Raw genomic sequence first — 288,358 nt, 5'->3', positions numbered from 1 at the left:
CAAGCTAAAAACAATTTTAGACAACACAGAAATAAGATGTGTCTCTCGCAAGGCTCCAACTTTGGCAAATATCCTGCCACCAAGTCTCTGTATTACTGACAGAGAGCGAAATAAAAAAACTACGATGGGTAACTTGGAGCCCCAAGGGATTAAATAAACGACGGGATATAAATTGTTTTATCTGAATCCAAATTCAGTTGAGTTTTTTGTTTCCCTTGAATTTATGATTCGCCTTGCCCTTTCTTTTGATCCCTCTGGGGGAATGCTTGAGTGCAAGTGTTTTTCTGCTATGGTGCTATTTTGCTCTCTGATTGGACAGGAAATGTCATGTGATTTTATCATTGTGTATAGAAATGATCTTGTAAAAGACATTATTTAGCCTATGATTAGGGACTAGTGTAGTCCGAAACGCGTCAATGTCTTTGATCTCATGTTTCCAATAGTCAAACAATAAACCATACGTTTTTAATGGAGGTGCGGTCGACATTTTTCTAAATTTAATTCATGCAACATTATCTGTGACCAGCACTCTGATACAAAAAAATAATGCACAATATTTCTAGCTACTTCTTTAGTTAAGCTTTAGTTCTCCTTTAAAGGAGAACTAAACCTCAACAAACACTGTGCTAGAAAACTACACATTTGGGCTTCTGTACCAGCCCAAGGCAACCACAGCCCTTTAGCAGTAAAGATCTGTGTCTCCAAAGATGCCCCAGTAGCTCCCCATCTTCTTTTCTGCTGATTCACTGCACATGCTCTGTGCTGCTGTCACTTACTGAGCTTAGGGACCCACTCACAATATACAGATGGACTTTAGTCCCACCAGCGCAGGCTGGTAGCCTTTGGCTATAAAATTAGTATTCCTATTCGAATCATAGAACGATTTAGGAGTATAATGTGGCAATGGACCCCTAGGGGTTAGCAAGGGTGCTGAGTTTCAATCCATCATTCATTCACATCCAAATCAAAGTCTAACTCATTTGAATCTTGGAGAACTAATCAGCTTGGCATTACTACAATGGCTGAAACGTTTACTTTCAACTATGCAAAACCGGTACAGCTCAGCCTACCTCTCTGACCAATGACGTGGCAGCATTGCAGCGCAAAATGTTTTGTAACGCAGGGTACTTTTTCTGTGATTCCATTATTTTCAATATTTTCCTGGACAATGGCTGGTACCTGAGCTACTTTATATAAAACTGGCATTTTCCTGTTTTAAACCAGAGGAGAACTAAATCCTAAAAAAATCGAAATGATTGGAAATGCTGTAGTTTATATGCTGAACACGCTGTACTATAATAACCCACTATTCATAGTTGTCCTTTTATTTTAAGGTCCCAATCAGGAACCATAAGATCATACTGGTACTTTTTGTCTGGTACATATAGAGTTAAATCAAAGAAAGGAATATACTGTAAATCTTTTCTTAAAACAATCAGCTGTACAAGTTATCTGAATTCGATTTTCTCCTAATAAGTTCTGGAGCCCTGTAAATGTGCCCAAAATTGCAAGAATAGGCCTGACCTCATTTCAACTTCTAAGAGCTTCCAAAATCTTATTGCTTGGGTGTGGGTGTGCGAGGGGAAAACTGCTTAGCTTGCACCTTCTTCCAAATTGAAGGCTCCGAAATTATGCGGGCTGCTGAGTAGTTTCCAATACTTCATGTGGCCGGCGCCTTATATTTAACAGATCATTTGCGTATCACATCATGAAAACATGTTCTCTGCTTTATTCCGAACCTCATCTTGGTGCAACAAGTGCTTTTCAGATTTGGTCTATATGCCCCCAAAGGCTTAGGAAAGCTCATAGAGATTAAGGTTTTGAAGTCGCTGATGGCTTCTCTGCCTTATAAGGTATATCCCGTCTGGGGATCTTACTGGGTGGCCAGGACAGAAACAAGAACTGTATATTCAGTACATACCAAAGCTCAGGTCAGCTGTTGTTACTACTACCCCTCCAATGCACCCCATACTAATCACTGTGTCTGCTTCAAACTGAAAAAAAGTCAGGAGAAATATAAGAACTTTAGGCAGTTGTACACCGGCTGATAAAAGATGCTAATTTGACCCCTCCAGAGCAAATAGGCAACTTATTTGCCCAATTAGATACATGTGTTGGACAGAGACATGTTCAGTTCATGACCTTGCCATCAATCAGATGCCAGTGTGTATGGGCAGCTTTATTGTAATTGTGCAGCAGTTCAGTAGCCGTATAAAAGTTATGATCTAGGAGTTTAAAGATCCCCACAGGAGCTCCCCATCTTCTGAACTTGTTAGTCCATCTTTTGTGTGCCACTGGCACTGCACATGCTCAGTGGGCTCTGGGTTGCTGTTGAAAAGCTATTTTTAGGGTTAATAGTAAAACATTAAAATGTTAGTAAATGTTAGCTCATGTATGTCCACAAAGTTCAAGTTCCATGTTTTTCCAATAATGTAGCGTTTTTTATTGTGGCGGATGGTGCCATTTTTGGTATTCTGCTTGAAAGTGATATGTGGGCCTGATTCTTTAGATACAAGTGTGCCTATTGACATGGAGCACTGAATGGAACCCTGGAACTGCCCCCTGGTCAAGAAATTGCAATAGCTTCAGGGTTCCTCTGCATCAGTAGGTGCAACTAAGGGAACTCTGTAACTATCACCTGCTCTAGCAGTTGCAATAGCTCCAGGGTTCCTCTGTGTCAATAGGTGCAACTGAGGGAACTCTAGAACTACCAACTGGTCCAGAAGTTGCAGTAGCTCCAGGGTTCCTTTGCGTCAATAGGCGCAACTGAGGGAACCCTACAACTACCACCTGGTCCAGAAGTTGCAGTAGCTCCAGGGTTCCTCTGCGTCAATAGGTGCTACTGAGGGAACCCTAGAACTACCACCTGGTCCAGAAGTTGCAGTAGCTCCAGGGTTCTTCTGCGTCAATAGGTACAACTGAGGGACCCTAGAACTACCACCTGGTCCAGAAGTTGCAGTAGCTCCAGGGTTCCTCTGTGTCAGTAGGTGCAACTGAGGGAACCCTGGAACTACTACCAGGTCCAGAAGTTGCAGTTGCAGTAGCTCCAGGGTTCCTTTGTATTAGTAGATACAACTGAGAAAAATCTGGAACTACCACCTAGTCCAGAAGTTTCAATAGCTCCAGGGTTCTTCTGCGTCAGGAGGCACAACTGAGGGAACCCTGGAACTACCACCTGGTCCAGAAGTTGCAGTAGCTCCAGGGTTCCTCTGTGTAATTAGGTGCAACTGAGGGAACCCTAGAACTACTACCGTGTCCAGAAGTTGCAGTAGCTACAGGGTTCCTTTGTATTAGTAAACACAACTGAGAAAAACCTGGAACTACAACCTGGTCCAGAAGTTGCAGTAGCTCCAGGGTTCCTCTGTGTCAGTAGGCTCAACTGAGCAAACCCTGGAACTATTACCGGGTCCAGAAGTTGCAGTAGCTCCAGAGACATTGCAGTTGCAGTAGCTCCAGGGTTCCTTTGTATTAGTAGACACAACTGAGAAAAATCTGGAACTACCACCTAGTCCAGAAGTTTCAATAGCTCCAGGGTTCTTCTGCGTCAGTAGGCACAACTGAGGGAACCCTGGAACTATCACCTGGTCCAGAAGTTGCAGTAGCTCCAGAGAAAAACCTGGAACTACCACTTGGTCCAGAAGTTGCAGTAGCTCCATGGTTCCTCTGCATTAGTAAGCAAAACTGAGCAAACCATGGAACTACCACCTGGTCCAGAAATTACAGTGATGACCAGGGTTCCTCTGCATCAATAGGAGCAACTGCACTCAATTCAGACAGAAGGCACTGAGTGAAGTCAAGCACTCAAATATTCAAATAACTGCAGGAACTATTTGTGCACTGGAATGCACTGATTGCTATGCTGCCCTTTAATGTGAATCTGAATGAATTACTAGATTTGAATTGTGCACAAATACAATTGGTCTAAAATAATGGCAGACTGCTATAGGAAGGGGAGGATGTTCCCTACCATTCTTCATTGCATTCCAAAGTTTAGCATGTCCAGCCTTACTCTTAGTTGAGCTTTAGTTCTCCTTCAAACCCTTTAGTTTCATAGATTACAGGGGCAAGTAAAATTGACAAAGCAGAAGCAGGACCGGAACTAGGGTAGAGTAGGCACATACCAAGGATGAAAAGCTGGAGGGGGCACCAGGCATGAACCTTCTCTGCCTCCTACCCCTAGTCCGGTCCCCTCTCTCCACTCTCATGCCGGATGTTACCTGGCTGAGAAGGACCTCCTATCCGTGTGTATGCACGAGTGCCTATTCGCACATATGTATGCAAGCATCAGCATGTGAGAGGCGGCTGACTGGCCAGGTTGCCTAGGGCAGTAGTCATCTCAGGTGAAAGATCATGGTTGGAACTGTTTTGGCAGAATTCAGCTGAACACAATGCAATTCTTCACCCCAATCTAAAGAGTTAAAGAAGAAAACGAATATACTTGTTGATTTAGTTGGGAAAGTCATTTTTATCATCATTAATTAGTCCTTTGCAGAGCAGGAAGCTCACGTTGGACAATGGATTTATTCAATACAAATTAACTTAACCTTGTCAGGTAAATTATTGCTTGAAGGTTATCATTGCTGTTCTTGTTCCTGTGTTTGAATTCAACGTTAGGAACCCATCACAGAATTAAAAGAATTTGCTCTGACTAGTTATTCATTACTAAAAGTAATGAATATTAAGGGTTGTACGTAAAAATACTGTTTCCCTCTAGCTTTTCAGGAGCTTTTACTGGTTAGAAGTTTCCATTGTCTTCGGCTGGTTGTCCTTGTCATTTCTTTTATACACCCCTGTTATCCTCAAATTGGGTTATCATATATATAATATATACCTTATAAGAAGGGGGTGTCTGCCCTACCAGCCTATCAGCAACCCCTGTAATTCTTGCTAAAAATTAATTAGCAAAGAATTGTTTAGAACAACATTACATTATGTAGCATTATGGTTTGCTCTTAATGGAACCAGAGTACCATTGCATTGAGTGCAGTGAGAGGTGTTCTGATTTGTATGTGGGGGAAACCAAACAGCACAGAAGTGTCAGCTCCTCAGGTCAGGACGTGTTTTTGAATGTATTAACATGATTTTTTGCAGGGAATAAAATGCACAAATAAATGTTTTAAGTGAGAAGCTGTGCATATTTCTAATTCATATGCAGGACTCAGCTGTGTACCTACATCTGAAAGAAAAAGGACACACATTTATAGACTGCAACGTCCAGATTCTAGACCGGGAGATCGACTGGTTCAAAAGAGAAGCCATATATGTAAAAACTGGAAAACCAAGTTTGAATAGCGGCGGGGGAGAGGTGGGGGTTTTGCTATATCTATTGTCATTTAATAACACCTCAAAGCCCCAATCTTGCTGATTGACCATGTTGGCCATAGCTTGGAGATGTAGCAATGAGCTTTTCCCTCAAGTTCTTTCCTATATAAATCATTGGCGGACATATAACAGTGTCCTGTGCACCACCACATTCAGTGTGCCATAATCCATAGGCATAGAAATAGTTTGCACTTTTAAATTAGCCACTATTATTTGAACGGCATCTCTTTTGACTTTCATTCTCTCAGATAATGATTATTCCTGCTCTTTACTTTTTGTGTTTTCTGTTTCCTCTCTTCTTCCTCTTCCCTTGGTTTTGTTTGGGCTCATTTGCTTTCAGAGCACCATTGTTCTTATTATCAACTTCTTCTTCTTCTTTCTTTTAATGAGCTCTATTTTTTTTTCAGTCTTTTCAGTAGGTACTTCCTTCCCTTGGTTCTCTTCCTGTTTTTCAGTGTCTCTTTCTTACAGTCTTCTTTCATACTCTGTATACTGACTCCTAAAACAAGGTCAAAAAGTGTAATTAACTCTCTCAAACCATGGAGTCACTAAACTAAAAAGGGGAAGGTTTCCTTCCATGGAAACCCATAGCACCCAATCACTTAAGGCAGTGCTGTACAACTTCTGTGGTACCGAGGGCCAACATTTTACTGGCCTATGTGGTGGAGGAAGTCAGTGTTGACCACGCCCCTTTTAAACCACACCCTCTGTAAACCACACCCATGTTATCACAAGAACTTTTACTATCATATCCACATCAATGGTGGTAGCACACCAAAAAACCAAATGATTGGTACTCATAGCAGGGAAATCCCTCATCACTCATATGTGAAAAATTGAAGCAGCATTGCAAGCAGAGAATGGCACACGCAGTGACACAGTGCTGGTGCCCCATTAGCATTTTGAATAAGGTGTGAACAGGCAGGGTCGGACTGGCCCGGCGGGAAACCGGGAAAAAACCCGGTGGGCCCCGACCCATCATGGGCCCCCGCCGGGCCAGACCCCCCCGATCATTGTATTAAAAAAACGGAGCGCAGCACTAAATGTGCGTGGGCGCCTGCGGTGCTCCGCCTGAGCTCCTGTACCGAGCCTACTACGTATAAATTTATAGATTCAATTATATAATAATTTATAAATTAAAGGAGTGAGCACACAGCACGGCACAGCAAGGGAGCAGGGGTGTCCGAGGGGCCCCTGGACCCCCAGTCCGACACTGTGAACAGGTGAACAATGTGGGTAGTTTCAGTCTGGATCTCAGGTGTGAACAGTACAGGGCTTTAGGGGAGTGAACAATAGAGGTGTCACAGGTGTGAACAATACAGGGGATTAGTCTGAATTTGAGGTTTAAACAATGCAGGGGCCAGTTAATCTCTGTAGTGATACCTTTTAAATCTTACATATGGTCAACAGACACAACATGTGGGGGGCCACAGAAGGGGGACCGCCAGTTGGACAGCCATGACTTAAGGTATGAAGATCCAAATTACTGACAGATCCCATATTCAGAAAAGCCCCAGGTCCCAAGATAACAGGTCCCATACCTGTACTTTTATAAGTCTCTGCGGTTAAAGGATAAGGAAAGATGAAATCACTATGGCCAGTGATTGTATTCACTTACCTGATACCCTGGGCTGGGGTATAAATACCTAACTTTGGCCAGCGGTTGGACCTTTTCTTCTCCTTTAATGATGAACAATCCCTATGCTATGGAATATGCTTACTCTATATGCTTACTTCTATTAATAAAGGACAGATAATAATAGATATCATGATTACTTATACATAATTAAAGATGACAAAAATACGTCAGCACAAGGTTTTCATTAAAAAGACATTTTTAAGGCCTTGTGCACTTGTGTTTTGATGTAGAGGTATGGGATCCATTATCCATAAACCTGTTATCCAAATTGCAGAAAAGGCTGTCTCCCATAGACTCCATTTCATTCAAAGAATTTACACATTTTTTTACATAAATTTCTTTTTTTTCCTCTGTAATAATGAAACAGAATCTTGATCCCAACTAAGATATAATTAATCCTTATTAGAGGCAAAACAATGAAATTTATCAGAGCACAAGTCACATGACTTGGGGCAGCTGGGAAATTGACAATATGTCTAGCTCCATGTCAGATTTCAAAATTGAATATAAAAAAATCTGTTTGCTCTTTTGAGAAATGGATTTCAGTGCAGAATTCTGCTGGAGCAGCACTATTAACTGATGTGTTTTGAAAAAATGTTTTTTTCCCATGACAGTATCCCCACCTTTTCCCCTTCCACTGGATCCCCTGCGACTGTGGGGTCTGCGTATTATATAGTTACACCACTGTATCTGACGTACTGTGAGACACAAGGAGTTGCCATGCCGATACTGTGTGTCCCAATGCTTTTGTCCCTGTTGAGCTAAATGCTATTTATGAGCAGTTCTTTCAGTTCCTTTTGCAAAACAATTTGCATTGGTTAGCGTTTAATAAGCGCTGAGTTAATTACTGTCTGACGGAATAATAACATTAGGGATAAATGTTCCTTCCGTGTGGTTATTGATTAACTAACTTGCCCGTCCGTATATTTATGCGCCATCCACCGCCCTCCCCGTGTTTAATCAATACTATTGATTAACATTCTGCACAGGGTAATGGTTTACTTGTCTTGTATCTACAAACGTCTCACTCTCACCAATCATTGTCTTATTATCTTGCAGTGGAATCTTAGAGCCCAGGGCTGGGATAGAATTGCCATCCAGTAGTAACATGCAAATGATTATTTAGCAATCTAATGATTAATGATGCCCCAGCAGGCATTGGGAAGTCCAATTCAGGGCAGTCAGGGGCACAAATGCCCCCCCTACAGAGTTTCCAGGTTTGGTATTCCCTTACTGTGCTGGTTGTTTTCATTTCCCAGTGAGTTCCAACCAGAGACCGTGGGTGTTTTGATAAACAGGAGAAACATAGTAACATAGTAACATAGTAACATAGTAAGTAAGGTTGAAAAAAGACACATGTCCATCGAGTTCAACCTTTTTTTTTTTTTTTTTTTTGTTTATTAACTACCTATCTGCCAGTTGATCCAGAGGAAGGCAAAAAAAACCCATCTGAAGCCTCTCCAATTTGCCTTAGAGGGGGAAAAATTCCTTCCTGACTCCAAAATGGCAATCGGACTAGTCCCTGGATCAACTTGGACTATGAGCTATTTCCCATAACCCTGTATTCCCTTACTTGCTAAAAAGCCATCCAACCCCTTCTTAAAGCTATCTAATGTATCAGCCTGTACAACTGATTCAGGGAGAGAATTCCACATCTTCACAGCTCTCACTGTAAAAAACCCCTTCCGAATATTTAGGCGGAACCTCTTTTCTTCTAATCGGAATGGGTGACCTTGTGTCAGCTGGAAAGACCTACTGGTAAATAAAGCATTAGAGAGATTATTATATGATCCCCTTATATATTTATACATAGTCATCATATCACCCCTTAAACGCCTCTTCTCCAGCGTGAACATCCCCAATTTGGCCAGTCTTTCCTCATAGCTAAGATTTTCAATACCTTTTACCAGCTTAGTTGCCCTTCTCTGTACCCTCTCTAATACAATAATGTCCTGTTTGAGTGATGGAGACCAAAACTGTACGGCATATTCTAGATGGGGCCTTACAAGTGCTCTATACAGTGGAAGAATGACCCCCTCCTCCTGTGACTCTATGCCCCATTTAATACAGCTCAAGACCTTATTTGCCCTTGATGCTGCTGACTGGCATTGCTTGCTACAGCCAAGTTTATCATCTACAAGGACTCCAAGGTCCTTTTCCATAATGGATTTGCCTAGTGCAGTCTCATTAAGGGTATAAGTGGCTTGGATATTTTTACATCCCAGGTGCAGGACTTTACATTTATCAACATTGAATCTCATTTGCCACTTAGCTGCCCAGATTGCCAGTTTGTCAAGATCATGTTGCAAGTGCCACATCCTGGATGGAATTAATTGGGCTGATAGTTTTGTGTCATCTGCAAACACTGATACATTACTTACAACACCCTCCCCTAAGTCATTAATGAACAAGTTAAATAAAAGTGGACCCAATACTGAGCCCTGGGGGACCCCACTTAGAACCTTACTCCAAGTAGAGAATGTCCCATTAACAACCACCCTCTGTACCCGATCCTGTAGCCAGTTTCCTATCCATGTGCAAACGACTTCATTAAGACCAACAGACCTTAGTTTAGAAAGCAGTCGTTTGTGGGGCACAGTATCAAACGCTTTGGCAAAATCCAAATAGATCACATCTACTGCCCCCCTCACTGTCCAGAATCTTACTTACCACATCATAAAATGCAATCAAATTCGTCTGACATGACCTATCCTTCATAAAGCCATGCTGATTGTTGCTCATAATGCCATTCATTAGGACAAAATTTTGAATGTGATCCCTTAACAAGCCTTCAAATAATTTGCCCACCACAGATGTCAAGCTTACTGGCCTATAATTGCCAGGCTGAGATCGTAATCCCTTTTTAAATATTGGAATAACATCAGCTTTTCTCCAATCCATAGGCACCATACCAGATGACAGTGAATCTGAGAAAATCAGAAATAAGGGCTGGTCTAAAACTGAACTAAGCTCTCTTAGAACCCGGGGGTGTATGCCATCAGGCCCTGGAGCCTTGTTTACATTAATTTGTATTAAAGCTTTTTGAATCATATCCTGAGTCAGCCACTGACTAGATTGAGCTGGATCATTCGTGCAGTTATTAAGTGAGCCTGTGAACTCTGACTCCTCTATTGTATACACTGAAGAAAACAACTGATTTAACACATTTGCCTTATCTGTATCTGTTACAACCATACTGGTACCATTATTTAATGGAGCAACACTCTCAACCTGCATCTTTTTACTATTAATATATTTAAAAAACTTTTTAGGGTTAGTTTTCACCTCCACCGCAATTAACTCTTCATTTCTTTTCTTAGCCTTCCGGATTGCTGATTTACAACATTTATTACAGTGTTTATATTCATTAAATGCAGCTTCTGTCCCTACAGATTTGTAGTTTTTAAATGCCTTTCTCTTCTTTCCCATTAACATCTTTACCTCTGTATTAAGCCACACAGGATGATTCTTAGAGCTTCTACGTTTAGTCCTTAAGGGAATAAATTGAGAACAGTAATGATTTAATATCATTTTAAAGGACAACCATTTCTGTTCTGTGTTTTTAGCTGAAAACCTAATGCCCCAATCAATGCTCTGTAGGGCAGCCCTCAAGGCACTAAAATTAGCTTTGGCAAAATTCATGGTTTTTGTTGCCCCAGTATATTTTTGTTTTTTGCACCAGACATTAAAGGATATAACATTATGGTCACTATTACCCAGGGGTTCAATGACTTGCACATTTGCTATAAGTTCTGGGTCATTTGAGATCACTAAATCAAGAATAGCATTTTTTCTGGTAGGCTCCTCAACAACCTGTGCTAAAAAATTGTCGTGCAATAAGTTTATAAACTTGTTCCCATTAACTGATCTAGCAGTACCGTTGCTCCAGTCAATATCTGGGTAATTGAAATCCCCCATTATCATTACTTTACCTAAACTAGCAGCCTTTTCTATTTGCATTAGGAGCTTTGTCTCTTCCTCCTCACTTACATTAGGGGGTCTATAGCATACTCCTACAATTAATTTGCTGGATTCTTTACAATTGGTGAAGAATTCCACCCATACGACTTCTGGCCCCTCATTTTCTAACACAACCTCCTCCTTTATATGAGCTTTTAAATCCTGCCTAACATACAGACATACCCCTCCTCCTTTTCTATTGCCTCTGTCCCTCCGAAACAAAGTATAGCCACTGATATTTACTGCCCAGTCATGCGACTCATTCAACCATGTTTCGGCCACACCAATCACATCATATTTTCCTTCCATCACCAGCAGCTCCAGCTCTCCAAACGATTGGCCGAAGCTCTCTCAAGACGCATCCTTTTAATAAACTGGAAAAGGACCAGGGCGTAACCAGTTTTGGAACAGATGTTCCTCAGGGATTTTATTAATAAAAAATTTTGTACCTTTAGTGGAGACTTCTCATTTTCTTGTGGTGTCCCATATAGAGGTATGAGGTTTAACGTCTTTGTTTGTCAGCAGTGAGTACAAGATAAGGAGAACTTTGGGCTGCTTGTAGGAGAATCTGTCTTCCTATATTTTAATCTTTCTTCCCTATTAATACCATTGGCACCAGCACCATTAAAATACAAGTCAGGTAGTAACCCTAGCTCGGCCCTATAAGACCAGACCATGCCCCCTGCTTTGCCCCCTGCTTTGCCACAGCAAGGCACACAGTTGGGTTGACCATCGGAGGGCCCCATACAGAGGAACAACATTGAAAGGGGGTTTGCACAGAGAATGATCAACTGGTGGAGGCCCAAAGTAGCAAACAACCTTGCAAAATGCTGGATCAGCAGATGCTCAGCATTTGGCACACAAAGTTTCGTTAGTGGTTGTTCCACACAATGTTGTCAATGGACCTGCACTCCTTGTCAGTTAGGGGATTTGGCGCAAGTCAGGCAGGGGATTTTGCTTTGTTCCCTCCAATACATATGCACAATGACAAAATAATGTGGTTTTGTTGTATCATAATAACAAAAACGTTATTTAGGGCTACAATTGGATACCACAGAGGGGTGTCTTCCTCAGGACTAAAGCACACCCCTAGTGTGTTGACATACTATACATCTATCCGTCTGTCTGTCTATGTATTGATCTATGTATGGCAGCAGACATATCTATACAGGCAATTGTAGGAGTTCATTTGAGTTTTGCCCTGGGACAGAACTAGCTCGGAGTTGGCGCTGGCTGTCACTAGGATGACACACGTATGAAACGAGTAAGAGACCATTAAGCAAACACAGACACCTATTCAGTGCTACGTGTCTCGGCTGTGTGCAGTGTCGGACTGGCCCACCGGGAAAACAGGTGTCAGTGGATCCTCTTGCTTCTAATCATTTACTCTATTTCATGGTCATTCCCTATTTCTTTATGGGAAAAAATGCTTAATGATGAAAGAATATAGTAAGTAGATATTAAAGACTAGGAGAATAAAGAGGTTGAGTGAGGAGAGGAGGAATAATAGTTTGGAAAGTCGGCCCATGGTCTAAGATTTTCTGGTGGGCCCCTGGCATCCCAGTCTAACACTGGCTGTGTGAAGAACTTTTGTGCATGATTGGAAGTACCTCATGCTGCAATGAAATCTGTCAGCAATACTGGAAATAAGGGTGAAGAGAAGCTTTAGGTTTGTGGCAAAGCCTTTTGTGTAATAAGTGTGTCCTGCCAACTATGTTGTGCTGCGAGCCAGACACAAAACAGCTGCTGGTGGAGACCAAGATAACCAGTACGTGCATCCTGAGTATACACTGCAGATCATACACACTAGTTGTATTAAATATGGCGGCCTTATACAGTCCAATATTTGGTTACCCAACCAAGAATTGTGGTACTGCCCAAATCTTCTAGGTAGGACTGATATGTTTGTTTGGACAGACATGAAAGGAAGCTCTTCTCTGTTCTGGATTTACCAGTGCCGCATGCTGAGGAGTAGTAGATGAAATTTCCAGCCTGGATAGACTAACTGGCGCCTGGTGGGACTGCGGGATAGTCGGCTGAAACTGCCTCTTCTCTGATGCCCAAAAAAGATGGAAACCTTAAAGCTCCACACGCCTATAACTCATCTGTATTCTGCTATTTTGCGCCTAACAGTCTGCAATCCATTTAGCCAATAAGGGATACTGGTAATCACAAGGAATTGATTTTCCTGAGGATGAAATTTTAACTGCCATATTGCCCGCTGCAATCTGGGGCTTAGGATCTTGGGTATCTAGAAATGCAACATTCTGCCTTGTTCCAATGTTATTAGTGAAGGATGTTTTTTTTTATGCAGGTGAGTTCCAAGAAAACCCATGGCACCTAATCTTTCTAAGAAACACGAAATGAAATATATCCTACACACACCGAGGTGACCGAGGGAAAAGGGAACAAAGTTAGCAAATGTTTTGCCTGTTTAGTTGGGAGAATATTGAAACAGTGGGAACATTTTGTCATATTATGTAAATTGTCTTAATATCTTCTTCACTCTATCGAGTTTGCCTTGAGCTACAGAACTACCCTGCATAATGAAAGCCTAGTGGTGTCACAATGTTAATTGAAAACATGCAGTAACGTGCCGCTGTCAGGACGGAGTAGTTTGGCTGGGTTTGAAATACAGGTAAAGACAAGAGAAAGAGTAATAGTGAACCTTTACACAACAGCTAGTCAATAAGCATCACTCACAAGCCACCTTCTCACATACCCACCTTCTCACATACCTACCTTCTCACATACTCACCTTCTCACATACTCACCTTCTCACATACTCACCTTCTCACAAGCCACCTTCTCACATACCCACCTTCTCACATACTCACCTTCTCACAAGCCACCTTTTCACATACCCACCTTCTCACATACCCACCTTCTCACATACTCACCTTCTCACATACTCACCTTCTCACAAGCCACCTTCTCACATACCCACCTTCTCACATACCCACCTTCTCACATACTCACCTTCTCACATACTCACCTTCTCACAAGCCACCTTCTCACAAGCCACCTTCTCACATACCCACCTTCTCACATACCCACCTTCTCACATACCCACCTCCTCACATTCCCACCTTCTCACAAGCCACCTTCTCACATACCCAGGGGCGATCCTGGCCCCTCAGCCGCCCAAGGCAACAGCAGTTGCTGCGGCCCCCCCCCTCCCCTGGGCGCTTACCTTTTTGCGCCTGAGGGGGTCCACCAGGGCAGCAGAGTGGGCCAGTGCACTAGCGCAGAGAGCCTAACTGGGCATTTTTGCCGCCCCTGGTACCTAATGGGGCGCTGCCACCTGAGGCGACAGTCTCAAGTTGCCGCATTGGCAAAGCGCCCCTGCACATACCCACCTGTGCTACTGCCAGACAGGGCTGAAGTTAGGTGTGCCATATCTTTGCTCTACAGAAACTCTACTGTATATTGTGCAAGGCACCCACTACTCTTCAGCTTTGGTGTTGCAAGAAAATTTCCCTCCCAGTGGCACTGCCACCCTGAAGTTGTTGCACTAGGCACGGGCCTACCACTTTACTTCTAGACCTGCCTGTGGAACTAGTGGAGTAACTAGGCAAGGTCGGGCCTAGGTGCAGGATTTGATTCACATTCCAGTACAGGTAAGGCCATCCGTTATCAGGAAACCCGTTATCCAGAAAGCTCTGAGTTACAGAAAGGCCATCACCCTAAGGGGCAGATTTACTAATGGGCGAAGACATATATATGACCTATATGTACCCACCCTATTAAAATTGACCTAAGCTTAAGAGTACTAATGAAGTTTCCCTCTGCAGAATTGAACGCTAGCGAAAGATCGCTATGAGATGGCTGACGAATTAATGCTAGCAAAACTTCGCCAGTGTTTGACTGCTGAAATGCAACTTCACATTTTAGTAAATTAGCGTAGTGCCAACAAATTTGCACCAGATGACCTGGCGTGAAGTGGGTTTATTTTTGGGTTTATTTAATGTTTACATGATTTTCTAGTAGACTTAAGGTATGAAGATCCAAATTACAGAAAGATGTGTAAAACCCCAGGCCCCGAGCATTCTGGATAACAGGTCCCACACCTGTACTGGTTTTCTTTTAAACCAGCCCTTGCAGTCCCCACCAACCCAGGCCGGCTCTCCATTTCCTGCTCTGATCCCGGACTTCCGGGATTCCTCCCCCACCTTTCCTCAATCGCGACAGCAAGGTTGGCGCAAGTAAAGGTATCCAGTGCACTGGAAGGGGCAAGGGGAGATGTAGGCTTGAAGCAAGTTTAGCAACTGGGGTAGAGGGGCCAGGGGGCCTTGAGGTGACATCTCCATGGGCCCCAGACACCCCAGTCCAACACTAATCTCCTGTTAAAGGAGAACTATCTTGAAAATACAAATTTAGTATAAGCTTCATCATGCTGAAATAAGACATTGTCTAAATTCTGACCTGTTTCTGAGATAATCAAGTTACTCTTTACTCATCCCTCAGCATCTGTCTTTCTTCTTTCTCTTTTCATGCAGTCTGATTTGACAGTTAGATCTAATACAGCCTTTTGGAGGGGAGGGGGTTCCTTTTGCCTAGATTGAAGATTAAAACTCACTATTTTAAAGTCACCGGAAATCCTGTCTCTCTATATGCAGGATTTGGGCCAATGTCAGTTATTTTGTTAGATTTGTTTTGTGCTGGAATCAGTTATTTGAGTGAGCTTTAATACTCGGGCTTGAAAAGGGTGTCCTCCTTAAAAATCTAACTGTCATCAAAATTAAACTCCCAACTCCTAAATGAAGACAGAATGCTGAGGATGGATATTAAGATAAACTTGATTATGTAGTTTCTGGTCTAGTGAGTTGGGAGCATTATGTGGCATCAGTGGCTGCATAGTCATCCAGACGAGGCCAAAAAGTTCCACTCTATAACAGGGATAGCTACTAAGCTCTTTATATACCCTTACAACAACTTTGACAAATATAGACCTGGTTATGTTCCTTTCCTACGCCGCCATCAGCCCCACTCCCAAAAACATGAGAATAAATCATGATGTCCATTCTCTTTCGTTCCAATATATTAGATAGCTGCTAAAGCAATACTCAGAACATGTAACAACGAATGGCTGTCACAGGAGTCTCCTTTCTGCTCAAATAACACTGACCACTTAAGATGTAACATAGAATTTCCTCTAAAGAAAGCAGTTTGGTTAATAGATCTGTATGTTTTTCCATAGAACGTTAATTAATCACACATACCAGTGATATGTTTCTTGACCTCCTAGAAGACCCGATCTGTTTTTGGGATGTTTTTCTAAGTAAGTAAGCATGGAGCTATCACTGTTTCACAAGCCAGCCACTTCCTCGGCTATAAATTGTGCTATAAAGGAGTTTTATGCTTAATGGACCTTATATTGGAGAGATAAAGTGGTCTGGCTGACTCCGTAGTTGACTAGGATTTCTCATTTTTTTAGGCAGAATGTAAATCAATTTTATCATTACAATGGCGATGTTTTAAAGGTCTACTGTACTTTCCATTTATAGGGTTATGTAAGGAATGCTGGGCCCTGATTGTATTAGTTACAGGCAGTAAAGAGTATCCTTGTTGCATATTTATCAAAGGGTGGTCAAAATATTAAATATTTTTTACTCGAGAGCATTTGGTAGCCCCTATGTGGACTTGCAGCCTACAGGAGGCTTTGTTTGGCGGTAAACCAGGTTTTTATGCAACCAAAACTTGCCTCTAAACCTGGAATTAAAAAATAAGCTCCTGCTTTGGGGCCATTGGGAGGAACATCAAAGAGGTTAGTGAGCAACATGTTGCTTGTGAACCACTGGTTGGGGACCACTGATCTAGGAGAACAAGTAGGCATTCTCCCCAAATCTCACCTTAACTGGCCTTCAGGCTGAGCCCCCCTTGCCAGTTATCCAAGATCCCTCCAAAGGGGACTATCCCCACAGTTTGGGAACCACTGATCTACAATAGGGATGATATAAGGAAGGGAGTCATGTATGAACAGTAATTTTCCCCCATTACAGGTATGGTACCTGTTATCCAGAATGCTCGGGACCTGGAGTTTTCCAGATAATGGAGCTTTCTGTAATTTGGATCTTCATACCTTACGTCTACTAGAAAATCATGTAAACTTTAAATAAACCTCATAGGCTGGTTTTGCTTCCAATAAGGATTAATTATATCTTAGTTTAGGTAAAAGGCACTGTTTTAGTATTACAGAGAAAATGGAAATTATTTAAAAAAAAATAAATAGATTATTTAGGAGTCTAGCTTTTCCATAATTCTGAGTTTTCTAGATAATGGGTTTCTGGATAACGGATCCCATACCAGTTCTTATATCCACCAAATCAGTTTTTGATGACGTTTAAATCAAGATTAGCAGGTTTCATCTTTGCCCCACTTTTTGCCCTCACCATTGGGATTTTCACATTTCAAAGATGGAACAGAATATTTATTGTTATGAATGTGTCTTGTGGGATCAATACAGCTCACAAAGGCAATCTAAAAACAACTTAACCCACATAATGCCAAGGGTGGAACACTGTTATGGATGGTGACGGTTCTCCATTTTAGTGCTGTAGGCTGAAGGCAAACATAATGTGTATGTTGAGCAAATATGAGAAATGTATTATAAAAAGTCAGCGCATCGCTCATTCTGAATGTGGGGAAGAATTTGTTTGATAAACAGAAATCCGTTTGCTTTGGCACCACTTGTTGATTCTATCTTGACTGCTCGTATTTGAGTACATATTACACATGGCAGGATTCTTCTAATGATGTGATTGTGGAGCTCTTCCAAAGAATAGGTTCCATGCAGAGCACCAGAAAAAAGTTTATATGAGGTGCCCCTACTATCTAGAAGTATTTTGTCTTTAATGTTCAGTTATATTGGGTGACACATTGATATAGTTTTAGCCTTATTGTGTTCCCAAGGGTTTTCGCAAACTTTTTTCTATGTAGCGAGCATTGGAATTTCTCTATATTAAGCAGAATTCAGTAGGAACGGCACCCCAATGGTTATAGAATGTAGAGGCAAATACCATATATCTATAAAAGCACAGGCATTCAAGACCTTTCAACAATCCTGGATACGTATGTTGGGAGTCATGTATTTATATCTTCTGATATGGCATGGCAGAGGATATGTGTCAGGGGCCTCTCGGCCCGCAGCAGAGAAGTCCGGACCAAGGAGGAAGCCTCAGGTTAATGGAGGTAACCAGAAAGGGATCAGGAGCAAACATAGTCAATTTCAGGCAATAGTTCAATAGGCCGGCAGAGAAGGAGCAAAGTCAAAGTTCGGGCAGGGTCAAAAAGTCCAGGAATCAGGATACAAGGAATTCAACAAACAAATCCTATAATCGGCTATTGAACCCCTGACCTATTTTGAATTTTCTCGCCGGACGCATGATGGTGCCGCTATCTTGGAAGCAATGCAGACAGAGACTGGAGTGCCATTGGGCGCTCCTGATGATATGATCATGATGTGAAAGGACGTGGTTGGGGCATAAGAAGGGGTAAAGTGGCATAACTAGCATACCCCATTATTGGGGGTGAGGTGGTACCGGACATTCATGGAGTCTGCTGCATGTTTCCAGCTCCCCCACTGTCTGCAAAACAAGTGAGTGAGCTTAGCAGCGAGGGGAGGTCATCAGGCAGCTAAAGGAACTGAGCTGCTCCCACCCCCCAAAATTGGGGCCCAGAAAAGTTTTTTGGACACCCAGTCTCCAAACAGTATATGACAAGGTGGTTATGGTTCAACTTTAGGCATGGCTATAAATTTCCCAGATATGATCCCAGAAGGTCGATATCTCTGGTACCCCTTTTTGCTAAACACAATATGGTGGGAACAGCCATCTAAGTATGTACAGAGAGATACCATAATCCTAATGGAACACTGTAGGAAATATTGACCTGTTAAATGATGGCAGACTCTGCTTGTAACAATATGTCAATAGGGAGAAGAGGTGGAAGTCTGGCCATGCCAATGAGGCAGATTTACTAAAGGGCGAAGTGGCCATCGCTTGTGAAAATTCACCAGAAATCCCATCTGCAGGGACATTGCCAATAAACTAACAGGTGTAGAGGACAATTCGCTAGTGGAAGAGACAGTCGCTAGTGCAGTTTCGCACCCTTTTCACCATGTGAATTTTTGCTCAGGCTAACGATTGTTACTCCGCAAATTCACTAAAGTGAGAATTTTATAGAACATTACCTCTTTCGCCAGAGTTTCCTTCGCCAACTTAGACCTGGCGAACTGATAAGATGAAGCCACATCCTCCTCAATCTTATGTCAGTGACATCATATCCTGTATGCCGGAAAGTCATAAAAGTTCTAAAAAAACGCTGTAGTTTTTTTTCCATATTTTAAAGCGGGATTGTCTTCAAAAGTCTTAACTATTAAAGATTTTTGCGTTAACTTTTTTTCCCCAACCATTTGAGGGGCATGTCGCATTTGTTTTAGGGTGGGCTCATGTCTAGGGCATTAGAGGATCTCTTTTATCTTTATTTTGCTTCCTTAGACATGTGTAATAATAAGTGGCCACTTCAAGCATTTGCACAACATCTCTAATAAAGACATATATGTGACCTATATGTACCCGCCCTATTAAAATTGACCTAAGCGAAGTTTCACTAGGCAGAAATGAATGTTAGCAAAAGTTCCCAATGATATGCTTGAGCTGACGAATTAACGCTAGCGAAACTTCTTCAGCGTTCGGCTACAGAGACGCAACTTTGCATTTTAGTGAATTAGCGTAGTGGTAGCGAATTTGTGCCTGAAGAAGTGGCATGAAGTGTGCTGGAGCCTTTGCAGGAAAAAATTTGCCCTTTAGTGGATCTGTCCCAATGAGTTGGTGCAGAGACCTTGATCTTGAGGGGGGTGATGGGTGAATAGAGCAACAGTCCTGGTTCCCTGGTACCAAACGCAAACTTTTACAACAGAGTATGAACCAGGGAAAAGTTGTACAAATGTTGCTCTGACTAATAAGTGTCTCAGTGTTGCATAATATCGACCAAAGCCTCCAGTACAAGAAACAGGTCTTCTTCTGTGAGTATGTGGAATCTCTTCCCCCTGCTGAGTCTCAGGAGGAGATGGAGGGAGCGATGGAAGTGGCAGTTCCAAACACATGGACTCTCCAGCTGGGGATGGAGACTTGGAACAGGACACTGATTCATGCTACTCACAGCGCTGCGGCCTGTAGTTCACACTATGTACTTGGGTCAATCCTCAAGGAGACAATCAGCATCAGTGAGAATTCTCTTGCACGTATTCTGCTTTCCTGCCATTTCCTGCTAATAAAACCTGATCGTAGAACTTGCAGGGAAAGACTGTGATTACTTTAGCCCTTAAATACATATAAAACAATTCTCTTTCTCCCCCTAAGTAAAGTAAATCATTCCTCTCTCTCTGTGTGTGTGTTAATGTAGCCTTAAGGTGGCCATAGATGCACCGATAATATCATATGAAACAAATTTTCGTACGTTATTTGGTGTGTATGGTGGGACAAGAGCAGACTGATACCAGCAGAAGACTTGGATATCGGTCGGCTCATCAATTGGGCTGATAGGAAAATTTTGATCAGAAGCCTTTGAAGGCAACCGAACATCAGCCATTGTTAGTGCTGAATCGTTAGATACAGGTAGAATTTAATTGTTTCTATATGTATATACAACGATTCAGCTCTACACGTGTGTATTGAAGTGAACGATCTTTCCTGGATCGTAATTGTAAGGTCTATGGCCACCTTTAGAATCAGCTGGATGGGACTAGAAACATGGGGTGGCCCATCTTGCTATCACCCCTGTCCTCAGGCTTTTACTGAGGGACACAATGCCAGTTTTAAGGTAGGGCGGCATCGGAATTTTAGGTACAAGTACAATGGACATACTATACATATTATATTTATGTAACAGCTGTTAAACTGTTAAATCTGGCTGTTTGTTGGACTACACGTCCCAACTGCCAAAGGGAATCCAACCCACTAGGTCCACAACCCAAATGACAGCAGAAGACCTTTGATTTTCTCCTCCATTTTTCCATACAAGACAAGGTCCAATCAGGTGCATCTTCCTGGACAACAGCTAGAATTCTGCACCACATCTTGACAACATCATAAGGCTCTACAGTGCCTGAACACCCTTCAATATGATTATAATTTATACATCTGCAAATCTTGCCCAATTGTAGTTCTCTGTATTCTGAATTCCACATGCTTAAGTGCAAATAAATGTCATTAGAATGTACAGGTGGCAGTTATCAAGTTTAAAGTTTGTTCTGGCTCTAACACGTGTAAAGGACTGAATCTTGGAGATTTTGAATTTTGAATCTGAGCACATACACTGGAAACATCCTTTTTTTTGTTTTGTTACCTTCCTCCCATGGAAACCTGATATTTAGGAATCTTTGTGAAATTTTATTACCTCTTTTCCCATCGCTGCTGTTTGGTGTTCCGATTGTGAAAGAAACAAGGATACATTATGTTGTACAAGTGTCTTACCTACATGCATAATTGAACTTCAACATCGAATTTATTGTTTTTTCCAGGAAATATGTAGCGCCAGCTAAACGGTATGAGAAAAAAAACTTTGGCTCAAAGAGCAATAAACCTGGTAACAAATTGCTACGACAGTAGAGAGGCAATGGAATTTTTTCAGTTACTTTATCATTACGGCTAATTTATCAGGGGTACATGCAGTGCTAGATGATGCTCAAGGCAAGTGTTACTTACTGGCCAGTCTGGTGCCTGAGCATACAGCTCTATGGCCAGCCTGGGCCAGAACTAGGGGTAGGCAGAAGAGTGTCTAGGGCACAACATTAGGGTGGGTACTACATAGGCATGTTCCTCTGCTGCCTAGGCTCATTTTTAGATGGTGATGTGATAGTGGCAACAGTGGTGGGAAATGTTGTGGTGGAAGACTGGGAGAGTTGCCAAGTTGAGTTGAGGGCAGACATGCTGGGCAGCAATACCAGCAGCAAGGGGTGGGCAGAAGGACAGGCCATATTGAGGGCCATTGTCGGACTGGGGGATCTGGGGCCCACCAAGGCTGCTGTCTCGAGGCCCCCCTCCAACCTCTGATTTCTACATTTTACCTTTCAATAAAACGTAAAGTAGGAAAAGTGCTTATTATACCATAACAAGGGAAAATATTATTATTATTATTATAAATGATTATCTTTTTTTAAGATTAGGAAGAGAGTAGGAAGCCACTACTGTACCTCTTTTATGGCTCTAATGATTTGTTGAAATCCATGTCTTACATTTCGCTTGAAAGGGACAATGAATTATGGGTCTCGCAAGAAAGGGCCTACAATTAAAGTAGACATTATGCCATGTTATTAATACAACTATATCAGATGTTACATGCACTCTCTGAAAATCACAATTGTCTCTGTGTCTTGTAAGTCATTGGGGCAGCCACCACGGGAAACATAACCATGTGCAATGCCAATCAGACTTACGTGACTGAGCACTAGCGGAACTGAAAGTCAACATGAATCCAGGCTCTGTATTGAGAACAGTGCTCAATTTTACAGCAAACAAGTGTACTACGTCCTTTATAATACCTGCTCGTTTAAATAAAGCCTTAATAAATATATATTTTTTTAATGCAGCGATAAGTAAACCTTGATAAGAGAAGAGGAGAAGATGTCCTATTCCTTGGTAATAATGTAGAAAGAAGCAGTGGAAAAAGTGTAGAGAATATGTCCATGGATACTGAAAAGCTGACTTTGGGGGAAATTCCCTAAAGGGCCACTTCGTCAGACATTAATTCGCAGCGCATACGCTAATTCATCAAAATGCGAAGTTACGTCTAAGCAGACAACGGCGGCAAAGTTTCGCGAGCAAGAATTCGTGAGCTCCAGCATTACACAGTGAACTTTCGCTACCATTCAATTCCGCCGATCTAAACATTCGTTAACACACTTACCCTTAGGTCAATTTAAATAGGTACATATAGGTCATATATATATTTCCTAATTAGAGATGTTGGTGCAAATGCTTGAAGTGGCCACTTATTATTACACATGTCCAAGGAAGCAAAATAAAGACAAAAGAGATCATATAATGTCCTAGACATGAGCCCACCCTAAAACAAATGTGACATGCCCCTCAAATGGTTAAAAAAAAATATATTTAACAGTCACAACTTTAAAACATAATCCCACTATAAAATGTGAAAAAACGCCAGCTTTTTGTCTTTTTTTTTATGACTTTAGGGCAAACAGGATATGATGTCACTGACATAAGATTGAGGAGGATGTAGCTTCATCTTATCAGGAAAATTTGCACTTTTGTGAATTTGCAGAGTAACGATCGTTCGCCTGGTGAAAAGGCACGAAACTTCGTTAGCAATGTACTCTTTCACTAGCGAATAGTCCTCTATGACTGTTAGTAAATTGGCGATGTCACTGTAGATTGGATTTCTGGCAAAATTTTCTCCAGCGACGGACACTTCGCCCTTTAGTAAATTTGCCCCTTTGGGAGAACTCAGAAAAGCCATCTTTGATAGAAGCCAAAGAAGGGTGCAATGAGAAGTATTTGGTAGATTGAAGAGAGAGGCCAAGTCTGAGACCATTGTAGAATGCAGAGAACTTGGCCTTTTTAGGATGCAGAGATATTTCTGGTAGAATGTAGAAAAGCTGACCTTTGTAGAATGCAGAAAAGGTGACCTTAACAGAATTCAGACGAAAGAAATCCCCTGTAGAAGACGGATAAAGTGACATTAGCACAATACTGAGATTTCTTGGACAGAATGCAGATCGGTCCTTGGTACTATAAATATATGATACAATATGTAATTTTCAACACAAATGTTATTACCCACAATACAGTGTGTTTTTTCCCCAGAGGTGCTGCAATTTGCTTCCCATGTATATAGTTTTGTATATCACACACATCTTCCTGTATATTTGTGTTGAAATGGCCTCACTTCCAGCGCTAATACGTGAGCATCCAATTCACGTGGCACAAGTCACTTGCAACAAAACTCGATAAGGGATCCCTGGAATTAGCAGCTTGTCCAGTCTGGCAGTAGTTCCAGTTTGTTAGGGTCTGTTTGTACACTTACGTACTATTCATCAGATCAGACCAGACAGAAGCAAGAAGTCAAAGGTTGCTCAGATGCAATTACATTCAATGCACAATCAATATTGCATCCAAAAATAGAATTTGGTACTTGACTTGTGTTTGCTTTCCTAAATAAGCCCCAGCGACTAATTATACTCAATAATCTATACTCTATACTCAATACTTATACACCAACCCATTAATGGTTGTTAGGGTCATTATAACATGTGCTCAGGCACAAAAGTCCACAAAGGCAATGGTATTAGGAGGCAAGCAGGCGGGTTAGGATGAGACCCCCTTTACATCATGCAATCAGAAAATGGGAGGTGATGAATAGCACTCTAATGTGTGTAGTTAAAGGGATTCTGTCATGATTTTTATGATGTAGTTTTTATTTCTAAATTACACTGTTTACACTGCAAATAATTCACTCTACAATATAACATTTCATTCCTGAACCAGCAAGTGTATTTATTTTAGTTGTAATATTGGTGTGTTGGTGCATCTCAGGTCATTTTGCCTGATCATGTGCTTTCAGAAAGAGCCAGCACTTTAGGATGGAACTGCTTTCTGGCAGGCTGTTGTTTCTCCTACTCAATGTAACTGAATGTGTCTCAGTGGGACCTGGATTTTACTATTGAGTGCTGTTCTTAGATCTACCAGGCAGCTGTTATCTTGTGTTAGGGAGCTGTTATCTGGTTACCTTCCCAACGTTCTGTTGTTAGCAGTATCGGACTGGCCCACCGAGATACCAGGAAAACTCCCGGTGTGCCCAGGTGTTAGTGGGCCCTTTTGCTTCTTACCATTTGGCCAATTTCATGGCCATTCCATATTTCTTTATGCGAAAAATATCCAAAATAATGGATATCACTCCAACTTGCAGTACAGCAGTAAAGAGTGACTAAAGTTTATCAGAGCACAAGTCACGTGACTGGGGACAGCTGGGAAACTGACAATATGTCTAGCCCCATATCATATTTCCATTGAGAAATGGATTTCAGTGCAGAATTCTGCTGGAGCAGCACTATTAACTGATGTGTTTTGAAAAAAATGTTTTTCCCCATCACAGTATCCCTTTAAATGCTTTTCAGCCCCAATCTCGCTGCCTTTATACTGAAAGCATCTTGGTGCTTGATGGCAAAAAGGGTTATTGGCAGTGGCGTAACTAGATATTAATGATCCCCGTAGCAAATTATTTTTCAGGCCCCAAAAATGTCTAGAGGTTCACTTGTTTTACCATTATTTATTAAAATTGTATATGAATTAGGGCTTCATGGGCCCCTCATAACTACTAGGCCCATCTGCAGCCGCAGGGTCTGCTTCCTCTGTAGTTATGCCCATGCCCCCTGGACACCCTACGTTGATGTAAAGGTAAGTGAAGGGGACAACATCGTGAAAACTGCCTCAGACGGCTTTGGGGCTTAAATTGCGCCTGTGGCCATTGCTTAAGACACACCCACATCCTAAAGCTGGCCATAGACGTGCAGATTTACCTTCACATCGGACGACCAATCATTTGGTGCCATCTCCTGACCTGCCATTAACCATTCAGATCAAATAAAGTAGTAAAAGAACAGATCAGCCGATGTTCTGCCCCTGACAGCAATCGTACGATATTTATGTCTGACAAAAGCTGGTGACAGTCTCCCACTGAAAATCGTACGATCGGCAAATACACGCAGAGATATTATCGGCAGCCGACAGAAATGTTCTAACCTGTCCGATCGTCTGACATCCGAAAATGTCTGTACACTCCACACACTGCCCGAAAATCGTACGAAACTGAGATTCGTATGATTAGATCTTTGCATGTATGGCCAGCTTAAAGGAAAACTATACCCCGCAAACAATGTAGGTCTCTCTTGAAAGATATTGCATTAAAACAGCTCATATGTAAAACCCTACTTCATGTAAATAAACCATTTTCATAATAATATACTTTTCTAGTAGTATGTGCCATTGGGTAATCATAAATAGAAAATTGCCATTTTAAAAAATAAGGGCCACCCCCTGGGATCGTAGGATTCACAGAGCATACAAACATACCAACAACCATACTTGTTAGGTCACATGAGCCAATTAACAGACAGAGTTGTGTCTCTTGCTTCAACACTTCTTCCTGTTACAGTTAGAGCTGCAGTATTTCTAGTCAGGTGATCTCTTCCTGTTACAGTTAGAGCTGCAGTATTTCTGGTCAGGTGATCTCTTCCTGTTACAGTTAGAGCTGCAGTATTTCTGGTCAGGTGATCTCTTTCTGTTACAGTTAGAGCTGCAGTATTTCTGGTCAGGTGATCTCTGAGGCAGCACACAGACCATCACAAAATGGTGGCTCAAGGTAAGAGATGTAAAAGGGCAATATTTACTTATATATATTCCAGTTTGGTAAGATTTTTTAACATGCCACTTAATATGATATAAATCTGTTGCTTAAAGGGATCCTGTCATCAGAAAGCATGTTTTTTTCAAAACGCATCAGTTAATAGTGCTGCTCCAGCAGAATTCTGCACTGAAATTTATTTCTAAAAAGAGCAAACAGATTTTTTTATATTCAATTTTGAAATCTGACATGGGGCTAGACATTTTGTCAATTTCCCAGCTGCCCCTGGTCATGTGACTTGTGCCTGCACTTTAGGAGAGAAATGCTTTCTGGCAGACTGCTGTTTTTCCTTCTCAATGTAACTGAATGTGTCTCAGTGGGACATGGGTTTTTACTATTGAGTGTTGTTCTTAGATCTACCAGGCAGCTGTTATCTTGTGTTAGGGAGCTGCTATCTGGTTACCTTCCCATTGTTCTTTTGTTTGGCTGCTGGGGGGGAAAGGGAGGGGGTGATATCACTCCAACTTGCAGTACAGCAGTAAAGAGTGATTGAAGTTTATCAGAGCACAAGTCACATGACTTGGGGCAGCTGGGAAATTGACAATATGTCTAGCCCCATGTCAGATTTCAAAATTGAATATAAAAAAATCTGTTTGCTCTTTTGAGAAATGGATTTCAGTGCAGAATTCTGCTGGAGCAGCACTATTAACTGATTCATTTTGGAAAAAAAAACATTTTTCCCATGACAGTATCCCTTTAAGTGTTCATTTTGGGGGTATAGTTTTCCTTTAAGACTGGGACAAAATCCAGTCTCCACTCCCCAAAACACAACTGACACTGACTCTTCCTTCCAAGCAGCACCGTGGGGTATTTTACTCTTAATTAACCAAAATTGAAACATCTCTCAGCTTCCTTTTCAGTGATCTAAATGCCTTCGCTAGCGCCTCACATTTTGACTCTGTTGCCTGGTATGTCGTTTGGCCAGCCGCCCATTCTCACACCCAGACCTGCTGTCAGGACTTGCTTTACTGCTCCGAGAGTCACATAACCTTGCTTAAATAAACCATTATAAATATAATACACTGACTTCTACGGATAAAAGGAATCAAACGGGGGGTCACCAAGGTAATCTATGTGCTCAATTTAACAAAAACAGGAGAATTACCAGGCTGATATCATCCCCTTGATTCGGCCCTTTTTCTGACTCATGAACAAGAGAACTGGTTGTGTTTTCACTTTTTTGTCACCTGCATTTGTAACAGTATCTTTCAAAGCCTACTGGAGAGCCGCCCCACTTTCCTGTGAATTCAACTTCCTGACCTCCGTCCTGACCTGTGAGATAATTAGGATAATCTTTCAAAGGATATAAGAGAAAGCCAGTTTGTAACTTGTTTTTGTAATTACTTTCCCTGAAAGAGAAAGGTATTATTATCCTTTATTTATATAGCACCAACATATTTTGTGTACAGTGATTATAGATCCCTTGCATCAATCCCTGCCGCAGTGGAGCTTACAATCTATGTCCTTTATTGCATTAACACTCACTAGGGTCAATTTTATCAGGAGCCAATTAACTAGTCTGTATGTTTTTGGAGCGTGGGAGAATTTTAAGTACCTGGAGTAACCCATGCAGACACAGGGGGATCATATAAACCCCATCTAGATGAAATCTAACCTTGGACAAAATTTGCTGTTGGTCTTCTTTCTTTTTTTAAAAGCTGGGAGCAGGAAATTGGGGTCACAGCACGGGTAAAACCCTAGCCAGACCCGGCCACCTCCCGCCCGCGCCAGCCTGAGCCAGACTTTCAGGTTCCTTTTATAGACCTGCGCCGCTGGAACTTGGAAGTCGGAAGCCGGCAGTGTAAGGTGGTGGGTGGGGAGAGCAGGAGGAAGAGCTCGATCCGGAACGCCCACCACCCGCAAATGAAGGTGCGAGGTCGGCCGGAGCCTGACCGACCCCACATCACCTGGCCGGCCAGCACATCACTAATCCACATATATAATTTAAAAAGCCTTTATCATGGCTGGAATCTCAGCCGTGAGATGCTTTGAGATTTAGGGTTGCCACCTTTTCTGGAAAAAAAATACCGGCCTTCCTATATATATTTATCTTTTTTTACTATTAATAACATTGGGATCAACCATCATTTTTACCGGCCATGCGACCAGGTGAAAACCCTACTGAGATTCCAGCCATGATGGTGCCGTGACTCCAATTTCCAGTGTACAAGCCAGTTGAGGTGGTCAACTTTACACGGGAACCTGGTTATTCATCTTTAAAGTAAGTCTGTTGCTGACAAATTGCGATTTTTAAACAGGGGTGGGAGCTGCCATAGTTTATTGCACTGGGAGACTTACATCTTGAAATTCTTCTCCTGCTGTACCAATTATGGTCACTAGGGGAACTCTTACAGTTGTTGCCTATGGATTTTTAAGGTTTACATTAAATAAATTTAAAAAAAAAAAAAGATTTCCCAAGCCCAAGCAGACCAATCAATGAAATCAGAGACACGATGAGACAAGGATCTTCAGTGTAAGGTTTTCCAGCTGATGGGGGATGCTGGGAGTTTTAGTCAATGTGGAAAACATCATTAATATCTCATTGCACTAGTCCTGCCCGGGCACGCACAATGATTTTAACAAGTGCTGCTCAGATAATGAACCTGTTTATGCAAATCTCTTGCTAAACCAGAGTGTCAATCATCCTATAGTCTCATCTCTGTCTGTGCCAACTAAATGATGTAAGGATTTATGAGCACAAGGGCAAGTGCAAAAGAGCTAGAAGGAATGGCAATTAGTGATGGGTGAATTTGCGCGGTTTTGCTCTGCTGAAAATTGCGAGAATTTAGGGAAACTGTGAAAAATTCGCGAAACGGCACCGGCGTCTCGTTTTTGACAGCGGCGTCCGTTTTTGACGCCGTCAGTTTTTGGCGAAAATGCGCTGGCTTCAGTTTTTGACGCAGGAATTTTCACCAGTGAATTTTCACGGCCGTTTCACGAATTTATTCGCCGGCGGTGAATCGCGCAAATTCAATGCGAATTTGCACCTGGCGAATAAATTCGCCCATCACTAATGCCAATGCGTTCAGTGCTCTGATGAATTGAGTGCAATTGCACGCCACATGTTAAGTGCAAGGGAACTTAAAGGGGTTGTTCACCTTTAATTTAACTTTTAGTATATGTAGTGATATTCTGAGACTATTTGCGATTTTCATTTTTTATTATTTGTGGTTTTTGAGTTATTTGGCTTCTTATTCAGCAGCTCTCCAGTTTGCAATTTCAGCAATCTAATCGCTAGAGTCCAAATCTAATCGCTAGAGTCCAAATTCCCCTAGCAACCATGCACTGATTTGAATAAGAGACTGGAATATGAATAGGAGAGGCCTGAATAGAGAGATGAGTAATAAAAAGTAGCAATAACAACACACTTGTAGCCTTACAGAGCATTTGCTTTTAGATGGGGTCGGTGACCCCCATTTGAAAGTGGGATGGAGTCAGAAGAAGAAGGCAAATAAATTAAAAACAATAAAAAATAAATAATGAAGACCAATTGAAAAGTTGATTAGAATTGGCCATTCTAGAACATACTAAAAGTTAAATTTAAAGACTTGCAATCTGCATTGAAGAGACATTACCTTTGGGGTTCCCTTTGCCTACACTCCAACTCACCTGTATTTTTCAGAAGTCACCCTTACTTAAACTCCCCTCATCTGGTCACCCTCAATAAAACATCCATTATTTGCTGTTAGCAATTTGTACCCAAAACCTAACTTAAGCTCCCCATAGACGCGACGATTCTTCTTGCCGAACGACCAATTTTAGGGAAGTCCGACCAATCCTTCGACATTATCGTGCGGTTAGTGGGATTCGAACGATCGTACATCTTACAATTTTTCGGCCGACATCTGTCAGGAAATTGATCGGCCAGGTTAAAAAATCTTTGTCGGTCCCAGTGCAATCTATCTATGTTTGCAGGGCCAAGAAGGCAGCTCCCCTTTGTTTTCCTGGCAAATTGGTCTTTTTAGTTGATGGTCAATTCGTACGATCGTTCTGAGAAAATCGTGGTCTCACGATCAGGATCTGATCTTTTAAAAATCTCAACATCTAAGGCCAGCTTTACCTGCTCCATTGAAATGCATAGAACCATCACCCAATAGCCATCTAAAGCAGTAGAGCAGGGAGGTGGGTGGAACAGGGGAGTGGCCAGAAGAGGGGGAAGGGCAGGCGGAAGTGACACCTTTCCTGCTAAAAAAGAAACCACAAGTTGCAAATTGAGCAGGATTTAGGAAATCCAGTCCTATTCCTGCCATTTGATTTATAAAAACAATACAGGTATGGGAACTGTTGTCTGGATGCTTATTATCCAGAAAGCTCCAAATTACGGGCAGGTTGTCTCCCATAGACTCTTTTATAATCAAATAACTCCATTTTTTAAAAAGTATTTCCTTTTTCTGTGTAATAATAAAACAGTCGCTTGTACTTGATCCCAACTAAGATATAATTAATCCATATTGGAAGCAAAACCAGATTATTGGGTTTATTTAATATTTATATTATTTTTAAGTAGTCTTAAGGCCAAATTACAGGGAGAACAAAGTAGAAATCTCTTCCTAAATTATCTTATCCCATGGGCTCCTATACAACCAGACAAATTTGTCGATGGGGTCTTTATAAGAACATCATATACAGTACAGGTATGGGATCCATTATCCGGAAACCCATTATCTAGAAAGTTTTGAATTACGGAAAGGCCATCTCCCGTAGACTCCATTTTAACCAAATAATCAAAGTTTTTTTAAAATTATTTCCTTTTTCTCTGTAATAATAAAACAGTAGCTTGTACTTGATCCCAACTAAGATATAATGAATCCTTATTGGAAGCAAAACCAGCCTATTGGCTTTATTTCATGTTTATATGATTTTCTAGTAGACTTAAGGTATGAAGATCCAAATTACGGAAAGATGTTATCCAGAAAACCCCAGGTCCCGAGCATTCTGGATAACAGGTCCCATATCTGTACTGTTCTCAGGCAAAGCAAGCAATGTGACACCTCCCACTCGTGCTTAAATGCATATTGTTTGTCGCCTTATATTTCAGTTTACTCTGGGATTATAACTATAAGAGTCTACAGAGACTTTTGATTTGAAGCTGACTTAATGGATAGTTTTTTTGTGCGTCAACCTCTTTCTACCCATGTCTTCTTACCCCCCTGCCATAAATAGCGCTGACCAATCTAAACAACTGTAAGGAGCAATTACATTTTTCATGATATCATGTTATAAGGCATCAATAATGAAAGGACAGCGGTGAAATATAAACTTCTAATTACAAAAGCGCTCGTCCGCTCCCACAATGTGTTCTGGATAACCCAAGATACTTTCTTGATATGAGCTGCAGCCTCAATTAGAAATGGCACGAGTCCTCTTAGCAAATACAATGTGCATTACTTATTGCCTATTCCCTTACCACTAATTACAACGTGCGACCACTAATTGGTGTGCAGTTAGCAGTAATTATTCCGAGGGCTCCTTAATTATTTTTTTACAATGCAAGTCTTTATGTGGGATATTCTCTGAATCCCTTCCAGGGAAAATAATCGTTTTGGTGTCGTTACCAGTTACTGTGGTTCATAAATCACTACTGGGAGAGAAAGGGAGGGCAGCCATGAAATAATAAGTGGATATTCTATAAAGAGTATGGGCCCTTGACTTCCATGAGGTTCATTCAGGGGTGGATCCAGTTGGTTCTGTCGAATAACACAATATTAGTCTGTAACTCTGTTATTGAACAGGTCCTCTTTGTTCTCAGGAGAAGAAAACAATTGAGGTTATTTTCCCTTACAGTCTCCAAGTCCAGTTGCTAATGGGAAACTTCTGTGGCTTCCAGACTTTTCATTAGCCCATTGCTTATGCCTGGTGCCATCTACACAGCAGATTAACGATGTAACTTTACTTTAATAATCACAATGAGCCCAATCATTCTTTCAATTAGAGAAGAAAAATATACACACATAAGTATCTCTGTCTCATTCCTTTCTCTATGCACCGAATCCAGGAGTAGGTTCGGGATTCAGCCAAGATTCTGCCTTTTTCAGCAGGATTCGGAATCGGCTGAATCCTTCTGCCTGGCTGAACTGAATCTGAATCCTAATTTGCATATGGAAATTAGGGGCGGGGCGGGAAATCACATGGTTTTTTGTCACAAAACAAGGAATTACATTTTTTCCCCTTTCAACCCCTAGTTTGCATATGCAAATTAGGATTCGGGTTCGGTGCATCCCTACTAGGAATGTACAATAGTTAAGATTTAAGGTGGCCATACATGGACAGGTTTAAACTGCCACTTCAGATCCTATGAGGGCCTCCCTAACCAATATCTGGCCAAAAATCAGTCAGATGTTGATAGGCCATGTTTTCCATCCAATCGAGGATGGGATGCCTATTCCGATTATTGTAATCCGATCATTTGACTTTATGGTTGGACGATCGAATTAGCCTGATATCTCCCACCTTTTATGGGCATATGGGGGGTGAAGAGCCTTGACTACCTTTAGAGTAAAATGACCCCAGTTTGCCGCCTAGGGTATATAATCCTAGCTTTCCTCCTAGGTTATAGTGACCAGTCTATTTTTGGTGGCTTGTTAAATTTCATTACAATTCTACTTTGGTAATACTAAATGATTTTGCCATATGGTGCTAATGCTTTTACATTGGCGACTACTTATCTCCTATATCACACATTCAGGGGATGATAAAGCCTTTCAAAGACATCAATGGAGTCCAGGGCTTTCTGGAGGACATAAATATATCTTGCAGTGCCATGTGGGCTCTAGACTAAATAATAACCCTATTTAAGGCTTTAAAGTTGTGCCAGCACAATCAGTCACCCAAATGGGGTAAATATCGCCCTTTAGGGCAGGGGCACACGGGCAGATTCGGGGAGATTTAGTCACCTGGTGACTAATCGCCTCTTCTTTGGGGCGACAATCTTCCCAAACTGCCTTCTATAATGAGAAAACGCCAGCGCAATGGCGCTTCAATTTCTGAAGTCGCCTGAAATTGCCTCACGAGGAAACTTTGGGCATTTTCGGGATTTGAATAGCTGCAAGTGCATTGCGCTGGCGTTTTCTCATTATAGCAGGTGGAAGGCAGTTTGGGAAGATTGTCACCCGAAGAAGAGGCGATTAGTCACCAGGTGACTAAATCCCCCCGAATCTGCCCGTGTGCCCCTGCCCTAAAGGGCTATATTTACCCCATTTGGGTGACTGATTTCATTTATATATTTAACAGGAGGAAGGCAGGGGGAAGGCAGTTCGATGAGATTCTTCCCCCAAAGAAGAGGCGATTAATCTCCCCGAATCTGCCCATGTGCCCCTGCCCATAGGTACTGTAGATACAAGTTTCAGTTAATATAATTTTTTTTGTGTTAATTATTAATCTCCAGTGTTGACAGCAGTATTAACCTTGTGGGTTAGATCAGAAGTCAGGTAGTGACAAAAGTAGTGGTATCATGGAGGCCCTACCTTCCAGTTATCCAACAATAACTGTTTGTACAGCACCAGCAATTAAGATTCACAGTGCATTAGAAACCTAATGTAGAATATTACATTGTGACATGCAAAAGTTTAATTGCAAATTTGTTCTTTTTGCAAATTGTATTACCCCAAACAATTCTTTCTAGAGCCAAACTATCCTTTACTACGATAGGAAGCCGAGGCCTGATATTGAAATATATCATTACTAGGTGGTTGGGCATCAAGAGACATGGACATCTAGATGTCATCTTCCTACTCAAATAGAAATCATTGAGTTAAGTAAATGAAATAAGAATTCTATGCAGACTGTTGTACAAACAGGGACTGGCAGATTGGATTTCCAAACAATAACTAGTTTGCTTTTCATTTACTATGGAATCTGCAATAATAGAACATTATTTAGAAAGTTCAGTTAGTTCATCACTTTCTCTGAAAAAAAATCTGAAATGAATCTACCTTAACTATAATTAAATATGATTTTTATACCTTTTTTGCCTATCATTGGCTTTAGTTATTTTTTGTATAGTCTTGAGCGCTCTGCCCGGTGTAATGTTGGTTCATCTTGGAAACATTCCAAGTGCACATTTCAGCCACATCACTGGGTTTGATGGCTCTTTCCATCTGTCTGTTGTGCCTAATCTTCTCCAGACCTGTCATGTCATATACCGTTTAATTAACTCTTTTAGCCTGTAAATTATTGCCCATCAAATTCAAGTTTTAGGGTTAGTACTAGGGATGCAACGGATCCACTATTTTGGATTCGGCCGAACCTCCGAATCCTTTGCGAAAGATTCGGCTGCATACTGAACCAAATCCTAATTTGCATATGTAAATTAGGGATGGGAAGGGTAAAACATTTTTAACTTCCTTGTTTTGTCACCTGATTTCCCTCCCTGCCCCTAATTTGCATGTGCAAATTAGGGTTTGAATTCGGTTCGGGCAGGCAGAAGGATTTGGCCGAATCCGAATCCTGCGAAAAAAGGCTGAATCCTGGCCGAATCCCGAACCAAATCCTGGATTCGATGCATCCCTAGTTAGTACACAGGTTATAAATCTCAGCAGTCAGAAAAAGGTTTGAAGAAGTAGTGAAAAAAAGCAAAACTGTGTTCTAGAGAAATGCAATAAAGTCCTGATTTCATTTATACATTTAATTCCTGTAGTCTAAAAACTTCTGGAAATATTTCCATCAAGGGTTTTTTGTTTATTCTCAATTATCCCTTGACTTGACAGGGAATGGCTGGTAAATAAGCACTTTGTTTTCTTCCAAATCCACCAGGATGAAGATATGGTTGTTTGTTTGTAAATTTGGAATATTATGTTCCTTTTAGCTCTGCTCGGCCCCCTCTGTGAACAGATCGTGCCTCTCACGCTGATTCCTCATTACAGATCAACGTTGCCACTCTTGGATTTGGCTTATTAGCAAATGAGGGATGTGCCCCTTGCCACTAATGGCTCCTGGAATTGTTAATCCCTTAAATGAATGCAGGCAATGTTACATTTCAAACACTGCACAAAGGCTCCTATTTGTAACCTGCTCCTTTTTCATTATGTTCCTTAAAGGGATTCTGTCATTGGAAAACATGTTTTTTTCAAAATGCATCAGTTAATAGTGCTACTCCAGCAGAATTCTGCACTGAAATCCATTTCTCAAAAGAGCAAACAGATTTTTTTATATTCAATTTTGAAATCTGACATGGGGCTAGACATTTTGTCAATTTCCCAGCTGCCCCTGGTCATGTGACTTGTGCCTGCACTTTAGGACAGAAATGCTTTCTGGCAGGCTGCTGTTTTTCCTTCTCAATGTAACTGAATGTGTCTCAGTGGGACCTGGATTTTACTATTTAGTGTTGTTCTTAGATCTACCAGGCAATTGTTATCTTGTGTTAGGGAGCTGTTATCTGGTTACCTTCCCATTGTCCTGTTGTTTGGCTGCTGGGGGAAAAAAGGGAGGGGGTGATATTACTCCAACTTGCAGTATAGCAGTAAAGAGTGATTGAAGTTTATCAGAGCACAAGTCACATGACTTGGGGCAGCTGGGAAATTGACAATATGTCTAGCCCCATGTCAGATTTCAAAATTGAATATAAAAAAATCTGTTTGCTCTTTTGAGAAATGGATTTCAGTGCAGAATTCTGCTGGAGCAGCACTATTAACTGATTCATTTTGAAAAAACATTTTTTTCCCATGAAAGTATCCCTTTAAACGTTTGACCTAAAGGTTTCCTTTTCCTTAAAGGAATAGGGTAATAGAAACGTAAAACGTTTTACCATTAACGTGTTCGTTCATATACTACGTTCTATAGGAATAATTGTTGGGGGTGCCACAGAACTCTCCAACAAAGAATCTGGCCCCCTTGGGGGTGGGGAGAGGACAAATTAAAGGGGTTGTTTGCCTTCCTGCTTCAGAAAGGCAAAAAAAGTGAAAAACTAAATTTTAAATGTCAATATTATAAAAATGACTACAAATAGCTACAAATAGAACATAGTAAGCAACTGAAAAAAGTCTTTATTTCTAGGGAACAACTTAAGTGAAAAAAGTTGTGGAAAGTGAACCACCCCTATTAAATTCACCGCCGGCGAAATGTCGCAGACGCCCATAAAGTCTATGGACGTCAAAAAAATGTTGTTGCGCGTCTTTTTTTTTTTTTTTGACGCACAACACCATACAAGTCTATGGGCGTCATTTTTGTGGCGGAAACAAGGCGAAAAAATTCGCCCATCCCTAGACATAAGACGAGAAATTGCACAGAAATATTTTTTTCACCTTATACTTGTCTGATGAGCCCTGTGGAGTATTTCACAAGCAACTCATTTGCTGGGAAGTCACAGGTAAATGTCAAATTAGTAGTGATGATGAGCGAATCTGTCCTATTTTTCTTTGCCAAAAAAAATCACAATACTGTCAAAAAATTTGTGAAAAAAAAACGGGGAAACATATTTTTTTTTACACGCAACAATTTTTCTCGCTCCAAGTCAATAGCCATTTTTTCTTATGGTGACTTTTTTGTCCTAATGTATTAAAGTCAATTGGCGTTTTTTCTTATGGGCATTTTTCTGCAGCAAATTTTTCCACTGCAAATTTTTGCCACAGTTTCGAAAAAAAAAAATCCGCACATGGTGGAATTCCCAAATGTCGGCGCGAATCCATGGCTGGCGGATAAATTTATAAATTTGCTGATCACTAAAAATGAGCCTGTCGTGCCGGCCAGCCTACAGTATCTGCTCGGTTTTACAAGAGCAAGTGAGTGACCTATGAGAGATACTCAACGCTTTTGAATTCCATTGCTTTCTGGAATTCCATAACACGCCTATGTGGAAATCCAGAAGTGCTGTAGTAAATGGGAAGTCGTTAAGTAGACTCTTGAATCACTGTTCCCTTTAGGATCAAACTCTAAATGATCACCAAGCATTAAAGCCCCCCATACACGTGCCGATAAAAGCTGACGACAGACCAAGTGGGTAGCTTATCGGCCCCTGTAGTAGTGCCCCCCGACGGGCTATCTCAATCAATTTCTGGCTGAAAGTTGGGCAGATGCCGATCGGGCAGGTTAGAAATCCCATCGGATCTTTTAGTTGATGTGGTCCCGCTATCCGACCACCCGTTTGGCCTCCGTTCTGATCTGATCGTCGGGCCCTAGGGTCCACCATCGGAACAGCCCAATATCGCCCACTTCAATGTGGGCATATTGGGGAGAGATCTGCTCGTTTGGCAACATCTCCAAATGAGCGGATCTCTACGTCTATGGCCACCTTAATGCTGGTCCGACCAATGAATGGAACGTCTCTAAAACAGGCCATGATAGTAGAAATAATGAAAAAGAAATCCCATAGTCAGCTGTATGCAAACCAAGATTCCAGGGTGTTTTAAACAGCCTTGTAACATAAGTAGCTATTTTTAACTAGCCGGCCCACGGTAGGTTTTATTGCTGTTCTCCTTGTCATTTTTGCTTAGGCGCTTAGCTTGCTGTCAGACATACTGACTCCACTTAATAAACTCACTTACAGCCCAGCATTCTTATAGTAATAGAATGAGCGGCACATACATTCGGTACAATGGACTTGCTGTGGTCAACAGTTTGTTTGGCAGGAGAGTTTTCCCTGGCAATCAGAAACATAAATTACACTGTACTTCTCTAGAAAGAATGGCCCTGTAAAAAGATTACCTTTCATGAAACAAATCAAAGCTGCTCTTTTCAAAGCCCCATTTTGTTCAGGCCTGGAGCGTTGATTAAATCAAGCACATTCGTTCGGCAACATTGTGGCTCTATCACCGAACTATATATTTGTTTACAGTTAATTAAAAACTGCAAACAAATACATGAGTCAAAAGTAGTGAGGATTGCAAAAACAATGTTTTGTGCTTATTGTTAATAGACATGTAATGGGAATAGCTCTGTATCAAGGACTCTCAAAGAGCCATAAGGTGGGACATAGGAAGAAGGAGACCATTCTGCTCTGTCACTACATATACTTGAAAATAAAATGGGATAGCAGCTTACATACCTTACACATACATACTTTATACAGAGCACAATATACATTACATTAAAGAAGAAGGAAAGCTACCAAAGCAGTTTATTGCCAATTGATTAGCCCCAACAATGCAAGCTATAACACTATATTTATTCTGCAGAATGCTTTACCATACTTGAGTAAACAACTCTCTCTCTGTTTGTTTAGAAAAGCAGATGCCATATCAGCTTGGTGCTCACTTATAGCTCTGGGCTCAGATTACAGCAGGGAGGGGAGGAGGGAGAGAGGAGCAAACTGAGCATGCTCAAGCCCTAGCCCTGGAGGTTTAAGCTGAAAACAGTTAGTCTGATACAGAAGCCCATGTGTACACAATAGAAGGAAAGAAATGTGCTGTTTCTTTTGACAGAGGACTCAGAGCAGCATTACTTTGTGGGTTTACTGGTATATTTATATAGACCTTTCTGATAAAACTTAATTCATGTTTGCCTTTCCTTCTCCTTGAAACGGTATAGCTGGGAGCACTATAGCTGATTTAACATTTAGTGCAGGGGTCAGCAACCTTTACTATCAAAAGAGCCATTTTGCCCCCTCTTCCACTAAAGAAAAATAGTCTGGAGCCGCAAAACATAACACCGCTTATAAACTTTTAAAAAAGTTTTAACCTTTTTTTAATTTTAACTGTTGCAACAAAAGTGCAATGTGTAGGCCTACTTTGAAATAAATTAAACACCGAATAGCTAGTGTTCTCATCTGTTTAAAGGCGAGACGGCCATAGACATCATTAAAATATGCGTCACATCCACGTCTATACCCCTCGCACCTGCTGCAGCTGGAATCTGGAGGCTTCTCTCTTGTCTTGAGTGTGCGACCGTAGTAAGGACCATGATGAATCATCTTGCTGCGGCTCGGTCTTGCCTGGGATGTCTATACAACCCCTGCACCTGCTGGTGGCTTCTTGAGCCTCCTGCAGATGCAAGAGCTCTATAGACGACATGACAGGAAAAGCCGCAAGACTGAGCCGCAGCAAGCAGGATGAAGAGCCGCATGAGGCTCCGGAGCCGCGGGTTGCCTACCCCTGATTTAGTGGAACTGTGTAGGGAAAGAGCATCAGTCTGGCCTGCCAGGGTCTTTCCAACTCTCCCAGGACCTATAGACACCTTTGTCATGTAACACTTACTGTACTATTGTTAGTTGATATTGTGTTCTCTGGTGGGATCTACGAGGCCTTGTCAAACACTAGATCACTAAGCCAGTATCCACTGGAATCTGAAGTTTGTATTCTGTTCTGTACTTATTTGGATGTGAGGTAATTGCAAGAGCTATATATATATATATAACTTCCAGACGAGTATCCGCACTCCAAGGTCAATCTTAATAGAAGCAGGGGTGCACGGTAAATCTTGTATACACCAATAGTTTCCAAACCAGCACTCCCTTTTATGTAAAACGAATAATCTTTTATTGTTGCATCATTATCCAACGTTTCGGACCTTGAAAAAGGTCCCAACAGAGACCGAAACGTTGGATAATGATGCAACAATGAAAGATGATTTGTTTTACATAAAAGGGAGTGCTGGTTTGGAAACTATTGGTGTATACAAGATTTACTGTGCACCCCTGCTTCTATTAAGATATATATATGAGGCTTAATAATAAAACATTTTTTGTTTTTTCACTAAAACCCTGTGAGTGCCGCAATCCTTTTTCACTGCTTATTTCCCATGCTGGCACCCAGGTATTAATTTTGTCTACGGAGTGCACCATTTCTTTGGTTACATATATATATATATATATATATATATATATATATATATATATATAACATGCACTCACCAGTAATGTAACTGGAGGGGGGCGGTGCTGGATGTGCATCCTGGCCCCCCACCCCCTTCTGTATCAGATTATCTTCCCCCGAAATTGGCCGATGCCGCCGGAAATCGGCAGCGCGCAAGCTGCCGGGGGGCCCTGAGGTGGTGCGGGCCCTGGCCCAATTGCACCCCCTGCTCCCCCGGTAGTTCCGCCACTGGCACTCACCAAACAAAAACACAGCATGCCACACTCAATAGGCTTAGATTTTTTTCTTATATACAGTATATATATATATATATATATATATATATATATATATATATATATATATATATATATCCTAAGTAACAAACTGCTTACAAGAACTACAAGTTTTATGATATTTATTAAAGAAAACTAAAAATGCAGGGACATAGAGAAAAAAACAAAGTCATTGAGGCAGGCCAAGGGCCAGGGCTGGCAGCAAAGAATGATGCCTGTATAACAGGCCAGATGTCAAGGGACGGCCACAAACATACAGTGTCTGAAAACAGGCCAAGTTCAAAACCGGGAGGTCAGATAATGGGAACAAGGACAGGAACAGGACTTACAGGAACATAGTTACATGTTAAGTTAGGTTGAAAAAAGACACACGTCCATCAATTTCAACCTTTTAACTAAATATATAACTAACTGCTACTTGATCCAGAGGAAGGCAAAAAAAAAAACATCTGAAGCCTCTCCAATTTGCCTCAGAAGGGGAAAAAAAAGACAAGGCTTGGTGTAGGCAGATTGGCCACTGATCCAGCACCAGAGTGTCATGGAATCGGGCTTAAATATCCCTTTAATGAGCTATTGCCCCAGCTGGACAGTAGGCATTGACCAGGACATATTGACAGGAGGGGAAAAGCCATTATATTCTATTAGGGGGAGGCTGAAGCCAGGCTGCCTCCTTTGGCTCAAACAGGAGGAGCAGTGGCCAGTATGTAACAGGTCCCTGGTTTGAAAACAGTGAGTTCCTGACAACAGGTTTTGCAGATCCAGCTTTCCCTTGGTGTCCCTACCTAAAACTACATGGTGGAACTTCAATATGTGTGGTGCTCACCTTGTTTGGAGGCTTCTAAAGAAAGCTTGGTGCAGAGAGATAGGCAAAGGTGGGAGCTAGAAGATTGACATTGCCTGGGTGGAAAAACTCCAGATGACCAGTAGAACACACTGCACCAGTTAAAACATGTGTGTTGCCAGTGATCTGAGCTAATATCTAAAATAGTTTAGCAAACACAAGGAAAGTCTTACAACACAACAAATCTTATAAAATAAAGGCAAATGGGTAACTGCACTTTTACAGTTTACAGTTCATCTGTGTTAGTAAATCAGTCACTTTGTATGTATAAATGTATAAAAGCAATGAGACAGGAAAGTATATTCAGTATAAAATAAGATCATGTGGAATGAAAAATAATATTATCCATTTTTGTTTAAATGTAAGACTTGAACTGGAAATTTCCAAAAACATTTAGCATTGGTCAAGGAAATTCTTTGTATCGTGTCTATTCAGCCGAGTGGTAGCAGTTCCCCCGCTCACAAAGGAACAACACATTAAATGTACCTACTGTGTAAGCCATAAATAAGATGCCCTTATTCCTTGGCTCAGCACCGAATGAGCAGCCTTCCTCTGACCCGACTGAAGGAAAGTCAACAACATCTTTCTGGGACATGGTTTCCGGGCCGGACAATTTAATCGTTAATGAATCTTTGTGTTGCCTTCTAAGCAGCATTATGTGTGGCCATGAGCCCCAGGCTGCATACAAAGGCAATTCTAAAGTTTTCCTGTAGAAAGGCAAATTAAATAGCCACAGCTTGAATCAATGTGTACTATCTCCTAGAACCATTGGTGTATGCAACATAGAGGCCCAGCACATTGGCTGAAAGAAGGGGTGCAAAGTACAAATAAGGCAATCCACCATGTTTTTGCACTTTGCACCCTGCATCTTTCCTATATGAATTGCATCAAATTTCTACATTTCATTTAAAGGGGTTGTTCACCTTCAGACACTTTTTTCAGTTCAGTTGGTTTCAGATAGATCACAAGAAATAAAGAGTTTTTCCAATTACTTTCTATTTTCTATGTGTGACTGTGTATCTAACATTGAAGCGTAAAGTTTCATTTTTCACCTTCTAAAGCAGCTCTGGGAAGGGGGGGGGTCGCCGACCCTGTAAACTGTTCTAAATTGATACATTTAGTTGATACATTTCTTATCTTTGTCCCTGCTGAGCAGAATCCCCGAGTTTCATTAAAGGCAGCTGTTAGAATTGATACAATAGTTGTTAATACTCCACAGATACTGCTGAGAAATGTATCAACTAAATGTATCAACTAAATGGAGCAAATTGTAACAGTTCAGAATCTGCTCCTCTTCAGACAAACATTAAACTTTCAACTTCAATTTTGGAAAAACAGTAAAGTATAAAAAAAATGGAAAGCAATTAAAAAAAAGTCTGAAAATAACTGAACTGAAAAAGGTGTTTGGAAGGTGAACAACCCATTTAAGAGTACAGAGACCTAAGGTCCTTCCAAATGACCCATATAATCTATTTAAACAAACACAACCATACATTAATGTAGATTAATGATGTGCAGCTTTTTCATTATTGATGACCTGATTTGGGTCACAAAGTAGTGTAGTTGGTGTGGGTGGGTGGAGGGTCTTGCTTTTGGTATTGCCAGACCTCCTTGTTGGTGACATCAGTGGCAGGCCCCCTCTGTGACATCACAAGTGGGTTTAGATTCAGTTTTAAGTATGGCTCCTCAGGCTCAGATGTGTTCCCTAAGAGTTGGTTAGGGTCGGATTTAGGTCATAGTTTTTGTAACCTGTTAATCATTAAACACATTTTGTCATGGTATAGTTTTTACTTCTAAATTCAACTATATAACATTTAATTCCTAACCCAAGTGTATTTTTTTTAGTTGTAATATTGGTGTGTAGGTGCATCTCAGGTCATTTTGCCTGGTCATGTGATTTCAGAAAGAGCCAGCACTTTAGGATAGAACTGCTTTCTGGCAGGCTGCTGTTTCTCCTACTCAATGTAACTGAATGTGTCTCAGTGGGACCTGGATTTTACTATTGAGTGTTGTTCTTAAATCTACCAGGCAGCTGTTATCTTGTGTTAGGGAGCTGCTATCTGGTTACCTTCCCATTGTTCTGTTGTTTGGCTGCTGGGAGGGAAGGGAGGGGGTGATATCACTCCAACTTGCAGTACAGCAGTAAAGAGAGACTGAAGTTTATCAGAGCACAAGTCACATGACTGGGGCAGCTGGGAAACTGACAATATGTCTAGCCCCATGTCAGATTTCAAAATTAAATATAAAAAAAAAGTTTGCTCTTTTGAAAAATGGATTTTAGTGCAGAATTCTGCTGGAGCAGCACTATTAACTGATGCGTTTTGAAAAAAACATGTTTTCCCATGACAGTATCCCTTTAATGCACGCATGTGTTGTGTTAAATGCAAACCGAGGGTCTTGTTATGACATGGTGCTATAAGGACTTTTTAAACATAGGTCCATAAAAATTGTATCTGAGAGCTATGCTGGGGGCTGCTACCCTATCCAGTCAAGTTGCAGAACAGCACAAGAAAAGAATGCAGAAAGATGGCTGACCCACTGCACAGCAAGCAATCTGAATGTAGAAGCCCCCTGTATAGTGAATATTGGAATTATTGGAAAAGAACCCAAGACATGCTAAGGAGGAGCCCTTGTGAACAGGATTCATGACGTGCACCTGCAAATAAAAGTGAGCTGAAGAGTGTTAGTGATGGGTGAATTTTTTTTTATTTTTACGCTGGCGACAATTCTGATGGCTGCGACAATTAAAGGCACCTATTGACTTTAATGTGCATCAAATTGTCGTCGGTGTCGAAATTGTCACCGGCGTCAAAGTTGTCGCCGTTGTCAGAATTTGTGTTTCACTAATTTTTAGCCATTTCGCGAACTTTTCAGTGAAGCGTAATGGAAGAAATTCTCCCATCACTAGTAAGTGTGGTTTGATTGGAATCGTTAAGAGAACCCAAGAGCACAGCAGAAGCTGTCAATACTATGTTCTTCCATTCAGCATCAGCCAGTAATTAGGAAATCTTGTCTTTATTCCTGTGCCCAACAGCCATTTCTATCCATTCCCCAATCTCATTATATGATACCTACATTCCTGTTAACACCCAAGTGATCAGTAATAAAATCTCAGCCCCATACAAGCGGCGCGTGGCTTTCGGTGTGTTATTACTGGCTCAAGGCGACATGTACGAAACTGATAACACACCGTTGATATCACTCAATTAGGAACGCCAATTTGTAAAACCATCCCCTTTGTTGAAATACATTCACGCTGGAGAAGAAACAGTACTTTGTTTATTGTTGGAGAACATAAATGCCTGCAGCTTTCAATGGGGAAACCACAGAATTATTAGCCCAGACACTTTCAGCTGCTCCCCTATGGCTGGCGGCCAACGTTCCCCCGGCAGGTGTTTAATACCAGTAGATAATGACACAGAGAAATGATCACACTGACGCACTGGCACCTTTTCTTGTACTTTACACTTCAGTTAAAGTGCCACTTAGTGATTAGAGCACATAACATCCTTCTCCTATACTTGGAGCACATAACACCCCTTCCTTAGCCGTTCTAGGGGCGCCTGTTGAGTTGGCTGGGAATTCTGGTCTTTGGCACATCTCACTGTAACAGCAATACAGGTTGAGTTAATAATATAAACAATAAAAATATTTAGAAATACTTATAAATATAGTTCATGTGGTATTGCTTCCTTGCAGTTCTGGGGTCCTGGTTTTGATTCCAGCCTGGGCACTATGTGACTTTACAGCCCTCTACGTTTGCTCATGACCTAGACTGACGGATCTCATACATCTACTGTATGTACTTAGCACAGTTCAAGAATAAGGCTACCACATAGTGTGCAAAAAGAACTTTGCTTCTCTATTTATTTACTGTATGCTTTTACATATGGGTGGGAACTGCCATATTGCTTCTTATAGAGCAGTGGTGTCCAGACTAATGCAGTATAGTCTCCCATTGAGGTATAAAAGTTGGTGTTGTTCAATTAATAGTGTTAAAAATTAGGGATGCACCGAATCCACTATTTTGGATTTGGCCGAACCAGCCAGAATCCTTCACGAAAGATTCGCCCGAATATCGAACCCGAAAACTAATTTACATATGCAAATTAGGGGTGGAAAACATTTTTTACTTCCCTGTTTTGTGAAAAAAAGTCATACGATGTCCCTCACCCAATCCTAATTTGCATATGCAAATTAGGATTAGGATTCGGTTCAGATGGGCAGAAGGATTTGGCCAAATCCCGCTGAAAAAGACTGAATCCTGTCCGAATCCCGAACTGAATCCTGGATTTGGTGCTTCCCGATTAAAAATACCAAATATTAAAACATTGGAGTATCTGCCATTCAGCAATGGTTCCAATATTATCTAGAACAGCAAATAAGTGATTGCCCCAAATCCCAAATGACCTTCAAGCTCAGCTTTATGGAGACAAAATAGGAATTATTTTAATTCTTACTCTAACTGACTTTTAGGCTGGGCCTCCTTCCATGGCCCTGAGCCTCCCTAGGGGAGTAACCCTGCCTTAGACAGTAGAGGATGAGGGTTTAGCTTTATGTGTGCTCAGAACATTCCTTCTCTATATGTTCATATTTATACTTAGGAGTGGGTTCTGCCATATTGTTTCTGTTAAACAGAACAGAAGAGTTTATAGCTTTTAAATGTGTGCAGAACATTCATTTTCTGCATATTTGTATTACTACACATCTTTGCTGCCATACTGCTTCCACTAGACCAGTGATCCCCAACCAGTGGCTTGTAAGCAACATGATGCTCACCAACTGCTTGGATGTTGCTCCCAGTGGCCCTAAACCCTTTATTGCCCCTAAAAGCAGGGTCTTATTTTTTAATCTCTGGCTTGGTGGAAAGTTTATGTTGTATAAAAACCACCTGTGGGCTGCCAGTACATAGAGGGGCTACCAATAGCCAATCACAGCCCATATTTGGCACCCACAGGAACTTTTTGATACTTTTGTTGGTCTCCAACTTTTTTTTTACATTTGAATGTGGTACACTGGGATACTATTTTTATGGTGTCGTTTTTCTTTTGAAATTACTCTGTTTACACAGCAAATAATTCACTCTACAATATACATTTTTATTCCTGAACCAACAAGTATATATTTTTCTAGCTGTAATATTGGTGTGTAGGTGCATCTTGAGTCATTTTGCCTGGTCATGTGCTTTCAGAAAGAGCCAGCACTCAGCTTTCTGGCAGGCTGTTGTTTCTCCTACTCAATGTAACTGAATGTGTTGCAGTGGGACCTGGATTTTACTATTGAGTGCTGTTCTTAGATCTACCAGGCAGCTGTTATCTTGTGTTAGGGAGCTGCTATCTGGTTACCTTCCCATTGTTCTTTTGTTAGACTGTTGGGGGGAAGGGAGGGGGTGATATCACTCCAACTTGCAGTACAGCAGTAAAGAGGGACTGAAGTTTATCAGAGCACAAGTCACATGACTGGGGGCACCTGGGAAACTGAGAATATGTCTAGCACATTGTCAAATTGAAATTGTTTGAAACACGGATTTCAGTGCAGAATTCTAATGAAGCAGCAATATTAACTGATGCGTTTTGAAAAAAACATGTTTTCCCATGACAGTATCCCTTTAATTATTCATGATACTTTAGCATTGGCAGGATCTTCCCATTTTGGTAGAACCACATGAACCAAATCCGTTAATCGTAAATACACACGTGATTTGCAATGCTTTTATGGTTGTTGGCTGACCTAACCTAACGTTACACAGTGGCTTATCAGATCCATTTGGGAGCCACATGGGGCGAATGTGTTGTCTGCACTCTGGCACTTTCAGCTCATAAAGCTCAGCCTGTCTGTTCCAATACCCTTAAAAGTCCAGATTGTAATTGCAATTTCCTCTTGTGTTGAAGAGAATAAATATTTAGAAAGGAAAAAAAACTTTTGGGGCCAGTGCTAAGGTTGTTTCATAGGCATCAAGTACAGGAATAATGTGCAGTTACATTCAGGCAATGCTATAAAATGAAACCTTGCAGATATGTGCTGCCTTCACCCACCAAGATCTAGGAGGACAACTGAAATATCAACTCTGTCAGCCAGAAAATAGCCAATTGTTGTACCTTGTCTGCCCATTCAGGGCTTAATTCACTGGCTGTATACTTGCCCGTCTTCAAGTTATAAGACCAATGGACCTGAGGGCCAAATGGACAAATATGGAGGAGCTCATGATATTGTCCAGAATCTGCAGGACTTGAAGAGGAGATACAGCTATTCCTTCTTTCTCATCTTCTTATGTTTATTCATCTGCTCACATGGTGCATAGGAAGATGGTATTTTCAGTTTGGGCATATCAAGTGCTATTCAATTGGATGAAAGGATGCTCTGTAGAAAATTGGGTATTATCATTGAATTCTGAGCATTAGTGATGGGCGAATTTCTCCCGTTTCGCTACTCCGGGAAATTTCGCAAATGTATTCGCCGGCGTAGAAACACGGAAATTCACTGAGAATTCGCACCTGGCGAAAAAATTCGCCCATCACTACTGGCATGCACTGGCAGCTTAAATCCTTAAAATTGCTTTGTACTTGTCTTTGGAACTATAACTTGCTCTGTCTTTTACTGAAATAGTCTCCACTTCTTCCAGGAGGCTATTCAGTGTATTTACTTTACTATTTTTGCGTCCTCTCACTTTTCCTCCTTTCTGAATTCCGTTAATTCCCTTGTATATTTAATTGTTTATATGATATTAGAATTCTCCCTTATCTTTTCTAAGACAGGCATGCTAAGAACCTAACATCTTTTGTGAAATACAGTAACTTGTTATTTAGGCCATAAATAATAGTATATCAGTGGGATCAGCATAACCTCCCTCTTTATTCTGCTAAGGCCTCTTCTTCAATAGCTGGCTGCATGAGGGCATGACCCAACCAGGGGCGGATTAATGCCTAGGCTACCCTAGGTTATAGCCTAGGGGCCCATTAGTGGTAGGGGCCCATGGGTTTTTAATTTTTTTTTTAAATTTTATTTAAAAAAATTCACCGGGTCTGGGCCCCCCCCAGGCTTGCTGACTGGGACTCTGGCTCACAGCGTCTCTCTGTGTCACAGGGTGCAAGTGCACAGACTCGCCGGGCTGACATCTTCATTTGGAAGAGCCGGTGCTCACCAGTTACGTCATTGGTGTGAGATGACAAAAACCCGCGGCTACTTAAGCGTGTTGAGCTCTCGCACACACTCGGTCAGACGCAGGCAGAGCAGACACGCAATCTGACTGTCTGTCTTCTTCGTGACTCCACTGTCACTCACCATCATCACTCCTCTTACCTTTTTTTTTACCAAGAAGCTGCTGCCCAAATTCAAGTTGCCTATTACTGGCTCCATTGTGCTGGAACTTGTCTCAGTCCCAGGCAGCTAGCCTAGCTAGAAATGTTTGTAGCCTGCAGACAGTGAAATAATTTTTGTAGCCTGCAGACAGTGAAATCATTTCTGCAGACTGAATTAATTTTTGTTATTTTTGTTTCTCCTCGTAAATACGCTAGCGTCATGTGCCATTGCCTAAGCTTGAAACTGCTAGCATATTTACATGGCGGTTGGGTTTTTTTAAAAAAACGGTGGCACGTAACGCCGAAATAAAGTCCAACCCTAGAAGGGGGCACTGAGGAAAGTGTAGCCTAGGGGCCTCACACGTCCTTAATCCACCACTGGACCCAACAATCTACAGTTAAGATATGTTTATTGTCTAAAGTACGCTCTAATAATAATGCCCTGTAAGTTGAACAGTCTTCATCTTCTACTAAAGTAAAACCATGACATTGAGATCCTTCAATAATTCCCACAAAGACATTGGGATAATATGTTAATGGAGGTAGAATGGAGGTAGAAGGGAGGTTCTGTATCATAGGAAATAATTATACATTCATGTTACTATAGGTGGAAAAATCTGTTCTTGTTTCCCTTTGCTAATGTCCCCAATTGAGTACACAGCAATCAAAGTTTTTTTTTTTGGGGGGGGGATACCCCAGATGGTGGTTAGGTGGTTATGCCACAAGGGAGCTCAGAGGTCAGGGAATAGTTTCCAGATATCATTCCCTTTGGTGCCCCTCATAAAAACATCCTATATAAAGAGGCAGATTTACTAAAGGGCGAAGTGGCTAACGCTAGCGACTTTTCACAGGGACATCGCCAATTCTCTAGCAAAAGGGACCGTCGCTAGCGTTCATTCGCACTCGCACCAGGCGACTTTTCGCTACGGGGAACGACCGTTACTCCACAAATTTACTAAAGTGCGGATTTTACTGAACGTTACCTCTTTTGCCAGAGTTGCCTTCGCCACCTCAGACCAGGCGAACTGCTAAAACTAGCGAGATCTTCCTCAACCTTCAGTCACTTACATCATATCCTGTGCGCCGAAAATGCATTAAAGTTCAAAAAACGCTGGTGACTTTTCCTTTTTTTAAATGGCCTGCAAAAGTCTTAACTTAATTTTTTGGGTAAGTGGTTTTCTCCAGACATTTTATAAGATATGGAACATTAATTTTACAGTGGGCTCATGTGTAGGGCATTATATTAACTCTCTTGTCTTTATTAAGGTTCCCTGGACATGTGTAATAAAAAGTGGTAACTTCAAGCATTTGCACCAACATTTATAATGAAGACGTCCATACTACTTTAAAGTTCCCGACGTATTCAAATTGACCTAAGCGCAAGATCACTAGCGAAGTTTCGCTAGGCACAAATGAATGTTAGTGCAACTTCGCTATGAAATGCTCGCACAGCCGAAGTAACGCCAGTGAAAAGTCGCCAGCGTTCGACGCCCGGGACAAAACGTCACATTTTTGTGAATCAGCATATTCATAGCGTATTTGCGCGTGGCGAAGTGGTGCGGCGGGTGCGAAGCTGACGCTGACGAAAATTCGCCCGTTAGTGAATCTGCCCCAAAGTCTCTTCATCCCATGATGACCAGCGTTACAGGAACAGTCCTTGTACCAACTTTTGGTTGGGCTCCTTTCGCTGGTGGAATGATAAAGAAATAGTAAAATAAAAGTATATCAGCCATAGTATCACCCTAACTGGCCTTGAGGCTGAGCCATTCGGGGGGCAGCCCAACAGTATCCCTTGAATTAAAGGGGAACTATCGCAAAAATGAAAATTTAATATAAGCTTCATCATACTGAAATAAGAAACATTCTAAATACAATTAATTAAATATTCTGTACCGTAAATAATCAAGTTCATCTTCACTGTCCCTCTCTCAGCATCTTCATTCTGTCTTCATGCAGCAGTTGGGTGTCAGATATTCATTGACAGTTAGATCCAATATATCTTATAGGGGGGCTCCTGTTGCCTAGAAGATGTATTAGAGCTCACTCTATTAAATTCACCAGACATCATGTCTCTCTACATGCAGGATTTGTGCAAAAGGCAGTTATTTTGTTAGATTTTGTTTGTACTGAAATCAGTTATTTGAGTGAGTTCTAATACATCTTCTAGGCAAAAGGAGTCCCCCCCCTATAAGATATATTGGATCTAACTGTCAATGAATATCTGACACCCAACTGCTGCATGAAGACAGAATGAAGAGAAACAGATGCTGAGAGAGGAATAGTGAACATTAACTTGATTATAGTTCCCCTTTAAGGACATGATTTAAAGACTGTGATACTCAGTCGTGTGGTTTATGCTATGCTAGTTATGTAGGCTGCCTTTATTCCCCATTTGTTGTATTATATGTGCATTATACTCCATCAATATAAAAGTTATTATTTATAACTTGTCTATTCTGCATTTTCACCTGAAAAAAAAAGCTGATATTTCATGGCAAAACAGTGAAAACCAATATATTGACCTACAGTCAAAAGGGCGAAGGAAAGATGAATGATACCGGTAGAGTTTGTCTTGTATACCATGGTTTGTCTTGTATTCGGGTGTTACTGTTGTAAAATATAATGAAAAGGGAAATCCAAGTCGCACTTCTTTTTCCCAGTGCTGAAAACCAGCGACATTTCATAACACATTGAATAGATGTAGCAACACTGTTTAAATTAATTCATCCTAAAGATTTCTTTCAGTATGGCCCCAGTATTTATTGACTTCATTCGATATCGAGTGACTTTGGCTGCGCATTATTAAGCAACAGTAAATCAATGCACATGAGAGCGGCATAGTAATGTGAAAAGCCCCCATTGTGACAACAGACCAGACACATTCCGGCTCTCGCATGGACAAGCCGTACTGTTTGCTTTATATGTACGTGGGGAGCTGAATTTACATCTTTAAAGCTGATTAAGTACAGAATTGTGAAATTTCGGAGCTGCTCACCATGGGCAGCCGGTGTTTCCATTGTAAACTGAAAGTGTATCCCAAAATAAGCAAAACTTAATTAGCTGAAAGTGAAGAAAAACTCTGGTGTTTCCTTACACAATTCCTTTGTCTCTCTGCACTTGAAGTCTTCTCGTTTTTATAATGGCAGCCGATTTTATTGCCTCTTGGCAGGGGGACAGCGCAGGAAGTTATTTTAACTAAATTGATTTTTTTTTCACTACTGTTAGTTGCTCAGGGACCAGCAGGCAAAGGAAGTAAAGCTATTATCAACATATCCAACATTTATATGTCACCTATTTGAGTTAGGAACTCTAGTTTGGCCACCTAAATGCCTGTTGTACTGTAGCTTAAAGGGATCCTGTCATGGGAAAACATGTTTTTTTCAAAACACAACAGTTAATAGTGCTGCTCCAGCAGAATTCTGCACTGAAATCCATTTTTTAAAAGAGCAAACAGATTTTTTTTATATTTAACTTTGAAATCTGACATGGGACTAGACTAATTGTCAGTTTCCCAGCTGCCTCCAGTCATGTAACTTGTGCTCTGATAAACTTCAGTCACTCTTTATTGCTGTACTGCAAGTTGGAGTGATGTCATCCTCACTTTCCCCAATAAGCAGCCTAACAACAGAACAATGGGAAGGTAACCAGATAGCAGCTCCCTAACACAAGATAACAGCTGCCTGGTAGATCTAAGAACAACACTTAATAGTAAAATCCAGGTCCCACTGAGACTGATTCAGTTACATTGAGTAGGAGAAATAACAGCCTGCCAGAAAGCAGTTCCAGCCTAAAGTGCAGGCATAAGTCACATGACTGGGGCAGCTAGGAAACTGAAAAAATGTCTAGCCCCATGTCAGATTTCAAAAATGAATATAAAAAAAAAATCTGTGTGCTCTTTCGAGAAATGGATTTCAGTGCAGAATTCTGCTGGAGCAGCACTATTAACTGATGTGTTTTGGAAAAAACATGTTTTTCCATGACAGTATACCTTTAATCTGGCATGGACTACATTGTAGACTCCTTACATTTAAAGCTCAACCGTTGCACAAATTAAAGAACAAGTTTAAAAGTTTCTATGCACTGGCTGACTCTCTATGGCAGGCATGTCCAAAATCCGTCCCACAGGCCAATTGCGGCCTGTTTTCAAATTTACACCGGCCCACAGCCTCCGTCATGAAATTAATAGTAATGCGGCATGCTAGCACAGTGCAATCAGGAATCACGTAGCCATATCAGTAATATTTGGGCACATTGGTGCAGAGCCAGGCCACACCGGGCAGGCGCCCTAGGCAACCTGGCTGGATGCGGTGCCAGCTGAGTGTGTGCAGGCACGAGTTGACGCAGGCGCGCATGCTTGAGCTGACGCAGGCGCGCAAAGCACAGAAGTGCCAGTAGGCGTGCGAGGAAGTGCAGGAAGATGGGCCGGACATGGGGTAGCCGACAGAGCAGGTACGTGCCTGGAGTCTCCCCAGCTCTGCGCCCTAGGCACTGCCTACTCTGCCTACCCCTAGTTCCAGCCCTGTATTAGTGAAATGATCTGCCATGTGGTCTATACTGCTGCCTGTATGGTGAAGATGTTGGCAATAGACACGTACTGGCACATAGTGACACGCTGCTCCCAACACACTGCCATTTAGTGTATAACTTGCATTTATATTATTTTTAGGGATGCACCGAATCCAGGATTCGGTTCGGGATTCGGTTCGGGATTCGGCCAGGATTCGGCCTTTTTCAGCAGGATTCGGATTCGGCCGAATCCTTCTGCCCGGCCTAACCGAACCCGAACCCTAATTTACATATGCAAATTAGGGGCAGGGAGGGAAATCGCGTGACTTTTTGTCACAAAACAAGGAAGTAAAAAATGTTTTCCCCTTCCCACCCCTAATTTACATATGCAAATTAGGGTTCGGATTCGGTTCGGTATTCGGCCGAATCCTTCACCAAGGATTCGGGGGTTCGGCCGAATCCAAAATAGTGGATTCGGTGCATCCCTAATTATTTTTGCCAAAGTGCATAACCTGCATTTATCAACATTGAACCTCATTTTCCAGTTTGCTGCCCAGTTTTCCAGTTTAGACAAATCACTGTGCAAAGTGGCAGCATCCTGCATGGAACCTATAGTTCTGCACAATTTAGTCTCATCTGCAAAAACAGTACTTTCAATGGCCACCTCCAGGTCATTAATAAACAAGTTGAAAAGCAAGGGACCTAGTACAGAGCCCTGCGGTACTCCACTAACAACACTGGTCCAATTAGAAAATGTTCCATTTACCACCACTCTTTGTAGTCTATCTTTTAGCCAGTTCTCTATCCAGGTACAAATACTATGTTCCAGGCCAACATTCCTTCAGCAGATTCTGCTTCTTCTTCTTCATTGATTCAAGGCGGCCTCCACCCCCTTGCCTGTAATGAATACAGTGCTGCTGAACTGACAGCACTGTATTCATAGGGACAGTCCCAGGTCTTTATGCACTGATTTCTCCCTTTTATAAATGACACTGTTTACACTGCAAATAATTTACTCTACAATATAAAATTTCATTCCTGAACCAGCAAGTGTATTTAGTTGTAATATTGGTGTGTAGGTGCATCTCAGGTCATTTTGCCTGGTCATGTGCTTTCAGAAAGAGCCAGCACTTTAGGATGGAACTGCTTTCTGGCAGGCTGTTGTTTCTCCTACTCAATGTAACTGAATGTGTCTCAGTGGGACCTGGATTTTACTATTGAGTGCTGTTCTTAGATCTACCAGGCAGCTGTTATCTTGTGTTAGGGAGCTGTTATCTGGTTACCTTCCCATTGTTCTGTTGTTAGGCTGCTGGGGAGAAAGGGAGGGGGTGATTTCACTCCAACTTGCAGTACAGCAGTAAAGAGTGACTGAAGTTTATCAGAGCACAAGTCACATGACCAGGGGCAGCTGGGAAACTGACAATATGTCTAGCCCCATGTCAGATTTCAAAATTAAATATAAATAAAACTGTTTGCTCTTTTAAGAAATGGATTTCAGTGCAGAATTCTACTGGAGCAGCACTATTAACTGCCTTTTGAAAAAAACATGTTTTCCCATGACAGTATCCCTTTAAAATAAATAGAATATCAATGCTGTACCTGTTATCTTTCTTTGGAAATGAAGGTCAATAAAAAATTTTAAATTAAAAAAAAAATAAAATAAATAGAATAATTTTTTTAAAAGGGTTGGACAATGTGCACATTCGGCCAGGATTCGGCCTTTTTCAGCAGAATTCGGCGAATCCTTCTACCTGGCCGAACCAAATCCAAATCCTCATTTGCATATGTAAATTAGGGGTGGGAGGGAAATCTCGTGACTTTTTGTCACAAAACAATGAAGTAAAAAATGTTTTTTCTGGCCTCTGTGCTTCAGTGGCTGCGGCCAAAAAAACTGGGCAAACAATGCCTACAAGGTCAACGTCGTTGACCTTGTAGGCATTGTTTGCCCAGTTTTTTTGGCCGCAGCCACTGAAGCACAGAGGCCAGAAAAAATATGCCATATAAATGCTGAAAATAGTCATTTTTTGCCATACGTTGACTCAACGTATATGGCAAAAAATGACTATTTTCAGCATTTATATGGCATATTTTTTCTGGGAACTGTGCTTCAGTGGCTGCGACCAAAAAAACTGGGCAAACAATGCCTACAAGGTCAACGTCGTTGACCTTGTAGGCATTGTTTGCCCAGTTTTTTTGGCCGCAGCCACTGAAGCACAGAGGCCAGAAAAAATATGCCATATAAATGCTGAAAATAGTCATTTTTTTGGTCGCAGCCACTGAAGCACAGTTGCCAGAAAAATTATGCCATATAAATGCTGAAAATATGCATTTTTTTGGTTGCAGCCACTGAAGCACAGAGGCCAGAAAAATTATGCCATATAAATGCAGAAAATATGCATTTTTTTGGACGCAGCCACTGAAGCACAGTTGCCAGAAAAAATATGCCATATAAATGCTGAAAATAGTCATTTTTTGCCATACGTTGACCTTGTAGACATTGTTTGCCCAGTTTTTTTGGTTGCAGCCACTGAAGCACAGAGGCCAGAAAAAATTAAACCAGTAGGGTTTGCACCCTAGTTTGTAACGGTGGCGGAGGGAGGAGGAGGACGCTAAAGGACAGCTGTGTGTGGAGTCATGAGGCTTGAAGAGAAGGACAGCTGCATAGAAGTCAGAACAAGTCTTCCGGCGTGCAGTAACCCTCCGAGATCCACCCCTCATTCATTTTAATAAAGGTCAGGTAATCGACACTTTTGTGACCTAGGCGAGTTCTCTTCTCAGTTACAATCCCTCCTGCTGCACTGAAGGTCCTTTCTGAGAGCACACTTGAGGCTGGGCAAGACAAGAGGTTCATGGCAAATTGTGACAGCTCTGGCCACAGATCAAGCCTGCGCACCCAGTAGTCCAGGGGTTCATCGCTCCTCAGAGTGTCGATATCTGCAGTTAATGCCAGGTAGTCCGCTACCTGCCGGTCGAGGCGTTCTTTGAGGGTGGATCCAGAAGGGTTGTGGCGCTGCCTTGGACAGAAAAACATTTGCATGTCTGACGTTACAGACTGGCCAAAGGGCTTTGTCCTTGCAGGTGTGCTCGTGGCAGGATTACTGGCACCTCTGCCCCTGGAATGTTGATGAGTTCCTGAAGTGACATCACCCTTAAAAGCATTGTACAACATGTTTTGCAGGCTGGTTTGTAAATGCCGCATCTTTTCGGACTTGTGGTATGTTGGTAACATTTCTGACACTTTATGCTTGTACCGAGGGTCTAGTAGCGTTGCGACCCAGTACAGGTCCTTCTCCTTAAGCCTCTTGATACGGGGGTCCTTCAACAGGCATGACAGCATGAAAGACCCCATTCTCACAAGGTTGGATGCAGAGCTATCCATCTCCGCTTCCTCATTATCAAGGACTGCATCATCCACGGTCTCCTCCCCCCAGCCACGTACAAGACCAGGGGTCCCCAAAAGGTCACCACTAGCCCCCTGGGAAGCCTGCTCCTGTTGGTCCTCCTCCTCCTCCTCCACAAAGCCACCTTCCTCCTCTGACTCCACTTCTGGCACCTCTCCCTGCGTTGCAGCAGGTGCCTGGGTTCGTTCTGGTGATTCCGACCAGAAATCGTGCGCTTCCAGCTCCTCGTCACGCTGGTCTACAGCCTCATCTGTCACTCGTCGCACGGCACGCTCCAGGAATAAAGCGAAGGGTATTAGGTCGCTGATGGTGCCTTCGGTGCGACTGACCATATTTGTCACCTCTTCAAAAGGTCGCATGAGCCTGCAGGCATCGCGCATAAGCACCCAGTAACGGGGGAAAAAAATCCCCAGCTGTGCAGATCCAGTCCTACCACCCAGTTCAAAAAGGTACTCGTTGACGGCCCTTTGTTGTTGCAGCAGACGTTCCAACATAAGGAGCGTTGAATTCCAGCGAGTCTGGCTGTCAGAAATCAAACGCCTGACTGGCATGTTGTAGCGCTGCTGAATGTCAGCAAGGCGTGCCATGGCTGTGTAGGAACGTCTGAAATGGGCCGACACCTTTCTGGACTGGGTGAGAACGTCCTGGAATCCTGGGTACTTGGAGACAAAACGTTGGACTATTAAATTTAACACATGTGCCATGCAGGGCACATGTGTTAAATTGCCTAGTCTCAACGCTGCCAACAGATTGCTTCCATTGTCACACACCACTTTTCCGATCTGCAGTTGGTGTGGGGTCAGCCACCGATCGGCCTGTGACTGCAGAGATGACAGGAGTACAGATCCGGTATGGTTTTTGCTTTCCAGGCACGTCATCCCCAAGACAGCGTGACAACTAGAGATGTCGCGAACTGTTCGCCGGCGAACTTGTTCGCGCGAACATCGGGTGTTCGCGCTCGCCGGAAGTTCGCGAACGTCGCGCGACGTTCGCCATTTTGGGTTCGCCATTGTTGGCGCTTTTTTTTGCCCTCTCACCCCAGACCAGCAGGTACATGGCAGCCAATCAGGAAGCTCTCCCCTGGACCACTCCCCTTCCCTATAAAAACCGAAGCCCTGCAGCGTTTTTTCACTCTGCCTGTGTGTGCTGAAGAGATAGTGTAGGGAGAGAGCTGCTGCCTGTTAGTGATTTCAGGGACAGTTGAAAGTTTGCTGGCTAGTAATCGTTTTGATACTGCTCTGTTATTGGAGGGACAGAAGTCTGCAGGGGTTTGAGGGACATTTAAGCTTAGGTAGCTTTGCTGGCTAGTAATCTACCTTCTACTGCAGTGCTCTGTATGTAGCTGCAGTGGGCAGCTGTCCTGCTTCTGATCTCATCTGCTGACTGCTGCAATAACAGTAGTCCTTGTAAGGACTGCTTTTATTTATTTTTTTGTTGTTTTACTACTACTACTACTACTACTACTATAAGAGCCCAGTGCTATTAGTCTAGCAGTGTTGGGGAGTGGGACTGGTGTGCTAATCTGCTGCTCCTAGTAGTTCAGCAGCACCAACTTTAATTTTTTTTTTTTAATATTCATTTTTTTTTATTTTACTTTTTTTTATTTTACTACCGCTGTAGTAGTGTATAAGTTGACCTTTTAGGCATTATTTGCCCTGTAGGCATTATTTGCACAGTGTTTTCTTCAACCCGCCATCTAGCTGTGTGACCTTGTTCACATTCTGTCTAAATATCCATAATATTACCGTCTCCAGAAAAAACACCGGAGTGACTTTTTTCAAGCAGCCATAATATATTTTACGTAATCCGTATCCACCGCTGTAGTAGTGTATACGTTGACCTTGTAGGCATTATTTGCACAGTGTTTTCTTCAACCCGCCACCTAGCTGTGTGACCTTGTTCACATTCTGTCTAAATATCCATAATATTACCGTCTCCAGAAAAAACACCGGAGTGACTTTTTTCAAGCAGCCATAATATATTTTACGTAATCCGTATCCACCGCTGTAGTAGTGTATACGTTGACCTTGTAGGCATTATTTGCACAGTGTTTTCTTCAACCCGCCATCTAGCTGTGTGACCTTGTTCACATTCTGTCTAAATATCCATAATATTACCGTCTCCAGAAAAAACACCGGAGTGACTTTTTTCAAGCAGCCATAATATATTTTACGTAATCCGTATCCACCGCTGTAGTAGTGTATACGTTGACCTTGTAGGCATTATTTGCACAGTGTTTTCTTCAACCCGCCATCTAGCTGTGTGACCTTGTTCACATTCTGTCTAAATATCCATAATATTACCGTCTCCAGAAAAAACACCGGAGTCACTTTTTTCAAGCAGCATTCATATATTTTACGTAATCCGTATCCACCGCTGTAGTAGTGTATACGTTGACCTTGTAGGCATTATTTGCACAGTGTTTTCTTCAACCCGCCATCGAGCTGTGTGAGCTTGTTCACATTTTGTCTAAATATTGATAATATTATCGTCTCTAGAAAAACCACTTGAGTTACTTTTTTTCAAGCAGCATTCATATATTTTACGTAATCCGTATCCACCGCTGTAGTAGTGTATACGTTGACCTTGTAGGCATTATTTGCACACTGTTTTCTTCAACCCGCCATCGAGCTGTGTGACCTTGTTCCATTCTGTCTAAATATCCATAATATTACCGTCTCCAGAAAAAACACCGGAGTCACTTTTTTCAAGCAGCATTCATATATTTTACGTAATCCGTATCCACCGCTGTAGTAGTGTATACGTTGGCCTTGTAGGCATTATTTGCACACTGTTTTCTTCAACCCGCCATCGAGCTGTGTGAGCTTGTTCACATTTTGTCTAAATATTGATAATATTATCGTCTCTAGAAAAACCACTTGAGTTACTTTTTTTCAAGCAGCATTCATATATTTTACGTAATCCGTATCCACCGCTGTAGTAGTGTATACGTTGACCTTGTAGGCATTATTTGCACACTGTTTTCTTCAACCCGCCATCGAGCTGTGTGACCTTGTTCCATTCTGTCTAAATATCCATAATATTACCGTCTCCAGAAAAAACACCGGAGTCACTTTTTTCAAGCAGCATTCATATATTTTACGTAATCCGTATCCACCGCTGTAGTAGTGTATACGTTGGCCTTGTAGGCATTATTTGCACACTGTTTTCTTCAACCCGCCATCGAGCTGTGTGACCTTGTTCCCATTCTGTCTAAATATCCATAATATTACCGTCTCCAGAAAAAAACACCGGAGTCACTTTTTTCAAGCAGCATTCATATATTTTACGTAATCCGTATCCACCGCTGTAGTAGTGTATACGTTGGCCTTGTAGGCATTATTTGCACACTGTTTTCTTCAACCCGCCATCGAGCTGTGTGACCTTGTTCCCATTCTGTCTAAATATCCATAATATTACCGTCTCCAGAAAAAACACCGGAGTCACTTTTTTCAAGCAGCATTCATATATTTTACGTAATCCGTATCCACCGCTGTAGTAGTGTATACGTTGACCTTGTAGGCATTATTTGCACACTGTTTTCTTCAACCCGCCATCGAGCTGTGTGACCTTGTTCACATTTTGTCTAAATATTGATAATATTATCGTCTCTAGAAAAACCACTTGAGTTACTTTTTTTCAAGCAGCATTCATATATTTTACGTAATCCGTATCCACCGCTGTAGTAGTGTATACGTTGACCTTGTAGGCATTATTTGCACACTGTTTTCTTCAACCCGCCATCGAGCTGTGTGACCTTGTTCACATTTTGTCTAAATATTGATAATATTATCGTCTCTAGAAAACCACTTGAGTTACTTTTTTTCAAGCAGCATTCATATATTTTACGTAATCCGTATCCACCGCTGTAGTAGTGTATACGTTGACCTTGTAGGCATTATTTGCACACTGTTTTCTTCAACCCGCCATCGAGCTGTGTGACCTTGTTCCCATTCTGTCTAAATATCCATAATATTACCGTCTCCAGAAAAAACACCGGAGTCACTTTTTTCAAGCAGCATTCATATATTTTACGTAATCCGTATCCACCGCTGTAGTAGTGTATACGTTGGCCTTGTAGGCATTATTTGCACACTGTTTTCTTCAACCCGCCATCGAGCTGTGTGAGCTTGTTCACATTTTGTCTAAATATTGATAATATTATCGTCTCTAGAAAAACCACTTGAGTTACTTTTTTCAAGCAGCATTCATATATTTTACGTAATCCGTATCCACCGCTGTAGTAGTGTATACGTTGACCTTGTAGGCATTATTTGCACACTGTTTTCTTCAACCCGCCATCGAGCTGTGTGACCTTGTTCCCATTCTGTCTAAATATCCATAATATTACCGTCTCCAGAAAAAACACCGGAGTCACTTTTTTCAAGCAGCATTCATATATTTTACGTAATCCGTATCCACCGCTGTAGTAGTGTATACGTTGACCTTGTAGGCATTATTTGCACACTGTTTTCTTCAACCCGCCATCGAGCTGTGTGACCTTGTTCACATTTTGTCTAAATATTGATAATATTATCGTCTCTAGAAAAACCACTTGAGTTACTTTTTTTCAAGCAGCATTCATATATTTTACGTAATCCGTATCCACCGCTGTAGTAGTGTATACGTTGACTTTGTAGGCATTATTTGCACAGTGTTTTCTTCAACCCGCCATCTAGCTGTGTGTATTATCGTTTCCAGAAAAACCAACTGAGTTTTTGTTGTTGTTGTTGTTTTTTTTAAAAATAATGCCAGGCAAAGGCAGGCCGCCACGCAGAGGCCGTGCTAGGGGCCGTGCTGCTATGCAATCCTGTGGCCCTAGCAAATTGCCCAGTTTTAAAAAGCCAATGACCCTGAACTCCCAAAATGCTGAAGAGGTAGTTGACTGGCTTACACAGCACACCCCATCCTCTACCGTTTCTAACTTTACCACAACATCCTCCTCATCCTCCACTGCTATGGCCACCCCACGTAACACTTCCTCCACCACCGGTGCCCCTTCTTCACTGGGGTCAGAGGAGTTATTTTCCAATGAGTTTCTTGAACTGAGTAATGCGCAACCATTATTGCCAGAAGAAGATGAAGGAGATGAGGACCTTACACCAGATTTAATTCTGGCAGAGAACACGATAGAGATGGACATAATGAGTGATGAGGAGGAGGTCCCCGCTGCTGCTTCCTTCTGTGATGTGTCAGAAGAAATTGATGCATCTGAGGAGAATGATGATGAGGAGATTGATGTTTTGTGGGTGCCTAGTAGAAGAGAGCAAGAGGAGGGTAGTTCAGATGGAGAGACGGAGAGTCAGAGAGGCAGTAGGAGAATAAGACTTAGAAGAAGCAGGGAGGACAGCCCGCAGGGATCAGCAGGGCAACAACATGTATCGGCACCTGTGTTCAGCCGGCCAACGCACCCGCCATTGCCGCCAATACCGCCAACTCCGCCAACTTCTACTGTTACCGCCAGATCGCACACTTCCAAAAAGTCAGCAGTGTGGGATTTTTTTAATGTGTGTGCCTCTGACAAAAGCATTGTAATTTGCAATGAGTGCAGTCAGAAACTGAGCCTTGGTAAGCCCAACAGCCACATAGGTACAACTTCTATGCGAAGGCACATGAGCGGCAAGCACAAAGCACTTTGGGAGCAACACCTCAAAGGCAACAGGCAAACTAAAAGCCACACTCCTTCTGGTCCAGCATCTTACTGCTCTACCTCTGCTCTCCTTGACCCGTCTGAACCACCCTCCACTCCGCCTTCCACCTTGACCACCTGTTCCCATTCCCAGTCATCTGCCACCAGCCAAGTTTCTGTGAAGGCCATGTTTGAGCGTAAGAAGCCAATGTCTGACTGTCACCCCCTTGCCCGGCGTCTGACAGCTGGCTTGTCTGCACTCTTAGCCCGCCAGCTTTTACCATACCAGCTGGTGGACTCTGAGGCCTTCCGCAAATTTGTAGCAATTGGGACACCGCAGTGGAAGGTACCCAGCCGCAATTTTTTTCTAAAAAGGGAATACCACACCTGTACCAACATGTGCAGAGCCAAGTTACCGCATCTCTGTCACTTAGTGTTGGGCCAAAGGTCCATATGACTACTGACGCATGGTCCTCCAAGCATGGTCAGGGCAGGTATGTCACCTACACTGCCCACTGGGTGAACTTGGTAATGGCTGGGAAGCAGGGAATGGGTAGCTCAACAACAACAGTGGAGTTGGTGTCACCGCCACGGATTGCACGCGGTTCTGCCACACACTCTACTCCTCCATCGCTCTCTACCTCGTCTTCTTCTTCTTCTTACTCTGCTGCTGGGTCCTCCTTCTCCTCCTCCACACCTGTGCACCCCCAGCTCCCCCTAGGCTATTCGACGTGCCAGGTACGCCGTTGTCACGCTGTCTTGGGGATGACGTGCCTGGAAAGCAAAAACCATACCGGATCTGTACTCCTGTCATCTCTGCAGTCACAGGCCGATCGGTGGCTGACCCCACACCAACTGCAGATCGGAAAAGTGGTGTGTGACAATGGAAGCAATCTGTTGGCAGCGTTGAGACTAGGCAATTTAACACATGTGCCCTGCATGGCACATGTGTTAAATTTAATAGTCCAACGTTTTGTCTCCAAGTACCCAGGATTCCAGGACGTTCTCACCCAGTCCAGAAAGGTGTCGGCCCATTTCAGACGTTCCTACACAGCCATGGCACGCCTTGCTGACATTCAGCAGCGCTACAACATGCCAGTCAGGCGTTTGATTTCTGACAGCCAGACTCGCTGGAATTCAACGCTCCTTATGTTGGAACGTCTGCTGCAACAACAAAGGGCCGTCAACGAGTACCTTTTTGAACTGGGTGGTAGGACTGGATCTGCACAGCTGGGGATTTTTTTCCCCCGTTACTGGGTGCTTATGCGCGATGCCTGCAGGCTCATGCGACCTTTTGAAGAGGTGACAAATATGGTCAGTCGCACCGAAGGCACCATCAGCGACCTAATACCCTTCGCTTTCTTCCTGGAGCGTGCCGTGCGACGAGTGACAGATGAGGCTGTAGACCAGCGTGACGAGGAGCTGGAAGCGCACGATTTCTGGTCGGAATCACCAGAACGAACCCAGGCACCTGCTGCAACGCAGGGAGAGGTGCCAGAAGTGGAGTCAGAGGAGGAAGGTGGCTTTGTGGAGGAGGAGGAGGAGGACCAACAGGAGCAGGCTTCCCAGGGGGCTAGTGGTGACCTTTTGGGGACCCCTGGTCTTGTACGTGGCTGGGGGAGGAGACCGTGGATGATGCAGTCCTTGATAATGAGGAAGCGGAGATGGATAGCTCTGCATCCAACCTTGTGAGAATGGGGTCTTTCATGCTGTCATGCCTGTTGAAGGACCCCGTATCAAGAGGCTTAAGGAGAAGGACCTGTACTGGGTCGCAACGCTACTAGACCCTCGGTACAAGCATAAAGTGTCAGAAATGTTACCAACATACCACAAGTCCGAAAAGATGCGGCATTTACAAACCAGCCTGCAAAACATGTTGTACAATGCTTTTAAGGGTGATGTCACTTCAGGAACTCATCAACATTCCAGGGGCAGAGGTGCCAGTAATCCTGCCACGAGCACACCTGCAAGGACAAAGCCCTTTGGCCAGTCTGTAACGTCAGACATGCAAATGTTTTTCTGTCCAAGGCAGCGCCACAACCCTTCTGGATCCACCCTCAAAGAACGCCTCGACCGGCAGGTAGCGGACTACCTGGCATTAACTGCAGATATCGACACTCTGAGGAGCGATGAACCCCTGGACTACTGGGTGCGCAGGCTTGATCTGTGGCCAGAGCTGTCACAATTTGCCATGAACCTCTTGTCTTGCCCAGCCTCAAGTGTGCTCTCAGAAAGGACCTTCAGTGCAGCAGGAGGGATTGTAACTGAGAAGAGAACTCGCCTAGGTCACAAAAGTGTCGATTACCTGACCTTTATTAAAATGAATGAGGGGTGGATCTCGGAGGGTTACTGCACGCCGGAAGACTTGTTCTGACTTCTATGCAGCTGTCCTTCTCTTCAAGCCTCATGACTCCACACACAGCTGTCCTTTAGCGTCCTCCTCCTCCCTCCGCCACCGTTACAAACTAGGGTGCAAACCCTACTGGTTTAATTTTTTCTGGCCTCTGTGCTTCAGTGGCTGCAACCAAAAAAACTGGGCAAACAATGTCTACAAGGTCAACGTATGGCAAAAAATGACTATTTTCAGCATTTATATGGCATATTTTTTCTGGCAACTGTGCTTCAGTGGCTGCATCCAAAAAAATGCATATTTTCTGCATTTATATGGCATAATTTTTCTGGCCTCTGTGCTTCAGTGGCTGCAACCAAAAAAATGCATATTTTCTGCATTTATATGGCATAATTTTTCTGGCCTCTGTGCTTCAGTGGCTGCAACCAAAAAAATTTATATTTTCAGCATTTATATGGCATAATTTTTCTGGCAACTGTGCTTCAGTGGCTGCGACCAAAAAAATGACTATTTTCAGCATTTATATGGCATATTTTTTCTGGCCTCTGTGCTTCAGTGGCTGCGGCCAAAAAAACTGGGCAAACAATGCCTACAAGGTCAACGACGTTGACCTTGTAGGCATTGTTTGCCCAGTTTTTTTGGCCGCAGCCACTGAAGCACAGAGGCCAGAAAAAATATGCCATATAAATGCTGAAAATAGTCATTTTTTGCCATACGTTGACTCAACGTATATGGCAAAAAATGACTATTTTCAGCATTTATATGGCATATTTTTTCTGGCAACTGTGCTTCAGTGGCTGCGACCAAAAAAATGCATATTTTCTGCATTTATATGGCATAATTTTTCTGGCCTCTGTGCTTCAGTGGCTGCAACCAAAAAAATTTATATTTTCAGCATTTATATGGCATAATTTTTCTGTCAACTGTGCTTCAGTGGCTGCGACCAAAAAATGCATGTTTTCTGCATTTATATGGCATAATTTTTCTGGCCTCTGTGCTTCAGTGGCTGCAACCAAAAAAGTTTATATTTTCAGCATTTATATGGCATAATTTTTCTGTCAACTGTGCTTCAGTGGCTGCGACCAAAAAAATGCATATTTTCTGCATTTATATGGCATAATTTTTCTGGCCTCTGTGCTTCAGTGGCTGCAACCAAAAAATTTATATTTTCAGCATTTATATGGCATAATTTTTCTGGCAACTGTGCTTCAGTGGCTGCGTCCAAAAAACTGGGCAAACAATGTCTACAAGGTCAACGTATGGCGAAAAATGACTATTTTCAGCATTTATATGGCATATTTTTTCTGGCAACTGTGCTTCAGTGGCTGCGTCCAAAAAAACTGGGCAAACAATGCCTACAAGGTCAACGTATGGCAGTTGTTTAAAGAGAACAGCAGATTACTAGCCAGCAAAGCTACCTAAGCTAAAATGTCCCTCAAATCCCTGCAGACTTCTGTCCCTCCAATACAGAGCAGTATCAAGCAGATTACTAGCCAGCAAACTTACTATCATCTGTCCCTGAAATCACTAACAGCTCTCCCCCTACACTATCTCTTCCAAGCACACACAGGCAGATTTTTCAGATACATTTTTGCCCTTGATCCCCCTCTGGCATGCCACTGTCCAGGTCGTTGCACCCTTTAAACAACTTTAAAATCATTTTTCTGGCCAGAAATGTCTTTTCTAGATGTTAAAGTTCGCCTTCCCATTGAAGTCTATGGGGTTCGCGAACCGTTCGCGAACCGCTCGCGTTTTTGCGCAAGTTCGCGAATATGTTCGCGAACTTTTTTTCCGACGTTCGCTACATCCCTAGTGACAACGGCGTACCTGGCACGTCGAATAGCCTAGGGGGAGCTGGGGGTGCACAGGTGTGGAGGAGGAGAAGGAGGACCCAGCAGCAGAGTAAGAAGAAGAAGAAGACGAGGTAGAGAGCGATGGAGGAGTAGAGGTGGTGGCAGAACCGCGTGCAATCCGTGGCGGTGACACCAACTCCACTGTTGTTGTTGAGCTACCCATTCCCTGCTTCCCAGCCATTACCAAGTTCACCCAGTGGGCAGTGTAGGTGACATACCTGCCCTGACCATGCTTGGAGGACCATGCGTCAGTAGTCATATGGACCTTTGGCCCAACACTAAGTGACAGAGATGCGGTAACTTGGCTCTGCACATGTTGGTACAGGTGTGGTATTCCCTTTTTAGAAAAAAAATTGCGGCTGGGTACCTTCCACTGCGGTGTCCCAATTGCTACAAATTTGCGGAAGGCCTCAGAGTCCACCAGCTGGTATGGTAAAAGCTGGCGGGCTAAGAGTGCAGACAAGCCAGCTGTCAGACGCCGGGCAAGGAGGTGACAGTCAGACATTGGCTTCTTACGCTCAAACATGGCCTTCACAGAAACTTGGCTGGTGGCAGATGACTGGGAATGGGAACAGGTGGTCAAGGTGGAAGGCGGAGTGGAGGGTGGTTCAGACGGGTCAAGGAGAGCAGAGGTAGAGCAGTAAGATGCTGGACCAGAAGGAGTGTGGCTTTTAGTTTGCCTGTTGCCTTTGAGGTGTTGCTCCCAAAGTGCTTTGTGCTTGCCGCTCATGTGCCTTCGCATAGAAGTTGTACCTATGTGGCTGTTGGGCTTACCAAGGCTCAGTTTCTGACTGCACTCATTGCAAATTACAATGCTTTTGTCAGAGGCACACACATTAAAAAAATCCCACACTGCTGACTTTTTGGAAGTGTGCGATCTGGCGGTAACAGTAGAAGTTGGCGGCATTGGCGGCAATGGCGGGTGCGTTGGCCGGCTGAACACAGGTGCCGATACATGTTGTTGCCCTACTGATCCCTGCGGGCTGTCCTCCCTGCTTCTTCTAAGTCTTATTCTCCTACTGCCTCTCTGACTCTCCGTCTCTCCATCTGAACTACCCTCCTCTTGCTCTCTTCTACTAGGCACCCACAAAACATCAATCTCCTCATCATCATTCTCCTCAGATGCATCAATTTCTTCTGACACATCACAGAAGGAAGCAGCAGCGGGGACCTCCTCCTCATCACTCATTATGTCCATCTCTGTCGTGTTCTCTGCCAGAATTAAATCTGGTGTAAGGTCCTCATCTCCTTCATCTTCTTCTGGCAATAATGGTTGCGCATTACTCAGTTCAAGAAACTCATGGGAAATAACTCCTCTGACCCCAGTGAAGAAGGGGCACCGGTGGTGGAGGAAGTGTTACGTGGGGTGGCCATAGCAGTGGAGGATGAGGAGGATGTTGTGGTAAAGTTAGAAACGGTAGAGGATGGGGTGTGCTGTGTAAGCCAGTCAACTACCTCTTCAGCATTTTGGGAGTTCAGGGTCATTGGCTTTTTAAAACTGGGCAATTTGCTAGGGCCACAGGATTGCATAGCAGCACGGCCCTAGCACGGCCTCTGCGTGGCGGCCTGCCTTTGCCTGGCATTATTTTTTAAAAAACAACAACAACAACAAAAACTCAGTTGGTTTTTCTGGAAACGATAATACACACAGCTAGATGGCGGGTTGAAGAAAACAGTGTGCAAATAATGCCTACAAGGTCAACGTATACACTACTACAGCGGTGGATACGGATTACGTAAAATATATTATGGCTGCTTGAAAAAAGTCACTCCGGTGTTTTTTCTGGAGACGGTAATATTATGGATATTTAGACAGAATGTGAACAAGGTCACACAGCTAGATGGCGGGTTGAAGAAAACACTGTGCAAATAATGCCTACAAGGTCAACGTATACACTACTACAGCGGTGGATACGGATTACGTAAAATATATTATGGCTGCTTGAAAAAAGTCACTCCGGTGTTTTTTCTGGAGACGGTAATATTATGGATATTTAGACAGAATGTGAACAAGGTCACACAGCTAGATGGCGGGTTGAAGAAAACACTGTGCAAATAATGCCTACAAGGTCAACGTATACACTACTACAGCGGTGGATACGGATTACGTAAAATATATTATGGCTGCTTGAAAAAAGTCACTCCGGTGTTTTTTCTGGAGACGGTAATATTATGGATATTTAGACAGAATGTGAACAAGGTCACACAGCTAGATGGCGGGTTGAAGAAAACACTGTGCAAATAATGCCTACAAGGTCAACGTATACACTACTACAGCGGTGGATACGGATTACGTAAAATATATTATGGCTGCTTGAAAAAAGTCACTCCGGTGTTTTTTCTGGAGACGGTAATATTATGGATATTTAGACAGAATGTGAACAAGGTCACACAGCTAGATGGCGGGTTGAAGAAAACACTGTGCAAATAATGCCTACAAGGTCAACGTATACACTACTACAGCGGTGGATACGGATTACGTAAAATATATTATGGCTGCTTGAAAAAAGTCACTCCGGTGTTTTTTCTGGAGACGGTAATATTATGGATATTTAGACAGAATGTGAACAAGGTCACACAGCTAGATGGCGGGTTGAAGAAAACACTGTGCAAATAATGCCTACAAGGTCAACGTATACACTACTACAGCGGTGGATACGGATTACGTAAAATATATTATGGCTGCTTGAAAAAAGTCACTTCGGTGTTTTTTCTGGAGACGGTAATATTATGGATATTTAGACAGAATGTGAACAAGGTCACACAGCTAGATGGCGGGTTGAAGAAAACACTGTGCAAATAATGCCTACAAGGTCAACGTATACACTACTACAGCGGTGGATACGGATTACGTAAAATATATTATGGCTGCTTGAAAAAAGTCACTCCGGTGTTTTTTCTGGAGACGGTAATATTATGGATATTTAGACAGAATGTGAACAAGGTCACACAGCTAGATGGCGGGTTGAAGAAAACACTGTGCAAATAATGCCTACAAGGTCAACGTATACACTACTACAGCGGTGGATACGGATTACGTAAAATATATTATGGCTGCTTGAAAAAAGTCACTCCGGTGTTTTTTCTGGAGACGGTAATATTATGGATATTTAGACAGAATGTGAACAAGGTCACACAGCTAGATGGCGGGTTGAAGAAAACACTGTGCAAATAATGCCTACAGGGCAAATAATGCCTAAAAGGTCAACTTATACACTACTACAGCGGTAGTAAAATAAAAAAAAGTAAAATAAAAAAAAAATGAATATTAAAAAAAAAAATTAAAGTTGGTGCTGCTGAACTACTAGGAGCAGCAGATTAGCACACCAGTCCCACTCCCCAACACTGCTAGACTAATAGCACTGGGCTCTTATAGTAGTAGTAGTAGTAGTAGTAGTAGTAAAACAACAAAAAAATAAATAAAAGCAGTCCTTACAAGGACTACTGTTATTGCAGCAGTCAGCAGATGAGATCAGAAGCAGGACAGCTGCCCACTGCAGCTACATACAGAGCACTGCAGTAGAAGGTAGATTACTAGCCAGCAAAGCTACCTAAGCTAAAATGTCCCTCAAACCCCTGCAGACTTCTGTCCCTCCAATAACAGAGCAGTATCAAAACGATTACTAGCCAGCAAACTTTCAACTGTCCCTGAAATCACTAACAGGCAGCAGCTCTCTCCCTACACTATCTCTTCAGCACACACAGGCAGAGTGAAAAAACGCTGCAGGGCTTCGGTTTTTATAGGGAAGGGGAGTGGTCCAGGGGAGAGCTTCCTGATTGGCTGCCATGTACCTGCTGGTCTGGGGTGAGAGGGCAAAAAAAAGCGCCAACAATGGCGAACCCAAAATGGCGAACGTCGCGCGACGTTCGCGAACTTCCGGCGAGCGCGAACACCCGATGTTCGCGCGAACAAGTTCGCCGGCGAACAGTTCGCGACATCTCTACCAGCTTTCATGATCTCTTTAGTTGGCATCTAGGGGAATTCCTATCATCCCTAGTCCCAACACTTTGTCCCTACTTCTGGGCTATTATTACCTGGGATCCTAATCCCTCTAATGTCTCCTTGTCTGAGCTTTGAGCTGCTCAACTACCTAAACTATCTATCACTCCTAAAGTGATCTATGCAGAGTATGCTAATCTATTTACTAGGGCCAATGCTCCTAGGTTCACAATGACCATTCCCTTCCTGCCTGCTTGATTGGGCTAAAGTAATGGACCCAGACCGCATGGTTCCCAAGACCTTCATACTACAGCACAGTGCCATCTAGTGTACACTGTGAGAACTACAGGGGTTACATAAGCACAAGGTCCCCATCAGAACCTACTTAGGCATTCATTTTACTAAGGATGTGCCTGTCAATTATGTGTAAGGGTGTCTAAATTTTCACATCCCTACATATGTATATGAGCAATGTCTTGTCTATCGCTGAGCATCTCTCTTCCAACAAACAATTAGCCACGTTCTTGATCAATTCTAATGGGTGTCTACTCTAGTCATTGTTTCCAATTGTAAATTAAATTACCTTCTGCATCAAGACAATAGATGAGAATAGATTAATAGGCATTGCTGACTTAGGCAACTTCCAATAGGAACCATGTCAGACGGATGTAGATTAAAAGGATCGAACCACAGACAAATTCATTTGTGAGCTCATATAATTTGGATTCATTTGGTTCCATCACACTCTGGAAGTAAGGGAAGTTCATGTTTTGAATGTTACAAGTTTGTCATTTTAATGATAATTAATAAAATGAAGTCCAGTTCTTATTGTGGAGCTCAACAAACATCAAACCCTGGGGTGATAGAACAGCATAGACCTGGGGTCTGCTGGAAATGGCATGAGAATGAATCAGTAACAGGTCCAGTAATGCCCCGTATACCCCATATGCATTTATATAGTATATAAATCTGGCTCCTTGGGGGCACTGTAGAAGGAATAATCTGGATAAATGCAGCAGGGGATTGTACAGAGAGGAACAGTGTGCGGGAAGTGGAAGTCATGGGAGAATTAACGGGAAGCAGTCTTTCTTTGGTGGGAATGAGGAGTATGGGGGTAGAATTAGTGGAATGAGGAGTGGGGGGAGTTATAGAAAATTCACAGAGGTATAAAAGTAATTTATTGTTTATTAGTAACTCACTAATATGCATGTAAAGACTGCATTACTTTTGCAAGCCCCTGTCTCCGATCAAACTTGCAGAACGTTTATTTTGTACCTCATTACTATTGAATAAGGAGAAAAATGTCCCGAGAGCTTCCTCTACATTCTCTCTAAATTCTAATTTATTATCCAACCCTTGATAAATCGGTCACATGATGTCCTTTGCAAGAAATATTTCTTTTAATATGCTACAACACAGGTTCATTCTGCACCTCCACTGACTGTCCCTAACCTTGGCCTAGTGTTGCCTTTTGTAATGTCAGATCTGTTCTAAGGGATGGTTTTACTGTGCATTGGGCCAGAGTTTTTATCATTTCACTCAAGTAGAAAGTGTTCTAGAACAGTTCTCCCTATATCCCCATTCTAACCTCCCTAATTACATTTGGTTGAAAGATTTAATTTTGTTTTCCATAACTGGCTCAATGCGGTGCCATCTGTGCACAAGGCAACAGCCACGTCATACTTTCATAGAGATGCCCACAAGGTCATCTCCAAACCCATCATGGCACCTGCAGAGGAAAGTCCTTAGAAACAAACAACAGTGGGCCAATTTGATAGGCAAACATTCACCCTCAAAATATTCAGAGGTCAATTGGAAAATAAATAACTGCACAATATAACGGCATTCACAACCTCTGCTTTCCTTTACAGTTACAGTACATGTAATATCTCATATCTCATATCTGAGGGAGTTAAAGAATTAACAGTGACTCTGGGCTCAAGGCAGTGTACTCTATAAACACATTTTTCTTTAAATCCCTGATAAAACATCATAGAGAATCTCTGCCTGGGTATCACATTGTAGCCAATAAGAACTAGATTAGTTATTATTATTATTATTATTATTATTATTTCTGTAGTGTGTCTTAAATCTGATATACTGAAAGTTCAAATGCAGAATATTGTTAAAGCATAGGAAAAAGCAAACAACTGCCAATTTGACCAGAGTTGCTAAACTTGAATCACTGGTCTAGGTAGTACTCATTAGAAAAGTAGCAGTTCTATCTTGCCTTCTCTCCATGATTAAAAGCAGTACCAACTGCAGGGATGGTAGCGGAGATGCACAAGCACAGAGCCAACAGTTCTGCATTGGACAATAAGATTGGGCAGTCATGATTGAGCCATCACATCTCCAAAGATGTGTTTTTTCTAGATGTTTTTTTCTAGTGAACAGGTCACTTGGAACACCAGGCTTTGACACTCTCAAGATTAGTAGGCTTTCCTAGTTCTTTAAAACAGTAATGTTTATGGAGGAACCAATAGCGCCTGCGATGGCTCAGGAACCCATAACAATCCATTGAAGGCCCTCAACTTGGACGGTAATGCATTAAAACATTCACAAGAGAAGATCAACCTGGAGCCAACCTCTAGACCAAGTTGCAGACTTTCAGAGCATTAGAACATTCACAGGTCTAGACCAGCCTGTACAAAATAAGACTATAAGAACATTTTACAAATAAAAAGTAGCAAATTTGTCAGAACACTCAAAATATTTGCAATGGAAGTACCTTTTCTTGCCATAATTGCTGTTAATTATATACAGCACATTAATTAAGGGACAACGAATCCCTGCCCTATGCAGCTCCATATCTTAGTTGCCTGAGCCATACAGACATTAGGCTATCAGACATCCTTCATGCTTGGTCTTTTTATGACACAAAATGATACCCTCGTTTTACAGGAGATTTTTACACTGTAGGTCTCGCATTTCAATGAGTAGGCCCCTGTGTGTAATAATAACATAATAAATATCCTGAAAAAACGCAGTCCCATAGACATTCGATCCCAGGCCATAAATGTCAATGACCACAGTTACTCCTACATGTATATAAATGACATAATGTTCATATAACTGTCTCTTCTTGAGCAACCCTCAGGTTCTATCTGTGAAGAAATACGATCTCATGTAGCATCATGGAGCCATAAAGGCAGCAGATGTTGCTTTGTGGACTGTCATGATGTCCTTGAGTGAGTCTGATGAATCCCACCTGGACAGTCAGCAAAGCATTGAATTTTGAGATTTTGGTACATGGCCCCCCCCCTGGCCTACCCAGATAGTAAACAAATGAATCATTAGCTGGTTAATCTGCAGTGATATACTGTGAGTCTGGAGCCTGGTTCCAGTCATGTATGCAAGAAAAAAATAAAAAAACTACTGTACCAAGGGCTAACAGATTTTATCACAATAAATGTCTGCAGCACCTAGTAACACAAGTACAGTTATTGGATCCTTTATCAGGAATTTATCCTATTATCCAGAAAGCTCCGAATTACGGGAAGGCCATCTTAATCCTTATTGGAGTCAAATCTTATTGGGTTTAGGGCAGAGACACACGCTCAGATTCGGGCAGATTTGTCGCCGGCTAATAATCTCCTCTAGTGATGGGCGAATTTTTCCCATGTCGCTTCACGGAAAAATGCGAGAATTTCCTGCAAAATTCGCGAAAAAACGTGAAATCGGAAAATGTTCACGAAGAAATCATGAAATTCGAACGTTTTCACGAAAAAAATCATGCAAATCGAACGTTTTCACAAAGAATCCAAGTAATTCGAACATTTTCACGAGAAATTTGAAAGTTTTCACTAAAATGTAACAATTTGAGCGTTTTCACTGAAAAAAATGGTGCAATTCGAAAGCAATTCGAAAGCAATTCGAAAGTTTTCACCAAAAAATCGAGCAATTCAAAAGTTTTCACAGAAAAAACAAGCAATTCAAACGGTTTCACAAAAAAATTGGAAATTGAAGCCGGCGAAACGTGGAAATTCGCTGCGAATTCGTGCTAGGCGAATTTATTCGCCCATCACTACTCTCCTCTTCTTCGGGGCGACTAATCTCCCCGAAGTGCCTTCCCGTTGGCTAGAATGTAAATCTAACTGATGGGATTTACATTCTAGCCGACGGGAAGGCGGTTTGGGGAGATTAGTTGCGCAGCAGGCTCTTATTTTTCAATTCCTCTCTTGGAAGCAAGTTTTGGTTGAAAAAAACCATGTGCCAAACAGAGGCTCCTGTAAAATGCCAATCCACATAGGGCTACCAGATTATTGGCTACCAGACAATAATTTCCTTTATTTGGCACCACCAGGAGCTTTTCTCATGTGTGTGTTGCTCCCCAACTGTTTACATTTTAATGTGGCTCACGTGTAAAAAACATTTGGGTACCCCTGTCTTATGGTTAGTGGTGTGTTAAAACTATCTGATATGGGTAGTGAACCATACTGGGCCCCTCTGATTTACAGGACTATGTCAGAAGGATGGAGCCTATCTTACCAATATCACTTGTTCTGATAAAATATCACAGCAATACTGCCTCTAATAAAAAATAAAGTTACTATACACTAGTTTTCCTACAAATGTTTTGTAAAAAATGTTGCCAGGGGAATAAATACAGAGGAGACCGTGCGACTGCAGGGGGGCCCAAGAGTTAAATGGGCCCCATGAGGCCATAATTCATATACAATTGCAGTTAATATTGGTAAAATATGTTTTGGGGACCCAGTAAAATTTAGTTAAGCCATTGCATATTGCCACATAATATTGTCGAGTGGCAGCTGCCATATTGTTTCTCAGCAACCAATTCAGTTCCTTCTTCCATCTATAGGAACAAAATGCAGAATGATTGCTTAGATTTTTCAAGTTATATATTTGGAGATGTGAAAATGCCCTCGGGGTGTCGCTTCAGGGCTTATGACCACAACCCAACTGTGAGAAAAGGGTCAGACTGGGCCGGTGGAACACCAGAAAAAAATCCTGTGGGTCCTGGCCAGGCCCAGACCGGCAATCTGTGGGTTCTGGCAAATGCCAGAGGGGCTGCTATAAGGTGCCATAGAAAGTCATTGGGCCTCTGTGTACCTGAAATGCCAGGGCCTATTTCTCAGTCAGAACCTGGTCCTGACCCTCATGGGCCCTGCCAAGCCGAAAGGGAAAAGTACAAGGTACACGTGGGGGGGGGGGCAGTGTCGGACTGAGATGGCATGGGCCAACCAGAAAATTTTAGGCTGAGGGCCCACTTTCCAAACTTTTATAAATCCTCACTCAACCTTTTTATTCTCCTAGTCTCGTTTCTCTAAATACTATTCTTCCATTATTAAGCCTCTTTGTTCCCATAAAGAAATATGAAATGACCATGAAATAGGCCAAATGGTTGGAAGTCAGAGGCCCACTGACACCTGGGCCTACTGGGAGTTTTTCTTGGTATCCCAGTGGGCCAGTCCGACATTGGTCGGGTGGGGGAGTCAAGGTGTGGAGGACCTTATGGCCGGGGGTCTGGGGCGACCCCTGAGGTGGCAGCCCAGTGGGCTGCAAATCCCCCACTCCGATGCTGTATGAGACCTAAGGGGACTACACAGAATAAAATTGTCCAAATATATCTATGATCTAGGATACAGGGGCCAAAGTATATAAGTGGGTGAAAAAGGTTGGATTTAGCAGCTATGGCAATGTAGCTTTGGAGCAGGGCCGGAACCAGGGGTAGGCAGAAGAGGCACATGCCTAGGGCGCAACAATGTGGGGCCACCAAGCACGTACCTCTTCTTTCAGCCTAACCCTGGGCCGGACCCTTCCTCTCCTATTAGCAGTCTCCAGCGCGCTTCTGGCGTGCTGTCGTCCCCCTCCATGAAATTAAATATTGGGCCGGCATGCGCAGTGCCGGACACACACACATGCGCAGTCCAGGCTGTGCCAGCAAGGAGGCGAAGCGGCCAGCTGGGTTGCCTTGGGTGCCCGGCTGGCTTGGCCCGGGCCTGTTTTGGAGGCAATATTTAGGGACACAACTACCAAAACTTGCACCAAGGTATAGGTCTTAAAGGTGGCTATACACGGGCAGATTAAAGCTTCTGATACTGGTCCTTTAGACCGATTCGGCAGCTTATCTGCTCATGTCTGGGGGCTCCCGATGGGTCCTCCCGATCTATATCTGGCCAAAAATCGGGCAGTTAACGATTGGTCACTCAAGTTTTCCTTGAGTTTCACCTCAGAAATGCCGCCCATAGACTTCAATGGGTAAAAAAAAAATTTGATGTGCAGCTATGTGCCTAGGGCGCAACGAAGTGTGGCCACCAAGCACGTATCTCTTCTTTCAGCCTAACCCTGGGCCAGACCCTTCCTCTCCTACTAGCAGTCTCCGTGCGACAAAAAGAAAAATGGACGCCTATAGACTTCAATGCATTTTAGTGAATTTTCAACATTTCGTGAATTTTTGGCTAATGGCCAGAAAGAACTTTATTCTTCAGAAAAAGCAAAACAAGCTGCATATAACCAGATGCTATGTGGATCCCATTAGAAACTGGGATGTAAAAAAAAAACTTTTGACCTATTGAGAGACCTCATGTTCCTCAGCGTCCAGCTGATATATAACAGCTATATGCCTGGGAGTTTGAAATTTTGAATATAAATTATAGTTGTCTTTTAAGTCAATAAAATAAAAAATTATATATATATATATATATCCATAATAAAAGATTTGAAATAAAGAAAAAAAATACAACCCTCTAATCCCAGACAATGGTACGTCATACGATTTTCCGTGTCTTTGCCAAGTCATATGTCATTACCTAAATAAAAGCATCCATGTCAGTACCTCTGGAACAGGAAAAGCAATATACAGTCCTATGAGAAAAGACAGTATAATAGACCTTCAGAAAGAGCAGACCTGATTAATGACATTCCAGGCTTTTGCCTAAACTCATTTTACTAGGTAAGTCTCTTGTTTAATGAAATCTTCATTCCACTGTTAACTAAGATCTAGACATTCAAGTATACAATCGCATGTAAGTAACTAGAAAATGGCCTGAAATGTGCTTGAAGAGAGCAAATCCTTGGGGCAGCAAAATGAGCCATTAAAATCTTCACACTGAGAATGAACATCTGGTACCAAGTTATCGATCACTTAATCTGCATAATTGCATAAGACATAAGAAGGAAGAGATCGATCTGTGGTGCTCACTAGAATAACCTCCGGATCAGTACAGTTTTCTGCTGATAGGAACATCGACCTGGGGTTTCAGGTAAGTACAAACATTCACTTGGGGTTACCTAACTTTTTGCACCCCCAAGTGAACTCAGCCTTTCCTTCTCCTTTAAGACCAGAATCATCATGGGGCCAATCATAGCACTTAGAATGTTCCTATAGCTAGACCAGGAATCCCCAACCTTTTGAAACCGTGAGCAACATTCAGAAGTAAAAGGAGTTGGGGAGCAACACAAGTATAAAAAAATGTTCTTGGGGTGCCAATAAGGGCTGTGATTGGCCATTTAGTTGCCCCTATGTGGATTGTCAACCTACATTGAGGCTCTATTTAACAGTATATCTGTTTTTTATGCCGAAACTTACCTCCAAGCCAAGAATTCAAAAATAAGCTCCTGCTTTTAGACCACTGGGAGCAACATCCAAGGGGTTGGAGAGCAACGTGTTGCTCATGAGCTACTGGTTGGGGATCACTAAGCTAGACAATCCTGTATCTAATTAATGCTTTAGCATGTTTACAGTTTAAAAATGAAGTTAGCAACATCTAGACTAGACAATAAACATCAGTATAGACTGTTGCCACCTTTCTAAACTAAGGATTACCTCTACTAGATCTGTCATGGGTAACTCCAAACTCAGATGAGTTTTGAAGGCTCTACTCAATGAAAAGGTCTGAAGCCCTTGACAGCATGTTTGCTGTTGTAAGCCGGGAAAAAATACACAACAGCTGTACCATGGGACCATAACGTTTTCAGCTGAATTATATACAGAACACTTACTTCGGTGACATATGTTTGAACTGAGAGATAAATTACAAATACAGTCACTTTCCATTGCTTTAACAAGGAAGATGATGTCAGGATAGAAGCAAGGGAATACAGTTCAATGCTATTAGTGAAATGTGTACACGTTATTAACAAGTACGGGGGGGGGGGGGACTGCGGCTTTGGGGGTGAAATGTGGCAAATATATTCATTTTGCTTAGTGATCAGTCATGTTTGCTGAAAGGTAGTGTCATGGAAAACAGAAATACAAAGGGATTTATAAATATATATGTATAAAAACATGGTGCCTCCCAGAGACTATTATCCCACTGTTACTATAGGCACCATCTCTCCCTACTATACCTGCTATCCCACAGTCACACTCCCTTCCCAGAGACTATTATCCACTGTTACTATAGGCACCATCTCTCCCTACTATACCTGCTATCCCACAGTCACACTCCCTTCCCAGAGACTATTATCCACTGTTACTATAGGCACCGTCTCTCCCTACTATACCTGCTATCCCACAGTCACACTCCCTCCCAGAGACTATTATCCACTGTTACTATAGGCACCATCTCTCCCTACTATACCTGCTATCCCACAGTCACACTCCCTTCCCAGAGACTATTATCCACTGTTACTATAGGCACCATCTCTCCCTACTATACCTGCTATCCCACAGTCACACTCCCTTCCCAGAGACTATTATCCACTGTTACTATAGACACCATCTCTCCCTACTATACCTGCTATCCCACAGTCACACTCCCTTCCCAGAGACTATTATCCACTGTTACTATAGGCACCATCTCTCCCTACTATACCTGCTATCCCACAGTCACACTCCCTTCCCAGAGACTATTATCCACTGTTACTATAGGCACCATCTCTCCCTACTATACCTGCTATCCTACAGTCACACTCCCTTCCCAGAGACTATTATCCACTGTTACTATAGACACCATCTCTCCCTACTATACCTGCTATCCCACAGTCACACTCCCTTCCCAGAGACTATTATCCACTGTTACTATAGGCACCATCTCTCCCTACTATACCTGCTATCCCACAGTCATACTCCCTTCCCAGAGACTATTATCCACTGTTACTATAGGCACCATCTCTCCCTACTATACCTGCTATCCTACAGTCACACTCCCTTTCCAGAGACTATTATCCACTGTTACTATAGACACCATCTCTCCCTACTATACCTGCTATCCCACAGTCACACTCCCTTCCCAGAGACTATTATCCACTGTTACTATAGGCACCATCTCTCCCTACTATACCTGCTATCCCACAGTCACACTCCCTTCCCAGAGACTATTATCCACTGTTACTATAGGCACCATCTCTCCCTACTATACCTGCTATCCCACACTCACACTCCCTTCCCAGAGACTATTATCCACTGTTACTATAGAAACCATCCCTCCCTACTATACCTGCTATCCCACAGTCACACTCCCTTCCCAGAGACTATTATCCCACTGTTACTATAGGCACCATCTCTCCCTACTATACCTGCTATCCCACAGTCACAGTCCCTTCCCAGAGACTATTATCCACTGTTACTATAGACACCATCTCTCCCTACTATACCTGCTATCCCACAGTCATACTCCCTTCCCAGAGACTATTATCCACTGTTACTATAGGCACCATCTCTCCCTACTATACCTGCTATCCTACAGTCACACTCCCTTTCCAGAGACTATTATCCACTGTTACTATAGACACCATCTCTCCCTACTATACCTGCTATCCCACAGTCACACTCCCTTCCCAGAGACTATTATCCACTGTTACTATAGGCACCATCTCTCCCTACTATACCTGCTATCCCACAGTCACACTCCCTTCCCAGAGACTATTATCCACTGTTACTATAGGCACCATCTCTCCCTACTATACCTGCTATCCCACACTCACACTCCCTTCCCAGAGACTATTATCCACTGTTACTATAGAAACCATCCCTCCCTACTATACCTGCTATCCCACAGTCACACTCCCTTCCCAGAGACTATTATCCCACTGTTACTATAGGCACCATCTCTCCCTACTATACCTGCTATCCCACAGTCACAGTCCCTTCCCAGAGACTATTATCCACTGTTACTATAGACACCATCTCTCCCTACTATACCTGCTATCCCACAGTCACACTCCCTTCCCAGAGACTATTATCAACTGTTACTATAGACACCATCTCTCCCTACTATACCTGCTACCCCACATCCCACAGTCACAGTCCCTTCCCAGAGACTATTATCCACTGTTACTATAGACACCATCTCTCCCTACTATACCTGCTATCCCACAGTCACACTCCCTTCCCAGAGACTATTATCAACTGTTACTATAGACACCATCTCTCCCTACTATACCTGCTATACACAGTCACACTCCCTTCCCAGAGACTATTATCCACAGTTACTATAGGCACCATCTCTCCCTACTATACCTACTATCCCACAGTCACACTCCCTTCCCAGAGACTATTATCCCACTGTTACTATAGGCACCATCTCTCCCTACTATACCTGCTATCCCACAGTCACACTCCCTTCCCAGAGACTATTATCCACTGTTACTATAGACACCATCTCTCCCTACTATACCTGCTATCCCACAGTCACACTCCCTTCCCAGAGACTATTATCCCACTGTTACTATAGACACCATCTCTCCCTACTATACCTGCTATCCCACAGTCACACTCCCTTCCCAGAGACTATTATCCACTGTTACTATAGACACCATCTCTCCCTACTATACCTGCTATCCCACAGTCACACTCCCTTCCCAGAGACTATTATCCACTGTTACTATAGGCACCATCTCTCCCTACTATACCTGCTACCCCACAGCCACAGTCCCTTCCCAGAGACTATTATTCTGGATTAAAGTTGGAATAAAAAATGCATTTTTAAAATGCATCTACTTGACAAGGAACAAGCTTTTCTCTGATCTAGTGGCTGAACTATCTCAGAAGGATCTATGGGACTTATATTGCCCCTTATTGCCTAGAGTAGGTAGCGTTTGCAGCTGTGCCAGGGCCTTTCTGGATTCAGTTTATGATTGAATGCATTGAGAAACTCTTCATTGGCTCTGTTTGCAAACATCGTCAAAGCAAATCCCTAACACAAACTCTCTGCGACCTGTTTATTGCCTCCATCCTGTTGACATGTCTCTTATATTGGCTGCAAGCTTAGTGCACAAGTAACAGCTGAAAGACGTTGCTTTTATTATCAGTTAGGGAGAACATCTGTCTCACACTGTTGCTTTGTTGGGCTTAGGAGCCAGTGCTTACAGGGAAATAATCTATTTTGGAATTTGCTGGAGGAGAATTAAAACATCTCCTTTAGTAAGCACAGTACATAATGGGGGCAGGAAAGTCTTTGGGGGGTGCAAATAAGGTTATTTGTCTATGATATTCTCATATGGTTGTGTCCTAGATCAGAAAGGTTGGAGATAGCAGATATAGTAGGGCAAGATGGTCACTCCTGACCAAATTGGCAGCTTATTAAACCATGTAGAATCATGACTGGTCTCCTCTATCAAGCACTGAAAGGACTGCTTGGAAAATCCTGTTGGGCAAGGACTGTACTGAGTTTTTTCATTGAGTCTGCTCTGTATAGGTTACTATACCCACTACTAGTGGGTCCGCTTGATTGTCAGACCACTTGGCTGACCAAATCAAGCAAAATTCCACTGCTTGGTGACATGGCAAGGTCTCAGTTATGAGGAAAACTGGTCAAGTTGGAATTGTTTTACGCCTAAGAAGAGGCAATTAAGGGATGATGTGATCACTATGGATAAATATATAAGAGGACCATATGAGTAGGTCCTTCCAGCAGACATGAGGGCTTCCATTCCAATCAGAAGAACAGAGGTACCACCTTAGCGCAGAGATACACGCTCAGATTCGGGAGATTTAGTCGCCCGGCGATAAATCGGCTCTTCTTCAGGGCGAGTAATCTTCTCGAACTGCCTCCCACCAGCTAGAATTTAAATCGCTGGCAGGATGGCATTTGGAGCACTTCGTTTTCTGAAGTTGCCCGAAGTTTCCTCGTGAGGCAACTTCGGGCGACTTTGAAAAAGAAAGCGCACTGATTGGCATCCAGGCGACAATTTACATTCTACCCGACGGGAGGCAGTTCGCGGAGATTAGTCATCCCGAAGAAGAGGAAATTTTTTTCGCGGGGCGACTACTCTCCTGAAGCTGAGTGTGTCTCTGCCCTTAAGATGCAAAAAGAGTTTTTTTTACAGTGAGAACTTTGAAATTGTAGAATTCTCTACCTAAGATGGCTGTACAGGGAAAATACATTCAATAATGCATTTTACTATCAACTGCTGCTCCACATCACAGAAAAACCGCTAATCTAGAAACCTCCCATTACAAAGTGTTTTAGAGGGGGGACCCAAATTTGTATATACACTGTTGGAATGATTGATGGAACCAAGGTGCTGGCTGATATACACAGCATTGAGGCCTCGGCAGGAACACTATGAGAGCTACAGAATTCAGTGCATGGTGGGACATGTTCCTCTCCCCCTGTGGATAAACGGGAAGCTTTATACATATATTTTTTAAGACCTTTGAGGTTTACACAAAGCACAATAATCTGTATAAAGCTCTGTTGAGATATGGGTTCCTAAAAGGTTTTGGCTGTGGATTATGATTTATTGTGAGTGAGTCACTTCAATCTTCAGAACAGACACCCCCTATAATCCCCACCAAACATGTTCTACAGAGCTCTGTCCCTTGATGGAACTGGAATTATTTTGATAGATTTCCATTTAAAATGCCTTGTGCTGTATAGGATGTGCTATCCAGAATGCTCAGGTCTTGGGGTTTTTTTGGATAAGGGGACTTTCGGAATTGGGATCAAAATGAAGCCTTCTTAAAAAAAAATATTCAAACATTAAATAAAACCAATAGGATTGATTTGTCTCCAATAAAGATTCATTAAAGCCTAGTTGGGATCAAGTACAAGGTACTATTTTATTATTATAATGAAAAAGGAAATTAGAATTATTTGATTAAAGTGGAGTCTATGGGATATGGCTAGTGATGGGCGAATTCGCTGCAAATTCCTGGCGTTTCATGGGAAATTCGCAAATTTTTCAGCGAAGCGTAACGCCCCAAATTCGCCCATCACTAGATATGGCCTTCTTGTAATGCTGAGCTTTCTAGATAACGAGTTTCCAGATAAGGGATCCCATACCAGCCAATAAAGCTTCTGATCTTGTCTTTTAGCATCTCAGGCAAATGACAGAGCAGCTGTTTGAGGCTGTAAAAATGTTACAGGTATGAGATCCGGAAACCCGTTATCCAGAAAGCTCTGAATTACAGAAAGGCCGTCTCCCATAGACTTCATTTTATCCAAATAAAAAAAAATTTGTTTTCTTTTATCTCTGTAATAATAAAACAGTCGCTTGTACTTGATCCCAACTAAGATATAATTAATCCCTGTTGGAGGCAAAACCAGCCTATTGGGTTTATTTAATGTTTACATTATTCTCTAGTAGACTTAAGGTATAAAGATTTATTATTTGGATAACAGGTCTCATACCCGAACTAAAATGTTTAATTTTTTATTTTCCTCTGTATTTCTTCAAGGGGTGGTTCGCCATTACGTTATTCTATTCTTAGCAACTTTTCACTTGGTCTTTTTTTTTTTAAATAGTATTTGAATTGTTTGTATTCCTCCTCTGCCTATTTACAGATTTAATATGAGGGTCACTGACTGCAGCAGCCAAAAATAACCAATTGCTCTGGGAGGCTAAAATGTTTTTGTGACTTTTATCCATTATTACATTCCAATTCACCAATTCATCTTCCAGTCTCTTATTCAAACCACTGCCTGGTAGCTAGGGTAAATTGCATACTAGCAACCAAATAGCTGCTGAAATTCCAAGCTAGAGAGCTGCTGGAAAAAAAAGCTAAATAATTCTAAAACCATAAAAATAAAAAAATTAAGTTTAAATGAAAAGGTGGAAAATGAATATGCACAGTTACCTTTATTTATTTATATATTTATAAATAAATAAATATAATAAAATATATATTTATAAATACCTTTATTTATTTGTATATATTTAAATTCAAGCTTTTACATACTGTATTCACTTTTATATGAAGATTCTAAATTCTGCCACTTAATAAACTATTGTATCTTAAATTAGGTTGTCAACGTTGATTTCTTGAGGTCAGAATGAAACATGAAGAAGTACATGGCAGGAAAATGGAGATAAGAGGGACACAAAATGTTGCATTATGGGTAAAAAAATCCCATCCACAGGGACATCGCCAATTCACTAACAGGTGCAGACGATGATTCGTCAATTTGCCACCTCAGACCAGGCGAAGTGCTGAAACGAAGCTACGTCAGTGACATCATATCCTGTACCCCGGGAAGTCATAAAAAGTTTAAAAAACACAGGCGACTTTTTTATTTTTAAAGCGGGATTGCCTTCGAAATTCCGAACTATTAAAGATTTTTATGTGAACATTTTATTTAACACATTTGATGGGCATGCCACATATATTTTAGGGTGGGCTCATGTCTAGGACATTAGAGGAACTTCTATGTCTTTATTTTGCTTTCTTCGACATTTGTAATAAAAAGTGGCCACTTCAATCATTTACAACAAAATCTCTGAAAAAGATGTGTATACGACTTTCATGCGCTTCCCCATGTCAAATTGACCTAAGCGTAAGAATACCAGCGAATTTTCGCTAGGCGCAAAGGAACGCTAGCCAATCTTCGCTTTGAAATGCTCGCACTGAAAAAGCAATAAGTATATAAGGGGGCTAGGGAAAAGTCACCAGCGTTTTGCACCCAGGACGCATTTTAGTGAATTAGCGCAGTGGTAACGAATTTGCGCCTGGCAAGTGTGTGAAGCGGTCGCTGGCGACAATTTGCCCTTTAGTGAATCTGCCCCTTTTTGTGGAACCAGCTGTCGGTATTGTGTTTAAAAAAGTAGAAAGGACAAATAAAGTGGGAAATAAATAAGGAAGGAGACGTGAAACCAAATGTGTGGAAAAATTAAGGGAAATACAGGTATGGGACCTGTTATCCAGAATGCTTGGGACCTGGGGTTTTCCGGATAACGGATCTTTTTGTAATTTGGGTCTTCATGCCTTAAGTCTACTAGAAATAATAAATAAATAAATCAATAAGGATTAATTATATCTTAGTTTGGATCAAGTACAAGCAACTGTTTTATTATTACAGAGAAAAAGGAAATAGTATTTAAAAATGTGGATTATTTGGATAAAATGGAGTCTATGGGAGACAGCCATTCCATAATTCGGAGCTTTCTGGATATCGGGTTTCCGGATAAGGGATCCTATAAATGTATAAGAGAAGAAGAAAAGGTGGACAGAACAGAAGAAGAAAGTCACCAAGGAAGGAAAGAGAGAATGGAATTAGGTGGAAGAAATGCATAGACTGAGTTGATATTCATGGAGATAGAGAGATGAAGAAAAGAGGAAAAATAGAAAAAAAATGGGCACGTGGCAAGTAAGAGAATAGAAGGTGACTAGTAAAACCTTATGGGAGAAAAGAAGAAGAGGCAGGAAAAATAATGTGAAAGGAGAGAGAAGGTGAAGGAGAGATGTTTATCTGTAGAAAATGGGCAGAAAGAGGTGGTCAGGAAACAAGAGGTAACAAAACATGAGCATAAAGAACATATCAAGAAAGAAGTCCTTGGCATTCGGTTGGGTTCACAACACCCCACTACAACAGGGCTGGGAAAACGAATGGAAAAATACAATAGATATTGCCAGAACTACACAGCTTTAGTTAGCTCCAAACCTGATTAATTCAGCATGAGCTAAAATAACAGAAACCTTGATCATTGATTTTACTCTTCCATGATTCCAGACGACATGTCACCATGGCTGGGACAATCAATAGTTTGCACATTCCAGGAATATTATTATAACCTTCAGCTTATGAAAGAAGAAACAAAAATCAGCTCTCACTGGTTCACATGAACGCTGTTTGCAATACTAATCTGTTTTGTGTACGCCATTGTCCGGCAGCGCCCACGAGTCAGCAAATGTCTGTAGAACATGACCCAACCCAACGCTTTGCCCTCTTTGTTCTGTAAATCCCTGGCAGAGAAAATGTATAAAAAGCAGATCTGGAAAAAGATAACACCGAGCTCTTCCTGCAAATATCTGATTATTCATTACTCTTGATTAATAATACTCACAGTGCTAGACAGGTAAACTGGGTGTTTTGCATTGTGTGCCATGTCTACTGTATATCGTGCCCGTTTCTTTAATTTGGAATTACTTTAATTAAATATGCAGTACTTTTCAATAGAAGCTTACACCTACAGAATGATGGCCATTGACTCTTTAGTGCATGTAGGAATGATCATGTACTGGACTTGCAAATCTCATTGGAGTCCTTGACTGGCCCAATGCACATACATTGGGTCAGTGGTGGTCATGCAATTTCTCTTATTAAAATGGTTGTGTATAAGGCAAGGAGAGTTAACCTCCTACACCTACTAACGTTCCTCTAGCAGCACACTTGGAGGCACATGTCAATCAAATGAGCTTTTATGAAGGAGCCTCTACATTCCAGATATTTGCTTTTTACATGAGCTTACCACCAGCCACATGCCATATTTTCTTTTTTGATTACGTTTTTGCATTTTGATTTTTGCAGTGTTGCAAATATCGCACTACTTTTGAGGCACATGGGGTCTTTCTCTGTCGGTTTCAAAAGTATATAAAATACCAGGAATATTAGAATGTTTTAAATGAGAAGTTCAACTTGTGGCCCAGTAGTGGTTGTTGGATTTACACTGCCAGCAATATGTGGAAGGCAAATTCAGCTGTTGAACCTTCAGCTCTTGCGTGCCTTACAATCAACCTTCAACTTCATGTTGGAAACATAAGTATCCTACAAGAGATTTCTAGTCTTCATGGGTGATCTTCAGACATGGAGGCAATGAAATGTCCCTGTGTTGAACGTCTTGTTGACATGCCTCAGAGCTCAGGCCCGGATTTGTGGGAAGGCCACCTAGGCCCGGGCCTAGGGCAGCAGGATTTTAGGGGTGTGGCATGCTGCCCAACCACACCCACATTGGTTCAAAAACACTGGGGATGCACTGGAGATCAGGGCCGCCATCAGGGGGGGACAGGGGTGACAAGTGTCCTGGGCCCGGGAATGAAGGGGGGGCGCGGCAGTGCTGCAGTTTTGAAAGAGCCGTGCCCCCCTTGCGAGCGCCAAAGATTTACGGCCAGCCGAACAGCCAAAAATGCGGAAGTGCCGAAAAGCCGAACAGCCGAACTCCCGAAGCCAAGAAAATAGCCGAAGTCGAAGTCCCGAAGCAGCGAAAAGACCAGAAGTCACAAAGCTGAAATTTAAGTCCTAAAGCGGCGAAAAGACCCGATGTCACGAAAACAGCCAAAACTGAAGTCCTGAAGCGGCGAAAAGACCCAAAGTCATGAAAGGAGGCAAAGTTGAAGTCCTAAAGCCATGAGTTCAATTCTACTGAACACCAATTTGTGTTTTTTGATGATAAAAATTTGCACGAATAAAGGGGAGGGGACAGGGGTGACAAACAGCAGAGGGCCTAGGGGTGCCCACTATGTAAATCTGGCCCTGTCATGGAGGTTTGTTCTAGAAGGATTAATGCTAACTTTTTCCGCCGTGACTCTGAAGAAAGAATTTGCATGAATGAAATATTACAAGTAGACATTAGGGGAAAGATTAAGCAGTCTACAATTGATCCCTTTTCATTTCCACAAGTGGGATCTAGGGATCAGTCCCAGGACCTGAAAGCTTTCCTGACCCACTTGCCAGCTTCTAGTGTTTCGGTTTGGTCTAGTGCTTTTTCTCCCAGGGTATGAGAGCTGCCATTTCTATGGAATTATTTACCTGACAGTTATCGAATTTGGCACTGGGCAAGTCATGAAGCAATAGCCAAACCTTGGCTTGAATTACATGTCTGAGGCTGTAAATAAATCTCACCATTGGCCCTTCCATACATGTACATAGGGGGGCCGATTCACTAACTTCGAGTGAAGGATTCGAAGTAAAAAAACGTCGAATTTTTGTGCTCCTCGACTATCGAGTAGAATGATTCGAATAGATTGAGCGCAAAAACGCTGCGACTATTCGCCATTCGATAGTCAAAGTACTGGACCGAGCACAAAAACGCTGCGACTATTCGCCCATTCGATAGCCAAAGTACTGTCTCTTTTAAAAATACTTCGACTGCCTACTTCGCCACCTAAAACCTACCGAATTGCTTTAAAAGCCTATGGGAAAGTCCCATAGGCTTGTTTTCCAAGTTTTTGGTAGAATAAAAAAGCATTCGATCGAATGAAAATCCTTCGAGCGAATATTCGATCGAGCGCCTATTCGCCTGGCGAATATTCGCCAGCGCGTAAATTTGCCCGAATTGCCTATTCGATTCTATTAGATTCTATTCCCCAGTCGAATTTCAAGGGATTTAACCCCTCAAAATTCGACCCTTGATGAATTTGCCCCTAAAATTTCAATACAACATGGCTGGAACAGAGAAATACAGCACAAGCAGAAATCTTCTGCTTGTTCAGATACAGTATTTCCAGATAAAAATTACGCTTTCACTCGGCTAGTGGAGGGTTTGTGTCCCGTCAGGCTCAATTTCCAAGCCCCAAGGCGAATGCACTAAAATAGTGAACAAAGCATTCTCAAACAGATCTCACAGGAGGCAGAAATACTGAATCTACACCAGGCCATGAATAAATAAATTAACATTAACAAGGAGTATTGTAGACTGTTTTAGCCGTTCAGTAGATGGAGGCCTAATTTCATTCCTCTAATGAATGAGAAGTGTGAGGTCTCCTTTGGCATTTTGATGGTCAAACAGGCAGGGGTTGCTCACATGGAGCCCACACCTAAACAAATCACAAAGAAGACGTCTCTCTTGTAATATTTTCCAACATAAAGAGGGTTTTGTGATTGTAACTGGAGCTCAGCTCGCTGCAGGGCAAAGAGCATAAGGTACAGACTGTCTCTGAGAAATTTTCAGCATCTCCCTGTGGTCGGAGTTTGGTGAGAATCCTGAAAAGAAGCCAAAGGAATATGTTACTTCTCTGTCAATCTCAGAAATAAATTGCACTTTTTTTAGCTCTACAAGTTCAAAATGATAAATATTTCTTTATGGGTATCTTTAGGTGATATTTTGCTTCGCGAGTCAACCTAACAACTTGCACTGAATATGCTTTGTCACTAGAATAAGTGAATATGGGATAAAGGTAGTTACTTGCTAAAAATACATGTTAATGTGAGAAGGGAAATCTCCCTCGAAATAGTAAAATATTACTGAGATCCCAAAATATCTATTGTATTTCATCAATTTTAATTTAATTTAATCTCTTTTTGCCTAAAACAATTTCTCCAGCATTCCATATTCATTTGTGGAGTTTCATTGACCTTTTGGGTAAAAAGTCTGCAAATGCGTTAAAACTGGCTTGAATGAAATAAGAGTTTGAAATATAAAGGTGTCAAAAATGTTTTCGGCAAAGCAGCAGTGGTTTTAAACGGGAACATCTGGCCAAAACGGGCGTTTTTCTATCGGCAGTAAGTCTGAAACTTAAATTCTATTCTAACCTTAATTTTAAGGAAATTATAACGAGCATTAATTAAGATAAGATACGATTTGCTTTTAAAAATAATTATTAGAAAAAATGAGGTGTTAGTACGATGTTTTGGCCAAAATAAGTAAGCACACGTGCCAAGTCAAGGGCCGTCATTGTACGTGAGTCCTATACTACATTCTAAGTTCAAAGTGCATTTAAAATTAGTGTTGGGCAAATAAATTCGGCAGGCGTGAATTTGCAGCGAATTTCCAAGGTACGCTGTCGGCAAATAAATTTACGAAACTGCAGCGTAAATTCGCCGGTGAAAAATCCACCGTGGCAAAAAAAATTTGTGCGCCCGTCAGAATAGTCGCGCACATAAACATTGTCGCGCTTCAAAATTATTTAGACGCCCAGTGACTTTAATGCATTTGGCAAAAATAGGCACGCGTATAACAATTGTTGCGGGAGTCTAAATTGACGCACGTCGAAATAATTTTGACTCCCATTGACTTCAATGCGTTTCGTGAATTTTTCAGGACAACTTCGCCCATCACTATTTAAAATCAAGTCCCCCAGCAAACAATGTGACTGAGTAGTAAGACCATGGGTGCACTTACCCTTATCAGGAGCTATAGGGGCAAATTCACTAAGATTCATAGTTGCGCCAGGCGTAACTTCGCCGCACTTTGCCACACTTCGCCAGGCGTAGTTTCGCCAGCGCTCCGTATATTCACTAAAATCCAAAGTTGCGCTCAGGGGTAGTGTAAGGTTGCGAGTTGTGCTAGCGTTGATTCGCTAAGCAAATGGTTAATTTGCATACGGCGCCAAATTCAAATTTCAATGGAGGAATATGTAGCAGCACTACAAATGCCTGGGAAACCTTCAAAACATCAAATAAATTTTTTTTTTGCCCTACACATGTGCCCACTGCATAGTTAAGTTGCAGGAGGGGAGCCCCAAAAATTTTTTCAAACTTTTTCAGTCTATCACCCATAATATAGAAAAAACGCCAGCGTTTTTTGGGACTTAGAAAAATTTTTTAACTTTTTTTGAAGAAATCCCTATCTACTCTATTGCGCTTCACCTGGTCTGAGGTGGCGAAGGAAGTCTAGCGTAAAAGGTAGCGTTCAGTACAATGCGCGCGTTAGTGAATTTGCATAGTTACGTCCGTTGTGCAAATTTGCCAGGGTGTGAAGTTACGCTAGTGAAGTTACGCCAGCGTCCGTTAGTGAATTTGCAAAGTAACGAAAATGGCCAACGCTAGCGAATTGACGCTAGCGTTAGGCGCTTCGGCGCATAGTGAATTTGCCCCATAGTAAGAACGCAGTGAGTTTTTAAGCCCTAGCCAATTAAAATCCACCTTTAAATAAGTCCCTGTTTTAAAGGCTGAATGGCAGTTATAGGCAATGTTTGACTACAATTTGTACACGAAACAAAAAAAACCGCCAGCACTCGGTCTAACCCAGGCTGTGGCATTGACCAGCTGCTAGAAACACCCTTGTGCCAACGCTCGGTCTAACCCACAATCTGGAGCTGACCAGCTGCTGTAAACAAAGAAAAGCCAATATTTGTACACAAAGAGACAGAGAAAAATTGCCAGTGCATGGTTTGCCTTTCAAAAGAATTATTACAAAAAATGAGGTGTTAGTACCACACTTTGACCAAAAAATGTAAGCTCATGTGCCACGTCAATGCCCCTCATCGTATGTGGGTCCTACACAATTCATTAGCATTCTAGGTTTGTAGTACATTTAAAATCAAATCCCCCAGCAAACAGTGTGACTGAGTAGTAAGACCTGTGTGACTTACCCTTAGCTCAGACGCTCTAGTGAGAAAGCAAAGAGCTTTTAAGCCCTTGACCCCAAAGTGTAGTACTAACACCTCATTTTATGTATCAATTATTTTTAAAGCCAAACAGTGTGCTTGCAATTTTTCTTTCTTCTTTTTGTGTACAGATATTGGCATTACATTAGGGGGCCCATTTGCCAAGCTCGGGTGAATGAATAGAGGGGAAAAAAAGCTCGAATTTCGAGTAGTTTTTTGTACTCCTCGACTATCGAATTGGCGTAAAGTCGAATGATTCGAATAGATTGAGCGCAAAAACGCTGCGACTATTCGCCATTCGATAGTCGAAGTACTGGATCGAGCACAAAAACGCTGCGACTATTCGCCCATTCGATAGTAAAAATACTTCGACTGCCTACTTCGCCACCTAAAACCTACCGAATTGCTATTAAAGCCTATGGGAAAGTCCCATAGGCTTGTTTTCCAAGTTTTTGATCGAATAAAAAGGCATTCGATCGAATGAAAATCCTTCGAGCGAATATTCGATCGAGCGCCTATTCGTCTGGCGAATATTCGTCAATTCGACTATTCGCCAGCGCGTAAATTCGCCCGAATTGCCTATTCGATTCTATTCCCCAGTCGAATTTCGAGGGATTTAACCCCTCGAAATTCCACCCTTGATACATCTGCCCCTAAGATAGTAAAATATCAATTAAATGGCATTGCTTTTATTCCATTTAGGTTACTTCAATAATATTTCATATAAGAAGAAGATATTAAGCCATTTTGTTACTCGTTTCTAGGCATACAGCTAATCCAAAAGATTTGGTTCAGGTTTGGCCAAATCCCAGTATTTAAAGGATTCAGAATTGGCCAAGGAAAGGTTTCGTACACTTGGGGGTGGCAAATGTTAGGCACCCCAAGTGATTGTATTGACTTACCTGAAACCCCGGGCTGTGCTCCTATCAGCAGAAAACTGCACCGGCCCGGGGTTATACCAGTGAGCACCATGGAGCGATATTCTTCTGTCTTCTTCTTTCTTTACGTGGCTGCGCATGTGCAGTAGAGCGAAAAAGCCGAACTTTAACCAAAAAGTCACTTATTCGTTCAACTGCGCATGCGTCTGCCCCGGGAAATTTGTAAATTTGTAAAAAATCATTTTTATTTATATATAAATACATATAATGTCATATTTAAATAAATATAAATAAAACGTCTGGATTGTTTCAATCAAATAGGTTGAAAAAAATTGCTGAAATTACTTAATATACCATGAAGTAATTAAAAATTAGGGATGCACCGAATCCAGGATTTGGTTCAGGATTCAACTCTTTTCGGATTCGGCCGAATCCTTGTGCCTGGCCGAACCAAATTAGTTGATTAGGGGAGGAAGGGAAATCACGTGACTTTTCGTCACAAAACAAGGAAGTAAAAACAATTTTTTCCACGTTTTCTTTCCCTGCCCCTAATTTACATATGCACATTAGGTTTTGAATTCGGTTTGGCTTTTTCGAAGGATTCTGGGATTCGGCTGAACCCCAAATAGTGGATTCGGTGCATCCCTTTAAAAAATGATCAGAACTGAAATAACTAAAAAAAATCCACATTTTTATAAAAGATACTAAAATCTCGAAAACAATTTTGTGAACGTGATCTATGCTACAGAGCATTCAGTTCCTATGCTGGGGATAATGTAGGAGAAAACACATATTCTGGGTCTTCTTGGACTAAAACCAATAAACGCGAGTGTCAATAAAGCGACGATAAACATATGGAAAATGGCTGCTTTTGAACGCAGTGAGCCGAGTTGTACCGCTGGGATTCGTCCTTGTATTTTCTTAAAAATATATTGAAGGTATGAAAAGTATCAGTTTTAGAATGTATAAACACTTCTCAGACCTACTGTGTGTTTATGGTTGAGCTGTTACCATTTATAACATATGTCCCTGGCCTGGCGGTGTGTCCGCATTCCTCAATGGACTCTGTAGAATGTAAGTACATGCTGATCCCTGACCTTTTTGTCATCGCCCAGACCAAAACCAATAAGGGAATATGACTCTGATGGGATCATTTGCCAGTTCTAAACCAAACAAACAGATGGGCTGCTGTATAAACACAATGACGCCAAACAAACCTGCATTTATTTCATTTCTCCCTCCGAATAAAAACAAGCCCTATGAAAAGTGCCTCTTTAAGACTTGTTTTCCTTTAAATGTCAGTGGAAAAGCTGAGCAGCTGCAGATACGGAGGGGAAGGCCGTGCTTCTTGGTGCGAAGAAATAATTAAGAGCTTGTTTGGGCGAGCATTTAATTATTTAATGGGTTGGTGGCCAAAACAAAGACCTCCTCAAAAGAGGAGACTTTCTTATTTGGTCAGAGCTGGAATGTTCTGGTGAGGCCACAATTGTGTGACAGACATGTTATTTTTAAAGGGGACATAAAGTCTAAAATAGAATAAGGCTAGAAATGCTGTATTTTGTATACTAAACATAAACACAAACTTACTGCACCACAAGCCTAATCAAACAAATGATTTATGCTTTCAAAGTTGGCCACAGGGGGTCACCATCTTGTAACTTTGTTAAACATCTTTGCAAGACTAAGACTGTGCACATGCTCAGTGTGGTCTGGGCTGCTTAGGGATCATCATAAATTATCAAAACAGCACAAGTCAAATAATATCTGCCAGAAGCCGATACAACAAGACTGATTAATAATCAGAATATACAGACTGCACTGGGTCCTGTGTTGTCATGTAATCTAATGTGGATTTTATAGTTTTTGTATTGTTTAATACAAACTTTCTCCAACTCTGCAGAACCAGTGGCTGCAGCAAAATAATCTTCCAAATAGAATCCCAGTTTATCTGTTTAAGTCTGGCTCAATGATCTTTGTCCCTTCAGCTGGAGTTGGAAACAGTAAAGGGAACGTAAAGGCAAAAATAAAATCCAATACAAATCTCTACACAGTCGCCGACTGCTCTACAGGGAAACAAACAAAGCTGCTTGAGTTCTGCATGGCTGGGAAGTAAGGCGGGGGCTCCCCCTGCTGTACATAAGTATGATTGTTTCCCTGCTCAGCAGTTAGGGACCGTCTGACAATTCCTATCCACAGCAGTAAATGAAGGGAGAATTTCACTGCATACAGTCAGGTTTCTTATAAAAACAGTACACATTTTTTAACTAAAGTATATTTGAGATAGGTTTCTTCTTCATTAAAGAAAGTAAAAATGGGATTTTATTTTATTGCCTTTATGTGCCCTTTAAGGTGCAAGAGGCAAGATTTAAACAAGTTATACATTAAAACACAAATTGCCTTCACCTGCTCAGTGTTAACACTTTACTGGATTCTGTTAGGGGTGTAGTTATTTTAATTTCATTCTTGAGAATTAAATGCACCTCCATGGATTCACGAGGCTGACCAATGTTTGCTAAGATTTTTATACTTTATTAGGGTTGCTTTCTTTACTGTGACTTCTTACCAGGCCATGACATCAAAGGGTAGGGCGATAATGTTGCAGGGGAGATGCCATGACATTGGGAGGTGGAGAGTGAATGATCCAGTGGAATGAGGAGGGTACAGGGGTATTTAAATGCAAATAAGGTACAAAACTGGGCAGGGAGAAAGGAAGTTACCACCAATTATATTGTAACACCAATCCCGGCCTTAGTAGGTGATTTGACACTACAAACCTTAAGGAAGTTATCAAAATCCAAAAATTTTTTAGAATTTTCTGAAAACGACTCCGACCAAATCCGCATTAATTGTTTCCCCTATATTTATCAATACATTTTCCTGAGAATTTCTTGTGCTGGAAAAAACTGGTGAAAAAATCAAAATACTGCGACTTTTTCGATTTGACGATGATGCAGATGATGCAGAGAGAGATATTCTGAGACAATTTGCAACTGGTTTTCATTTTTATTTTTGTTCAGCAGCTCTCCAATTTTCAGTTGGAGAGCTGAAAATTGGAAAAAAAAACTTCGAAATTCGACCCTCGAATTGAAATCCTTCGACTTCGAATATCGAAGTCGAAGGATTTTTAGCGTATTCGATCGATCGAATAGAAATCATTTGATTGAACGAGTAAATAGTTTGAATCAAATGATTAGAATGATTTTTTAGCGATCGATCGAAAGATTTCTATTCAATCAAAAAAACTTAGAAAAGTGCTGTGGAAGGTCCCCATAGGCTAAAATTGCACTTTGGTAGCTTTCATTTGGCAAAGTATGAAGTCGAAGTTTTTTTTTAAAGAGACAGGACTTCGATTATCGAATGGTCGAATATTCAAATGATTTTTACTTTGAATCGAAGTCGAAGTAAATTCGAAGTCGTAGTATCCTATTCGATGGTCGAAGTATCCAAAAAATTACTTCGAAATTCGAACTTTTTTAACTTCGAAAATTCACTCGAGCTTAGTAAATCTGCCCCTAAATGTGTGGCCTTATAGAGCATTTGTTTCTTAGATGGGACCCCCATTTGAAAGCTGGAAAGAGTCAGAAGAAGGAGACAAATAATTCAAAAATGATCAAAAAGAAAACAATGAAGATCAACTGAAAAGATGCTTAGAATTAGCCATACAATAACATACTAAAAATGAATTTAAAGGTGAAGCACTCCTTTAAATCAAATGATTTTCTTATTTGGCCAATGCTCTGGTGCCTCACTAATATCCACCAGTAAAATAGCAGCACGTGGACCCTCAAAATTGAGGCTCATTTATACATAATAAGGCACTGATGTTTCGGTTAACTTATCCATGCTCAGGAAGCTTTGTGCAACACCAGCTTTACTCAGTCACTTACTATTTACATTGGATATTACAAACTTGTTTTACAACTTGTTTGTTGCAGGGCCATGACATTATTTGAGGAAGGATAATTCAAAAAGTCACCACGTCCCTGCTGAAATACAGTGTCACCCAGTGGCTGAAACTTTAACTGAAAACACGCTCACATTAATTATGTCATTAATGTAATGAGTATTAATATCATCTGTATTGCTTGTGTGAAAGAATAAAATTCTGTGTATGCAGATTCCCCCCCAGGAGCCCCACTGCCTTGGATGGATTCTGTTCTCAAGCTAGCCTTGGTTATTATCACCTTGACCTTGAGGAAGAACCATCTCATTGGTTATTTCAGCAGCTCTTTATTTTTCTGTGCTGTGAAGAGATAGCGCTAAGCAGGGCCGGAACTAGGGGTAGGCAGAGAAGGCACATGCCTAGGGCGCAAAGCTGGAGGGGTGCCAGGCACGCACCTTCTCTGCCTCTGCTATCCCCCTAGTCCGGTCCCTGTTCTGGCCGCGTATAAGCGTTTGCGCGAAAAACCGGAAGTGCGCATGCACACTCGTATTTTCTTCGCGCATGCGCACTCGGGTATTGGGCGCTTTACCGGGCCAGGCTGCCTGGGGCGCCTGCCCGGGTTGGCCCGGCACTGGCGCTAAGCTCTTGCAATTAGGGATGCACCGAATCCACTTTTTTGGATTCGGCCGAACCCCCGAATCCTTCACGAAAGATTCGGCCGAATACCGAACCGAATCCGAACCCTAATTTGCATATGCAAATTAGGGGTGGGAAGGGGAAAACATTTTTTACTTCCTTGTTTTCTGACAAAAAGTCACGCAATTTCCCTCCCGCCCCTAATTTGCATATGCAAATTAGGATTCGGATTCGGTTCGGCCAGGCATAAGGATTCGGCCGAATCCGAATCCTGCTGAAAAAGGCAGAATCCTGGCCGAATCCCGAACCGAATCCTGGATTCGGTGCATCCCTACTTGCAATAGTAACGTCCTTTATAAGTTTTCTGTCGAACATTCTTTCGAAGAGGGACATGAAGCACACCAATACTTCGGCTCTTGCCTTTAAAACATTTATTGCATAAAAGTGCTGGTGATTTTTCATATTTGAAAGTGTTTGCAGATAAAGGTCCGTGAAGCGTGAACTCACCTTAAGGTCAGTCAGGTCAAGCCTTCAACTTTACTCCTAACTCACTTAGCTGTTGCTATTATTATTAGCACACATATATTTATATAACCCACCAACATATTCCACAGCCGGGGCCGGAACTAGGGGTAGGCAGAGTAGGCACGTGCCTAGGGGCAAGGCTTGGGGGGCACCCAGCATGTACCTTCAACTGCTGCCCACCCTAGTCTAGTCTGGAGCCCTGTTCTTTTTGAGTATACGCGTGCCTGTTAGGGGAGGGTGGCGTGCGCTATAATGCGACTATCAGCGCTCATGCGTCGTGATGTGGCTGTGAATATGCATTCGCAGTGATGCTGCTGCCAGTCTGGCCCAGCCCTGTCCACAGCACTGTACAATAACCTGAGCTGCAAATTAAATGTTAAATGTTTTCACGATTTCTTTCAGATTTTTCCATCCGATTTTCGAACTTTTTTCGGAATTTTCACCCGGGGTATTGCATGAAACCCAGCGCACATCAAAAATGAATTGGGACTTCCACCATTGACTTATATGCAACTTCGGCAGGTCTGAGATGCCAGATTTTACGATTCTGACTTTTTCATCCTCGGGGTTTAATAAATTCCAAAAAATTTGTGATTTTTTTTAAAAGTCAGATTTTATAAAAAAAAAATTTCATGATTTTTGCATTCTGAGTTTAGTAAATAACCCCCTATATGTATATGTTTATATTAAATGTACTGTATATATGTTTGTATATTAAACTAATAAAGCATTACATAAAAATATATCTTCTTCCTCTTATTATTATAATTATTATTATTATTATTAACATGTACTTTTAGAGCGCCAACATATTGGGCATCGCTGTAAAATGGATGTGTTTATACTAAGAAGCCAAGAATGCACCTACAGTAGAGGCAACCGGGATTGTTAAACTGACACATAAGAACGTGCCGGTATCCCGATGTTCTTTACAGCAGGAGATGTATATGGGTCTCACCCTGCCCAACCTTCATGAATACAGTGCTGCACTCTGATCTATGGGAGGTATTCATTTGCTCCAGGCACTGACCCGTGCCCAGGATATAATTCTAGGAAATAATATTGCATTGTAGTAGAAGAACATCGAGCATATTTGCTCCTTTGCCCTCCTGGTAAATAATCCATCCTACATATAACCTAGAAACACGTGATTGCTGCACACAGCAGCATTTATTATCTACTTTTTTGTAGAACCCTTGGAGTGAAAGCTCCAAGGGTTCCAGCAGAATACGGAAGCTGCAGAAATGGACTTTACGAGCTATTGGTTTGCACACAAGGCTAGAATAAAGCTCCCGTATCTGTTCAACCAGCTGGGTAATAACATGACAATAAAACGAATATAAATATATAATATAAATAAAAGCTCACGTTACACTGCTCTGTACATGGGCATTTTACTTCAACTTCAATATTTTTGCATTCAGATAATAGTCTCTATCATTCTGAGGTTTTATGATCCACCTAATGTTCCAGCTTCCAGATGATACACAAATTGGCTTTAGATGGCCCTATTCACTGTATGTGTTTTGCAGAAGAATAAAAGGTTTCAATAGTAATCCAATAAAATTGGCCCTGTTAAAGGTTAATTAAACCTTTAAAACAAGTGAATGTAAAATTGATGAGAGTGCTGTTCCAAGCTCTTTTGTCTTTTGCATCCATTATTTATTTGCTTTTTATTCCAAGATATTAAGGGATACATGTACTGTTAATGTGAATGAATTATGTTATAACAGCGCCACCTGCTGGTCAGTTTCCCACCAGTCTGACCACCAAGTAGTCAAGGAAGTTGTCAGGAGAAAGAAAGAGGCTGCTCTGATGTTCTTCTGTTTAGGAACAATTTGAGAAAGGTTTCTAATTTTTTTCCTAAGCAGAAGAACATCAGAGCAGCCTCTTTCTTTCTCCTGACAACTTCCTTGACTACTTAGGTGCATCCATATAATTAGAAAAGTGCTTAGAATAGCCCTCTAGTCAATTTTACATGTACTTATTTTAAAGGTTTACTTTACTAAACCACTGGAACCAAGCTGAGTTATAGTTAGTTGATGTGAATCTTTTATGGCAGAGACAGATACAATTGTCAGCTCTCCCTGGACCCTTTATTTCAGCAAAGTGAGAAGCAGCACATCCCTGAGCATCTTCACATACAGTCAATAGTCACCTGGACACATGGCTTTTCTATTTATTCAGCAGCTCTGATTTCTCCCAATAGGCACTCATGTAACCTAGATCTTATTTTTGGATTCATTTTTCTATAAGAAAGTGCTGATGTAGGAAATTATAAGCAGAATGGGACACAGGTTATCTTTTCATACAGAATATAATTGCATTGAATGATCTCAGCAGCTGCCCATTTTTTTCTCAGTCAGTACCTTATACTTGATGGGAACTAAGCTACATAAATCTTGTTTGGAGCAAAACGAGTTCTGTTGCATTCATTTCCGTCTTTTAATTTATTTTTTTTAGCCTTAAGATATGGCGATTAAAACTACAGAAAGATCCCTTATCCAGAATTAGGGATGCACCGAATCCAGGATTCGGTTCGGGATTCGGCCAGGATTCGGCCTTTTTCAGCAGGATTCAGATTCGGCCGAATCCTTCTGCCTGGCTGAACCAAATCCTAATCCTAATTTGCGTATGCAAATCAGGGGCGGGGAGGGAAATCACGTGACTTTTTGTCACAAAACAAGGAAGTAAAAAATGTTTTCCTCTTCCCACCCCTAATTTGCATATAGAAATTAGGATTCGGATTCGGTTTTCCGCCGAATCTTTCATGAAGGATTCGGGGGTTCGGCAGAATCCAAAATAGTGGATTCGGTGCATCCGTATCCAGAATACCCCAAAATATCCAGAATATCTGTTTATTGACATTGGAGGCAACCATCACCGGTGATGTCGCCCATAGCCACCGATCAGCAATTAGATTTGAAAGGTGACCTACAAGTTATAAAACAAAAGAAAAGATCTGATTGGATGCTATGAGCAACATCACCGGTGATGCTTATCTCCAAGGTCAATAAATACGTCCCGCATTGTTATTATTCCTGTTGGGTGCCAGTTAACCGAAGAGAAAAAGATGGCGCCCATGAACTCCGATGCCTTGAATCTGCACCAAGGGGTAAGCTAAGAGTTAGGGGCATTTACCAAAGGTACTACCTAGGCTGGGGGGAGCACGGAGGGGGTTCTATGTAGGGTAGGGGAGTAGGGGTTTTTATTAGCAAGGGTTTGGTTCTCCTTTAAAGATATTGCAATATATGGACACACAATCCCTGTTTTGTCGAAAGGGTAAAGCATTTTTAGTAGCTTAAGGCACAAAATGTTTCATTGTCCTTAATATACTGATAATGGGTTCACAGCACTAGCGATGGGCGAATAAATTTGGCAGACTTGAATCTGTGGCGATTGCCTGCGTTTCGCAGCAATCAAATTAATTCGTGAAACTGCGGCGGCAATTCGCCAGTGACAAAACAAAATTGACGCGTGTCAAAATTGGTCGGACGCCCATTGACTTTAATGCATTTGGACCAAATAGTCGTGCATATAAAAATTGACGCTCACGTCAAAATTGAGGCGCATCAAAATAATGTGAGGCCCATTGACTTCAATGCGTTTCGTGAATTTTTTGCCATTTTGCGAACTTCACGGTAAATTTGCGAATTGTTCGGCAAAGCGAAACTGCACAGATTCGCCCATCACTACACAGCCCCTCTTGTGTTTGTCTATATGAATTTTGTGGTCACAGCCGCATTGCAGCCCCGTTTGATGGTTCAAAAATTAGCGGTGAGCACAACTTTCCTCAAAGGCCGTAAAAGAGAAACAGAAATGAAGAAAAGTTACTTCCAATCTATTAAACAGTAGCAACTAATCTGCAGATGCAATTTCCAGGTCTGCAGACATCTGTCAAGAGTCAAGAGTGAGTTTATTGTCATTTCATCCATATACGTTTGTACACTACACAGTGGAACTAAACAACGTTCCTCTAGGACCCTGGTGCTACACACAACATAGATGTACCGGACAACAGACAAAAAGTGCAAGTGCAAAAATATGCAACTCCTGCAAGACAGGACAGCACAGTGCAGGGACAGGACAAAACAGTGCACACTCAGCAGATGTAATATGTTCAGTAAATAAACATCAGACATGATGGGTGTATCATTGTGATATGACAGTAGTAAGAACATGATAAAGTGCACATGTGCTCATAGAGAACAACTGTATCCAATGGCTATTTATTTATACAATGCTGTACAGTGGCTGTGTAACGTTGTGGTATATAGTAAGGTCAGATGGAGTGTGTGAGAGAGATCTGTCTGGTCCTTGAGTATTCAAAGTATTCTGATTGGTTGCTCTGGGTTGCCATGGTGAAAACCCCATTGTGTGAAAACGTCAATGAAACTTTTTGTATTCTTTTTATTTAGGAACCTTCCCTGTGCAAGAAGACACCAAGAAAAAGGAAGATACCATTGATAAAGAAAGAGAGAATAAAAGAAAGGAAGTAGTTGCTGATACAGATAAAGAAAGTAAGTACAAACTAAATCTGGCCGATTTTCGGACCATGTGTGGAGAGTCCCGACATTTTTCGTCCGGCGGAGATCGGTCGTTTGGTCGATCGGACAGGTTAGAAAATTTCTGTCGCCTGCCGATAATATCTCTGCGTGTATTGCCGATCGTATGATTTTCAGTGGGAGACTGTCACCAGCTTTGGCAAGACTTTGATTGATCAAAATTCCTTGTATCCAAAAGATAGCTGTCCCAAAGGCTTGCTTTTCCGTAAAAAATTCCTTTATTTAAATTATCATTAAAAATATTTGGTTACATTCAGTCCCCCCAGGCCCACCTTACGCGTTTCGCACCTTCCGGCGCTTAGTCATAGGTGTATGACTATACACCTATGACTAAGCGCCGGAAGGTGCGAAACGCGTAAGGTGGGCCTGGGGGGACTGAATGTAACCAAATATTTTTAATGATAATTTAAATAAAGGAATTTTTTACGGAAAAGCAAGCCTTTGGGACAGCTATCTTTTGGATACAAGGAATTTTGATATATGTGTCGCCTGTGAACTGGGGCGAGTACCTAAGGCTTCACCAAATGTAAATCAGAGGCGGATTCCCAATTTTGATATATAGAAGACTTTGATTGACTCAGGTCAGGAGATGGGAAAGTCCTTTGATTGACTCAGGTCAGGAGATGGGAAAGTCCTTTGATTGACTCAGGTCGGGAGATGGGAAAGTCCGATCGTACGATGATTCGTACGATCGGATCTTTGCGTCTATGGCCATCTTAAGTGAATTGCTGAAAACTTGGTTGCTGGATGGGAGCTGAGAGAAGGACTGCATGTGATAGATATAAAGTCATGCTCATCATCTTTCCCTACTAAACCTGATATCTTCCACTTTTCCTAACCAAAATCACAACCCACAATGTGCAGGGCTTACTACACAGCTCTGTTTAAAGAACCAGTAACATCAAATTTTTTTTAGGAGGGGCAACGGAGCCCTGGAGAATGTCCACAAGGTGCTTATCCCTGAGGCCGGAAAGGACCCGCTTCCCTCCTCTACCTACCTGCACCTCTGCAACTTGCTGGACATGGTGGTGGGCGCAGCCGATGAGCAGCAACAGAGGAAAAGGAGCACCATGGCTCGGACTTGCAGGGGGGTGCCCTGCAGAGGAGGCCAGAGGAATAACACAAAGCCGAGCGCTGTCATTTCGAAGAGGTCTCTTCTCTCAGCCCACTTGCTCCTGTGCTGCTGCTGCTTGGAGTGGCCCGACCAATGGCTAGTTGGTGTGACCATGCCTCGGAGCTGCATCTGTCCCGCTTCACATGAGGTAGTAGCTAGTGCAAGCTGATCCCCAGGGGAGCCGTGAGTGCAGACGGCAGCCCTGCCTGCTCTTCAGTGTTCAGAGTTTTTGGCGGAAACTCAGCGCAGACCAAAATATCTTCAAATTTGAAATGGGACCTTTGCCATTGTCTTCTACTGGACTCGACAGCTTGGAGATGGAGTATTTTCAGATTCCAACTTTTAGCAGCATTGGGGTATAATAAATCATGAATGGTGCTCTCTTGCAGAACTGTGATGCACAGGACACCCTTATAGTAGAAGGAAAGTTTTCTTGCACTTGGGGCTGACAAATATTAGGCACCACTTCCATCTTTCTCTTTTTTCGCGCAGCTGTGCATGCGCAGTAGAGCGAAAAGCCAACTTTAACTAAAAAGTCGGCTATTTCGTTCTACTGCGCATGCATCTGCCGCGGGAAATTTGAAGAAAGCGGAGGATGGAAGAAGATCGCTCCATGGTGCTCACTGGTATAACCATGGGCCGGTGCATTTTTCTGCTTATAGGAGCACCGACCCGGGGTTTCAGGTAAGTGAATACAATCACTTGGGGGTACCTAACATTTGGCACCCCCAAGTGCAAAAAGACTTTCCTTCTCCTTTAATTGCCTGTCAATGGTTCTTATTGAAAAAGACGTGACAGGCGGGAATTGCTCAGATATACAAACTATATGGACATTTAAATGCCACAGACATAAGCACAAGAGCACTACTCTTAGAGCACTACCAAAGAATTTGCCCCCAAAGTCATTCCACCAGCATAAAATGTAGAGTGAGGTTCTCAGAGCTGTTTTTGTGGAGAAAGATGGTAAGGGCAGGTCTCCTCTATGCCCTGTGTCCCCTAACTAATTGCAGACTCAGGTCTTTGTCAGTAAATGTTCTCTTACCTGAGTGGCCCAATACTCTTTCTAGGAGTTATGTCCAGTAATGAACTAGAATGAACCAATCAACCAATTGAGCAAACCGCTGGTGGGCGCCAAGCGGGTGTGGCCCCTGGTGCAGTCACACCCTTTGCACCCCTGGTAGTTCCGCCACGGGTTATGTCCTAATATAAGGCTGGACTGCAATGTTCTAAAAGCAAGAACATACTGTAGATGCAGCAAATATCTGTAGGCACAAGCAAGAAAGCAAGCAAAAAAAATGCTTTATAAACATCACAAAACAATTTTGTACATTTGTGGACAGTGCTCCTTTAAATTCACATTTGAAATCTAAACACGCAGCCGATAGAGAAAAATCAGGTGCTTCCACCAAACAATCGGCTTGATTCAAATGCAGCGCAGACGTGTTTCGGTGGCTGGATTCCAGATTTCACAGCTATTTAAAACTGTTCTTGTATGGCCGATACTTGTCTTAGAATTCAGTACAACTTAATTCATTTGCCTCTTTCTTTACATAAACACCCCTTTAACCCCCTCCCTTCATTTTCTTGATTGGCATCACTAGGGAGACGGGAATGCGAGGCAAAAACTTGCAGCTTCTTCCCAGGGGGAGGCTTGAACCGGTGTCCTCTGTCCCCATTTCCCATTCTCCTGGCTGTACTTTCTCTTTACTATAGACTTACTCAATTGGAATTTAAATGCCCTGTTATTGTGTTGCTCAGAAAATGTGAAAAACCCCTAATTTCACTGTAAATTCATCAGCTCTGCATATAAAAAGGAATGAAGTGATGGTCAGAAGAATTATGTCATCTGCAACTACTATGATACAGGTATGGGATCTGTGTTTCGGAAACCCATTATGCAGAAAGCACCGAATTATGGAAAGGCCGTTTCCCATAGACTCCATTTTATCCAAAATTTTCAAAATGATTTCCTTTTTCTCTGTAATAATAAAACATTAGCTTGTACATGATCCCAATTAGATATAATTAATCCGTATTGGAAGCAAAACCAACTTTTTGGGCTTATTTAGGGAGTCATTTATCAAAATCAGATTTTTTTAAAAAAAATTTCAATAAAAAAAGTCATCTTGTTTATATAAACTATAGTAGTACTTATGTGTTATCTAATGTGTATCTTGTGCTTGAATGGCTGCTCCCATGGCTACACAGCAGCTTGTTTATATAAACTATAGTAGTACTTATCTGTTATCTACTGTGTATCCTGTGCTTGAATGGCTGCCCCCATGGCTACACAGCAGCTTGTTTATATAAACTATAGTAGTACTTATCTGTTATCTACTGTGTATCCTGTGCTTGAATGGCTGCCCCCATGGCTACAGCAGATTGTTTATATAAACTATAGTAGTACTTATCTGTTATCTACTTTGTATCCTGTGCTTGAATGGCTGCCCCCATGGCTACACAGCAGCTTGTTTATATAAACTATAGTAGTACTTATCTGTTATCTACTGTGTATCCTGTGCTTGAATGACTGTCCCCATGGCTACACAACAGCTTGTTTATATAAACTATAGTAGTACTTATCTGTTATCTACTGCGTATCCTGTGCTTGAATGGAACACTGTTATTTAAAGGAGAAAGAAAGGCTAATATCAAGTAAGATTTATCAGAAAGGTCTATATAAATACACCAGTAAACCCTCAAAGTAATGCTGCTGTAATCTGAGCCCAGAGCTATAAGTGAGTAGGGAGAGACAGGCAGGAAGTGATGTCACACTAAGCTAATATGGCAGCTGCTATCCTAAACAAAGAGAGTTTCTAGAGTTATTTACTCAGGTATGGTAAAGCATTCTGCAGAATAACTATAGTCTTATAGCTTGGGGAGTCATTTATCAAAATCAGATTTTTTTAAAAAAAAATTTCAATAAAAAAAGTCATCTTGTTTATATAAACTATAGTAGTACTTATGTGTTATCTAATGTGTATCTTGTGCTTGAATGGCTGCTCCCATGGCTACACAGCAGCTTGTTTATATAAACTATAGTAGTACTTATCTGTTATCTACTGTGTATCCTGTGCTTGAATGGCTGCCCCCATGGCTACACAGCAGCTTGTTTATATAAACTATAGTAGTACTTATCTGTTATCTACTGTGTATCCTGTGCTTGAATGGCTGCCCCCATGGCTACAGCAGATTGTTTATATAAACTATAGTAGTACTTATCTGTTATCTACTTTGTATCCTGTGCTTGAATGGCTGCCCCCATGGCTACACAGCAGCTTGTTTATATAAACTATAGTAGTACTTATCTGTTATCTACTGTGTATCCTGTGCTTGAATGACTGTCCCCATGGCTACACAACAGCTTGTTTATATAAACTATAGTAGTACTTATCTGTTATCTACTGCGTATCCTGTGCTTGAATGGAACACTGTTATTTAAAGGAGAAAGAAAGGCTAATATCAAGTAAGATTTATCAGAAAGGTCTATATAAATACACCAGTAAACCCTCAAAGTAATGCTGCTGTAATCTGAGCCCAGAGCTATAAGTGAGTAGGGAGAGACAGGCAGGAAGTGATGTCACACTAAGCTAATATGGCAGCTGCTATCCTAAACAAAGAGAGTTTCTAGAGTTATTTACTCAGGTATGGTAAAGCATTCTGCAGAATAACTATAGTCTTATAGCTTGGGGAGTCATTTATCAAAATCAGATTTTTTTAAAAAAAAATTTCAATAAAAAAAGTCATCTTGTTTATATAAACTATAGTAGTACTTATGTGTTATCTAATGTGTATCTTGTGCTTGAATGGCTGCTCCCATGGCTACACAGCAGCTTGTTTATATAAACTATAGTAGTACTTATCTGTTATCTACTGTGTATCCTGTGCTTGAATGGCTGCCCCCATGGCTACACAGCAGCTTGTTTATATAAACTATAGTAGTACTTATCTGTTATCTACTGTGTATCCTGTGCTTGAATGGCTGCCCCCATGGCTACAGCAGATTGTTTATATAAACTATAGTAGTACTTATCTGTTATCTACTTTGTATCCTGTGCTTGAATGGCTGCCCCCATGGCTACACAGCAGCTTGTTTATATAAACTATAGTAGTACTTATCTGTTATCTACTGTGTATCCTGTGCTTGAATGACTGTCCCCATGGCTACACAACAGCTTGTTTATATAAACTATAGTAGTACTTATCTGTTATCTACTGTGTATCCTGTGCTTGAATGACTGTCCCCATGGCTACACAACAGCTTGTTTATATAAACTATAGTAGTACTTATCTGTTATCTACTGCGTATCCTGTGCTTGAATGGAACACTGTTATTTAAAGGAGAAAGAAAGGCTAATATCAAGTAAGATTTATCAGAAAGGTCTATATAAATACACCAGTAAACCCTCAAAGTAATGCTGCTGTAATCTGAGCCCAGAGCTATAAGTGAGTAGGGAGAGACAGGCAGGAAGTGATGTCACACTAAGCTAATATGGCAGCTGCTATCCTAAACAAAGAGAGTTTCTAGAGTTATTTACTCAGGTATGGTAAAGCATTCTGCAGAATAACTATAGTCTTATAGCTTGCACTATTGTGCCTAATCTATTGGCAATAAACTGCTTTGGTTGCTTTCCTTCTCCTTTAAGTGTCAGTTGACCACAGCCTTCCTTATCTCCTACCATATCCATCCCATTGGATTATAATCCACATTATAAGAAATTGACAGGAAGTATGGGTTTGTAGACCACGGGGAAACGATTTTCTGTATAGGTTTAATCCAGGCAAGGGACAACACCTTTTTAAAAAAACGCCTTTACAAAAAACATACAAAAAATTACCATCACAAGAGCAATGGCACATGGGTTTAATGAGAGTACTTTTCCAACTACACAAGGCATGGTTAGTAAACTACTTGTAATTTCCCCTCCATTACCCAGATAATACAGATACACTAGAGGGTGATGTGATTAAAACACTCACTGATGTGTTTCCCAGCAGGGTCCAAGTGATTACCATTTTGGTCAATGGTGGGGCAATTGTGTATAAAAGACCCACTTAGAACTAGGAGGTACTTTTTTTTTTACCAGTGAGCCACATTAAAATGTAAAAAAAAGTTGGGAAGAAACACAAGCATGAAAAATCCCTGGGGTTGTAAATTAAGGGCTGTGATTGGATATTGGTAGCCCCTATGTGGACTGGCAGCCTACAGGAGGTTCTGTTTGGCAGTACACCTGGTTTTTATGCAACTAAAACTTGCCTCTTAGCCTGGAATTCATAAATTAGCACCTGAGCAACATCCAAGGGTTGGTGAACCCTTATGAGAAGGTAAGTAGAGACCTCGATTCTGGGATGGCAGTGGATGTGATTTACTAAGACTTTGCTAAAGCATTTGATACAGTGTCACACAAAAGGTTACTGGTTAAATTAAGGAATGTTGGCTTGGAACATAGTATTTGTACCTGGATAGAGAACTGGCTAAAAGATAGACTACAAAGAGTGGTGGTAAATGGAACATATTCTAATTGGACCAGTGTTGTTAGTGGAGTACCGCAGGGCTCTGTACTAGGTCCCTTGCTTTTCAACTTGTTTATTAATGACCTGGAGGTGGGCATTGAAAGTACTGTTTCTATTTGTGCAGATGATACTAAATTGTGCAGAACTATAGGTTCCATGCAGGATGCTGCCACTTTGCACAGTGATTTGTCTAAACTGGAAAACTGGGCAGCAAACTGGAAAATGAGGTTCAATGTTGATAAATGCAGGTTATGCACTTTGGCAAAAATAATATAAATGCAAGTTATACACTAAATGGCAGTGTGTTGGGAGTTTCCTTATATGAGAAGGATCTAGGGGTCTTTGTAGATAACACGTTGTCTAATTCTGGGCAGTGTCATTCTGTGGCTACTAAAGCAAATAAAGTTCTGTCTTGCATAAAAAAGGGCATTAACTCAAGGGATGAAACATAATTGTGTCTCTTTATAGGTCCCTGGTGAGGCCTCATCTGGAGTATGGGGGCAGTTTTGGACTCCAGTCCTTAAGAGGGATATAAATGAGCTGGAGAGAGTGCAGAGACTAAGTGCAACTAAACTGGTTAGAGGGAGGGAAGAGTTAAATTATGAGGGGAGACTGACAAGGTTGGGGTTGTTTTCTCTGGAAAAAAGGCGCTTGTGAGGGGACATGATTACACTTTACAAGTACATTAGAGGACATTATAGACAAATAGCAGGGGACCTTTTTACCCATAAAGTGGATCACCGTACCAGAGGCCTCCCCTTTAGACTAGAAGAAAAGAACTTTCATTTGAAGCAACGTAGGTGGTTCTTCACAGTCAGGACAGTGAGGTTGTGGAATGCACTGCCGGGTGATGTTGTGATGCTGATTCAGTTAATGACTATAAGAGGGACTTGGATGATTTCTTGGACAGACATAATATCAAAGGCTATTGTGATACTAAACTCTATAGTTAGTATAGATATGGGTATATAGAATTTAATTAAAAGTAGGGAGGGGTGTATGTATGGGGCTGAGTTTTCATTTGGAGGGGTTGAACTTGATGGACTTTGTCTTTTTTCAACTAAATTTAACTATGTAACGATGTAACAACATCTTGCTCCCAACCGAGTGGTTGGGGATCACTGCCCTAGAAGATGGGTTCGGAGCTTCACAGAACAATAACTGAACTGGGGGAATTCCTAAGTCAGTTGACGTTGCTATTTACTGCCATTAGTTTGGAAGGGAGTTGGTCCTATTGTGCTGCTGAAATTGCCTTTTGGTGCAATAAATGTATGAGATGTCAGAAATGAGCCTGTTTTGCATTCAAGTGAGTAGCTCTATAACCAGGGATATTGACTTGATTAAAGGTTTGCGGTTATTGGGTGATGAGTCTAGAATTCCTTTTTTCATGATTTAATTTCCGCAGTGTCGATACTGAACAGATTATGTGTATATGTCTCTATCCAGCAGAGAATAACAATGTGTCCCATCAAATAATCTTGGGGTTCCAAACAGAGTAGAATCCTAGACATAGTGGTGACCCACACACAGTCGACAGTTGCAGGAGTAAGACTAGAGGCTTCATATGAGTCAAATGCTGGTCACGTTCATAAAACAATATTCTTTATTCCTATTGATCTTATTCTGGTTCTGAATCTAATTCACTAAACTCAAAGTGGTTTGTATGTGTTTGTTGGCTCTTTTATCCACACGCTGTCCCTGTACATCTCAGTGGGTTTGATCCTTGCTGCACGTAGTGGCAACCAGACTTTAGCCTAAGCAGACCCTTGGACATATCTTGTGTCATCCTGTTTTGTTCAATCTACAATGATAGAGATGATTCCCATTCATTTGAATAGAAATGAGGTGACAATGTTACCCTTCCCTAATAATCCCCTGATTGTTAAAGATGGTCCGGCTGTCACTATTCCTATAATTGGAAATTCTTTGGAGCAGGCACTCCACCAGTAGGGATGTAGCGAACTGTTCGCCGGCGAACTTGTTCGCGCGAACTTCGACCGTTCGCGTCCGCCGAATGTTCGCGAACGTCGCGCGACGTTCACATTTTGAGTTCGCGTTCGATTCGAATACAAAGCGTTCGACCATTCGACCATTCGAATTCCTTCGACCGCTAAAAAACGAACGATTTCCATTCGTTCGAACGATTGTAAGCATTCGATCGAATGAAAAGCATTCGATCGAATGCTTCGATCGTTCGATTCGAATGAAAATCGTTCGATCGAACGATTAAAATCCTTCGATCGTTCGAATCGAACGATTTTAGCGGGTGTTCGAAGTTCGCGAACTGTTCGCGAACGTTCGCATTTTTTGCCGGTGTTCACGAACGGCAATTGGTTTAAAGTGAAAAAAGAGTTTTACAGGCTTACGCGTTTCGTGTTATAAACACGTAATCATACTCCTATGTAATTATTGCCATCATCACTGAAATTTCTTAATTCTTTTAATAACCTGCCTTTGATAAAGCTTGGAGTTGGCAAGCGAAACGCGCGTCAAGCACAATTTTTAATTTTAGATCTGCTAGGCAGGGCGCCGGTATTTTGCCATAATGGGGAAATCGGTGGTTGGGAGGGCACTTGATTGGGAGCAGGGACGGTGGGGGGATCTTAAATGAGTGATTCAAATGGGGCACTGGACCACTGCTAGACACCACCACAACTGCCTACATTTAATGGTGCCCTCATTGCTCGAATATAGAAACTGCCACACTTCAGGCTAGCTGCTTACTACATATACACCAGTGTTTTTTCTATAATGCTACTGCCTATGTTAGTTTTAATTCATCTGGAAATACTTACTTTAAAACAATCCAATAAAAGTTAAGTTTTATGGTTATACAGTATAGAGGCATCGGATTATTTTGGTGGGAGGTGCTAATTATATGGGTCGTTCTTATTTCCTCTTTCACTATTGACTTATCGATAGGGTGGAAGGTGCTGACACTATCCAACTTCTTTTTTTTTTAAATAGCCTCATGGGCTAATGGGTAGGATATAAATAATTGTAAATTGCCATAACGACACGTGTAGCTCAGATATTGTCAATGTTTTTATTGTACTGCGTGGCCTGAAGGCCACTTTAATTAAGATCTGCAAAAACATCAATTTCAGTGATTTTTATTCAATAAGCGCAGTATGAAAATGGCTGTTGGGTCCCAGGATGCCCATAGAAAAACTCAAAATGATACTCTTTATATATGGAATATGATATTTAGGTATGGGATCTGTTATCCACAAACCATTACACCATTGTGTAGACTCAGGTATTCCATAGTTAAGGAAGATCCAACTGAACGGCTGGTATTCAGGGATGTTGATATCCAAGGTGACGGTAAACACATTAGGAATCAGATACTCGTGTGTAAATATGTATGGGATAGCTTTGGTTTTCATATTCAACATCTTCCAGGGTTCCTGCTACTGATGGCGAATTTGTTCCAAAAAATTTGAAGTCAATGGGCATCAAAATTATTTTGAGACGTCTCAATTTTGACGGCCACAACAATTTTTATACATACACCTATTTTGTTCAAATGCATTAAAGTCATTGGCCGTCCGAATAATTGAGATGCGCAATTTTTATGCACGCACCTATTCTGATACATGCCCACATTTTTTTGATGCAGCGGATTTTTCGCAGACGAAGTTTCACGATCGGCACCCTAAATCCAGAACCAATGCTAAGCACCCTGGTCTTGGCTCTTGTTTCTGCCTAAAACAGCCGCCTTTTCACCTCAGGAGGAGCTCTCGGCTAATCGAATGCCGCCAGGTCTTATAAAGAGAGGTGCCAAGCTAAGGGTTCTGGACGAACAGGGGGGCACAATAGTAAAGCAAAGTCTTTTTGGGCAGAAGGTCACAATACAAGGAGTAGACAGATTGCGTAGTCAAATCAGGCAGGGTCGGTGCAGGCAGAATTCAAACGGAGTCGGACAGGCAAGGCTCAAAGCCGGGATATCAGTCAACAGGGGCGTAACTACAGAGGAAGCAGACCCTGTGGCTGCAGGGGGGCACAGGAGGTATAGGGGGCCTATGAGGCCCTAATCAATGAGAAATGTCAATATATATTGGTAAAAGAGGACAACCTCTGGAAATGTTGGGGGCCCTAAAATTAATTTGCTTTGGGGCCCAGTAGCATCTAGTTACTCCACTGTCAGTCAAGAAGAGTCAAGACAGGCACGGGTCGGATCACAGAGAGTAGAATAGTCGGTTACCAGGCAGGGGTTAGAATCACAGAAGTCAGCTTAGTCAGGCAGGTAGGGGTCAGAAACAGGTATCAGATATCAAGAACACAAGAAATTGCACCCAGGAACTCACAGAGATAAACCTATAACGGGCAATGAACAAATACAAATTGTTTCTTTAAATATGTTTCAATTTCACGCCATTGCGCGCTGGCGTCATCACGAGTGCGACTGTGCCTATAAATTAGGAGGATGCGCGCCATGCATGTATAATGACCCGGCACATAGGAAGAAGAAGGACGGTGTGGCGGGCATCCCTGACGCACCACTAGACCACCAGGGTGGTAAGTTGTTACACGAAGTTTCTCAACAGTCTCGCAAATTTATTCGCTGGTGGCGAAATGCAGAAATTTGCAGCGAATTCGCGCCTGCCAAATGTATTCACCCGTCACTAGTTCCTGCCCAAAGCTTTGTATGGCTGTGAAAGCAAGTGCCTTAGGGCTGTGTGAGGCTCAGAGCAGCAAGGGGCTTAGGGGTTTGTCATTCTTGTCATAATCCATGGGCCCTGCTTGCCTCTGAAATCTGGGAAAGTGGCTTTGCCATTTCTCCCCCTCTGGGATTTGCTTTGAGTGTAATGTGAAGACAATTTATATGCTTTACTGGGTTGTGTTCTGTTGCAGGGACCTGTAGCGCAGGCTGGAATGTTTTGACTGTTCTGTACTAAGCAGCTCTTGACCTTGCATAGTTTTGACTTAGTCATATAGAGCTATTGTATTTACAAAAAAAAAGATGGATAAAGCTCCCAGGGCTCTGCTTCTGATCACCCGTTTGTGGTGAGCCCCTTAAATAAACACTGCTCTCCGTATCCTCGTGCTTCATAAATGAAAGAAAACCTGCAAAAGTGCGTAACACAAATAAAAGCCCAGTTTGTATTTATAGCTGTATTTTAGCAAGTTTTCATGCCGGCCAATAGTTACTATAAATATGTCAAGGATATAAAAATATCCTTAGTACGATGTTACACTGGGCGACTAATATGTAGCAACTAAACACACTAAAGTCTCCCATACATGAATCGGCCAGATCTCGATTGGGCAGGTTAAAAAATCCTGTTGGATTGCGGCTGCATTTGTGGTATATTTAGTCCCGAGATCCGACCACCCGTTTCAGATGCATTATGATCCGATCTTTGGGCCAAACAAGAGGATCTCTACGTCTATGGCCACCTGTAGAAACTGACAGTGGCTGTGAATGCTACTGGCTGGACTCTTTTTATAACAACCAGTGTCGGACTGGGATACTAAGAGAGGATGTTAGACTTGTGATGGGCGAATAAATTTGCCAGGCACGAACTTGAAACGAATTTCCATGTTTCGGAGCAGGTGAAAAAATTAGCAAAACTGAAAAAAAAGAGAATTTGGCGGAGAAAAAATTGGGGTGCGTTTCAAAATATTCGCACGCATAAACATTGTTGCGCTTCAAAATTATTCGGACGCCCATTGGCACACGTATAACAATTGTCACCGCAAAATAATTTTGATTTTAATCCATTTCGTTAATTTTTCGCATTGTCACGAATTTCAGTGGAAATTAACTAATTTTTAGGCGAAGCAAAACGGTACTAATTCGCCTATCACTATGTTAGACCACTGGCCCACTTTCCAAACCAATTTTCCTCCACTTTTCATTCATCTTTTTTACAAACACTCATTTATCCCCCCCCCATATCTTTTACCCTTTCTCTTATACAGAAATATAAAGAGATGGGGAATGGCCACAGTAGAGTAGAGGTGCGAAGTGTGGCAGATCCTTCGCTGGTGAAAATTCGCCCCATTGTGACCTTATTATAATGCCTTGTGGCTAGTATCAGCATCAGTATGTATCTATTCTGGAGGCATAAGTTTATTAATCATCATAGTGTTGGTGTTATGGACCTTCTTGGTCCTACTAAAGTACAAGTATCCTCCTCTGTTATTAAAGGTCTTTAGGAACCATGGTTGACCATTGACTGAAGCCATACGAGAACCATGAACGGGCATTAACCATGACTCCTGATTGTCCTGTAACAAAGGAACTGCATTTTAATATTAAATGTCATGAAACAATAATGTTGGGGGAACTCCATGCCTACAGCCCATTCTGTGCTAATAAGAAGAGAAAGTTGAAGGTTGGTAAAAGTTGGAACTATAGGGCCTTAATCTGAATATCTCCACAGGCAGGAAACTTCCAGGACATCATCAGAACATAACTATTAAGATATTAAGCACTCATTTCTCCTTTCTAAAGTGTGTTGTGTCTGTCTGATCTTGTAGGTTTTGAGATGATACTTCCCTACATTCATTTAGACTTCTGCCATTACAGATTCTTTTTCATTGAAAATGTGTCCAGCCGGTCCTCATTTTAATGGCCCTGCTCTTTGAAGACTCAGTTTAGAGAATTTTGAAAGTCAGGCTGCATGGGGGGCATGATCCAACTTCTGGTATGAAATTTTTGCTATTTTATCTGTATCTAATGGTAACCAAGGAAACAGAAGGTACAGTTCTTCTTAATAGAGTGTTTTCTCATTGATAATTGTAGTCAATTTGATGTTGGAAACAGGATTTATAGAAATATTATTCAATGGTTGTCAGTAAAGATGGGATTCAATTTCACATCACTACTTTTGTCCTAGATTCTGGTGGTTTGTGTTCTTAGGACTGATGTTATTTTATTGTTTCTATTCTCCATTGAGCAGCAGGTTATAGATACAATAAAAATCACCTTAAGGGTCAGGGCACACAGGCATATTCGGGGAGATTAGTCGCTTGGCAACAAATCTCCTCTTCTTCGAGGTGACTAATTTCTCCGAACTGCCTCCCCTGCCTTCCCGCCGGCAAAAATGTAAATCGCGGACGGGATGGCACTCGGTGCAATTTGTTTTAAGAAGTCTCCCGAAATTGCCTCATGAGGAAACTTCAGGCGTCTTCGGACAATGAATCGCGCCGAGTGCCATCCCGCTGGCGATTTACATTTTAGCTGGTGGGAAGGCAGGGGAGGCAGGGGAGGCAGTTCGGGGAGATTAGTTGCCCGAAGAAGAGGGAAGACAGGGGAGACAGTTCGGGGGAAATTGCTTCTCCATCAGCAATAACTGAAATCACAGAAGGTAACACCAACACATCGCTTTGTTCTACCAAGACATTTAAAATTGCCTCGGGAGGGAACTTTGGCCGACTTAGCGATGTGTAGGTTTTATACCCCACGATTTCAGTTATTGCTGGCGGAGAACCATTTTCACGAGCTTTGTCAGCCACAGCCCGAAGGAGACCATATGTGATCCAATAAAAGCTGGTGTCCAGACTTAGTCAACAACTTATTGCCAGTATATGGGACCCACGAAAAGGCCTAAGCAATTTTGGATATGTATCAATCGGGCAGGTTTAAATATCCCTTCAGATGAGGAGCACATCAGCATGTTGATGTGGTCCTCATCCAATGAATCTCCTAATACCACACTAATATGATCCGATCATTATCCCTAGAGGCACAAGTGGGTGTCCAAATCAAGACCCATCATGATGTTGTGTGCCTTCAAACACTTCCACAATGCTGCATATCCTAATGATACCTAGTGGCAGATTTATTAAGGATCGAATCGAAAATTTGAATTCTCACATTTTTTTTATAGTCAAAACTGTCAAATTTGATTAGGAAATTATCCAAACTCGAAGTTGATTTTCACGATTTATACACTGGCCCTTTAAGTATTCTAATTAGACTATTCGCTGACTAAAACCTGCCGAATTACTGTATAAGTCAATGGGAGAGATCCAGGGATCAATTTGGAGTTGTTTGTAGCCTTCCTGACATTCAAGTTTTTTTCGGAGTCATTTAAATTCGTCCAAGTTTTACAAATTAGATTTTTAATAAATTTCCCCAAGTCCTATTTTAGATTAATCCAAATTTATGGGAGTTTTGACCCTTGATAAATGTTGTAAAATACCTGCCATGCTGTTACCAGCCCTATGTTGCATTAAGCACCCAGCACTGCTAATTTGCACAATTGTTTTTTATTTTAATACATTAATGAACACAAATTTGGCTTGAGAATGAGCCACAATAATACCAGTTTTGGGAAAACTCACAGAACCTGCATATATTATTAGTGTTCAGAGGACTGTCTGTTGCAAATGCAGACCCTGTCTCATACAATCATTCCCATCAAAAAGCAATTCTGCATGGTTGCTTAGGATCCGTAGGAGCCTGGGAAAGTGCACCCAGCATTATAGGCAATGCAGACAGTGCTGATTAATGTTGGCTCCTTCACCAACAGCAAACAGTCCTATTTACATTTAATTACTACACTGCTTTTTCTGTAGTCAAGAGTTAGATGCCTCTGCCTTCAACAACTCCAGTCCGACTTTCCTTATCACCAAGTTGACTTGTCTGTGACATGAAGGTTCACTTTACTCGCCTTCAGAAACTTAATTAAAAAGTTGAAAAGGGCTTTGCTGGTTCATTTCTTGAAACTCCCACCTTAAAATCTGTCACTGGCAGTTATCTCATCCTTAGAAACGTAATTGTGGGAACACTTTCAGCTAGAATGGACGTGGCAAGGCAGGCAGACATGGCAGTAAATATACTTTGAAAGCAAAGATTCCCAAATTGGCAAATAATTAATTGAAAATAAAATAGAATAAGGCTAGAAATGCTGTATTTTGTATACTAAACATAAACATGAACTTACTGCACCACAAGCCTAATCAAACAAATAATTTATGCTTTCAAAGTTGGCAACAGGGGGTCACCATCTTGTAACTCTGTTAAACATCTTCTCAAGACCAAGACTGTGCACATGCTCAGTGTGGTCTGGGCTGCTTAGGGATCGTCATAAATGATCAAAACAGCACAAGTCAAGCGGATACAGCAAGACTGATTAATAATCAGAATATACAGACTGCACTGGGTCCTGTCTTGTCATGTAATCTAATGTGGATTTTATAGTTTTTGTATTGTTTAATACAAACTTTCTCCAACTCTGCAGAACCAGTGGCTGCAGCAGCATAATCCTCCAAATAGAATCCCAGTTTATCTGTTTAAATCTGGCTCCATGATCTTTGTCCCTGCAGCTGGAGTTGGAAACAGTAAAGGGGATGTAAAGGCAAAAATAAAATCCAATACAAATCTCTACACAGTCGCCGACTGCTCTACAGGGAAACAAACAAAGCTGCTTGAGTTTTGCATGGCTGGGAAGTAAGGTGGGGGCTCCCCCTGCTGTTCATAAGTATGATTGTTTCCCTGCAGAGCAGTTAGGGACCGTCTGACAATTCCAATCCACAGCAGTGAAGGCAAAAAAGTGGGGAGCACTCACTCACACCTCACTGTATACCAACCAAGCCGTCTGTGCTGACACGTGTGTATGCCTCCGGAAGACACTGGTAAGAGCTGTATCCACAGCAGTAAATGAAGGGAGATTTTCACCTGCAGTCAGGTTTCTTATAAAAACTGTAGACATTTTTTAGAATTTCAACTAGATTATCACAGTAAACATTGATGTCTTCCTTTATGTCATATAACCATAGTCATTGTTTTGTAGACCACCGTATTTTCATGGGGAGGCCCTTAGGCTTCTCACTTTCTCTCCCTTTACCTGTCCACTAAGTTGCACTTTATTCAAACCAACATATTTTTAGCAGCAGTGCAGGGAGGCCCTCAGGTGTCTCACTTTCTTCCTGATAACTAGGGATGCAGCTAATCCAGGATTCGGTTCAGGATTCTGCCTTTTTCAGAAGGATTCAGATTCAGCTGAATCCTTCTGCCTCGCCGAACCGAATCCTAATTTGCATATGCAAATTAGGGACGGGGAGGGAAATCACATGACTTTTTGTAGCAAAACTAGAAAGTAAAAAATGCTTTCCCCTTCCCACCCCTTGTTTGCGTATGTAAATTAGGATTCTGATTCGGTTCAGTATTCGGCTGAATCTTTCACATCTATCAGCCGAATCCAAAATAGTGGATTCTGTGCACCCCGAGTAATAACCATCCCCTAACTAATGCATCATTCAGACGCAAGTTCCACCCACCACTGCTGTTCTCTTGTGCAAGGTTCAGTGTACAGCCAGACAATAGGCATACTTTTTTTTTTAAATGAGCACTAATGGAGCATGCTCAGTGTCGGACTGGGCCGGCGGGACACTGGGAAAAAACCCGATGGACCCCGGCCCTTGTGACCCCCGCTGTCCCAGACCTGGTCCTTGCGTGGAAGCCAGAATTGGCTTCCAACCTCCCACCTTGGCCGGAGGGGGATTGCCACTTGGGAAGGGGGGCCAGGGTGCTCTTTGTGTCTGGGCCCCCCAGTCAACAATGGGCAGGCTTTTGCTCCCCTATATTGTAGGGAGAGCAGATCATACAGCCCTTATTCTGCATGGCAGCTCTCCTTTAAGTTCATCCCTGAAGCACTAAATTGTACTTGTCCCTGTTGAAAGGATGAGTTGGCCTCCCTATTTACCTACATGTCACAAAATAGAGCACAATGTTTTCTTATTTATAGAAGTCATTTAGCAAGAGTAGCTTTTCTTTTAATCCCCCCGCTCCTGAAACAGCTTCCAATTCTTTGACGGCAGCAGCCTGGTCCCTGCCGAGTTTATTTGAGTGCTATTAGATTGTTCCAGTTGATTGATGATGCTGATGTAGAACAAGGGTAATTAGCAACACCTTAGGATGTGATTTCATTGCTTGGAATGACTTCTGTGTGCCATTGATATGCACTGCATCATTCCACTCTCTACTATTAAGCCTCTTCCACGTCGTTTGGCTCCCAGGAAGAGCATGAAGAGCTGGATAACGTCCTTGTGTTGCGCTCGGATCGATTGCTCGCCAAGACAAAGCACGGTGACAGGCAGGATGATTCACAAGATGAAGAGTTCATTAGAAATGTTCTCAAGGTAAAACACAATAGTCTACCTTGCACTTCTTAACTCATTGTTTGACATCTAAATCATGCCTGGCTGAATTGCCGTTGTTCTAACCCAAAAGATGAACTTAAACGAGATGCCTTGTGGTTGAATCTACAATCATGAAAAAAGAAGATCTCTTTGCTTAGTTTTCATATATATCAATGGATATATAGTAAATTGTCTGCCTGAAAGACATACTTGGGAAGATGTTTGTGTTTGGCGATGTAGAATATGTGGGGGGAAAATGGCAACTGATTGGTCAAGACCACAATGGCCATAGACAAAGTTCTCATCTGACACAAATTTACTTGCCTTCTCTATTAATATTTAAAGCCCCAACAGATATTGGTCAGGAAGGCCATCTTTCTGGCTTTATACAAAATCTGCTCCTTGTGTGGCCAGCTTTAGTGTCAGATTTAAACAAGATCCACAATACATTTGTACTTAGGCACCCAAACTGCTTAGTTCATAAGATAACAACAAATTGGACATGGCTTAAATTTCTGATTTTAATAAGACTCTATATTGGTCTATAACGATGAATTCTAGTACAATGTGCAAACTGCAATTTAAGTTTTTTACCCACAATACAGCTTTTCTGGTTTGCGCAAGGCTGGTGTGGCTGTTGACCCACTGTGGAAACCCTGATGCTAGCATTAGGTCCAGGGTGGTGGCAGCTACATGGTTCTCCATTAGGTGCAGTTGTGCAAGTTCTCCAGTAGGTGCAGTTGTGCAAGTTCTCCAGTAGGTGCAGTTGTGCAAGTTCTCCAGTAGGTGCAGTTGTGCAAGTTATCCAGTAGGTGCAGTTGTGCAAGTTATCCAGTAGGTGCAGTTGTGCAAGTTCTCCAGTAGGTGCAGTTGTGCAAGTTCTCCAGTAGGTGCAGTTGTGCGTTATTTGTCAGAAGGGGCAAGAAGGGAACCATGGAAAAGTACAGGAACCCTACGGACTAAATTATCTAAATACATTTTATCAATATGCGCTCTCTGTTTTTAATTATTTTAGATCACCCACACATAAATTAACTTTCTTTTTTCCATTCATAAAATTTGTTCAACACAACTGAAAACTGCCATGCATACACAGTCACTAATTTTTGGGCTGAAGGTAGTCACTGAGTTACTTTATATTCCCTCTAATGTCTTCTTGCCAGGATTATGTTGCTGATGCATAGCCTATTGTGTACCCACAACATGCATAAGGGTTTCATGGAGGTATTCTGCCACCTGAGCTTTAACAAGGCCCAATCCTTAGTGCTTAGCAGTGTATCTAGAGCAGCGCCGTTTCTGGGGAAGGAGCCGCCTGAGGCGGCTCCTGCAATGCCGCCCCCCGCACCGACTTACCTGTCGGCGAGGGGAGGCAGGAACACGATTGCGGAGAATGCAATTGCGCTCTCTCGCAATAGCGCAGCCGAATTTCCTGTTTAAAAAATGGAAATTCGGCTCTTAAAGGTGCAGGAGCGGCTTTTTGCCGCCCCTGGAATCCTGTCTGGCGCTGCCGCCTGAGGCGAGCGTCTCAGCTCGCCTCATTGGAGGAGCGCCCCTGATCTAGAGGGATCACTTTCTTAATATAGGGCACCCAATATTGGGCAAACTTCTGCTCAGGAAGTCTTGGTTCTATATCTTTTGCCCTGTGGGAGGGCAGTTACTCCACTGGAGCAGGAATCTTTTGACCAGTTTCGATCCATAGTTTTTATATTGGTAGGGAGCACACTTCCTCTTTGATCCCCTCCTAGTACCAGGGGTGGATATGCAGGGAGCCTGGAGCTTAAGCCTCAGCATCAAGTTTTGAGCCCTAAGGAGACCAGCAACCTTAGAGAAGTCAGGAACCCTGGGAATTAAATCAAGGCACTTATGGAAGATGAAAAGTGTAGTAAGACATGCCAGCTTAACATGAGCCGCATCCACTACACCTGTAAGTGTTGTGGCGTTAGAACTCCTAGGTGACAATTGCCTACTCCATAAGATAAGACACTTATGGAAGATAAGAAGTAGAGTAAAGGTGGCCATAGACGCTACAATAGTATCGTACAAAACAAATTGTCATACGATATTCGGTGCATGTGCGGTGGGAGATCAGCCAACAGATATTGGCAGAAGCCTTGGATTTTACTCGGCTTGTTGATTTGGCTTGCTGGAAAATTTTGATCAGGCGCCCTTGAAGGCCCTTGTTAGTGCTGAATCGTCAGATACAGGTAGAATTCTATTGTTTCTCCCTGTATATCTGATGATTCATCTCTATGCGTGTGTATTGAAACGAACAATCGTTCTTGGAAAGATTTTTTCCAGGAAAGATCGTAAGAGTAACATCTATGGCCACATTAAAGGTCATACACAGGGAAATCCGCTCTCTCCAATATGCCCGCTCTCCCCAATATGCCCACATAGAGGCGTATCAGGCTGATCTCCGTGTATGGGATCACAAGCAGTCCATAAGGGTGGTCGAATCGCGGGACCGCATCAACTGACAGATGCGGCCACCACCCTACGGGATTTTTTAATCTGCCTGATCAAGATCTGGCCGACTTTTGGGCAGATATCAATCGGGAAGCCCGTTGGAGGGCCCCACACACAGACCAATAAGTTGCCGACTCGGCCTGTCGGCAGCTTTTATTGGCTCGTGTATGGGGCCTTAAGACATGCCAGCTTAACATGAGCCGCATCCACTACACCGGTAAGTGTTCTGGTGTTAGAACTCCTAGTTGACAACTGCCTGTTCCATAAGATAAGACACTTATGGAAGATGAGAAGTAGAATAAGACATGCCAGCTTAACATGCGCCGCATCCACTACACAGGGAAGTGGTGTGGCATTAGAACTTCATTTGCGGCACTTAAGAATAAATAAATCACCTTTTTTTGGTGAAGAACCATTGGCATATTTTTACATAAGATTTATATATGTTGACCGTAATGTTCAGTAGAAAGCAACCTTTTATCCAATAACTTGTGATGGCCCAGCTGAGAGAGAGGGTCACAACTTAGGGTTCTCCTGGTCTGCAGCTGTGAGAAAAGAAAGGAAATCGTTTAAACCCCCCCCAACCATTCTACCCATTGAACTTTCTGGTTAGAATTAGGTTCCTAGAGTTGCTAAAGATAAATAGCAGCATAGATAAAATAGATAATAGTATGCTCAATCTCTAGAGCTACAGTCTCAACACAACAAATACATGTTCCTTAGACAGGTGATCATAATACTGATTCACAACAATTCTTGATTCAAAAGTAAGTTTTGTATCTAGAAGGAATCAAAATGAAACATCACAAACGAATACTTTTTTTACGGTCCCGATCACCCAAGATATGTAAATAGAAGACTAGACTGTGTACAACCTCGGTCTCCAAAACACAGACACTGAACATTTAACAAGTATAACTCAGAGCCGGAAAAATTGTATATAAATTGTCAAGGAACATTAGAGAGAATTAGAGCTCCGACGCATCTGTAAAAGTACAAAGAATAGCGAAAGCCGAATGTTGGGAAAGCGCTGTATATCTGTTGGGTTTTATGAGGATCATATCTTAGAATAAGTACGCTTGTTAACAATGCCTTTACAGCAGCCATTATTCTCCACCAGAATGACTCAATGGTTTTTTAATGTTCCAGTAAATATTATTTATCCTTCTGGGTAGATGACATACATTGGAGGCTAACATGATGCCAACTGGGCTAAAGGGAAACTATAGCAAAATAAAAGCTTCTGCATGGCACAAGGGGATTTTGTAACATTCACAGATAATAGAAAAAGATATTGTCCCTATTATTATTGTCACATGCTCGCATTCAAGACTTTGCAAGGGCTGCACCCCTCCTCTGGAACTCTCTAACACGTTCTGTCCGACTTTCTCCCAACCTTTCTGCTTTCAAGAAATCTCTTAAAACGCACTTTCGAGAAGCCTCCCCTCACTCTGCTTAACTACCAAACGCAACACCACATACAGTACCACATTTCTCACCCACTTAATTCAATCTTGCCCGCTCCCACACCTTGTGTATTACTCCCTTCCCTTTAGAGTGTAAGCTCTTTCTGCATAGGGCCTTCCTCACGTTGATTGTGATGTATGTAACTCCATATGTTCTATGTATAGAATTCATGTGATTTAGTTGTATAATCACATTTACTTTACAGTGCTACGCAATATGTTGGCGCTATATAAATACATGTTAATAATAATAATAATAATAATAATAATACCTTCGGATTTCTATTTGAAGAGCAGCAGCTTAAATGCCTCTTTCCAGCATCTGTATAACTATTTATGGAGCTTTCTTTTAGGATTTATACACATGGGAATCTATGGTTCTGTACCCACGGGAAAGGATTCACTGCAAGAAAAGCTGGAGAGGAAGACATAGAAATACATGACATGTTAGATGTATAGCATCTCTGTGTGCAAAGCCTAAGAACTAGTGTTGGGCAAATCTGACCCATTTTGCTTCACCAAAAATTTGTGAAACGGCAAAAAATTTGCCAAAAGCATTAAAGTCAATGGGTGGTTTTCTGGGCAAAACACTCCAGAATATTTTTGTCATCCCTACTTAGGACACATAACTTTGCAGTTATTCAGTTCATGGGCAATAAAATACTACTACAATATCAACTGACCTCAAAATAAAACCCACACTGAAACCCTGTCCCTCTTATCTCAACATCTTCCTACAGAGACAAAGATGATGTCCTCATTGAGAGGTAACAACTTTCTGATTTATTAATAAATATATAAACAGGGCCTGTTTACATAGCAGGTGCCCCTAGGCCACTGTTGTTTGTCGCCCAGTTTCCCTACCTTTAATTCAATCAAATGTTCATCATCAGGACCAGAGCAATGAGGATTGTTGTACAGAAAATTTTAAAAACTCAAAAAATCATATCTCCTGCGCCTCCCCGGTGTTTCTGAACCAATGTGGGTGTGGTTGGGCAGCATGCCGCCCGCTAAAATCCTGCTTCTCTAGGCCCAAGCCTTGGTGACCTCTCCACAAATCAAGGCCTGTGTATAAATCAATATAAAGACTATAATAAAGTGCAACGTTAAACAACATAACATTAGAATTAGGGATGCACCGAATCCAGGATTCGGTTCGGGATTCGGCCAGGATTCAGCCTTTTTCAGCAGGATTCGGATTCGGCCGAATCCTTCTGCCCGGCCAAACCGAATCTGAATCCTAATTTGCATATGCAAATTAGTGGTGGGAAGGGAAATTGTGTGACTTTTCGTCACAAAACAAGGAACTAAAATTATTTTTTCCTTCCCATCCATATGCAAATTAGGGTTAGGATTCGGTATTCGGCCAAATCCTTCACAAAGGATTTGGGGGTTCGTAACACTCTCAAGGGCAGGGTATGTTTCAGGCATTTGAGTTGTGCTGTAGTGTAGATAACAGGTATATTTATGTGCACAATTGAGAGATCACAGAAGGTTCTGGTTGGTTTGGGTTCCCCAGCTGTAACACAGGTACAGAATATTAGGGGGAGATGTGCTTCAAGGCTGAGAGATCAAATGCAGCTGTTTGGTGGTTGCTTGTTTCACACGCGGCACATCCAGCCTCCCTGCTAGTGCCAAGGGTTCTCCTACACAGTCAACGATCAGCAAATTAAAAGATTAGCAAAGGAATGTATTAACAGGTCACTATAAATCTGTCAGTTTAAAGTAATAGACTTAAACCCTAAGAGCTGGCATTTATACAGCATGAAAAACAAACATTTGCAACACTCCGTCATGTTTGCACATGTAAACACAGGCAAGGTGTGGGCTTCTTAAATGCAGGGCCACCACCATGGGCATGCACTGCAGAGGGACCCCATTACACATTAAAGGGCATGTAAAGACAAAAAAATAAAATCCCATTTTTACTTTCTTTAATGTAAAAGAAACCTATCTCCAATCTAGTTTAATTAAAAAATGAGTACCGTTTTTATAAGAAACCTGACTGTATGCAGTGAAATTCTCCCTTCATTTACTGCTGTGGATAGGAATTGTCAGACGGTCCCTAACTGCTCTGCAGGGAAACAATCATACTTATGAACAGCAGGGGGAGCCCCCGCCTTACTTCCCAGCCATGCAGAACTCAAGCAGCTTTGTTTGTTTCCCTGTAGAGCAGTCGGCGACTGTGTAGAGATTTGTATTGGATTTTGTTTTTGCCTTTACATCCCCTTTACTGTTTCCAACTCCAGCTGCAGGGACAAAGATCATGGAGCCAGATTTAAACAGATAAACTGCGATTCTGTTTGGAGGATTATTTTGTTGCAGCCACTGGTTCTGCAGAGTTGGAGAAAGTTTGTATCAAACAATACAAAAACTATAAAATCTACATTAGATTAAATGTCAACACAGGGCCCAGTGCAGTCTGTATATTCTGATTATTAATCAGTCTTGTTGTATCGGCTTCTGGCAGATATTATTTGACTTGTGCTATTTTGATAATTTATGACGATCCCTAAGCAGCCCAGACCACACTGAGCATGTGCACAGTCCTGGTCTTGCATAGATGTTTAACAAAGTTACAAGATGGTGACCCCCTGTAGCCAACTTTGAAAGCATAAATCATTTGTTTGATTAGGCTTGTGGTGCAGTAAGTTCACGTTTATGTTTAGTATACAAAGTACAGCATTTCTAGCCTTATTCTATTTTAGACTTTACTTCCCCTTTAAAGTGCAGGTTGCAATGGGAGCATGACTCACATGAAGGTGGGTAGGATTTTTGCAGATTGTTTTAGTATAGTGGGACATGTAAGGGACATGGTCATCCATCCGCAGCTCAGTTTTTTCATTGGACCCCATTCTACATGTTTGCAGGGCCCTGGTAGCTTAATCGTATAAAGCCCATTATTTCTGATGGCGGCTCTGCTTCACCATTTCGAGGGAGTGGAAAAGAATATGAATTAGGGGCCCCTGTAATTGTCAATGTCAGATATACAGTATAGGAATCCCTTTCATTTCTGCACTCTTCATCCTGAACTTCAGTCAAAGTTAAAGGCTCAACAGGAACAGTAATTGATTAGTGATGGGCGAATTTGCGCCGTTTCGCCGAAAAATTTTCGAATTTTGTGCGAAATTCGCGAAACTGCGAAAAATTCGCGAAACGGCGCCGTTTTTGACGCAGGCGCCCGTTTTTGATGCGCAAATTTTCGCGGGCGTATCGCGAATTTATTCGCTGGCGGCAAATCGCGCAAATTCGCGCCTGCCGAATAAATTCGCCCATTACTATAATTGATCAAGTCAATGAAGGTATGTAATTTATTCACAATGACATTACATTACATTGTGTTTCTGTAACTACTTTTTTGTGTGTCAGCTTTTCCCGCACAGAATACCTTGGAGTAAAGAGGTGTTTCTTGCAGCAACTTTTTGCACATAAAATTTTGGAGTATATGGGTGTTTTGTGAAATATTTGTCACCACTGAAATATACAATTTCCCACACAAATTTTTACCTAAAACTAGGGCCAAATGGGGACCAAAATGAGCAAGCTGAAATACACTGGATGATTTCAGCCCTATCTCGGGCAGTAGCCTCCTCTTGTTAAAATGAACACTTCACAGAAATCTGCGGTGTCTGTTTGTGCCGCTTCTGATTCAACACTTCTGAATGCAGGAGAGAGAGGAGGCTACTGGCTAAGGTAGGCATCTAGCTCATTTTGGCCCCGTGTGGCCCTCAATTTGTGTGGGAAATTGGGTATTTCAGTGGTAACAAATATTTTTGTGAAACCACAGAAAGATGTTCACCATTGCTTATCACTGCTGATGGTTTCTGATGACCTCTTAGAGGCAGAGACACACGCTCAGATTTCAGGGAGAGTAGTCGCCCGGCGACAAATCTCCTCTTCTTTGGCGCGATTAATCTCCTTGAACTGCTTTCCTGCCGGCTAGAATGCAAATTGCCGGTAGGATGGCACTCAGAGTGCTTCGTTTTCTGAAGTCGCATGGAGTTTCCTCGTGAGGCAACTTCGGACGACTTCGGAAAACGATGCGCATTCGAGTGCCATCCCACCGGCGATTTACATTCTAGCCAGTGGGAAGGCAGGGGAGGTAGTTTGGGGAGATTAGTTGCCCCGAAGAAGAGGAGATTTGTTGCTGGACGACTAATCTCCCCAAATCTGAGCGTGTGTCTCTGCCCTTAGTTTAGCTTCTCGACAGCAGGCCAGAGCCCAATTAAGGAGCTGCTGCCATGAGGAGAGTGGAGGTGGCAGTTTCTTTGTCTGTTTGTTCTTAGTCTGTTTTAAAATCTGAATTTCAGCTCTTCTAGTACAAAGAGAGCAACTGTGCCTTTAAACTGGCATTGCAGCACCCCTTGACCCACTCAAATGCTAAAAGTTAACCTTTATCATGTTATAGACTTGGCGATTCTAAACAACTTTTCAATTGGCCTTCATGAGTTTTTATAGTTTTAGAATTATTGCCCTCTTTCAGCCTTTAAATTGGAGTTTGCTGACCCTAATACTACTTCTTACTACTCATCTTCCTATTGCTTTTGGCAGTGCTATCTAATGTAAGATTTGTTCCACAAGGGAATGTGTGACTTGCACCCTGTGTTAAGTGCACTGCCAAAAAGGTGCTGATAGAAATATCTTTGTGAGTCTCTCATTCAAACCAATGCCTGGTTGTCTAGGGTAATTTGGACCCTAGCATCCAAGTAACCAAGAAATTCTGAACTAGAGAGCTTCTCAATGAAAACCTAAATAACTCAAATTGTGTCAGTATAAATCATGCTAAAAGTTAATTTGACCCCTTTAAGCGAGAGGGGTGGCACAGGGGCTAGAATCTCCCCAGCACACTGAGCATGTGCAGAGTCACTGACACATAAAAGATGGCTTAACAAGGTCAGAAGATAGGGAGCTGCTCTGGACAACTCTGAAGGCCTGGATCATTACTGTTATAGGGCAGTGTCGGACTGGCCCACAGGGATACCAGGAATAGGGATGTCGCGGACTGTTCGCCGGCGAACTTGTTCGCGCAAACATTGGCTGTTCGCGTCCGCCGCAAGTTCGCGAACGTCGCGCGACGTTCGCCAATAGGCGGTCGCGTCAAAATCGTTCGACCATTCGACCATTCGATCGCTAAAATCGAACGATTAAAATCCTTCGATCGTTCGAATCGAACGATTTTCAGATGTTCGAAGTTCGCGAACTGTTCGCGAACTGTTCGCAATTTTTGCCGGTGTTCGCGAACGGCGTTCGCGAACACATTATCGGCGGTTCGCTACATCCCTAACCAGGAAAACTCCCGGTGGGCCCAGGTGTCAGTGGCCCCTCATGCTGCTAAACATTTGGCCTATTTCATGGCCATTCCCTATTTCTATGAGAACAAAGAGGCTAAATAGATGGAATAATTGATTATAGTATAAAGAAAATAGACTAAGAGAATAGAGGTTGATTGAGGAGATGAAGAATATTAGTACTGAGAGTGGGCCCCTGGCCTAAGTTTTTTGGGTGGGCCCCTGGTGTCCCAGTCCGACACTGGCCGAACCTCTGGGCTGGTACTGTAAGTTCTGTATATAAAATACAGCATTTTCTCGCATTTTTAGGCTAGAGCTCTCCTTTAAGCCCATGGAGGTCCTATAATTTATCACTAGTCTAATGTGCAGGCACGTTGCCTGTATGACCAACTCTTATTCTAACTGCACTGAGCAGCCGAGTGAGACTGCTTTAATAAAAAGGAATTAGGAATATTTTCATCACATTTTCATTTTCATTTTACTGAAGTGGCAGAACCCCATTGAGTGCCCAGAATATGTCCAAACCCTTGTGCCATTTCCAGAATGCCATAGAACAGAGCGGCAGAGAGATATTTGCAGTTTCACCTTGGGTGGCTGATACTGAGCGCTACACAGGGCCCTTCTTTCTAAGCGTCAGGATTTTCAGCTGCTGGGCAATAAAAAGTTTAGTGCCGTTGGCAGCCCCTCGGCTGGACGAATCAGCCTGCGGATAATTAGGTGATATTCCGCTCATTGCAGCTCTGCACAATGTGTTTGCTGGGACCTTTTCTGGGGGATCACAAGGAACAACCTAAACAGTAAAACTTACGGTAAAACAGTTTGGGGACTCCAAGTAACTGGCGAATTTCTAGAACATTCCACCAACAGCCAAAACATGTTTTTTTTCCAGCCATGTGCTTATTTTCATTTGTGAAATTCTCAGTTTCACTCATATTAAAAACTCTAGTTTCTAAAATTGTCAACCCCCAGTGAATTAAATCACCTAGGGGGTTATGTAATAAAAGGCACTAAGTTTGCCCAGGGGCAGAAACCCATAGCAACCAATCAGCAGGCAGCATTTGCTGATCACCTGTTTAAAAGCAAACATCCCATTGGTTGCTAACTTGCTATGGGTTACTGCTCTTGGGCAAACTTAGTGCCTTTACTACATACAGGGGTAAGTGCTCCTTTTTGGAAGAAAGAAAAAGAAAAATCAATTCTAGGGCACTTCCCAACCCGAAAAGGTTGGGCGGGTTTGGGCTGACCTTGCGTGCTTCTTCACGGGTACCGGGCAGGTGAGGGTTGAGCTCTTCTCCTGCTCTCCCCACCCGCCACCATCAAATGCCGGCTTCTGACTTCCCGGTTCGTCTTTTATAGACGCTGCGCCTGCTTGCCCCGCCCCTTTGGTGACATCATCGGCGGCGCGGGTCTATAAAAGCAATCCGGAAGCGCGGAAATCCAAACCCGCACATCACTAGACCACAGGAGAGGCAACTTATACAATAAAGTTGCCCTCACAACAGCAAAGCAGGTACTGACTACAATTGACAACAAGTCAGAATTTACTATGGGTCGAATCCTATTGATGCCCCTTTGGTTCTTCTCATTGTTTTGTGTCTTGCATGCTTACCGATAAGTAGGAGTTAATTATCCAGGGGGATTTACGGTGAAGAAGAATCTGATCTAATACCTTCTCTTACACCCTAAATTTCTTTGAAAACTAAAAACCAAGAAGGCAGAGTTAAATATTAAAAGTAAAATTAACTTGGCCTTTAATTGAATAGAAGTATTGAAAGCAGGTTAAGATGATATACCTCTATTTACATACCTCCCATAACTGATGACATCACTAGTCACCGTTTATAAGGATATAATATACAAAAGCCACGAATATCCTGTAAATTATATCCTTATAAATGGTGAGTTCTGATGTCATCAGTTATAAACGGTGAGTTCTGATGTCATTTCTGTCACATGACTCACTGAAACTTGTGTATTATAATAAATAAAGTACCCCCAGTTGTAAAATATGAGGATATTAGAATTTAGCTTCTGCCTCGTGCTTTTATATGGTCATGAAACTCCTCGGTAACTTATAATATCCTTATATTTTACAAGAGGGGGTACTTTATTCACTATATAATCTAAAGTCTGGTAATTTCCCTATGGGAACAGACTGTAAATTATATCCTTATAAATGGCGCGTTCTGACACCGCCGAACGCCGACGAGCCCAAATTGGACGCCGGCGCACCCGCTTTGGACACCGCCGACCCCCCTCCCAACATTTCACACAAAATGCAGATTATAATGCATAATGTACCCCCTTCTGAAATTTATAAAGATATTAGAAGTCACCTCGGAGTTATGTGACCTGTATAAAGCTTTTATATGGTCACATAACTCCTCGGTGACATAATATCTTTATAAATTACAGTAGGGGGTACATTATCCACTATATAATACACAAAAGCCATGAATATCCTGTAAATTATATCCTTATAAACGGTGAGTTCTGATGTCATCAGTTATAAATGGTGAGTTCTGATGTCATTTCTGTCACATGACTCATTGAAATTTGTGTATTATAATAAATAAAGTACCCCCAGTTGTAAAATATGAGGATATTAGAAGTTACCTCGGAGTTCCATGACCTGTATAAAAACACTCGGCCTTCGGCCTCGTGTTTTTATATGGTCATGAAACTCCTCGGTAACTTATAATATCCTTATATTTTACAAAAGGGGGTACTTTATTCACTATATAAACGGTTCATCAGTTATAAACGGTGAGTAGTGATGTCATTTTTCTCACATGACTCACTAAAACTTGTGTATTATAATAAATAAAGTAACCCTTGTAGGAAAATATGAGGATATTAGAAGTTACCTCGGAGTTCCATGACCTGTATAAAAACACTCGGCCTTCGGCCTCGTACTTTTATATGGTCATGAAACTCCTCTGGTAACTTATAATATCCTTATATTTTACAATAAGGGGAACTTTATTCACTATATAATTTACAGGATATTCATGGCTTTTGTGTATTATATTTATATATATATATATATACCTGAGGAAGGCTCTAGTATCAGAGCCGAAACGTTGTAATAAACTTTTTTCTTTTTTATCCATACAAGTCCTGTGTGTGCGGTTTTTCCAATACTCGTTTGTACACATTATTCTTAACCTGCACCCAGGCAGTTGGCCTTTATTGTATGAGTGCTCCAGTCCGAGGAGGATTATATATATATATATATATATATATATATATATATATATATATATATATACAGTCACTTCAAGCATCTCACTACAACGACAACCCAGCAGAACAGACACTTCTGTAATGAGACAATAAGGCACTTTATTCAAGGAAGCACAATAGAAACTGAATATTTTAGTGTTAAAAGCCTTGTTTTGCTCTTGGTGCTGGTTGCTATAGGTTACAGGGCTGACAGTTATAATTTCCCAGTATTCTGCAGTCCATAATTGTATATATACAGTATATATGCAAAGCCTAGGCTAGATCTGGCAGCTCGCTCACATTTTTATAATTCATTTATCCAAGTATACACGGGAACAGGATGGCAAAACCAGATTTTTGGCACCAGGTTTCAGCTTTGCAAATAAATAGACGTTTTGGTGCATTTCTACAAATATTTTTCCTTTTTGCTCTCCCTGCCTGGAATAATTTTCAAGAGTGATTGAAACCTGAGGAGGCTGATATGTCTCCTTCCCTGGCACCGCTTGTGCACTTGAGGTTTGGACAAACTTAATAACAGAATTAAGAAGCCAATCTGAGTGCTTGTGTTGGACGGGACGGCTCGTTAGTAAACTCTGCAAAATTTCCTTTCGCATGCACTTTTTTTAGCTGGGCTTCCCGACATCCTCACATTCATAGTGAGTTTATGCACGGACTGAATAGAAGCGCTGAAACATCTCCTTGTACAGAAAATGCTGCTGAGAATATTGTCCCAAAAAATAGCTTTTCCATCAGTATGCAGGTATCTGAGACATGGCAGTGCTGGCATTACAAGTGATTTTCTTTTTCATAATTATTTGGGCCTATATTAGAGAGCTGCAGTGATGGGTGAATTTCTCCAGTTTCGATTCGCTGGGAAAATTAGCAAATTTCCCACAAAATTTATGAAACGGCTAAAAAATTCGCCAGTGATTGAAATTGACGCCCGTGTCCAATTTTGTGTCAATTTTGATGCTGGCGTTAAAGTCTATGGGTGTCCTAAAAGTGTTGACGCGCAGCTAATTTGACAAGAGAGAATTTTTGGACGCGCGTCCAAATTTTTTTGACGCAGGCAAATTTTCGTGGGAAATTCGTGAATTGCAGAAATTCTAACAGGCAAATTTATTCGCCCATCACTAGAGAGCTGCATTCTGCACCTCAACACTCAAGTTAAGGGACAGGTCTGGGGGAAGGCTAAACCTTCATGAATAAAGAGCTGCCAAAAGCAGACAGCACTATATTCACGGGGCAAAGACAGGTCTCTGTTCTCTGTTTCAAAACCCAGAGGTTCCAATGCTTCTACCTGCAGGGTGAAAGTGCAAAAAACATTGCAAATTGCACCTTTCTTTTGCACTTTGCACTCCCACCTGCCCTTCAGACAACAAATAATCTTTTTTTAGTTTTTGTTTTATTGATTAAAGAAGAATTCTTAATTAAAGAATTATTAACATGTATTTATATAGCGCCAACATATTGCGTAGCACTGTGTATAGAATGTATTCATTAAAGGGATACTGTCATGGGAAAAAATTTTTTTTTCAAAATGAATCGGTTAATAGTGCTGCTCCAGTGCAGAATTCTGCACTGAAATCCATTTCTCAAAAGAGCAAACAGATTTTTTTATATTCAATTTTGAATCTGACATGGGGCTAGACATATTGTCAATTTCTCAGCTGCCCCAAGTCATGTGACTTGTGCTCTGATAAACTTCAATCACTCTTTACTGCTGTACTGCAAGTTGGAGTGATATCACCCCCTCCCTTTCCCCCCAGCAGCCAAACAAAAGAACAATGGGAAGGTAACCAGATAACAGCTCCCTAACACAAGATAACAGCTGCCTGGTAGATCTAAGAACAACACTCAATAGTAAAAACCCATGTCTCACTGAGACACATTCAGTTACATTGAGAAGGAAAAACAGCAGCCTGCCAGAAAGCATTTCTCTCCTAAAGTGCAGGCACAAGTCACATGACCAGGGCAGCTGGGAAATTGACAAAATGTCTAGCCCCATGTCAGATTTCAAAATTGAATATAAAAAAATCTGTTTGCTCTTTTGAGAAATAGATTTCAGTGCAGAATTCTGCTGGAGCAGCACTATTAACTGATGTGTTTTGAAAAAAACATGTTTTCCGATGACAGGATCCCTTTAAAGAAGAATTCTAATTTAAAGAAGAATAATGATTGCCTTTTTAATAATACAACAGTACCTTCTATTGGTTCCAAACTAAGATGTCAAAACAACTTTGATGTCATGTTTTTTTTTAAATAACCAATAATATACGAGACACTGGTCCTGTACCTGTACTAGTGGCCACTTTAATACATTAGTGTCAAGTCTACACGATGCACCAAAAAACTCTCTTGAAGAATACTGATAGTGTTTATTGCTGATTATTTTTATGCAGATATTGCACATTTAGCACATTACTATATATATGGCATAAATAAGAAATTGCTGATGCTGACCTAGCTTCTTCAGTACTTTCCCATATATATATATATATATATATATATATATATATATATATATATATATATATATATATATATATATATATATATATATATATATATATATATATATATATATGTATAATACAATGTCATTGTACATGATGTTCATACAGTTACATGGAATTTTTACCTTCCTGTTCAGGTTAAAATTTCTAAGGAAACAATTCTTCTGTTTTCTTTGCAGTATTCACTTTCGCATGCGCTGACACTGACTTTCCCTCTCTCACCAGCACTAAATCACAGACCCTTTGTTAACACCTCATGAATGGGGATTTTATTTTTCTTAATAAAACATACCAGTTGAATTACATAATATGAGGCATTAAGGGCTCAGCATAGTGTTACTCAGGTGAAACAGAGTATTAAGTAGAATATTTTATTCACACCTTTCCCTTGCAGATGCAGCTATAGAGGGAACAATTTTTATTATTATTATTAGAATGAATTTCTATTCATTCTCTAGCTCCCTGCAACTGGAAAGATGTTTAAATCTTCTGTGTGCTCAAACGGAAATTCACTTAGGGGCACATTTACTTAGCTCGAGTTAAGGATTAGAATGAAAAATACTTGGAATTTCGAAGGGTTTTTTTTGGCTACTTCGACCATCGAATTGGCTACTTCGACCTTCGACTAAGACTTCGAATCGAACGATTCAAACTAAAAATCGTTCCACTATTCGACCATTCGATAGTCGAAGTACTGTCTCTTTAAAAAATACTTTGACTACCTACTTCGCCACCTAAAACCTACCGAGCACCAATGTTAGCCTATGGGGACCTTCCCCATAAGCTTTCTAAGCTTTTTTTGATCAAAGGAAAATCGTTCGATCGATGGATTAAAATCCTTTGATCTAAGCATTTGCGGTAAATCCTTCGACTTCGATATTCGAAGGATTTTACTTCAAGGGTCGTATATCGAGGGTTAGTTAACCCTCGATATTCGACCAGTAGTAAATGTGCCCCAAAGTGTAAGAAAAAAAACGGAGCCAGGTTATTGTACAAAACACGATTTTCATTGAGAATGTGATTTTTCTTTCCTCGCCACATAAAGAGAGACTGTCATCGTACAATTAACAGCTGTTAATAGAATTTATATTTTGTTCACAAGCTTTATGAACTGTGGTATTTCTATTAAATAAGTTGTTCAAATGTCATGTATTTGTATAGTGTTAAAGTTCAGTGCTTCTGTTTACTTCTCCTCAGTTAAGCTTTCTTGTCTTTTTCACTCTTATGACTTCAGCGTCAGGCATTTCCAAGCAACAGCAACAGAGTCAAAGGAGAACTAAAGCTGGAGAAAGAAGTAGGCTATAAATGGTATATTTTATATTTTGTGCTTCTGTACCAGCCCAAGGCAACCACAGCCCTTTAGCAGTAAAGATCTGTGTCTCCAAAGATGCCCCAGTAGCTCCCCATCTTTTTTTCTGCTGATTCACTGCTCATGCTCTGAGCTGATGTCTATTACATTAGCTCAGAGACCCACTCATTATATACTATGAATATACAATTAATGATACAAGACTAATTGGTAATTTGTTTAGAATGACTTGCATGACAGGAAAGAAACAGTGCAGAATTGATTAATAAATCTGATCTCTGACAAATTATGTTTTAATTCTTTTACATGACCCCTTATCTCAACTTCTCAACATCAGCCCAGAGAATACTGAGCATGTGCAGTGCCACTGACTCACAAATGATGGCTTAACAAGAACAGAAGATGGGGAACATTTTTTTAAAGTTCTTTAAAATAAGTCAAAGAACTTAGACATCCCAGCAAACTTCACCCAATCATTGGCAACAATCCCCTTAAGACAATTTTGTTTGGAGCAATGCCATATTTTTTTCAATTCAGTTGTCTGTTTTCATAGAGTTTAGCACCAGGCTACACTGCCCCCTTTCACACAGCTATTGAGCTTGGCACAATTGTAGGAAGAGAGGTATAGGAAGAGAGGTAGCAGTAGAGTAGGCAGGATTTGGACTGAAGAAAATGTATCACCTAGGAAACCAGACACTATGAATTCTATTAGATGGATGTTTGCCAGGAGGTGGACATTAATGGTCAATAATGGTGTGAGCTGTCTATGTGATGCACGTAAGGTCATTCAGTCTTGCAATGTGGAAGGAATTCAGGCCAAAGCTTCTTATTGAGGTGCTGGAAAATATGTAGACCCAAGAAGAGATGAAAAGTGACGCTGGTAACGATTCGCCGATGTTACCGCTTTCAGGCACTTTGCCAATTTACTAATGGGCGCAGGCGTAACTTCACTAGGGAAAGAGACAGACGCTATTGCTCATTTGCACTCTATCGCCAGGCGAATTTCCGCTCTGGCGAATTGATGTTACTCCAAATTCACTAAGATGCGGATTTTACTGAACTTTACCTCTTTCGCCAGACTCACCTTCTCCAGCTCAGACCAGGCAAAGTGCATTGGAGTTCATAGATCTTCCTCTTCTGTCACTTACATCATATTTTTAGTGGAAAGAGTTTCTAAGTCCCAAAAAACTATGGCGTCTGTACTTTTTTAAGAGTGATAACCTGCAAAAGTACTTAAATTTTTTTTTCGGTAACCGGGTTCCTCCCTACATTTTCTAACCTATAAACTATACAGTGGGCTCATGTGTAGGGCAATATAACAACTCTATTGTCTTTATTAAGGTTCCCTTTGCTTGTGTAATGTAATGTATTTGCTGCAACATATACGTCCATTCAACTTTATCATTTCCCGCTGTATACAAATTAGCCTGAGCGAAGACCTCTAACAAAGTTGCGCTAAGCATAATTGAACACTTACGCATCTTCGCTTTGCCAAAGTAACGCTAGTGAAAATTAGACAGCGTTCGGTGCCCTGGACGCAACTTCACATTTTAGTAAATTAGCGTTGTCTGAGCGAATTTTCGCCTGCCGAAGTGTTGTGATGGCTGCAAAGCTGTCGCTGGCGAATCTTCGCCGCTTAGTAAATTTAACCCGAAGAGCCTAGCCTTTATTTTAAACGAGCCCTTTCAGCTGAACATCATTCACGTACGGGGTTTCCTTGCCCTTTAAATAAAACAGCCCAGCCCTGCGATCTTCTCTTTCTCAATGTCTCTTTAATTTTTCCAAAGATCTGGTAACGTTTCAGGAAGGTAGAACCCATATCCAAATTACGCTATGTTAGGACAAATTGTTCTCAGACGAAGTCCCAAAACAGGACCCTTTTAAGAGACTTGTGAACTAAATGACATTAAACATATAACATCTGAGCCTCTATAACTACATAAAATAAAAAATAACACAGCTTTATTACAGCTTGTCTAAAAAAAAGAAACCACTATAATAATGTGCTGACACTATCTCCAACTTCCGCACATAATGCCGAGCCGACTGCCCCCAGTTACTGTCCTCTGATAGAATTCCTCCCAACGCCGAAGCACAAAGCTAGAAGCCATTATGTAACCCGGCTAATTCAATTTAAAATTCAGTTACTTACATAAGGAATGCAAATGTAATTGAATAAATATTTTGAGGCTGTGCTTTGCCTCGGAATAAATTACGCCCAATCCCCTTATTGCAAAATGTCAAAACTGAGATCGGTGTTTGAATCCTTAATTCAGCGTTTTATTGATTCTTAGCTTGTCTTTGGAGGAGCTGATTGTTTATGTGGGATTTAATGATAATTATGCACAGTTACAGCTGCGCTTCATGACTCCAATCTAAATGCTAAAATCTGCAAAAGGGATTTGGGTCAAGAGAAGAGCCGGAGAGGAGATAGGGCGGGGAAATCTGGTACCTCCCGCATGTTGTGAATGAGACAAGTGCAACTTTATAATTGGAAATAACACACAAACAAATTAATTTAATAAGAAATGATAATTGCATACCTCCCAACATTTTGGAAATAGAAAGAGGGACAAAATGTTTTGACCATCCACATTTGTGTGGCCACACCCCCTAATTACCATGTTCAATTTCTGTGGTTTTTATGTGTTATTACAGTTTTGCTAATGAAGGTGAATTGCCCTATAAGTTGCAGGTCACAGTTTCCCCAAGAGACCTGCTTATCTTAAATTGTTACAATTGTTTCTTTGCTTGTCTTAAATTGTTACAATTGTTTCTTTGCTGATCTTAAATTGTTACAAATGTATCTAAGTGCACCTGACACATATTCTGGGCTCTCAGCCAAAAGACAGTTCGGTTTTAGAAACGTTCTATATTTTTCTGGCTGTTCAGTGCAGGAGATCAAAGAGAAAGTTGGGACATTTCAGTAACAATCTGGGACTGTAGGTTGAGCTGTCAAAATCTAGACTATCCCGTGAAAAACGGGACAGTTGGGAGGTATGCAACTGATAATTATCTGTGGCGTTTACAGAACAAATTGGTGCACAAATTGCACATAACATGCAGAAAAAACATACAGTCAGTATTGCATATGCCAATATATATTGAAACTCTGCTGATTATAATGTAGGGCTGCTAGTAATACCTGAACCCATTGTTCAGTAAAATATGTCTGAATTATTGAAATCACCGCTATAGTGTAGGGGTTATTAGTGGGTCATTTACTTATTCCATGGATGAAAGTAAAAGAACTCTGCATGTGCTCCTTACCACTCATTTGCACAGCATTTGGGTGACGGCTCTGCCATATTGCTGCACTTTGCATTCCCAACCCAACCAACTTGGATGACTATGGGCCAGGGCAGAAACAAGTCTAGAAATGTTATCGCCAGTATTGATAAGCGCATTTTTCACGAGGCATGGATTTGCAGCAAAATGTGTAAATTTGTTCACAAAACTGCGGCAAAGATTGCCAAGACAAAATTGTCGAAGGGACAAAAAAGTCGAAAAGAAGAAACGCCCATTGACTTTAATGCACTTGGACAAAAAAGTCGCTGAGACAACAAAGTCGCTGAGCCAAAAAGTCACCACAAGAGAAACTCCCATTGGCATTAATAAATTTGGAGTGAGAAAAAAAATGTCGCTTTTAAAAAAAAAAAAAGAAAAATTTACGCCTATTGACCAAGGAATTTTTCTCTTTTAACCAAATTGTTTTGCCTAACGAGACAGATTCACTCATCACTAATCAGTGGAGTTTCACCATTGCCTTGACAACACTATTGAGCGAAATGCGAGTTGCCACGTATTTTAAAATACTATTGGAAATTTTAAACCAATTTCTTAATTCTGGATTTTTAGGTTAATTGAACAAATTGTGGGTGGTTGTGGTTCAAGCTCGTTCAAGCCTCTCTTTTTCTCAATCTCTCCTTCTCTCATAAGCATCCTGTGTTTTTTTTTTTTAGAATAGTTAGTCCTCTGTAACAGAGGAAAGCTTAAAAAACGAGACCACAGTCCCAGGTATAGCGGATTCCTCCATCGTGTGGTGTCCCATAGATAACAAATGAGATGAGATGGTTTCTTGGGAAAACGCCACCATCTATTAATTTCATTTTCTTAACTTTCAAATGAACTGAGCTGTATGAGATGGGAATTTAAGGGTTATGTATTACTGATCAATTTATCAACACAAGCCACTTTAAATTTAAGTATTTAATCCCAATGGATTATTCATTTATTGAATCATATGCACTTTAGATACCTCAACTAATCGAAGGAGGTTAATTAATTGCACTAATTCATTGTGGGTTGTTCATTCTCACTAGCACCAGCTATTATTTAATTAAGGATTTAAGTCCAAATAATTGCTTAAACAATTGATCACTTGCACTTGAGATACCTCTATTGGTTTAAGAAGGTTTAATTAATTGCACTAAGTCATTGTTGATTAAATTTTTGTAACATAGAGAACCATTGGTTGTTTGTTGTGGTGACATCATTAATAAATATAGTAGATTCAATTTGTAACTGAGAATTTAATAATACAGCACCAATAAATGTGCACTTTAATCCTAACAAGGGATCAATAATTCTAACTAATTGGTTAATAAGAGGTACCTTTTCTATCCTTGATATACAAAAGAGGAGTTTCACGTGTGTAAGCATCCCACTGAAGTGATGTGCGGCACTCCTGGGTATTTATAGACCCGCGCCCACCATGAAATCACAGAAGAGGCGGGGCACAAAGGCGCTCCTATAAATTATTAAATGGAGGCACAAGCGGGGCATTGTAAGGTCACAGATGGGTGGGTACATGGCAAAGTTCAACTCACTACCCCACTGGCTCAAACCCTGTGGGCCCCACAAGTTTCTGGTTGTTCCACACACCACTACTCTGCATCTGCTAATGGATTTAAAATCTGGAACAAGGAGCAGAGTGCAGCCCTATTGGCAGCTCTTAAACAGTGGTGTAAATATAGAGAAAGCAGACCCTGCAATCACAGGGGGGCCCGTGGAACAGGGGGGCCCAGACTGTAGGGTCTGTTTCCTGTATAGCTAATAAAAAGAAACAACCTCCCCAGCTGCTCTCTCTTACCGGCGAGGAAGGAGGAAACAAGTTGGGCGGGAGTGGGCGGAGAGTGGGTGGGGCAGAGGCAGGAAGTGAACGGGAGGATGGGGATCGGAGTGCGCTGGGTCCCTCTGAAGATTTTTTTGCATAACCTTATGCCTACCATAATACTCTAACTTGCACATCTGAAAGGGACACCTATATGCCACCCATTAAGAAAACAGGACTGCCAATAACAGGCAATGCTGTGTTCAAGAAAGAAAGGCAAAGAACTTGCACTTAGGGTGCCAGTTGTAAAAACAGAAGTGCGAAATCCATGTCAATTTGCATCTGTGTTTCCGATATTTCCTGCACTTTGATGATCCCAATATATTCCCACTCCTTTCTGTCTTCATAAAATGAAAATCAGTGTTTGTTTAGCACCACCTGAAATGCAAGAGTATCACTGGATTTATAAGCAAACAGCATCATTTACTGTATCTCAGAAATCACAAGCAAAGAGCTCCTATTATCCCTTTAAATGTTGCAACATGTTTGGTTAAAGCCTGAATAGTTAAAATCAGGGCAGTACAGTGGGACAATAGAAATCTAATGCTGCATGAATTTACCATCATCCCAGCCTGGTTACAATTTGATGTCTTTGTCCAACCCACAACAAAATGGGGATATACTTAAAGACTGCAATTACTATAAAACAAATATCTCCTTCTCTTCCAAAGCGCAATATTTCTGTTGTGATTAGAGATGGAGGCATTCCCAGAATGTCGCTGTACAGTATCAAGTTCAGATAGATCTGTGGTTATCAAAAACACAGGCACAATGGTAAGATCTAAATTATATAGTGCGGGCAGTAAATGAAAACAAAAAAGCATTAGTTGCATCTATGAACTTTCCAAAATAGTTGCTGGCTGGGTTTTTAATTTTTAATAATTATAGTAGAAATGCTGGCTTTGCAAAAACTGGTTAAGGCTATACAGAAACAACACACCCCTTGCTAAAAGTTTATCTACATGCCTCTAGGAAGTTAAGAACCTGAAAATGAAGGACTGAAGGGCAAATTCTTGAATTGTAAACGACTTTTTTGTCATTTGAACCTCTCTTTGTGAAGACACAATGGTGGATTTAGTCTGGGACAGTCCATGGTTTAAACCTACGGCTTTGTGTGTCTTAGTAAAGATGCAAGGGTGAATTGGGTCTGGAACACTACACGGTTTGAACATCTGTCTTTGTGATGGCACAAGGGTGGATTGAACCTGATGAACAGAGGTTCAAACCATAGACTGTCCCAGACTCAGTCCATTCTTGTGCCTTCACAAAGGTGGAGTGGGTCTGAGTAAGTTCACAGTTTGAACCTCTGTGCTTCTTCTGTATGTCGGGTCAGGTAGTCCCACTCTAGGGTCCTATCTTCTTCTGTTTGTTGGCTCAGGTAGTCTCGCTCCAGCGTCCTATCTTCTTCTGCATGTTGGATCAGGTAGTCTTGCTCTAGTGTCATATCTTCTTCTGTATGTTGAGTCAGGTAGTCTTGCTCCAGGGTCATATCTTCTTCTGTGTGTTGAGTCGGGTAGTCTTGCTCCAGGATCCTATCTTCTTCTGTGTGTTGGGTCAGGTAGTCTTGCTCCAGGGTCCTATCTTCTTCTGTGTGTTGAGTCAGGTAGTCTTGCTCCAGGATCCTATCTTCTTCTGTATGTTGGGTCAGCTAGTCTTGCTCCAGGGTCCTATTTTCTTCTGTGTTTTGGGTCAGCTAGCCATGCCCCAGGATCCTATCTTCTTTTGTGTGTTGGGTCAGGTAGTCTTGATCCAGGGTCCTATCTTCTTATGTATGTTGGGTCAGGTAGTCTTGCTGCAGGATCCTATCTTCTTCTGTGTGTTGGGTCAGGAAGTCTTGACCAGGGTCCTATCTTCTTCTATGTATTGGGTTAGGTAGTCTTGTTAGAGGATCCTATCTTCTTCTGTATGTTGGCTTAGGTAGTCTTGCTCCAGAATCACATCTTCTTCTGAATGTTGGGTCAGGAAGTCTTGCTCCAAAGTCCTATCTTCTACTGTGTATTGAGTAAGTTAGTCTTGCTCCAGGATCCTATCTTCTTCTGTGTGTTGGGTCAGGCAGTCTTGATCCCAGGTCCTAAATTCTTGTGTGTGTTGGGTCAGGTAGTCTTGCCCCAGGATCATATCTTCTTCTGTGTGTTGTATCGCGTAGTCTTGTTCCCTGGTCCTATCATCTTTGAGACGTTACAAAGGAGGGTGAGGTTTGTTATTTTGTAAACTCTACACATTTTGGGGATGGGTCAAAAGCATGGGTGGTCCTTGAAATGGTTCAAAAAATTAAAAAGTTATAAATATACAGTATCATACTATTAGAAAAGTCTACATTTATTTGAACAGGTTCTTTATGTATTTATAGCCAGCTGGGGAATCAGGTTCTCTCTCACACTGGCCTTGTCTGTTTCTTTGTGATTTGCCACAATGGCTGTCATTACCATGTAGAGTAACAGAAAGTTAAGTAAAGTATTATTCCATTGATTTTCACACTTTTCCAAGGAGATGCATTCCTGCACATTTATGTTGTCATTGCTAATTGTATAGTTGGTCTTTTTTTATTTAGACTTTAGGTTGAGACTTGAAGGGCCACCATCTGTGCAGGTATTCACTGTATTCTCACATGCATATAAGTCATTGAAACAATGAATGGCTTCTTTTGCTGCCAGAATACAGTAAGTTCTGCAGGTATGTCTGTATGATATCATAAAGCTTTTGTCAAAACAATCTTTAAGTGAATGTTAAATTTCCGTAATCCTGGAGCTTTATTATTAACAGCAATTGTAACTATTAGCAGCAAATAAATTTCCTGAAATTCCAAAATGTTCTGAAGGTATGGCTAACATTGGCTAAATTGCTGGAGGCGCATTTTGAGCCTAAACGCCCCCCGACATGATAATAATAATGACTTGACGCATTTATCAAAGCAGAGAGATTTGTCAGGTCATAGGAATGTTTTGTTGTCTTTGAGCAGTTGGATCCATTCATTTTCAATAAATTAATGACAATTTTCAAGAATACCGCTAGTAAAAAAATGACTGATTATTAATGTTAGCTCCAATGTATCTGAAAATCCATAAGACAATAATACAAGTTAGAATAGCATATATGTACCGGGAAATCATGTGATCTAATGATGGATAGTGGGATACATGTTTTGAAAGGTTTCTGGATATTGAAGTACTTCTTAACAAAAGAAGCTTCATGATTTTAATATATCTCTAATAAAGTGATGGTTTTAATGTCTCACTAGGGCTCGGTGTTTGAAGACGATTTAATTTCCCACAATCCACTTCTCCAACCGTGTGACTAATGGTACAGATTTTGCCACAGCAGCCAGACTTTATATACCAATACCATAATCTACTTCTCCAACCACTGAACTAATGGTAGAGATATTCTCCTCGGCACCTGAGGAAGGGGTTGGTCCCGAAAGCTTGTGCTTCAGTTTCTGCAATAAAATGTGATAAAGGCAATTGCTAGAACAAGTTGTGTGTTTCTTCCACTATATATAACCTGGATGGTATATTTGGACTGGAAGCAGTCTGGAAGGTGAATGATTGTAATTAGAGATATTCTCCTCATCAGCCACATGGGATTTTAATGTCGCCCCTATATGCCTACTTGCAATAGAAACCCTGTCTGCCATCAACCTTACATATATGGGCAGGTTTAAGCTCAGACCGAGTCGAGAGCTTAACTGCCCCTGTGTGGGCCCATTAGACAGCCCATCTGATAGATATCTGGCCAGACGTGTATCCATTAGTGTCATGGCATAGAGTGACTGAAACAAGACTTTATTGCCACTTGTTCAGGTTAATGGAAGGAAGTTGTAGTCAAAAAGACCTTGACATACCACAGCAGGGGTCTAATTTTGACCCTAGTATCTCTTGGTCCACAATAAGACTTAAATAACAGACCTAAATTCTAATACACATCTTAAGGTGGCCATAAATGTTACAATTACGATCTTTCCTGGAAAAGATGTTTCCAAGAAAGATTGTTTGTTTCAATACACACGTTTAGAGCTGAATCGTCAGATATACAGAAACAATAGAATTCTACCTCTATCTGATGATTCAGCACTAACAATGGGTGATGTTCAGGTGCCTGAAAATTTTCCGGCCAGCCCGATCAACGAGCCAACAGATATCCAAGTCTTCTTCTGATTTCGGTCAGCTCGTTTCCCACCATATACACACTGAATATCATACAAAAAAAAAAAAATTCGACTGTTTTATTGGTGCGTCTAAGGCCACCTTTATTCTCCAGATACAACATCTTACTTTTCCCTTCTTTGGAGCCAGACCGTACATTGTATGAGTGTTTGAATTCCCTCTAAGGTATGCCTTGGCAACTTTACCTAGCAAACCTTCCAAATGTTTATTTAATGGTTTGTGTATGTAGATGGATTTGTTCAGTCACACTATTAAGGAGCTGATCTCTGCCAGTAAGATGTAAACCACAACATTTCAGGTTAGTGATGAATGTTGACGTATCACACATAGATTTTAAGGAATCCTACGCAAGGATTACTGTACCTATCCAGTAAAACAGATTTTTTTTATTATATTACAGAGTCATGGTATATATTTAGGTTGCACTGTAGATAATTCCTTTGATTTTTTTATGGTTGAGATGTAGAAAAGGGCAAATGGCAACGGTTTCTTTGTGATAAGGCGCAGGGCTTGCCCTTTGGTTTTTAACCTTAACGTAAATCATGGTAACTTCCCTGTAACAGTCAAAGAGACTTCTCGCTGCTAAAGATTTGTCAATATACATTTTTGGGGTGGCATACCGCCTTTTTTTATAGGGTTCAGGGCAAGAGGAGAAGAGGAATTCCAGAGATGATTGTGGTAAGTGGTGGTGGCAGCAGGTAGCACTGGTCTGAGGTGAGTGGTGAGAGGTGGTCTGGCATAGGATTTTTAATCTAGCCCAGGATGTGGAACATATCAAAGTGTAACCTAGAGTTATTAACATTAAACCAAATGTGCTGTGGCACAAGTCTCTAGCACTTATAAGGTTTAAAAACTTCCTACAATCAGGGCTGGTCCTATCAAATGTGGGGCCCAATTGGGACCATGTTGGCGGGGCCCCTAGACAAAGTGTTGCTGGCTACTGACACACCAAATATTTAGGAAAATAAGGGCATACAGGCACAAAATAGAAAGGAAAGGGGCAGACAAGGTAACATAATAGGGGCACACAGGGTAAGAGAGAGAGGGAGGAAATAGGAGAGTGGACTGGGCCAATTAGTTTGGGGCTGGGCCGATTCAGCTTGGGAGCAGGCTTGGTTGGATTGGGGGCAGGCAGGGCCTATCAAGGTTGGAGGAAAGCTGGGCCTATGAGAGTTGGGGGCAGGCTAGACCTATGGATTTGGGGATGGGCTGGACTCTCAAAGTTGGGGGCAGGCCAGGCAGCATCATGTGCTGAGGGAAATATTATCTGTGCTGCCCTGTGGTGCGGGGCCCCCCAGAGGTGCGGGGCCCAATTGGCCTAAGGCCGGCCCTGCCTACAATGGAGATGTATTAAGTCTTGTGCTGGACCTCAGCCCACTCTCTTCTCTCAGTAGTTGAGGAATGCGTTGAAGGTCTGGCTGTCCTGTGCTTGTGTCAGTCCCATTTAATACAGGTACCCCCCAGGGCCGGACTGGGAGTAAAAATCAACCCTGGCAAAAAAAATCAAAGCAGCCCACTTCAGGTATGGGATCTGTTATCCAGAAACCCATTATCCAGAAATCTTCGAACTAAGATATAATTAGTCCTTATTGGAAGCAAATTAAGCCTATTGGCTTTATTGTTTACATGATTTTCTAGTAGACTTAAGGTAAGAAGATCTAAATTACAGAAAGATCCATTATCCAGAATACCCCAGGTCCTAAGCATTCTGTATAATAAGTCCCATACCTGTATAAATGTGTGACATTGGCGGCCAGCCCCCCCACACACACACACATTGGTGGTCAGGGCCCCCTGATAAAAGGTAAAAAAAAATTGGTGGCCCCCCAGTGAAAAGACCATTGGTGGCTAGCTCCCTCGAAGTTAAAATGAACATTGGTGGCCATCCCCTCAAGTTAAAAAAAAAAATTGATGACCAGGGCCCCTCTAGTGGTCAGGACAAAACAATCATTGGTGTTCAATGGAAACTTACCATTAAAATTTGACTGCCAGTCTTCTTCCTTTTTTCCTGCGAAGCAGCTTCTTCGTCTCCTCTGTTTTTTCGCTCTCACTTGGTTTTCGGCTTCAGTTCGGCTTTTCTGCATCAGTTCAGCTTCAGTTTGGCTTTTCTTCTTTGACTTGCGTTGAGCTTTTCGGCTTCGACTCCCACTAGGCTTGGAGAATCTCACCAGTGAACCGTAATTTTTAGTAGTAACTTTATCATTAACTTAAAGGAGCAAGTAGTAAAAAAAATTACACAAACAATGTGTAAGACTCTTTTCTTGTATTCGTGACAGTCTCTGCTTCCTTTCTGGCAAATAGCAGCAGTCATGTCTTGATTTATAGCAAGGATTCCAGATATAAACATGTGACGTAAATGCTTGTCTGCTTTAAAATATTTTAATAGGTTTATTTTGGATTCATAATTCTGTTAATATTTTTTTGAAGGTATAAAAATCTTTGGTAAACAACGAATAGTTGCAATTATACAGTCCCAGACTACCATATTTTTAACAAATATACCTTAACACTCTAATGCCATTGACTGTCACACAATTTGTAGTCCACAGGTTACTTTCTGTCACCCTATACCCAAAACTAGCGTCAATCTCCCGGTCACGGCTCACTCTTCTGCCTTTAGCAGCTGCTTTTGGCTTTGGGAGGAGCTCTCACCTACTGAGATGCCTTCAGGACAGGGAGGCCCATTTATCAAAAGTCGAATTCATGTGTATTTCTTTTAATCGTATTCGATTTGTATTTGATTCATACAAAGTTTTTCTACTGAAAAAAAACCTTGGATGTCATAAATGTCTCAATGGACCTCTGCCATTGACTTGTATATGAATTCGGCAGGTTTTAGGTGGTGAATATTCGAATTAGGACTGTTTCCATGGCCGAGTTGTGATAAATCTCACATTCAAATTCAAAAAGTATTTAATGTGTGAATTTTGACACTCACAAATTTTAATTCAAATTCAAATTTACTATTTGGTCCATGATGAATCTGCCCCTTAGTGTGAGAGGAGCAAGACGAGAGTTGCATATGCAAATTAGGGGTGGGAAGGGGGAAATGTTTTACTTTCTTGTTTTCTGACAACATGTGATTTCCCTCCCTGTCCCTAATTTGCATATGCAAATTAGGGTTCGGATTCGGTTCGGCCTGGCAGAAGGATTCGGCCGAATCCGAATCCTGCTGCAAAAGACCGAATCCTGGACGAATCCCGAACCGAATCCTGGATTAGGTGCATCCCTACTTGATGCTGATTTTCACTGATCCTTGCAGGAGAATCAAGAAAGACTAAAGGTGGCCAAACACGCACCGATATTATTGTACAAATTAAATTTTTGTACAATATTCGGTGCATTTATGGTGGGAGATGAGCTGACCAATATCGGCAGAAGATTTGGATATCAGTCAGCCCAGAGGAAAATTTTGATGGGTTCCTTTGAAGGCACCCCTCATTGGTAGTGATAGGAAAATATATTCGGCAGGTGTGGATTTGCTGCAAATTTACGCACTTCACCACCTGCAAATTTTTTCGCAAAACTTTGCCATGAAAAAATTTTCTGCAACATAAAAAGTTGCGCGCCTAAAAAATTTGCGCGTAAAAATTATTTTGAGGCCCATTGACTTTAATGCATTTGGACAAAAAAAGTTGGTTGTGTAAAATTTGCTGCGTCAATTTCTCTATTTTTTTTCCATTTTCTAAATTTTTTAGGAGTTTCGCAAACATTTTGGAGAAGCGAAACGGGACAGATTCGATCATCAATAGTCACCAGCCTCTGTTAATGCTGATTTGTCAGATAGAGATAGAATTCTATTGTTTCTCCCTGTATATCTTACGACTCAGCTCTACACGTGTGTATTGAAACTAACGATCTTTCTAAGATCTTTGTAGCGTATATGGCCATCTTAAGGGGTTAATGTAATAAAAGGCATTATGTTTGCTCAGGAGCAGTGACCCATAGTAGATACAATATACTGGTCACCTGTTTAAAAACAAATATGGTATTGGTTGCTGTGGGTTACTGCTCTAAATGATTTCTGCTGAAGTTGGATTGGTACTGAAATAGTTGTTGTGGTTGTAATAGTGGTACAATGTAACTGAAGTCCCATCATTTCAACATATTTGACGAGATTATCACTTGGTGATACAATGCCCACAAATTAGTCTATAAAAACTTGACAACCACTTTATCCTCCTATAGGTTTATGTATTGTAGCCAATGCAGACCTCAAGGTTTTTCCTACAGATAAAGTAATCTCTTGTTCTATAAAACAATAGCGGTACTGCTTTTGTCTTTGGACTATTTGGTCAAGCAAATCCAGTATGAGAGCTGAAACTTAATAACTGTATGATGAAAATTCCAGCATTGTAATCTGCCCTAATTTTGCTCAATGAACTTCCGGGAACTGGCATTAGCTAATAAGCCAGGTTGCTGCTAAACATCTGGAGATCATCACTGAGAATTTTCATTTAGAATGCCGTTCATTCTGCACAAGAGTTCATAGAGCAGGCTTCTTGGACCTCGCGTCTGCGAAAAAGATAATTATGTCAAGTATGTGACTGTAAAGAAACCTTGAATGTTGGAAAAGAAAGTAATAGGAGCCACAAGGTGAGTAACATTTCATGCACAGGTAAAAAGAGGGCCATATGTAGATATGAAGCTCAATAAATATTGTGTTTTTTGGACTGTTTTAATTCAAGCAGATGTTTGCTTTTTATGATAATAATTAGTGATGGCCGAATTTATTCGCCAGGCGCGAATTCGCGGCAAATTTGCGCGATTGGCCGACAGAGAATAAATTTGCGAAAATTCGCCGGCGTCAAAAAAAATTTCCGCCGGCATCGAAAAAGAAACGCCTGCCGGCATCAAAAATGGCACTGGCGTCAAAAAAAGGGCGCCGGCGTCAAAAACGCAAATGCGCCCATCACTAATAATAATTAATAAAATTATAGATACAGTATGTGAAAACCTTTTATGAGCTATTCAGCAACAATTCCAGAGTATCTGGGGGGCAAGTATTGATCCTTAATCTCCCACTGACATTCAATTTGAAGCATCTTACAGAGAATATAAGCATTCTCCCCAAATATGACCCAAACCAACCTTCAATCTTGTACGCCCAATAAGGAGGCAGTACCATAGTTTTGGAAGCACAATTTTTGATGGCCACCGATAGGGATGGGCGAATTTTACCCGTTTTTTTGGCCAAAAGTTCGCCACCGGCGAATTGTCCTCAACGCCCATTAAAGTCTATGGGTGTCAAAAAAATTTTGTTGAGCTTTTTTTTGTTTTTGCCTCACGTCACCATTCAAGTCTATTGGCGTCATTATCACGGCGAAACAAGTTGAAAAAATTCGCCTCTTCCCTAGCCACAGATGAAAGAAGGCAGAGCTGTTACACTTGCTACAGGCCTGTGATCCCCAACCAGTGGTTTGCAAGCGACATGTTGCTCAGCAACTCTTAAGGTGGTCATACATGATAAGATCCGCTAGTTTGGCTACCTCTTTCCCCGAAATGCCCACCAATGGCAGTAGGGCCAGAACTTGAGGTAGGCAGAAGAGGCACGTGCCTAGGGTGCAAAGCAGAGGGGCGCCAGGTACATACCTCTTATGACCCATTCGAGTTGTGAGTACATTTTAATTCATTCGAGGTAACAAAAATTCACATAGCTTCGAAATTCAATCTTTGATAAATCTGCCCCTAAGAGTTACTAGACCTTCAGCAGCTTTTATTAGTCCTCTAATTGTTTCTTACAATGCAATGTTATAAAAGTTGGTATAAAATCATAGTACTGGCCACCTGTATATATAATTATGGAATGTCCCAAGCTCACCAAGTCACATTGGGGTAATGTTAGCAGATACAGTAGAATTGATAAGGGTTGGTGTCATGTCTTGCCCACAAAACAAGCCGATTGATGTACTTGTTGGTTTCTCTAGGAGAAGCCATGGCTTGGTGATGACGCTACAATATACATCATTGCGATTGGATGATGCCGTTTATAGGGGGAGGGAAAATGGGCACCTGGGAACTAAATCTTCTAATGTGCCAGCTGGGAAGACCTCACACTGTTCTTTTAATTGTAACAGGATTGTGTGTGAGTGTGAACTTCTCGGCTCTGTGTTTTCTCTCAGAGGCTATTTGCCTTATAGCTGACATGTTTATAAGCGTTAACTGTTCTCTAAAGAAATATGTCAGACCCAATTGCCCGGAGTGAAGAAAATGGGCCACTTGCCAAAAGCAGTATTATTTGTGCCAAGCCGGGCTGGTATTGGTGCTGGAGGGGCCCAGGCCTAAATCCCCTGCTGTCAGGCCCCTTTTGTATAACTTGCACCTCTGCAATCTTTATTTACTACATAACCCTGTATATCCAGTTGTAGAGCAACAATGGACTGTACCGTCTGATGTAAAGGGCCAATGACATCATTGTACCTTACTATACACTTACTTACTGTACCACGGCTGCTGCCTCTTCCCTTGACAACAAATGGGGCTCATTTATTAGTAATGGGCAGTAACCCATAGCAACTAGCTGTATGTAAAATAAAGAGAGCAAATGATTCATTGGTTGATGTGGGTTACAGGCAGCAGCCCCAGAATTGCCCCTGTAAATGACCCCCAGTTGTCTCCAAACTTTATTACCTGTGACCCACATTCAAATGTAAACACAAGCATGAAAAAAGTCCCTGGAAACATCAAATGAGGGCTTGATTGGGTAATTGGTAGCCCCTATGTGGACTGGCAGCCTACAGAACGTTCTATTTGGCAGTACACCTGGTTTTTATGCAATTAAAACTTGCCTCCAAGCCTGAGATTAAAAAATAAACACCTGCTTTGAGGCCACTGGAAGCAACATCCAAGGGGTTGGTGGGCATCATGTAACTCACGAGCCATTGATTGGGAATCACTGCTGTCGAGTAGAGGACAATAGATGTAGGTTGTATGTGTGTTAAATGGGGTTTATTTCCTTTCTGCATACAATAAAGCTAGCTGTGACTTTTGGAGGATACAGATATAGAAATACAGATATTCCTGATTAGAAATAACATGTGAGAATGGATCTTACAATTAGTAACGCTCTTCAGGGTTCATTTCCATAGTGAATTGCCTTAACATTACTTAGTAGGGCCTCAGGCCCAACCTGCAGTGACAATGAACTTCACTTTAACAAGAGGCCGTCACCTTTTGGATATATAACATTTAGCAGCTGTCGGTGATCCTCACCAGGGTTTAATAACATCGTATTTACTTTATGAAGAAAAGACGTTTAGAATATTGCCCTGTAAAACTCAATCCCACGTCTCCTGTCACTGACATGGTATGATAACACACCAGTTTACAAGTGCACATTGAGGCTCAGGGATATTATTTTATGGTGACAATGCACTTTTATACATTGCGCTACATAAAACAGGAATGTCCAACCAAGCTTGTTGCTGATCTACAGCTCCAAGCATCCCCTAACAGCCTACAATTCGTGAATTTTAAGTAAAAATGGCAAATATTTTTGGTAGTTATGAAAAGTTTACTTTAGAGCTGGGATCACCAAACTTTTGAACCCGTGAGCAGCATTCAGAAGAAAAAGTTGGGGAGCAACACTAGCATGAAAAATGTTCTTGGGGTGCCAAATAAGTGCTGTGATTTTCCATTTGATAGCCCCTATGTGAATTGTCAACCTACATTGAGGCTCTGTTTGGTAGTAAACATGGTTTTTATGCAACTAAAACTTGCCTCTAACCCTGGAATTCAAAAATAAGCTCTTGCTTTGAGGCCACTGGGAGCAACATTCAAGCGGTTGGAGAGCAACATGTTACTCATGAGCTACTGGTTGGGGATCACTGCTTTAGAGGTAAGACTTACAGAATGCAGAATACTAAAAAACGCCTTTGAACACTATATACTGTTTGATAGTACAAAGACTGGCCACTTCCCCCATGAATACATCACTCATTAGACAACACTTTACTGATGAAGTACGGGGGACAGAGCTGTCATTAGAAATCACGGCGCCTTGTACAACAACATTTTCTAGGACCCCTGGTCCCCACCCCAGATCCCACCGACACCACACCACGGTTAAAAGACCACACAGACATCAGCGCTAAAAACAATAAACAAACAAGTTATGAAAAAGCCATTGATGGTCAGGATCCCCCATAAGTTAAAAAAAAAACCAAAATGTTGGGGCCAGGTCCCCCCATAAAAGTTTTTTTTTTTTTTTAAAAAAAACATTGGTGCCAGGCCCCCCGCCTTACAAGTAAAAGGAAACATTGGGGCCTCAGAGAATATTTTTTAAAAAACATTGGTGGCAGGGGCGTATAGAGTATTAAAATAATACATTGATGGCCAGGGGGTTAATAAAATAAAATAAAACACATCAGTGTTCAGTAGAACTGAACTTGTGGCTTCATGAATTCAGCTTTGGGGCTTTTCACGGCTTCGGGACTTCGACTTCTGCTCCTTTCGTGGCTTTGGGCCTTTTCACAGCTTGAACTTTTCGGGATTTTGACTCTTCAGTACTTCGACTCTTCAGGACTGTGGCTCTTCGGGACTTTGGCGGTTCGTGACTTCGGTGGTTCGGCATGGCTTCGGTGTTGTTAAGGTGGGCCTGGCTATTTCCAAAAGTGCAGCGCAGCTGGGCCGCCCTTTAGGCCCGGGCCGGTACAACAGTACCCCCTATGCCCCCCTGATGGGGGGGGGAAGCACTTAGGTGTCAACCTACCCCCTGACTTGTGCATAATTCAAATACGTAAGTTAAGGAGCGGCAGATAATGCAGGTCATGTTGGGGCCCTAGTCTGTAAGGACTAGGTTGAGCTGCACCCCCTGATACACAATCTTGATAAAGGGCTGGTTATGCCCAAAACGTTGCTTCACTTGTTGCACAAATAAATTAAATTTTCACTGAACCGGAGAGCTGCTGCTGAAATATGTTTTGACATCCCCTGATACTGCTCCCTGAACTAAGCAACATATTTTAAATCCACAAAAATTCCCCAATCTGGTTTGTTGGGAAGAGTCCGACCAGATACAGTTAGTATTTCTGCATAAGGGTTTCATAAATGACTTCCAGTTTATTTGCAATGGAAATGAGACAAATGTTTTACATAGGGTCGTAGAGTGCTTTGGAGCTGAGATTGAGTCTTGGGTACCCACAGATGTAGATTTCAGGCTGTTCACATGAGAATATGGTAAATCCATATGGAAATTATCTTTTAAAGACTGATTTGTGGCATCTGTGACTTCTTTTTAAAGGTGTAAAAATATTGGGAAAGAAGGCACACACCCTTAAAATTACATAACATGCAAATAACCCGAAAAGGATAAAATAATGAAGGGCACAAATAATGAAAATGCCTTTTCTTTTTCATTATTTGTGCCCCTGAGGAAGACCACTATGGTCGAAATGTGTTGGGCTCTCCATTTATTTTGTAATTTTTGTAATTTTGGTTAACCCCTCTTTTTTTCTTCTGTAATAAATATTTTTTTGTTAATTGAGTGTGCAATCCTTTTGAGGTTGAGGCTATTACTGAAGTGATGAGTGTTGCATAGTTGTTAAATCATAGGAGCCTCAAAAATGTTTATTGGCAATGGGATAAAGAGAGTCTGTCCTAGATAATGAAATCTAGAGAGGCCTTAATACAAGGTGGGATTGACTCAAAGAGGGAATAGAAAAATGAAAACATGTCCGGCAACAGAAAATGCACATTAGACAATTCAACATGGTCATTGTAACAATGCAGAATCGCCCCATTGTATACAGGTAATCTCTTACCCAGTTCATACATTAGCTGGTCAAGCAGATAGAAAGTGGTTCCCAGTTTTTACTACTTATTCTCAAGGCAAGGCCCCATTGTGACCTGCACTCTCTGCTGCTCCTTAACTTACTTGTCTGAATAATGCACATGTTATGGACACCCACATGCCTCCCCCATGAAGTAGCTTTCACATAACAGATGTGATCTATCTAGTCAAGGTATTGATAAAGGACCAAATCCCCAGATGTTTTGTGTCACCTCCTCACATGTCAGAATACAATATAACTGGATTTGCTCTGAAGACAGCCAGAGGGGCTCCATTATATAAGTGTAAGATTCCAGGTGACTGATACCAATACATCAAAAGCTGTAGGGCCTTCAGTCCTGTGGTCCTTGGGCAATTGCCCCTTTTGTTAATGTATTGAAATGTCCCATACAGAGCTGCATTAGTGGTTATCCCTTGGGATATAGGTCTGGTACCAGAACCGTTTTGACGAGTGTCCTTATGAATTTCACTTGAGATCTGAAGGTTGGAAAATGAGGGTTTTTGTTGCATTGCAGTGCTTTGTCTTCTTCATTTGGTGCCTGTCTAGGAAAGTGTCTTTGCTGGTCCTTAGGAGGCTCTGTCTAGTTATTGCATTTCTACAACTTGTCCTATTTCATGATAAAGTAGATGTTTTGAAACTTAGGTTCAAGGCACCACCTTGGTGAAAAAGTTGCAATCATATCAAATCACCCTGCTGAAAAGTTCCAGGAAGCATCCAACTACACATAACACATTATCTCGCCTTCAAGTCATCCTCCTATCCCTGTCATCTACTGCTTTGGGGCCCACCCCTAGACAGTTTTCCACATAGTAAACTACAAATATGGTTCTCTAAATGCCGGTAGTTATCTGAATAAGGAAAGCATGTTGCAATTAGCACCTGGGACAGCAAGTATTCATCCAAAATGTTATCTTTTGCGACAATTCCTATGGGCTGTAATTATTAGTTGGATGGACGATTGCCTTTCCACTATTTTTAACAGCTAACTAAAGGTGGCCATAGACGCATAGATAATATCGTACGAAACTAATTTTCGTCCGATATTCGTTGCATGTATGGTGGAAAAAGAGCCGACCGATATTGGCAGAAGACTTGGATATCGGTCGGCTCGTCAATTGTTTGGACGGAAAATTTTGATCGGTTGCCTTTGAAGGGACCCAAACATCGCCCATTGTTAGTGCTGAATCGTCAGGTACAGGTAGAATTCTATTGTTTCTTCCCGTATATCTACCTGTATATCTGACGATTCAGCTCTACACGTGTGTATTGAAACGAACAATCTTTCTTGGAAAGATTTTTTCCAAGAGAGATCGTAATTGTTACGTCTATGGCCACCTTTATGGTGTACTATTTATTTGTAGAGAGCTCCCGACGGTCTTCATCTTGATATATTATGACTCAGGGCTCTAAATTTTGTGACAGTGATAAGATTTACAGGTGATTGTGAAGGTCAGTCTAATTCATCTTCATTTCTCCCTATCCAAGCTGTAGTGTTGCTTTATGGTTAAGGCTAAAAGATATTAAGGATTGACCTTGAGAGATGAGGAACTTACCTGCACAAGACTTTCTATGCCTGTTTATTGCTGACTTTTATTAAAGGATGTTAAGAACCAGCTCTATCCTCCCAGCTCCGTACAAAAAAAAGGAGCTTTAAAACAAACAAAGTATAAAAAGAAGATTAGCCGCAAACTTTACCTACCAGCTGAACATGATTTAGAGTTGCTGGAGTTTTTTTATGTCTTTTGCACCATAAAAGTTGTGAGATGAGTTCAGTTTATGGTCACAGAAGAAAAGATGGAAATAGTAGCGTATGTTGGTGGAAAGGTGTGATACAAAGTGAGCTTTTTATATCATCATTCCCTGGTCTGTGGTTAGAGCAATGTCTGGATTAGATTGTTAGTGTTGAATAACAGACATAAACTTTGCTAAACTTTGTATAATTTTATGCTAATTTACAAATGAATTTAATTCATCTTAATGGATTCTATTTCATTCTTATAGCAGCCAAACACAAACTTTACTGAAATGTATTTAATCTGTGATTGAAACCACTGATTGACAGAAGTGAAATTCACAATTCATTCCATTGTTGTTAGATTTAGAGAAATGACTTTGTGCCAAGGACCATCTGAAAAGTTTCCGAATGGGAATGGACAACAGGAGACACACCTGTATAACAAAGTAACATAAGCTGATCATTAAAAGTAGAGATTGAAGGCAGATGAGATCAGGAAGGCAGTTGTCTGTTGGGAAACTATTACAGCTGGTCGAAGACTTGCAGTTCAACGCTGGGGAACATCAGAGCAGTATGGGCCACCTCCACCAAGGATAGAGAAGCATGATTTTAAAGAAACCAGTAAATAGAGAATGGATACAATGTTATGAAGATGCCTGCTAGTCTAAAAAATAGTCCTGTTTCAGAGATATTAATCATACTTTTGCTGATAACATTTAATAGGTTGGGACCATACCAACTACTGTATATAGTCACGCCTCAGCCATTCATTAGCCCACTTAGTCACACCATTGGTTACTGACAGGGGAATTCATAGAAAAATACAGACTGAAGTCAAGCATTTTGGGCAGCCTTTTCATCATCTCCACCATCCACATTCAAGGTGTCTGACTAAGTGCTCACAGGAGTGGGAGTGGCCTGGATGTGGGACATACAGTAGTAAGAAGGAGGAAGGTCCATTGGCATTGGGTTCATGGGAGGCTAGGGTTGCCATCCAGATGGTAAAATACCAGCCCGGGCTGGGGCCGGTATTATAAATTTACTGGCAATATACTCGCATGTACATTTGTACTAACCTGTCATCTGAGACCAACCCACCTCCAATCTGCCCCAACCCGCCTCCTATTGCCTCTCCCAATTTCCCCTCTAGCCCACCTTACTCACTGTTTCCCCTTGTATGTGGTCCAGGTGTGACATTAGGTATCCTAAACCCAGAAAAAACCCAAGGTCCCGGTCACAGCTCACTGTTCCGCCTTTCGCTTCGGGAGGAGCTTTTGGATGCCGCCAGGTCTTATAGTGAGAGGACCAGGGAGAGAGTTCTGGGCAAGCAATGGAAGCGTACGTACAAAAGGAATGGAGAATAGGCGTGTGGTCAAAGGACAGGCTGAGTCAATACCAAATCAGGCAGTGCAGTACAAAATCGAGAGGTGGGAGCATAGTCGAGGTCACAGGCCGGGACAGAATACCAAAATAGCAGTTTCAAGACAGGATCCGAGAATGGTCAAAGCACAGGCAAGGGTCAGGACAGGCAGCAAACAAGACTTGGTCAGGGTCAGGCAGGGTCAAGAACAGGCCAGAAAACAGAGATCGCACCAGGAACTATTGGAATAGACCTACATTGGCAAAGAGCTAGTGAGCACCGGCCCTTTAAATATTTGAAATTCGTGCCAATTCGCGATGATGTCACGTGCAGCGGCCCATCAACACGGAAGTGCCCACGAGGGAGCATGCATCCACACGCAGGGAAGAAAACCGCGGCGGGCATCTCCGTTGCACCCCCGCTAGACCACCAGGTACTTTCCTCATACCAGGAAGTTGTGCCTCTGCCCTATGAATGCCACAACCCCGCCCCTGATGTAATGGATCCGCCCACTCATGGACTGAATGAGAAGTGACTGAATCTTGGCTGCCCTGGTCATGACTGGCCAAATGTACGAGACCAATAAAGGAAAGCCTTCTGGTACAGGATTAGTACAGGTATGGGATCCAGAAACCTGTTATCCAGAAAGCTCTGAATTACGGAAATGCCGTTTACCTTAGACTCCATTTTATACAAATAATCCACATTTTTAAAAATGATTTCCTTTTTCCCTGTAATAATAAAACAGTAGCTTGTGCTGAATCCCAACTAAGATATAATTAATCCTTAATGGAGGCAAAACCAGCCTATTGGGTTTATTTAATGTTTATATGATTTTCTAGTAGACTTAAGTTATGAAGATCCAAATTATGGAAAGATCCCTTATCCAGAAAAGCTCAGGTCCTGAGCATTCTGGATAACAGATCCCATACCTGTATACATAAAGCCATTATTAATGGTATTCAATTTATTCCCTCAAAATATTTATATTTCCATCCACCCTCTGAGCTTAATTAGCTCCTCCTTCGTATCACCCTCCTTGCCCTATCCATAGTCCTCCATGGGGGTCACAATAAGCCTGGGTTTCAATTCTTTTCTATTCTGTTAACTTTTATTTGCTTCCTTAGAATATGCCATTTGCCATTTCACAAACTATGAGTAACGGGCAATACAAGCCAGACCAGAAATTGTCATTTATACTTTAAGCTGGAATTTTGTTGTTGGAGCTGGCTCATAGGAAAAACCTGAAACAATGTAATTTAAACCACCTTCATTCTCACAATGCCAGTCTATTCCCAGTACAATAGTACATTGTAAGATAAAGAGCATAAATATGCCATGTTTGCTTGGTAAGATTCATATCTCACTTGTGTAGGAAAAGTAAATTACTCTTCAGTTATTCTTCATTGTTGGACACAAAGCCTACACTGAAGGAAGCCTGATGGGCCCAACTCATTGAAGTAATTCATTGCCGTGACTCATGTCACACAAACACTAACCAGAATGCAATGCGTGATTAAAGGGGAAGCTATAACTAACGCCAAGCTGGACTGGACACATATGAAAGGGAATTTCTCAGCCACAAATATGAACACAGGTAACTACTAGGATCAAATAAACTCTTATGGGACCACAGTATGTGGTATGTCGGTAGCACCTCATGATAAGCTCCCTTTCACCAAAACAAGTGGTGACGTTGGGTGTTTTTTTTCCCCATGCATTTAAAAAAAATGTATCCTCATAATACTTAAGGTAATATATGAAAATGTAAGGTTGGAACCATAGCCTGGGGAATCCTTATTCTGAGTTAAGCTGGCCATAGACGCAAAGATCCGATCGTACGAATCAACGTACGATCGGACTTTCCCATCCCCCGACCTGTCACTAACCATTCAGATAAAAGTCTTTACCATTCCGATCAAATAAGAACAGATCACCCAATGTTCTGCCCCTGACAGCAATCGTACGATACTTATGTCTGACAACACTAGTGACAGTCTCCCTCTGAAAATCGTACGATCGGCAATACACGCAGAGATATTATCGGCAGGCGACAGAAATTTTCTAACCTGTCCGATCGACCAAACGACCGATCTCCGACGGACGAAAAATGTCGGGACTCTCCACACACGGTGCGAAAATCGTACGAATCCATGATTCGTACGATCGGATCTTTGCGTCTATGGCCAGCTTTAGAGGTAAAACGTGTCCACTTTGTAACAATCATTGTCAGATCATGGGTGACTAATATAATCTCTTATCTAGTAACCTGCTATCCAGAAAGCAAAGAATCAGGGTTGGACTGTGTCATATGGCGCCCACCGGGTCTGCGACTTCAAGGTCCCACGTTTTGAACACAAGGGCCTTCTCTTGGTGTCTACACTGCCCCCTCCCTCTGCACTTTGTACCTTTAAAATCCTCAACTTTGCTCATGTGATCGAGGAAGAAGAATTGGTTCAGTAGGACCATTTGAAAATGATTTCCTTTTTCTCTGTCATAATAAAATAGTAGCTTGTACTTGATGGTGGCTAAATGACATTAATCATTATTGGTGGCAAAAAAATCTTATTGGAATTTCTAGATCCAGAAAACCCCAGGTCCAAAGCATTCTGGCTAATAGTTCCTATACTTTAGCCAGTAGTAAATATATATTCAATTAACATTCGGTACCATTATACAGGTGGGCACATATTAAGCAGCACAAAACACAAAATATGTAAAGAACTTTCAGTAGATTGGTGAGGTGTGAAGGTGGGTAGGACCGTGTAGGACCCTCCAGATAAGGGAGGAGTGACTTACTGTAGCCTAAATACACTGAAGATACTGCACCAGGAATTAATGATGTGAGGGTCAAGAAAAACTCAACCTGCACCTGAGCCTGCCTGCACCCACCTTCTGCCCTCTATTTATAGACCCATGTGACCTGCCCTGCTGATGATGTCACAAAAGGGGCGGGGTGTGGTGTGCGCGCCTATAAAACAGGAAGTGGAAGCCGGCAGTGGGAAGTGACATGTGGGTATCGGGCCGGCTTGCACATCACTACTGGGAATCATTTCTTTTATATGGGTCAGGGGATATAAAGTAGTGTATAGTGATACTGATATAGTTTACAAAAACCTAGATAGATAGATCTATAGATGGACAGATAATAGATAGATAGATAGATAGATAGATAGATAGATAGATAGATTCATAGATAGATAGATAGATAATAGATAGATAGATAGATAGATAGATAGATAGATAGATAATAGATAGATAGATGATAGATAGATAGATAGATAGATAGATAGATAGATAGATAGATAGATAGAAAGATAGATAGATAGATAGATAGATAGATAGAGAAAGATAGAACTTGTTTATATAAACTATAGTAGTACTTATCTGTTATCTACTGTGTATCCTGTGCTTGAATGGCTGCCCCCATGGCTACACGGCAGCTTGTTTATATAAACTATAGTAGTACTTATCTGTTATCTACTGTGTATCCTGTGCTTGAATGGCTGCCCCCATGGCTACACAGCAGCTTGTTTATATAAACTATAGTAGTACTTATCTGTTATCTACTGTGTATCCTGTGCTTGAATGGCTGCCCCCATGGCTACACAGCAGCTTGTTTATATAAACTATAGTAGTATTATCTGTTATCTATAGCTATACCAGAACTGGAGCTTGTTAGTCTGAGAATACACCCAGCCTTAAACCCATATACACTCTCCATGTGCCAAAGCCTTCTAATAACCAGAGCATCCCTGCAACCTGCATGTTGTAATTCCCCCGCATTCTGCACCCCATAAATAAGTTATACTTTCCCAGCATCCTGCACCCCATAAATATAAAGCCTCCACCACCTGAGACATCAGGCAATACCACTGTAGATGCAGTACAATCAAGAACAAATAAATATTCCTTTATGTGCGAGATTTGTCCAGGGCGTATACTCGAACACGTAATCTCAATTGCGCATAAAGAAACAAGAAGATTTCTTCACTTATTTTAAGTTGTGAAAAAAATCCAAATGAGTGAGAGACTGATCAGCAGCAAAACATGTTCAACAAACCTGGACACGCTCTTATTAGCCTCAATAGCCCAGCGCTTATCTCTTTCACATTCAATGGACAGAACGGTGTTTGCTTAAACCTTATTGGACAGATGAGTGACTTGTTCTGAGATATTCCCAGGGGGGGGGTATGTTTTATTATCAAGTCGCCTTTATACAAAGTACAAGCATTAAAAAAAATTAAGCGCAGCCAACACATGTGGTTGGATGTTCCTCTTCTCCCTCACAATGGCCACAAAATAATAACATATAAATATATAGATATAGTAGTGAGAGGATAGTGTGAAACAATTATGTTGACTGCCGGCTGAAACTTTTCGGAAATGCTCTAATTTACTGTCTCTGTCTGAGTGACTTCATGCCATTTTTCATCCTAACGTATTTATGCTAATAGAAGCACAATGAACCCCACCAAGCTTAATAAAGTTCCCAGCACTCACTGGGGGTGGAACAACTTATTAGAAGGATCACACTGTTTTACGGAAGATGGATTACACTGCTTTTTTAAATAATACCGAAAATAAAATATTTCAAACACAAGGAATTACCTTCTCTTTAATCATTATAGAACATTATGTATTAGTCTGTTAAGGATTTAGCAAAACAGGGATTTGGCAAAATTTGGACCCTTACAGGTAGCCTGAAGCCTTGTGCCTTTATATGGTCATGGAACCCCTCAGTAACTTCTAATATCCTTATCATTTACAGTAGGGGGTACATTATCCCTTATAATACATGAGTGATACTCAGAGTTCCCTGTATAACCCAGCCTGCAGCCTTGTGCCTAAATATGGTCACAGAACAACTCCTCAGTGACTTCTAATATCCTTATCATTTACAGTAGGGGGTACATTATCCCTTATAATACATGAGTGATACTCATAGTTCCCTGTATAACTCAGCCTGCAGCCTTGTGCCTTCATATGGTCACAGAACAACCCCTCAGTGACTTCTAATATCCTTATCATTTACAGTAGGGGGTACATTATCCCTTATAATACATGAGTGATACTCAGAGTTCCCTGTATAACTCAGCCTGCAGCCTTGTGCCTTTATATGGGCACAGAATAGCCCCTCAGTGACTTCTAATATCCTTATCATTTACAGTAGGGGGTACATTATCCCTTTTAATACATGAGTGATACTCAGAGTTCCCTGTATAACTCAGGCTGCAGCCTTGTGCCTTTATATGGTCACAGAACAACCCCTCAGTGACTTCTAATATCCTTATCATTTACAGTAGGGGGTACATTATCCCTTATAATACATGAGTGATACTCAGAGTTCCTGTATAACTCAGCCTGCAGCCTTGTGCCTTTATATGGTCACAGAACAACCCCTCAGTGACTTCTAATATCCTTATCCTTTACAGTAGGGGGTACATTATCCCTTATAATACATGAGTGATACTTAGAGTTCCCTGTATAACTCAGCCTGCAGCCTTGTGCCTTTATATGGTCACAGAACAACCCCTCAGTGACTTCTAATATCCTTATCATTTACAGTAGGGGGTACCCTTATAATACATGAGTGATACTCAGAGTTCCCTGTATAACTCAGCCTGCAGCCTTGTGCCTTTATATGGTCACAGAACAACCCCTCAGTGACTTCTAATATCCTTATCATTTACAGTTGGGGGTACATTATCCCTTATAATACAGGAGTGATACTCAGAGTTCCCTGTATAACTCAGCCTGCAGCCTTGTGCCTTTATATGGTCACAGAACAACCCCTCAGTGACTTCTAATATCCTTATCATTTACAGTAGGGGGTACATTATCCCTTATAATACATGAGTGATACTCAGAGTTCCCTGTATAACTCAGCCTGCAGCCTTGTGCCTTTATATGGTCACAGAACAACCCCTCAGTGACTTCTAATATCCTTATCATTTACAGTAGGGGGTACATTATCCCTTATAATACAGGAGTGATACTCAGAGTTCCCTGTATAACTCAGCCTGCAGCCTTGTGCCTTTATATGGTCACAGAACCCCTCAGTGACTTCTAATATCCTTATCATTTACTGTAGGGGGTACATTATCCCTTATAATACACGACAAGTATTCTATGAATATTAAACGTGTCACATTCCATTCATTTGCAGATGTCTATGTGTTTGCTGTAAAATCTGCTTTCATTCAGAATTCAGAATTGTCCTTTGTACAGTCCCTTTAACACTTTAGTCATTGCAAAGAATCCCTTGAACTTGGCCCTGGAGAGAGTAAAACATTTTGCCGTTGCTTCCACACAAACATTGGAGCCCATAATAATGTGCCAGTTCCACAGAGGTTGTGGGTCGGCTTGAGCTCGAGGAGCAGCACAGATGGGAACAGGAATGTGGCTCTTTAATTCCTGGCAGGGGCTATTCATGATTATCAGGGCCCAATTAAACTAAGCAGTTTATTAAACAATACATTTGGCATAATTAGTTTAATTAGATTTCCCTGGGTAAGCTGGTGCTGAACATTCAGCCAGAGCCGTTGAAGAATGGACTTCACTTCTGCAGCAATCTTTGCCCAAGCTCATTAGAAAAAGCTTATAGGGACTTAGAGATTTAAGGAAATTGGGGAAGAAAAGGTGACTAATGAAGGCAGAATGCGAGGGACAGAAGAATAAGAAGCAGTATTTGTGGCAAACAAGTGCCATAGAGCTGAGGGTGGCTGCAATCAAGGCATTCTGGAAAAGGGCTGGATGTAAGTGTGAAACCTTAATACACAAGGTATGGGGAACTTAAACAGTTGTAGTTTATTGCTGTGACTCCTTCATAACAGGTAGACAGCGGCACAACCTTTTCTCCTCACCTCTCCCTGACAAAGACTGCTGTCCCTTCCCCTAGCACTGCCAGAATGGCCACTGTATTTCCTATTCCTGTTTGCTTTATTCACTTTTCAGTATCAACTTATGACTCACTGCCACCTAGTGGCCAAACTAATTATACATTTCCCCCTCTTACAAGTGTTTGGGTGCCCCTCTAGGCAATGTAATGTAGGAAAGGGCAGCTGAATAAAACGTTACACTTCAATGTTAGAAAAATGATCACAAATAGAAAATAGAAAGTCAATGGAAAAAAAAACTTTCTTTCTGGAAACCAAACGTAACTGAAAAAAGTCTTTAAAGGGGAAGTAAAGTCTAAAATAGAATAAGGCTAGAAATGATTTATGCTTTCAAAGTTGGCCACAGGGGGTCACTTTGTTAAACATCTTTGCAAGACCAAGACTGTGCACATGCTCAGTGTGCTCTGGGCTGCTTAGGGATCGTCATAAATTATCAAAACAGCACAAGTCAAATAATATCTGTCAGAAGCCGATACAGCAAGACTGATTAATAATCAGAATATACAGACTGCACTGGGTCCTGTGTTGTCATGTAATCTAATGTGGATTTTATAGTTTTTGTATTGTTTAATACAAACTTTCTCCAACTCTGCAGAACCAGTGGCTGCAGCAAAATAATCCTCCAAACAGAATCGCAGTTTATCTGTTTAAATCTGGCTCCATGATCTTTGTCCCTGCAGCTGGAGTTGGAAACAGTAAAGGGGATGTAAAGGCAAAAATAAAATCCAATACAAATCTCTACACAGTCGCCGACTGCTCTACAGGGAAACAAACAAAGCTGCTTGAGTTCTGCATGGCTGGGAAGTAAGGCGGGGGCTCCCCCTGCTGTTCATAAGTATGATTGTTTCCCTGCAGAGCAGTTACGGACCGTCTGACAATTCCTATCCACAGCAGTAAATGAAGGGAGAATTTCACTGCATACAGTCAGGTTTCTTATAAAAACGGTACACATATTTTAATTAAAGTATATTGGAGATAGGTTTCTTTTTCATTAAAGAAAGTAAAAATGGGATTTTATTTTTTTGCCTTTACATGCCCTTTAAAAAGTAGTCACCCGTTTTATAGGTTTTACTTGTCCTTTAATCTTTAGCTATCATTATCCTTAACCATTCCCTCATACAATTCCAAGCCATTAACTATTCTGATTTTATTTCATTATGCAGATTAAGAGATTCACGGGCATTTGATTTTTCTTCCAGCAGCAGAAGAATTTTTATGTGCAAATAGGCTTTCTATGGACAAACGGCTGTGAGAGCAGAAAGCTTCATTCAGTACCATTATTTGGGAGCAGGGCTTTCAGGCCTCCCCTGCACTTGTCGGTAATAGGGAGTCGCAAGGAAACATTCTGCCACTTCATTTGGAAAACAGGAAACCAGGAAGAAAAGCATGGAGTGCGGAGCCCAAGCCCCAGAATGAATGACACAGAGAAGAAAAAGCACACGTTCCTAATTGCTCATTAGAACCAATGTTCTTTGTATATTTCTTTCTCCCCTCCTATGTCTTCATTCTAAAGCATTCGCACAAGACTCTGCCATTGTTCCTTAGACAGCTCTAGGCTGGTACCAAATGAACTCATTGATTTCAGCTATGTGCCGCTGAATAGAGCTCCCAAGGTACATCTGCACATTTCTCCGGGAGGGAAGGGATTAATATTTGATACCTTCCACACAAAGTTTCTTTTCTCATGTAAAACTCATTCCTCATTTTCATTCCTGCAAATTCTCAGCTCAAGTGCGGCTCTTTCTTCTAGATATCTGCTTTACACTTTGGAAAAGGTCAGGCCGCCCTGCCAAAATAGGAGATAGACAAGCAGTATGGCAGCAAAATATACATTATGTGAAGAAACCCTCACTGCCATATACTCACTGCCATATATTACACACAGGGTCCAGCCAACTGGGAGTCCTGGAAAACCCGGCCAGCCAAAAATGCCCCCTGTGTATGCACACACATGCAAGTGGGAATATGTACCCGCATGGCTGGTACCAGAGGAAAGGGAGAGGACATTGTGGGCAAGAGGAGGGCATAGGTAGGGGTGTAGGGTTGCCACCTGTCTGGATTCGCCCAGACAACCCGGTTTTTGCAAGGGCTGTTCAGGTGAAAACTGCCTGTCCGGATTTCCAAATTAGGAAATCCGAACAGAACATTGAAGTAAATGGCATGACAATCAGCCACACCACAAGTCCTGCCCCTGATATCATCAGCCCGGCCCCTATGGCACAGGTCCTGCCTCTTATGTCACCCACCCTGGCCCTCAACATCACCCACCCTGCCCCTCAACATCACCCACCCTGGTCCTCAACACAACCCACCCTGGCCCTCAACATCACCCACCCTGGCCCTCAACATCACCCACCCTGCCCCTCAACATCACCCACCCTGGCCCTCAACATCGCCCACCCTGGCCCTCAACGTCACCTGCCCCCGGCTCACAGTTGGGAAAACAGAAAGGTGGCAACCCTATAGGGGTTGGAGGAGAGAGGGTCAGAGGGAAGGGAAGGGAGAGCATCAGAGGGGACTGAACACAGACTAGGGGTAGGAAGAAGACCCTTTAATGGTGCCCCCCATCATTGCACCCTAGGCAGGCAGCTCTTGTTTTCATCTGCAAAATAAATAGGATTTGACCTTCATAAATGATTAAATCTGTGTATCTTTGACTTCACCTAATTATTTATTTTTCCATTTAGCAGCTTTCCAGTTAGCTGGAGTCCAGTTTAGCCTAGAAGCCAGGTAGCAGCTTGAATGAGAAACTTAAAGGGGATGTTCAACTTCCAACAACTAGTTGTTTTCAGATAGATCAATAGAAATAACAACGTTTTCCAATTACTTTCTATTTTCTATGTGTTGCCGTTTTTCTAATATTGAAGTGTAAAGTGTCATTTTCAACTTCTAAAGCAACGCTGGGAGGGGGGGTCGCCGACCCTGTGAACTGTTCTAAATTGATACATTTAGTTGATACATTTCTTATCTTTGTCCCTGCTGAGCAGAATCCCTGAGTTTCATTACAGGCAGCTGTTAGAATTGATACAATAATTGCTAATACTCCAGAGATGCTGCTGAGAAATGGATCAACTAAATGTTGAAAAATTGTAGCAGTTTAGTGTCTGCACCTGAATTACTGAGCTGCCTGACTCAAACACCAGAGACAGGAACGTTTAACTTTAAACTTAGATTTTGGAAAAACAGTAAAAAATAAATAATGGAAAGTAATTGAAAAAATTTATGGGAAAACAACTGAACTGAAAAAATTTTTTGAAAGTGAACAACCCCTTTAATAGAAAGTAGCAAAAATAATGCATCTCACAATAAGCTGATTTGCCCATTAGTGTTTCCACCAAGAAAGTTGGCTTGATGATTGGCGTTTATATGAAGAAAGCTAATTTATTCACTGCTTTGCTTTGTGATGACATCACTGGTACTGCTTTGTTTGGTGATGATGTCACTGGTACTGCTTTGTTTGGTAATGATGTCAATGGTGATGATGTCACTGGTACCGCTTTGTTTGGTAATGATGTCAATGGTGATGATGTCACTGGTACTGCTTTGTTTAGTGATGATGTCACTGCTACTGCTTTGTTTAGTGATGATGTCACAGATACTACTTTGTTCCGAGGCTGTAAAATAATAATTAGTATTTTAGGGAAGGATCATTAAGCATGCTTGGTGCTCTCATATACAGAAAGCTGTAATTAGTACAGCAAATACAACAAAATCAATTCCCTTATACTGCTTGAAAAAACAAATAAAAATGTTTTAAATATTTTTAAATCTTAAATATTTGAACACTAATTTTCTCAACTTAGCAGTAGACCCTTCTACCATTGATTTTGTCCCTTTAAAATCCTAAAAACTACACATTAAAAAATACAGTACATTAAAAGCTAATGTATGTGTCTTGGAATTAATGTTAATGGAGAATTAAAGTTGGAGAAAGCCATGAAATATTCACTCATCAAACACAACTTTAAATAATGACTTTTGCTGACAAAACACACATTAGACAGAATTTCCTTTGTGCAAAGCCTATAATGTGTAGAAAAGGCATTTTGCATGGTTTTCCACAAATATTGTGATGTGTTTAACAAATGCACTGCAACTGCAACACTGCAACCTTTTCATTTCCTTGTATGACTTTATGCCAATATTCCTCTCGTTTAAGGGGACTGGGAGGATTGGAGAAAAGGCATAGCTCTGGCAGCCAATGAAGACTCAGTACTCTCGGGGTTTATAGTGTTGTGGAAATTCAATTACCGGAGATCACTTGACGTAAACGACAACTTTTGTTTTTGACACAATCTCCACAGATTGTGAATTCACAAAGTGTCAGAACCCCGAACAAAGGGATCACAGGGTTTGAATAGACTTTTAAAAGGGAAGTTACCGGTGTAATCAAAGTTAACTGCTGTTACAGCCAAGCAGGTGGATCTGCCCTTAAGGCCAGGGTGACAATCCAAGAATCCATCCAAGTCTGGGGGTTTCACAGGAGAATTTGCATACACAGAATATTGTTGTTTCTCAGTAGTGAGGGCAATATACACTCTTTACACCACTAGAAACTGCAGAGGAAAAGTCTTCATGTCTTCAGAAAACTCACCCTGTGTAACATGGTCAATAGAAGTCTTATCAGTAGCACAAATATATACATTTACCCTATCCAAATCTCTAACTGATGTTCAAGTTGAGCTCCTCCCTACTGCTTTGGTCCAAAGGAGTTTCATTTACTTGTTTTGGTCTTTACTACAAAGCTGAACATATGAACCTCCTTCCTCCTAAAACAAAAAAGCTATAGTTACAATTACATATATATATATTGCTACATACTATATTTGAATTGCAGTAACCATTGAACAAAGAATGGCAGAACCTTCACTTTAATCATAGGAAATCTATTTAAATATACTATTTTCAGAATAGATGTAACTACCCTTTGGCTGTTACAGTGTCCAACTGTCAATACAGACCAGATGGCACTCATTATGTGGCATGATCAGGGCCAAGTGGGTGTGGCCTAAATGTGGATGATTTTTCTGTCAGAAATGAAGGGGTTAAGCAACACTATATTAATCATTCATGTCTTGTTTACTGATCCAGTTTCTTGTGTATTCGCCCCGTTTCTGAAGCACTGACCTGGTTTACATGCCGTAACTATTTTCCCAGCTGGCCTGGCATCATTTCCAAGCTAACCAATCCAAATGACCATTGTGCTGTATTTCCCTGTGAGCATTTCCTTATTTGCATTAAGTGCTTGGAAAATTCCAATTTTAAGAAAATAATGATTAGGTTATTCAGCTTGTGCACCACAAGTTTTTGTAAGAAAACTTTCTGCCGCATATCTACACATGCAGATATCTGTTAATTCTTTCAATCTAACTATTTCTGCATTGATGTTACTGGCATGTCTGGAGTTAAAGGAGAAGGAAAGCTACCGAAGCAGTTTATTGCCAATAGATTAGCCAAGCTATGAGAGTATTTATTCTGCAGAATGCTTTACTACACCTGAGTAAATAGCTCTAGAAGCTCTCTGTTTGTTTAGGATATCAGCTGCCATATTAGCTTGTTGTGACATCACTTCCTGCCTGAGTCTCTCCCTGTTCACTTATAGCTCTGGGCTCAGATTACAGCAGGGAGGGGAGGAGGGAGTGAGAGAGGAGCAAACTGAGCATGCTCAAGCCCAAGCCCTGGAGGTTTCAGCTGAAAACAGGAAGTTTGATACAGAAGCCCATGAGTACACAATAGAAGGAAAGAAATGACCCTCAGCATTACTTTGAGGGTTTACTAGTGTATTTACATTATACAGAACTTTTTGATAAAGCTTACTTAATTTTAGCCTTTCCTTCTCCTTTAATGATGTGCTCATTGGCCATTTCTACAGCAATTATACTGGCATGTCTTTGGGTTAATATGTTGGTTTTTCATTATCTGTAGTAATTATACTGGCATGTTTGTGTGGCCTAGGCAACCCGTCCAATGACTTTGCTCCACCCCCCACGCTAGTGTGAATGCACGCACATAATGACAACACAGAGTGGGGTCAGAGAGACGAGGGAACATCAGGTAGCATTGAGGAGTGGGCAGTACTAGGGACTCGGGGGTCTGGTGTAGGGATATGCAGGAAAGAGGTACATACCTAGTGTCCTGCCCTAGACACACCTCTTCTGCCTTGTAGTGATGGATGAATTGGACCCATTTCACTTCTCCAAAGATTTTTGAAAATTCGCCATGATGCATCGAAGACTATGGGAGTCAAATTGAAAAAGCCCATAGTTCAAGCCCTGCTGTAACAACCTGCCTGGAGTTGAACTAATGAGCTGGTGTTTTCATGCAGTCTGTATTACTGCTACACTATATGAGCAGACAGCTAACGTCCTGGTTCACTGCTATCCCTGTAATCAGTGATCAGTGTAAGCCATTAATCTGACTATATAACCCCATGCTAGTGATGTGCTGGTTGGGTTTTTCCCGAGCCGCACCCGAGCCGCACCCACCCTTCCTGCACCAGTGCCCGCCCGAGCCCGACTTCCGGCTTCCCTTTCTAGACACGCGTCACCCTGGCCCGCCGATGACATCACAAAAGGGGCGGGGCGAGCAGGCTCGCGGCTATAAAGCCGGAAGACGGCAGTTGAAGATGGCGGGCGGGGAGAGCAGGAGGAAGAGCTCGACCCGAACCTGCCTGCCACCCACAAATATGGGTGCCAGGTCAGCCCGAACCTGACTGACTCGCAGGTAAACCCGCAGGTTGCGTGGGTCCAGTGGGTATCAGGCCGGCCCGCATATCACTACCTGCTACTCATTGCCCAACGTAGGTCTATTTTAGATAGTAGCACAAAAGAGAAAAAGATTAACCCTTAAAGTTGCACCACCCCATCTTTAAATCCGAGGACTCAAGGAACAATAAAACTTAACTTTTAATAAATAAATTAAAACCGTAAGTCCAGAGGAGCGTTTAAAATAAGGTTAGGGACAGGGAGGCAAAGAACCCGAATTCAAATGGGCAAAAAAGTACACAGCATACAGTGGGTGTTTGGGATGTCAAAGAGTAACCCACGAGCCTACAAATGTAAATACTGGTAAGTCACATACAATCATTTAATCAGCCATAAGTCGGGGTAAACCTTGTATGATGGCTTTTAGGCCTTAAAATATCCACCACCCCTTCACCCTCAAGCACACCCTCCCATAGCCAAAGAGAGAGAAGCCAGTGTATTATGGCTGTATGTCGATTAACCCTGAATTAAATCAGGTAAATTAAATACATAAACTGCCAACCCTGGCATGCGAGTGCTGGTAGGCAGCAGAGTTCAGTTAATAAGCCATAGACTGAGATAGGGATTAACACAAAGCGCAATCAGGCTTGGTGCACCACCCCTTCACCCTCAAGCGCCCCCTCCCCTTTTCCAAAGTTAGCAACCAAAGTAGCCGTATTCAATTAGTTTTAGATTTGAATGGAGGTAAAGATTCTATCCCAGCCACAAAATCACCGTCGAGAACCCACCCCTTCACCCACAGAGCTTCCCACCCGTTTCTGCTGTGAAGCGGTAGCCCAAAGATAAACAACCAAAGTAGCCGTATTCAATTAGTTTTAGATTTAAAGGTTAATCTTTTTCTCTTTTGTGCTACTATTTATCCATATAACCCTGCACACCATTTGTCTGTTTCTCTTTGATTTAGGGGTGGTGCTCCCTTATTCAGGCTTACTCACATTCCTATTTTAGATAGTTCCTGGGTGCAACTCTTGCTTGATTTACTGTTCTTTGACCCTTGCCTTTCCTTGACCATTCCTGTCTGCTGCCTGAACTGACTATTGCCTGATTAATGACTACACTTCTGGATTCTGATTCTGTACTGCGTTGACTGTTTGGGTATTGCCCCACGACTTTGCTTACTCGTCCCCCATTCCCCAACAAGTTCCAGTTCCTTTGCCAGAACTATTGCCTTGGTTCTTTCCCTTTAAGACCTGGTGGAGACTCCTCCCAACGTGAAAGGCGGCTGTTATAGGCAGAAGTGTGAGCCGTGACTGGAACCTGGGCGTTTATTCTGGGATTCCAAATGTGACACCTGCCTTTGGGGGTTAATAAAGGTTGTTTATTACAGATGACTTTGAGCCCTCCCCCCCAGTAAAATGTTCTCATGATGGCTGCCCTCCAAATCTCTACAGAATATCTCCATTTAAACACAGATATTCTCTCACCGGGAGAGAGAGGGGAAGGTAGTACAGGTTGTTTAGGCCACTGACTTTACAATAAAGTCTGGTCACTTATCTCTCAAGCTGTATTTAATGGTCATTTAAACTGCATTTAATTATATTTAATGAACATCTGTGTTCGCTGTATCCATTAGCCATTATGGTGCCATAAAACGACACACTTTCATGAATCACATTAAACTCTGCTAATTAGATCTTTAGCTTTTATATCCCTGATGTTCTGGATAAACAGAAAGTTATGGTACCAGTTGGCCTTGCTTTAAAAGTTATTACAACACAATACACAGCAATTTTTTTAAAAAATTAAAAAATTCTGGGTGTATATATCTGGGTACCTGGGCCTGGGCCTTCCAACCATAGCGATTTTTAAAATGCCTACAAAATAAAATGCTGCAACTCACTCCAAGAACGGGAAACAGTAATGAATCTGTATACAGGAATGGGATCCATTATCCAAAAACCCATTATCCAGGAAGCTCCAAATTATGGGAGGGACTGGAAAAAGTCAAAATCCAAAAATCCGGCATCTCAGACCTACCAAGGTTGAATACACTGTAAGTCAGTGGGAGAGGTCCCTATCCTATTTGGGAGTTTCTGTGGTCAGCGCTGCAAATAGCCCAAAAATCTGACTTTTCTGAATATTTCTGACTTTTCGTGCAAAAATCCAAAAAATTTGAGCTGTTCGATTTTTTTGTGTTTGTCCCCGATCTGATTAAATCATGATTTTTAAATAATAAATAAGGTATACTGGTAATTGTGGATTTGGTGGAGTTTGGTCAGACTTTTTTTTAAAGGAACAGAACCGTCAAAAAATAAAAGTGTTTTAAAGTAATGAAAATATAATGCAGTGTTGCCATGCACTGGTAAAAATAAAATTATTGTTTATATACATAAGCTGCTATGTAGCCATGGGGGCAGCCATTCAAAGGAGAAAAGGCTCAGGTTACACAGCAGATAGCAGATAAGCTTTGTCTGACTAATGGAGTTATCTTTTATCCATTAGTTATCCTGAGCCATATAGCCGTTTTTTTAATTTCCGCAATTGCTACACAGCAGCTTGTTTATATGAACTATAGTAGTGTTTCTGAAGCAAACACATCAGTTTTACCAGTGCAGGGCAACACTACATGATATTTTCATTACTTTAAAACACTTACATTTTTTGGTGTTGCTGTTCCTTTAATAAAATACGCCCTAAAAGTATGGAGATCCAAATTACAGAAAAATCCCTTATCCAGAAAACCCAATTCCCCCATCATTCTGGGTAACAGGTCCCATACCTGTATTTGTTTTGATGCCCTATGTGTCCTGCTCTAAAATCCACTGCCTTTGTAATTGGATTTTAATAAGAGCGACTTGCCCTTAAATCATATAAATAATGACAGGGGGGTTTTACACAGTTTTGTTGCAGTGTAAGGGTAGGGTCACACTAATCGCCTCTTCTTTGGGGTGATTTATCTCCCCAAACTGCTTCCCCCTGTCTTCCGCCTGCTAGAATGAAAAAACGAAAAATTATCTGCGGCATGGCACTCGCAGCGCTTCATTTTCTGAAGACGCCTCAAAGTTGCCTCACAAGGAAACTGCGGGCGACTTCGGAAAACGAAGAGCCGCAAGTGCCATGCTGCAGGCGATTTTTCATTCTAGCAGGTGGAAGACAGGGGGAAGCAGTTCGGGGAGATTAGTTGCCCCACAGAAAAGGCGATTAGTCTCCGGCGACTAAATCTCCCCGAATCTCCCAGTGTGACCTTAACAGTGAGTAGGAGAGCCGCTATATAGAGGGAGTCACAGAGGTTACCTGGGCCGTGGAGCTGATAATAAGTTTGTTTATCTCCTGCAGACAAGCTCAAGTGGAACGGCCGTGACAATGAATGGATGTTTAGGGAAAGTGTCTGGCAAAGAGCTCGATGCAATGTAAACAACTGTCTCTGCTCTTTAGATCCGCCAGCGGCCAATGAAAGCCCTTGTCAACTCACACATTTTGGGCAACAGTTTTTTGTTTGTAAACAGAGACCTGAGCACTTTATTTGGATCGGAGGCGCAGGTTTAGAAAGTGGCAGCCCTTACCCCGTCAACAGAATGTTTTGGAGGTTAGAAAAGAAAGATGGGAAACAAAAATGTTGCTCTTATTTTATTAAATGTTTTTTAAATGTATTTTTATTTAAAATACTGTAAGTCAGTGGCATAACTAGATGTTACTGGGCCCCACAGCAAAATAATTTGAGGGGCCCCCAAACTAGGGTTGTCACCTGTTCGGTTTTAACCAGAACAGTTTTTTTTTTTTTAAGGTCTGTTCAGGTCTGAACTTTATGTTTGGTTTTCAGCCTTATGAAACCCGAACAATAATCTGGCGATACATGAAAAGCAAAAACTAAGATACTCACCTCAACATGACTTAGTTACTATCAAGTGCAGTTCATTTCTTATTATTACAGATACAAAAATCAATCACAAATAAGAATGTTTTTTTCTAAATTAGCATTGCTGTATTTTTTGAGCTTTCTGAATGACTGATTTCTGTATAATAGATCTCTTACCTGTAATTAAAGGATTGGGCTTAATCATCAAGCAGAATATAGCTGATAGGGTTGCTACCTGTGTGGTTTTGAACTGGGCATCAACACTTTAAAACATTGAGAATACTGGATAGAAATCCAGCTAGTTACATCTAAGTGATGCAATACCTTGCCCTGGTGTCATAACTCCACCCACATCATTGTGCCCACCTCTGATGTCATCATGCCTGTTCCTACATCACTGCCCCACCCCCAATGTCATCAGCAAAGGTGGCAACCCTACCCCAAACTCTCCAGAGGTTGTCCTGTTTTACCAATATATATTAAAATTATGAATTAATTAGGGCCTCATGGGGCCCCCTATACCTCCTGTCCCCCCTGCAGCCACAGGATCTGCTTCTTCTGTAGTTACACCCCTGCTGTAAGTAAAATATTATGGCCCAGTTCAGTTACATTCTATGCTACATTTGTGTCCAGGGCTGCCGTTAGAAATCACGGGGCCCCATACAACAAAATTTTAGGGGCCCCTGTGCCCCGCCCATCCCAGCCCCCAAGCCCCACCCCTAGACCCTGCCCACTCCACATCACAGTTAAAAGACCACACAGACGTCAGTGTTAAAAAAGGTAACCCCCCCACACACAAGTTATAAAAAGCTATTGGGGACCAGGGCCCCCTGTAAGTTAAAAAAAAACAGTGGCACCAGGGCCCCCCATAAAAGTTTTTTAAAAACATTGGTGCCAAGACCCCCCCTTACAAGTTAAAAAAAACTGGGACCCCAAAGAATATTTTTTTAAAAAAACATTGGCGCCAGGGCCTCCCTTACAAGTTAAAAAAAATTGAGGCCCCAAAGAACAATGTTTCTGTGACAAAGTCTAATGTCACACGTATAAGATTAGAGTTCAATTTCTGCTCAGCTTCTCAACAGCTGCTCAAAAGCGATGGGCAAATTTGTCCCGTTTCGCTGAAAAATTTGCAAATTTACAGTGAAATTCACATAAGGGCAAAAAATTTGCAAGACGCATTGAAGTCAATGGGAGTCAAAATAATTCTGACGCTCGTAAATTTCGATGCCCGTGACAATTTGTACATGCGTGACTATTTTATCCAAATACATTAAAAAATTTTGACACCGCGGATTTCTCGTCAGCTATTTTTTGCCGCAGTTTCACAAATTCATTCGCTGCCAGAGAAACTCAGAAATTTGCCGCAAATTTGCGCCTGGCAAATTTAATCGCCCATCAATACTGCTCAAAGTCTGCTGAGCATGTGAGCTGACACTTCTTACAAAATACAAGATGAGGATCTCGCCTGTGACAGCTTTGTGTTTCCTGGTTATCAGTCATTGATCCAAGAGCTTGCACTCTGTAAGCCTGGGCCAGTTCAGGTGCTCATTCTCCTGTTTGATTATCACCACTAGGTACATCAGCTCTGCTCTATACACGGGTGCACCTGCCATGAAATACAGTATGACAAAAAATATGAGTTTTCCCAAAAAGTAAACAACAAAAAAGTTGAAAATGCATTTATTACGACATGGAAGAGCTAGCCTAACACGTTTGGTGCCCTATGGGGCACTTACTCATAGGAGAAAACCTTGATACAGGTGATATTGCCAGAAAGTTACTATGGATGCCAAAAAAACTTGTTTATATAAACTATAGTAGTACTTATCTGTTGTCTACTGTGTATCCTGTGCTTGAATGGCTGCCCCCATGGCTACACAGCAGCTTGTTTATATAAACTATAGCAGTACTTATCTGTTATCTTCTGTGTATCCGGTGCTTGAATTGCTGCCCCCATGGCTACACAGCAGCTTGTTTATATAAACTATAGTAGTACTTATCTGTTATCTACTGTGTGTCCTGTGCTTGAATGGCTGCCCCCATGGCTACACAGCAGCTTGTTTATATAAACTATAGTAGTACTTATCTGTTATCTTCTGTGTATCCTGTGCTTGAATTGCTGCCCCCATGGCTACACAGCAGCTTGTTTATATAAACTATAGTAGTACTTATCTGTTATCTACTGTGTATCCTGTGCTTGAATGGCTGCCCCCATGGCTACACAGCAGCTTGTTTATATAAACTATAGTAGTACTTATCTGTTATCTACTGTGTGTCCTGTGCTTGAATGGCTGCCCCCATGGCTACACAGCAGCTTGTTTATATAAACTATAGTAGTACTTATCTGTTATCTACTGTGTATCCTGTGCTTGAATGACTGCCCCCATGGCTACACAGCAGCTTGTTTATATAAACTATAGTAGTACTTATCTGTTATCTACTGTGTATCCTGTGCTTGAATGGCTGCCCCCATGGCTACACAGCAGATTGTTTTATATCAACTATAGTAGAGTTTCTGAAGCAAACAGATCAGTTTTACCAGTGCAGGGCAACCCTGCATTATATTTTTAGAACTTTAAAACACTTTTATTTTTGATGTTACTGTTCCTTCAAATTTAAAAGAGAACTAAAAAGATATTTTTATATATATTGAAATTAATGCACCAGCCTACAGGTTCAGCATCTCTATAACAGTAATGATCCAGGACTTCAAATTTGTCCACAGGAGCTTGCCATCTTGGATTTTATTAGGGGTGTCAGTGATACTGCAAGTGCTCAGGACAGTTGAAGAACAGCCAAGCTTAAGGGCTCTTACACATTGATGCTTTTTCTGCATTTTTGTCTGTATTCGATGCTTGTTTTAACACAGGTTCAAAGGATAATTAAAGCTTAACTAAAGAATTTGGCTACAAATGTTGTACATGATGTTTTGTGCTTCTGTACCAGCCCAAGGCAACCACAGCCCTTTAGCAGTAAAGATCTGTGTCTCCAAAGATGCCCCAGTAGCTCCCCATCTTCTTTTCTGCTGATTCACTGCACATGCTCTGTGCTGCTGTCACTTACTGAGCTTAGGGACCCACTCACAATATACAGTACATATAGAATAGAAATGTCACAATATAAGGCTGATTAGTAATTAATAGAGATAATTACTACATGGCAGCACAGAAACCAGTGCAATTAGCATCAGAATTGAATAATCAGCAAACCTGTAGCATCAGCTTATATTACAGCCAGGGAAGCTCATTTTCTGCTGGATAATTAGTGACGAGCCCTAAGCTTAGCTTCTCAACAGCCAATCAGAGCCCACTGAGCATGTGAGTGTCACAGACACTTTCCAAGATGGTGACCCCCTGTGACAAGTTTGAAGTCCTGGATCATTGCTGCTATTGACAAGCTCAAACTTTAGCCTCGTGCAATAAGTTCACTATATAAAATATGCCATTTTTAGCCACATTAATTTTTAGGGTTTGGTTATCCTTTAAGAGCAGCTAAAAGCATTTGCTAAACGGATTCCATTATATTCTGCCTGGCTGTAGTCCTGAGCATTCCGAGTTGATTTTTACTCCATTTGCGTTTCGTTTTCTTCGTGTTCAATAGAGGGTTGTGTTTGGAACAAACAAAAATGCATAACCCTACATATTGTTATTGTTACTTTCTGTTCAGGCCTCTTCTATTCATCTTCCAGCCTCTCATACTACTGCATGGTTGCTAGGCAAATTGGACCCCAGCAACCAGATAGCTGCTGAAATTCCAAACAGGAGAGCTGTCAAAAAAGCGAAATAATTTAAAAAGAAAAACCACAAAAAACAAGTTCAATTAAAATATCTTGTCCACATCATTTGAAAAGGTGAACTCGCTCTTCTGTACAGAATCTGCAGTATCTGAGCAGCTTAAAACTGAATTCTCATGCTAAAATCGGGGCATTGATTAGAACATACAAACGACTTTTTCCCCCTTTCATCTCCATACGAAGCTCAGAATGAATTTTTAACTGCTCGTGAAAAATTGATTCCGCTTGGCTAATGTGAATAATTATGAAGCTATCACTGCCGGAACCTCACGGAAATAATAATAAAACGTTAATCTTTCTGTCACCGGGAAAGTTGTCTCTCCCATTAGTCTGTAATGTCTGCTAAACGGCATTCTCCATGGGATTGAAAGAATTTCTATTATTTCCTATATGTTTCCTCAAAGGTCAGCGCGTCTTTTTGGAAGGAAGTGGTTGTCTTTGCTGGATCCTTTATATTCAGTTTTGTCGTCGATTTCCCGATAAATGGACGAAATAAATTGACTTTTAACTGACTGCAAATTTGGGCCTTCCGCTAAAGGCTTGTATAAGCAGTGTTACTATTTAGAGTCAATTGTTTAATCGTGGTCATTAACTGCTAACAAATGGGGTCTGTTCCAAGAGGGAGGACAGAGTTGAATTTGCAGCTGTAGAAGGAAGCCGTTTGGGGGAGCAGGGGCTCCAGAGGGCCCAGACTGTACCAGCCCAGAGGTTCAAAATCCCTATATTAAAAATGCAAAATTGTATATAAGTGGGATCACTTACCGGTTACAGCTCAGCTCCAACGTGCTGCACATAAACTGTGATCCCAAACAGCCAATTTAAGCAAAAAGTTCAATTAGGAACAGAGCACCAGGGGAGCCGATATTAGTTGATTAAAAGATGAAGTTTATTACAAAATCATTAAAAATCATGAATCGCATGACTCGGACATATCGTAGGCTTCACGCTTGCCGGGGGTCGTGTTACTTGTTAGCGAGGAAGAGTCTCGTTCATTATCGGAATTAACCAGACAAACCGCTCCACCAACTAAGAACGGCCACGCACCACCAACCACGTAACTAGTTCCTATTTGAACTTTTCGCTATATTAAAAATGATCTAGGCCATCATACTTATCTACAGCAGCTCCCCATCTTCTTGTTAGTCATCTTGTTTGTGTCAGTGGCCCTGCACATGCTCAGTGAGCTCTGGGCTGTTGGTGAGACCCAGTCTACATTAACCTGTTCTTCTTAGCTGTGTCCAGTCCAAGACTGAGAAGCGACTTTAAGACCCAAGCCCACCCCATTAGCTGACATCAGAGAAAGTGTTAGAATTTGAGGTCTCTAGAAACATTACCAAGTATAAAGGCAAACGTTCCGGAGCAAAGCCTAAACATTCAAGTTATGTTAGGTGCGGCTGGGCAATGATAACCTGCACCCAATGCGAGGCCCATTTTTTTAAATGAACGTGCCTAAAGCCTTGTAAGATACAGTACATATAAGTTGCTGGGACATTTCTAAAACTTGTGTATTAATGTAAAATAGTCTTCAAAGCAACAAGAAAGCGCCAGATGTGGGACGAAAAACAAAATAATGACATTTATGGGGCAATTTGCTCCTTAAGGATAATTACTTATTTAATAACACTTCTAAAGTGTAATAATTGTTGCCTATTCTTCTATAAAGGTTTTCCCTTGCAGAGAAGGATTTGGGATTAAGACCAGGAGAGGATTTGTTGACTCCTTTAATCTTGTCAGGGACATAGAGTTGCACCGGGAGTCGGCTCCTGTGTTGCTCTAACACAAAGGCTCATGTCACCCACAGGCTTTCTGGCTAAATCAGATTTGGGAGGAAAATAAGTAATTTTGTATGAATACTGAGCTGTGCCTTGTTCCTGTGAGATGTTCCCTGGGCAATAAAGTATTGGTGGGGATTAGAACAAGAACTGTTTTATGAGTGGAAGCATGGCACCTATGGAATTAAGTTATTTCTATGTGCATTTTGCCAAACTGACATGGGAAGTAAATAAAATCTGGGTTTAGGTAAGGGCAGAGAAGGCTTCCATCAATCTGAGAGGGTGTCTTGGCCAGAAAAGTAGTAACAAAATGGGCAGCAAGGTGGCTTAGTTATATTGATACATGGGTTGAAGAAATGTGACCCTAACCCTAATAGTCTCTGGGAAGGGAGTGTGACTGTGGGATAGCAGGTATAGTAGGGAGAGATGGTGTCTATAGTAACAGTGGATAATAGTCTCTGGGAAGGGAGTGTGACTGTGGGATAGCCGGTATAGTAGGGAGAGATGGTGCCTATAGTAACAGTGGATAATAGTCTCTGGGAAGGGAGTGTGACTGTGGGATAGCAGGTATAGTAGGGAGAGATGGTGCCTATAGTAACAGTGGATAATAGTCTCTGGGAAGGGAGTGTGACTGTGGGATAGCCGGTATAGTAGGGAGAGATGGTGCCTATAGTAACAGTGGATAATAGTCTCTGGGAAGGGAGTGTGACTGTGGGATAGCAGGTATAGTAGGGAGAGATGGTGCCTATAGTAACAGTGGATAACAGTCTCTGGGAAGGGAGTGTGACTGTGGGATAGCAGGTATAGTAGGGAGAGATGGTGTCTATAGTAACAGTGGATAATAGTCTCTGGGAAGGGAGTGTGACTGTGGGATAGCAGGTACAGTAGGGAGAGATGGTGCCTATAGTAACAGTGGGATAATAGTCTCTGGGAAGGGAGTGTGACTGTGGGACAGCAGGTATAGTAGGGAGAGATGGTGCCTATAGTAACAGTGGGATAATAGTCTCTGGGAAGGGAGTGTGACTGTGGGATAGCAGGTATAGTAGGGAGAGATGGTGCCTATAGTAACAGTGGGATAATAGTTTCTGGGAAGGGAGTGTGACTGTGGGATAGCAGGTATAGTAGGGAGAGATGGTGCCTATAGTAACAGTGGATAATAGTCTCTGGAGAGGGAGTGTGACTGTGGGATAGCAGGTATAGTAGGGAGAGATGGTGCCTATAGTAACAGTGGATAATAGTCTCTGGGAAGGGAGTGTGACTGTGGGATAGCAGGTATAGTAGGGAGAGATGGTGGATATAGTAACAGTGGATAATAGTCTCTGGGAAAGGGAGTGTGACTGTGGGATAGCAGGTATAGTAGGGAGAGATGGTGCCTATAGTAACAGTGGATAACAGTCTCTGGAAGGGAGTGTGACTGTGGATAGCAGGTATAGTAGGGAGAGATGGTGTCTATAGTAACAGTGGATAATAGTCTCTGGGAAGGGAGTGTGACTGTGGGATAGCAGGTATAGTAGGGAGAGATGGTGCCTATAGTAACAGTGGATAATAGTCTCTGGGAAGGGAGTGTGACTGTGGGAATAGCAGGTATAGTAGGGCAGAGATGGTGCCTATAGTAACAGTGGATTAATAGTCTCTGGGAAGGGAGTGTGACTGTGGGATAGCAGGTATAGTAGGCGAGAGATGGTGCCTATAGTAACAGTGGGATAATAGTCTCTGGGAAGGGAGTGTGACTGTGGGGTAGCAGGTATAGTAAGGGAGAGATGGTTGCTATAGTAACAGTGGATAATAGTCTCTGGGAAGGGCGTGTGACTGTGGGATAGCAGGTATAGTAGGTGAGAGATGGTGTCTATAGTAACAGTGATATTAAGTCTCTGGAAGGGAGTGTGACTGTGGGATAGCAGGTATAGTAAGGGAGAGATGGTGTCTATAGTAACAGTGGATAATAGTCTCTGGAAGGGAGTGTGACTGTGGGATAGCAGGTATAGTAGGGAGAAGATGGTGGCCTATAGTAACAGTGGATAATAGTCTCTGGGAAGGAGTGTGACTGTGGGATAGCAGGTATAGTAGGGAGAGATGGTGCCTATAGTAAACAGTGGATAATAGTCTCTGGAAGGGAGTGTGACTGTGGGATAGCAGGTATAGTAGGCGAGAAGATGGTGCCTATAGTAACAGTGGATAATAGTCTCTGGGAAGGGAGTGTGACTGTGGGATAGCAGGTATAGTAGGGAGAGATGGTGCCTATAGTAACAGTGGGATAATAGTCTCTGGGAAGGGAGTGTGACTGTGGGATAGCAGGTATAGTAGGGGAGAGATGGTGCCTATAGTAAACAGTGGATAATAGTCTCTGGGAAGGGAGTGTGACTGTGGGATAGCAGGTATAGTAGGGAGAGATGGTGCCTATAGTAACAGTGGATAATAGTCTCTGGAAGGGAGTGTGACTGTGGGATAGCAGGCATAGTAGGGAGAGATGGTGCCTATAGTAACAGTGGGATAATAGTCTCTGGGAAGGGAGTGTGACTGTGGGATAGCAGGTATAGTAGGGAGAGATGGTGCCTATAGTAACAGTGGATAATAGTCTCTGGAAGGGAGTGTGACTGTGGGATAGCAGGTATAGTAGGGAGAGATGGTGCCTATAGTAACAGTGGATAATAGTCTCTGGGAAGGGAGTGTGACTGTGGGATAGCAGGTATAGTAGGGAGAGATGGTGCCTATAGTAACAGTGGATAATAGTCTCTGGGAAGGGGAGTGTGACTGTGGGATAGCAGGTATAGTAGGGAGAGATGGTGCCTATTAGTAACAGTGGATAATTGTCTCTGGGAAGGGAGTGTGACTGGGGAATAGCAGGTATCAGTAGGGAGAGATGGTGCCTATAGTAACAGTGGGATAATAGTCTCTGGGAAGGGAGTGTGACTGTGGGATAGCAGGTATAGTAAGGGAGAGATGGTGCCTATAGTAACAGTGGATAATAGTCCTCTGGTAAAGGAGTGTGACTGTGGGATAGCAGGTATCAGTAGGGAGAGATGGTGTCTATAGTAACAGTGGGATAATAGTCTCTGGGAAGGGAGTGTGACTGTGGATAAGCAGTATAGTAGGGAGAGATGGTGCCTATAGTAACAGTGGATAATAGTCTCTGGGAAGGGAGTTGTGACTGTGGGATAGCAGGTATAGTAGAGAGAGATGGTGCCTATAGTAACAGTGGATAATAGTCTCTGGGAAAGGAGTGTGACTGTGGGATAGCAGGTATAGTAGGGAGAGATGGTGTCTATAGTAACAGTGGATAATAGTCTCTGGGAAGGGAGTGTGACTGTGGGATAGCAGGTATAGTAGGGAGAGATGGTGCCTATAGTAACAGTGGATAATAGTCTCTGGGAAGGGAGTGTGACTGTGGGATAACAGGCATAGTAGGGAGAGATGGTGCCTACAGTAACAGTGGGATAATAGTCTCTGGGAAGGGAGTGTGACTGTGGGATAGCAGGTATAGTAGGGAGAGATGGTGCCTATAGTAATAGTGGGATAATAGTCTCTGGGAAGGGAGTGTGACTGTGGGATAGCTGGTATAGTAGGCAGAGATGGTGTCTATAGTAACAGTGGATAATAGTCTCTGGGAAGGGAGTGTGACTGTGGGATAGCAGGTATAGTAGGGAGAGATGGTGCCTATAGTAACAGTGGATAATAGTCTCTGGGAAGGGAGTGTGACTGTGGGATAGCAGGTATAGTAGGGAGAGATGGTGCCTATAGTAACAGTGGATAATAGTCTCTGGGAAGGGAGTGTGACTGTGGGATAGCAGGTATAGTAGGGAGAGATGGTGCCTATAGTAACAGTGGATAATAGTCTCTGGGAAGGGAGTGTGACTGTGGGATAGCAGGTATAGTAGGGAGAGATGGTGCCTATAGTAACAGTGGATAATTGTCTCTGGGAAGGGAGTGTGACTGGGGAATAGCAGGTATAGTAGGGAGAGATGGTGCCTATAGTAACAGTGGGATAATAGTCTCTGGGAAGGGAGTGTGACTGTGGGATAGCAGGTATAGTAGGGAGAGATGGTGCCTATAGTAACAGTGGATAATAGTCTCTGGTAAAGGAGTGTGACTGTGGGATAGCAGGTATAGTAGGGAGAGATGGTGTCTATAGTAGCAGTGGGATAATAGTCTCTGGGAAGGGAGTGTGACTGTGGGATAGCAGGTATAGTAGGGAGAGATGGTGCCTATAGTAACAGTGGATAATAGTCTCTGGGAAGGGAGTGTGACTGTGGGATAGCAGGTATAGTAGAGAGAGATGGTGCCTATAGTAACAGTGGATAATAGTCTCTGGGAAAGGAGTGTGACTGTGGGATAGCAGGTATAGTAGGGAGAGATGGTGTCTATAGTAACAGTGGATAATAGTCTCTGGGAAGGGAGTGTGACTGTGGGACAGCAGGTATAGTAGGGAGAGATGGTGCCTATAGTAACAGTGGATAACAGTCTCTGGGAAGGGAGTGTGACTGTGGGATAGCAGGTATAGTAGGGAGAGATGGTGTCTATAGTAACAGTGGATAATAGTCTCTGGGAATGGAGTGTGACTGTGGGACAGCAGGTATAGTAGGGAGAGATGGTGTCTATAGTAACAGTGGATAATAGTCTCTGGGAAGGGAGTGTGACTGTGGGATAGCAGGTATAGTAGGGAGAGATGGTGCCTATAGTAACAGTGGGATAATAGTCTCTGGGAAGGGAGTGTGACTGTGGGACAGCACGTATAGTAGGGAGAGATGGTGCCTATAATAACAGTGGGATAATAGTCTCTGGGAAGGGAGTGTGACTGTGGGATAGCAGGTATAGTAGGGAGAGATGGTGCCTATAGTAACAGTGGGATAATAGTTTCTGGGAAGGGAGTGTGACTGTGGGATAGCAGGTATAGTAGGGAGAGATGGTGCCTATAGTAACAGTGGATAATAGTCTCTGGGAAGGGAGTGTGACTGTGGGATAGCAGGTATAGTAGGGAGAGATGGTGCCTATAGTAACAGTGGATAATAGTCTCTGGGAAGGGAGTGTGACTGTGGGATAACAGGCATAGTAGGGAGAGACGGTGCCTATAGTAACAGTGGGATAATAGTCTCTGGGAAGGGAGTGTGACTGTGGGATAGCAGGTTTAGTAGGGAGAGATGGTGCCTATATTAACAGTGGGATAATAGTCTCTGGGAAGGTAGTGTGACTGTGGGATAGCAGGTATAGTAGGCAGAGATGGTGTCTATAGTAACAGTGGATAATAGTCTCTGGGAAGGGAGTGTGACTGTGGGATAGCAGGTATAGTAGGGAGAGATGGTGCCTATAGTAACAGTGGATAATAGTCTCTGGGAAGGGAGTGTGACTGTGGGATAGCAGGTATAGTAGGGAGAGATGGTGCCTATAGTAACAGTGGATAATAGTCTCTGGGAAGGGAGTGTGACTGTGGGATAGCAGGTATAGTAGGGAGAGATGGTGCCTATAGTAACAGTGGATAATAGTCTCTGGGAAGGGAGTGTGACTGTGGGATAGCAGGTATAGTAGGGAGAGATGGTGTCTATAGTAACAGTGGATAATTGTCTCTGGGAAGGGAGTGTGACTGGGGGATAGCAGGTATAGTAGGGAGAGATGGTGCCTATAGTAACAGTGGATAATAGTCTCTGGGAAGGGAGTGTGACTGTGGGATAGCAGGTATAGTAGGGAGAGATGGTGTCTATAGTAACAGTGGGATAATAGTCTCTGGGAAGGGAGTGTGACTGTGGGATAGCAGGTATAGTAGGGAGAGATGGTGTCTATAGTAACAGTGGGATAATAGTCTCTGGGAAGGGAGTGTGACTGTGGGATAGCAGGTATAGTAGGGAGAGATGGTGTCTATAGTAACAGTGGATAATAGTCTCTGGGAAGGGAGTGTGACTGTGGGATAGCAGGTATAGTATGGAGAGATGGTGCCTATAGTAACAGTGGGATAATAGTCTCTGGGAAGGGAGTGTGACTGTGGGATAGCAGGTATAGTAGGGAGAGATGGTGTCTATAGTAACAGTGGATAATTGTCTCTGGGAAGGGAGTGTGACTGGGGGATAGCAGGTATAGTAGGGAGAGATGGTGCCTATAGTAACAGTGGATAATAGTCTCTGGGAAGGGAGTGTGACTGTGGGATAACAGGCATAGTAGGGAGAGACGGTGCCTATAGTAACAGTGGGATAATAGTCTCTGGGAAGGGAGTGTGACTGTGGGATAGCAGGTATAGTAGGGAGAGATGGTGCCTATAGTAACAGTGGGATAATAGTCTCTGGGAAGGGAGTGTGACTGTGGGATAGCAGCAGGCCCGGACTGAGAATTAAAATAGGCCCTGGCATTTCAGGTACACCGAGGCCCAATCAGCCCACACAGAGGCCCAAACAGCCCCCACCAGCCCACTAAATACTGACTTTCTATGGCACCTTAAAGCAGCCCCTCTGGTATTTGCCAGAACCCACAGATTGCCAGTCCGGGCCTGGATAGCAGGTATAGTAGGCAGAGATGGTGTCTATAGTAACAGTGGATAATAGTCTCTGGGAAGGGAGTGTGACTGTGGGATAGCAGGTATAGTAGGGAGAGATGGTGCCTATAGTAACAGTGGATAATAGTCTCTGGGAAGGGAGTGTGACTGTGGGATAGCAGGTATAGTAGGGAGAGATGGTGCCTATAGTAACAGTGGATAATAGTCTCTGGGAAGGGAGTGTGACTGTGGGATAGCAGGTATAGTAGGGAGAGATGGTGCCTATAGTAACAGTGGGATAATAGTCTCTGGGAAGGGAGTGTGACTGTGGGATAGCAGGTATAGTAGGGAGAGATGGTGTCTATAGTAACAGTGGATAATAGTCTCTGGGAAGGGAGTGTGACTGTGGGATAGCAGGTATAGTAGGGAGAGATGGTGCCTATAGTAACAGTGGATAATAGTCTCTGGGAAGGGAGTGTGACTGTGGGATAGCAGGTATAGTAGGGAGAGATGGTGTCTATAGTAACAGTGGGATAATAGTCTCTGGGAAGGGAGTGTGACTGTGGGATAGCAGGTATAGTAGGGAGAGATGGTGCCTATAGTAACAGTGGGATAATAGTCTCTGGGAAGGGAGTGTGACTGTGGGATAGTAGGTATAGTAGGGAGAGATGGTGTCTATAGTAACAGTGGATAATAGTCTCTGGGAAGGGAGTGTGACTGTGGGATAGCAGGTATAGTATGGAGAGATGGTGTCTATAGTAACAGTGGGATAATAGTCTCTGGGGAGGGAGTGTGACTGGGGGATAGCAGGTATAGTAGGGAGAGATGGTGCCTATAGTAACAGTGGATAATAGTCTCTGGGAAGGGAGTGTGACTGTGGGATAGCAGGTATAGTAGGGAGAGATGGTGCCTATAGTAACAGTGGATAATAGTCTCTGGGAAGGGAGTGTGACTGTGGGATAGCAGGTATAGTAGGGAGAGATGGTGTCTATAGTAACAGTGGATAATAGTCTCTGGGAAGGGAGTGTGACTGTGGGATAGCAGGTATAGTAGGGAGAGATGGTGTCTATAGTAACAGTGGAAAATAGTCTCTGGGAAGGGAGTGTGACTGTGGGATAGCAGGTATAGTAGGGAGAGATGGTGCCTATAGTAACAGTGGATAATAGTCTCTGGGAAGGGAGTGTGACTGTGGGATAGCAGGTATAGTAGGGAGAGATGGTGTCTATAGTAACAGTGGATAATAGTCTCTGGGAAGGGAGTGTGACTGTGGGATAGCAGGTATAGAAGGGAGAGATGGTGCCTATAGTAACAGTGGATAATAGTCTCTGGGAAGGGAGTGTGACTGTGGGATAGCAGGTATAGTAGGGAGAGATGGTGTCTATAGTAACAGTGGATAATTGTCTCTGGGAAGGGAGTGTGACTGGGGGATAGCAGGTATAGTAGGGAGAGATTGTGCCTATAGTAACAGTGGGATAATAGTCTCTGGGAAGGGAGTGTGACTGGGGGATAGCAGGTATAGTAGGGAGAGATATAATAAAAATTATATTTCTCTGTTCTGTCTCAGTAACAAGCATGTAAAAGATTTAAGAGAAGCCGAAGAAGAGCTGCGCTGCCTCCAAGTTGTGGTACAAGGTAAAAATTATGACATTGTCCTTTGTTGTTGACACTTCCACCCTATAAATATCTGAAATAGGTTCATATGGATAAAAAAAGACACTGTCCCTATAAAATAACATTATCCAGGGCTAATAGGAAAGAATTTCTTGAAAAAAGATTAAGGAATGCTTTTCAGCACACAATGTCATTTCCACTTGTAGATTTATTTAAGGGAATTGTACAACATAGGAGAACTAGGCAGGTGATAAGGAAACAATAAAACTATAATTTACCTTTTAGACAGTTACAAAAAACACATCCTATTGATGGAAATCTTCTTTACCTCTAATAACTCCTAGCAACCAATGAGAAGATTTTTTGAAAGAAGGCATCTGATTGGTTGCTATGCGTTGCCATATAGCAAACTTTGAGAACCTTGTTGGAGTTTATTGAAGTGTTTAACTCTTACTTTTTAGGAGTCAAACTACAGATGAGAGAAGGAGAGAAGATATTCCTAATAAAAAAATAGAAAACAAAGCGAAGGAAGTACCTGTATCTACTATAAGAGACTTTAAGAGATGGATTTCCAGGTTTTAACCCTGAAATTCGGCTTCTCTAGTGCAGAGAGCGATATTGCGCACAATACACTAGCGATGTTGCCCCCATTTGACCCGCTCCAATTTTTTTGACCTCAACAGGTGAAAGTTAGAGTTCACCATTTAATAAACATCAAAATAAACATTCCATAAGAATAAATAGAAAGTGGGTGAATTTATCTCCCTCTATCTTACTACACCTGAAGGACTACATGTGACATTGATAAATACTCTTGTAGAAATGAATGGAAAGTGGCAGAATTTCACTTTAGAGGACTGTGGTGATCTCCAATTTCACTCTTTGATAAATATACCCCTTAAACTCTTGTCATTTGGCCTTACTAAATTACAGCCAATTCTACAGGAGATTAGACATTAGTGCTTGTCATATGGAACACTGAATGGAGAGTTTGCTAAACAATTTTATGTTTTAGGTGTCAAGGAAATCATAAAACCAGAATTGGTAGAGGAAATAAATGAACATGAGGAAACAGAAGAAATGAGAACTGATAATAAGAACCAAGAAGCTCAGAAAGCAAATAAGACCAAACAAACACAAGGGAAGAAGAAGAGAAGTAACAGGAAACCCAAAAAGTAAAGAGAAAAAGAATCATTTGGACCTGGGGGAATAAAAGCCAAACGTTGAAAGAGCCGCCATTCACAATACAGAATGGAATCACAGCAGCCCTTTGCTGAGCAACTTCCAGACTATTTCTAAATCTATAGATTAGGGCACACGTGGGGGGTTATTTACTAAACTCTGAACGCAAAAATCACAAAAAATTTTTTTTTTTTAAATCAGACTTTTAAAAAATTATGAATTTTTCAGAATTTATTAAACCCATGGAGGATGGAAAAGTCAGAATCTGAAAATCTGGCATCTCAGACCTGTTGAGGCTGCATTTAAGTCAATGGGAGAAGTCCCAATGATTTTTTGATGTGCGCTGGGTTTCGTGCAATTTTAGGGCAAAAATCTGAATTTTCAGCTGAAAAATAAAATAAAAAAAAAAAACGTGAAAATCGGGTTCAAAATCCGAAAAAATTGTGAAAATCTGATTTTTTCCCCCTATAGCAAATTTTCAGGAAAGTGTAATGATAAATAAGTGGAAATAAACCAGAGTGGATTTAATCGGAGTTTGTAGCAGAAAATACTGAGATCAATTAGGACTTTGATAAATGACCCCCATGATGTTTGGCTGCTGTGTTGCTCTTATTAAATTAAAGGCAGCGAGTCACAATTATATCGCTATAGAATTACCACCAAGTGGTGATTTTATCAGATAGATAAATATAAATAAATATTGCATACCTATTTTTTTTTACAAAAATAGATATGCAGTATGTAATATGTATATAATACATATTATTCATTATTTTTGTATCAGATAATAATCTAATAATAATAAAGTTTCAAATTATAAAAAAAATACCACCTCTTTGTATGAACTTTTTTTCAGTACTATATCAAGAGATGTCTAGAGAGTAAAGATAAAGCTCTGGCTTAAAAGGCCACATGCTGAAAACAACATGGGAGTTGCCCATTGATGACTCAGTATTATTGCTAAACCTATTTAGTTTGAGGCTTATATCCAGAGAGCTGATTGACTGGCGTGATGCTCTGTCGGGATTTGGCTGTGGAGCTGCATAAATTGCTATGGTAAAATGTAGCTTAAGGGTAAGGTCACACTGGGTGTTTTGGGGAGATTTGGTCGCCTGGCGACTAATCGCCTCGTCTTTGAGGAGACCAATCTCCCCAAATGCCTTCCCTGACTCTGCATCAGCTAAAATGAAAAAACACCGGCACTAATCACACGCGGCGATTCGTTTTCCGAAGTCGTCCGAAATTTCCGAGGCAACTTCGGGCAACTTCGGAAAACGAAACGCCACATGTTATTAGCGCCGGCATTTTTTCATTTTAGCAGGCGCAGAGTCAGGGAAGGCGTTTGGGGAGATTGGTCGCCGCAAAGAAGAGGTGATTAGTCGCCAGGCGACCAAATCTCCCCAAAACACCCAGTGTGACCTTACCCTAAAGAGAGTTTCTCTTTCCAAAATTTTCCAATAAAAATTGGTAAAATCAATGAAAAACTCTAATACAAAACCTCTCCATCTAAAAACTAGTGAGGTCATGAAGAAGTCAACTGGAGGGGTCCTGTCTTACAAAAATGGGGATTTCACGGTATTTGTATTCTTATTCGGATTTGTTTCACGTTTTTCCTCGTTCTTGCTTTTTATATATAGAACTTTTTAATAAATAAGTAGACACTTGTGCTTTTTTAAAATGGGAGTTAGGAAACTCATATTGGGTTTCTGAGAAGAAGAATTCATTAAAGGAAAAAACATAAAAGGGGTTATTTATTATTTATTTTTTGCTAAAAATGTTTTAATTTTTAGTGGGAAAAAAAACCCTCAAATTTTTCAGGGTTTGTTAAAGCCCAGTGTTGCAAAAAGTCTGAATCTGAAAATTCAGCATCTGAACCTGCCCAGGTTTTCTATAAGTCAATGGGAGAGGTCCCTATCCTGTTTGGAAGTTTCTGTGGTCTGTTAGCCCAAAAATCTAACTATTTAGGGCAAAAATCTGAAAGATTCAGAATTTTTGAGCAAAAGCACAAAAATACGTGCAATTTGGAAAATAAATCTGGAAAAATCATACGATTCAAATTTCGCTTGATTTTATTGAATTTTTCCCTGATCTGATTATTAATAATAAATATCCAATTTATTATTAAATAATGTCAAATCGAGGAATCTAGTTTGGTCGAACATTTTTTTAATAAAAAAACTCGAATTTTGATAAATAAGGCCCAAAAAAGTCACCAGAAAATACTTGGCAGGTAAAAGCTGGTGAGGTTGTACAGACGTCAGTGGGAATTTCCTCTAACAACTTTATTTATTTTCCCAGTTTATTTTTTCTTAAGATAGCATTCGAGAGAAAAAAATGTTGCAGGCGTTTTGATCCCCACAAACTCAAATTCTGAGAAATCTGATATACTGTATGTTTTTTCTCCTTTGATCTGAAACTGCTACACATTTTGCTTCAAAAAGTGTAGATTATAATAAAAGAACAATTCTCAGCACTAGATTATTATGAAAAATGTCAGAATTTTTCTGAGCAATAACTTCAGCAATACTGAATTTTAGAAATAAAGGTTAATGCACCACAACAAAAAGAGGGTATTTCCTACTTTAGGGGTTACATATCTTTAGACCATTGAAAAAAAAAACCCACAGATCATCAAATGATTTTTTTCCCTTTCTTGACACATACACACTCTATTTGGGCTGCTGCAAACTAAACATTTATGAAATGTGAAATGCTCCTCTCTGATCTTCAAATACACAAGAATAGCTGGATGCATAGATCATTGGCTGTTTGATGTTAGGCCTGATCTTCTTTGAAAATGGTGCAGCAGAAGAGACTCGCCAATTAAACATTCATTAAGGAGGGTCCATTCAAGTTATGAGCAAGGAGTTGACTACACATTGACAGGGAGGCTACTGTTACAATCCGACTTTTGGTGGGGGACAAGTTGGTGCAGGAACACATTTGGTCATGTGGTTTGTAAAATTCAGCTTTACTGCACAGACATCTGGACAAAAAATGGCACCTCAGTTTGGTCTGATTATCCTGAGATCTAACTGGATTTCAGACATTATGTCCAGACAAAAAAAAAGTCATATCAGAGCTCAGTTTTGCTGTTTTGTTTGTATTAGTTTCTTCATGCGCCTACTAGTGATGGGTGAATTTGTCCCATTTCGCTTTGTGCGAAATTCACAAATAACAGTCAAAAAATCTGCAATTCTGTACCAGCCCAAGGCAAACTCAGCCCTTTAGCAGTAAAGATCTGTGTCTCCAAAGATGCCCCAGTAGCTCCCCATCTTCTTTTCTGCTGATTCACTGCACATGCTCTGTGCTGCTGTCACTTACTGAGCTTAGGGAGCCACTCACAATATACAGTACACATAGAATAGAAATGTCACAATATAAGGCTGATTAGTAATTAATACAGATAATTAGTACATGGCAGCACAGAAACCAGTGCAATTAGCATCAGAATTTAATAATCAGCAAACCTGTGCATCAGCTTATATTACAGCCAGGGAAGCTCATTTTCTGCTGGATAATTAGTGACGAGCCCTAAGCTTAGCTTCTCAACAGCCAATCAGAGCCCACTGAGCATGTGAGTGTCACAGACACTTTCCAAGATGGTGACCCCCTGTGACAAGTTTGAAGTCCTGGATCATTGCTGCTATTGACAAGCTCAAACATTAGCCTCATGCAATAAGTTCACTATATAAAATATGCCATTTTTAGCCTTATTAATTTTTAGGGTTTAGTTGTCCTTTAAAGAACCCTTTACATACAACTCATGGCCCAACGTAAGGTCTATTTTCATAGTTCCTGGGTGGATTTCTAAGTGTTCTGATCTGTTCCTGACCCTGCCTGTCCCTGACTTTGTCTAGTCCGCTGCCTGTCCTGACCTTTGCCTGTGTACTGATCATTCTCTAGGATCCTGCTTTGTACTGCTTTATTGGTGTGTTTGATTCGGCCTGTGACCTTGACTATTCTCTCGTCTCTGAATCTGTACTGCTTCTCCTGACCAAGCTCCTTGTCCTCCATTCCAGTTACAATGTTCGGTTCCCTTGCCTGCCCAGAACTCTCTCCCTGGTCCTCTCTTGTTCAGACCTGGTGACACCCGAGTATCGGAAGGCTCCTCCCAAAGCGAAAAAGGTGGTTGTTATAGGTGGAAGAGTGAGCCATGACCGGGACCTTGGCGCTAGTTCTGGGTTTGGGGCTCCATTCATAACAAAAATTTTATACTGTTGCGTGCAGTCACATGACAAGAGTTTGTGTGATTTTAAAGCCTTATTTACCTGCATATTTGCATTTGTTAGTACAGGAGACTTCCATATTGATTGCTCCAATAAGTAAACGAAAAAAAAAAATTTAAATTGTTACTAAATAAAAAATGTCCATGAAAAATAGCAGTGCTTTATTTGCCACGCAACAGATTTCCAACGAAACATCATTTCGATATGGAAAGCCCCTGTTCTTATCAAGAAAATATACAAATTTTCCGGGGAACCTATTAAACCTTTAAGTGGTATAAATAGTCGCAAAAATTCAGAATTAAATTATGCAAGTAAAATTCATGAAGGGACAATGAATATTTTCTTTTTCAAATTTTGAGCTTTTTATGGACCTGCTTGTAGGCAGTGTGGTTCTTATCACAAAATAACGACTTTCCCTGCAAGACATTTAATGCACTGCACAAAGTGCTGCCTTTTGTCCCCTGATGGATGAAACAATAAATACCTTTGTAGGTTCCCAGAGCTCCAATTTAATAAACAGTAATTGCTGCAAATGGAAGATTGTTCATATATGTTTTTTTTTCCATTGACGCATTTTATTAAATACATCCAACATACTCTTTAATGATGGTTATAATGTTCCACTGAAGTTGGTACCTGTAGCAACCGTTGTGTGTTATGGAACAATATCATATGAAACTTCTTTTGGTTGCTCTTCTGTCAAGGCCTGAAGCCCCTGGTTAGAGACAGGGGTGATCCTGCCCAATTTGCCCCCCGAGGCGGCCTTTGTTTTTGCCGCCCCCCCCTGCCTCTCACCTTCAGCGCCAGACGGGTCCGATTGTGCTCTCTGAAAACCGGAAATTCGGCTCTTAGTTACCAGGACCGCCTGAGGCGAGTGCCTCAACTCGCCTCATTGACGGAGCCCCCCTGGTTGTAGAAATCCATTTTCTTTCCCTAAAACCAACATCCCGGGGAAATTCAATTTTCTAACATAACATGCAGCCCATCTGAATATTCCCATTTGAATTCTTCATGAAAGTACGTTTCCTGTAAACATTTTTCTCAACTGTCCGAAACAGACAACCATTTTATTGATCTTTCCAAATGAATTCGATTCGGCCTTACGCCGGACAGATGAGCTGTAAGCGACACCAACATGTAAGATATTGTGATAGTAACAGAGCTACTCAGAGGAAGGGAAGTAACTTGTAACACTGGTGTTCGGTAACACCCTTTAGTCTTGGTACAAGGACAATTGATGGTGGTATTTGATAATTCTTTTCAGACTATGTGAAGTGGAGAGCTTTCAAGGTAATCAGCGTACAATTAAAATGGAAGCTAAATTTGGCCCTCCAAGTTATTTCTTTTTACCAAGAGGGTAACTAAGGGTGGCAGAGTAGTTAGACTTCTGCCTTGCTTTGCTGGGTGTACAGTCAAGGCAGGGAGAGGAGTATATATGTTCTCATGGTTTCTCATGGTGGGTTTCCTCCTACTCTCCAGAAATAAACAGGCAGATTAATTCTGCACAGTTGGATGGATGTTGGTAGTTACAGTTTATATATATATAGTTATATTCATCTTGTCCTGTTCTACTCCCCATTCTCTTGCTCTCTTCTTCTATTAAGGCCTGAAGCTCCTGGTTATAGAAATCCATTTTCTTTCCCTGAAACCAACATACTATTACTGCATCCAGGGAAAATTCAATTTTCTAACATGGTTATATAAATATGAAGTTGTTACTAGCTGTGATTGGAGTAACTGTCTTCGCTTATCGGTCTTTTGGCTAAGATCAAGTATAGTACTGGGCCTTTTGGCTAGGTGCCCCTTCTTATGATCCTATGTGAAGAAGAAGAAACACTTGGTCCTCTGGCTGGCTAAGATCAAGTGTTGTACCACTCGGCCTTTTGGCTGGGTATCCGTTCTTGTTATTTTATTTGAAGACGGAGACACACTTAGTCCTCTGGTCTAGGCCGGCAAGAGGAAGCTTGATGAAAGTGGAGGGGTGCTTGATTCACTTTTGTGGGTCTTGCACAATGCACATGCACTTCTTGCTTAATCTTGCTTCACTTTCCTAACCCCGGCCGTCAGCAGGGGGGGAGTTCTTTTTTCCACATTGTACCCGCACACTTCAGCACCTTTTTTGTTTTTGATGTGGACACCACTGGATGGGTGTCATAGTCCCTTTGGCTGGACCCCAGGCCATGACTTATGCCCTGGGGGAAGCTTTGGCAGAACCCAGGGTAGACGGGAGTCCCCCTAGCCGCAAGGCAAAGGGGAGTCCAAACGGCCTTAAACCTCTTTGGGGGGGGTGGGGATGGGGGGGGCTCACCCTAGCTTCAGCAAAGGTGGACCCACCTGCTCATGCTGTTCCTTTGGGGACACTTGGGCATCTGAGCCCATGCCTTTGTGTAGGACTTGGAAAGCATGATTCAATATTACTTACGTGCTAAGGGATGGGGTGGCCTGATGTTCTTGTGGTGGATAAGGGTTGGACTGTCTGTGGATGCTGGGAGTGGAAGCAGAGGCCACAGACTGGACATGTATGCTAAAAATATATTGTTGATAAGTTGTCTGCCTAAGGGGCCCATAAAAATGTTATCCTTTGTACAGAAGTCAAATAGAAAGACGGAAAGTCCATATATCACAGTATAAATTTGTATAAAAATGCACCAATATAGAGATAGAGAGATAGATGATAGAGAGAGAGAGAGAGAGAGAGAGAGAGAGAGAGAGAGATTAGTGATGGGTTAATTTGTCCCATTTCACTTTGCCAAAAATTTGTGAATTTCCTGCGAAATTTGAGAAATGGCGAAAAATTTTGATTTTAAGAGAGAGAGAGAGAGAGAGAGATAGATTATAGATAGATAATGTCTGGTCTTACTGGTCCGAATGACAATAGCTCAAGGACTAGATTAATGAATCAACAAAGCCACCATGAAAGGTTGTGTCCCCCTCACAGGAACCAGTGTATAAAGCACACAACTACCTTAAACCACTTGGGAAAAGAGATCTGTCAGTCACTGCTTTACTTCATAGTGTTTGTTTTTTTAGTTTCCAGGGGCCGAATAATGACTGGCAGCTGGAATTCCCAAGAGGTTCCACAGCAGCTGGAGTCTTTCATTTCCACATAACGTTCATGGCCAAGTGGTCTAATGGTTTTCCCAGCTTTAGCTTTATATATACAATGGAAAGTGTGAGGCCTACTGTGGGTCCTTTATCTGTGCCATGTTTACATGTAGTGAAATGTCTCCTTCTGACCACGTCAAGTAAAGCTTTCTCCCTGTAAAGAATATTCCATTCAAGCCTTGTCACTAGAAGTTATTCCAGGCAAAGTGTGATTTCTGCCAGGTCGACATTAGAAAAGATTAAAGTAAAAAAGCAAAGAGCGCGTGGGAGTTTAGTATCACAATGCCAAATCACACACATCTCTGCATAAAATCTCCTCTCTTTTTGATCGACTCTTTCATTACTTTATACAGTAAATGCCTTGATATTATTGACAAGTTTTTGGACAGAGATTATGGTAATAACACCGTACAACTTGTCAGCTAATTCTGGGGCATTTCAAAAATCAATGTACATTATAGAGCTGCCCTTTTAAAGAGAAACTGAATGTGGGTCTATAAGGAATTTCACAAAATATTCTCTATTAGGGACTTACTGAATGAAAATGTTCAGTGATTTCCAGACGGGCTTTTTGTAATGATCTTCGAAGTCCACGTAGATGGGTTTTCACGCTGAGGGATATACAATTCGTATAACAGAGTTAAGACAGCAAAAAACAACAAATATTTGCAAGATTTAAAGGAAAAGAGTGATCTTTTTCACAGTTCCTTATCATTATAGCACGAAAAATCTGTGCATAGACTCTCTATGGTTCAAGACACACACAGATGAGTGTTGTAACACTTTGGTCACTGCACTGAATATTAACAATATTGCACTAGGTTCTGTTATTTGTTATTTTCCATAGTCTGTGGCGCAGATCCATAATTGTATCTTGATTTCACACTGAAAGGCCTACTTATAATAATCCAAGATTGTGTCAAGAAATATATAAAATTTTTCCAAATTTGAGTTTTCCAAACCATTTAGAGAAAATATGTTTTGTCCCAAGTTACACTTTCCTATAGGTGGCCATTATCAGGGTCGGACTGGGGGGGCCCAGGGCCCACCGCGGTTGCTACGTTGGGGCCCCCACACACCCCCCGGGCCCCCATACAACCCTGGGCCCCCACCACCTCAGGCCTCCCCCAAGCCCCAACCACAACCGACCCCAGCCTGGCCACGCCTACCTTTTTTCCAAGGCCAGGAGAGAGGTCGGGGGCTGCGCCAACATAAGGTCTGGGCCAGCAGGGCCCACAAGTGCTGGGGGCCCACCAGGTTTTTTCCCGGTGTCCCGCCGGTCCAGTCAGACCTTGCCCATTATAAGACAATAGGGGTCATTTATTCAACCCACAGTACTAAAGGACAAAAGAGAACATCCTTAGTGCCCATACCCGTGCCCTGGGGAAGCTTGTACCTTATGGCAAGCGGTAAGGACAGGACTCGTCTGAGCATCTTGAAGCCCAGGACAGGGCCCTGTTGTAGACTTAGCCTCTTGCCACTCCCTAACTTGAATGAAACGCAAGTTAAGGTGCAGAATGGGTCGTATTTATGGGTCACCCCCACCCACCCCTCACTAACTGAGTTATGCATTCTCTTAGGGGTTTATTTATCAAGCTCTGAATTTCCGAAATTAGAATAATTCGTAGTTTTCGGAGCTAAAAAAAATTTTTAGAATTTTTCGGAATTTATTAAAGTCCGATAGTCTGAAAAGTCTAAATCCAAAAATTCAGCATCTCAAAGCTCTCAAGGTCCTGTATAGGTCAATGGGGAAGATCCTAGTGTCTGCGCTGCTGTCCGTACCGATATCCGATGATTTTGTGAATTTTGGACCAAAAAGTCAGAAAAATTCATAGCATTTGTGGAAAAATTCGGACTTTTCAAGCAAAGGTCCAATGTTATCGAATTTTTGCCAGAACCTATTTTTGGACTTTTCTAATGATAAATAAGGTCCATTCAGGCAATCAGAGTTGGTCAGATTTCTAATTCGGACCTTGATGAATAACCCGCTTAAATTATCCCAGTGTAATTAATATGTTGGTAATTTTTCCAATAGACATTTTAGAAAAATGCTAGAAAACCTGCTACAGTTTTGCCATAGATTAAAATAATATATAGCAGATCATAGGCAAACTGTCACGGCTGGCACCCAATACCAGAACAAGTGCCAAGGACCCTGGTCTCGGCTCGGCTTCACCAGTAGTTTGACCACCTTTGGGCTTCGGGAGGAGCCCTCAGCTTAATTGGGTGCCACCTGGACTTAAAGAGGGGTACAAGGTGAGGTGTTCTGGCTGGCAAAAGGGCACGACCAGATAGCAAGAGTCTTTGGGCAGAAGGTCAAGGACAAGGCGTCTGGTGGAAACGGAACAGACCAGATCAGGACAGGCAGATAACAGAATTGTCAGGCAGGCAAGGGGTCAAAACCAGATAATCAGACAGACTGGATAAGGCAGAAGGATGGTCGGACAGGATGGGTCGAGGCAGGCGGATATCAGAATCGTCAGGCAGGCAAGGGTCGAACCGGGTTGTCAATCAAGGGGTTAAGCAGGAAGAGTTGTCGTAGGCAGGCAAGGGTCAGGATACAGAATGCAGAGTAGTCAGGAACAGGCAGGGTCAAACACGGGTAATCAGTCAGGATAGCAAATTCAGGAACATGTAGCACTATGCTCAGGAAAACACAGGATATGATCCTATAACGGGCACTGGCTACAGGTCTGAATGGGCCTTAACTAGAGATCCAATTATATTCGCGCCAGGGCCTTTAAGAGACGCGCAGGCGCGCCACGCACGCCACGCACGCCCTAGGAATCCAAGATGACGCCGGCAAGGGCAGGACAGGAGCGGCACAGCGGGCGTCCACGCCAAGGATGCGGCATGGATCCCGCTGCCCACTAGACTACCAGGGTAGGTTTCTTACACAAACATTTTTAGGCAACAAAAAAACTGAGGGGAATATGAAAAAAATGCTTTAGTAAAATGATGGAAAATCATAAATGAGGGGGTTAAAAAAATGCCAAGTGAGAGAAAATGTTCAATTTAGAGGAATAGTAATTGCTTTGACACTCCCTGATTTAGGTGGAGGAACTTCACTTCCTTTAAATTGTTCCTACTACAGGTATGGGACCTGTTATCCAGAATGCTCGGGACCTGGGTTATTCCGGATAATGGATCCTTCAGTAATTTGGATCTTCATACCTTAAAGGGGAAATAAAGTCTAAAATAGAATAAGGCTAGAATTTCTGTATTTTGTAAACTAAACATAAACTTACTGCACCACAAGCCTAATCAAACAAGCATCAAAGTTGGCCACAGGGGGTCACCATCTTGTAACTTTGTTAAACATCTTTGCAAGACTAAGACTGTGCACATGCTCAGTGTGGTCTGGGCTGCTTAGGGATCATCATAAATGATCAAAACAGCACAAGTCAAATAATATCTGCAAGAAGCTGATACACAAGACTGATTAATAATCAGAATATACAGACTGCACTGGGTCATGTGTTGTCATGTAATCTAATGTGGATTTTATAGTTTTTGTATTGTTTAATACAAACTTTCTCCAACTCTGCAGAACCAGTGGCTGCAGCAAAATAATCCTCCAATGAGAATTACAGTTTATCTGTTTAAATAACAGATCCCATACCTGTACTTGTAGAAAAGGACTTTCACATTAGCAATTAGCAAATTCACATATTTAACTTTAATCTACCTTTTACTTGCCCCCCTTCAGTGAAATAAACAAGCATTTCTATTGCCCAATGCTTAGAGCATTGGGCAAATAGAAATGAAGGAAAGAAGAAAGGTCTGCTTAATACGGCTCACAAATGTTTTTCCTGCTGTGCATGCCAATGGGATATTTACTGCTCCCTATAAAAGCAAAATATACTATACTATATACAGCCCTCCGTGCAGAAGTATTGTATTCATTCTGTCTCCTCATCCCAAAAGTTATTGTGAGCATGTTTACATGTCAGAAATTTATGTGGGGTTTTCTTTTATTTGCCAGTCCTTCAGAATATTTTATTTACCCTGGCCAAACACAGTAACAGCCATTTTTATGTTTTGCCAGTTTTACGTCTATTCACCCTACAGTGTAAAGTCAGCAGTTCAGCTTCACACCGTTTGTCACCATCCAACCTCTCTAAATCTCTGTGATGTTCCTGCAGCCTCAGGAGAGAGCAAAAGGGAAAGAGATAGTAGGATGATTCCTGTATTTTCCCTCTTTTATTCATCTTATTTAATACGGAACACTCAATTAGTAGTGATGTGTAGATTTCTCTCCAGTTTTCTAAAAAAATGCTGTTACCATTGAAACATTCTCAGGACTTATTTACTTTGCTTTTATTTTCTTAGTATATTAGTCCTTAGTGCCTTTTGCTGTCACTTGTTTACCTCTACAAAGCACTCCCTCCTAGTACAGTGATCCCCAACCAGTGGCTCACGGGCAACTTGTGTAAGGGCAGGGGCACATAAAGCTACTGGGGGAGATTAGTCGCCCATCGACAAATTGCATCTTCTTCGGGCACTAATCTCCCTGAACTGCCTCCTCGCCGGCTAGAATCTAAAACAACGGCGGATTGGTACTCGAAGCGCTTCATTTTCCGAAGTCACCCGAAGACGCCCGAAGTCGCCAATAAAGTGATTTGTCGCTGGGTGACTAATCTTCCCCAGTAGCTTTGTGTGCTCCTGCCCTAATGTAGAGTATCCCAAAACCTAGAACTAACACTAGGGCCCCATTAACGGCTCACACTTCAGCCTATAACCACCACCTTTCACTTCAGGAGGAGCCCTCCGATATTTGGATGCCACCAGTTCTTAAAGTGAGAGGACCAAGGGGTAAGTTCTGAGTAGACAAATGAACCAAATGTATACTAGAAGGACGGGGAACAGGAAACGTAGTCAAAGTTCAGGCCGAGTCAGTACAAAATCAGGAATCAGAGATCTAGTCAGGGTCACATGCCGGGGTGAGAACCAACAATAGCATGGTACAGTAACAGGATCCAAGAGAGAAGTCAATAACGGGCAGAGATCAGGACAGACAGCAGACTAGGAATGGTCAGTAACAGGCAGGGTCACTAACAGGCAAGACAGCTAGAAATCACACCCAGAAACTATGAAGATAGGCTTCCAAAGGACAATGAATGTTTGGATGAAGCCCCTTTAAATATTTTAAATTTGTGCCAAGCGGAATGACATCGCACGTGGCGTGCACTTCAAAAGCGATGACGTGTGCAACATCTTCAAACAACAGCAGCACACAAAATAGGAGGCGGTGTCCATCTCCGCTGTCCCACTAGAAAACCAGGTACTCTCACAACATGTTGCTCACCAACCCCTTGGATGTTGCTCTCAGTGGCCTCAAAGCAGGTGCTTATTTTTGAATTCCAGGCTCGGAGGCAAGTTCTGGTTGTATAAAAACCAGGTGTACTGTCAAGGAGAGCCTTCAGTGGTCTGAACATCCACAAAGGGGCTACCAAAAGCCAATCACAGCCCTTATTTGTCATATCCAGGGACTTTATTCATTTATTCATGCTTGTTTTGCTCCTCAACTCTTTTTATATTTGATTGTGGCTCACAAGTAAAAAAGGTTGGGGACCCCTGCTCTAGAGTCAGGACCAAGGAGGAAGATGGTGTGCAAGCTGACAGGAGAAGTCCAATAAGCAGTACACAAAGGGTTAAGCAGATCAAGGTCCAAGGCAAGAAGGTCCGGGCAGACACGAACCAGAATCAATCAGAAGGGTCAGGAACCAAGGGTCAGTCAGTAGAATAATTATAGGGAGAAACTCACAGAAGTCACACCTATATTTGGGCCTGGTCTGTGATCTATTTACTAAACTAGGTTTTGCGGCCTTTCATCGGGCAAATTTTTGCTCAGACGAACGATTGTTACTCCGCAAATTCACTAGTGTGTTAATTTTCCACTACGTTACCCATTTCGCCAGAGTTTCCTTCGCCATATTAAACCTACCAAACCGATAAGATGAAGCTACATCCTCCTCAATCTTATGTCAGTGACATCATATCCTGTATGCTGAAAAGTCATAACAAAAGTTTTCATATTTTAAAGTAGGATTATGTTTAAAAGTTGTAACTGTTAAATATATTTAAAAACACCCCCGTTGGGGACTTAACTCACTAGAATGCCATGGAAACTTACAGACGACCTGCCTAGAAGATAATGAGCATGTCTAATACCACAAGCTGTGCAAATTGAAATAAACATACATTCTTGTCTTGACATTTCCATTAGACAAGCCCAAGCGGAATATAAATTAATGATATTACAGTGTCCCTTTAATATTTGATCTGATAAATAAAAGAGAAGTTGTTGCTTCTTCCCCAATGGCATTTAGTGGCTGTGATTGTGGTTATTTACATTTCATCTCCCATTCTCATAAATCCCATGCAATTTCTAGGAATTGTAAAATTTCTGTGTGCTGCATCTATACGCGCATACATAACATGTTACTTCAGGGTTACCATAGGAACACCTGATAATTGAGCTGAATGTCAAATGCACTGACATTATATTATGGTATGGTGCATGTGTGCTGCCTCAACTTCTAGTTTCCAATAATATTTAAGTTTATGTATGTCTTATATTTCTTGGCCTTTAGATGAAGTTGCCAACTGGCTAATGACTGTGTGTGCGGTTATTCTCTCACTGTATGTGTCATGTGTATAGCACAATTCAACGGGAATTATCCCTGTAGGGGGTCCTCTAAGAGGAGCATCCTTTGACAACTTATAGAGTTTTTCTTTATTTCAATGGATTTAAAATGCTCTTCTAGTAACTTGGCACCTTTACTGGCTGACATCATTGGTCTTGGAATCCTGTGAAATGTGATGTGGCAAAAGCCAAGGGAAAGCTAAGGTGGAGTGCCAAGCAGAACCAGAACAATAGTTGGGAGGCAAAGGCACCTGCCTAGTGTGTGGCTACAGTATTTTTGGAAAAAGGATGCAATACCAAGATGTTAATGGGGCATGCAAAGCAGACATTATTTAAGGGGATCATCATAAGACCAACTTCTTGTTTCTCCTCACCATCCTGTTTCAGATGGTCTGCGTCCTCCATTAATTCTTTCAGACAGGGGTAATGTTGTGGTGGAACCATGACATGGGGGGGAGGAGATGGTTACCCTTGCCTTGGGTCTCAAAGCTTCTTGGGCCGACTCAAAGTTCAAGTTCTAATTATCCACTAGGTTTAAATGCCAAGCTCTTAAGGAGGCCCAGCTGAGGGCAAATACCTTTGTCTCGCCTCCTATCAAACCCAGGTTTTCTCTCTCTTTTTCTCCAATCACAGTACAGCCCAGTTCATTCCCTGGCCTTCAGTTTCTTGTCCCTTCCATCTCTGTCCATCCTGCCTGTTTCCATTTTATCTCCAGTATATCTTTAATGGTTCTCTGATGTCTTTATTGATTACGTCAGCCCATCTCTTTCTAGTTCTCCAACTTCCATATTCCTTGTGAGTATTCTGTTTGGGGTCCTTTGCTCATCCATTATAAGCACATGTCCTGACCCACTGTAGCCGTTGGACCCTAATATACTCTGTTAGTGGTGAGTCTTTATATAGCTGATATACCTGAGTTCTACACATACTCCAATAGTATCGCTGCGGAGCGCCGTCCAAAGCAGTCACGGAGTCAGGCGTTTCATTATCAAGATGTTGGCTTTATTAAGCGCATTAAAAGTACAGTGGAGGGGGATTACAACTAACTAGTTGTAATCCCCCTCCACTGTACTTTTAATGCGCTTAATAAAGCCAACATCTTGATAATGAAACGCCTGACTCCGTGACTGCTTTGGACGGCGCTCCGCAGCGATACTATTGGAGTATGTGTTAAGCCGGCTAGAAGGAGCCAGATGTATCGCGAGAGCTGCGACTCAGCAGGAGCCGGCGTACCACGGGTGAGCTCCGCCATTAACCGCATCGTTTCTGTGTTTATACCTGAGTTCTACTCCTATAGTTCCAAAGTTCACCAGTCTTCTGCTAGTTTATCATACTGGGCATCTGCCACTGTCCATAAGCAATGGGAGATTTCCTTAGAGTATTTGTTTTCTGCTTCAAAGACTTTGATGTGTGGGCAACCAGTGCTTGTGTTGAGCCCTCTCTGTTCCCTTACACAGTGATGTCATTACATTATGACAACACATGACTAATACAGTTTGTATGCTCTGACATCATCGGTTTTAGAAGGACACCGTTCTATCCCAAATGAATGGTGAGTCTACAGTCTTTACTGAGAGAGATGGATTATAAGCACTATGAAGCCTTCAAACAACTAAACAATTTAGTATCATGAAAAACTGAGAACCAGTGAGTAAAACTCCCACTCATTAATAATGTTATTGATTGGTTCCCCTTCTCAGTCTGCCTGTGACATAGATAAACTGGACTTTTAATGTCCTGTGTTATGAAAACAAAATATTTCTGTAGCGTTAATTTATAAAAAAAAAACACTTTCCAGAGAACGGCTTGCTGGAGCTGTCACAACCCGCTGAGGACCGACAGCTGGAACCAAATCCTAGTTTTCAGGCATTATTCAAATAGGCTTTAAAGGAGAAGTAAAGTTAGTTTTATAGCATAGGGTGTTTGCAGATGCCCCTTCGCCAGTTGTACTGTCCAGACTTCCAAATAAGCCCAAGCTCCCCAATACCCAAGGGGATAGTTTGCCTCTGGGGGCAATTGATTGATCACTATTCTCCAATAGTCCATCACTATACTCCAGCCTAAGGATCATGCCACCTCCAGTTTAGTGTGACTGGCACAACAGGACAGTATTACTGACATGTTCTTATAGATTTGCATGGGCACGTGTCTGTAATGTTTTAAGGTATTGTATGTAAGTACATAATATTGATTTAACAGAGACTTGAGATAAATCTGTGAATTAATGCATAGCTTTTCCATAGGAGGCATTTCTGGTTTTAAGACCCCAAACACATTGCTGGGAAGGGGTTTGTTACAGTGAGAGCTGTGAAGATGTGGAATTGTCTCCCTGAATCAGTGGTACAGGCTGATACATTAGATAGGTATAAGAAGGGGTTGGATGGTGTTTAGCAAGTGAGGGAATACAGGGATATGGGAGATAGCTCATAGTACAAGTTCATCCAGGGACTGGTCCCATTGCATCTTGGAGTCAGGAAGGAATTTTTCCCCCTCTGAGGCAAATTGGAGAGGCTTTAGATGGGGTTTTTTGTCTTCCTCTGGATCAACTGGCAGTTAGGCAGGTTATATAAAAGCTTAAAAGGTTGAGCTTGATGGACGTGTGCAGTGCTTGAATTGGAGTGAAGAAAGTGGAGGGATGTTCTGTGTGGCGAGCGTAACGTGGCGTGCTAAAACAAGCCCCTCACATAACCATAAGCCCCACCCATTGTTATAATAAACCTCACACACCAATACTTTCTGGTTTCACCCACTTTAATGCAAAACCATTTTGCTATTTCCTTCTAATGTACAGTTTGATGCCCAGTATGCATAGAATTACCTAAGGATGTGACCCGCAGGGCCCCAAAATGAAAATTGTGCATTTGACTTTTCTTGGCTGCCAATTCAACTCCTGCAAACACAACACTTTGCCTGTGTATTATGTGTCATAACATAACACACCCACATCATATTCTATATTACCCATGATTATTTTGTATATATCATATCTACCCTTAATCTGCAGCTGTTTAATCTTCATTTTCTCTTTTTATTTCCTCTGTTTTCTTCTTCTCTCCTTTTTGCTATAATATAATCCTCCACCTTCTTTATCTGTTTAACACTTCACTATATCTTCTCTATTTCACTCCTTTTCTCTTCTATATTTTTAGCTATATTTCATTTTACCTCTGTATTTTATTTGCATGTAGAAGTGGAGAGGAGCAAAAGAAAATTGCGGGATTCAAAACTCCTGCATCCACACTGAGGGGATATTATTTCACAAAAATAAAGAAGTGAAGGGATGGCATCCTTGTGTATCCCTCCCCAATTCCAGCACTGGACATGTGTCTTTTTCAACCTAACTTACTATGTTACTATGTAACTGTTTATTGCTGCCAAAAACTAACGGCAAGTTCTGTGACTTTTCTCTTATCCGTACCATTAACTGTAGGCAGTGTTGAAGAGAGGGAAGATTTTTTTATATTCAATTTTGAAATCTGACATGGGGCTAGACATATTGTCAATTTCCCAGCTGCCCCTGGTCATGTGACTTGTGCTCTGATAAACTTCAATCACTCTTTACTGCTGTACTGCAAGTTAGAGTGATATCACCCCCGCCCTCCCCCCCCCAGCAGCCTAACAATAGAACAATGGGAAAGTAGCAAGATAGCAGCTCCCTAACACAAGATAACAATTCCCTGGAAGATCTAAGAACAGCACTTAATAGTAGAAGCCAAGAGACTGATTCAGTTACATTAAGTAGGAGAAATAACAGTCTGCCAGAAAGTAGTTCCATCCTAAAGTGCAGGCACAAGTCACATGACTGGGGCAGCTGGGAAACTGACAAAATGTCTAGCCCCATGTCAGATTTCAAAATTGAATATAAAAAAATCTGTTTGCTTTTTTGAGAAATGGTTTTCATTGCAGAATTCTGCTGGAGTAGCACTATTAACTGATGTGTTTTGGAAAAAACATGTTTTTCCATGACACTATCCCTTTAAGGGCAGAGACACATGCTCAGATTCATGAAGATTAGTCTCCTCTTCTTTGGGGCGACTAACCTCCCCGAACTGCCTTCCCCTGTCTTACCGCCAGCTAGAATAAAAATCGCCCGAAGAAGAGGAGATTTGTCGCCGGCCGATTAATCTCTCTGAATCTGACCCAAGGGTTTATATTCTGGTGCCATGAAAGTACAGGGAAATAACATGAGTTCCCAAGGACTTGTTATGGATATTGAACCTTAGTGCCTGCTAATTACAGAACTGTGCCATAAGAATGGAACCTTTTCTTCCAAACAGCTATAAAACTACATAAAACTATACTCACTAGTGGTGAATAAATTAGCCAGGCACAAATTCGTGGCAAATTTCCGTGTTTCGCGCCGGCAAATAAATTAGCGAAACTGCAGCAAAAAAATTTGGACGCGCGTCGGAAAAGTCCCTCGCGTCAAAACTGTCATGCGACAACATTATTCAGATGCCCATTGACTTTAACGTGGGTGTCAAAATTGGAGTTTCACAAGTTTTTTGCCACTTTTTAACGTTGGAAATTTGAACATTTTTCTGCAAATCAAAATGGGGCAAATTCACCCATCACTGATACTCACACATCACCGGGTAGAAGCGACAATGTCCTCCAGATTCACAACACCACTACTTTAACTATAGGCAGATATTTGACTGAGTCCAAGAAGGCTAAAAAAGAGCGAAATTTTTTTTGAGGATGCCCACCATCCCCCAAAATTTGTTAAGTGTGGGGCACTTGTGTAGGGCATTAGAACACCTGTTTAAACTTTTATCCCTGGGCTTGTGTAGTGTTCTGTATACGCTGCAACATACACGTCCATTCAAATTTAAATTTGGCGCCGTATGCAAATTAGCCATCGCTAGCGCAACTTCGATTAGCCTGACGAATTAACGCTAGCGCAACTTCGCTACCTTTCGCCTCCTGAGTGCAACTTCGGATTTTAGCGAATTAGCGGCGGCCTGACGAAAATTCGCCAGGCCAAGTGCGGCGAAGGCTGCGCTAGCGCAACTCCGCAGGTTAATGAATTTGCCCCTTAGTGTTTTGCAGTAGTCCTTGCTAAATTCTCCGTGAGGCTTAAATTAAAATAAATAATATATAATTTTTTTTTAGATGAAATGAAAATGTGGCTGTGAACGTTTTAGCTTCCCTGAAATTAACATCAAAAAACTGTCAGAGAAAATTGGCTTGCTGATTAGAGACATCATAGAACAAAACATCGAAGAGTGTCCGTTACATTGTTCTACTTTCCCTGTGTTCTTAATTACTTCTGTACTCTCTACTCAAGGCAAGATAATGTCCGTGCAAACATGAAAGCAATTAATACTCCCCCAGCGACATCCACTTGCAGCAGAGAAAGACTCCAATAATATCATTCAGATTTAAATTTATTATTTCTTCCACTATTTATTTTAGCTGAAAATACAAAAACATTGAGAGTAGCCCTGTATTTGGACTTCATTACTCCTTACAACCCAGCATGCACTTGCCTGTATTCTGTGACATTCGAAAGGATTGTCTAACTGATTTGTTTAGCAGGGAAAACCTTCTTCTCTAAGGGGGTTATTTATCAAAGTCCGAATTTATCTCAATATTTCCTACTACAATCTCCGATCAAATCCGCTCAGGTTTTTACGCTTATTTATTATTACATTTTCCCGAAAATTTGGTTTGCAGGAAAAAATCAGGTTTTCACGGTTTTTTTTTGATTTTTCATCCGAAATTCAAAATTTTTTCAGATTTTTCACCCAACAATTCAGACTTTTGCCCGAAAACTTCGGGGTATTGCCCAAACCAATCGCACATTACAAAATCATTGCGACTTCTCCCATTAACTTATATGCAACCTTGACAGGTCTGAGATGCCGGATTTTCGGATTCTGACTTTTCCATCCTCGGGGTTTAATCAATTCCGAAAAATTCGTGATTTTTTGGCCCCCAGCAAATTCAGTTTAGAGCCCCAAAACAAAGTTCACTGGAATTCGGCACAATTGCACCCACAATTGCACACAGTTGCATTAATTTTGGCAAATTGGACACAATTGCAACAAATGCAGTGCAAGTACATTGTCATCTTGTGACCACTATAAGATTTTCCCAATCTTATTTTCTCTTAGGTCATGCAAATTGTGAAATAGAGCCATAAGGGTCTTTAAAAAAATTTGGGGGATGTGGAAGGGGATGGTTTGAAATAAGTATAAAAAAGCAAGGGAGTGTGTGCAGTAAAACAATGTTTATATGACCAAACAATGTAAAACCAAGGTCTGTCCCATTCCTGTAGATCCTTCTGAATACATTTAAGGAGGGAATAGATATTATGCAATTCACATTTATCTGTATTACATGAACTTTTAAGGCCTAGATATGCGAAATACCTGTTTTCATTAGTAGAACTACTAGGGGAGCAATCACACCAGAGACTGTCGGCAGTTGTTGTGCCCGTGTATCTGCCAAGAAGATTGATTCTGGAGGGAGGTAGGGGCTCGTCTGCCTGGCACTGGTTAATTACATTGCTGCCTGTCTTCTACTGTAAATGCAACAGATGGTTTCATTTGGCATAGATGATTTGGTGTCAGAGATATATTTAGTAAGCTAGATTTCTGATGTTCAGATTGATAACCAAGCCTTATTCATCCAATTTGTTCAGGAGGTTAAGAAGAGTCATGCTGTGATTGGTTAAGAAAAATAGCATATAATCCATGTGTGCCACGTTGTGTGATAGAAGTCCAAGGTGTGGATGTCAGTAATGTCGGTTTTTATCTTCTGTACAGAAATAGTTTCTGTGTAATGATAAATAGTAGAGGGGATAAAGGGCAACCTTGACTGGTCCCGTTGCTAATGTAGAAGGGGTTTGGTGGATTGTTTCTACATATGCCTATATATAGTTTTAGGATTATATTTGGTCGCTTCCAGTATCCTTATATTTAACAGCCATTGGGACATTATACTTTAATAAAACATACCTTAATGAAAAAGGTATAATTAATATTTCAATGTTGGACTCACAGTAGAAACAATATAGAGGTTGTCATGTAACAGTATATGATTAAAGGATAAAAGTATATATGATAAATGCAAACATTATGTACTCGTTATGGGTTTGGGGAGATATAGGTGAGTCATTTTATTAATTAGTTTTGTAGGACTGATCACTGCTCTATGTAGGGGCTTGACTTGGGACATGGCTTGGTAAGTGATCAGGTTCACACATGTCATTCTTTGATTTTCACTACTGTTTGATTTGTAACTAGCTGTAAGAACTTACGCATGCGTCCTGTTCGGCGCAGGCGCGGTAATGCGCGCCGGTGCGTGACGCGGACGCCGGTCGCAGACGCGGAGGCGACGGTCGCGGGCGCAGGGACGTAGGCGGAAACGCCTGTGACGGATGTGCTGGCGTCAGTTCCGCGACGTCAGCACGAAGACGCTAGTTTGGCGCCAAAAGATATGTATTTAAACCAGGTCCAGACTAACATGCATTGCCTGGTTATTAGGTTATTTTACTGAAACCCTAGCATCTCTTACTATTTGAATTTCCTGTTGTGACCCTGCCTGAACCTGGACTACGATTTCTGCTGCCTGTCTCGACTCTTCTGCCTGTCTTATCGTTGCGAACCTCGCTGCCTGCCTTTGACCTCGGACTTCCTGACTACGACCTTGCCTAATCCTCTGTACCGCGTTTGATAGTCTCATTGGCTACTCTCCACAACCCTGCTCCCTGTTCCATTCCAGGTGGGTAGTGGTTGTGTGAGGCGCTTGTGAGTTCGAAATCTTCAGCTCCAGCTCCTTCTCCGCCTGGATCACACCGGTAAACCTGACACTAGCTGTCTGCAATAAACAATGTGACTTTGTGTATGGAAATTGAATATGAAGATAAGTTTGCTTGGATATTTGTAGATGCATCTTCCATTGGGATAATGGCACACAGGGCAGTGTTGTAAAGAGGTCTTGGGTCAACTGAGAGTGGTAACATGTGGGCAATGCCATGTCTGTTTCCCACTGGATGGCAGCAACAGTCAAAATGTCGTGAGCCTTATGAATTTCCATAGGAATAGTTTGCATTGTCAGGAAGCTATGGAGTAATTGGTCAGCACTCACCCAAACCAAAATTTTATCGAAATGGTGCACGTGCAGGGTTGTCCACTCCAACCGGATAAACAATACGTAAATAGAATCACAGCACCATCCAAAGCGTATTTTTTCTTAAAAAGCCTTTATTGCATTCTCTGGCTTGGATCTCGAATGAACAACGTTTCAGGCATATGTGGCCCTTTGTCAAGTTGTCAGGAAGCTAGCCAGAAATATGAAGGTCTAAAACAGAAGCTTTGATTTAGTTTAATATTTTTACTAGAGCGGATTCTAGAGGCAACAGAGCAGGATTACAGGCTGACTCCATTCATATAACAGACAGCTGTATGGAGGGCTAACTCGTCTCTGTCTCAGATCTGAGCTCAGTTGGGGAAAGGAGGAAGCCTGGGAGTCCTTGTGAATTAATCCCTTTTTGGCACAAGATAAAACTTGGGCTTCAAACTCTAAAATGTCTTAACTTGACTTAAAAAGTAGTTTTTTTCAGTTAGCTGAGAACCTGCCTTCCTGACTGTTTTATTTACTGCATTGTATAAAAGAACCTATTTCTCTCGCAGAGGAAGAGTAATGTTCAAGGCTCGGGGGGACTGGGAAATAATAATTGTCCATTTAAATCACTTTATACAATGGAGACGCTTTGTTGTCTGTGAAAGAGAAGAAAAGAGTAAACACTAAAGGATCGACCAACAATTTATCGTCTCTCACACCTTATTGTTTGACTGTTCCATCTCTGTGTTACATGGTGTTTCTCAGACTGCAGGGCCAGCCTTATTTGCTTGAAATTCTAGGCCTGAGAGGGCTCCTTGTTTCCCCTATATGTCTCCTTTGTGTACTAGAAATAGTAGCCCAACCCATTTTCTCTTAATTTCTAGGATAAAATCTTGAATTCCAGCTCTATATGGAAGGGGGTAACTTTTTTTTATGCAGTGGTTTCCATATTGTAAGGCTGCTACAGTATGAAGTTCAAAGCATTGACAAGGGGACTCAGCTTGGAGGCCAGTTAGGATGGAATTAAAATATGCATAACGATATGACAGAACCCGTTGTGACCTTGTTTTGAGCAAAGGAAGTCCCAAGCAAATCTTAAACTGGAGAGGTGGACCTTCCCTTAAAATCTGAAGTCCTTTGATATAATCTAATATAGCCACAATAGACCTGCAAGTCTAATTATCATTTCTGCAGAGATGTAAATGAATAAGGCCTGAAGTTGACAATTTTATGTCTTGGTGAAAATATCTTGAAGAAGCTCAAGATCTTCCAATGTAAAGTCTTGCTTTTAACAATAAAATGTATGTGCAATGTTTAATGTGGGGTTTATGAAGGAGCATGGCCTCATCTCAAAGCACACACAAAATGAACATTCAATCAACAAAAAAAGGGTAATGTCATAACAGTCACAACATTTGCAGTAAGTCTTCTAACTTAAATGAGCCAATCAGATGTTTGCTGTGATACAAATCAGTTAATACAGCCTGCTGCTTGGTTGCTAGGTGTTACTAGACCTGGAGTCAATGTTGGGAAGGAATGGAAGCTGCATCCTTTACATTTTATCATTGGATGGTCATAGAGTGAAACAGACTTGCAAGCAAGAAGGTCTGAGGTACTTTGATAAAACCATCGGTCAGAGCAAAGGCAATATCTGAATAATTATGTCATTACTGAATGTGTTTGTTCCTCCTGTAGTCTCCCTAGGGTTAGTATTGAATGAAAGGTTTGCACACTGATCTTCACAAACCCACATATAACTTGGACCTCAGTGATTCATAAGAATATCATTAATAACATTAACTGCTTTATTGTTGTTACCCACAAGCAGGGTGGAGGTGCTCCATGACTTCACTAAGGTGATCTCCATACCTTCCACTTTGGCTCCTGGCACCAACTGCCCTCCTCCTGCTGTAGGAATACGTGGGAAAACTCCAAATATATTATCAATAAAACGACATACTGTTTGGCATCAAACATTCCCCTCCCTACTCTGAGCCCCACCAAATCTCATTATACAGACTGCTGGGGTGGGTGGCTTCTTTGAAACATGTATAGGTTGTGCAATGGATCATTAATAAGGCCTATTATCTATTATGCCAAGCCAATGAATCAGCTTGTTAGTACCCTCGAACCAGAATTGGATATAAATTTGCCTACAACTCCAGCTTCCTAAGCAAGAGTCATAAATTAGACTCATTGAATAACTTGGTGGCACATAGGGTTCTCCAAATAATAACCCTACTCACCATCAATTTATATTATATTCTTTGGAATTTTACATCCGTGGAACATTTAACTACCATGATCCGTTAGCAACCTAATGCAATGACAAAAACTGACATGTTTTTATCTGTACATAATGTAAAATTTGAAATCTTTAAATGATCTTAAGTGGTCTATTTTGGGAAAAATTTCCAGCTAGAGAGACATGAAAGCACCAGCACACGTTTTGCCACAAACAGCCTGCTTTGCATCACATTCGGTGGCCATAGCAACTGAGAATGTTTTGCAGAACAATGCTGTTTTTTTCTGCTGAAACGATGTGGCTTCATTCTTGTTTATGAGGAACGCAGCTCTTCTTGTAAAGGGTGTCTGAGTACATAAGCTGAGGCCCCACTAATATTTCACTGCAGGAGGAGCTGAACAGCTAAACACTTTGATAAAAGACCAATTCATTTTGAACTGTCCTTTAGTTTCTGTTAAACTAGTTCCCAGAGTTGGAGAGTTGAGTTGACATAGATGGGAAGATGGAAAGATCTTCCTTCACCCATATAAAATTATAGGTCTATAAAAACATGGGCATAATATAAGGGGAGAGGTGCTACAGAAATGAGAAAAAGGTAGATAACAGGGAGAGGTAAACCGATATGATACTAACAAACAAGTTGGGCTATCCGGCACTCAAGGAAATCCACAGTGCCATAATTATAAAAGTAAAAACTGTATCTTTATTGTTTAAAGTTAAGCTATACACATCTCCATAGCCCCTACACATTTCATGCCCAACAGGCACTTCTTCATGGGCATGTGTATATCTTAACTTTAAATTATAAAGATGCTGTTTTTACTTTTATTTTTTAGTTTTGGCCCTGTGGATTTCCTTGAGTGCCGGATAGCCCAACTTGTTCTTTTTGTATCATATCATAATACATCACAATACAACCAGGCGTATATCCAAAATGTTACTCCCCAGGTTTCATCTATCTTCATTATTTAAATATTTAAATATATACAGTAGAGCAGTGATCCCCAACCAGTAGCTCGTGAGCAACATGTTGCTCACCAACCCCTTGGATGTTGCTCCCAGTGGCCTCAAAGCAGGTGCTTATTTTTGAATTCCAGGCTCGGAGGCAAGTTTTGATTGCATAAAAACCAGATGTACTGTCAAACAGAGCCTCTTGTAGGCTACCAGTCCATATAGGGGCTACCAAACAGCCAATCAAAGCTCTTATTTGACATCCCCAAGAAGCATTTCAAGTTTTTGCTGCTCTCCTACTCTTTTTTACATTTTACAAAAGGTTGGGGACCCCTGGTCTAAGGCATTGATCCCCAACCAGTGGCTCGTGAGCAACATTTTGCTCACCCACCCCTTGGATTTTGCTTCCAGTGGCTTGTTTTTGAATTCTTTGCTAGGAGGCAAGTTAGACTGTTCTTTAGACTGCCAGTGCACATAGGGGCTACTAAATAGCCAATCACAGTCCTTATTTGGAGCCCCATATGAACTTTTTTTTATGCAGGTGTTGCGCCCCAACTCTTTTTACAATTGAATGTGGTTTGATTTGCTCATCAAAATGATAATGAATTATATAGCAACCTCTCTTCCGAAGTATGAAGAGGGAGAATATATATAATAAATATATAAAATGACCTACCCCTTCAGCACTGACCCCTCACACCTTTTTCCTAACTGTGATACTATTAGGGATGTAGCGAACTGTTCGCCCGCGAACTAGTTCGCGCGAACTTCGACCGTTCGCGTCCGCCGAATGTTCGCGAACGTTTGGGAACGTTCGCAGTTTGAGTTCGCGTTCGATCGTTCGACCATTCGAATTCCTTCGACCGCTAAAAATCGAGCGATTTCCATTCGTTCGAACGATTGTAAGCATTCGATCCAATGAAAAGCATTCGATCTAATGGCTTCGATCGTTCGATTTGAATGAAAATCCTTCGATCGAACGATTAAAATCCTTCGATCGTTCCAATCGAACGATTTTAGCGGTGTTCGAAGTTCGCGAACTGTTCGCGAACGTTCGCATTTTTTGCCGGTGTTCGCGAACGGCGTTCGCGAACACCAAATCGGCAGTTCGCTACATCCCTAGATACTATGTATGAGTACAATGATATACTGTATATGACAATACAACTCATTAGATATTAGGGCTTAATTATAACTGCAGTCACCACTGTGGACACACAAAAATGGATCCAACTTGTTGCACACATCAACACCATTCATTAAAGGCTGTTGCATACAAAGTCACTGCTTGTATTGGTAGTTTATAAAGAAATGCAATAGAATTTTTTTTGTCCTTGAATAGATTCTATTTGAATCTGATTTTGGTCCCGTGCCATGAAAGTGACCCCGTTGACAAGCAAATATTGGCTTCTGTGCCTAAATTGCTTCTCCTGAAGGCAAGAGGTACAGTATATCTTATACATTCCCAGACTTACTGTATATAAAGGTATGGGACCTGTTATCCAGAATGCTCGGGACCTGGGGTTGTCCGGATAATGGATCTTTCTGTCATTTGGATCTTCATACCTTAAGTCTACTAGAAAGTCATGTAAACATCTAGTGGGTTATTTATCAAAACCCGAAAAGTTCTCACTATTTTTCTCATCAGAGTGACTAGGGATGGGCAAATAAATTTGCGCGTCAAAAGAATTTGAGTATAATAGTCGCATGCATAAAAATTGTTGCTTGTCAAAATTATTCAGACGCCCATTGACTTTAATGCATTTGGACAATATAAAAATTGGTGTAGGCATCTAAATTGACGTGCGTCAAAATTATTTGACTTCAATGCATTTCACGAAATTTTCCAGTCAACGGGACAAATTTGCCCATCACTAGTACTGACTATCTAATTTTTTCCTGTGTGAAAAAAGTCACAATAAAATTGTAAAATAATCGGAATCCTATGAATTTTTCAGATTTTGCTTTGACTGCCAACGATTTTTTCATAAAATTGCCAAAAGCTGGAGTTGGAGTTAAAGAGTTAAGGGCAGAGACACACGGTCAGATTCGGGCAGTTTACTCACCCAGCAACAAATCTCCTCTTCTTCGGGCGACTAATCTCCTCGAACTGCCTCACGAGGAAACTTCAGGCGACTTCGGAAAATGAAGCGCTCCGAGTGCCATCCAGCTGGTGATTTACATTCTAGTCGCCGGGCGACTAATCTCACTTAATCTGACCGTGTGTCTCTGCCCTAAATAAATCCAATAGGCTGGTTCTGCTGCCAATAAGGATTAATTATATCTTCGTTTGGATCAAGTACAAGCGACTGTTTTATTATTAAAAATAAATAAAATCAATTTTAAACATTTGGATCATTTGATTATAATGGAGTCTATGGGAGATGGCCTTCTGTAGTTTGGAGCTTTCTGGATAACAGATCCCATACCTGTATATTCTTGCAAACAATCATTTATCTGAGACAGAGCCTGTTGTATGTTGATATAATTTTCATGTAATACGTGGAGCTCAGTAGATAAGCGGGTCTCTCAGTTTGTAAATACACAGGGAACAACTGCTTCTCATTAAAAAGATCAGAAACGAGTTTTACAAGTGGGATGGCAAAAGACTAAAGCTGGCCATAGACGCACAGATCTTATCGTACGAATCGAGGATTCGTACAATTTTCGGATCGTGTGTGGAGAGTGCCGAAATCTTCGTCCGGCAGAGATCGGTCGTTTGGTCAATCGGACAGGTTTGATTTGGACCTAACCGTCCCGCCGGAGCCCATTTCACATCGTAATCGGATCGTTCGCCCATAAGGCCGAACTTTCAGATTACCCCCGATATAGCCATGCTCGTTAATGGCATATCGGGGAAAGATCCGCTCGTTTGGCGATGTCGCCAAATGAGCGGATCTTTGAGTCTTAAGGATGACTCCAACCACATCCCAGATAAACTCTAAGTAAAGGTGGCCATACACAGGCCGATAAAAGCTGCCGACAGACCGAGTCGGCAGCTTATTGGCCCATGTATGGGGCCCCCCGACGGGCTTCACCGATCGAGATCTAGCCGAAAGTCGGCCAGATCTCGATCAGATGGGACTAAAAATCCCGTTGGATCGCATCCGCATCTGTTCGTTGATGCGGTCCCGCGATCCGACCGCCCGTTCCCATTCGTTAGGATCTGAACGTTGGGCCCTAGGGCCCGCGATCGGATCAGCCCGATATTGCCCACCTCAAAGTGGGCATATCGGAGAGAGATCTGCTTGTTTGGCGACATCGCCAAACGAGCGGATCTCTCTGTGTATGGCCACCTTTAGCCGCAGATAAGACAGTAGAAGCAACATGGAGTAAAGGATTGTGGTAAAGGATTCTTGGACATGAAGTTCCTCTACTTTATAGAGAATTTTTGTACCACCCACTATGGAAAGCAGAGGGACTGAAATTCCCAGAATCCATCACTCCACAATGGAACAAGATGAGAGAGGGGTTGTATTGTAAAGGGATGACTATAAGGAGAAGTTGGGTGGGCTATAAGGCAACAAACCTACTTATAATTACTGTCTCGTAAGGTGGCCATAGACTTAAAGATCCGCTCGTTTGGCGACATCGCCAAATGAGTGGATCTTTCCCCGATATGCCACTAAACTGCGTGGCTATATCGGGGGTAATTCAAGCGTTCGGCCGTATGGCCGAACGATCGAATTACGATGCGCCAAACGGCTCCGACGGGTCGGTCGGGTAAAAATCCAACCTTCCCGATCGATATCGTGGCCAGATATCGATCGGGAAGACCTGTCGGAAGCCCCCATACACGGGCAGATAAGCTGTCAAATCGGTCCAAACGACCAATATCGGCAGCTTTATCTGCCCGTGTATGGCCACCTTAAGTTTTCTAATTTTTATCTACACCCCCCCCAAGGAATTCTATATGATATTAAAGGGGTCAGGACAAATGTCAATGTGTAGACATCATGGCTGTTGGTTTTCTTCCTCCTTCTGTTTCCCCTGACTGATGGTGTTTTTCACTTCAAGTGCCTTCCCCTTTGAAAAACGAGTCCCCTGCTACCTTACAATACCCAGTGTGCTTGTACCAAGCAGGACAGTAAGTCACTAACTGGGATCAACTGCTTTAGCCATGGCCAACTGTTATACTGTTTTCTACCCAACAATTCTCTTATAATCTCCGAGTGACCAGAGGTGATCCTTTATCCCAGGCCGGGGCTGCACTGAGCTGTGATAATTACAGACGTGCATCTGCCAATTGAGCTGTGACTGTGCAGGGGGCCTAACACCCAGAGGTATCGCCACTTGCACAGGGAGCACACTTAAAGGAGAAGGAAAGCTAACAAAGCAGTTTATTGCCAATAGATTAGCCACAATAGTGCAAGCTATAACACTATATTTATTCTGCAGAATGCTTTACCATACCTGAGTAAACAGCTCTAGAAGCTCTCTCTGTTTGTTTTGGATCGCAGCTGCCATATTAGCTTGGTGTGACATCACTTCCTGCCTGACTCTCTCCCTACTCACTCATAGCTCTGGGCTCAGATTACAGCAGGGAGGGGAGGAGGGAGAGAGGAGCAAACTGAGCATGCTCAAGCCCAAGCCCTGGAGGTTTAAGCTGAAAACAGGAAGTCTGATACAGAAGCCCATGAGTATACAATAGAAGGAAAGAAATGTGGTGTTTCTTTTGACAGAGGACTCAGAGCAACATTACTTTGAGGGTTTACTGGTGTATTTATATAGACCTTTCTGATAAAGCCTACTTAATATTATTATTTCCTTCTCCTTTAAAAAAATATAATAATTTTTGAGTGATACCGACACAATTCCTGCTCCATTGTCACCTTCACCTGTGCGAAAGCATTTGTTTTCAATATACACCATGTGCCTCATTTACCTTATTTTGGTACATATCAATGTGTGATGCCAAATTTCTCATATTTCCAATTTAAATGGAAAGGGAATGCCATTGCCTCCATTGTCCCATTGCATTTAAGAGCTGCATTTCCATTGGCCCAGCAGGGTTGTCACACTCCTGAACGTGTCATTTTATTTGTGTTTCTCATGTAGGAAACAAATCTCGTGTTTTGATTACAATCAGTCTGTTTTCTCATTTGCAATTTCATTGAGTAGTGGGATTAGACCTTTTCCCTCCAGGCCCCCCAGCAAAAAATATTAGGAGGGGCAGAGTTTGCATTGCAAATCCTCCCCTGCCCAAGTCCCTGCTCCTGCACAGGTAGGAGAGTGTCGGGTGTAGGGATATTCTTACTGTCATGGGAAAATGTGTTTTTCTTAAAAACACATCAGTTAATAGTGCTGCTCCAGCAGAATTCTGCACTGAAATCCGTTTCTCAAAAGAGCAAATCTGACATGGGGCTAGACATATTGTCAGTTTCCCAGGTGCCCCCAGTCATGTGACTTGTGCTCTTCAGTCACTCTTTACTGCTGTACTGCAAATTGGAGTGGTATCACCTCCTCCCTTCCCCCTCCCCAGCAGCCTAACAACAGAACAATGGGAAGGTAACCAGATAACAGCTCCCTAACACAAGATAACAGCTGCCTGGTAGATCTAAGAACAACACTCAATAGTAAAACCCCATGTCTCACTGAGACACATTCAGTTACATTGAGAAGGAGAAACAGCAGCCTGCCAGAAAGCAATTCCATCCTAAAGTGCTGGCTCTTTCTGAAATCACATGACCAGGCAAAATGACCTGAGATGCACCTACACACCAATATTACAACTAAAAAATACACTTGCTGGTTCAGGAATGAAAATTTATATTTTAGAGTGAATTATTTGCAGTGTAAACAGTGTCATTGATAAATAAAAATGACACCATAAAAATAAACTTTTTTTCCTTTTTCTGTGCGATAATTTTGCCAATAGTGTATTCCAGACATTCTATGAAATGTTGATTGTCTACTTTTCCAAATGTGTTTTAACAATCATGAAAGCTCATTTACTGAGACCCCTGAATCTGAGTTCAAGAGCAATATCGGGTACAAGTATGTTTCTGAGCAGCGTCAACTTGTGTTCCATTATGTGATTTGTAGACAGAAAGCACAGGTACAGCACTGAACAAATGAGAGCAAAGTATATATGCGAGGATGGTAGCAAAAGAGCTGGGATGGAGAAGAAGAGATTTTTTGATATCTGAGATAAAGAGATAAGAATGCCATATTATCACAAAACACATATATTACAAATCAGCATTTCTTTGCTTCCCAGTCTTGGCATTGCCATCCTAGAGAGTGGCTTTGGCACTAGATTAACATATATCCATATTAGCAGGTCTTTCCGTTGACACTGACGATGACATTCAGTCTAAGGCCATATCAGTACGACAGTAAAGATCACAATTATTTCAGCTAAATGACAGACTGCCGTTAGATCACTAGACTTGTTGTAAATTGCAAATGGTGTTTAAAAGAAAATAGTAGGTTGCTGTATAATGTGGCCTAGTTATTTTCATATTACAATTATTGATTTGGGAATCACGAGCTGTTTGGAAGACCAGGAGGGTTTATCACATACAGGGCAGGGTGCAAAACATTGGCACAATCTTTCTGTGGTTTCTACCCTGCCCTGCAATTTAAAGAGTTGCCACAGGTTTATGTTCTCCAAAACAGAGCATGGAGACCTGTGTTTTCCCAATGATTACATGCCTGCATTTGACAACAATTTATTCATGAGGGGTAGGTGAGAGGAGGCACATATGCTTCCCAATGTCCGGCCCCTTACCCATCCCCTATCTGTCATTCAGAAGAACAAATTAGAGAGTGGGGTCGGCACAGGCTAAAATGAAGCTCTTTACATAGGGCAGGAGGAAAGGACAGGGTTGATTTGAACTTGCTAACTCTGTACACTGCAAGATGGCAGCCAGACTCCAGAAGAGAAGAGCTCTTTGAAGGGGAATGAATTTGCTTCCCTCTGTCCTCTGTAAATGACCCTCTAGGGCTAAAATATGGGATTATAATATATAGGAAGAACAAGTGAGCATTTATTGTTTGTATATATATCTGCACCCTTATTAAATACAACCTTACGTTAAGAAAGAACAATGTGTAGTTGAGTCACTAGATTCTTAAGTATGGAGATCTTGGATTGATTCTTGAATAAAAAAATGCTGGACACAACACTTCCCTGGGGCCACTGGTTAGGGAAACACTGGTTTCTGCCACCATTTTGCCCTACAATATCTACTGTCCGCTAGTTTTCCAATGTATAGACCTATACCCATCCCGTTCAAACATCGACTCATACTCCAATAATTCCTTTTTTTTGCCAGTATGAGAGATTTTGCTTTAAGGTCAACCTATTGTTTTTTGCAGGGTTTTTTTGTACTTTCCATAGAAAATGAATAGCAGATGCTAGAAACTGAAGAGGCCAGTACACCACAATGTAGACAAACAAATCTCCCACTTCAGTCCTCATTACCACATTCCCGTTGCTACTTCACTTTTCTAAAGTTTCAAGTCTCCCAGTGCTTTTAAGCACTGAGGTACTTCAACAACCCAGGATAGAAGGCTTCATGGTGGAGCAACAAAGGTGTGTCGTTTTCAAAAACTCTGATTGGAAAACAACGGTGTCTTTTCATTTATTCAAAATATTTTTTCGCACGATCCAGTGATGCTTTCTTTGCCTTCCAACTACTTAGCCACTCATAGGCACACAATTATGTATTTGCTGCACAACTCCAGTGGTCTTGCTTCTTAACAAAGAAACACCAGAATGAGCTGTGCTATTTTTTTCTTATTTGTGTCGGACCATTGCGCTTAAAAACGTCTTCTCTATTTGAACAGAGTAGCAAGGAAAATGTAATGTGCACAGAGAAGGGGGTGTACGCTCACTCGAACACTAAAGTTGTTTGCTCAGAAACACTCCGAAATCCAGATTAACTTCTCTGCACAAAAAAGTTCAAGTGAGGTCCTGAGACAGTCTCCTGAGAAGATTTGCCAAAAAAAAAAAAAAATAATAAAAGATGTTCATGTGACAATGGGAAAATAGCTGGAGTTAAAAAAAAAAACCCCAATGGAACATTGAGGGGATTCATAAGGACACCTTCTCACACGTCATTCTCTATTTTAAGCTTCCCCGTTCTTCTTGTTCATTCCAAATGTAATTGACTTAACTCGATAGAATACCAGGTAGTTAATAGGTTCTAATAAAGTTCACAGGAATGAGCATTTCCCACAAATGCATCCAAAAAAATTAGTTAGAGAGCTTTGTTATTTCCACCAAAGCTCCTTTTTTTCTCTCAGAGCCTTGAGACTCCTTGGGTGTCAGGAGGTCCCCATTCTGGCACAGAAGTAATTTCAAATTAAATACTAATTAGCAAGAGAAAGCAAAGCTGCAAACATATCAGAGAGAGGCATCAAAGTAACCATGTATGGATATAAAAAGTATGCACGGGCTTTGTATGGCTTTTGTTTTAGATAAAAGCAAGAGTTTCTCCATTTCTGAGATGAAGGTTGAAACTTGGTTAGGTCAACCAAGCATTCTGCCTTCATTGATGATAATTTGGAAACCAGAGAGTGTGCAGTTTTATTAGGGCCCTTGGATGATCTTACCTTAATGGTAGAGATATCGTTAGGGGCTCTACACATAGCAACAGCAGAGAAACAGGAGTAGGTACTGTAGGAAAAAAGAGAGAATGTTGGGTTGCTGAGACATGATAGTAGGACAGTAGGACACCATGGCAGCAGCAGGCCAAGATAATAGTAGTAACACTTTTATCAGTTTTTTACAAACCTGCAACCCTTCATTTGTTTTTAGAGTACAGCCCTCGGAACCCATTGACAGGTGAAACTCCACCCACGTTTGTGGCATACTAAAGCAATAAAGAATGCAGGATTACTACACTTCACTTTTGTCAACAGCAAGTCAGGGCAAATGGTCTTTATTTATTTATATTTAATGCATAGTGCTGTACATGCCCACTGTACCAACCCAGTGTGGTCCAATTGAAGAGCCAAGGAGATGTGTAACTCTGCCATATAACTTGTATTATATTTCTCTGTTTACGTTATTAAGTTTGCAGAAGTAACCCGCAGCAACTAATCAGATGTTTGCTTTCAACATGAGACCTGGTACAGGTATGGGACCTGTTATCCAACATGTTCAAAACCTGGGGTTTAATGGAACATTAGTCTTTCCATAATTTAGATCTCCATACCTTAAGTCAACTTAAAGCACTGCGTATCTTGAAAGCGCTATATAAATAAATGATGATGATGATAACTAAATATCACATAAATATGAATTAAACCCAATAAGATTTTTTTTTCGCCTCCAAAAATAATGAATTATATCTTCGTTGAGATAACATACAAGGTACTGCTTTAATATTACAGCAACAAAATCAGAATTTATTTGATTGAAATTGAGTCTATGGTAGATGGCCTTCAGAGCTTTCTTGATAAATTGTTTCTGGATAATGGATCCCATGCCTGTAATCATGGCCACTTTTTATCATTTCACTCCTATAGAATCTACCGTTAGTACTAAACCCGGGATCGCTCTCAGCCACAAAGTGTGGCCATGAAACACGACCTTTTTAAGCTCTTATACATCATTTAACCCTACTCTCCTTCGAAGACCAACCATTGCCAGTGTCAGGCTGAGTCTCCAAAGACTTACCTGGTATCCAATTAGATGCAGTGCAAATGCAATGAGGATTTACCAGAATAGCTAATCTCATTTAGGAAGCCATAAACAAGTACTAGTAGTCATGTGCCGATTATACATCAGTGATCCCCAACCAGTAGCTCGTGAGTAACATGTTGCTCACCAATCTGTTTGATGTTGCTCCCAGTTGCCTCAAAGCAGGTGCTTATTTTTGAATTCCAGGCTTGAAGGCACATTTTGGTTGTATAAAAACCAGGTGTACTTCCAAACAGAGATTCCTGTAGGCTACCAGTCCACATAGGGGGCTACCAAATGCCAATCATATCCTTTATTTGGCATCCCCTAGGCTTTCATGCTTTTTTCATGCTTGTGTTGCTCCCTGACTCTTTTTACATTTGAATGTGACTTATGGATAAAAAAGTTTGGGGACCCCTGTTATACATGGACCACTCCCACACATTCCTGTGCACTGATATCTAGATGCTGCTAAGTAATTAGCTCTACAGACAGTAATACTCTTCTGTGTCCTAATACATTGCCTTGTATTGTATTGCTCTCTGCCCTACAACTAGGCTGTGCACTGTTACCCCCTCTGTGGAGGAATGTGCACTAATATTCTTCTCAGTCAGTAACAGTGGCCTCCCTGTGCAGTATTACCCTCTCACTATGTATTAATATATCTCAGTCTTTAAAGGACAAGGAAATGCTTCACCTCCATCCCTCTTCCCTGTATTGTATCGCTAACCTTATGTTCAAAAGTTTTGCTTGTGTCTCCTGCAGTCAGCATTCAAATGTTGCTCTGTTCCCCCTCCAGCGCAGCCGCCATTTTAGTTAAGCAATGTCATACAAATGGAGCATATGCCAAGCTTCTACCTCCCTCTGAGCACAGATAATTCTCTTGTCTGCTGGTGGCAGAAGAGCAAACAGTTTCGTTTATATTCAATTTTTGAAATCTGACATGGAGCTAGACATATTGTCAATTTCCCAACTGCCCCAAGTCATGTGACTTGAGCTCTGATAAACTTAAATCACTCTTTACTGCTGTACTGCAAGTTGGAGTGATATCGACCCTCCCTTCCCCCCCCCCCAGCAGCCAAACAAAAGAACAATGGGAAGGTAACCAGATAGCAGCTCCCTAACACAAGATAACAGCTGCCTGGTAGATCTAAGAACAACACTCAATAGTAAAATCCAGGTCCCACTGAGACACATTCAGTTACATTGAGAAGAAAAAACAACAGCCTGCCAGAAAGCATTTCTCTCCTAAAGTGCAGGCACAAGTCACATGACCAGGGGCAGCTGGGAAATTGACAAAATATCTAGCCCCATGTCAGATTTCAAAATTAAATATAAAAAAATTTGTTTGCTCTTTTGAGAAATGGATTTCAGTGCAGAATTCTGCTGGAGTAGCACTATTAACTGATACGTTTTGAAAAAAACAAGTTTTCTGATGACAAAATCCCTTTAAGCTTGATCCCAATGTTCTTAATATGCAGAAAAATATATGTAACGCTTTCTTGGCCTAATCTGCCAATTAGGAGTTAAGGGTGACCAGCTAGGTAGTGAGCATGGGTTACATTGCGAATCTTCACCCAGGGCAGAGCCTTCGCCAAATGGAAGCTTCCCCTGTAGTGTAGTTGAACTACAACTCACAGGCATATAAGTGCAAATAGAATAATGGATGCCAGGAGGTTCTTTAAAAAAGGTAAAACAGGAGCACAGATTTATTATGCCAGAGGCAAATGACCACAGGTTTACTTACAAATATACTGAGGACACAGCAGGTGGAATCACTTTGGACAGTACAAGGTTCACAGTCAAACAGGTGCGACTCCCAAAAGATATTGCAGATAGGTGTACATCAATTCCCAGTTTAACCGACGTTGCCAGTGAGGGGATCGGGATCGATCAGGTAGGATACAGGTAGTCCTTTGCTCACCTAGATGCCTATCAACTGAGTTCCCTGCTCTAAAGGCAAACAGGCCTTGTGGGAAGCTACTCCCTACTACAATCCTCGTTGGAGCGACAACTGCTCTTTCTGCTACACCTCTCTGTCTTTCTCTCCTAGAGAGACTATAACAAGATCTTACTATCTTAGCTGGTCCTCGTTCACGGGGTTACCTGGTCCCGACTTAGCACCAAAGGTATCAGGTCCCTCTGGGGTAAATGCTTACTGGGGCCTATGGTGATCCCAGGCTCAATGGGGATTCACCTAGCAGCAGCACCAGGAGCCAAAGAGGAAGAGGACACTCCCTGCCAAACACTATATAGCAGTGTGGCAGGGGAGTGTCATTACACTCTTTGTCCAATAGGTGTGGGTGTTACACTTTACCAGTTACAAGGGCTTGGCCCAATAACAAGGGAAAAGAGAACTACATACAAAAGGTAGGGGATTAACTCTATAGGGATAGGATATCCTATAGGTCCCTACATATAGGAAGGCCAGTATTTTTTTCATGAAAAGGTGGCAACCCTACTAGTATATGGCTTCCAAGTTGAGTGACTTAGGAGGACTACAATATAGGATTGAGGTATAGCTTTCCAGATACCCAATATTGAGTTTAGACTTTTCTTGTCCTTTAGGAATATCCCTTAGTGTAAATATTACCCCTCATTATGTAGCATTGCATCTCTATTGTGCAGAAGTTCTCCTCTGTACAGTATTACCCCAACTATGTATAATTCTGCCTCTGTTCTGTGTTACCCCTTTTTCCATTTCCATTACTGTAATATTTAGGGAAGGATCTGCCGGTTTGGTGTCCTCGCCAAATGAGTGGATCTTATAGTGTGACATGTTACCCCTCTCTAGGTAGTAATATCCTTATAGGCAGTAATATCCTTATTATATCCTTATTTTCACAGCAACACCCCTCGCTGTGCATCTGTGCTTTATTACTTCTTTGCCTGTGTTCTGTGTTACCCCCTCTCTGCATTTAGTGATCACTTGATATTAGTAATACTTGATACACCTGGTTGGTAAAACTTTCCAGTGGCTACAATATGGGGCAAATGTATTTGATTCAAATGATTTTTTTAATTGAACCCACATTTTTGAAATTTGAAATGAAAAAAATTCAGCCACTAAAACCTGTTAAAAAAAAATCAGTGGGCCCCATTTACTTATTTAGGCAATGTGCAAAAAAAAAATCTGTCCCTGTTCCCCACAGTGCAGCCCAACACAATTTCTCGACACCAGTGGAACATAGCTGTAGACTTACCTGATCCTTGATCTCCCACAATTATGGATGAGCCCAAAAAATGAGTACTTATGGGTGTAATGAGCAAAGGGATCCCTGCTATAAGTAAATGGGACCCCATAACCTAAACCAATCCTATTGCCTTCTTGCTCCACATTCTGAGAGCTGCTCCAGCCTGGATTTATAGGAAAGAGTCAAAGGACTACACTTGTGTCATGTAACACCATATAAATCTGCATTTACTAACTCCTTTTGTTTCAGCACAAGCAGCCATTCACTCGAACATCTGCCCTTCGCCGTTTCGCTGCTGAAACTTCTGAAATCCCAAGCTGTTCATTCCTCCAGGTAATAAATCAAGAGCTCAATATTTATGAATTCAGAAAATTCTGAATTAACGTCTTGTTGCTGTACATTATTCCAAAAAAGTAGCATTATGAATTAGAAAAATAAAAAATGTAAAAAAAATAACCTGAGACGTCAAGCTGATTAATGGCTCCTGTGACCACACATGGTGGCTGCTGCTGGAGTTAAATATTTGGTGGGCTGCCTAGGAGGAACTGGGACAGGGAGAGGGGTAATTAGCGCTGCTGGGACTTCACTGTAGCCTTTTGTATGGTAGGGAAAATACTGGCTAATAATGAGGATATTAGGGGTGGGCATCACAAAACAAACTGCTATAATCAGAGTCCCCCACCCCTCGTTTCATAGCAAGTAATAAAATAAATTAGGCAGATGTCAAATAGCTTGATTGTTCGGAAAATAAGGTCCCCATTGAGTGTTGTACGGATGAGAAGAAGAGGGTGAACAGGGGATTCTCAAAACATGGAACTGATATTTCAGTGGTAGAGTTTATAGACAGGGATGGGCAGTCTCATAATGGTACCTATGGCAATAAATAACTACTAGGAATGATACAAAACTGGTTTAGTTCCCAATTGTCTCTTTTGGTCTCCAAGTTCAATAGAATCGATAAACGGTTCAATACTCACTTTTGCACGCAAACAACTGGGCACATCCCTAGAAGACTATAGGTCCCAAAGGCAGAGGTGCTTTCTAATATCTTCCTAATATCCTCGTATTTAACATTTGTTATAATAGACACATTTCAGTGAGTCATCTGACCCAAATGACATCACTAAGCACCAGTTATAACTGATGGCATCACAAGCAGCATTAATAAGGGTATAAGAGTCATGAATGGTGCCTTGTGATGTCATCAGTTATAATTAAAGCTTATGAGTGCGCTCTATTTAGAATTAATGGCACAAATAAATACAACAATAATATATTCACAAACAAGGACGATTTTCCCGTAGACACTTTGGGTGTAAAAAAACAAAAAAAATGTTGACGATTATTTTTTTTACACAATCAACTGCTTCTGGAAAAACTTACAACAATTGTGACCTTATGCTATCATGGTTTTTGATCAATTGTTAAATAAATTCAGGTGTAAAACCCTTGATGAAAAGTTGAAGAATGCTTTATTAAATAGTTTCTACATTTTCCTAAATTGGATTGTTAGAAGAAAGCAGAAAACATGGGGAGAACTCGTACGGACAACTCATAGACTTTATGGTTGGATTTAAACTCTGTTAATGAAAAAGGTCCCTCAACAAAGTTCACTTGACTCACCAAGTACTAGAAGAGGACCAGTTGCACTGGCCGGAGCCTTCAGCTAGGGGAGCAGAGCAAATCATATTGATGGTAGTCAAAGAGCAGTCTCTCACCCAGGCCTGTAAAATCCAATAGTCGTTTATTTAGGTACACATGAAGGTATTTTAGTAAAAAACTAGAATCCATGATTGGACCTTATTTATTATTAAAAAAGTAAGATTTATTCGGATCGGGGGAAAAATCGAGCCAAAATCAAAATCATACGATTTTTTTGTAGTTTAATCACCAATCGCTTTATTTTTTATTGTATTTTTGCCCAAAAAGTCTGAAATAGTCCACAGAAATTTCCAAAAAGGATAGGGACATCTCCCATTGACATATACAACCTTGGTGGGTCTGGGATGCAGCATTTTTTGGATTCTGACTTCTTACATCCTCATGGTATAATACCGTAAATCTCGAAAAATGTTACTGTTTTTTTCCCACTAAAAATTCGGATATTATAGTCAAAAAAAACCTTGAATTTTTAGCGTTTTTGGCATTCAGCTTGTGATAAATAACCCCCTAAATCATAGGAAAACGAAACGCATAAGGCTACCTTCATGTGTGCCTAAATGAACTACTATTGGGGTATACTCACCTGTTTGTGAGACTGCTCTTTGGGTGCCTGCTCTACATCAATATGGATTTGAACTCTAGCCTGAAGCAACGAGAACAAGCAATACTAGAATGTACCAAGACTGGGGCTACCTATATGTCCTGAGACATGTCCGCTATACATGTTTCAAAGTTACAATATGGCTGCTTTTCAGACTTAACTGCAACTTTTTTTTTTTTTGGAAAAAGTTGACGCTGGGGGTTAAAATGTCAATTTGCTTTCGAATTCTGATTTTCTACGATTTTCGACAGCTTCTTTTTTTTTTTAGTTTTTTTTAAAAAGAAAAATGTATCTACGTAGCCGCTGTAGCACTATGTCCATCACTGTATTTGTTTCCATGCAAATATTTGTAGTACAAATTAAGGAGAGTTGAGGGAATCCAGAAGCCCAGGGAGAATGGCAGGTTACACCACAATCAGACTCCATAGATCTAAATATCTACAAGACTGCAGCCAGCTCCCCTACATCAGCCATTCACACAAGCCGTCTATTAAATATTTAAGGCCCCACCTACTAATGAGTCAGAATGTATATGTATATATCTATAGAGTGAGAGAAAGATTTATGAGCTGCATTGCAGAACTTGTGATAGATTCCATTTTCTGCATTTAAATTAGTATTTCCCTTAAGAAAAGCTATGGACGTACCTACGCATTGAGATTTCATGTCCCCCTGAAACACAACCAGCCTTTTATGAGACTCTGCTTATATCACGTAGCAAACAAATGGTTCATTTATACCGGTGGAGCTCAGTCGCATACAATGTACAGTAGTTGACCTCTGAAATGTCAAGCAGTGAGTCTTTAGTGATACATTCAATGGTGCAGTACAGAAGGCGCATGTAAATTTGAAGTCCTTAAGTTTCTCTTTAAAGGTAGTGGTCACGACAGCTACACAAAGACCATTTTTCATCTTTTTTTTCTTCTAGTGGAAAGTGACACAAAAGGTTTCCCTTCATATTCGTCACTTCAGCCTTTAATTTTTTCTACTTCTCACCAACATATATAGGGTTTGTCTTTTGGAGCCCCCCAATGGTAATCACTCAACGTTCTTCACTTACTAAACAAGAGTGTGAAGTCATTAGAATCTTTGTCAGAATTGTATCAAAATCTCACTGGAAATAAAATACAAAAAAATGGCATTGGACTTTGGTTCTGTTACTTCTTTACACTGCAACTGCTCTGAATGGTTATAGATTGGTCTACACAAGAATGCTGTCATTGGCTTCAGGTCAGTCTGGTGCCTCTGAGCAAACTAGTGGTCTGTCCAGTTAAAAGATGACCCATCATAGAACACTACAGTGATGTTCAACCTTATGCTGAGGTCAAAGGAGGAGTCGGCAAGAGATCTAGGCAGAAGATGGAAAGTCCAAAGTGTTCCACTAATCAGGTGGCAGACCAAGATCAAGTTCAGGAAACACAAGTTCACAATTTAGAAGTCAGGCTGCTGGTCAATATACAGATATAAGTGATGTCTAGAAGTCAAACAAGAAGCAATGAAAAATCAGGTTCAGTGTTAACTAGTAGAGAATATCAGTTTGGCTGCTCTTTCTAGAATGTGCCTGAGACATAAGCCGACTGAAAGGAGAACTAAAGCTTAACTAAAGAAGTAGCTAGAAATGTTCTACATGATGTTTTGTGCTTCTGTACCAGCCCAAGGCAACCACAGCCCTTTAGCAGTAAAGATCTGTGTCTCCAAAGATGCCCCAGTAGCTCCCCATCTTCTTTTCTGCTGATTCACTGCACATGCTCTGTGCTGCTGTCACTTACTGAGCTTAGGGAGCCACTCACAATATACAGTACACATAGAATAGAAATGTCACAATATAAGGCTGATTAGTAATTAATACACATAATTACTACATGGCAGCACAGAAACCAGTGCAATTAGCATCAGAATTTAATAATCAGCAAACCTGTAGCATCAGCTTATATTACAGCCAGGGAAGCTCATTTTCTGCTGGATAATTAGTGACGAGCCCTAAGCTTAGCTTCTCAACAGCCAATCAGAGCCCACTGAGCATGTGAGTGTCACAGACACTTTCCAAGATGGTGACCCCCTGTGACAAGTTTGAAGTCCTGGGTCATTAATACTATAGAGATGTTGAAGCTTTAAGCTGGTTCAATAAGTTCAGTAAATAAAATATAGCATTTTTAGCCACATTCATTTTTAGGGTTTAGTTCTCCTTTAAGAACACCACATGGCTACATTAATATCTGAATGAGCATGAACAATTGCTGGTGCTCATAACCTGCACATGGAACATTGAGCTGCCATTTTGAAGAAGCTACAGTTGAACCAGTAATGAATAGCTGGTATTGTCACTGGTTCTTACTTCCAAGCAGGCGACACAGACACAGGAAAATCCCCTCTTTCTTATTAAACCTCAAACCGTCCATCACTTTGTGGTCTGATGACCTCAGCAAAGACTTGAAAATTGGTGTGATATTTTGCAGGTCCCGTCGCTGTATGCAGACGCCAAAATTATAAAGTGTCTTCCATATTTAAGAAGAGTGTGTTAGTAAATTCCAAAGACAAATACGGGTTTATCTTGTCTCCCCGCCTCAAATACTAAACATAGCGCCAGTGTGAAATATATATATTTAGTCATAGCTCAATATTCCATTTACAGACTGATGGTTGTGAGGTTTCCAGCAAACACTGGTAGAGAATTTACTGTAAAAGTATTTACAGAGAGTCAATTGTTTTCAGGGAATCATCTTTACACTACGCAACATCTTTACCCCTAGTGGACTATACAGTAAGTAAGTGAATTTCATACCATAAAATGTATGTGATTTACACACACAACACTGTAGTCTCCTCATAACATCTAGGGGCCGATTCACTAACTTCGAGTGAAGGATTCGAAGGTAAAAAACTTCGAATTTCGAAGTTTTTTTTGGGCTACTTCGACCATCGAATGGGCTACTTCGACCTTCGACTACGACTTCGAATCGAAGGATTCGTAGAAAAAATCGCTCGACTATTCGACCATTCGACCATTCGATAGTCGAAGTACTGTCTCTTTAAGAAAAACTTCGACCCCCTAGTTCGCCATCTAAAAGCTACCGAAGTCAATGTTAGCCTATGGGGAAGGTCCCCATAGGCTTGCCTAACTTTGTTTGATCGAAGGATATTCCTTCGATCGTTGGATTAAAATCCTTCGAATCGAACGATTCGAAGGATTTTATTGTTCGATCGAAGGAATTATCCTTCGATCGTTCGATCGAACTATCTGCGCTAAATCCTAGTCGAATATCGAGGGTTAATTAACCCTCAATATTCGACCCTTAGTGAATCGTCCCCCTACTGTTTAACAGTTAGGGGCAAATTTATCAAGGGTTGAATAGTAAATTTGAATTCACATTTTCGAGTGTCAAAATTCACAAATCTGAATTTTAACTCCCCTATTCGAATGTAAATTCAAATGTGAGATTTATCACACCATGGAAATAGTCTGAATTCGAATATTCGCCACCTAAAATCTGTCGAGTTCATGTACAAGTCAATGGCTGAGGTCTGTTGAGCCATTTGGAGATTTTAATAGCCTTCCTGACATTCGAGTTTTTTTTCAGGAGAAAAACTAGATTCGTATGAATCAAATATGAATACGATCCGAATTTTCGGGTTGGAACCATTCGAGCGAATATTAGACATTCAAGTTTTTTATTAAATAACTTCTAGGGATGCACCTAATCCACTATTTTGGATTTGGTTGAACCTCCGAATGCTTCACGAAAGATTCTGCCAAATAACGAACCGAATTCGAATCCTAATTTCCATAAGCAAATTAGGGGTGGGAAGGGGAAAACATTTTTTACTTCCTTGTTTTATGACAAAAAGTCACACAAATTCCCTCCCCACACCTAGTTTGCATATGCAAATTAGGATTCGGATTCAGTTCGGTGGGGCAGAAGGATTCGGCCGAATCCTAATCCTGCTGAAAAAGGCCCAACCCCGAACCGAATCCTGGATTCAGTGAATCCCTAATAACTTTCCAGTCGAATTTTGTGAGTATATTCGAATTAAAAAGAAATTCACATGAATTCGAAATTCGACCTTTGATAAATGGGCCTCCCCATACCATTCTTTAGACTATTTTCTCAAAGAGCTGATCTTGTTCTTTAATGGAATGTAAATAGTGATGGGCGAATTTGCCCGTTTCGCCGCCGGCAAATACATTTGCGAATGTGCCGTGAAAATTCGCCGGTGGCGAAAAACTTTGACGCCGGCATCAAAGTTTTTTCAACACCGGCGCCATCAAAAACGGGACAAATTTTTTTTTATTATAATAGATCTTGGGATGGCCACTTTTTGCAGCCTTATATCCGACGCTTACTTTTCGAGCGTAGGAGTGGGTCGAGGGGGGGGGGCAATTGCACTCTCTGCACTAGAAGAGCAGAAATTCTGATTTAAAAATCTGCCTCCATAAGACCTAAAACCTTCCGGGCCCAAGACAATGCTCCCCCCTGTCCCCCTACAGGTAAAACGGACTAATGAAAGCTTCTTTGCAGTGATTCCCTCAAGACATTGCAGGGTAGTAGCCAGCCCTGTTATCCAACATAGGTCACTTCATGAGCAATATTGTTCTACTACTGTGAGACGCGCCGGGAGATTTCCAAAGTCCCTTACCTCCAGGCGCCTCTCTCCTAGGTTGTTGGTGTGCAGGCGCGCACTTCCGGGTCCGCGTCTAGAATGACAATGTTGCTTGACGCCAAGAGTCAAGATGGCACCATAGGCGCTGGAATTGAATTTTCATCGCTAAAACTCCTTTAAAAGCCCAATCTTCCATTTTGATGGTGCCCAAGTTTCAGTTATCTGTTCCTGCTGAAGCGTTTTGATTCTGATTTGGATTTCTGGTTTTGACTGAATTGTGACTATATTTCCTGCTGCCTGCCTTCACCCCTTTGCCTGATTTTGACTGTGTCTTCTCCAAATCCCTGCCGGTACCTCGCTTACGAACTTGACTCTAGTTACGCACTTCCTTGCTGGTTTCCGCAGCAGAAAGCCCGGGGCCCCCAAAAGGGCGTCGGTGAACACCGGGATCCACAGGGTCCACCTATGCATCTGAAGGTACCCATCACTGTGCAAGGTTCCCGATAACGTGAACATTACAACTACTCTTCAACCGAGAAGAAAAGGGCATCTGGGCAATGTACATGGAGCCATATTTTATTATATCACAGGTTGCATCTGATTCTCTTTATAAGCCTAACATTGTGGCTTTCACCTCTTACCATCCCAATTCAGTCTGTTGGTCAAATAAAGATGGCCATATGACTTTATGTATGATGGCCTACAGCTCCTCTTCTGTTCCTGCTGTTCCAATTGTTAATGCTCTTTGCATGAATGATAGTAACAATAGAAAAGAGGATATATATATATATATATATATATATATATATATATATATATATATATATATATAAAATTGAGCATAGGACTGGCCAGATATGGGATGACTTTGACGTAGTTGTTCAGCTTAAATATATTGCAATATATGGACAAACAATCCCTGTGTTGTTTAAAGGGTAAGGCATTAGCAGTATGCACAAAATGTCTCTGTCTTAAATATATTGATAATGGGTTGAGTGCTGAGGAATCTTGTATTTGACTATATGTATTTTGTGGTCACAGCCTCATTGCACCCCCGCCTAATGGTTTTAAAAATAGTGGTGAGCACAACTTTCCCTTGTTTGTTATGGTTATACAGGAGCAGTGACCAGCTCTATGTTGTAGCTCCCACCCTTCCCAGCTATAGTCAGGTGATCCCACTGGTGTCTAATAAAAGGGCAGCCAAGTTTGGGAGTTTTACTTTGAAAGCAGCAAGTTAAGTTGCAGGTAAAACCAAGTCCCTTTGTAAAATGTATAATGAAGCAATAGAATTCTTAATGAATCAGATGAAAATTGAGCATAGGACTGGCCAGATATGGGATGACTTTGACGTAGTTGTTCAGCTTAAATATATTGCAATATATGGACAAACAATCCCTGTTTTGTTTAAAGGGTAAGGCATTTTTTAGTAGCAGTAGCACAAAATGTCTCTGTCTTAAATATATTGATAATGGGTTGAGTGCAGAGGACTCTTGTATTTGACTATATGTATATATATATATATATAAATATGTGGCACCTTGTTTGCCCATCAATAGAAAGGTGCCCATATCATGTGTGGTCCCTTGAACACTCTCCACTCTGCTCAGTTGGCCCCTATGTGGCATATTTTGAGGGTTCACCACCTATAGATCTTTGAACACAACTTTCCTAGAAATGTGCTGATAAACTAGAACTGGAATGCATCACATTTGATTTTAAAGGGAATTCTTTCTATTTAAGAACAGAGACAAAGGAAAAGCGCTAGATATAGTAGCAACATAAAGGTACAAGGTTTATAGGCTTGATTTTATAAGGTTTAACTGGGAGAACCTGTGTTTAATTTTCTCGTAAAACAGTGGCTTTCCCTGAAAAATAAAATGTTCCATTGCTTATTTCTTTTTCCAAAAACGGTGTGAGTAGCAGATGACTAATCCATAGAGTTTAGTGCAGTCAGCTCACACACATATATCTTGCTGATGAGGAAGGGAGCTCATATTTTAGGCACTAAGCATGTGATTACGTGAGTACATTTTAATCTAATCCAATGAGTTTTCCTGTTTTGCCATTTGAACTCATTTATGGAGATTTGAAGTACCATAAGGCCCTTTGTAACAAATAAAAGGCTCTTTGTAGAATATCCTTTACCCGGGAACTTAAATGTTCCACCTAAGCAAAGTTACAAGTATCCAGCCACAGTTAACGTGTGTGCTCCATAATGAAGAATGTTACGTTGAAGTCATTTTGTCAGTAACATTAAGGGGCCGATTCACTAAGGGTCGAATTTCGAAGTAAAAAATACTTCGAAATTCGACCCTCGAATTGAAATCCTTCGACTTCGAATATCGAAGTCGAAGGATTTAGCGCTAAACGTTCGTTCGATCGATCGAAGGATTTTTTGTTCGATCGAACGATTAAATCCTTCGAATCGAACGATTCGAAGGATTTTAATCCAACGATCGAAGGAAAATCCTTCGATCAAAAAAAGTTAGCCAAGCCTATGGGGACCTTCCCCATAGGCTAACATTGACTTCGGTAGCTTTTATCTGCCGAAGTAGGGGGTCGAAGTTTTTTTTAAAGGGAAAGTACTTCGACTGTCGAATGGTCGAATAGTCGAACAATTTTTACTTCGAATCCTTCGATTCGAAGTCGTAGTCGTAGTCGAAGGTCGAAGTAGCCCATTCGATGGTCGAATCCTTCACTCGAAATTAGTGAATCGGCCCCTAAGTCATAGGCTATCCATCAAGTTCTCATGCACAAATGAAACACACCAATGCCAAATTGATAGTTTCTGGCTTATAATATAGCTTTCAGAGACAGAATGAAGATACACATCACTGTCATCAAGGAATATACATGGGTCCCAAAACACACTGTAACTGTAAAGGCCAAATGAGGGTATTAAATGTCCTCCGAGAGCTTTAAATATCCTGCCTGGGCTATGAGTTTTCTATTAATGGGGATTTCCACACAATATTAAAACAATGTGCCACCAGCAACTGGAACTCTTGTAAAGCGCATGAGAACAAATATACTGCGAGGAGCCATAAACTGAATATTTATATACAGAAGATTATCAATTCCGTGGATTTAGGATCACTCAAACCCTGAACTGCTCTGCAACTCTCCTGTTATCAGAAGTTACAATACTAAACACAGCTCCCTTTATCTCCATCTGTTCTCTCCCTCACATTCTTGTCTCGGGTTTGCTGCTTATTAACTGTAATGTCGGATAACACCAAAAGAAAACATGAAAAGGTTTTATAGGAAATCTATGCGTTATTCATTTTCTGGCCCATGCTAATAATTGCTAAACTTGGGAATAACATCACAGGCTGAGATATGCATAAAAACATGTACAATCCAGCCCATAATATTGCAATAGGAAATTTCTAATGAATTGTGACATTAATAACTGTGATTATGTATGTACTGTATGCAATGTTAATTATATATCTGCATTGCATGGCACAGAAATTGGAAGAGGCTTAGAGGGTGAGTAAAGGCTTCTCAGAAAGTTGGGGTTTATATCACAATTTTGCTTTTACAGTTTAGCAGCTATGGTGACCCCAGACACATCGATCAGCATGTCAGTGGCCAGAAACCAGAACATGTGGTGCCTAAAGCTGGACATTTATGTAATAATGGTACATATATCATGGCCCGCCAACAATATCCATGTCATGTGGATATAGGTCAGTTCGAAAACCAGTTACCATGTTGGTCAGTTCATGGATCATGAATAGCCGAGGAAGAGGAGTTGTTGTTCCAGTCATTCATAGTCTTTACTCATTGGAATAATAGAAAGGTGGTCATACCATGTGTGGTCCCTCATACGTTCTTCAGCTGGTTGGCTCAAGAGTCGTTCTGTTGAAGAGCATAACCATGTCCATGTATAGGCATAGCCATGACTGCTATGTGTTTAGAGCAGTGATCCCCAACCAGTGGCTCTTGAGCAACATATTGCTCACCAACCCCTTGGATGTTGCTCTCAGTGGCTCAAAGCAGGTGCTTATTTGTGAAATCCAGGCTTGGAGGCAAGTTTAGGTTGTATAAAAACCAGGTGTACTGCCAAATAGAGCCTCCTGTAGGCTACCAGTCCAAATAGTGGTAGTCAAATAGCAAATCACAGACCTTATTTGGCACCACCAGGGACTTGTTCATGTTTGTGTTGCTACTCAACTCTTTTTACATATAATGTAAGGTTGGGGTTCCCTGATAGAGAGGTTTCTTACTAGATGAGTAAGTAAGGTCGATGACTGATTTCAAGCAGCAAGGGTACCGAAGAATATAGCTTTTATTTTAAATAATTCTAATCCCAAAAACATTGTGTGAAGTCTTTACTTCCCTTTAAAATAAACATTCTATTACACAGATGAATTTTTAAAGTAGTAATTAAATATGGTAGTTCTCTAGCAATCCTGTTAGTTAGTCATGATAGTTCGATAAGTCTTAGCATATGTACAGGTAAAGGAGCTGTTAACCAAAATGCTTGGGACCAGGGGGTTTTCCAGATAATGGGACTTTTAGTAATGTGGACGAGTTTACTACAAAGTAATTTAAATATTAATTAAACCCAACAGGCTTGTTCTGCCTCCAATAAGGAAAAGGAAATAATTTTAAAAAAATTTAATGATTTGATTAAAATGGAGTCTATGAGAGACGGGCTTCTTGTAATTCAGAGCTTTCTGGATAACAGATTTCCAGATAATGGATCCCATACCTGTACTGTGGTTCAAGGAAATAGCCCCACGTGCAAAATCATGGTGAACAATTTCCTAATAACCATTGCCATTCTATCCACCATGAACTCTCTGTGCTTTTTTATGACATAAGTACATGGATCTTCATCATCATCCATGTGTATTGACAGCAGCCGCCATATTGACTTCCTCACTTTGCTATCAAGCCTGGCTTTTTTTACTTGAATCTATAATACTTGTTGAGTATGACAGGCTAATTAAAATACTGTTTTTCAAATATATTGAAAAGCAATCCCAAAAGAAAAGAGATGCATTGCATGCATTCATGGTCTTTTCACAATGACATATTATGTTATTCGTGAGTAATTTAGCAGTATAAGCGTAAGGATTGATCAACAGGATCCAATGTGTTGTGTAACTTTTAGCTTAAATGAGGATAAAATGTGCACAAACCTCTGCAGAGGGATATAACGATGCAGCAAAACCAAGTCCAGGTTCAGGTCAAGGGGCAGGGGCAGGCAGCAGACAAACATAGAAGGGACAAGCCAAAGATTGGGACAGGCAGAGTACATTCAGAGTTGATAAACAACCCAATGTCAATACTTTGGGATCAAATATCAGAGGGAACAGGGCTAGATAGAAACAAGAAAGGAACAGAACAAGATTACCGGAACAAGTTCAGGAACAGGAACCAGGATCAAGATCAAGATCGTCAACAGGAAGGCCAATAATCCAAACCAGGGGTATATGGGACTCAGGCTTAAATAGCCCTCAAAGAGGGAGTGGAATCCTGGAAGATGGAGGCAGTGTCACAGAAGAGATTATATTTCAGGATGTCACCACATGTCACCACATTGCCTCCTGTGGCTCAAGCAAGAGGAGCAGTGCCTGGAATGCAACAGGTCTCTGGTTCGAAAACCAGGTGTTTTTTAATAATAAGGTAGGTGGCTCCTTGCAAGTCTATAGTAAGTGACTCATTTCTGTTCATCCAGCAGTTGACCTCCTCTCTGTTAACACAGACTCAATTGGTAGGTGGTTTTGACCATAGGTTTTTCTTCTCTGTTGCTCAAGCAGTTGACAGAAAGTGCTTCTTTCCATTTACTTTAAATTGTAGGTCACTCTTATATGTTTCTGAAATGGTGTAAAGTAGGGTACATACAGTATTTCTGTAGTACACAACACCTTACTCTTAATGACAATTCCTCTCTATGACTCTAGCAATGGATATCCGATTCACTTTCTAGCAGAGGTCAATAGGTGGCTCATCTACAGTGAGTCCCTTCTCTTTGTTGTTATAGCACTAAACAGAAGATTATTCCTAGTCGGTAGACACCTTTCTGTTTCTGGAGCAGTGCATAATAGAAGCAACTGTTAAAGGAGAAGGAAACCGTTTTGGTGCAAAACCCCTCCCACCCTCGCAAAAGCCCATAACTTTTTAGTCACCCCTCCATGAAGGTCCTCTCTTGCCGAGTTCACGGGCACCATCTTTGTCCGATCGCTCTTCTTCCTGTATTTGGCGGCGCATGTGCAGTAGGAGGTATTTGCCGGTTGGATCTACTGCGCATGCACCGAAAGTCAAATAGTTTCCGAAAAAAGAAATTGGAAACTTCGTGAAATTCTGGCACATGCGCAGTAGATCCAACCGGCAAAGGCCTCCTATCAACAATATGTGAAAGTTTGGAAGGTCTGGCGGTGCTTTACTCTGAAAGTGAACCTCGTTTACTTGATGACCAAGGCATACATCATCCACAAAGTGTGTAGGTCGCTCTTTGTTTCTTCTGTTTCTTCTCAAGTAGAGAGTAGGGCACCTTTTTGTTACACTTGATAGGAGCTGACTTCTCTCGTTTCTTCTGCAATAAATACTGGATTCCAGGTCTCTGTTACTCTTGCAATAGGTAATAGGTAACCAGTTTAAGGAATGTCTCATTCACCTTCTGTTTCTTCTCTTTCTATACCATACCTGAAATTAAAGGACCAAATTCTTTTGTATCTTGAATCTATAATGAAACAGTGAAATACCAACACCACCAAATTTCAGTAAACTGGGGTGACTAGAGTGCAATGTGCTGTGACTATTTCCGCAAAGTTCAGCCTTGAACATTTTGCAATTACTCGGTCGGTTCTCCTAATACTTTTCTTCCCCTGCTTTTTTTGTCCACTATTTTTTCTTATTCAATGTCCCTCTTACCAAATGTGTAAGTGATATACTTCAATATAAAACATAACATATTCCACTTAACTTGATTTAACTTGAACTTGACTTAATTACCATTTAAGCTAAACACTTCATAGGCAGACAAAACACGCTTACACTAGCAACGTTCTTGCAGCCCCTGCAGAATATAAACATTTCCTATATATAACTTTAAGATCACTCATCTCTTCTAGCCAGAAGGCCACATGGCTTAGGAATATACATTTCCATTATTAATTGTTAGGGGACCTATTAAGGCACACACACTGCTCTTTTTTAAAATAAAAGTATTTCATGTAACCTCACTGAGCTTCCATCTGAGGATCTGAAATAGCAGTAAATAAGCAGCAGATTGACACACTTTAGCTACTTTTAGCTTTTTTTTAGTGGTTTTAAGAGTTTAATTCCATAACTGTGCAGCTTTTAACACAACAATGTTCCAGAGAAAGCACTTTGGTTCGTTTGAATATCGGTTTGAATATTTATGACATAAGGCATGTCTATGGGCCCGATTTACTGAAGGACAAAATGGTCATCGCTAGAGAAAATTTTCCAAAATGGCTAGCGAAAGAGCTCAGCACTAGCAAATTTTTGCCAGGCGAGTTTTCGCTCAGGTGAACGATCGTTACTCCGCAAATTCATCAAAGTGCGAACTTTCCAATCCGTTAGCCTTTTTGTCAGAGTCTGATAATATGAAGCTACATCCTCCTCAATCTAATCCAAGCGACATCATATCCTGTATGCAGAAAAGTCATAAAAAAAGACAAAACCTGGTGTTTTTTCCTAATTTAATGTGGGATTATGTGAAAAAGTTGTAACTGTTAAATATATGGGGTTTTTTTAAAAAATGTTTAAACCATTTGAAGCTCATGCCCCATTTGTTTTAGGGTGGACTCATGTCTAGGACATTAGAGGATCTCATTTGTCTTTATTTTGCTTCCTTGGACATTTTTAATAATAATTGGCCACTTCCATCAATTTCACCAACACTCACTAATAAAGACGTATATATGACCTATATGTACGTGCCATATTTAAATTGATGTAAGTATTCAAAGTGTGTTAACGAAGTTTCCCTTGGAAAAAAGTAAGTTCACTTAAAAATGCCCGTGCTGATGAATTTTTTGTTGGCGACACTTCGCCATTGTTCGTCTGCCGAGACGTAACTTGGCATTTTGATACAATGCACAAAGTGGCAGCATCGCACTACAGAGAGAGGCAGGAAAAACAAACACACAAAATGTGAAACCAGGGAAAGTATAAAATATTTCACTTGCTCGGCACAAACACTTGGTCTGAGTCTCTGCAGTGGAATAATATTATTTTCCCTTAAAGCCCTGCAGTGTAATATATAAATATATAAGTCAGTTACACATTCCACATGTTACCCCTGTGCACATTCTTACATTGTAATCTCTCACAAGGACATTCATGTTCCATGTTGCAAAAATAATGAGCTTTCCATTCGCTGTAGTGCTAAGGGGGCTTTTTTTTGGGGGGGGGGGGGTTCATTGTTTTGAATCAACACTGCTCCATGTGTGGTCCAAATGTAATTGTTTTGTGCAGGTTTGAAATCTCTATTGTCTGATGACATCACTCCCAGGCCAGTTAGTTGAATTTCCCAAAAATAGGCCCGTGTGTAATATGGCCCTCGGTGACACCAATCCCAAGTCAAGAAAAGCAAATATGGCTGCTCAAACATTAAATAAGGGAGATTAATCCTAGATCCTTAACTATAAACAAAACTTATACGGCTGTCGCCACAATCATTAGAGAGAAGACGCTGTACAGAAGGAAATCTACAAATAATCGTTGTGCCCCCAATATCTGAAGGGTTTGTTCCCCTTATAGCTATGCCAGAGAGAGAGAGAGAGAAAGAGAGAGAGACACACACAGACAGACAGAAAGACAGACAGACAGACAGATAGATAGATAGACAAAGGAGTATAGTTACTGTATACAGTAATTCCTGAACCCAGCTCCAGCATGGGTTTACATATATTTGGGAAGTTCACCCTTTGTTTGCAGCCCCGGTGGCAGGCTTGGACTGGCAATCTGTGGGTTCTGGCATATGCCAGAGGGGCTGCTATAAGGAGGATAGATAAAGGGCACCCCTAGCCTTGTAGTGAAGGGGATCTGATGACCCTTGCCTCCTGTGGGACGATTGGCCACGGATCAAGGAAGGTCTGAAGAAACCTCGGGATTACTTTATGCCTTTTTTTAAGCAGGTAACTCACAGGATTTTATGGATATAGCTTGTCATTGAACTCTTGTTGCACTTTTTGCACTTGGGTGATGGAGCACTCACAGGCTTTAGTAAAAACAAAGTAAATGATAGTAAATGATCTCTTATGTTGCTGCATCATTTTTAAATGACCATTAAATGGGATTGAACTGCCACTCCAAAGCACAATAATAAATATAGTTCAAATGGTTTTGCAATATAAAACAGAGCCACAACCTCAGTTCTAGAATATCAGGGAAATATCAACGCGCCCGAGTGTAAAACATTCCCCCCACTGCAACAGTGCAGCCTTATTGACACTTCTCATAACAAGAGTTCTCGTATATTTCGCCTTCGTACTTTTTTTTTGTTTTTCTACCTTTCATTCGCTGTTTGCCTACTTCAATTTAGCTCACGAAACCACTGTCCCTCTGAGTGAGCTCATTTATCACACACAATAAGGTCCCCTGTCCAACCCGTTACAAGTATTTTACTTACAGTGTGTCACTGAGGGCCGATGAAAAGGAGCTTTGTCAGTTTTAACTGATGTTTTCAACCACCTATAACCCAAGCCGTGATTGACCATAAATTGAATAATTTTAGTCCAAACATAGGCAAGGCATTACCTACAAGCTCAATCTGTGCGAGTCAGAAACCCATCCATTGTATGTTGTATTGAGCATTTTGTGCAGGAGGTAAGTCAAGGGCCTCTTTATTTGTGTATAAGTCTCCATTCCCTCAAGCGCCTTACTGTAACCGGCTGCCCAAGTTCACATGGTGCAATTAACGGGCAAGTCGTTAATCTCATTCACTGTTTAAATCTGAGCAACAAAATTAATGCTTACAAATGTAATTATTGTCTCATTGGCTTCTCTTAATATAAATACACCATTAATATACAATTAATGATCAGGATTTGTCTTTCATTCGCTCTCTAAACATTATTAGGGATCTCAAATGATCTATAAACAGTCCAACAAGCCAATTATTCTAATGTAATTTTAACATCAAAGTGGTTTCTTCTGCGCTCAGATATTTCTTCACTTTTGCTCCGGGTAAAATATTTTATAGAAAACGTAATGCTTAATAAATAATAAACAACCATATAAGTACACACTTACAGCTTGAACTGTATGGGTTTTAAATGCAAAACAAACCATACAAGGCAAGAACAAAGTCAATTAGTGACAGGGAAAGTTTAGAGGTTGGGCCTCTGTTTGGACCCCAAGACCCACTGGGTTTGCTTTAAAAATAGGCATATTTTTCCTTGAAAAATTAGCCACGTACTTCACCAAATCACAGTCATCCAATCATTCTATTGCCAAAAAGATCCTATGGTGGGCCTATGAAGACCAGTTGTCCTCAGTCCATGGCCATTGGGATTTTTCACCTTCCTGATCTATGTTTGAATGATGCACATTGAGATCTTTATTAGGGAGGTTATAGTTTTGATCCCATTCACAGATCAATAGGTTTCAGGCTTAGTTAAATTGGCAGCCTATGCCCATACAAGGCAAGATAAAATTATTTGACAATAGGGGCTCAAATTCAGAGGTCCTAACTGCACCCAGGCCCCAGGACTCACACTGTCACCTTTAAAAATGAGTGTGTCTTAGGGGCATGTTTACTACCATTGGAGATAAATATCTGGAGAGATTTCTGGAGATGTTTCCCATGGCAACCAATCAGCAATTAAATTAGCCACATATAAGTAAGAAAACAAAAGCAAAGATCTGATTGGTTGCTATGGACAACATCTCCAGAAACCTCTCCAGATATTTATCACCAATGTTAGTAAACATGCCCCTTAGCCAATTGCTGGGCCACATTAGAGTGATCCAATGATTTACCTAATAGGTAAATGACCAACTGGTCTGCATACGCCCACCATAGAATGTTATGGATGAGATCTTTCTCCATGCTCGATCTGTGTGTCAGTGAGACCCATTCAGATATTAATTAGGGATTTAATTTACAGTCCATAATAATTCAAAAGCCTTCAGTTGACTTTGATGAGAATGGCCATATTGGTAGTCGATGTCAGCCTATGTGTAGACATATTAAAAAAAATTCTGGTGTGATGATCAGAAGAGTTTTGGAAGAAGGTTTCTTTTGCACTTGGCCCTGTACAGAGGACATGGTTGAGTGAACAATTGAAGGGCAATTGACAGACCGATATCTATATCTTGTTAGGTTACGAGCTTAGGATGGGAGGGAAGTGTGAGATGTTGAGCCACAAAGCTTGGCTTAAACTCAAAACATTAAAAAAAATAAATAAGGGAGTATCCAATAAAATACAAATAGCCATGTTTCTCATAGATCAACATGTTGTCTTCATGACTTGCTGCCAGAAAGGTATCAAAGCACCATGTGTGCCTTGTGCCTAAATGGTATTCAGTAGATGAGGAAAGGTAGGCTAGTGTTTAAAAGAGAAAAATAAAAAATACATATTTACTGCTGACCTCTGAGTAATCAGCATTTTGGGAACATTTAATGTACTTTCAGGTAGAGAAAAACTATTCATATAAGATTTATGGCAGCTATTTGACATGTTACACAAGACACACCTAGAATCCATTTTATAGGTTCCTGTTGCCCTTAATATACCATTGGCCTTTTATTGATTTCTCTTATAACGTGGTTAAATTCAACCATGCTGCCATGTTGATATTTCCTATAGGGACCTGCTTTTGTTTGCATAACCTATAATGGTAATGATGTGGCCTCTAATTCTGGATATTAGAAAAGAAATTGCTTCACTATATTATTTTGCCCAGGAAGCCTTATTTATATATAATATCTGTTGTTAATTTGACTGGAGGCAGCCATGGGCATCTTGATACAGTAACATTATCTGGTATTTAAGTAAAGTAGAATTTGCTTTGTAGAAAGTCTTTCCAGCAACTTTAATGGGCTGAGCGCGGTCCATCACTGGCAGACCAATGGAGACCCAACTGAGCAATTGTATCTACTGGGGGCTGAACTGGTCAATTGTAAGCGGAATTGAGCAGTGCTAAGTATCTATGGGGCAGCTCTATTCAAACGTGTTCCATAAAGTTCACTTTGGGACTGTCCTGGCCTTTAGCTTTGGCCTCCATCCACTCAGTTTGTATGTTAAATTTGCTTTTGCATAATGTTTGATCGATAAGGATGATTGGATATAGCGATCCATCAAGTAGAGTATTTATGCATTGGAGAGTTCTTAGAAGCCTATGCCTTCATTTTTGCCTCCCTAAACCATGTGAACTATGTTATTTCATGCCTGGTGCCTTACCTGGTAATAACTAGCATGTTGTGTTCAGGTTGAATGTGATTATTTAATATCTATTAAAGCAGTCACCGTTTTGTACCCCAATGAGATTGTCTGTATTTAGTTAATAGTGATGGAACGGGCCTCCATGATTCCCCATTTGCTCCATGACAACCAAGGAAAGCCCTAAAGATATATTAAGATGACCCCAGTAGAAGTACAGGAGAACTAAAGGCTAAAAAGTGGTTCCCTTAATCCTCATGAAGAGAGTACTTCTACCCAAGGTCCATTCTTCACCTCCCCCCACCCTACCCTTCTTATGAATACAGCTATGCCAAATGAAGGCCGCCCTGTATTCATGAGGGTTGGTCGCAGGTCTCTGTTCTGCAAAACCTTCAATAAATTGATGAAAGTGGAAGGCAAAGTCTAAAGTGCAAAATGACAGAGTCTGCACTTTATACCCTGCCTTTCACTTAGTAAAAGAGCACTGTCTCCCTTTCACTAATATATAGTTATATAGAGAAGCTTTGGGGAACATAATAGATATTTTAAAAACCACGCTTGAGTTTTGGGTAAATGTATAAATTCCATATAAGATGTAATTATCAAACTGTGATTCCTGACCTGTTGAGCAACCATAATGGCTACTATTCTAGAAATGATTAATACACAGAGGTATGAAAACACTCTGGGATCACAGAAGATTAGAGAACAAAAGAACCTTTGGAAGAGTTTCCATCAATGGCATTCGCTGCCACTTTCTTCTCCATCTTGAAGCATTTCTCTGAGACGTCATTTATCTTCTGTATAATTCATTCAGAATTCTCTTTCCTTGTACTAATGGCTGTTGAAATGACCTAATTACCAATCAGGCAGTCTTTAACTGGCAGGTGTTTTGAGGTATTTCAATGAAACTCCTCGCACAAAAGGTATGGAAAAAGCCAGGCACATTCTCTGGGCCTTTTCTTCCTACATAAAAGATTTGAGGATTACTGACAAGATGAATGTTCTTGATCACAATCCGTCCTATAAACAAATCAGCCGGTTGGGAAAGAGAGAAGCTTAATTCCTTACTTATGAGTTTGTTCATGTAAAACACAAATTTTAATTTGGGTTGTGCAGCTGTTGTCTCTTTCTCCAAAGCTCAACTACAGATTAAACTAGTTTGAGGTCCCAGCCGCCATTTCTTCTAAAGGAATGTGTCAGACGTTCCTATTGCTTTTTTTCTGTAGGGTTGTGTCATAGACTACACAATCAGTTTGCTGTACTACAAGACATTCTCACATATACTGTTTCTGTTTATTTTTGAGAGATACATCTATGTATCACTGGGATTTGATTGAGTTCTAAACCATGACAACTAAAATCTGCCAACTCTATTTTCCATCAAGTTCATTACCATTTAAGACCAGGCATAGGCGTCCATTGTGATCAGGTCTATCAGATACCATCAGTATTTGCTGCAATTAGTAAATCATGAAGGTAAGGACATTGGAATATACTTAGACTTCTTTCAATTGTGTGTGATTCAACTGGAGCAACTTGTGCTGAAGAGTGGCGATGGGCTAATTTCTCCCATTTCACTTCGCCGAAAAGGTAGAAAATTGCCGAAAAATCTTGAAATCAGAAAGTTCACGAAAAAATCATGAAATTCGAATGCTTTCACGAAAACATAGTGAAATTCTAACAGTTTAACAAAAAATTCGTGCAATTCAAACGTTTTCATGATAAAATTGAGCTATTCAAATGTTTTCACTAAAAACAAGCAATTTGAACGTTTCACAAAAAAATCTAGCAATTCAAATGGTTTCACAAATTTTTTTTTAGCAATTTAAACATTTTCACAAAAAAATAGAGAAAATCTATTGTTTTCACGAAAAAAACGTGAAAATCGGAAATTGACACCAGGAGATTCACAAATGTATTTGCCGTCGGTGAAACGCAGAAATTCGTCTGGAATTCATGCCAGGAGAATTTATTTGCCCATTACTACTGAAGAGTGCTGTACTTTGAGACCCATTGTATATATCACTGCAATCTTATGAAGCCTCAACAGGAGTTTTGTTTTAACAAATTCTAAGAATATGGGTTAAATGAGCATACTATAAGTGACCATCTAACTGTGTGCATTTTGAGGGTTTTCTTACCTAATTGCAATGGCTTATCTACAGACATGCATATGTACCTAAAATAATTTATACTGAGGAACCCTGGAAATCCCACCAGCATGTGCCAATAATTCCAGGATCCTATTTACAGGTCTGGGAGTCAAAATAGGCCCTTGCATTCCAAGTACTTAGAGGCCCAAACAGCCCCCAACAACCCAATAAATATTGATGTTCTATGGAATCTTACAGCAGCCCCTTTGGCATTTGCCATAACCCAGTCTGGGCCTGGAACAGGTTGTGTCAATAGTCACTACTCAATTTCCAGAACCCACCAGCACACCCTGGCCTCTCCAGCATAAGTTGGCCCGGTGCACAGTCAGAAGGGATCGGCAACCCCAATTGTAGTCAGCGTAATAGAAGAAAAACTGGCACTCAGAGCTCAATGCATGCGGGCAAAGCCCTGCGTGTTTATTACAATGTAACGTTTCGGGGGCGGGCCCCTTCGTCAGTCTGACGAAGGGGCCCGCCCCCGAAACGTTACATTGTAATAAACACGCAGGGCTTTGCCCGCATGCATTGAGCTCTGAGTGCCAGTTTTTCTTCTATTACGCTGAATAGTCACTACTCACCTAACCCAAGCGAATGGAACGCTATTGCCATTATTAATGCCACACACACATTGATGACACCACCCCTATTCCCTACTCTGTCAATGCAACTTGCTTCCAAGGTCATTAACATGCATTTTGATGCATCACAAGTGGCCACATTGATGCTGGAATTTTTTTTTAAAAAAAAAGAACCTACATTGTGGGAGAAAACATGTCAATTTGTGTCCCAAAAAATGTACTTTGCAGACCCTCTTCGATATTTGGTGCATTCGATAGAAAGTTTTTTGTTATTTCAGATAGTGATACCCTTATACCTTTGGGCTTTGGAATTTATTGGCACCTACTGATTCCTGAATATATCTCTCATAATAAATTCATATATTGAACTGAAATATCACATTTCTGAGTATTTAGTAATCCACTGCTAAATCGAAGAGTAAATCATTTCTCTGTTCCGAAAGATTAAGCTCTAAGTACAATCGCATGACTTGAAAGATCAGAATATTAGAGTTCCTTTCAGCCGCCATACAGACACATGTAAGAGTGAAATGCCAAATACCGCATGAAAGAAACTGTTGTCTCCAGGCTACGCACAATGGTTTGATGATATTGTGTGATAAGGTAGCCTTTATTATTAATCACATATATACCATATCTACTATATACCTGTATACCACTTTAAAACTAATAATATCTAATAATATTCTATGATATTCAAATGATCAAATTCATAAGGTAACATGCAAACTCCAACAAATGATAAATGGGCTACTGTCTTCTGTTCTTTGGCTCACAAAGCAAAATCCTCCCTGTGGGTGAGTGAATATGAACCTGAGCAGCTATAATGTGAGTTTATGTGAGTTTTCCCAATTTTAGCATTTGCTTTTCCTACTCCCCTTGCTCACTGCACCCTATTGACATCTTCCAAGCTTCCTAGTTCATTGTCCACTGTACTTGCTGGTAGGGGCCATAATGGCTCATCCCTACTACTATTCTTTCATTCTTTTTAAATTATTCTTATTGAATTGTCTCGAAAAGAAAATAGACTTTGGCATAACTAGATATTACTGGGCCCAACACCAAGTTATTTTTCAGGCCCCCAAAATGTCTAGAGGTTGACCTGTTTTACCAATATGTATTGAAATTATACATGAATTAGGGCCTTGTGGGCCCCTATACCTCCTGGGGCCCCCTGCAGCTAGAGTCTGGGGGGGGGTGACATCTATTGTCTGCCACATACAATGCTGTTTTGGAACCTCTCCCTGGAAGGTTTAACAACACATCAAAGCCCCAATCTTGCTAATACAATCAACACCTTAACTTCATGACATCATTGCTGATTATGATAAACAGATTATGCTGATTGGAGCAACATTCCAGAGGATATAAAGCGAAGCAAGATCCTATGTACAAGTTATTCTGAATTGAGAAAGCCAGTTGGATGACTGGTGAAACGACTTCAAGAAAAAAACACAGCAAGTCCAGTAGATTTGACTTATTTCTATAGATATACCATGACCTGGATGAATGAGAACTTTCACAAACAAACACAATGAAATATCATCTGCAGATGCCTTATTAATGCCATCAAGGCCATAGTCACTGTTTTTCACATCAGCAAATTTCCTCACTGTACCCCCAGCCAAATTTACCCCAACAAATATCCCTTGTTTCAACTCAGGCTGGGTCTTTTTAGTTTTATTAGTTGTTTTCACTGGACTATGACCACCCATTGTAATCACTGTTCTGTCTGTGTGTACTCAGTTTCCAATACAGCAACTACTAATCAACCTGCTGTCAAACATTTTTAATACTTATGGAACCAGAGAAATTATTTGATTAAAGCTTTAGGGCAGTAGTTCCCAAACATTTGCCATCTGGGTTAAGGCAATCCAGTTTAAAGGCTGGTTTTGGGGATGATGCTCTTCTGGATACGCCTGGAAGTCCATCTTGAAGGTCAATAAGAACAATATTTGGAGTGAAATAATTTTGTGATGTCCTAGATAGTCTTGAAACTGTAAACACATGGCTAATTCAGCATTGCTTTCATATGACTGCAAACTTTATAAGCTATGGGGGGCCCTAGTCTAATATTGGCCATTAAAGGGCATGTATAGACAAAAAAATAAAATCCTATTTTTACTTTCTTTAATGAAAAAGAAATATACTTTAATTAAAAAATGTATACCGTTTTTATAAGAAACCTGACTGTATGCAGTGAAATTCTCCCTTCATTTACTGCTGTGGATAGGAATTGTCAGATGGTCCCTAACTGCTCTGCAGGGAAACAATCATATTTATGAACAGCAGGGGGAGCCCCCGCCTTACTTCCCAGCCATGCAGAACTCAAGCAGCTTTGTTTGTTTCCCTGTAGAGCATTCGGCGACTGTGTAGAGATTTGTATTGGATTTTATTTTTGCCTTTACATCCCCTTTACTGTTTCCAACTCCAGCTGCAGGGACAAAGATCATGGAGCCAGATTTAAACAGATAAACTGGGATTCTATTTGGATTATTTTGCTGCAGCCACTGGTTCTGCAGAGTTGGAGAAAGTTTGTATCAAACAATACAAAAACTATAAAATCCACATTAGATTACATGACAACACAGGTGCAGTCTGTATATTCTGATTATTAATCAGTTTTGCTGTATCGGCTTCTGGCAGATATTATTTGACTTGTTTTGATAATTTATGATGATCCCTAAGCAGCCCAGACCACACTGAGCATGTGCACAGTCTTGGTCTTGCAAAGATGTATAACAAGTTACAAGATGGTGACCCCCTGTAGCCAACTTTGAAAGTATAAATTATTTGTTTAATTAGGCTTGTGGTGCAGTAAGTTCATGTTTATATTTACTATACAATATACAGCATTTCTAGCCTTATTCTATTTTAGACATTACTTCCCTTTTAAATGGAACTTGAACCAAATAACTCCAACAACTCCTTCATTAGAATGTTTACAATACAAAGGCCAACTCCAGGAACAACAACTAATTGGGCAAAATCAACCTCCATAAAAAATAAGTTCAGACACCCATGATAAATGCCTAATTATGCCTGCATGGAAGCTATGAGTTTAGTTTCCATTGGATCCTTTATTTCTTTGAATGCTTATTTGCCTTCAAAGATGGTTCTACTTCTCCTCATTTTGCTTATCTAAGCATGCATCAGCAGTGAAATATAAATAGCATTAAAGCAGCACAAAACATTGCATTCCCGATGGGCCGAAGCCGTTTGACCAAAAATGAAACCAAATCTAAAAATGAAGCCACATTGGCAGCACACATGGTTCTTGTCCTTTGACAGAGTCATTGTTTCTGCCTCTGCACCCACAAAGGGGAACGCTAGGGTTGTCAGTGTGAAGAAGTATATTTGTGTTGGAGCAGAAAGGCAGAAATGATCCCTTGCGTTTATACAAAGCTATAATTGTGGCATCGCTTTGCCTTGTTTTTTCTGGTAGCAAACGCCGTGAGTAATCTTTTTTTTTTTACAAGATTTGCATTCAGAGGAAATAAAAAACGATTATTTTTATAACTTTAAACTCTCTTTTGTAATGTTGTGGTTACTGGTAAAGCAGATGAGAAATGTGGTTTCATAAATGTAAATACCATATCTGGGAGATTAGAGGCCAGGGGAAGGCATTGGATTTGCTATATAGGCAATTTCATTCTACTGCCGACATAAAGCCAAGTCAGGAATCATGTCTCCTAATAAACAGACAATAAACATATATGGCATGCGTATCCTTTTTTATTCATGATTTCGGTGTTGGTTTCATTATAATATGACTATAAAACTGTGCAGATGGCTATGTATGTATATCTTTATTTATACAGCTATGGGACCTGATATTTAGAATGTTCTGGGCCTGGCGTTTTCAAGTTTTTTAGTAAACTTCTTCATCCTTCATCTTCATCCCTTTAGGTTACTAAAAATCATTTAAATATTAATAAAACCCTATAGGCTGGTTTTGCTTCCAATAAGGATTACTTATATCTTAGTTGTGATCAAGTACAAGCTACTGTTTTATTATTAAAGAGAAAAAGGAAATAATTTTTAAATTTAAATAATAGGTGATGGGCGAATTTGCGCCGTTTCGCTCCGCCGGAAAATTCGCGAATTTCGCGAAACGGCAAAAAATTTGTGAAACTGCACATTTTTTTGACGCCGGCGCCCGTTTTTGACGCCGGCGTCCGTTTTGGGGAATTTTTTTTTTGACGCCGGCGAATCTTTCTGGGCGAATTTTGCGTTTTGCGAATTTATTCGCTGGCGGCGAATCGCGCAAATTCGCCACGAATTTGCGCCTGGCGAATAAATTCGCCCATCACTAGTGATGGCCTTTAACGGATTTCAGGACAATAGATCCCATACCTGTATAGCACTTTTTGCACATGCAGCACCAGTGGCAGAACAAAAGGGCACTAGGCCTACCAGCAAAAAAAAAGTTTGAAGGGGCATGCAGAGAGTTGGGGAGCAACAAAAGTAAGACAAAAGTCCCTGGGGATGCCAAATGTGGGTTACGATTGGCTATTTGGTAGCCCCTAAGAGGAATTCAGCCTACACCTGTTTTTTATGCAACCAAAACTTGTGCCTCCAAGCCTGGAATTCAAAAAGAAGCACCTGCTTTGAGGCCACTGAGAGCAACATCCAAGATGTTGGTGATCAACATGTTGCTCAAGAACCATTGGTTGGGGATCTCTGTTTTAGACCATGGCAGACCTAGTTGTCTACTATCTGAGCAGGACATTTTATGTGACTATAGTGATGAAACTGGAATTTTGGATAAAGGACTGATATCATTGTCACTATACAGAAAAACACAAAGATAACCTTATCACCAACCGCCTACAAACAACTGAGTTGGAAAAAGAGGTGGTAGAATAACTGGGCTACAAGTGTAATGAGGGAAGTGTGGATAAAATTAGGGGCTAAATGGCCAATGGTGAGGTTTGAATGAACTCTCTGGCCCTGCCATTTATTATGCTGCACTGGAGTTTTTCAGCAACCCCAATGGATTATTTTCAGGATCTGCCATAATCTGCTCATCATATACAATTACCTACTTATTGCCATTTGCCACCTTACTGTCTGGTCTCCATCTTTCCCACCATGAGCCTAGTATCATGCCTTGACAGATAAACCATGGGGGAAATTATCATGGGTGGGAGGGTTACCTTTAGGTAAACTCTTCTTGAACCTGCATCAGCACAACTACATCACCACACAATTTGTTTTTTCCCCCGTTAGCACAGATGCCTGGCAGATGTACAGCATGAATATTTATCAGTACATACATTTCCATCCTTACTAATGAAATAGATGCAGATAGTGAACATTCTCAGTTAATTGAGCTATTTACAGATTATGCCGAACACTGTTAATTAGAGATCATCAGGGGTGTGCATCATGGCTGGTTTTATTTTAGGAGCTAAAATTAGCTTCAGTTTGTTTGCAGCTTTGCATATATTTCCTGCTGGTGTTTTGACAATGTAATGGCTTCCTAAAATGTTGCAGATGTCTTTAGGCTCTTTTGGTTTCAGCCCAATAGCTCCCAACAAGTTAGTAGCAGCCACTGTCTAGTGGTCAAGGGATTTTGAAGCATTAAACTGCCAATATCAACTTAAATGGCCTGGGCCCCCTCCACCTTTAAGTGCTTAGATCTTCCTAAGGGCCTCCCCCTGGCTCCTTATATACATTTTATATTAGCAAAATAGTTACAGAACATGAAAGGTACATACCGAATACTCTAATATTTTGTCCTTGGTGCTATGAATCAAATATTATTAAGTTCTAAAATGTCTAATAAATCTGCCGTTGGTGTTCCTACCACATGACACATAATGGCCACAGGTTCAGACAAAGCCTTTTTTTACCACTAAACATCAAACTATTTGGGTAGATATGCATAAAAAAGGTGAAATTGGCCACCAGTTCACCCAAGGTAGGGTGGGGGACAAAAGAGAAACAAATGAAGGGACAATTGTTCAACATGGTGCAGATTTTGCCCAGATACTACAATAATAGTATGCAGGGAAAGGTTACCAGGGCCGGGCCAAGCCAACCGGCCGCCCTAGGCCCAAGGTCAAATAACCACACCCCCACGTGCGTGCGTCTGTACATGTGCACCATAACGTAGGAGCAAGAAGGGAAAGCAGAGGGGCACTTTGGGGCAGGAAATGGACAGACAGGGGAGGGACGGAATGGACGGACAGGGGAGGGAAGGACAGGGGAGAGATGGAATAGACGGACAAGGGAGGGATGGACAGGGGAGGGATGGAATGGACGGACAGGGGAGGGATGGAATAGACAGACAGGGGAGGGATGGAATGGACGGACAGGGGAGGGATGGAATGGACGGACAGGGGAGGGATGGAATAGACAGACAGGGGAGGGATGGAATGGACGGACAGGGGAGGGATGGAATGGACGGACAGGGGAGGGATGGAATAGACGGACAGGGGAGGGATGGAATGGACAGACAGCGGAGGGATGGAATGGACAGACAGGGGAGGGATGGAATGGACGGACAGGGGAGGGATGGACAGGGGAGGGATGGAATGGACGGACAGGGGAGGGATGGACAGGGGAGGGATGGAATGGACAGACAGGGGAGGGATGGAATGGACGGACAGGGGAGGGATGGACAGGGGAGGGACGGAATGGACGGACAGGTGAGGGATGGACAGGGGAGGGACGGAATGGACGGACAGGGGAGGGATGGACAGGGAAGGGATGGAATGGACGGACAGGGGAGGGATGAACAGGGGAGGGATGGAATGGACGGACAGGGGAGGGATGAACAGGGGAGGGATGGAATGGACGGACAGGGGAGGGATGGAATGGACGGACAGGGGAGGGATGGAATGGACAGACAGGGTAGGGATGGAATGGACGGACAGGGGAGGGATGGAATGGACGGACAGGGGAGGGATGGACAGGGGAAGGATGGAATGGATGGACAGGGGAGGGATGAACAGGGGAGGGATGGAATGGACGGACAAGGGAGGGATGGAAAGGACAGACAGGGGAGGGATGGAATGGATGGACAGGGGAGGGACAGAAAAAGGAGGGAAGGACAGAGGAGAGAGGGAGGGAAGGAAGGACAGAGGAAGGAGGGACAGAGGAGTGAGCGACAGAGGGGGTAGAGGAGACCTGCAGAGGGGAGGGAATCTGGACTAGGGTTGGACAGAAGAATTTTGAACAGGCACCTGCACAGCACCCCCACAGAGTTGGGCCCTAGGCAAGTGCCTCTTCTGCCTGCCCCTAGTTCCGGCCCTGAAGGTTACCATATAATGGAAGTACTATTCTGGTCTGTTGTTGATACCATCTGGACAATGACAATTTTTTCCCTGTAAAGATTTTGAACAGTTACATCACAGCGAGTGGAAAAGAGCTGCTAAATAGTGCGTCATGTTACTTTTTATATCAGCGCTCAATATTATTATGCTTCCAATAAGCGGCTTTCATAATAACAGGGTTATTTGGGGAAATACCAGACAGTTACGCGGCAGTGCTGCAATTACTGTGTGATTTTGGTGCAGAAGCTTGTCAGAGCTGAGCTTCACCAAAGGGATACAAATGGGATTTAGGTGCCGGGTAGATTTTTTGTTCTAATGTAATGATATGAGAACTGTTCTTCATTCAGAGCTTGCTCTAAAAATATCAAGGTGGCCATTGGCGAGTTTGCCAAATAAGCAGATCTTTACATGTATGGCCAGTTTTATTCAGACCTTAAGGCTAATGTCACACGTAGGGTTTCTCTGAAGCCCAATACCACCTGTACCACCTTCCATTGACTTTAATGCCAATTTCGACTTATGAATATGTGGTGTTTATACAAATGGCCTGTAGACTTATACTGTGTATGCTTCCTGACAGCTTAAAAGTGAAAATGAAAGTTACTGTTGTGTAATGCCTGCCTGGGAGCTACCATCACCTCTCAACCAAGTGGTAGCTCCAGAGTTCTCTCCCTTGCATCTAAAGAATCAGGCACAGGTGTCATGCTCATGCCGAACCCCGAAAATGACTCAAAAATGGACTATGAGAACAATTGTTTTAGTTTTTATTAACATACTTTTGCAACCACAACAAAGCTGGAATTCAGGGGGAAAAACTGCATTACATAGTAACATAGTAAGTTAGGTTGAATAAAGACACACGTCCATCAAGTTTAACCTTTTAAGTCTCTATATAACCTGCCTATCTGCCAGTTGGCGAAAAAACCCATCTGAAGCTTCTCCAATTTGCCTCAGAGGGGGAAAAATTCCTTCCTGACTCCAAAATGGCAATCGGACCAGTCCCTGCATCAAGGTTATGGGGAAATGATGATAATAGACACTGTATAAACTAGGTTCTGGGTTAACAAAGATATAGATTAATAAGTATATCTGCAAAGTGTAATATAGGTATGGAATCTCTGATCTGGAATCTTTGGGAACTGGGGTTTTCCTGGACACAGGATCTCTAAGAATGTGATCTATTTGATGAATAGACTCCAGCACCATCCTTCTAGGGCCAGGAGGAAGGTAACAAGTAGGTTAATATATTGAGTTATTCTTCCTATCAGACTTTTAAAATCCAAGTGTAATGAGAACTGGAACATGAATGCTGGCTCTGGTTGCAACATTAATTAAAACCTGGTAATGCCTGGTGCCAATCACAGTGAGCAGACACATTGAACATAGCAACTGGGTGTTTCCCTGTAACTGCAATAATTGCGCTCAGCCTCAAGGAGCAATTGCCCTGTAAGCCTCTGAATAATCCTATATGATTCCAACCATTTATAGTTTGCCAATGGTTTTTATAATCCATGCAGAATTTCTAATATAGGTGATATAGCCTAGGACCAGACGAGGTGGATCTCGGCCTGCGGAACTTGCTTGGGTGCTTCCTAGAACTAATATGCCAATTGCCATTCATTTAGCAGCTGCTTAGCTCTGGGTTTGCTTTTGCAGTGGATAAAGTGATGCTTTAGAAATGACCCCCATCTCTACAGTATCCTTTTTGCAAATAGGGCAGAACATGTTTCAGGTGACTATTGCACAGACTCCAGGGTACAAAACCTTAAAGGGCACCTATCACAGCCAAAATCAAACACATATTAACAATCTGACCAGTACAACATAAACACGTTTAATCAAACTACATATATCGTTTTTTGAAAAAGACTCCAGGTTTTAAAAAATCCCTTACTTTGTCAAATGGGTTCTTTCACTGAGGGAGGCCATACTGAGACTATAATATGCAAACACTGCACACTGTAACACTGCTTTCAGTAATCTACCCAGAATGCCTTGTTTTAGTAAACTCCTCCACTAGAAGTATCAGGAGATTTCCCTATCTTGTCCCCTGCTGGTGATGTTATTATGCAAATGAAGGGCACACAGTAACTTCCAGCAGGTGGCAGCACTACTGAACTGCAGCTAACACACAGGTTTGGCTGATTTGAAAATAGCTTAGAAGGGGGAATTTCAACTGAGCATGTGCGAGATTTCAGAGCTGCAGTTGGCTGGGAAGATATAGGTAGGAGGAGCCAGTGAAATCCAAGATGGCTGCCTCAGCTAGAACTGCAGGGGAGATAGGAAAGATCTTGCAGAAGGAATAGTGAGCTGATCATTTACATTATACAAACAATTCTAACTGTTTTAAAAATCGGATTTCTTGAACTTTCACATAGTGTATTTACTTAGGAAATGATTTTAGTTATGATTGGTGCCCTTTAAGACAGTTCCAGCTACACCAAGATGTTCTCTGATCTTGTGGGAACACAATGCAGCCGGCCAAGAATCCATGGAATACAATGCCGTGAGCCATTCTTTCAAAGGAAAACAAGAAGTATATATTTTTTAATAGCAGGTTTTGTTTCTTGGAATAATCTAGGCTAATCGTTGCCCGAGGGTATCATCGGATGTTTTGTGTCTCGGGTCATAATTATAGTATGTTAGAAATGTAAAAAGCCCAGAGTGCCAAACCTTTCAGTCAATTTATTTTCACATCCTAATAACAGAAAGAAATGTTCAGTCCAGGTATAAAGAACTGTTAACAATCAGTGGCAGAAGTACATGCTGGGCTCCTTGCAATAAAATCTTCAGAGAAGCCTGGAACACAGGGCCACCAACATGGACCTAAGACTTCTAGGGAAGGCTTGTACCTAACTGACAATTATTTACCACCGCTATACACGACTTCCACGCTTACATGCAAGTTCAGCTCTCTCTCTTTCTCTCTCTCTCTCTCTATATATATATATATATATATATATATACATATATATATATATATATATATATATATTATTTTTTTTTATATGGAAAACTGCCCAACTGGAGCCCAAGTATAAGGTTTTTTTTACAGCCAGCTGGCTATAGAGACCGTATGGGCTCCATGGACTGTTGCTTATTATTATGTATTTATTCTGGCCCCCAGCATCATGGGGACCCTTTGGAAGAAACATAGATAAAAGTACAAAAGACATACTACATCGTGCAACTATAAGAGGGAAAGCTGCAGGTGGTAGTTCCACAATCGTTGTATGGGAGCAAATAAAACATATCAGAAATATGCAATTTTTATCTTTGCCCCTCAGCTTAACTGCGTTGCCAGGGGTCCCCTTTTTCCATTTTTAGCCTGAGAAAACACACCTCCTTCTATACAGACAACTGCATAACTACACATTAAGAATGAAAATAGTTATGGAAATATCAACAAAATACTTAATGGTAACTGAAGAAGCCCTGATAGCATTCCAGCAGCCAATTGTATTCCATTGGTTTAGACCAGATTTTCATAGGACAGTCAAATATTGAGGTTTTCTTCTTTCCCTATGACAAAACAGAAGCTCTCCATCTTCCCACTGAAAATAGTGTGATTTTGGCAGGTCTGGGACTGATTTGTCATTACAGGGATATTCTGGTTGCTGCTGAGTTATTTTTAAACCAGGGAACCTTTGCTGAAATAGGATTGAAATGACACATTTCTGGCAAAGATGACAAATAGTAGTACTTCATTTCTTTTAGCATTTTTTCCCAAACGTCCCTTTACTAATTTAGACCCCTTATTAAGTTGCCCCCTAAGTTTGTGTCAGCTTGTTTCTGTGTGAATATGACGATTCACAACCCTGTTGAATCCAGAGATACCTTTGATCACCATGTGTTCAGCAGTTGGGCAGAGAGATCCTATACTGATGATGGTCCAGAAGCCAGACTTTATTTGGCAAAAATTGCACTTATGGACTAAATCTGGCCATAGATGTTGCCAGGCTCTGCTGGGATTTGAACCACAGACCTTCTGGTTTTTGGCTCTGCACCTTAACCATTGGGCCAGGTGTGCAGCCTGCAAAGCCTGCAAGGTTGCTATCTATTACCTGGCCTTTGCAGCCATAGCAAAGCAGCAGCCTAATTGGTTTGCAGTCAGCCAATCAGAGCTGACTCTGCCCTATTTAAGGCCAGCCCTCCAAACACTCCTTGCCTGAGCATTGGCTTCCCAAATTAGCAGTGTCTCATTGTCCATGGCTAAAGGTTCCAGCTCTAGCCTCCTTGCCTTGCCTTGTCCAGTCTTATCTTGTCCTGCCTTACCTTGAACATTTCCTCCTTACCTTACCTTGCTGTGTTCCTGCCTTTTCTTTCCCTCCCAGTTCTGCTCCAGTCCTACTTTTAACCTTGACCTATTTTTGCATTGACCTTGACCTGACCTTGCCTGTTCCTGCTTCCTGTCCTGTTCTGACTTGTACCTGTACCCTGTCTTATATCTTCCCTCGTCTCTCTCTGCATCTTGCTCTGCCTTTTCCTCCCTCCATGGCTATCCAGTCCCTCTCCTGCTATTTTGTCCTCTCCTGCTTTCTAGATCCTTCTGCTCCAGATCCTTCTGCTCCAGTCCTTCTGCTCCAGTCCTTCTACTCCCCAGTCTAATCTGATTCAACTCCCACACCACCCTGTTCTGATTATATGCCTGGACTGTCCTGTCTCTCCCCCTATCTGTTCCTGTTCTACACCTGCTTTATCACACTCCTACCCAGTCTGCTCCTGTCCTGACTCATCATCCTCTTCATCCTGTCTAGTCCAGACCTGATTTTTGTCTGTCCCGTTCCGCTCTGCACCTTCCTGTCTGACTCATCACCCTCGTCACCCTGTTCCTGCCCTTTTCCTGTCTGTGTCCCGTGGGTTCAGCCAACTCTTGCCTAAAGGACTCACCTTCCTCCTGCTGCCTCCACAGCACCCCCTACCTAATCATTGATAGACATGCAGATTTGATTGTACGAATCTTTGTTTCATATGATTTTTGGGCCGTGCGTGGAGTGACCCAACTTTTTTCATGCCATGGTGATCGGTCGTTCAGTTGATCAGACAGGTTAGAAAATTTCTGTCGGCTACCGATAATATCTCTGAATGTATTGCTGATCTGACGATATCAGTCGGAGACTGTCACCAGCTTTTGTCGGACATAACTTTCATACGTTTGCTGTCAGGGGCAGAACATTGGCTGATTGGGAGGTCCAAATGTTTGCCGATATTGCAGGTATATCTGCAAGTCTATGGCCAGCTTAAGTGATTGAGTCACATTTTAGACCAAATACAGGATTTGACACAAGATGTGGTGGATTCTTGAGCAGGTTTTAGCCGAAACTCTAGTTGTTAACTATACCAAGTCCAAGCAATGTATGGCCATGTCCAGAATCCAGAATGCTCAGGATCTGGGGTTTTCTGGATAAAGGGTAATTTGGAGCTCCATGCTTCACTAAAAAACAATTTAAACATTAAATAAACCCAATAGGATTGTTTTGCCTCAAGTAAGGAAGGTACTGTTTTATTATTACAAAGAAAACGGAAATGTGTTTTAAAAATTTGAATTATTTGATAAAAATTAAGTCTATTGGAGATGACTATCCTGTAATTAAGAGGTTTCTGTATGATGGGTTTCTGGATCCTATACCTGTAGTATCCAAGTGCACACAATTTTGCATCAATATTACTGCTTTGCATTGTAAATGAGCCTGTTTTCACCAAAATAGTAAAATCTTTGCTGCTTCTAATAAATGTAAAAAGCTTTAAAGAAGCAGGACTGGCAATTGAGATTCATAGAAACACTTTGGCTTAAAAACACGGCAGGCCACCGGCTCAAAGTCCACCAGATGTACCAGCTGTAAGGCCTTTAATTGTCTCATTCGCCTCCTTTTCAATTAGTTAATGGATACAGCTGCTCATGGACCCATTGTGGTGAATAAGTAATCTTTTAGGAAACTTAAGGACATAATTAGAGAAGAAGTCACATTCTGGTAAGCAAACGAGCTTGGGCGGACATTAATCTCTCCAGATCTTGGCTGTGGGGCAGGCCACTAGCGAGCCCTGTAAATGATTTTGAAAATCTATATATATATCAACTGATGGATGAAACCTAAAGACATGAAAAGGTCATTGCCTTGCCTTCGTAATTGCTTAATGATTGTTCTCCCAAATCAAAGCGGAACTGCTATTGTGTATATAGAACACGAGGGAAGCGAGGAGTACAATGGTATGTTTATGTTTCATTCATCTATGACATGTTAACACATTTGCCCATTATTTATACATAGAAATGATTACATTTACTTCCCATTGAAATCTTGCCGAATAGGAATTATATATATATATATATATATATATATATATATGGGGGGGATGATCACAATAGGAATTTTGGTGACATGTTGAGAAACACATAGGTCCCATGGGGCGGAATTGAAAAAAAACCTTCGATATTTTTAAGAATGGCTTGAGAAAGATAAATCTGGTGGTGAGAGGCCATGCATAAATCCAGAACACCAGCTCACCACAAGCTAAACTGCACATTTTAGACTTAGCAATTTTGGGCAGTCAATTTCTTACACTACAGGTATGGAACCTATTATCCAGAATGCTCGGGACCTGTGGTTTTCTGGATAATAGATATTTCTGTAATTTGGATCTTCATACCTTATGTCTACTAGAAAATGATGTAAACATTAAATAAACCCAATAGGCTGGTTTTGCCTCCAATAAGGATTAATTATATCTTGGTTTAGATAAAGTACAAGGTACAGGTATGGGACCTGCTATCCAGAATGCTTGGGACTTGGGGTATTCCGGATAATGGATCTTTAAATAATTTGGATCTTCATACATTAAATCTACTAGAAAATCATGTAAACATTAAATAAACCCAAATAGGCTGGTTTTGCTTCCAATAAGGATTAATTATATCTTCATTTGGATGAAGTCTATGGGAGACGGCCTTTCCATAATTCAGAACATTCTGGATAACGGGTTTCCGGATAACTGATCCCATACCTGTACTACAGACGTGATATAAAAAATAGCAGTTGGAATGGTTGCACCCATACCATGAGCATGAGGTTCATCATGGCACATTTAGATATTGATGATCATTATTAATGCTTAAATGAAGATGACCATCTAGTTTGACCCTTCTGATTCTTTTTGAGGGTTTATTAGGAACGCACTACATTCAGAATTTGGGTTCAAATTTGGCTGAAATTCCAACACTTTTTGTAGAATTTGGATGTGTCTCGAAAAATTCAAGGTTTTTTTTCACTAAAAATTGGGATTTCATAGCAAAAAACTTTTTTTTTTTTTTTTTAGTTTTTAGCATCTGAACTTTAATAAATAACCCCCTAAATGTATTGCACTCCAATTTCTGGAAAAACCTCAGGTCCTGAGCATTCTGGATAACAGGTCCCTCACCTGTTGTACATGCACACCGTATTCCTTACAGATGACGCTCAAGTTGATAACGTTGAATGTAAATTAGGGTGAACCTTCTGTGGAGGGTCTGGGAATTCATCTGAATCAGCAAATAACAAATTTGGTGCAAAGATAATGATGTCCAATTTTTGGAGAACGTTCCACCCTTTGCCACCTAACTTTCCTGGATCAGACCTACTGTAACTTTCCTGGAGCAGATATATATATTTTCTTATAAATTACTAGTTGTTTTAGTGAACTATTAGCCTCTCAGCAACCTAAGATGCAGTGGAGTGGGGGGGGCGGCTAATATATCCGTCAGATTTTAAATATTCCACATATAGTGTTTTGCCTGATTCACTAGAGAGGCTCCTGTTTATGACTTGCATTGGATGCGACTCTAACACTAAGATTTGCGATGTAATTAAATCTACTTAGTAAAGGAGGAAAACTAATCTCCAGTGTGTCCCTGGAAGGTTATAAAAAGGTAAAAAAAAAGGCATCCCATGTTGGTGGGTTTGGTTCTCCAGAAGATGCAGATGGCTTTCTGGCAGCAGGAATACTTCTAGGAGGGTCATCACTACTCCATAGACTTAACAAAAGAGGTCCATGCGTTTCCTCGCTTGTTTTTATTATCCCAGCTACAAAATCTGTCCCGGCGAGCCTGTAAAACAAGACAATGCTCCCTCTGGGCCGGTGTTGATTTCATTGCTGGCAGCATGAGGAACGTATTAGGAAAAACTCACAGTTTTAGGAAAATTGTAAAATGAAGATTGGCTGAGTGTTAATGGTGGAGTAATGTGTTGCAGCTGTGTTTCATACGGCATACAGTCGCAGCTCGGCATCATAATAAACGAGGTAGGAATTTATACAAACATCCTGCAGTTGCCCAATGGCTTCCTTCCCTCGGAGACTGATTGAATGTTTCCTGCCTTCGGCTTTTTTTGCGGAAAAGGTGCTGGCGAGCCTCCAACAACCTATACGGCAGCCTCATATTTCATTTTTAATTTGACATGACTCTCTGTTTATTTCCTGAGATGTGGACATCAGGTAGGTTTACAGAAAGGAACAATTACAGAATCTTGTAGCGTAGAAGAAAACATGACATTTAATTCCCAGACTCCACCAAATGTGTCAGACTGCTTTAAACAATACAAGCGTTAAAGGCTTCCGTGAAAGTACAGTTTACGTTTTTTTTTTTCTCACCCATTTTTACTTTTCCAACTTGTTTTATTGGCTTATAAGGATCAGACTAACAAAGGGGGGTTCCGAATATAGTAAAAAATAGTATATTACAAAAAGCTCTACAGTTCTGATATTGGAAGCCCCTATTTCTTCTTTGTTTTACTTCCTCTTTATAGAAGTCTAATGGAAATATTTATAATATTAATATTAATATTAATGAACCGGAAGAAGCCATTGAAAGTACTATTTGTGCAGATGATACTAAATTGTGCAGAACTATAGGTTCCATGCAGGATGCTGCCACTTTGCACAGTGATTTGTCTAAGTTGGAAAACTGGGCAGCAAACTGGAAAATGAGGTTCAATGTTGATAAATGCAGGTTATGCACTTTGGCAAAAATAATATAAATGCAAGTTATACACTAAGGGGCAGATTTACTAAGCTCGAGTGAAGAATTCAAATGGAAAAAAAATCAAATTTCGAAGTATTTTTTTGGGTACTTCGACCATCGTATTGGTCAAATTCGATCGAATAGAATGATTCGAACGATTCGGAGTAAAAATCGTTCGACTATTCTACCATTCGATAGTCGAAGTACTGTCTCTTTAAAAAATTCTTCGACTTCATACTTCGCCATTTTAAACCTAACGAGGTGCAATGTTAGCCTACGGGGACCTTCCCCAGCACTTTCTAAGCTTTTTTGGATCGAATAAAAATCCTTCGATCGATCGCTTAAAATCGTTCGATCGAAGCATTTGCGATAAAATCCTTTGAATTCGATATTCGAATTCGAAGGATTTTACTTCGAGGGTCGAATTTGAGGGTTTATTAACCCTCGATATTCGACCCTTGATAAATCTGCCCCCTAAATAGCAGTGTGTTGGAAGTTTCCTTAAATGAGAAGGATCTTGGGGTCTTTGTAGATAACACGTTGTCTAATTCTGGGCAGTGTCATTCTGTGGCTACTAAAGCAAATAAAGTTCTGTCTTGTATAAAAAAGGGCATTAACTCAAGGGATGAAAACATAATTCTGCCTCTTTATAGGTCCCTGGTGAGGCCTCATCTGGAGTATGGGGGGCAGTTTTGGACTCCAGTCCTTAAGAGGGATATAAATGAGCTGGAGAGAGTGCAGAGACTAAGTGCAACTAAACTGGTTAGAGGGAGGGAAGAGTTAAATTATGAGGGGAGACTGTCAAGGTTGGGGTTGTTTTCTCTGGAAAAAAAGTGCTTGCGAGGGGACATGATTAGACTTTACAAGTACATTAGAGGACATTATAGACAAATAGCAGGGGACCTTTTTACCCATAAAGTGGATCACCGTACCAGAGGCCTCCCCTTCAGACTAGAAGAAAAGAAGTTTCATTTGAAGCAACGTAGGGGGTTCATCACAGTCAGGACAGTGAGGTTGTGGAATGCACTGCCGGGTGATGTTGTGATGCTGATTCAGTTAATGACTATAAGAGGGACTTGGATGATTTCTTGGACAGACATAATATCAAAGGCTGTTGTGATACTAAATTCTATAGATAGGGGCAGATTCATCAAGGGTCGAATTTCGAAGTGTAAAAAACTTCGAAATTCAACCATCGAATGGCACTACTTCGATATTCAAACTCGAAGTCAAAGGTTTTTTTACCGAATTTGGTAATAGTTTGATCGTACACTGAAATCGTTCAAAACGAGCGATTCAATCGATTTTATCGATCGATCGAACAAACGATTGTACTTCGACTTCTAAAAACTTAGCCAAGTGTTGGCAATAGGTTCTAGGAGGTCCCCATACGCTAACATAGCAATTCTGCAGGTTTAACTTTTTTAAAGAGACAGTTCTTCGATTTTCGAATAGGCGAATATTCCAATTATTCTGAATCGAAGTCGAATTTGGCCTATTCGATGGTCGAAGTACCCAAAAATTACTTTGAAATTCAACGTTTTTTAATTCGAAAATTCACTTCGACCGTTGCTTAATCTGCCCCTTAGTGTATGAGTATATATAGTATATGTGAGTGTATGGAAGGGTCAGTGTGTGTATGTATGGTTGCTGGGTCTCATTTGGAGGGGTTGAACTTGATGGATTTGGTCTTTTTTCAAACTGATTTAAAGGAACGGTAACACCAAGAATTTTTAGTTTTTTAAAGTAATGAAAATATTGTGTAGTGTTGCTCTGCGCTGCTAAAACTGGTGTGTTTGTTTCAGAAACACTACTATAGTTTATGTAAACAAGCTGCTGTGTAGCCATGGGGGCAGCCATTCAAGCACAGGATACACAGTAGATAACAGATAAGTACTACTATAGTTTATATAAACAAGCTGCTGTGTAGCCATGGGGGCAGCCATTCAAGCACAGGATACACAGTAGATAACAGATAAGTACTACTATAGTTTATATAAACAAGCTGCTGTGTAGCCATGGGGACAGCCATTCAAGCACAGGATACACAGTAGATAACAGATAAGTACTACTATAGTTTATATAAACAAGCTGCTGTGTAGCCATGGGGGCAGCCATTCAAGCACAGGATACTCAGTAGATAACAGATAAGTACTACTATAGTTTATATAAACAAGCTGCTGTGTAGCCATGGGGGCAGCCATTCAAGCACAGGATACACAGTAGATAACAGATAAGTACTACTATAGTTTATATAAACAAGCTGCTGTGTAGCCATGGGGGCAGCCATTTAAGCACAGGATACACAGTAGATAACAGATAAGTACTACTTTAGTTTATATAAACAAGCTGCTGTGTAGCCATGGGGCAGCCATTCAAGCACAGGATACACAGTAGATAACAGATAAGTACTACTATAGTTTATATAAACAAGCTGCCGTGCAGCAATAGAAGAAATTTAAAAAAGTCTATTTAGCACAGGTTAAAAAGTTGATAACAGATAACACCATTATGTTCTACAGAGCTTATCTGTTATCTGCTGTGTAACCTGAGCCTTTTGTCCTTTGAATGGCTGTTCCCATTGCTACACAGCAGCTTATTTATATAAACTATAGTAGTGAAGCAAACACAGCAGTTTTACCAGTACAGTGTAACAATGCATTATATTTTTATAACTTTAAAACACTTTTGTTTTTTTATGTTACTGTTCCTTTAACTATGTAATTATATAATTATTTTTATGTTGCTGTTTACCCACTTCATTGTATCACCGAGCCACTAGGGGTCATTTACTTTGGCCCTGGACTCCAGTGCAAGAGGACTAAGAGAACAGAGCACCAAAGCTGCCCTCTATGCCTGGCACCAGACTGGAAATCCAGTGCAACTCCAGAAGATGCCGGGCAGCCCTGGCCTTACCAAGCAGTAAGTACACAACTCCATTGCAGCCTGCCCACCAACATCCTAACATTGTGCATTGTTCAGATGGAGAGGAAGGGGACAGAAGGGGGAAGACTTACATGCCTTTATCTGCCCGTCATGAATACAGTGCTGCTGAACACAGGCAACACTGCATTCATGGAGCAAACACAGGCCCATGCTCTCGGAGCAAAGTGCATCCATTTGTTTATACATTGCACTCTGCCCTTCAATTAGTAGTTAACCCCTACTGACTCAGCATGTTTTGTCTAAGATGCCATTGTCTTTCAGGCTGACTGACCACAACCTTGTGTTTAAAAGATGAAGTTCCCTGGCAGTCATGGACACAGCATGCTGTCTTATAGTACTTATAGTATGGCAATAAATGAACCTTTCTATAGCACAAAACAAGAGGTACCATAACTTCAATAGCTATGGGATCCGTTATCCTGAAACCAGTTATTCAGAAAAATCCAAATTACAGGAAGGACGTTTCCCATGAACTCCATTTTAATCAAATATTTCGTTTTTTAAATTATTTCCTTTTTCCTCTGTAACAATAAAACAATACCTTGCACTGGATTCCAACTGATATAACATATAATTAATTGAAGCAAAACCAGGCAATTGGGGTTATTTAATGTTTACATGATTTTCTAGTAGACCTAAGGTATGAAGATCCAAATTAAGTAGAGATGCACCGATTCCACTATTTTGGATTCGGCCGAACCCCCGAATCCTTTGTGAAAGATTCAGCCGAATACCGAACAGAATCCGAACCCTAATTTGCATATGCAAATTAGGGGTGGGAAGGGGAAAACATTTTTTACTTCCTTGTTTTCTGACAAAAAGTCACGGGTTTTCCTCCCCACCCCTAATTTGCATATGCAAATTAGGATTCGGATTCGGTTCGGCCGGGCAGAAGTATTCGGCCGAATCCGAATCCTGCTGAAAAAGGCGAATCCTGGCCGAATCCCGAACCGAATACTGGATTCGGTGCATCCCTAAAATTAAGGAAAAACTCCTTATATGGAAAACCCCAGGTCCTGAGCATTTTGGATAACATGTCCCATACCTGTACTAGAATATGTTTTCCGATATATAAAGACAGTGATCCCCAACCAGTGGGTCGTGAGCAACATGTCGCTCACCAACTCATTGGATCTTTCTCCCAGTGGCCTCAAAGCAGGTGCTTATTTTTGAAATTCGAGGCTAGGAAGCAAGTTTTGGTTACCTCCAAACAGAGGCTTCTGTAGGCTGCCAGGGCACATAGGGGGCTATCAAATAGCCAATCCCAACCCTTATTTGGCATCGCCAAGAACTTTATCATGCCTGTGTTTCTCCGCAACTCTTTTTACATTTGAATGTGTCTACGGTACAAAAAGGTTGGGGACTAAAAACAGTTAAACTGGAACATGTCCCTAAATCTGATGTAACTTATACCGTGCAGCATAGACATTCCCCTTTTCTAAGCACAATGAGAATATATAGTTGCATTGTAAAGGGAAAGTTCATAACGTTATTAAGACCATTCACTCTGGATTACTAAATATAAATATATATTGAGCCGTATTGGCTGTATACTGGTACTGTATACAATGTTTTTATATGGGTAAGGAACATAGCACAGCACTGAGTTTTACAAGTTGCTACTACTGGAGTGGTTTATATCCCAATCACAATATTTGGAGTGAGGTAAATGGCTGACGTCAATAAAGACATTTTTAGTGAGTGCAGGGCGATAAACAGTCCTGTTACAGTGAGTGCTGTATGAGTCTCCCGTGATAACTGTATTTGCCAGTTTACTAGCTCTGGATTTTAACTCCTTTAGTTGCAAGGGCAAACAAAATAAAGAGCATTGGGCTAATACAGTGATACAGTGCTGTCTGATTTAGCCCTTCTAGTGCGGCAATTGTCTCATGAATCGACTCAAAAAATCAGAATCCAACACAGAAATCTAAAAAGGCTGAATGACTATAGAAAATACCATGTAGTGCCACATGCAGCCCTGGCAATCCAGTTGGACAGCCTTGATTTGATATTAATAAAATATATAAAATAAAGAAAGAATATAATCAGTGGCGGAACTACCAGGGGTGCAGGAGATGCAATTGCACCAGAGCCAAGATCGCTTCTGGAGGGGGACCCGCTGACCGGCCCACACCCAACGCAGCTTAATTACGTTACTGAATATAATTGCTTGAAGTCACTTGGGTCAGAAAAGTGCCAACCTTTCCATGAATTGACAGGCCTTCTTCAGTGACAGATAAAATAAGTCCAAAAAGGATCGATGGGTTTTTAGTCTGGGCCGCCATCTGCATGGGGCATGGCGGGTGCTCTGGTTTCCTCCTGCATCCCAAAAGCAAATGTATCAAACATGTGCAGTCTCTAAAAACAGTCTCTAAAATATATCATTATAAATAATGCTTAGTGATGTCACCCGTTACAATCAGCACTATGATGTCACTTATGAGTATTGATGGGCAAATCTGTCCCGTTTTGCTTTGGCGAAACTGTGAAAAAATTCACAAAACTGCGAAAAATTTGCAAAATGCATTAAAGTCAATGGGCATTGAAACATTTTTGACGTGAGACAATTTTGATACGCACAACTATTTTGTCCAAATGCATTCAAGTCAATGAGTGTCCGAATAATTTTGACGCGCAACAATTTTTTTGTCATGGGAAATTTTTCCCCAGCAAATTTTTGCCGCAGTTTCGCGAAAACATTAGCAGGCGGTGAAATGTGGAAATATCGCCTCAAATCCATGTCTGCCAAAAAATTCACCCATCACTATCAATAAAGGATATTAAAAGTCATCCCAGAGTCCCAAGACCTGTAGAAAAGCACTCGACTTGCAACCATGTGCCTATAGATCCAGATTGCCTGGATAACTTCTAATATCCTTATATTTTACAGCTGGGGCCCATTATTCCCAAATTCACAGCACTTATTGATGTCACCTGTGTCACATTCTTTAATGAAACATATGCATTGCAATCTATATAGCTTATATTTGGAGGTAATTTGGAGGTTTCTGGATAATGAGTTTCTGGATAACAGATCCCAAACGTGTATATAGAGTCATTATGTATATAGTAAGCTATATAAGCTATAGGAGGCAAAACCAGCCTATTGGGTTTATTTAATGTTTATATGATTTTCTAGTAGACTCAAGATGAAGATCCAAATTATGGAACAATCCGTTAATTGGAAAAACCCCAGGTCCCAAGCATTCTGGATAAAAGGTCCCATAGGGGAACCATTATCTGGAAACCCATTATCCAGAAAGTTCCAAATTACAGAATGACTCTACCATAGACTCCATTGTAATCAAATAATCCAACTTTTTAAAAATGATTTCCTTTCCTTTTTCTCTGCAACAGTAGCTTGTACTTGATCTCAACTATAATTAATCCTTATTGGAAGCAAAACCAGCCTATTGGGTTTATTTAATGTTTACACGATTTTCTTATAGACTAAAGGTATGAAGATCCAAATTACGGAAAGATCCATTGTACGGAAAACCCCAGGTCCCCAGCATTCTGGATACAGGTCCCAAACCTGTTTATTTATTTAGAAGTTGCTTTTTTATATGGTCATGAAACTTCTTAGTTCCATAAATGCATTTACATAGCTCATACCTAATGCATTAAGAAGAACATCTCCGCCCTATGGAAACCCTCTGTCTGTTTAGGGATCTGCAGTTTGTTGATGAGACGATTGTGCATTTGGGTGTGTTGGTTGCTACTATTTTTGTGCATGAGGCCGCATATCCTCCAGGCCAGACCACACGTAAGTCTTTCCACTATTATCCCAATCATTGGTTTTGGAGACTTTTTTCTCTCTTATGTAATTGTTCTTCATGAGAAAGCCCCGGCGTGTGGGACTTTATTTAAGGCATGCCATTACCAGATACAGGTTTTCCTGGCTTTAAGAACTTTCTGCTTTTTTTCCCTGAGCTAGAAAGTTTCTGGGGAATTACTTTTCTCGCTGGCAGCTGGCTTTAAAGAACTGCTGTTTTGCTAGAGGTCCATTTCAGAGCCTTTCAGATTAGTCAATGTCAAAATAAGGAGAACCAAAATAAAAGAAGAGACAGAAACAATTACAGATAAATGTGATATTTTATCTTTCCAGTTCTTAGCTCAGCAGAAGAGTTTACTGCAAAGTGCTATTTGATTACTGTCACAAACATCTTCTCAATCCATATTTCATATACTCAACTAGCACTTTGTCTCTGTTTCATTCTGGATCATAGGTTTTGCACTTAGAACCCGTTATTTAATGGACTTGGTGAAAAACTTTAAGAGGCCAGTGCAGTCTAAATTTCTTCTCTCTTCTTCCTTGCCTTTATTCTACTTTTCCTCCTCTTTGTTTTTGTCTCCTCTTCGCATGCCCTTTATTTATCTTGTCTTCTTACAGCTTCTTCATTATCCTGTTTTAGTTTACTCCTTCTGATCTCATTTTATCTGGGAGGTCAATAACTTCTCAGTTCCTCCAGGAATACTCATTACTAGGACCGGAGCTCTTGAATCCCAGTAACTGTGGCCACTACAAAGAGCAAGAAGAAAATGGCACAAGGATGTTCAGAAGATGGAGTCATTATTGGTAGCACAAGTTCAGGCTAAAACAATAACTGTAACCATCAATCCTCAAAGGGATAGAGAACTACTGTTCTGCAGATGAAGGACCCAAAATTGTTTCTTTTAGTAGGCCACTTACACCCCTCCAAAGGGTTGTAATGATACAGTAACCTATAACAAAATATCCCTCCCTTTATTTGGGGCATTTTGCACATAAAGCTATTGAGGCCGTATGGGTAGGTGGAATATTTTGGATCATACCAATGTGCCACTAAGGTAATAAGTAACAACATTTACTTTTCAACAGTTACATTCATTGACATGTGTTTACATTTCATTTCTAATGTTTTGGTAATTGTATCCCTTTGTAAAGGTCAACAGCCATCAATAACCAATTGTTACGACCTGTATACAGAGAAGCCCGTGTACTGCCCGGGATACTTCTAAATTGAACAAGAGAGCCCTGCTTACCCTGGTTTTCACCGAAGCCCTTTTGGGGCCCACTGAACTTTCTGCTGCTGAAATAGGCAGGGATCTTATAAATGATAATGCACCCCCCTAAAGCAAGGGTACCCAACATGATCCACCCCATGATCCACATTCAAATGGGGAAAGAGTTGAGGAGCAACACAAGCAGAAATTTCCAGGGAGTGCCAAATAAGAGCTATGAGTGAGCCCTTTTGTGGACTGGGAGCCTACAGGAGGATCTGTTTGGCAGTACAGGTATGGGACCTGTTATCCAGAATGCTCAGGACCTGGGGTTTTCCGGATAACGGGTCTTTCCGTAATTTGGGTCTTCATGCCTTATGTCTACTAGAAATTCATTTAAACATTAAATAAACCCAATAAGCTGGCTTTGCTTCCAATAAGGATTAATTATATCTTAGTTGGGATCAAGCACAAGCTACGGTTTTATTATTACAGAGAAAAAGGAAATCATTTTTAGAAAATTGGATTATTTGGATAAAATGGAGTCTATGGGAGACAGCCATTCCGTAATTCGGAGCTTTCTGGATATCGGGTTTCCGGATAAGGGATCCTATACCTGTACAACTGTTTTTTATGCAACCAAAACTTGCCTCAAAGCCAGGAATCAAACCACAGAGAGCAACATCCAAGGGTTTGGTGAGCAACATATTGCTCATGAGCCACTGATTGGGGATCACTGAACTAAATTATATTAACTCAGAGGTTCATGACCTGTATAGATGTCTATGGCTTTGTGTAGTCATGAAACTCATCTATGAGAAATTATGTTATATATGGTAATGACTGTAAGAACAATAAGAGAATATTTCAATGCAGAATCCAATATGTAATTTCAGAGGGTTTAGTCTGCAACCCTTTAGTTGTTCAGTTATAACTTCCACCATTTTCCCAACAGGAGAATGCTTCCTAGATAATGTGCAAGGTTGGAAGGGCTGCCATCTTGGAATCTGTTCTAGAGCAAAGATGTTCATGGGTCTCAGATACCCACAACAAATCTGTGTTGTGCTTTAGCCCAGTTCTTACCATCATCTGTGAGTGAAAATGATTTTAAGACAGGATTAAGAAATCAGTCAAGAGCTCATACATATTTGCTGTCTGGGAATGGGTGAGATTTTTATCTTTTTGCATATCTTTTTGAAGTACAGTCATGGCCCAGTGAGTGACTCATGGATCCTCAATATGATTACACACAGATAAACACTCTACACACTCAATGGGAACTGAAACACCCATCCTTATTCCACCTGAAATTAGGCTAGGATTTGTGGCGAGGCCACAAAGGCCCAGGCCTAAAACGTCATAAATTAAGTGGCCACCCAGCCACAGGGGAAGTTGGCTCCTTCTGGAGCAATAAGAGCTAGACGCTGAGTGCTCCTGTACAAAAGGATACGTATGCACACGATTCTGTGGGAGTGAGGGGGTACCGGAGGACGCTGGTCTATGGGCACCCTTGGGAGAAATCTGCTCCTACCTGAGATTTATCTAAAAAATATCTACAGTATAATATGTTCCCAGCCATTAGCATGTGAATTATTTCCGTACTTAGATTTATTCCTGCCAGCTCTCTGGCAGAGTTATAGCCTGATTTTTCCTATTTATCCTCATTCAGTATATTAGGAATATCTATAAATTCACCGATTATTGTGGCCATACATTAAGGCATGTGGAAAGTGCCTTTATCAGCCTAGGACACTTTGTAAGTTTTTTTTTTTCAGACAATACGTTATGTAGATGTTTGCCTGTTGCACAATGTCTCATTGCAGATGAAGGGGACATTGGGCTAAGAGCAGGAATATATAGTGAATAAAGTACCCCCTTTTGTAAAATATAAGGATATTATAAGTTACCGAGGAGTTTCATGACCATACAGGGGGTACTTTATTTATTATAATACACAAGTTTTAGTGAGTCATGTGACAGAAATGACATCACTACTCACCGTTTATAACTGATGACATCAGAACTCACCGTTTATAAGGATATAATTTACAAGATATTCATGGCTTTTGTGTATTATAACTGTATTTGACCCAGGCCAGAGCACGATTATAACCAATCACATGCTTCCATTATATACCTGCATCAGACTAGTGATATCTAACGGCACTGTTGATACCTGTTTGTAGAATTAGAGAAATTATTAAATGATCCTCTGCATATTTATAAATAATTATCATATCGTCGATCCTTCCCCAATGGTGCTGAAATACATACGTATAACCAAAAATACCACTCTGTATGTAAATGCAACTATACAAAGGCTGCAATGGCAGATGGATTAGCCTCTCTCTAATCTAGAGCATATTTAACAAGATTTAGACTAAGATAGTGAATGACCCTATTCTCCAGTTTCACAAGAAAATACAAGTACCATGACTTGCTGTGACCTACTGATCTACTGACCTACTGGGCTTACACAAGCTGTATGGAATAGCTTGAGCAGAGACAAGAATAAACGCCTGTCACTTAGATAATGCGAGTGCTAACACATGGTTCCAATAATATCAGGATGCAAAAGTGTTGACTGGTGGCTGCAGATATTGGATATGAGAGCACATCTCATCTGGATTTACTTTGCAACTGATGAGAGATAAATGGCTGCGTGGAGTGATTTTTCACTGTAACTGATTTTGGCATCACACACTTGAAAGAAGAAGAAAGCCGAAATAACAGATGGGAAGATCCCACAACAAAGCACCTCCACCACCAGGTCTTGCAGCACCATCTGTTGAGTAACGCTGAAACTGATCTGAGCTCTACGTTCCATTGGGATGTGCAAGAATGTAGTTGAGGCGTGTGCCGCATGAGTCGTGTGGTGTCTACAGTTGCATCTCCCCAGGATTTAAAGGCATCTTTGATAACATTTATTTTATGACAAATGCATCAATGTGTCCCACTTGTTGAACATGTGTATTAAAGGACACACAAGGCCTTATTTATAGAATGTTTCTGCCTTTAATGCATTTTGACAGTCTATGTGACGGGTCTATTTATAGGGCTACCAAAAGTTTCCATTGAAAATCAAAATGGTCCTCAGAATAGAAATCCCACTGAAATAGTGAAATATCATCGTATGGCATTTCGATGACTTCTACACAATTATAGAAACATTCCAGTGCTTTCATTTTTTTCTCTCCCATATGGAAATAATAGATTTCCACTGGTCTGTGGTAGACAAAATGATGCTGATTAATGTTGAAATGTTCACATTTTTGTTAGAATTGCTTTTATTAGTCTTAGGGGCCCATTCACTAAGTTCGAGTGAAGGAATAGAAGAAAAAAAACTTTGAATTTCGAAGTGGTTTTTTTGGCTACTTCGACCATCGACTACGACCTAGACTTCGAATCGAACTAAAAATCATTCGACTATTCAACCATTTGATAGTCGAAGTACTGTCTCTTTAAGAAAAAACTTCGACCCCCTAGTTCGCCACCTAAAAGCTCCCGAAGTCAATGTTAGCCTATGGGGAAGGTCCCCATAGGCTTTCCAAGTTTTTTCTGATCGAAGGATAATCCTTCGATCGATGGATTAAAATCCTTCGAATCGTTCGATTCGAAGGGTTTAATCGTTCGATCGAACGATTATTCCTTTGATCATTCGATCGAACGAATTGCGCAAAATCCTTCGATATTCGAAGTCGAAGGATTTTAATTCGCCAGTCGAATATCGAGGGTTAATTAACCCTCGATATTCGACCCTTAATACATCTGCCCCTATGTGTAAGTTCATAGCTAATTGCTGATTGGTTGTAGTGGATCACAATTCTGGGATTGATTACTCCAATATTGTGAATTTCTGCTCTGGAATCTAATTGAATAACAAGCACTCTGCTCCCATGATCAGTCCTAAGTTACTGGGATAGGATGTGCTTTTTATTGGCTGGGTAACCAGAAAGCAAAGCATTAAGCTCAATTTAGAGGTGTTAAAAGCCTCAATCGTCTTTTTTTGCTTCTGTGCCACCTCTGTATCTTTCCAACTACAACTGCAATGTAATAAGAAATTACTAAAATAAAACATGAACATTCAAGATGAGGAATTGATACAACTGGAAAGTGTCTGTGACACTCACATGCTCAGTGGGCTCTGATTGGCTGTTGAGAAGCTAAGCTTAGGGCTCGTCACTAATTATCCAGCAGAAAATGAGCTTCCCTGGCTGTAATATAAGCTGATGCTACAGGTTTGCTGATTATTCAATTCTGATGCTAATTGCACTGGTTTCTGTGCTGCCATGTAGTAATTATCTGTATTAATTACTAATCAGCCTTATATTGTGACATTTCTATTCTATGTGTACTGTATATTGTGAGTGGGTCCCTAAGCTCCGTAAGTGACAGCAGCACAGAGCATGTGCAGAAAAGAAGATGGGGAGCTACTGGGGCATCTTTGGAGACACAGATCTTTACTGCTAAAGGGCTGTGGTTGCCTTGGGCTGGTACAGAAGCACAAAACATTATGTAAAACATGTCTAACTACTTCTTTAGTTAAGCTTTAGTTCTCATTTAATGGCATAGTTATTTTGTGCAAACACACAATCCACTTTGCATATTGAAAATGGTGCAAAAATGCATCAGATCATGACTTCATTACACAGTATTTTCCTTTCAAAATCCTTGACTTTACTCTTCACAGTTCTATGATGTCAACTTCTGATTGACTCAACAACAATGGGTAATGCCCCAAAACACTTCAACAAGAGCACAATAAACGGTCCCTTTACTGAACATTTGTTCTGCCTATTGTTTTAATTAAAGAAATATCTATAGTTTTTTGCTATTTGATGCACTAAAGTGCTTAACCAAATGGTTTCAGTTCTTCATATTGTGAATCAAATTAGTAAAGCACAACATCTCCTAAAACTCTGACTTGTGGGTTTAGGTAACAAAATAAGGTGTCTGACCCTGGTTCAGGCACGTGCCCCTCTCCTCTAAACTATTGCTTCAACCCCATTGTGGTATCAACACAGAAGCACTTCCCCCCCCCCTCCTAATATGTCAACAGGTTACAGTCAGAGCTACTTTCAGTTGGGTGAGGCTTTTCTAACCTGCTCATCACTATTTCAATTTGTTAGTATAAGAGGACGTAAATCTTGCTATGAACAAGGTAGTAAACCTTATACAATGACAATGTTATTTCAGCCAAATCCATAACAACAGAATTCAATTCCATTTCAGTAGGTTATAACGAGGGCCCTTTAGGTGACAAATATAACAGCTATGAAGACCGCTCAATGGATATCTCAACTAAAACAGATTTCCATTCTTCTCTTGCCCTCACTGTAATGGTTGCCATGTTGTTGCCAGTTATATGGGCTGTTCCTCTATAATTGCCAAGATCTATGGTGAATGGCTCAGCCTAAATGTTGCCTCTCTGACAAAATATAGAATCAAAGTGAACTCCTGCATTTTACCCTATTTAAAGGCGACCCGTCACCCAAACAAAATAATTCCAAATCTTATTTTATCATCTTAGTCAAGCAAAATGAACTTTAATTATACTGTAAAATTATTTGAATCTTGTTTCCTTTCCTCTGGGAATTCATAATTACAGTAGGCAGACAGGAGCCATTTTGTGGACACTGTTATTAAGAAAAGCCTTGTATCATCTCAGAATCTTGTTTGTGCACCAGAATGGGGGACGTGATGTCCATCCCCATGTCCTGGCTACACAATTAAATGGTGAAGAGAACGGGGGAATGTGGGGAGAGCAGTGACATCTAGGAAGTGCTGAATGGAAAGTGAAAGTAATTGCTTAAGGCATAGAGGAGGGGCAGGCAATATTTGATTGACAGCTGATTTTTGTAAATGAGTTTACAACAGCTATGAATGCTTAAATAAAAAAAAATATTTGGGTTTCTTGTTTAATATGAAAAGGACTTTTATTATACAGCTTTTTATGTCTGGGTGACAGGTCCGCTTTAAGGGAAAGATAAAACTGCTATATATTAACTTGAATTATCCATTGGTGCTGTTACTAAAATAAACTCCTTGCAATTCACAGGCTTTTATTTTCAGCTCTCCAGAAAGTCCCTAAAAGCCAATCTGTATCTGACAGACGATAGAATCTTATCCTCGTTCATTACAAACTTTCAACTTTTCCACGTAGGGGATCCAATTATGGTTAATGGTCGAATAAAACTGGTAATTGCGAGTCGTCCTGCAGACATTATACGATTCTTCCTTATGCTGAGAGTTAAAGCTCATAATAGAAAATACTCAACACAAACTTCACGCACATCTCTCTGGCAGCAACACACGGGGGGGGGATTAAGCTCTGAGTGAACTGGCAATTTAACTAATCTAAAGCAGGAGATGAGTCTGGTAATTTGTGGTTTCAATGTCTGAGCACAGAGCTACAAAGTGCAGTGTTCCACCTGCTTTAAGCAGATCAGATCATTTCTGGCCAACAGGGTCACATGTTCTGCAGGCGAAAATCCAGTACTGTACAAAAAACGCCAAGACTAGAAAGTAGCCGCTTGTTATACATAGATAGTCAATGAGCAGCAGTACATAAGGGAGCACTGAGTTTAAAGATACAAAATAAGCTAAATGTACATCTTCTTTATTTTTATTTATAGATTTATATTTTATTTCTGTGTATATATAATAAGGGGATAATGTGTAATTATTTCCTTTTGCTTTGTTTATACTAGCTATAATAAAAGTGCATGAGTGCTCTATACCCATGGTGGAGACTGTAGGAGGGGTCACTCATGTTGTGACAACCTATTGTTCTATTGGATTCTGCACAGCAATGGCCATAACAGCATACAGTGAAGAAGAACTGTGCTACTTATACAAAAAAGATAAATATGGGGCAGGCACTCAAATGAAGGCAATCTTCCACCAGATAGTTGAAGCAAAGTAAAAAGATGTATTGTGTCCTTACGCATTTCGGGTCATAAATACTTAGTCATAGGCTAAATGTACAGAGCTTAAAGGGATACTGTCATGGGAAAAAAAAAAATTTCCAAAATGAATCAGTTAATAGTGCTGCTCCAGCAGAATTCTGCACTGAAATCCATTTCTCTAAAGAGCAAACTTTTTTATATTCAATTTTGAAATCTGACAAGGGGCTAGACATTTTGTCAATTTCCCAGCTGCCCCCAGTCATGTTACTTGTGCCTGCACTTTAGGAGAGAAATGCTTTCTGGCAGGCAGCTGTTTTTCCTTCTCAATGTAACTGAATGTGTCTCAGTGAGACCTGGATTTTACTATTGAGTGTTGTTCTTAGATCTACCAGGCAGCTGTTATCTTGTGTTAGGGAGCTGTTATCTGGTTACCTTCCCATTGTTCTTTTGTTTGGCTGCTGGGGGGAAAGGGAGGGGGGTGATATCACTCCAACTTGCAGTACAGCAGTAAAGAGTGATTGAAGTTTATCAGAGCACAAGTCACATGACTTGGGGCAGCTGGGAAATTGACAAAATGTCTAGCCCCATGTCAGATTTCAAAATTGAATATAAAAAAATCTTTGTTCTTTTGAGAAATGGATTTCAGTGCAGAATTCTGCTGGAGCAGCACTATTAACTGATTCATTTTGAAAAAAAAAATGTTTTTCCCATGACAGTATCCCTTTAAACACCAGTATTAAACATATGTGCACCAATTCCACCAGTTCTCCACATAAACCAACCCCATGTCCAATTATCTCAGGTGTAAGTACCATAGGAAATGAAGAGCTATACACAGCTTTCAACCATTGAATACATCTTTTTACTTTGCTTCAACTATCTGGTGGAAGATTGCCTTTATTTGAGTGCCTGCTCCATTTTGGTTGTCCGCTCCCTATGCTGAGGGCTTAGGGTGGTGCACCTGGGCCACTTCCCTAATGTGGTGAGTAATCATCCTACTGTGTGGAGACTCTCCTTATGACTTTTTGTGCTACCAATACTCCATGACTTGTCCTAGATATTGCATTAGGAGATGACATTTTATAACCTGAACCAACCAATATCCATAGTACATGCATATCGATCAAGATCAGCAGGTCACTGTCAGCAGGCCACCTCTATAATTCTTAGGTTATTCGGATGTCCTTGTGTTATAGTTCCATGAATATTCAATACAGCTTCAGAACTTGGGCTTGAATCCGATGTATGTGTATTTTGTTTTCAACCTCATCTCTTATAAGTATGTATCTGCTTTGAGATCATCCAGCTCCACAGTTTGAGAACTTCTGAAGAAGGACTTGTGGGAAAAGTCTGTTGGGGGTATAAGAAAATCTAAGGCCCATCTAAAATTACCCAAGATGGTGTAATGTACAGCAGAAGATGTAATTAAATAATTACTTTAGCCTATTTGATATCACATTATGGATCAATTCAGGGGCTGGTTGTAAATGATGAGCTAGGGTAGGGTAGCTACAGAACTTGGCCTTGAACTTGATGAATGTGTATCTTTTTTTCAAGCTCAACAATTATAAGTATGTATCTGCTTTGAGACCATCCAACACCACAGTTTAAGAACTTCTAAAGTAGGTCTAGTGATGAGCATGACTTTTGGGAAAGGCGTGTTTGGGGTATAAGAATATGTAAGGCACATCAAGAATCCCCCAATGGTATGATCTACAGTAGAAGGTAAAATGTGATTGTTCTCAATTTTAGCATTTATGATATCACATTATGGATAAATCTGGGGGCTGGTTGTAAATGGTGAGTTAGGGTAGAGTTTGAGAGAAGAAGTAGACCAGTTCTGACTGTATTTGAGTTGATGGAAGTTTTGAGACAACCAGGGTCAGAGTCAGGACAAACAGAATTGTCAAAGTGATAACTGTGGATTCAAACCAAGCCTTTGACCAGCCTAAACCCCATCCACTTTCTCTAACCTCCTTCCCTAACCTCTTTCTCCAACCTCCAAGCTGTAAGCTTTTGTAATATTTCAGGAGGAGTATGTAGGGAATAAAGTATCCCCTATAATACCAAAATCATAGCAGATTACTGTTACTATTAAGATTCTTAGGTTACAGACACCCCAAGGAGTAATGTGATAACAAGCGACCTCACTAAATGCTGATTAGAACTTACAGTATGACATCATTTAGCACCCATGCTAATAATATATTTTACAGTTTATTCACAGATTTTGAGTGTTAAAGGGATATAAATTAGGAAGCATTAAAAGAAAGCTAGGAAAGAAATTTTACTTTTAACTATACCGGTAAATCTTTATCTTTCAAGAGAGGGAAAACAAAGTGAATGAGATTGTGAAGTCAGTGTGTCCCATGATCTATCATTTGCGCTCCATTATAACAGCAGCTATAATATGTGATTTAATATCTGTCTTTTTGTAATTCCTAAACCTGAGCAACTGAGACCCTCACAAATCCCAAGATGGAGCTTCATTAACATTTCCATGTTCTGAACTTATTATGAGCCAACAGGAGGGGACATTCCACAAAGTTAAGCACTTTATTGTCAATGGCAACCGTTTATGATTACACATTACACAGTGTTTGCAAATCGATCTGTCACCGGTCACACAATCAGTCTGCAAATTTGTGTTAAGGGGATAAGTTCTGAAAATAAGCACGGACAACTTTTTTTTAGAACTTGATTAAACACTTTCATGTCTTATAAATAGAATGTCTAAGGTGGCTTCATGGGTGGACTTTGGTTTCTACTCACAACCTTTGACTTTACAGTATAGTTGTCTGCGTGGATTGTACTAATAAACAAATAATAGCATCATATAATAATGTTAAAGGAGAAGGAAAGTCTTTTTGCACTTGGGGGTGCTAAAGGTTAGGCACCCCCAAGTGATTGTATTGATTTACCTGAAACCCTGGGCCGGTGCTCCTATCAGCAGAAAACTGTACCAGCCCGGTGTTATTCCAGTGAGCACCACGGAGCACCCCCAAGTGCAAGAATACTTCCCTTCTCCTTTAAGGCAGTGGCTAATGGGGACATTTGTTCCCTTCTCCTTTAAGGCAGTGGCTAATGGGGACATTTGTCACCCACAATAAAAATGCACAACTGCATTGCAAATGATGCGAACCACATCAGAGCTCACCGATAGCTGCGTCCATCCAGTCGCTGCCTCATGCGAGACGCCGGCACCTCCTCGCCGGTATGACTCCTTATCAATGGAGACTCCCGCTTGTAAAGGCGATGTACTGGAAATCCATTAAAGGACACGGACTTCTTCTTCCTCTTTATTGTGCACACACATTGGTACAATATAAAGTGCGGTGGTGCCGTCCTGGACTTACGCGTTTCTTGCCAGAAAATCTCGACACTTCCTCAGAGTCAATATGAATCACGTGTTTCAGGGAATTAAGTAACGTACGTATCACTCATTAGGCATTCATTACAGGTGAAAATACTCATCAGTATGTTTTCCAGTCCATGCTTATATTTGATGATAAATATAAAATCGTGAATATATATTAAACAACAAGAAAAATGTAAAGACAGTCCAATATGTATATATATACATTAGATTGCTTAATAAATGAATATTTTCTAATGCATCTTAGTGAAAAAATATATTGCTGCAGTAGTAGACTGGGAAAGTGTCGCGAAGCCACGAAACGCGTTGAGCGCATGGTCCCTAATGTGTTTGGGCACGCTGTATCTGAATGCTGAATAAACTTCAATTGTTTTTTTGCAATTAAACTTTTATTAAGTTTTCAAATAAGTAGAGAAAAGAAAAAAAAAAAGGGGGGGAGGGAGTACATACAATTCAGAATTACAATCTGTAATGCAAAATGTAGGCCAAAATATTTTCATACATGAAGGCAGCAAAAGGGTGGACAAGGTTAGGGGTAAGACCAGGGCTGCCATCAGGGGGGGACAGGGGGGACAAGCGTACCGGGCCCGGGCATGAAGGGGGGCCCGGCAGCGCTGCATTTTTTGAAGAGCCGGGCCCCCCTTACGAGCGCCCGAGCCGTACGTCTTGCCTCTTGCGTTGCCGAATGCGGAAGTGCCGAAAAGCCCAATCCGATGCGCCGAAAAGACCCGAAGTCACGGAAAAAGCCGAAGTCCTGAAGTAGCGCAAAGACCCGAAGTCACGAAAACAGCCGAAGCCGAAGTCCTGAAGCAGCGCAAAGACCCGAAGTCAAGAAAACAGCCGAAATTGAAGTCCTGAAGCGGTGAAAAGACCCGAAGTCACGAAAGGAGGCGAAGTTGAAGTACTGAAGCCATGAGTTCAATTCTACTGAACACCAGTTTGTGTTTTTTTTTTTTTAATCCCCTGGCCACCAATGTATTATTTTAATATTCTATAGGCCCCTGCCACCAATCTTTTTTAAAAACTTTTTTATTGGGGCCCCAATATTTTTTTTTAACTCGTAAGGGGCCCCTTGCCACCATTGTTTTTTTTTACATCTTTTTTTGTTGGGGCCCCAAGTTTTTTTTAACTTATAAGGGGGCCCCTGCCACCAATGTTTTTAAAAAAAAAAAAAAATTTATTTTTTTTGGGGCCCCAATTTTTTATAAGGGGGCCCTGATCATCAATAGCTTTTTACAACTTGTGTGGGGGGGTTACTTTTTAGCGCTGATGTCTGTGTGGTCTTTTAACTGCGATGTGGAGTGGGCGGGATATGGGGTGGAGCTTGGTCGTCAGTGTGGGCGGGGCCCAGGGGGCCCCAAAAATTTTGTTGTACGGGGCCCCGTGATTTCTAATGGCGGCCCTGGGTAAGACAGAGGGTGGGAAACCCACACTTTATATTGAGGTTCGTTTATAATAGTCGGACTCCTTAAAGGAGAGCCATCGCAACCACTTCGTGGCATAAACATCAGAAGAATCAGTCAAATAAAGAGAGAGCTCCTCAAATTTATGCAATTCTTCCATCTTTAAGTACCAGTCACGGATTGTCGGAGCTATGGTTTGTTTCCATTTTAAAGGAATTAACAGTTTGGCAGCGTTAAGTAAATGTGGTTCAATTGTGGAAGTAAAAACTTCAATTGTTTTAACGAACCTTTCTTGGCTTCCCCTGGTGCTCCGTCTTCTACAAATCTCTTCCTGGATGCAACACATTCCATAGTGAATTCATTTAATATTCCCTTTACAATTTCTCAAGTGGAAAAAAAGAGCCTGAACAGTAATTTACGTTTCCCCCGCCATGGGACACTCCAAACGACACAATGGAAAATCATTCTTCATTTATTACATTCAGTAAATCCTGAACAACAAATGGAGGCAAAGTCATTTCTATGGATATTGCTTTATGAAATGTGGGTCTTTTTTTTTTTTTTACCTTTCACTGGAACATTTTTCCATAGAATGATTCATTGTGCCGGCGGGTGGCCGTCAGGTTGGGTTTATGAATTAATTCCTGCGACTGTCGTGCCTCGGGTACACAGAGATTGAAAAAAAACTCGCCGAAGGACCACACTTTATGTAATAATTATTCCCACGTCCCTTTTTCAATTTTTAGAATTGCTATTACAATGATAGAGGTTGAAATGGAAATATCAGCATGCGGATGCGGTGGCACTGAAAGGCGCTTTATTTATTAGAAGGTGTCGTAAGATATTATCTGTTACACTTTCGCCCACATGTGAGCCGTCACATTTGCACCCAGCCCCTCACTATAACATAAACGAGAGGAGGGTTAAAGTATAAATGAATGACATTGTTCTTCATTGAAAGCCCATTGATGTTAAAGGAATACTATCTTGGGATATTAGTACTAGCATCATTTTAATTCCACCCTATAGTTAATCCAATATATACTGTACATACTCAAAAATGGTGTTATTTTATTTACTTTTCAGCCAGAAGTTTAAATGGTGTATGTTGGTCGTACATAAACACCATTCCCCAAGCTGGTCAGTATAATGTCCCAGCGGTCAATTGCTATCACCAATTTAGTTGTTTTGGAGACCATTTTGAAAGCTGCAATGGCCACATGGAGACCATAGTAACTATTGCTAAGGAAACTCAATTGCCATAAAGGTTATTGAGCCGGGAAGATCAGTCATTGCCATGGAGACCATTTTGCCATTTTTCCTGGTAACTGCTGGCAAGGAAACCATTTTGAATGTTGGCATGGTTAACTGTGACCATATACAGCCAAATAAAAGCTGCCACCTTGTTACCCTGGACCCCTCTGGCTGCCCTTGAGGAGGTGATGGCTACAGGGTTCCCCTGCGTCAGTAGGTGCACTTACAGGCATTCTTCCAAACAGACTAGGATTATCCAACGGCACTTGGCACCAATACCAGCAATGTGAGGAACATGTTTATACATTTAATGAATAGCATCAATGACTTGTCTATGGGGCTTTCACACAGCTCAGCTCAAGAACATTCTGTTGCAATACATCTGATGCTCATGCAAGGCAACACAAGATAGGGATTGTCTTCAGCTGGGGATAGAACTAACCATAATGTCTCATATACCACGTTAAGATGATGAGTTTATTCTACATGTGTATGAAATCACTGCCTGACCTGGGGCTGAACCTTTACTCTACACTAGGAATAAGTCACATCAGTACAATTGTTCAACGATGTTGCACCATGGCCAAGCTAGCTAAAAGTCTAACCTGTACTGTTATTTATTCCATCCAATTCCCTTGCCTCTGTAGAAGAACTGTAAGATTATCCATGTTACTTGCTGCTCCT

Source organism: Xenopus laevis, chromosome 1S, assembly GCF_017654675.1.
Source record: "Xenopus laevis strain J_2021 chromosome 1S, Xenopus_laevis_v10.1, whole genome shotgun sequence".
NCBI lineage: Eukaryota > Metazoa > Chordata > Amphibia > Anura > Pipidae > Xenopus > Xenopus laevis.
Note: the sequence above shows the minus strand (reverse complement) of the source record.